The 287,627-nt window shown below is 37.2% G+C and overlaps 20 protein-coding genes, 1 long non-coding RNA gene and 2 pseudogenes across 38 annotated transcripts; 12 read left to right on the top strand and 11 right to left on the bottom strand.

Annotated features, from left to right (window-relative positions):
- Positions 1-10,067: 10,067 nt before the first annotated feature.
- On the top strand, positions 10,068-36,801 carry LOC137955570 (CSC1-like protein At4g02900). 3 transcript variants are annotated; one of them, XR_011113166.1, is made up of 14 exons: positions 10,068-10,292; positions 10,375-10,662; positions 10,791-10,877; positions 28,093-28,418; positions 28,639-28,788; positions 29,043-29,178; positions 29,274-29,375; positions 30,250-30,369; positions 34,476-34,556; positions 34,875-35,215; positions 35,308-35,553; positions 35,677-36,001; positions 36,229-36,338; positions 36,456-36,541. XR_011113166.1 is itself a non-coding variant. In XM_068802570.1 (14 exons), the coding sequence occupies exons 4-14, from the start codon at positions 28,105-28,107 to the stop codon at positions 36,705-36,707; spliced, it is 2,301 nt and encodes a 766-aa protein (XP_068658671.1). In that variant the 5' UTR covers positions 10,068-10,292; positions 10,375-10,662; positions 10,791-10,877; positions 28,093-28,104; the 3' UTR covers positions 36,708-36,801. The 3 variants fall into 3 exon arrangements, 2 of the variants coding, with proteins under 2 accessions (XP_068658671.1, XP_068658672.1); XM_068802570.1 differs by having other exon boundaries at positions 36,105-36,338; positions 36,456-36,801; XM_068802571.1 differs by having other exon boundaries at positions 10,068-10,662; positions 36,105-36,338; positions 36,456-36,801.
- A 5,507-nt stretch (positions 36,802-42,308) lies between these two features.
- On the bottom strand, positions 42,309-50,079 carry LOC137955571 (protein SENSITIVITY TO RED LIGHT REDUCED 1-like). 5 transcript variants are annotated; one of them, XM_068802576.1, is made up of 5 exons: positions 49,980-50,079; positions 46,616-46,768; positions 43,386-43,499; positions 42,874-43,184; positions 42,309-42,792 (listed from the first exon to the last, which is right to left on the bottom strand). In XM_068802576.1, the coding sequence occupies exons 4-5, from the start codon at positions 43,174-43,176 to the stop codon at positions 42,331-42,333; spliced, it is 765 nt and encodes a 254-aa protein (XP_068658677.1). In that variant the 5' UTR covers positions 43,177-43,184; positions 43,386-43,499; positions 46,616-46,768; positions 49,980-50,079; the 3' UTR covers positions 42,309-42,330. The 5 variants fall into 5 exon arrangements, with proteins under 5 accessions (XP_068658677.1, XP_068658673.1, XP_068658674.1 ...); XM_068802572.1 differs by having other exon boundaries at positions 42,309-43,184; XM_068802573.1 differs by lacking the exon at positions 43,386-43,499 and having other exon boundaries at positions 42,309-43,184.
- A 332-nt stretch (positions 50,080-50,411) lies between these two features.
- On the top strand, positions 50,412-57,798 carry LOC137956168 (uncharacterized). The gene is made up of 6 exons (XM_068803540.1): positions 50,412-50,681; positions 54,753-54,992; positions 55,537-55,648; positions 55,735-55,909; positions 56,164-56,404; positions 57,222-57,798. Exons 1-6 carry the CDS (start codon positions 50,498-50,500, stop codon positions 57,515-57,517), a joined length of 1,248 nt encoding a protein of 415 aa, XP_068659641.1. The 5' UTR covers positions 50,412-50,497; the 3' UTR covers positions 57,518-57,798.
- Positions 51,678-54,501, top strand: LOC137955422 (isoamylase 2, chloroplastic-like; annotated as a pseudogene).
- A 6,476-nt stretch (positions 57,799-64,274) lies between the features above and the next one.
- Positions 64,275-72,633, top strand: LOC137956419 (uncharacterized protein At5g19025-like). Its single transcript, XM_068803907.1, has 2 exons — positions 64,275-65,154; positions 72,126-72,633. The coding sequence occupies exons 1-2, from the start codon at positions 64,526-64,528 to the stop codon at positions 72,166-72,168; spliced, it is 672 nt and encodes a 223-aa protein (XP_068660008.1). The 5' UTR covers positions 64,275-64,525; the 3' UTR covers positions 72,169-72,633.
- Positions 72,634-99,839: 27,206 nt separating this feature from the next.
- LOC137956556 (probable serine/threonine-protein kinase PBL7) lies at positions 99,840-104,690 on the top strand. The gene is made up of 6 exons (XM_068804098.1): positions 99,840-100,942; positions 101,023-101,264; positions 102,753-103,141; positions 103,331-103,463; positions 103,894-103,983; positions 104,092-104,690. Exons 1-6 carry the CDS (start codon positions 100,648-100,650, stop codon positions 104,251-104,253), a joined length of 1,311 nt encoding a protein of 436 aa, XP_068660199.1. The 5' UTR covers positions 99,840-100,647; the 3' UTR covers positions 104,254-104,690.
- LOC137956555 (pentatricopeptide repeat-containing protein At5g66520-like) lies at positions 103,129-107,430 on the bottom strand. The gene is made up of 2 exons (XM_068804097.1): positions 104,783-107,430; positions 103,129-103,208 (listed from the first exon to the last, which is right to left on the bottom strand). The coding sequence occupies exon 1, from the start codon at positions 107,293-107,295 to the stop codon at positions 105,337-105,339; it is 1,959 nt and encodes a 652-aa protein (XP_068660198.1). The 5' UTR covers positions 107,296-107,430; the 3' UTR covers positions 103,129-103,208; positions 104,783-105,336.
- Positions 107,431-108,847: 1,417 nt separating this feature from the next.
- On the top strand, positions 108,848-111,027 carry LOC137956103 (pentatricopeptide repeat-containing protein At5g19020, mitochondrial). The gene has a single exon (XM_068803435.1). The coding sequence runs from the start codon at positions 108,880-108,882 to the stop codon at positions 110,959-110,961; it is 2,082 nt and encodes a 693-aa protein (XP_068659536.1). The 5' UTR covers positions 108,848-108,879; the 3' UTR covers positions 110,962-111,027.
- A 94-nt stretch (positions 111,028-111,121) lies between these two features.
- LOC137956102 (mediator of RNA polymerase II transcription subunit 33A-like) lies at positions 111,122-123,375 on the bottom strand. Its single transcript, XM_068803434.1, has 13 exons — positions 122,111-123,375; positions 121,495-122,028; positions 119,436-119,546; positions 118,644-118,991; positions 118,039-118,358; positions 117,023-117,114; positions 115,896-116,256; positions 115,287-115,497; positions 114,902-115,016; positions 114,372-114,533; positions 113,594-114,272; positions 112,477-112,683; positions 111,122-112,347 (listed from the first exon to the last, which is right to left on the bottom strand). The coding sequence occupies exons 2-13, from the start codon at positions 121,773-121,775 to the stop codon at positions 111,239-111,241; spliced, it is 3,996 nt and encodes a 1,331-aa protein (XP_068659535.1). The 5' UTR covers positions 121,776-122,028; positions 122,111-123,375; the 3' UTR covers positions 111,122-111,238.
- Positions 123,376-124,305: 930 nt separating this feature from the next.
- LOC137957186 (pentatricopeptide repeat-containing protein At1g08070, chloroplastic-like) lies at positions 124,306-126,571 on the bottom strand. The gene is made up of 2 exons (XM_068804922.1): positions 126,503-126,571; positions 124,306-126,409 (listed from the first exon to the last, which is right to left on the bottom strand). The coding sequence occupies exon 2, from the start codon at positions 125,767-125,769 to the stop codon at positions 124,306-124,308; it is 1,464 nt and encodes a 487-aa protein (XP_068661023.1). The 5' UTR covers positions 125,770-126,409; positions 126,503-126,571.
- An 8,333-nt stretch (positions 126,572-134,904) lies between these two features.
- LOC137955671 (ribonucleoside-diphosphate reductase small chain A) lies at positions 134,905-139,317 on the bottom strand. Of its 2 annotated transcripts, none has more exons than XM_068802723.1 (9): positions 139,059-139,317; positions 137,539-137,699; positions 137,040-137,088; positions 136,834-136,960; positions 136,440-136,511; positions 136,238-136,354; positions 135,997-136,159; positions 135,823-135,893; positions 134,905-135,318 (listed from the first exon to the last, which is right to left on the bottom strand). In XM_068802723.1, the coding sequence occupies exons 1-9, from the start codon at positions 139,204-139,206 to the stop codon at positions 135,204-135,206; spliced, it is 1,023 nt and encodes a 340-aa protein (XP_068658824.1). In that variant the 5' UTR covers positions 139,207-139,317; the 3' UTR covers positions 134,905-135,203. The 2 variants fall into 2 exon arrangements, with proteins under 2 accessions (XP_068658824.1, XP_068658825.1); XM_068802724.1 differs by having other exon boundaries at positions 136,440-136,505.
- Positions 139,318-142,977: 3,660 nt separating this feature from the next.
- LOC137956105 (endo-1,3;1,4-beta-D-glucanase-like) lies at positions 142,978-147,841 on the top strand. 6 transcript variants are annotated; one of them, XM_068803437.1, is made up of 10 exons: positions 142,980-143,057; positions 144,011-144,077; positions 144,408-144,474; positions 144,863-145,240; positions 145,347-145,368; positions 145,513-145,636; positions 145,732-145,822; positions 145,911-146,000; positions 147,210-147,310; positions 147,549-147,841. In XM_068803437.1, the coding sequence occupies exons 4-10, from the start codon at positions 145,099-145,101 to the stop codon at positions 147,687-147,689; spliced, it is 711 nt and encodes a 236-aa protein (XP_068659538.1). In that variant the 5' UTR covers positions 142,980-143,057; positions 144,011-144,077; positions 144,408-144,474; positions 144,863-145,098; the 3' UTR covers positions 147,690-147,841. The 6 variants fall into 6 exon arrangements, with proteins under 6 accessions (XP_068659542.1, XP_068659537.1, XP_068659540.1 ...); XM_068803438.1 differs by lacking the exon at positions 142,980-143,057 and adding an exon at positions 143,119-143,294; XM_068803441.1 differs by lacking the exon at positions 144,011-144,077 and having other exon boundaries at positions 142,978-143,057; positions 144,870-145,240.
- Positions 147,842-159,939: 12,098 nt separating this feature from the next.
- On the top strand, positions 159,940-161,177 carry LOC137957289 (endo-1,3;1,4-beta-D-glucanase-like). Its single transcript, XM_068805047.1, has 7 exons — positions 159,940-160,087; positions 160,193-160,214; positions 160,291-160,414; positions 160,481-160,571; positions 160,641-160,730; positions 160,829-160,929; positions 161,037-161,177. The coding sequence occupies exons 1-7, from the start codon at positions 159,940-159,942 to the stop codon at positions 161,175-161,177; spliced, it is 717 nt and encodes a 238-aa protein (XP_068661148.1).
- A 747-nt stretch (positions 161,178-161,924) lies between these two features.
- LOC137956544 (endo-1,3;1,4-beta-D-glucanase-like) lies at positions 161,925-163,455 on the top strand. Its single transcript, XM_068804084.1, has 7 exons — positions 161,925-162,122; positions 162,223-162,244; positions 162,320-162,443; positions 162,633-162,723; positions 162,835-162,924; positions 163,006-163,106; positions 163,223-163,455. The coding sequence occupies exons 1-7, from the start codon at positions 161,975-161,977 to the stop codon at positions 163,361-163,363; spliced, it is 717 nt and encodes a 238-aa protein (XP_068660185.1). The 5' UTR covers positions 161,925-161,974; the 3' UTR covers positions 163,364-163,455.
- A 7,666-nt stretch (positions 163,456-171,121) lies between these two features.
- Positions 171,122-185,809, bottom strand: LOC137955361 (sm-like protein LSM2). The gene is made up of 3 exons (XM_068802270.1): positions 185,640-185,809; positions 185,400-185,558; positions 171,122-171,562 (listed from the first exon to the last, which is right to left on the bottom strand). Exons 1-3 carry the CDS (start codon positions 185,640-185,642, stop codon positions 171,443-171,445), a joined length of 282 nt encoding a protein of 93 aa, XP_068658371.1. The 5' UTR covers positions 185,643-185,809; the 3' UTR covers positions 171,122-171,442.
- A 1,702-nt stretch (positions 185,810-187,511) lies between these two features.
- Positions 187,512-217,303, top strand: LOC137957116 (mitogen-activated protein kinase 15). Of its 5 annotated transcripts, XM_068804834.1 has the most exons (12): positions 187,512-187,529; positions 187,699-187,856; positions 188,500-188,702; positions 189,395-189,803; positions 191,046-191,173; positions 191,252-191,311; positions 201,133-201,282; positions 201,417-201,572; positions 201,686-201,897; positions 215,487-215,588; positions 215,659-215,816; positions 216,563-217,303. In XM_068804834.1, the coding sequence occupies exons 3-12, from the start codon at positions 188,679-188,681 to the stop codon at positions 216,841-216,843; spliced, it is 1,680 nt and encodes a 559-aa protein (XP_068660935.1). In that variant the 5' UTR covers positions 187,512-187,529; positions 187,699-187,856; positions 188,500-188,678; the 3' UTR covers positions 216,844-217,303. The 5 variants fall into 5 exon arrangements, with proteins under 5 accessions (XP_068660935.1, XP_068660937.1, XP_068660936.1 ...); XM_068804836.1 differs by lacking the exon at positions 187,512-187,529 and having other exon boundaries at positions 187,610-187,856; positions 216,538-216,717; XM_068804835.1 differs by lacking the exon at positions 187,512-187,529 and having other exon boundaries at positions 187,611-187,856; positions 216,572-217,303.
- A 2,314-nt stretch (positions 217,304-219,617) lies between these two features.
- On the bottom strand, positions 219,618-226,338 carry LOC137955360 (BTB/POZ and MATH domain-containing protein 2-like). Of its 2 annotated transcripts, XM_068802269.1 has the most exons (5): positions 225,304-226,338; positions 222,320-222,668; positions 220,639-220,915; positions 219,976-220,073; positions 219,618-219,701 (listed from the first exon to the last, which is right to left on the bottom strand). In XM_068802269.1, the coding sequence occupies exons 1-5, from the start codon at positions 225,708-225,710 to the stop codon at positions 219,672-219,674; spliced, it is 1,161 nt and encodes a 386-aa protein (XP_068658370.1). In that variant the 5' UTR covers positions 225,711-226,338; the 3' UTR covers positions 219,618-219,671. The 2 variants fall into 2 exon arrangements, with proteins under 2 accessions (XP_068658370.1, XP_068658369.1); XM_068802268.1 differs by having other exon boundaries at positions 219,618-220,073.
- Positions 226,339-226,887: 549 nt separating this feature from the next.
- Positions 226,888-233,317, bottom strand: LOC137957182 (BTB/POZ and MATH domain-containing protein 2-like; annotated as a pseudogene).
- A 13,273-nt stretch (positions 233,318-246,590) lies between these two features.
- Positions 246,591-259,333, top strand: LOC137956894 (uncharacterized). Its single transcript, XM_068804558.1, has 5 exons — positions 246,591-246,993; positions 247,516-247,696; positions 249,092-249,548; positions 258,413-258,490; positions 258,638-259,333. Exons 1-5 carry the CDS (start codon positions 246,628-246,630, stop codon positions 259,173-259,175), a joined length of 1,620 nt encoding a protein of 539 aa, XP_068660659.1. The 5' UTR covers positions 246,591-246,627; the 3' UTR covers positions 259,176-259,333.
- Positions 259,334-259,709: 376 nt separating this feature from the next.
- Positions 259,710-263,062, bottom strand: LOC137955840 (uncharacterized). Its single transcript, XR_011113184.1, has 3 exons — positions 262,982-263,062; positions 262,324-262,883; positions 259,710-260,048 (listed from the first exon to the last, which is right to left on the bottom strand). It is a non-coding gene; the product is annotated as an uncharacterized lncRNA (long non-coding RNA).
- Positions 260,759-263,918, top strand: LOC137955839 (uncharacterized). The gene is made up of 3 exons (XM_068803008.1): positions 260,759-261,067; positions 261,167-263,243; positions 263,337-263,918. The coding sequence occupies exons 2-3, from the start codon at positions 261,195-261,197 to the stop codon at positions 263,760-263,762; spliced, it is 2,475 nt and encodes an 824-aa protein (XP_068659109.1). The 5' UTR covers positions 260,759-261,067; positions 261,167-261,194; the 3' UTR covers positions 263,763-263,918.
- Positions 263,919-264,547: 629 nt separating this feature from the next.
- LOC137955400 (elongation factor Tu, mitochondrial-like) lies at positions 264,548-276,404 on the bottom strand. The gene is made up of 12 exons (XM_068802324.1): positions 276,112-276,404; positions 275,082-275,157; positions 274,884-274,976; positions 274,648-274,722; positions 273,635-273,739; positions 273,312-273,402; positions 273,013-273,218; positions 272,378-272,461; positions 272,146-272,211; positions 271,988-272,050; positions 265,452-265,692; positions 264,548-264,814 (listed from the first exon to the last, which is right to left on the bottom strand). Exons 1-12 carry the CDS (start codon positions 276,291-276,293, stop codon positions 264,744-264,746), a joined length of 1,353 nt encoding a protein of 450 aa, XP_068658425.1. The 5' UTR covers positions 276,294-276,404; the 3' UTR covers positions 264,548-264,743.
- A 410-nt stretch (positions 276,405-276,814) lies between these two features.
- Positions 276,815-287,347, bottom strand: LOC137955399 (uncharacterized). The gene is made up of 14 exons (XM_068802323.1): positions 287,090-287,347; positions 284,911-284,992; positions 283,145-283,248; positions 281,603-281,729; positions 280,615-280,709; positions 280,371-280,494; positions 279,324-279,404; positions 279,128-279,226; positions 278,893-279,051; positions 278,731-278,791; positions 278,577-278,647; positions 278,321-278,365; positions 277,606-277,770; positions 276,815-277,473 (listed from the first exon to the last, which is right to left on the bottom strand). The coding sequence occupies exons 1-14, from the start codon at positions 287,125-287,127 to the stop codon at positions 277,045-277,047; spliced, it is 1,680 nt and encodes a 559-aa protein (XP_068658424.1). The 5' UTR covers positions 287,128-287,347; the 3' UTR covers positions 276,815-277,044.
- Between the last annotated feature and the right edge of the window lie 280 nt (positions 287,348-287,627).

Below are 287,627 nucleotides of genomic sequence, written 5' to 3'. Positions count from 1 at the left end.
TTATACAAAATTAATTTAATAGATTTAATTTAATAATATAAGTTTATTTAACTAAGCCAAAATATATTTTAAGGTTTTTAAATTAATAAATAATTAAAATAATTAATATTATTTATTTAATTAAATATATAAAAATAAAATGATTAAACGAATCCTTACTTTTATGATATCCAAATGTTAATCAAATTATTATTTTTACAATATCCAAATGTTAATCAAATTATTACTTTTACAATAACTACATTTTCACTCTTAAAATAGTAGTTAAATATAACATTAAAAATAATAAATAAATAAATGATTTTATTATATAAGATTACTTAAATAGATTTAAACTTTATTTTAGATAGTTTTATTTCACTAAAATAAAATTAATTTTAACTTGTTTTAAAATAATAAATAATTTTATTTTTTTAATAATTTATTTGATTAAATGTATAAAAATAAAATGATTAAATAAATACTAACTTATATAATATCCAAATACATAATGAAATTGTTACTTTTGTAATATCTAAATTCTCACTCTTAAATTAGTAATTAATATATAATATTAAAATCATGTTTTTATATAAATAAAAAAAGGGTATTTTATTATATAAAATTACTTTGATTAGTTTAATTTTATAAAATAATTTTATTTAACTATTATGTTAACAAAATAAGATAAATTTTAATTTATTTAAATTAATAAATAATAAATAAATCAAATTAAGATTTTTAAATTAATAAAACATCTAAAATAAATTACTTAAATAAATATTTAATTTTATAATTTTCAAATACAAGGGTGATAGGGCAGAATGACCAGAACAAGAGTGAAAGAGCGAGTGAGTACGTAAGTGAAAGTGAATTAACTAATCTTTAGGGAGTAATTTCACTTTCATTTTTTTCTTAAGAATGAGTTACTCACTTACAATGCACAATAATAAGTTTTGGGTTATTTTCACTAATAAAAGTACTTTCACTTTCACTTTCACTTACAAGGGGGGGTTAGTCCACAATGAACTTGAAATGAAGTGAAGAATTCAATTAATCTTAAATGAATTTAGGGGGGGGGGGGGGGGGGGGGTTAGTCCACAATGAAGTGAAAATGAAGTGAAAAATTGAATTGAAGTGAGATGAATTGTTTCCACTTCAAGTCATGTTTGAGTGTTAGTCCAGGCCACTTGAAGTGGCTGGAAAATAGATTCCAGTGTTAGTGCTTGGAAAACAGATTTCAGTGTCATTTTCTAAATAAATGATTATAGTTTATTATAAATTAAAACAATAATTATGTGTGACTACAATAAATTATATAAAATTAATAAAAAAGTTAAAAATAACATAAGAAAATATAATAAATAAACATAATGGTTTAATTAATAATAACAATTGGATAGTTAAACCAATTAATGATTATAGATTATTATAAATTAAAACAATAATTACGTGTGACATGAATAAATTATATAAAATTTAAAAAAAATAAAAAATAACATAAGGGAATATAATAAATAAACCTAATGGTTTAATTAATTATAGCAATTGGATAATTAACCAATTAACGATTATAATTCATTATAAATTAATATACTAATTACGTGACTAGAATATATTATATAAAATTATTAAAAATTACAAAATAGCATAAGGGAATATAATAAATAAAAATAATGGTTTAATTAATTTTAGCAATTGGATAATTAACCAATTAATGATTACAATTCAATATAAATTAACATACTAATTACGTGTGACTAGAATAAATTATTTAAAATTAAAAAAAATAAAAAATAACATAAGGGAATATAATAAATAAACCTAAGTGTATAATTAATTATAGCAATTGCATAATTAAACCAATTAATGATTACAATTTATTATAAATTATTATACTAATTACGTGGGATTAGAATAAATTATTTAAAATTAATAAAAATTTAAAAATAACATAAGGGAATATAATAAATAAACCTAAGTGTTTAATTAATTATAGCAATTGCATAATTAAACCAATTAATGATTAAAATTTATTATAAATTATTATACTAATTACGTGGGATTAGAATAAATTATTTAAAATTAATAAAAATTTAAAAATAACATAAGGGAATATAATAAATAAACCTAATTATTTAATTAATTATAGCAATTGCATAATTAAACCAATTAATGATTACATTTTATTATTAATTATTATACTAATTACGTGGGATTAGAATAAATTATTTAAAATTAATAAAAATTTAAAAATAACATAAGGGAATATAATAAATAAACCTAATTGTTTAATTAATTATAGAAATTGCATAATTAAACCAATTAATGATTAAATTTTATTATAAATTATTATACTAATTACGTGGGATTAGAATAAATTATTTAAAATTAATAAAAATTTAAAAATAACATAAGGGAATATAATAAATAAACCTAATTGTTTAATTAATTATAGAAATTGCATAATTAAACCAATTAATGATTACATTTTATTATAAATTATTATACTAATTACATGTGATTAGAATAAATTATTTAAAATTAATAAAAATTTAAAAATAACATAAGGGAATATAATAAATAAACCTAATTGTTTAATTAATTATAGCAATTGCATAATTAAACCAATTAATGATTAAATTTTATTATAAATTATTAAACTAATTACGTGTGAGTAGAATAAATTATTTAAATTACATCAAAAAATTAAAAATAACATAAATGAATATAATTAATAAATAAATTATTTTTTAATAACATACTATATAGTATAAAAATACTTAATAAATAAAATTAAAACAAAAAGGTATAAAATGACAACTACCAATATAATTACAGTTTGTGCGTTTAACATCATCAACTTACTAGTTTAGTAGATACGAACGATAACATACATGTTCAAATGCAATAAAGTACAACCACTAATAATCACTCCACATGCTAGTTGCTATGGCATCTCGAAATTGTGCAGCTCTAGTGGATTCTAATGCACGACGCCTCCGCATTGTTGTTGATAGGTTGCCTTCATCCCCAAGATCATCGCTATCATCGCTATCTCCATCCAAATTTTCACCAGCTAATCGGACCTCATCACCTCCTCCACCTACCTCATCATCGGAATCATCATCTTCCAATTCAAACATATCATTGTAATCCTTTTTACGTATATAATTGTGTAATCTGCAACAAGCTATTACAATTTTCATCTGGATCTTATAAGAAAAGGGAGGAGCGACTTTCAACATTTGGAATCGAGCTTTTAAAGCACCAAAAGTTCATTCAATAGTATTTCTCAAAGATGAGTGCCTTCGGTTGAATAACTCTTTATCATTTCTAGGAAGGTTGTCTCCAAATTCTTGTAGATGATAACGAGTTCCTCGATATGGAGTCAAAAATCCTGACATATTTGCATAACCAATATCGACTAGATAATATTTACCTACAATACAAAATATTTTTCACATAAGATAATTGAAGATAAAATAAAAAAATACTACATAACAATATATTATTTACCTTCAGGTACACAAATTCTATTTCGGCGAGTCAATGCGTCCTTCAATACACGGGAATCAGCTGCTGATCCCTCCCATCCAACAAGTACATAAGTGAATTGCATATCAAATGTACATGCTGCCATCACATTTTGTGAGAGATAGCCTTTTCTGTTCCAAAACCTTTGTTGTTCTTCAAGTTGGATGTTTGCTTTGATATGAGTTCCATCAATAGCCACAATACAATCCTAATTATATCATTTCAATTAATACAAGTAACTCTAAATATTAATCTAAAATTGTTCATTATATGTCAAGTGATGTTACCTTAAAATACGGATTAAACATTGGATTGTTTAAAATCTTCGAGTGAGTCCGTTCTGAAGGCCTTTTGATGTAATCAGGCCGAAGTTTGATAATAGCATTCAACACCTTATTGAAATACCTACTTATAGTCCAGTTTGATCTATCAAACATCTCTGCTGTGACACTATACGCTTGTCCTTGACCAATAATTAAGAGAAAATATGCAAGTTGTTCTTCCACTGAGATGGTCTTTGTAGGTGATAAAAATCTTTTGCTATAAAGTATTTCTGCCATTTTTTTAAACACAATTTGATTCATCCTGTAAACTTTTCAAAATTTAACAGGTGATTTCGCTAATGCCTTTTGTAAATAAATCGGACCACCAATCCCACGAGGACGTAATGTACATCTAGACCTATGGTTCATATAGTATATTCCCATCATGTACATAAGACATGTCAATAAAATCATCATTGTATTCCTATTTTCGTCTTCCATGGAAACTTGCAAATACAATCACCACAACCATAATAACGACTACAACAATAATTCCTGTTTCTTCATAATATCATCAACACAAAAGCATACCATGTTCTTCAATCATAACCTATTTTTAATCACACCTATATAAAATCATCTCCAATCACACACCCACAACATTCATCCACACAATAAGAACACGACAATCATGAAAACCCAAATCTTAACCATAATAAAATTCATAATCCATCAATGATACGTCTTATAAAGTCATAATTAAAAAAACATAATTAAACTTCAAAACAATCGTCCCAAAATACATAGTGTACTTCAAACTATTGATTACATTTCACCAGCACAATATTTAAGCCAATTAATTCGCTCTTCCACTGGCAGCTTCGTAAACATGTCCTTCTTCATTGGTGTATCTAACAATATAGGAGCGCGAAACTTCATCTCTACCGATAGGTCCGGGATTTCTGTAAGTGCTTCATACCAATTTTCTCCGATGGCTTTATCATTTTTAGCTTGTAGAGATTGCAGTAGGGTGGCAATTCTTGTCATTGTATCAGCGAACATAATACTATCATCAGTGCCCATTTGTGGTCTCTTTCTACGACGACTTGAACTTGACGGGTTAGTACTTGGAGACTGATCAGGTGCCGACTCATTTTCTGTAAAGAATGGCGAAGGAGATTCTCTACCTAAATCGACATCCTCGAGCATATCCACGTGCTCATTTTCTTCCTGATGTTGGACATCATTACACATGTCTTCGTCAGTTTGACTTGTTCTCCCCATGGCTATTAAGTTTCCCACTACTAAAGCCAATTTGTCATAAAGAGGGCAGCCTTGTTGTCTGTACTTTTCAGCTTCTTTATGCTCCTACAAGGATAAAACATCATTTAGACTACTTGGCATAGAGTTCTAGTAATGCGGAAAACATACAAAATGTTTTACAGTCAATCATAATTTACTGACCTTGATATAGTCTTGCCATACAGAATGACATGCAGTAACTCGATTTGTGGTTGCATCCCAACCGAACCCACTAGTGTTGAGACAACTTGTTACTATTTGTTAAGTTTTCTTCCTTGATCTTGTTCGATTCTTGAGCTGCTCAACAGTTTTTTATTAGCTGTGTCTTCATTGAACCTATTGACACAGTCCAAATATACTTCATGCTTCCAAACCCCATTAGGCATCCTATTCCCCATATTGACTTGCTCAACCAACAGATCGAGCATTTTGTTGTCATCATCGAAGGTCCAAATGTCATATGATCGAGGAGTTTGTTGTCTTCTTCCAGCCATTTATAATCTAAATCCGAGATGGTCGTCATAGAAATTTTTTTTATCAGACAACCATTACTCGTCATAGTAACTAGGGACACACAGAAACACAACCAACAAATAACAAAATACCATGTGGTGGATATTTATAACTCCAAAATCTCCTCACCACATGACATAAACATTCCATAGCACTTCGAACATATTCAATCACATTCTAAAACATTTCAAAATTAATCTAACTAATGTCATTGCAGATGACTAATTTCATTGCAGATGACTAGAACAATGCAAAAACAAACTCATGAAGTCCAAATTCACCGAATACCCCTGATAGAGCCCCATATGACTTTGCAGTCACTATGAACCGTACATCGTCATTGATGGGGGTCGGGTTTCGTTGGCTAATGGACGCTCATGTAGGCGACTCAGCCTTGTTTGAATTGGACCATGTGGTGGATATTTATAACTCCAAAATCTCCTCACCACATGACATAAACATTTCATAGCACTTCAAACATATTCAACAACATTCTAACACATTTCAAAATTAATCTAACTAATTTCATTGTAGATGACTAGAACAATGCAAAAACAAACTCATGAAGTCCAAATTCACCGAACACCCCTGGTAGATCCCCATATGACTTCGCAGTCACTACGAACCGTACATCGTCATTGATGGGGGTCGGGTTTCGTTGGCTAATGGACGCCCGTGTAGGCGACTCAGCCTTGTTTGAATTGGACTATGTGGTGGATATTTATAACTCCAAAATCTCCTCACCACATGACATAAATATTTCATAGCACTTCAAACATATTCAACAACATTCTAACACATTTCAAAATTAATCTAACTAATTTCATTGCAGATGACTAGAACAAATTTGTTAAAGGCAGTGACTTTACAACTGATATGTTTGTTAATACGGCTCTTATTGACATGTATGCAAAGTGTGGAAGCTTGGAGCATGCTCATTCTGTGTTTAAGATCTTGTGGAAGAAGGATGGAAATATTTTCATTTCATGAAGAGAGACCATGGCATAGAACCTCGTCAACAACATTATGATTGTGTGGTAGTTCTTCTAGGCCGAGCTGGGTACTTGACAGATGTTTATCAGTTTGTTGAAAGTATGCTAATAAAACCAGAAGTAACAATGTGGTGGGCACTATTAAGTGCCTGCAAATTCCTTAAGAATATAAAGTTAGGACAATATGCAGCAAAACAGATTTCTGCTCTTGATCCATCAAGTGCTGGCCACTATTATGTGCAACTCTCAAATCTTAGAAAAGAAGAAAATAATTTTTTTTGAGTATTATCTTCATAGTACATCTCTCTACAGGGCATTTTACTTTCCAGATCTTTAATTCCCCCTTTTCAATACTCTCAGATTTTAAAGGTTCATACCAATGGTAGTAGCTGAACTTGCTACATATATATCATCATCAGATTTACTCTCCTGAGTATGTACCTATTGACATACTCTTTCTTACATCCCCATGTTATCTCCAAGATATATGCCCATTCGTATATAAATCTCAGATTTTAGAGTTCGGCCAATTTTCTTTTTACCAACTCTGGTTTTAAGATAGGGGTTGCAGCAACCATTTTTTAGTATTTTATAAATTTTTTAAAAGCAAACGGGGAAACGTTACAGTTCTCTTAGTCAATACTCTTCCAAATTATTTATTGGGGCACAATCAAATCTGTAACAAACCAACTAATAAAAGGGGAGTTATGTTTAGAGTCGGAACAAGTCACTTCTGTGACGGGTGTAGAGATTTTGCTGATAAACAGTATAAGAAATAAAATTCATCACAAGTTTATGAAAGATAAAAACAGCTTCAATGAATGTGATATTATTGGAATTAATTTGGCCACAATCAAGATAAATTACGCACAAAAATTAAAATTAACTCAAACACAAAACTAAATTAGTTGAAAAAAAATTAGGGTTTCGGATTACCTTCTGAAATTTGGGGGAAATCACCGCCGAATGGAGAAATGTAAGCCCAATGGAAGAAATCGACGCCTAACCGTCGAAAATCAAAGAAGATTGAAGGAAATCGAAGGATATCGAAACCGGAATAGGTTAAATCAAAGGAAATCGGGGGAGGAGGAAAGAGAAGAGAGAGAACGAGAAGGAAGAGGGAGGCCGAGAGTGAAAAGAGATGGAGGCCTAGAGGGAAAAGAGAGAGGGAGACGAGAGAGGGAAAGGGAAGAGAAAGGCCGAGAGAGAAAGAGACGAGAGAGGGAGATGGGGCGAAAACGAGAGATAATAAGAGAGAGGGAGCAGAGAACGAAGACGAGCGCCGAGCGAGAGGAGCAGAGGCGAAGTCGGGCGAAAATTTTCATCCAGAGACGAAGGCTGAGCGAGAGGAGAGGAGAAAGGAAATGAGCGTGATTTTTTAGTTTCAGGGGGGGGGGGGGGGGGGGGGGGGGAGGAAGAAGCGATGCCGTCGCTCGTGGTAATTGGATGACTTGAAAAAAAGGGCGGAAACAGAATTCCGTCGTTTTTGCCTGAGGAGATGAAATGGTGTTATCTCACTTCAAGTCAAGTCATTCTGGACTAACACCATAAATGGGATGAACTAGGTAATGCGGGGAGAATTCATTCCACTTCATTGTGGACTAACCCCCCCTTATTCAACTTCAACTCATCTTTGGGTATTAGTGTAGACGAGTTCAAGTGCACTGGAAAATAGATTCCAGTGTTAGTGCCCCAAAATAAAAAGTATGATATAAACAAGAAAATGAGTAACCTTTTATAATATACTTAAATAGAACATATATCTAAACAGATAATTAACCAAAATAAACATGGTTACTACACTTATAAGTGATTTAACGTGTAGTATTAAAAATATATTAATATCCTAATTAATAAAAAACTATATTATATTACTCAATGATTATAGTTTATTATAAATTAATACAATAATTACTTGTGACTAGAATAAATTATTAAAAATAATTAAATAAAATAAAAAAACTTAAACGAATATCATAAATAAATAAATAAATTATTTTTTAATAACATAAGATATGTTTTAACATTTAAAACCACTAATTTAATATAATAATAAAAATATAATAAATATATATATATATATATATATATATATATATTTATCAATAACATAATATATATTTTTATGTATTATTAATTAATAATATATTGTCACAAAATTTAAAACCATTGGTTTAATTATTTATAGCAATGGCATAATTAAACCAAAATAATTTATCAACTATTTATTTTAACAATATGTTAATCATGACTATTAAATCACTAATATAATATAGTAGTTATAGAATAAATATATTAAATATATAAAAATTATTATTTTATTAAAAAATATAAATTATTATTTTTATGATGATGGTTTAATTTTTCCTAAGTTAGGAAAAATTAAATCGTCGTCTTCCCCACGGCACGCGTCATCTTCCTCAGCGGCGGGAGACTACAACGACGGAGGCGGCGGGCTAGTGGGCAATGATGACAGAGATGGCGTTCCGACAGTACGCTGAGAGTGAGAAGAGGGGGAGGCCGGGAGGGAAGAGAAGTCAGGAGGCCGAGAGGCTCGACCTCTCGTGCTCTGCGACGAAGGTTGAGAGGGAGGAAGGCCGATGGGGGGGGGGGGGGGGGGGAGGAGCAACACGCGTTTCACGCTTCAAGTGATTGATTCAGAAAACAGGTCCGAATCTAAATTATGCGTTATGAATTGACATGATTCACTTGAAGTGAAATTCATTTTACGCTAACCCCTTAATCTAATGAGCTAAATAATACAAGAGTAATTAATCTCACTTCATTTTGGACTAATGCCCAGATATCAATCGAGAGATTTGAGAGATGAAACGGGATGAAGAATCATTCACCATTTTTGACAAACATATAAACGTACTTGTAATCATCAAATCAATAAAAAAGAGCTTCTTCAATCTGGCAAGCACAGCTTCAAGTCCTTTCTTCAGCCTTCCTTGCTTCCCCCGTTCCTCTGCGGAATTTCTTTTCGAAAACGGCCAGTGCGATCACTTCTGTTCCTTCAAAATATTCTTTCTGAGCTGTCCTCTCGTTCAACCCTAGGACATATAGCGTCAAAGTTGAGAAAATTTCAAGGCAACTTAGTACATCTTCAGCATATTTAGCATTTTCAAGCATTTTATATATTCTCGTCCAGAATCCAGATAAGACCTCCTCTTTGGTCTTCCCGTTTCTTTTGTTCCGATGCTTGCGGCAGGGACTCAACCAATTCCTATTATGCTCTCCAGAATAATTTAAGAAATAATCAGACAGAATAAGTGAGATAAAAATCAAAATGCGACAAGCGGAGAAAGCGAATAAGCGATTTCCATATTTGGAAAGAAAGAAGGGCAATTCGGTCTATAAAAAGTTCAAAGTTTTCACTACCGTTGGACTCGCAAAACGGACAAAACGAGATACGTTAAATTCTCGAAGGAAGATCCTCGGGCCGAATCGAAACTGCTCCGCTCTTGTTGCCGCCTCTCCCACCAGGAGGAGCTCGCAAATGGGCGTGCAGCAGATGATTGATTTATATGCATGCAAAAAAACCATTGAAACCATTACTCGATCCTCATTTTTGGTTCTTTTTTTTTGCCTCCTCTGTTTCAATCAGTTGCTAACGTAAATCCTACCGAGGAGGCTCGTTTTTTCATTGCTTAATCGGCATTGTCTTCACTCTCCTAGATCTAGAATAAGGGACGAATTCCAGGTATTCTGGTCGATTCTTTTCGTTTTGGGGTTTTTTATCTTTTCGCTTTTGTCATAATCTATATATCTTGCATTATTCTCAGTTCGTCAGGGTAATAGACGAATAAGAAAATCCTCGCGTTTCTCATTTTCAAACCCTTCAATATCGAATTCCTCTACCAACAAGGTCCATGTCTCTCCAACGTCTACCGTGGAAGAAACGAGGTTAGAGTCCTAACCGAGGACGCTCTCCATTCTCTTCTCTCTTGATCGACCGCAACCCCCGTAATTTTCCTGTTTACGTTATCTATCTTCTATCCTTCCTGTTATTTTTTCCCATAATTTTGAGACGAAGACGAATGAAGGCAGCCAGCCGGCTAGAGTAATCTGAGGTAAGGATTTTGGATTTTTTTTTTCTCGCTTCCTCTCTTGATTATTAAGTTTTGCTTTTCCTCTCTCGGTTAATAGTGGTGTTTTTGAAAATCTGTTTTCTCTGTTGAATCTGTTGGATAATTTGAAGAAAAGAGAATACGCAAAGGTTTGAGAACGGTTCTCCGACAGTACAGTCGGCTGCCCCCTGCCATCCCCATTTACTCTCTGGGTCCAGGTGTGTCTCTCATTTAACCTTGCTATCTTAGATCTTCTTTGTTTAGATTGATTTTAGACTTTTTTTGTTTATTTCAGATCGGTTTCCAGTGTAACATCAAATAACGCATGTTCAATCAGTAATCAAAATTGTTGTGAATTCTCTTTCTTTATCTTTTTTATGGCCAGTAAGATCTGAATTTGAAAGATATGTTACTACTGAAATTGAATGATCAACATTTCTGTTTCCTGCTTATGAGGTGCAAGTTTTGTTCTTTGAAAGAAAGTAAACGCCGCTTCTAAACTCTTCTGTTGTTTTCTTTCTTATCCCTTTTTCCCTTTCTCTTCAACTAATGATTTAGTTAAAGTTGGCGCTTTAATTAGGAAATGCAAAACTTTGGGATGTCAAGCACCTAGCCAAAGACCGATCTGTTAGGTAGCGGAAAACCAAATACTTAACCCAGACCATAAACTCTAACACCCACCATTCCCGGGTTCGGGACCGCTGCACTTTGGGATTTGAATGCGGAACGTGGTGCCCAACTCTGATACCATGTCAAGCACCTAACTAATACTACCCAAAAGACCGATCTGTTAGGTAGCGAAAAACCAAATACTTAACCCAGACCATAAACTCTAACAAGGGATTGGACAGGAAGTTGGCCTTTTATGTCATGTCATTCTGCTGGTCTTGAAGTGAGCGCAGTCTTGCAATCTTTTTTATATTTGAGATTTTTAAAATTTTTACTTTTTAATTTTTAAGCAACATTATGAGCTGATCTATTTAACATCGTGTCTAAATTTGAATTGATCATTTATTGGCAAAATGACCTGAATTTTTATACAGAAGCCATGGGAATTTAGGTTTGTTTCCACCTTCTGGGCAAACATTTGGCTACGGTTAGAATAGCCGTAATCTTTAAATCTGAATCAATTTACATTATGCCAAAAGATTAGGATTCGGGATACGGGATAAATGTCAAGAGGCTGGCCAATTCAACCTAAAAGACTAGTCGTTTAAGTGTGGAAAGCCAACCTACTCAAGGGAGGTGGATCAGAACCACTTTTGACAATAAATACCTGGATCCATTCCGAACGATCGTCTTTGTGTTACGAAATTACTATGATGAACGAATAAATGGTTTTGTGATCTTCCTCAACTAAATCACCTTTATTCTTCTTCGGGACCGTTGTCTCTCTTCCGGATGGGGAGAAGAGAAACCGTGTTTGGATTTAGTCTCTAGGGAATTCAACCATAATGGTCTATTTATATTTTTTAAATAGGGTTCCCATAATTCTCTAATTAAGACAATATGGTATCTACTCAATTGGTCCATATTCCAATTTTAGCAGTCTATGGGATTACCAAAATTAGACCACTTAATTTTAGCCCATAGTAAATATAATTGAATAAAATATGTTGCCTAACTTAGAATAGGAAATGTGAGTTTCCTAATAATCTCCCACTTGGGTTACATAGCATTCTTGAAACAATTATATCACAAATTCTTTAGGCGCGCATCTGTATACTATAGAACCACCTTATATATTAATAATGGAACCACCGCGACTATCATCACAATAAAGTCGTGACTAAACCACGATGATCACCATACTAATACACTCAATGACATAGCTCAAATATGGATGAGTAGCATGGAAATTACATGCAATCTGATATCGGACATGCCTATTTCCAACTGGTCATTTTTTAGTCTTTAGTGAGATCTTTTCAAAGTCCTTAATGCAATGCGAACATTGCTCATAAAAAGAAACACATGCAAGTTCAGAAATAGAATAATAAGCAATCAATTTTTATTACGTAAAAAATCGAATAACTCAATGTCTAAAGCAAACATATAGTACAGAAATGACTCCCACTAAACTAAGGTATCCTCAGAAATAGCACCCATATGAGCAGTGTGCTCTTGAAAGACCTTAGTCATTAAGCCCTTGGTTAATGGGTCTGCTAGCATATAGTCTGTCCCAATATGTTCTATAGAAATCTGCCTATCTTGAATTCTCTCCTTAACAACTAGAAACTTGATGTCGATAAACTTCGACTTTGTCGAGCTCCTATTGTTGTTGGAATAAAGTACCACCAATTTATTGTCACAGTAAATCTTTAATGGCATGTCAATGCCATCTACCACTCGCCGCCCCATGACAAAGTTTCGCAACCATATTCCGTAGTTGGATGCCTCAAAACAAGCAATGAACTCCTCAACCATGGTTAAAGAAGCTATGAGAGTCTGTTTAGCAGACTTTTATGAGATAGCTCATTCACCCAACATAAAAATGGAGCCTGATGTGGAGTGTCTGCTATCTTGGCATCCCGTAAAGGTAGAGTCAGAGAACCCAATGATCTCTAAACTGTTTGATCTCCGGTAAGTGAGCATGTAGTCTTTTGTTCTTCTCAAATAACGCATCACGCTCTTGATTGCCTTCCAATGTTGCATACCCTGATTGCTCAAATATCTACCCAGAACTCCTATAAATGCTATGTCGGGACGAGTACAAACTTGAGTGTACATTAGATTTCCTACTACTAATGCATAGGGAATTTTCTGCATCTCTTTTCTTTTGAGATCATTATTAGGGCATTGTTTGAGACTAAATTTGTCTCATTTAGCGACGGGTGTGTCTCCTGGTGTGTTTCCTCGTTTACTATCTTTCATGCTGCATCTGCTCAAAACCTTATCGATATATTTTTTTGTGACAACCTATGGTACCTTGAGAATAATCTCTAAGTATCTGAATACCTAATACAAAAGAGGCATCACCAAGTTCTTTCATCTTGAATTTCTTCGTCAGAAATTTATTAGTTTCATGCAGTAAGCCTATATCGCTACTAGCGAGTAAAATGTCATCGACATATAATATTAGGAAGATGTATTTACTCCCACTGAACTTATGATATACATTCATAAACAACATTCGCCCCAAATCTGTACGAGGTGATGACTTGATGAAACTTGTGATACCATTGACGGGAAGCCTATTTACGACCATAGATGAATTTCTTCAATTTATAGACCATAGACTTTGGATCTCCAGATACAAAGTTTTTTGGATGTACCGTATAAATTGTTTCGTCAATGTCTCCATTGAAAAACACATTTTTGACATCCATCTGATGCAGCTCTAGATCTAAATGAGCTACTAATGCCATTATTGTTCTAAAAGAGTCTTTCCAAGATATCAGAGAGAAAATCTCTTTATAGTCTATGCCTTCCTTTTGAGTAAAGCCTTTAGCGACTAGACGGGCCTTATATCTCTCGATATTGCCTTTTGAATCCCTCTTGGTTTTAAATATCCATTTACAACCAATGGGCTTCACACTTTTAGGCAACTCGATGAGATCCTAAACGTCATTGTCTTTCATAGACTTCATCTCATCCATCATGATATCAGTCCACTGTTGAGAGTTATAACTGCGCAAGGCTTGACAGAAGTTGATTGGGTCATCTTCTGTCTATCTGACATCGTCCTCATGTTGATATAATCATCTAGAATCGCATTTCGCCTCTCCCTAGTGGATCTCCTTAATGACACTTCTTGAGGTTGTTGAGTTTGTTCTAAAGGTGGTACTTGAGGAAAAATCTCATTGTTGTCTTGATCTGGAACAATGTCAAAAATAGGAGCCTGAACATTGTTCTTTAGTGCTTGAACTGTGTCTTGTACAACAATAGGTATGGAGACCTGATCACTATCAATAACAGATTCTACTTCAAAGGCAACATTCCTTATATTTTCTTCTCCTCCAAACTCAATATCCTCAAGGAATTTTGCATTTCCCGTTTCAAAAAATGATCTTGATGTGGGATTGTAAAACTTATAGCCCCGAGAAGATTCAACGTAACCAACGAAATAACAACTAACCATCCTTGAGTCCAGTTTTCTTTCATGTGGCCTATAAGGTCATGCCTCAGCTGGACAACCCCAAATGTGCAAGTGCCTAATGCTAGGCATAGGGGGTTTTGGCAACTGCTTTGCTCGGTACCATGTTAAGGATGTACACTGCGGTCGCTTCTCCCCAAAGTGACTCTGGCAAGGAGGAATGGCTGATCATACTCCTTACCATATCCTTAAGAGTTCGGTTTCGTCGCTCTGCAACACCGTTCATGCTAGGTTTGCTCGGTATGGTGTATTGCGGAACAATTCCACACTCTTTGAGGAAAATCGTGAAAGGTCCTGGACGTTGTTCTCCTGATCTATCATACCTTCCGTAGTATTCACCACCACAGTCGGATTTGACAACCTTTATTTTCTTTCCAACTTGAAGTTCAACTTCAACTTTGAAAGACTTGAAGAAGTCCAAGGATTGTGACTGCTCATGTATTAAATATAGGTAACCGAATCTAGAGTAATCGTCTATGAACACAATGAAGTATTGTTGTCCATTCCATGAAGCTGATTGTTGACCACAAATATCTGTATGTATAAGTTCTAAGACATTTGTAGCTCTTTCGACACCTAATTTTCTAACGTTTGTTTGTTTCCCCTTGATGCACTTGACACAAACTTGGAAGTTTGTAGTATCTAGGGGTTCAAGAATTCTATCTGACTCAAACATCTAAATTCACAATTTAGATATGTGTCCTAAACGTTTGTGCCATAATGTGGCGGAATTCTCACTTAATTTTCGCTTTGTACCACGTGAATTTTTTTGCAGTATTTTTCTTTAGGAATTAACAACATAAAGCATATACAGATTATCAATTAAGGGACTGGAACCAACAAATTTTGAATTTTGGTAGAGACTAACTTTATTATTTCCAAAAGAACAAGAAAAGCCTGATTTGTCCAAAATAGAAATAGAAATTAAATTCTGCAGCATCCTTACCTCTCTTCTTTTTCTTGTTCTGAAGGTCGAGGCCAAGTGAGCACTTTCAGTCTTATCCTGCTGTTGCCTTTCTTCCTCTTGCACACAGTGAGATACAACCTCATTTAGGGTCCATTTGTCATTTTGAGTGCTATAACTCACTTTGAATTGCCTAAAGTGTGCAGGAAGATATATCAAAACCAAGTGCACGAGCAAGTTCTCAGACAACTCCATCTTATATGATTTGATTTTTGACGCGAGATGAGACATCTCCATGATGTACTCTCTTATGTTCCCTTTGCCCTTATACTTTATGGAAACGAGTTTAGCCAAAAGGCTACTCGCCTCCGAATTTTTGTTTTTGGCAAAATATTGCTCAATCTCCTCGAGGAACTTCTTGCTCTAAATAATAGAGCCCTGAAACACTTCCAGAATGGAGCATTTCATGATCATCAAGCACATTCGGTTAGAGCGATCCCACTCCTCAATTTTAACCTCATTGAGGTTTTCCGGAGTAGAAGTGGGTTGTTCAGCCCGAAGTGCAAGATCCAAATCCATACAAATGAGGACAATTTCCACGGTCTCTTTCCATGCCTTAGAATTCATCCTGCTCAATATTGGGATGTTGCTTATTTGAGCAGTAACATTCGTAGCAGTAGCAACAAAAACTATATATAGTATAAAATAAACAAGTATGCTCACATTAACTAGCATGTCATATAAAAAAAAAACAAGACATGTACAAACAATCCAAATTGGGGACCCATCTCAAGATACCTAGTACATCATTAATTCTTAGTCTTTGGACAGAGAAATTAACTGTAAGTGGTACTCTCAGTGCAATGATCAAATACTGACAATCAGTTTTGTCAAACAATAGCTTTTCTTTGGACCGATTATTGTTCACTTGAAAAGTCTTTATAATTGTCACACATTTACAATCACAGACACGTTGTTGACTTGGCCAAAATGTGTCTTCCTTTGGGCCGAGCACAGTTTGCATAAATAACTCCGCACAAACATCTATGTATTTTTAATCAAATCAATCTACACTACAGAGGTTACTTTGGCAACATGTAGCTTCAATCAATTTGATTAAAATACTAGACCAATTGCAAAAAAAAAACAATAAAAATTTTCGCAATTGAAAAATCAACTTAAATATGCACTTTATATAACTATATATGCATGCTTGAAATATTCATATGAATGGAAATTGCAAAAAAAAAAAAACAGATTCTACAATTTAATATATATGAAATTTTTATCCAATGAGAACACACGAATGGCAAGAGGCACAATGGTCATCTGCGCTTAAATGAAAATCTTGCTCGCGGGTTCGAATCCTCGCTGGAGTAAAAAAACTTATTTTGAGAACCGAGTCGGCTTGGTCCTCTCTCGGGCGAGTCGACACAACGAATTGGAACGGGTAAGCCAGTTCAACACGTCTGAGTTGACCCGAACCGTCCGATTCGACCCTGAGTTTCCGAATCGTGTCAACCCGTCCCGACTAGTTTCAATTAGCCCGATTCTTCGCAACCGGTCCGAGTTGACTCGTTATTTAAATCAAACTGAACCTAAGTTATGTTTTCTTTTCTACGCGCACTGGAGGTCGTCTTCAAGTCCAGCCATGCGCAAAGGGAAGGGGGGGGGGGGGGGGGGGGTTTCGGCTTCCTCCATTTGACCTTTGCCGGCTCACAATGCCGAGGTGAGTTCCATGGAGAGCAATGCACAAAGCGTTGGCATTGTGCAGAACCATCGTCTTTCTCCACGGAATTACTCCATTCCAATCCCAATAATCTAACAGTAATGACTGCTCTGATACCATTTGTTAGAATAACCGTAATCTTTAAATCCAAATCTAGAATTTATATTATGCCAGAAGATTAGGATTCGGGATATGGGATAAATACCTAGATCCATTCTGAATGATTGTCTTTCTGTTGCGGAATTACTACGAAGAATGGATGAATGGTTTTGTGATCTTCCTCAACTAAATCATCTTTATTCCACTTCGGGATCGTCGTCTCTCTTTTCTGGATGGGGAGAAGAGAAACCGTGTTTGGATTTAGTCCATGGGGACCACAACCATAATGTTCTATTTATATTTTTTAATTAGGGTTCCCATAATTCCCTAATTAAGACAATATGGGTATCTACTCAATTGGCCCATATTCCAATTTCAGCAGTCTATGGGTTACCAAAATCAGACCACTTAATTTTAGCCCATAGTAAATATAATTGAATAAAATATGTTGCCCAACTTAGAATAGGAAACGTGAGTTTCCTAATAGCTACAAGTAGTAGTTTCTTTTTTATGACCTCCGGATTATCAGTCTCAGTCGCAAATTTGCATTATTTTTAGATTGGCTCCTCCAAGTCATTCAACATGCTGACATATGCATTGTTTCGAGATTGTCTCCTCCAAGTCATTCAGCAAGCTGTCATTTGCATTATTTTCAGATTAGCTCCTCCAACCTGTCCAACATTCTTAACATATTTTATTCTTTGAAAACATGTTTGGGAATGTAGCTTGTTAAAATCCAGATTTGGGTGAAGGAAGAGGAGAAAATTGAGAGAAAAAGGAGAAAGGAGAAGAAGAAATTTTTGAAGAGCCTGAAAGGCTTCGTTGGGAATTGTGCACAAATTCCCAGACTTCTTAAATAGGTGTCTTTGACTTAAAATTACAAAAATGCCCGTATGCACTTAATAAACCTTAATCTCCTTATATCTTCCTAACTATACATCCTATGTACATGAAAATTTAGCCACTCATATAATTTAACATGCAAAACAATATTACATAATGACAAAAATATCCTTGTAGGGTAAAATAACCAAAATACCCTTGGAGGGTAAAATGACAAAAATACCCTTGAATGTACTTTCTAACACTCCCCCTCAAGTGGAGCATTTATATCCAAAATTTCCAACTTTATGCAAAATGATATAAATTCTCGCTTGCCAAGAGCCTTGATGAAGACATCTCCCAACTGATCTCCAAACCGAACAAACGGAGTCACTACCTCCTTTTTCATCACCGCATCTCGAATGAAGTGGCGTTCTACTTTTATATGTTTAGTCATCTCATAGAAAACTGTGTTACTTGCAATAAAAACCCCAACCTGATTATCACAAAACATGTTCATCGGCTCATCCTAGTTGAAAGCCAACTCTCATAAGACTGACCTAATCCACATCAACTCGCTCACAGTGTGAGCCATCGTCCTATGTTCAACTTCTGCACTAGACCGGGCTACAACATTTTACTTTTTACTTCGCCAATACACCAAATTTCCTCCTAGGAAGACACAATATCCAAAGGTTGATTTTCTGTCCAGTTTGGACTCTGCATAGGCTGCATCAGAGAAAACCTCTATCTTCATATGATTGTTAGGTTTAAAGAAAAAACATTTTCTTGGTGCTCTATAAAATTTAGGATCCCATGTAGAGGACTTAGATCAACCAAGAAGAAGAAGAGGAAGGAGAAGAGAGGAAGAAGGGATCAACTACAAAAGGGAGAAAGCTTGGGCTAGGAGGAAGGAGAGGTGCGCCGACCAAGGGAAGGAGGGAGGCTGGAAGAATTTGGTAGAAAGGAGGAGAGAGCTTCAATACTCTACCTTTTAACCAATGCCTTTATTTATAGATTTTACAATGCCCTTAGGGCTACGACTTTATAAAAGAAGAGACATAAAAAGGACAAATATTTACACCTTCATGCCATCTTTATGAGAAGCATCCTATATTACCCATATGCCATCACTTAGACGTGTGGGCTTCCTTGCCTTGGACTTGTGGGTTTGAGCCCATCTTCTAACACTCCCCCTCAAATTGGAGGAGAAAAAATATCATAGATACCCAATTTGCAACATATAAAGGATAGGATTTTAGATGTAATTGGTTTAGTGAGGATATCTGCTATTGCTCTTGTGATGAAACATGTTTGAAGGAGATTATACCCGTTTGATATTTTTCCTGTATAAAGTGGCAATCCACTTCAATGTGTTTGGTCCTTTTATGGAAGACTGGGTTTGAAGTAATATGAATGGTTGTTTGGTTATCACAGTGTAGATTCATGGGACATCCTTTATAAAATCCTAATTTAGTAAGAAGGGTCCTGATCCATAGGAGTTCACTAACTGTGTGGGCCATAGTTTTGTATTCTACTTCGGTGCTAGATCTTGGAACCACATTTTGCTTCTTACTTCTCCATGTAACCAGGTTCCCTCCAACAAGAGTGCAATATCTTGACGTAGACTTCCTATCATCGGGTGATCCAACCCAATCTACGGTTGAGAAACCTTCTATGTTGAAGTGACCATGTTTTTTACAAAGTAATCCTTTTCCTGGAGCACCTTTTAAGTATTGTAATATTCTCTCCAAGGCCTGCTAGAGGATAAGTTGTGGTTTATGCATGTACTGACTCACCACGCTTACAACGTATGATATGTCTAGTCTAGTTACCGTGAGGTAGATCAGTTTGCCCTCAAGTCTTTGATATTTACCAATATCAATATCTTTTGCAGTCGTTGCTGCTCATAATTCTACATTCGTATCCATAGGTGTGTCAACTAGTCGACACCCTTCATTCCTGTTTCTTCGAGGAGGTCCAAAACATACTTTCATTGAGACAATATTATCCTATGTTTGGATTGAAGAACTTCTATGCCCAAAAAATAATTAAGTAGTCCCAGAACTTTACTTTTGAATTCCTGCATATCATATTTTTTCCCTTTTGTATGCTATGTGCATCATCGCCGATTAAGATAATGTCATCAACATATACAGCCAATAATATTTTTCCTTTTGAGATATCTTTAAAGTATACTGAATGATCTACCGTGCACCAACAAAAGCCAAACCGTTGTAGTGCTTGGCTAAAATTTTCAAACCAGGTCCGAGGGGTCCGCTTAAGCCCATATAAGGACTTTTGTAACCGGCATACAGACTCCCTCTCAACCACATAACTAGGTGGTTGAACCATATAATTAGGAAGACATGCTTTACATCGAGTTGATATACGGGCCATGATGAGTTAGCAGTAAGAGATAATAGGATACGTATCGAATTTAACTTGGCAACAGGAGAAAAGGTATCCTCATATTCCACTCCATAGCACTGAGTGTATCCTTTAGCAACGATTCGAGCTTTAAGATGAGCAACAGACCCATCCGGGTTATGTTTAACCGAAAACACCCATTTAGAACTGACTGGTTTTTTTCCTTTTGGGAGCGGTGCTAAGTGCCATGTTTGATTCTCATATAAGGCATGCATTTCCTCATTCATTGCCGCTTTCCATCCTAGATGTTGCATGGCCTCATGATAGGACTGCGGAATTGAAGTAGAAGAAAGAGAGGCAAGGAACTGAGAGAAAGCAGAAGACAAACGATGGTGAGACATAAAGTTGGATATAGGGTGAGAAGTAGTACATGAACGACGTTCCTTTCTTAAAGCAATAGGCCGAGTATCAAATTTTAGATTAAACATAGGAGATGATGGAGTTACCTCGGGTGGATCCAAAAATTCCACAGGTGAGGTGTCGGTTGATGCTTTAGGGGTTGATAGGAGGAAATGACAAACCTGGAGGAGCATCATTCGAGGAGTAGAATGAGGTGTCCTCAAAGAAGGTCACATTTCGAGATAAAAGCATTCTGCGAAGGGTAGGATTGTAACAAACATACTCTTTTTGGGTGCAAGAGTACCCCAAGAAAATACACTTCATAGAACGAGGAGTAAGTTTACTCTTTTGTGGAGATGTGACATGGACAAAGCATGTACTGCCAAAAACCTTGACGGGAAGAGAAAAAAGGTCTTCACCAAGAAATAATACAAAGTAAGGAGTTTTATGACTAAGAATAGATGAAGGTAACCTATTGATAAGAAAGCAGGCCGTAAATATAACATGAGGCCAATAAAAGTAAGGTACCTTCATGGAGTAAAGGTGGCCCCGACCAACTTCAAGAAGATGACGATTCTTTCTTTCAGCAACACCATTCTGTTGAGGGGTATAGGCACACGATTGGAACTCACTAGACAAGTATTCCTTAGTGTTATCAGACCTAAGGATTTGAATTTTTTTGCCAAATTGAGTTAACACCATAGCATGAAAGGTTTTAAGATAGTAAGTATTTCGGATCGTTCTTTAAAGAGATATAACCACGTGACTTGGGTAAAATCATCAACAAACGTAACAAAGTATTTAACATGAAAAATATTAGAGACACACAAAAGTCCCCATACATCAGAGTGTACTAAAGAAAAAGGAACATTACTTGTAGTTGTAAGACGAGGATAATATGTACTCTTATGATGTTTACTTAATTGACAAACCTCACAGTTGAAAGTAGAGAGAGATTTTAACGAAGGAAGTAAATGACGAAGGGAAGGTGTAGAAGGATGGCTAAGCTGGTTGTGCCAAAGTTGTGCCTCGGATGTAGTAGATGATGATAAGGCAGTGAATGGAGGAAGGTTGAAGTAGTGCAAGCCCCCTTTGTCATGGTCGCCACCAATTACTTGTTTCGTAGTTAGATCCTGAAATGTACAAGAAGAGGGTGAGAAGGTGACAAAGCAATTCAGATTTTTTGTGATTTGGCTAACCGAAAGCAAATTTAAAGGAAATTGAGGGACAAATAAGACATCTTGAAGAGGGATAGAAGATGTGATAGATGAGGAACCCTTGCCAAGTACTTTGGTTTGGGTGCCATTAGCAATAGTAACAAATTTATTGGAAAAACATGTAGATAAGGAATGAAGCATGTGTTTGTTACCTGATAGGTGTTCGGAGGCCCCGGAGTCTATCATCCAAGAGGAGGAAGAAGAAGAAAGCATACCTGAAGCAATGGTGGTAGCAGCCTTAGGTACCGGTGGAAGGGAAGACTCCATAAGGGACTTCATTTTTTGAAACGTGGCATAGTCTTCAGCAGTAAGAGTCATTTTTCTAGATTGGGAGTTAGCCTTTTCTTCCCGTTTATCAACATTAACAGAGGCTGGGTTAGCCGTGGCCCAATCAGGCTTGCCATGAAGCTTCCAACAGTTTTTCACAAGTTGGTTTTGACCACCATAGTAGGTGCATATGCGAGGCTCAGTGCGTGAATAGATAGGACCCATTCTACCACCTCTTGTGTGGCCCCCTCTAAAATTTCTGCCGCGTCCGTGGTTGGAGGATGATGTACCCCTATTACCAGAGTACATAGCCGATGGAGCATTAATAGGAGAGATAGTAGTAGAAGATGGGTCAGGGATCCGTAGCAACGTAGCACTGATTTCATCAAAGAATGGAAGTGCGGATGAGCTAAGGAGTTGGGTCTTAGCAACCTCAAGATATGGCTTGATATTTGTCAAGCAAATGGCTGTTGCCAAGGCCTCCCGTTGCCTTTCCGAAACCACAATATCTGTTGAGTACGGTTGAGCGATCTTCCATTCTTGAAGAAGTCCCCGAAACTGAGAAGTCCCCTTGCTTAGTATTCAACATATTTTGTTAGACATCAAATAATTTTTCCAAGGAGGTTGTTCTAGAGTATATCTTAGCATATGTGTCCCAAATATCCTTGGCTGTTTCCAAGTGGACTGCATTGTTGGCTACATGTTCTCCCATGTTATTTATGAGCCAACTAATAACCAGATTATCATTTTTAACCCACTTGAGGTAGGCTACATCTTCTTCATCAATCAGAAGAGCGGGTTTGTTTAAGTGACTAAGAAGATCACGAGTAATGAGAACCCGTCGTACCGATTGTGACCAGCTAAGATAGTAATTCTGAGTATGTCACTCTTACTACTTGTATGTCCAATCTCCATGATGAAGCAAATCAAATGGTTAAATCACACCACGATCAATTGTAAAGGGCGTCTCAAAAAAATCCACTAATGCAACTTGGAAGATCCGTGGATCAAATCAGGCACTTACAAAGAGAGATATAGAATTTTTTCCACAAGATTAGGCACTAGATCATCAAAGAATTTGTGCTTATGTCAAGTGGAAACATCATCCAGAAATCAATCAATTCCTCTTATATTCTTTAAAAAAGAGGATAGATTTAAACCCTTATGTCTTAATCCAAACTCAAAAAACTATGGCCAAACACTTAAGAATCACAATCTTCTTTTGAGATCCTTAGTAGCAAGTCAAGTCTCTTATAACTCTTTAACTCATGGGAACAGTCCAACTTCAAAGAAACAAGTGTTGGAATTCAAGGAAGTAAAAGGGGCAGTAGAATAATAGAGGCAAGTAGATGCTGGAATTTGAACCATATCACGATCATCCAGCAAAATAACAAGATCCCATGGACAGCGTCAAGTGTGAGAGAACTTGCAGCAACATGTGCTGGAATTTCAACTCATAGAAAATTGATCCAAGTTACATGTAGGTAACCGAATCGCAAATCATTTTCATTAACACATCAATCTTGATGAAACACTAACAACAACCAATCTTGATCAAACTTGCAATTTAGCTACAAGAAGATCAAGATTATAATATCACAAGAGATTAATCTTCACAACTTCTCATATGAAGATCATCTTGTCTTGATGTAAATCAGAAATCAAAACCTCAACTTATAGAAGGAGAATATGTAAATAATGACTAGAATTGATTTATCTCTTCATGGCTGGACTCCTTTCATAAATAAATTCTTGGACAGACCTTCATAAATATTTACTTGTATACTTCATCAAGGGGGATCCTAAACTCCTTGCTCCGATACCTTGTAAAATTTGGGATCCCATGTAGAGGGCTTAGATCAACCAAGAAGAAGAAGAGGAAGGAGAAAAGAGGAAGAAGGGATCAACTACAAAAGGGAGAGAGTTTGGACTAAGGAGGAAGGAGAGGTGCACCGACCAAGGGAAGGAGGGAGGCTGGATGAACTTGGGACAAATGAGAAGAGAACTTCAATGCTCTACATCTTAGCCAATACCTTTATTTATAGCTTTTACATTGCCCTTAGGTCTACAACTTTATAAAAGAAGAGACATAAAAAGGACAAGTATTTACACCTTCATGCCATCTTTATGAGAAGCATCCTATATTACCCATATGCCATCACTTAGACGTGTGGGCTTCCTTGCCTTGGACTTGTGGGCTTGAGCCCATCTTCTAACAACAACATACCTGCCATGTGTTTGGTGGCCCCTGAGTAAAGAACCCAAGATGGTGACGAGTGAACATGGTAGAACTAGGAATTGGGATGGAAGCATGAGCTACAAATGCTGAGGTCGAAGCAACTGAGATCTGGGCCATGCGCCGAGCAATCTGCTACTGCTGCTATATCAATTATTGCGTTTCATTTGGACCACCCGGTGTAACTGAAATAGAAGAATCTAAACTCCCACTTCCACTATCAGGAGTTGTAGAATTAGCCAATGCAGGCTTCCCAAACCTAACCCAACATCTGTCAGAATAATGATTATTTCTACCACAAAGAACACACTTCCTTTTCTGACTTACCATCACCATGTCCTCTACCTCTACCTGGGCTCTCTCTACCTCAGCCTTTACCTCTACCTCTAGAGGAATCTGTAGCGGTTGATGTAGTGTTGGATGCATTAAGATCAATGGCTTTCATTATCTTACCTCTTTTACCTGTTCTAGGTACAATAGTATTCTTAGCCCTCATAATCCGATTAAAAGTGGTAGAGGGAGTAGGTTTTCATTTGAAGCTAACACGTGGGCTTTAATAACATCAAATTCAGCACCTAAAGCATCCAAATTTTTTGCAAGAAGCAACTGATTTTGCTGTTTTCTCAACTCATTTTCATCCATAGTAAACGAATGATATACATAGATCTCCAACCATATGCCAATGAATTCATTATAATATTCTATAACAGTTCGATTTCCTCATAAACTCGAGAGAAATTTTAGAGACAACCTCGAAGCCTTTGTTATCTCACAGTTCAACACCTGATTTCTAAGAGAAGAATCAATAATATTGATAATCCAGGTCATAACCTGGCTGTCCTCTGCCTCCCAATCATCATCTAGAGGCACTGGAGGAGCATCTCGGATAAACTTTAACTTCTTTCTACCCGTAAGATACATTTCGACATACTTAGCTTTTGGAAGTAATTATGATGGTATTCTTTCCATCAAACCCAGAATTTACTCTAGCCGGAGTATAAACCTCTCCTATCTCTGCCATAATACTGAAATTTGATCACAAAAAAGTATCCAATTTAAGCTTCTAGACAATTTCTAGATTTATCACCAAGGTGGGCCCACTCACAAAATTATGGTTAGGGCACAAAAATTGAATATGCGCACTTCAACAATCTAATAACCAGCAATTCACAGCTATTTCAACCAATATCATACAAAAGTGGTAGAAATTAGGGCTGACATCATCAATTGGATGATGATGCAGGCATCCAACATTGGGTTGGGTGATGAAGATCTCAAAAAACCCAATTAGGGCAATCAAAGTGTAGAGAATCCTTCAATGATTCAAAAAGATCAGTAACCTGAAGGTTATGGTAGAGAAAAGAAGAAAAAAGTTTTGCTTTGATGAAACAACATCAAAACCCTGTAATTTTTCTCCTTCTAACAGGTTGTCCTCTTCAAAAGTGGCAAAAATCTGTAGTAGAATGCTCCTAGCAATCATCTATTGTTTTGATACCATGTAAAAATCCAGATTTGGGTGAAGGAAGAGGAGAAAATTGAGAGAAAAAGGAGAAAGGAGAAGAAAATTTTTCTAAGAGCCTGTAAGGCTTCATTGGGAACTGTGCATGAATTCCCAGACTTCTTAAATAAGTGTTTTGAGTTACGAATTACAAAAATACCCCTATACACTTAATAAACCTTAATCTCCTTCTATCTCCCTATCTACGAATCCTATGTACATGAAAATTAACTACTGATATAATTTAACATGAAGAACAAGATTACATAAAGAAAATTAACAACTGAAGTGGTAAAATGACCAAAATACCCTTGGAGGTAAAATGACTAAAATACTCCTGGGTGAATTTTCTGATATAACTGATCTCGTTAACAGTTTTGGTATTCAATTTGACAAAAACTTTTGTTACAAAATAATGTAAAGGGTATGGTATTTCACACTCTACACCTCCTAGATAGGGGTATGTAGGGATTATAAGTGTTTAAGTGAGTGAGGGTATTGTTGTCTTTGTACCTATTCTTTCACTTAAACTATCTATGTATGGGTTAGGGGTCGATTTGAACCCTAACCACGACAGCCTGTCTTGCTCTCTTGCAGCCGTCTCACTCCTCTTCATCTCTCTTCCCTTTCTCTTCTTTTCTCTCTCAACCTTCTTTATTACATTATTTCACATCCTTTTTACTGTATTTATTGGGATTTGGAAATTAGAGAGACACTGATGACTGTGAACATGGTTGTGAGGTCTTCCAATGATTCCTTGCTCCCTCTGCTTGCTCCTTTTGTCTGAAAAGGCAAGAGCATCAATCAAATTCCAACTTCTCTTTCCCTTTTTTTAAAATAAACCCAGTTCACATTGTCAGCTTTAGGTCAAATGTGCCTCATTACGAAAAAGGAATTTAGATACAGTATGGACACATTAATGTCACTAAGCATAGGAAAGTGGGAAAGGGGACAAAATGAGAAACTCGAGAAAGAGAAAATGTGGACCCAAGGAACTTTATATTGGGACTCTCCCAATCTCTTGAGTATATGTCGAAGGCTGGAACCAAAATTTGACTAAAAAAGTGTTTCATCAATTGGAGGGGCTGTTTTGCTTGTTCTTCTACAACACCAAACTTTAAAGAGGTTACACTATTCAATCTCCATAGAAAGTTGCAACTTTCACATGCTGAGAAAATTCCATAGTTGTTATAATTGTGTAGACCTCTCTCCTCAAATTGCAATGTTGCTGTCCTTTTTAGCGGCTTTTGTGGCTTCAGCTAGTTTGAACAACCAAATGCCATATTTCTTGGTGAAGTTGCTGATGAGCTGTGTTGTTGTGCACACTGGTCCAGTTAGCCTAATTAGTCCAAGTTGTTTTCAGAGAAGTAACCATTTCAGTGTTGTGGGGAAAGAAAAAAATCACCTGTTAAGATATAAGACAAGTTAATTTCTTTCTAATTTAGCCATTCTTCCCATTGTAACATAGTACTTCAAGTGTGCTCCATTTATAATGATAAAATATTATACTTTTTCTTAACCAAATTATAATCTGCTTCTGTAAATGGAAGGATTAGGTGAGAACGTTCTGAAATCAAAATCGCTAAGTGAATGATGAATATTAACAAAAGTATTTTCTTAATTTTTCAATTTCGTGACACATTATGTCATTATTGTTTTTTGGTACTGAGTTTTGTTACTGATTGCTATGGATTACTAGGCTATCACTTTGCTTTCTATTATATGCTACCATTATTTGACTGAAGATATCTGACTTCATTAATATTATTTTTATTGTTTTCATCTCGAATTTCCAGGCACATCAGAAAATGGCTTCGCTTGCAGACATAGGCCTTTCAGCAGCTATTAATATTTTGTCTGTCATTGCCTTCCTTGTGGCATTTGCCATATTGCGGCTCCAACCATTTAATGACAGGGTATACTTCCCTAAGTGGTATTTTAAAGGGATAAGAAGTAGCCCAACACACTCAGGAGCATATGCCAGCAAGTTTTTTAATTTGGACTTCAGGACATACCTAAGGTTTTTGAACTGGATGCCTGCAGCATTGAGAATACCAGAACTTGAGCTTATTGATCATGCTGGACTTGATTCTGTTGTTTACATCAGAATTTACCTTCTTGGGTTAGATTCATGGCACATTTTCTCATTTTTTATTTTTTTTATTTTCTATTTTGATTGGATTGGATCTATCTCCCTCTATCAATTTGTTCTCCTTGTGAAGTATGCCTCGTTGAGTATAAGACTCAACAATATTCAAACAGTTTTTAAGTGACAAAGTACCTGATTTCAATGCGACGAATTTTGGGAAACTGCTTAGCTAACAACGTTCCTGTTTGTGCAGCTTAAAAATTTTTGTGCCACTGACTTTTCTGGCTTTTTCTGTCCTGGTGCCTGTTAATTGGACTGGTGGAACACTAGAGCATAAACGTAACTTGACATTCAGTGACATTGACAAGCTATCGATATCTAACATTGCATCTGACTCAAATAGGTTAGAGTACATTTTTCTCCATCTTATATTTTCCCTTGTGCTTTTTGTCAAGTGCATTATGTTATACCTTTAGAATAGTTAAAATTAGATTAAATACCTGCAGTACTTCTACATCTGTATGTCACCACACATTGAGCCCATTTGGAGAAAACTTGCCAGCATTTCACTGAAGACAGAAGAATTCTTTAACTCTGATCTGGATAGAAACATTGGTTTCTCTACTGAGAGACGATTTTTTTGTTGATCTAGTACAGATTTTGGGCACACCTTGTTATATCTTATGCTTTTACATTTTGGACTTGTTATGTTCTACATAATGAGTACAAGGTGGTAGCTTCTATGCGATTGCATTTTCTTGCATCGGAAAACCGCCGTGCAGATCAATTTACTGTAAGCATCTACAATGATTTTCATTTAGCTGTTTTTGTTTTTCGATACATTCATTTCAGTGCTTTGTTTGTAATTGCTTTTATGTATGTCCATAGGTTCTTGTGAGAAATGTTCCTCCTGACCCGGATGAATCCATTAGTGAACACGTTGAGCATTTCTTTTGTGTAAATCATCCTGATCATTACCTAACCCACCAGGTTTGCCTCTTTTATGAGATTTTTCTTTTTCCATAAATATAATTTGGTTATTAGATGTGCTCCTGGACTACTGTTCGGATCCTATATTTGACAGAAAGGACAGATACCATGATTCCTTAGTGTAATAATTGGGTGATCAATCCTCTGTGTAGAATAAGAGAAAGAAAGGTTTGAGAAGAGAAAGAAGAGAAGAGACAAAGAAGAGAAGAGAGGGGAGGAAAGACTGCATTGAGGATCAGTCACGTTTGAGAGTCTATTTGACCTCTAACTTTCTTTATTAACAGCTTACGTGAATATTAAGTCTAAAATGGCCCTACTACACCTTTATCCCTTATAGCTATAAAAACAGCAATGAAAAAGGATAAAAATTACATAATTGGAGATATCTAATTAACCTTTTTCTAACTATGACTTCAATATATAATGTACCTTAGTAAATTACCAAAATATCCTTGAATTTTAACACTAGATCATCCTTGTTCTATCGGCATGATACTTAACTATGTAGTGACGCTTAGCCCTGAATTTTTAAGTAAACAGGCTAAATGAAGATTTTGATGGAATTTTCTTTAATGGTTCAATTTGAATATAGAAGAAGACTTTCGTTGCTCATATGTTGTTCTACTGTTTCATGTCGGAGTAAAAAAAGCTTGATTTCCTATGGTTTTAGAAGCCTTATATATCAGCGCACTTTTATATGGTCTTTCTTAACACAAGCTTGAGACTATAACAGCTGTCTTGTTGATGGGCAAGAATTTATATTACAAATGATGACTTTCACCTTTCTACTTAACTACAGATCAAGATTGTCTTATTTATCAGTATCCTAGGTTCAATTTTTTCGTGCATGTTCATAATTTCTCTCTTTTCCCAGGTTGTGTACAATGCTAATACACTTGCATCTTTAGTTGAGAAAAAGAAGAGCTTGCAGAACTGGTTTGTTTACTACCAAAATAAATTTGAGAGAAATCCTAAAAACAGGCCTTCCACAAAGGTATTCCCTCTTTCTACTGATACATGGTTATGTTATTTAGTTATTTTATGTTTGCATTAGTATGTGTTAAGGGGGAACTTAATTTACAATTGTTGCTCACGTATGGACCTACTCATAATTACTTTATTTTAAAAGTTGATTGAAATTGGTAGATTGTCAACAACACAGGATAGACAAGCTTTGCCCCAGTTTCTTTGTGTGCAGAGTTAGGAGAGAGTGCTCCTCTCAAAAGTGTGCAATCACTTTTTCATTCTCTTTATTCACCTTATTTTTCTCGGTTACTCACTCATTTTGGATTCTAGATGTATCATTTGGTATCAGAGCTGACAATTCTTGGCCTCTGGACAAATTGCAGTTGTGTGAGCAAGGCCTACAATGATAAATTGTTTTGAGAGCCATTTTTTTCTCTGTTGCGGATCCCTAGAGTTCACATACTTTTGGTAGACGAAGCAGGAGCAGAAGCCGCAAGACACAGTAGCTCTAGTGGTAACCAAAGCATCAAGTTTTTTTCTGGCTTGCATCAAGAGGTAGGTACCACAAAATTTTGCGAAATTTTTGTAGCGATTGTGTGGTCGTGGGATTGTAGCAATGGAGGTCGGCCCAGTAGTCTAGGTGTTTGACATTGTGTGGTGGATATATGAGTAGGAGCACCACGGGTAATTGTTTTATTGCTCGACAAGAGTTGTGACTACAGCAGGGACCATGACAGATTCAAATCATCTAGTATCTGTTACAAGGCAGTGGACGATAGACAGTTTGTCAGTGCGTTGCAATGAAATTGATGAGGTCAGAAATTTCAATTCCAGAATAGGAACTCTAGAAATATAAATTTGGGTTACTAATGTTAAGATGGATAAAGGTTTTCAACAGATGTATGAGACACTAAAAAATCAATTTCTCACTAGGAGTAGGACCTGCCAAAAGATCATCCTGTCAATGTGCATGGATTGGCAGTGAGTTCATGGGTCATTTGAATTGTCCCAAATACATAGACTACTATTAGCCCATGGCTTGGTAAGTAAAAAATGTGTTTTTTTTGGCCTATTATGGCATTTTACAATTTCCCAGCAGATTATGGAGATTCAGATTGGGAACAATTTACTGAGGAATTCTGTGCTCGCTTTGGCCCAATTGAGACAAACAGGCAAGGTAAGAGACTACCTAGAGGAGTTTGAGAGATTGTCTAACAGGTGAGTGACTCGCTTCAACGTGCTGAAATTTGATGTTTTATAAGTGGGCTAAGGGAGGACATAGCAGCAGAAGTAAGTTCTTTTGAACCAAAAACAATGAGACAGACAACAAACTTGGTAAAGGTTCAAAAAGACTGAATACTTTGAAAAAATGAGAATATTTATGCAGAAATTTTCTCCATCACCCACAACCCCTCGCATAGAGGTGACGCCCAATAATGGCTCTCAACCATCTCGACCAATATATTGTAGAAATCTTAAGAAATTAATCCAGGTATTAATGGGCCATTTTTTTATCTTGGGGTTTTTGTTAAGTTATGACAAGAAATTTTCCCCAAGTCACCTATGTAAGAAGTATTAGGTGTATCTTAAGGAGTTAGACAAAAACACTAAAGTGGAAGAGGTGGTTGTCTCAGAGGAGTTACGAATTGTTTTCTACAATTTCCATACATCCTATGGTGGGTAGTCATAACCTGTAGACTATGAAGTTGAAAGGGACAATAAACAATAAGATAGTGGTAATACTATTAGATAGTAGAAGCACCCACAATATCTTTTGTGGTGAAGTAGTCAAACATTTGGGTCTAGTCGAGTCCAAAGTGTCTACCTTCAAAGTCATAGTTGAGAAATTTTTTTTTGTTCATCTACTTGTAAAGAGATAGCGATTATAGTGCAAAACACGAGTTTGCCCCTCGATATTGTGTCTCTAGTGACTTCAAACTCTTGGTACAATTTTTTGGACTTTTTTTAATTCTTTCTTTGGGTTTGACTTCAAGGGGTTTCAATAAAATGACAACTTGTGGAACCAATCAGTAGCAGGACCAGGTTGGCTTTGGAGGCAGTGGGCACTGAATGCGTCACTAACATTGTTTATCTATGACTGAAGGTTGTCAAACAGCTAGTGGTGAGTCTTCTATTCCAGAGGAATTGGAGCCAGAGCATTTTGATCAACTCTTTCAACAGCCAAGAGGGCTGCCACTGGCTTGAGAGCAAGACCACAGATCCCCATCTTACTTGGGGCTAGATTACTACAACCTTTACCTATCCTAGATCAAGTGGGGGGGGGGGGGGGGGACTTGTTGATGGACTTTATTAAGGGATTGTTGTTGCATTCTATGATCTTGTTAGTGGTGGATCGCCTCTATGTATGGCCATTTCCTTCTTTTGTGTCGCCCTTCCACTGCCAAAGAGTTGCTGACGTTGTGACAAAGGAAGTGGTTCAGTTGCATGGGATTCCTATAACTATTTATTGAATGAGACCAACAAATAGAAGCTCATTGTACTAAAATTTCATCAAGTTAGTAAAGATATTTCTCTTTTCCAAAAATTCAACAGGTTGGATTCATCTGATTTCGTCCAGTCTAGACCGGGTTAGTTCCAATGGTCATGAAAATCTTATTTTTAATAAAAAATATTATTTTGGTTTTGATGGAAGATATCATGAGGCGGTTTGGCCTAGGGTCTCCTCTCTTGTGTTGGCTTGGTTGTTTAGCTCACCACTCCCACAAATTTTCTTTGTTTGTTAGTTTTATGGTTCTACTTTTGTGGTTCCCCTTGAAATTTTCCCAAAAAAGGTCATTCGAAAAATTCTTTCGTAGGTTGTTAACATCTAGTATTTCTTTAATTTATCATATTTTATCTTTCATCACTTCATAACAATGCTTATAGACCCATTACTGGCATAGAACAGGAGTGCTCTAAACTTCTAGCATGAGTCAAGTCTTTTTATTCACCCAAGTTGTAATTTCTTCTAAATTACTCTTAAAAATTGAGTAGTCTCTTTCTAATTGGCTAAAATTGAGCATTTTTTCCACGTTTGAAATATAACAGTTTTTAGATTGAGACCATTTTGACTGGTTTATAGAGTTTTATTGTTTAGCTAGGAATACTTTTTTCTTCTTCCATATTTCTTTTGTCCAAGCCGGGTCTTTGAGTGCTTTTGATCCCCAACTTGAGGAGGATAAATAGAAAAACAAGAAAGAAATATTTGTACCTACAATGAAGAATTCCACGTGTTGTGGTAAAAAATTTATGTAACTATAATATTGAAGGGAGAGTATTGAAGATGAAGACTTTGTATCTTTAAGGAATTTTTGCAACCCAAAGTATTGAAGATAAAGACCAAGAATTTTTTCTTTGCAAGTTGAAGTTAGCAACTTGAACTTGAGGGGGGTATTGAAGAACAAATATGGAAGAGTCTTACATGATTTTCATTGTAAAGATTCCCCCATAGGAAGAATCGACTTGGAAGAGTCTCACAGGAATCTCACAAGAATGAGTTTTACCAAGGAGATCTTTTGGTGTCATTAATCTTCTTTTTATGTTACAGTTGTTTACTCGTTTTAAGATTTAAATTTAGGATATATACTTTGGGTGTAACTGGGACATGGATATTATAAATAAAGGGTCAATCCACTAAAAAATTAATCAATGAATTATTTTCTTGTCCTGAAATTCAATAGGGTAGAGTAATACATGATTGTGTTATTTAGTTATCTTTTGTTTGCATTAGCATATATTAAAGGGGGATCCGCTATAGGACGGACTATTTTAAGATTGTTGCTTAAATATAAACCTATTTGTAATTACTTTATTGCAAAGTTGATTGAAATTGGTAGAGTTGTTCAGCTACACGGGCTAGACAAGCTTTTGCCCCAAAATCTTTACTTGTAGAGTTAGGATACAATCGTAGTTTCATTTTCTCTTGATTTACCTTATTTTCTCGGTTTCTCATTGCGGATTCCAGATGTATCATCTACATCACACACTTGATCTACTGCATTTTCTTTAGATCCCTTTTTTAGCATATCTAGTAATTGCTTTAAATCCTTCCTTTCTTTCCTCCTATCTCCTTGCTTTAATAAATAACCTGTGAAACCTCAAATATGATTTCATGCTAACTGTTCTTTGTTATAGACAGGGCTTTGGGGCATTTTGGGAAAGAAAGTAGATGCGATTGATTATTACAATTCTCAGATTGAAAAGTTATCTAAAGAAGTAAGTGTGATCTAGGATAAGGCGGTTTATATCACTGATATTATATTGTTTATATTTCTGAAATATGTGATTTTCTTTATGAAATGCATGTTGCGATTCTTTCTAGCATCATGGGCTATTGCATTCTCACAAGATTTTCATATTATTTATATTTCCGATATATGTGACTTTCTCTGTTAAATGCATAACATGATTCTTTCCAGCACCATGGGCTATTGCATTCTTTCATGATTTTATCTGTTCTGTTTCAGTAGAATGCTCCTAACATATTATCCAATAACCCATGTTTTGTGATGGTGAAATCATCTTTTGATTCAGGAAGCTACTGAAAGAGAAAGAATAGTAAGTAATCCCAAGTCCATCATGCCTGCAGCATTTGTATCATTCAGAAGCCGATGGGGTGCAGCTGTTTGTGCTCAAACTCAACAGTCCAGTAACCCAACTCTGTGGCTAACAGAGTGGGCACCTGAGCCCCGTGATGTTTATTGGCGTAATCTTGCAATCCCCTTTGTTGAAATCACAATACGGAAACTGATAATGGCTGTAGCCTTATTTTTCCTTACCTTCTTCTTCATGATCCCCATTGCCTTCGTTCAATCACTCGCAAATATTGAAGCAATTGAGAAAGTTTTTCCTTTCTTAAAGGAATTAATCGAAATGTAAGTATATTTTTCTGAAGTTTTGAATATTCTTTCATAGTCATGTCTTTTTGTGTCCAAATTCATAATTTCAAAAAGTTGTTCTCCTGCAGGCAAGCTGTCAAGTCTCTTATTCAAGGTTTTCTACCAGGGATTGCATTAAAAATTTTTCTCATTATTCTCCCATCTTTACTCATGCTTATGTCCAAAATAGAAGGTTATGCATCTCTATCTTCTCTAGAAAGGAGGTCTGCAGGGAAGTTTTACTTATTCTTATTAGTCAATGTGTTTCTTGGGAGCATAATCACTGGAACAGCATTTCAACAGCTTAACACTTTTATCCATCAATCAGCAAACGAGTATGTTTTTTTATTACTTTCAAGAATATCCTGAACTTCAATATTTGAAACATTTCTTTATTTTTTCCATTACTATCAGTGAACAAAAAAATAAAAACAAAAACATTCAAATGATATTTGCAGCATCCCCAAAACAGTTGGTGCCTCCATGCCTATGAAAGCAACATTTTTCATTACATACATAATGGTTGATGGTTGGGCTGGCATTGCTGCAGAGATTCTTAGACTGAAACCATTAATTGTGTTTCACTTGAAGAACACTCTCTTAGTTAAGACAGAGAGTGACAGGGAGCAGGCGATGGACCCTGGGAGCTTGGATTTTGCTTCATCTGAGCCTCGGATACAGCTTTATTTCTTGCTTGGGTTTGTTTACTCCGTCGTCACACCCATCCTTCTCCCCTTCATATGCGTCTTCTTTGGCTTCTCTTATCTTGTCTTCCGTCATCAGGTACATTATTGCAGCTTGATCAACATCCAGACAGTGTTTTTATACTTGTTTATTAACTCTATAAAGATTTGTTTTTAAAGTTTTATATTCTGTTTGATACAAGATTATAAATGTCTACAAACAAGCCTATGAGAGCGGAGCAACATTCTGGCCAGATGTACACAGGAGGATACTCACTGGGTTGATAATATCTCACATTCTTCTTATGGGTTTACTGAGTACTATAGGTTTTGCTGAGGGAACGCCATTGCTCATTGCACTTCCTATAATAACAATCTGGTTCCACATCTTCTGCAAAAACCGCTTCGAACCTGCATTTGTTAAATTTCCCCTGCAGGTTTGGCTACACTCCATTCCTCAAGCTCAAAATATATTTTTCAATGCCTGCTCTAAGACTGACAAATCTTACAAGTGTTCAACATATACAAAGTTCTAATTATGATAACTCTTTCAGGATGCCATGGTGAAGGATACATTGGAGAAAGCTACTGAGCCGACCTTGGACCTCAGGAGCTACCTGCAGGATGCTTACATTCACCCGGTGTTTAAGGGTGGGGACTTGAATCATCCATCAACATTTGATGAAGAAGAAAATAACCCCCTTGTGGCAACCAAACGGAATTCCCGGATAAATACACCCTTGCAGAGTAAATTTGGTTCTGAAATCGGCTCTGAGACTTCTGAAGTCAAATATCAGCAGTTTTAGTTACCACGCGTATATTTTAGACCATTTGTTGTCAAATCCTTTGTTCAAGAATAGAAACTAAGCAAAAAGTTATAGGATACAAAACATTGGATAGAAGAGGTTTTCTCCAGATTCAAATGGCCATCAACCCTATCGTATTTAAGGAAAGTATTTAATTTTTTTTAAAAAATCGTGGGCCCAATGAGAAGGTGGGGGCCCTCCCATTTTGGTAAACAAGAAAGGGGGTGGGCACTCACCAGCATGCACACAAAGATTGGAGGTTGAGGGCTAGGGGATGCTGCCCTGTCCCTTCTTGCCAATAGGAGAGGGTGGTTCAAGCCTTGAACAAAAGGCCATGTAATTGAGGAGGGAAGAGAGACCAACCTCATCAATTGGGTCCGTTTGACGAGTGTGACCAGCTAGATTGGTCGAATTATCCTCAAGATTTTCATTTTCATGATTTCAATACTAACAAACAACTTCAGCCTTGAAGAACTTTCGTACATTGGAAATCATTTTTTTTTACTTAGGGGGTTAGTCCATAATGAAGTGGAATGAATTCCCCCCGCATTACCTAGGTCATCACAAATAAGGCGTTAGTGTAAAAAGACTTGAATTGAAGTGAGATTATACCATTTCATTTGCCCAGGCAAAAACGGAGGAAAGTTGATTCCTACTTTTTTTTCGAATCATTCACTTACCATGAGCGACGGCGTCGCTTCTTCCCCCCCCCTCGAAACGAAAAATCCCTCTTATTTCCTCTTCTCCTCTCCTCTCACTCGGCCTTCGTCTCCCGACTATTTTTTTTGCCCCATTTCTTCCCCTCGTCTTCGCTCTCTCTGCTCTCTCTCGTTTTCGCTCTCTGCTTTCTCCGTTCACCCCAATTTCATTCATCCCGTCTCTCTCGTTGTGCAATATCTAGGGTTTTTGCCATCGACATCAGCGATTCATGGGATTTTAGGGTTCTTACGGAGTCTATGATGCTTCGGAGAACGGATTGGGACAGGAACCTTGTCAGCGCAGAGCAACGGAGAGACATTTGTTGCCGTGAGGTCGATCTTCACGCCGTAACAGAATTTGCAGCAGTTTTGAAGGTCTCGGAGCCGCCTGGGAAATACAAAATCGAAGGTCTCGGAGCCACAGGGCTCTTCGACGACGACGACTTATTATTTTTATTATTTTTCACTTTTTTTCACTTTATTCTAATTACACGTAATTAGTATATTAATTTATAATAAACATTAATCATGAATTATTTCAATTATAATAAACTTTAAACCACTGGATTTACATTTTGTGTTAATATATTATTAATTAATAATACATAAATAAATATATTATGTTATTGATAAATTAATATATTTATTTATTTATTATGTATTATTTATTTTGTATTAAAATAGTGAGTTTTAATGTAAAAAAATATCTTATGTCATTACAAAATAATTTATTTATTTATTATATTCGTTTATGTTATTTTTTAAATTTTATTTATTTTAAATAATTTATTCTAGTCACAAGTAATTAGTATATTAATTTATAATAAACTGTAATCATTAATTGGTTTAATTATCCAATTGATATAATTAATCAAACCATTAGATTTATTTATTATATTCTCTTAAGTTATTTTTTAATTTTTTTATTAATTTTATATAATTTATTCTAGTCACAATTATTGTTTTAATTTATAATAAATTATAATCATTAAGTAATATAATATAATTTTCATTAATTAAGATATTAATATATTGTGGACTACACGTTAAATCACTTGTAAGTGTAGTAATCACGTTTATTTTGGTTAATTATATGTTTAGGTATATGTATATTTAGTATATTATAAAAGGTTACTAATTCTCTTCTTTATATCATACTTTTCATTTGGGGGCACTAACACTGGAATTTGTTTTCCAGCCACTTGAACTCGTCTATACTAACACTCAAACATGAGTTAAGTGGAAACAATTCATCTCACTTCAATTCAATTTTCTATTTCATTTCCACTTCATCGTGGACTAAACCCCCCTTAGTTTTCTAGGCTGAACTTGTGCTTCCTTACTTTGAAACTGACTGGATTGGTTTAGCTTTTAGATTTGTCTTGAAAAATTCATAATTGAATCTTGTTTGAAGTTAGTATATTACAGTTTACCCACTCAATCTTTTATTGACTCACATGAACAATAACCTAACACAAACATCTACGAGGCTGATATGCAAGATTTTCAATTGCTTAGTAGAACAAGCTAATAAATTTAGTATAACCATATTGAGATCCACACAACCATAAACTCCATTTCGGGTATGCATTATTTCTACCAAGCAAGGTCTCATATAAAATAAAACACCAAGATTTCGTCAACACCCTTGTATAGAAATACCAGCAAAACTCAATTAGAATGTAAGTTGGCTTCTTAGGCTTCCCCATGTTAGTATAAGGTAAATTAGTAGAATACTGTAACTACATCCCTTTAATATTTGTAAAATAATCATATACAGTCAATTCATAGGTTACCCCATCGCCATCCCCATCCCCATTTCTCTCTTTTAAGGTAAATTTGTAGTTATCTACATGAATAGCCGAATACTTAGATTTGCAGATTGTGCACAAGTAACAATTTCCCACAATAGAACAACCAACTCTCTGACATGCTTATATATGAATGAGGAAGGTAGCCGTCAGAAAAGGAAGGGCATAATGTTAAAATGAGTAAACAAGAAACTCAAAATTACTTGTTGTAGAGACCTTCACTCAATCCGACAATCTTGCATTTAATATTTATAAGAAAAATCTTCACCCTAAGATTTTTCAACATTCATTTGACCTTTGTTCACTCCATAAGATTAAGATGGTTCTATCTCGGATTTTTGGTTGTTATTGTTGAGGTGTAGCAGAGAGGTAGCTTTTATGGAAACCTTCCAAGAAGTAGAAGAAAGCCATAAGGGGCTTCTTAGGCTTATCGAGTTCCTCTCTGGTTAACTTCTTCTTTGTCTATGATTTGACTTCGGCTTCGGTCTTGAAGGTTGGAGTCGGTTTTCAGTCTTAGTAGCTCTCATCTGTTTCAACTTCTTCTTCATTTTGATGCTGCTCGTGATCTTGGGCTCTGTGTTTGTAGATATGTTAGTTGTAGTTTCTGTCGTGATCTTGATCCTCTTGTTCGCTATACGGCGTGTTGGTACTAATAAAGTTTGCTACTTTTTCTCTATAGTTCCCTCAAGAATTTCCACTTTCAAGTGCTGTGGAGGGTGTTTCTTATTTTTTTATGTGAATTTATTTCACAACATTTAGATCACCGTCAAGGTTTTTTGTTTTGCAATTTTGTGGGTTTCTGTCCAGAGAGGACTCATCTGGATTTTATCATGTCACCTGATAAGTTAGACTTGTTTCCTATTCGTTTCATGAGTGAAAATTACACTGCCCGGGAATTTCAGTTTTGTTTATTTGTTATGGGAAAAGAGTTATGGGGTCATTTAGATGGGAGTGATCCCACACCTTGAGAGACTGAGGCTTTGTCCAAGTGGAAAGTCAAAGATGCTAGGGTCATGACCTGGATCCTTGGATCCGTTGAGCCTCACTTTGTTTTCAATCCAAGGCCTTATAAAAATGCGGTTGACATGTGGAATTACCTCAACTAAGCTTACCATCAAGACAATAGGCTCGCCGTTTTCGAGCCTTTTTCAATTGGAGTATGAGATGGCTAATTTCACATAAGGAAGTCTCTCCATTGAGGAATATTTTTTTGGTTTTCAAAAGCTTTGGGCTGACTATGCAGACATTGTTTATTCTAATGTTCCCATTGCAGCTCTCTCTACTGTTCAAGCAGTGCATGAAACAAGCAAGAGAGATCAATTCTTGATGAAGCTTCGTTCCGATTTTGAAATTGCACATTCTAATCTGATGAATCATCATCCTGTACCATCTCTAGATGCTTGTTTCAGTGAGCTTCTTCGTGAGGAGCAGCGTATAATAACTCAGGGTAGCATGAAACATCGGGCTAATGTTAGTGCCCTTGTTACTGTGGCTTATGCAGCACAGGGGAGGAATAAGGGAAGAGACATGCATGTTGTTCAGTGTTTTGGTTGTAAAGCCTTTGGCCATATTGCTCAGGATTGCCCTAAGAAGTTCTATAACTACTGTAAGAAACAGGGTCATATCATCTCTTCCTGCCCCATTAGACCTGAAAGGAAGTAGGGTACTGCTTATCATGCCTCCGCTGGTGCCTCTAGTTCTACTGCATTGCCTGTTGCCTCGCCAATTGTTCCTATTCTTGCCCCTACAACCTCAACAAACCTGAACATACTCATTCCTGATATGGTACAACATATAATTATTTTTGCTTTCTCTACTTTTAGGCTCTTAGGTAATCATAAAGTTTCTTCTAAGTCATGGTATTTTGACTATTCGGATTTATAGCTCGTTTCCTATAGTATAAGTGCTTACAACTTGTTCAATATAGGAATATCCAATATTGCTTAATTGAGCCTCACAAAAAAAAAAAAAACCATATGCCTTATGCAAGCATATAGAAGAATTATGATTTTATATTTAATATAGGTATCTTGGTTTTTTCATATTAAACTTAAGAGTTAATTAAAAATACTGAAGGCAGTGTTATGTAGGTATTTTTATGACATAATAAGGATATATAAAGTATTAATTTGAAACTAAGAGGTGTATAAGTAACATTTTAACCCTAAAATACTATTTTTTGTTTATAGGAAATCACTCATTTGAGTTTAAAATTCTAAATATAATTTTTCCAAGAGTGTAATCAAAGATAACTATGTCAAAGAATAATTATAATCTTAATTGGTTAACACAACAAGGTTAATATTTCTTTAGAGAATTCGAATTATTTTTTTATGCTAACTTATACCGATCCCACTTAGGGTTGTTAATTTTACCGATTTACCTGGCTTTTTATTTACTATCTTACCCATTAGGTATTTGAATAATTTTATAATTTGATTATCAATGTACCATTTATTTTTAATGGAATAGATTAGGGTTATTCCACATCCAATTTAACAATTAACCCATTATACATATATAAATAATTCAAGTGTTTTTTTCCTTAAATTTTGTATAATATTCTATTAAAAAACTTGTTTTACATTAGAATGACAATGTGCTTAGTCTTTTAAGGTTTTATAAATTATAAATTATTTTTAGAATTATATTTATTTACGTAGATAAATAAATAAATAAATAAATAAAATATAGAAGTGGGTTTCGAGTACTGGTTAGTTGCTGGGACATTGACGATAGATGTTCCTTGGAATGAAGACGAAACTGGCATTTGCTGCATAGACATAACCTTACTTCTTTGAAATGGTCTTCCTGATTTTGCAGTCCAGTAACGTTTAGGAATTGAACTGCATAATCCAATAAAAATGACATAACCTTAAGATGATTTTAGAAAGACTCACCTCTGGCCATTCCAACCATCCCTGTTTGGGATGACCTTCCTAGACTTGCAATAACTTGCTTCTTCTAGGCCTGATAATTGAGTCCTTCATAATCTAGGCCCTTGGCTAGAGAAAATTGATTCTCAGCTCGCGTATGGTGTAGGAATTTCAGATCAAATCAGCATGGCTTCTTGTCTGGTAAACATCATCAAATTATGTAAAGGAAAAAAATAAATCATACCTCTGTAAGCTCCATTGAAGGGTCTACATGAAAGAAATGCCAACTTGTTTCATTAAAAGCTCTAAAATATTCCTCTGAAACTGTCTCTATCTGAACCTCTTCTACAAATCTTCGGGTCTCCAACAAATGTCGCGCATACTCGGCAAACTGGTTTCTCTTGGATATTGACACACAACGGTCATACTCCTCAAAACTGTTCCCAAATATCACCATCCTGTTTAAAAGTTCAGCCTTCCTATTTACCTCAATCAAATTATCATACAAGGATGCTTCACAGTGTGGCATAAAAAACAATGTGGGCTTAGATGCTTCTCTCTTTCCTTGCTCATTTATTGTCAAAACTCTACACCCAAGTGCCTCCAAAACCTTAGATTCATTGACTGAAATCACCGGATCAAAGGCTTCAATTTCTCCAATCCACTCAAACTTTCTCTTGAGCAAGACAGCTAGGGAAAGCTGTAAACGAGGAGAATCATAAAATTCAATGCTACCAATGCCATAGATTACCATCAGAAATTGCCTTTCAGATGACAAAACCTGAGAAAATTTATTGAGAATCTCAGGGTTCTCAAGCTGGTTGATGAAGGTCTGGAAAAATTTTGAGTTTTCAAGTGTCTTTATGTAAGATTCCAGTTTTTGCAGAAGCTTTGCTACTCTGACTGGATCAAATTCTGAATCAGAAGGGACCCAAGGTTCTTCTGGGGTAACAGCTTTGAGATTATATGTTCTTGTTCTATGTTTACCATGGCGTGAAACAACAACAGTCCAGTCTCCATCACGATTTTCAGCTGTACAACTTCCAACTGTACTAGCAATACCGTTGGAGATTGTCCTGGACATGGTGTTTGCTTTGGACAAGAAAAAAACAAAGAAATAATTAGCAAAAATAATTAGGAGTTAAAAATAGGAAATAAATTTGAATTGTTACTCATCGCATAAAAATTTCATTAGAGCAGAAATAATACTAAAGTGTAAAGCTCATAGATTAGTTTCATGATTAAAAACACATTCCAGAAAAATATGCAGCAATAAATAGATTAGTTACTGACCCTGTAATAATTATCAAGTTGATTTGAAGTGGCTAATCAAGTCATGCAAGTATAAAGCACCACTTCTATGGCACAAACTTCTAGTACCATGAAGGGTTTTCCATAAGTAAGACCCTGAAGAGGAATGAGGTAGACAGAGCAGATAAGCTTCCAAACTGAATAAGTACTAATCCCCATAACATCTAATGAAACAGATCTATTACAATTACTTGGCCAGAATATTTAAATGGGATCATTGAACCATATTCAATTAATTGACCAGAATACTAAAATGCTATCATTGAACCATCATTAAAATGCCTATGCCTGAGAACTAGATCCAGTAGCAACAATCAAAGCATTATGGATTCAAATGATATGGATCTACAGACTACACATGCCCCTTCTTGCACAAAAATATCCAGTGACAATCATTTGGCATCTCAACATTCACAAAAGAGTGTGCACAAAAAGAATATGTTATCAAATTTCTTTTTTTTTTAGAATGACAAAATTTTATTAAACCCCAGGGCAAAAAATTGAAAATTACATTATCAAATTTCTAAAATTTACCAAAACCAAAATGCTTAAGGCTGTGTTTGGAACACAGAAAGTGGAGAGAAGAGAAAAGGAAGAGAAGAGAAAGAGAAGGAGAAAAAGAAAAAGAGAGAGGTTTATTTTCTCTTGTTTGGATGCCTACAGAAAATGAGAGAGAAATATAGTTTCTCTTGTTTGGATACAAGTGAAAAAAAAAAAAACTTAATAACATTTAAAATTTTTCTCTCAAGTTTCTATTTATTTTCTCCCCAAATTCCATCATTTTGTGAGAGAAAATTTATTAAATATAATTTTCTCTCAATGATTCTCTCTCTCTCTCTCTCTCTCTACCCCCCCCCCCCCCCAAGCATGCCCTAAGTTCTACAACAGAAAATTCAACTTGCCCATTATTATTCAAACCTGTTAGCAGTAAAGGAAACCCAAAGACCAAGATGTGAATTACACAACTCAATGGGTTGCTAGCTTTCCATAAAATCCGACTGTTAAAAAATCCCATATAAAGCAAACCACTGGAGAACACACGACCAAGCTAAGCCAAATATAAGGAGATGGAGAAAAGTGTGATCATTTAAATTGACAACTAACCATCTATTACATTAGAATGCACCCAACTTCAAAAAAGGATATGGATAAAAATATTCACAAGACAAAAGGTATGATGGAAAAATCAAGTTTCTCATCTCTTCCAACCCACTGCACGCTACCAAGTACCAAGAGTTCAATTATCTACGACAGTGTACACTGAATTCTAGGAAATAAATTTTGAAAATGCCAAGAAAAGATAGCACTGCCAGTGCAAAGCGACACTCAAGTCTCCTTCAACCTTACGCGTCCAATACTTCTCTGCAAACAGAAAACCACGCTAATGTGGCATAAACTCAAGACTCCAACAATTCTTCCCTCTTCAACGTGCAACCAATTCCTTTAATACCTTCCTAAGCAACACTTGAAAAATGAAGGTATGCGCCAATTTCAACAATCACAAACGGAAGCCTCACGCAATTCTTCATTAGCTCGCAGGAGCACTATATAATCATGAACCAACGGACTAAACTTCACATTAGAATTTATATACGATATCCGTTCTAAACTTCACAAAAGCCTAAGACATTCGTGCCATCGAGTCCTATCAAAGGGCAGTAAAAGAGACATCAAATGACGGGGACTACAAAGAGAAGAAGCTTACCCTGATTGTGGTCAAGATAAAGCACACGCTTGGGGGCAATAGCAACGCTGTCTATTTATGAGTGAGGAACTGACGGAAACTGATGATGACCCATTTAGAGCAGAAATAATACTAAAGTGTAAGGGTGGTATCGAGCTGAGCCGAGCCAGAACCTGCCTATGTTTGAGCCGAGCTTGATTTAAATATTTCGAACTCGATCTCGAGCCGAGCCCAATCTCGAGCCTAAAATTGTTATCGAGCTCAAGCCCAATAATTTTAACCAAGTTCGAGCTGAGCTCGAGTTTCAACATACATTTAAAACTTTTCAAAAAATATATATCAAATAAATTGTATATAAAATTATGCATACATTTTACATAAAATTGGGCAAAACCTATGTATATAATACCTGTATAAGATTGAGCATGAGGGCCAGTATGAATTCCCATTTGATTTCCACTTTTGCAAAAGATATATGGGTCACTTTGTCCCGTGCCCTTTGGGAAATCTATTCTAGGTAGAAAAAAACTATTTCTTAGAAAAAAGTTTTATCTCTCTAGAAACGTACCCTCGAAAAATAGGGGCTTTTTTTAGAAGCCTTCACTTTTAATTTCTTAGAAAGTTACTATTCTGGAAAATCATTTATGTTGGCAGGTTCTTTTCACCAACTGAACAGAAAAAGGAGGGCATCAGACGTTCATCTCTGATATTGCTTTAAGTCCACATTGTTATGTCGTGTCTGTGACTTTCAAGTAAGACTTTAATAAGATTTTAAAGTGAAAATTCGTTGAAAACCTATAATCCAAAAAAATAAAAAAAAATAAAAAAAATAATCTTCAAGTAGGGGAAGGAGTTTGAACTTTGGTGACCACTGGCCACATCCACCAGTTAAAAGTAACTATGAAAAGTCTTTATTAATATAAGCCTATAGTTCAAAAGTCCAAATCCAATCACCAACCAACTATAGGTTCATATTAATATGAATCAAGATTACTGTGTACATAAGCAAGCAAATATCCTTGAATGAGGTAAGAGTCACATATTAATAACAAGAGGCAGGTAAGCTGAAGCTGCATTTTTTATGACTGCAAGGAACAAATTAATTTATATAATCTAGTCAAGGCTTGAGCTAGGCATGATTTACGAAATGGAAAATAGTGGTCGGGAATGCATCATAAAACCATAAAGACCATTAGATGAATGTTTCTATAGTAAACCAGCAACTGGACACTACAACTTGTGAATAAGATAAGCATGAGAGATATCCTGTTGGTCAAGGTTGTAAAAACTAATATAACAATCCGAAGTAATTCCTGATTCAATAAATCTCACTGGACAGGTGCTGGATTTGTTTGGCTAGCCCTCTAACATTGGTGCATCACCATCAATCTAACTCCTATCTGCAATGCTCTAAAGTTTCTCCCATCAAATGGCATATAAGTTGACTAACCCACCAAGATTTGACATGGTCGCCTCTTAAGCTTTGCATAGGATCATAAAGAACCCAATCTATCAAAACATTTTTTACCTAAATTTCTGAAATATGTAGTCCAGGTCCAACTTCATAGACTTCACAAGACGTATATTTTTGGCTATTTCACCAGAAACAGCTGCATAACACTGTTCTGAGTAGTCGTTAAAAAGTGAGAGCACTGCATTGCTATCTTGAAGCCTCTCCAAGCTGCACAACAGGAATCAGGTAAATAGAACAAACAAAAGATCAAGATCTTTTAGAATAAAAGGTTCAAAAGATAAAAAAAGATCAAATAGAAACCACTGTGATATGTAGCTTTCAATAACAATATCACAAAGTCCCTACTCTAACACAGACATCAATGAACTCAAAAGAGGATTGTATTTAGAAAGTACTCACGAAAACCAGGACAATGCAAGGTGTACAAGTGTTAAAGGTCTTAAGAGGTTCAAAAACCAAAAATTGACAAGATATGCTAAATTAAAGGTCTTAGAGTTAATATTGTTCCAATTTTTAATATCTGCCAAAATTTGAGAGAAAACATATGCACCATAGCAAGCAACAGTTATAGAAAACGACAGACATCTCAGAAGCTTCTTTATGATCTAACTTTCAGAGAGAGGGTTTAACTACAAAATTCTATGCTCTCAACACTGCACAGGCAACATCACCGGAATCAACATACATCTAAACCAAAATTCAAGGTTTTACTAACCCCTTGAATTCCCTCTTCACCAAAAGTTAATAAGAGAGACAGAAAATATTGAGAGTTTTTTCTTCAATATTTCTAGGTTTTACAATAAAAAACTTTTCGACATAGTTTACTAACAATTGATCGGAATTTTGGAATTGTGTATTTTTTTGTTCAACCTAACAACAGTCGCCAGGTTTCCCAACAATATGCTAGAATAGACTAATAAATACCTACAAACAGCTAAGACGTTCGGCTTATTATAACTTACGTTAAATTGGACAAAAAACCCACTTAGCCAAAACGAAATCAATTGATTTGATTTGAAAGAATCCAAACCATGATATCTTTCATTTATTCCAACGATGCAGTTCAAGCCTAAGAGTCCAAGCAGAGACAAGCAATTTCAAAAAGAAAAAAAAATTGAAAGATAAGGCGATGGAAAATAATCGGGAGAGAGAGAGAGAGAGAGAGAGAGAGGCGAACATGAGGTTTTGAAATTGTTTGATGGGCTCAATGTCGTCTACATCGATCAGAGATTTGAATTGCCAAGAGACCTCCACTGAAGCTGCTTTCAGAAATTATTCATGCGACTCCATTCTTGAGTTTCAGGCTTTCAGCTTCGTGCAGTATAGGCCGGATCCTACCATAAGCCCTAAAGAATATGATGAACACGGAAAAGGGTCACCGGAATAAATCAGTAATCAATCTTTCTGATTTTGTGGAAGGAAGACAAGGGAATGGATTAAAACTTGGAGAGAAAGAAGGTATTTTTTAATTACTTACATCGTAAGCTTCGTTGATCAGATGGAACTGAACGTCTCAGTTGTTCCCTTGCATACATCTGGATGATACTGAAAAAAATTGCGGGAGTTACAACATTTGTACGGTTAGGTCGGCGACGAAAAAAAAAAAAGATTAAATAAAAATCTTACCTCCTTCCGTCGGATCGTGGCTTTCGTTTTGTCAACAAGGAAGAAATCGTAGACGAAGAAATCGAAGAGTGAGACAGAGAGTGAGGAATCGAAGAAGGCAAGGGAGAACAATGGCAGACGGAAGAGAGTCCCGCGACGCGACTCTCTTCTGGTCCCGAGACACCCGAAATCCCAAACCCCCAATTCCCAAATCTCGTCGCTCGTTTAAATTAACGAGCTGGCTCGCGAGCCGTCGAGTCGAACCAGGATTTGGTAGAGCTCGGCTTGTTAATTTAAACGAGCTGATCCCGGATCTCAAGCTCGGCTCGAGCTCGAGGGATACCGAATCGATCCGAGCCGGTACCGAGCCGAGCTCGAGCTGCTCGTGAGCCGGTTCGGTTCGAAGCCACCCCTAGTGCCATGTCTACTGCTTGTTCTGAGATTGTATGGCTCCGCGGTCTTCTTGAGGAGCTTGAGTTCCCTCAGACTACTTCTACCCCTCTTCATGCTGATAACACTAGTGCTATTCAGATTGTCACCAACCCTGTTTTCCATGAATGCACCAAGCACATTGAGGTTGATTGTCATTGTATCCGAGATACCTTGGATAGTCGGGTGATATCTCTTCCTTACATTTCTTCGGATCTCCAAGTGGCTGATGTCTTCACCAAAGCAATGACTCGACAGCGGCATCAATTTTTTGTTGGAAAATTGTTGTTGGTTGACTTACCAGCATCAATTTGAGGGGGGATGTTATCGTATTCAATTTTGATATGTATTTATGAATTATAATAGTTTAAGTGTGGAGGGGCATTATTGTAATTTTCTGTAGTTTTTATCACTTAAGAGTCTATATATGTGTAACAGGAAGAAATCGGGGGATTGCGCGACGAAAAATCGATCTCTGGTTATTACCTACATTTGGAGGAATTCATTGACATACCCAATAAATCCATAACCTGGAATTTCAAAAAGCCTAACCATGCATAAAAGATTTCAGGCCCTTTATTTCAAAAGACCCTATTCAACACCCAATTAATTATGCCTGAACTGGAGTATATGAAATTTCAGAAACTTAAACCACTCCAAACTAAATCACAATCTTCAATTTCAGTATCCCAAATTTACCCTCAACTAGTTATACATAAAATGCAAGGAACCATACAAATTCAGAACTTGAAACACTTCTAATTTAATGCAAATCTCAATTCTTATTTTCATATCAAACGGCTGTAGAATTTTCATAAAGAGGGAAACATACCCATTGGTTCATAATAAATTAAAAGATGAACTCATCAAAAATCCCAAATAAAACTACGCATTAACAGGAAACTACCACAATGTCAAATTCACCATAGATTAACAATGTCTGAAAAGTTAAAGAACTAATTGAGAACTCAATTAGTTTTGATCCAAATCAGAACCATCAAATCAACATTTTGAAACTCGATACACCACTCAACACACTCAAACCGAGCAAAACACAACTTTTCAAAACCCTAACGGTTTAAAATTCGAACCAAGGACACTTCGGCTCAAGCTAAAACTCAAGGCGATTATATAGCGAATTATGAGAAGGGAAAATAGAATAGAAATTAGGAAAATCAACGAGAGGAGTGAAGAAATGGGGAGGGGTAACTCGGATTCGAACTTACCAGATACAAAAATTCAAAACTCTAAATCCAATTAAAGAACAAACGTCATTTAACCTAAGGAAAACTAAGACTTTTCATTCCACAAATCAAATAAGAAACACGAAATTATAAGGGGTTGAAGAGGAGGGAAAGGGGGGATAACACAATTTTGAACTTACCTCTTTCCACCTATGCTATCTTCTTCCTTCTCTCTCCTTTCTCTCAATCTTTCTTCTTTTCTCCCTTCCTCTCTAAATCGAATGAACCTTCTCCCCCTCTTTCTCTTTTACTTCCCTTCTCTTTCCCCCTTTCCGTTGTTTTTTTAAAAATCCTTCCTATGGATTTCCCACAATACCCCTTTCTGTCTCTCTTATTCCACCATATACCAAAAGCTCTAGAGTTAATAATTCAAGAAGTTCCAAATTTTCTAGTCGCATTTCTAGAGTTGTATCTGTGGGCCCAGTTTGGTGCTTCATATGTTGCCCATAGATCTCGAAGTCCATCAAGTGGCCCACAAGGTGAAACCTGATAGAGAGATCGGCATGGATTGAAGCTTTCCTCGCGGTCCCCACCGACGAGAAGGTTCTCGAGTTTCGATACCAACCTTTCGGCTTTTACACAGGGAGGTCACCAGCGGCGCTCTCTGTTCGTTGTTTTGTCATTTGTGGCTGTTCGGGAGAGAAACTTCGACGGAGAGATGTGGGCAGCTTCTTGTTTGGCTTCTTGTTGCGCATCTTGTACCTGTGGTATTTGCTCTTCTGTGGCATCTGGAATTTCGAATCGCTCTGCTCGGATCGCATACTGTGGTCTTTTTGGTCTTTCTCTTATCGTCTCATGGATTCTCAGAGAAGTTGCTGCTCCTCTCATGGAGAAACTTCCATGTAATTTCCACTCGCCGAATGACCAATTTTTACCAATAGGGATTGTTTTCATTTATTAAATTAGATGTGAATTTATGACTATGATTGAGTGAAATATCTCTGTTTTTCTCTGTTGTATTTGTTTTGATTTTTTTCTTAGTTTTCTTTCTTTATGAATCCGAAAAAACTCGTCTGTCTATATCGTAGACGCCACATGGATTAAGTCTTATTCACTGCTAATTTTGCCTTAGAAGCTACTTTTCATTATTTCATGCTCTCATCCTCTTACTTTCATGACGTAGTTTTGTTCAACGTTGTCATTTTTCCTTTTACTGCTCTGTTATGAATGGTCGCACTTGGAATTTTCTTCTTCTTCTTCTTCTTCTTTTTCCTCCTATTTTCACTTTTTTCGTGATTCTCTACACTATTAACGGCTTATTTTATGAGCTAAAATTTCTGGTTTCTTTTTTTTTTTTTCTTTTCCGACGGGTTTATTGTTATTGTCCGAGCTTTTAACTTGATATTGTTGTTGCTCTTCGTATGTCTTTCATTCTTCCTCGGCTTATGTATCAGTTCATTGCTTCTTAATAAATTTTCTATAATTTTTTTCTAAGTTCCGATTTGTTTGGCTTGTGGTACGTTTCCTGTCGTGGTAGTGGGTTATTTTATTTCATCATCCGTTTACACTGCGATTATGTGAGGATCGCCTTTTTCTTTTATGCTTGGGGGTGAATTTGTTTTCTTTAAGTGATTGGGAGTCTTCGTGGTTGTTTGCTTGCACTAACTGTCCATTTAATTGCATCTCTTCCGAATTTGCTAATTGGACGGGTGAGGGTTTGTTTCTCATTCATGTACTTTGCTTGATGCAATTTTATCTGGTTTCTACATCACACAGATGATGACGAGATGAACGAAATAATGTTTGCAAAGCTCCCAGGGGCAGATAATGGAAATTTTCTTTTGTAAAACTTAGACCTTTTTTAAGAATTTCCACGAGAATTTATTTTGATATTAGAGATGGAAACTGATCCAGCAGCTAATGGCCTTCAATTCTGTAATCTTGTTTCCTGTGCTCAAAGGTACCTGTTCAGTTAACTGTTTCTCCTTTAACCCCACCAGACAAAACGAACCCTGTAGGAGAACCACTTCACGACTTGCCTGCTTATATTCATGCCAACTTCTACCCCCTTGCATTTGATCAAAGCTTGCTGTCCAATCATTGAAGATTTCAGGTTACCAGCATTAACACGAGTAGTTCATGGTTACAAGAGAGGGAAAGTAACTGCCCAGAGAAATATTTTTAGGGGAAGCAAACAACATTTATTCTGAGCTCTAAAAGGCTTTAGTACATTACAAATTGGGTCATTTTTTTATTAGAGCAGTGAAGCAGAAGCAAAAGAACAGGTTGATACAGCTGAAGATAAAGAAAAGACATCTCCTTCTACTTATCTGTTTAGGACAGAGACTACTGGGCAGGTAAAGGCATCAATGTGGAGAAAAAATGAAAAGTATGTGGTATTTGTTGAAGTGTTATCCCTTTCGGATGGGACCAATGACCTGAAGCTGGTACTCAAGTGGAGCAACTGTTTCGGTGGTTCAAGACTTTAACTGTTAATGTCCTAGTGCTATATACTCCATTTTTGCCAAGAAATCATCTGGCACATATGAAGTAGAGCTGGAATTTGATTCAAGAAGCACCTTTTTACCTATCATTTGTTCTGTTGACCTCTTCAAAGAGTAATGCTGATTCAGAAGTGCGAACCCATAGAAAAGCAAATTTTTTTGTTGGTTTTGGCTCCAGATACCCTGCTCCCCTGGGTGTTTCCTTTTGTAAGGATGGGTCTGTAAATTTTTCACTTTCTCAAGGAATGCTGAAAGTGTCATTTTGTGCTTGTACACAGATGATATGGGAAGTGACCCAGCTTTAGAAATTGAGTTGGCCCCACATATTAATCAAACAGGTGATATGTGGCATGTTTTGTTGAAAGACATTGACTCATATGTGAAATATGGCTTTAAGTGTAAGGGTAAAGGAGTTGGGTTTCACTTTCAATATGTTCTTTTGGATCCTTATGCTAAAATTCTTGGATCTTTTTGGCCTAATGGAGGAGAATCAATATCACTAACCAAGTGCCTTGGATGGTTGTGCAAGGAACCTTCTTTTGATTGGACAGGTGAAGTTTGGCCAAACCTACCAATGGAGAAACTGATGGTTTACAGATTAAATGTGGGTCGGTTTACAGAGGACAAATCTACTGACTTGCCTAGTGATGTTGGAGGTACCTTTCTTGGTGTTATTCAGAAGCTTCATCATTTCAAAAGTCTAGGCATAAATGCGATCTTGTTGGAGCCAGTATTGCCCTTTGATGGAAAAAAGTGGCCGTATATTCCGTACCATTTCTTTTCAACTTTTAACTACTATGTTCCTACCTGTGATGGTTTATTGGCTGTAAATTCCATGTCAAAATACTGCATGCAAATGGCATAGAGGTCCTAATGGAGGTTGTTTTCTCACGAACTGCTGAAGGGATTGATGTGTACTCTGAAATAATATCATACCGAGGAATTGATAATTCATCTTATTATATTGTCGGTGCAGATGTGGGCACAGACACTGGTAATGTGTTGAAATGCAAATTACCCCATTGTCTAGCGTATAATTTTGGACAGTCTCGTTACTGGGTCTTGGAATTTCTTATCGATGAATTTTGATTCATGGACACTTAATCTCTTTGTCGTGGCCACCTCTGGTTGAGGCAATTGTATTTGATCCAATACTTACTTAGACTAAGATCATTGTTGACTGCAGGGCCGTACTTGGTATTTCTCATAAGGGAATCAAGTTCCCTCACTGGAAAAGGTGGGCTGAAATGAATTCAAAATTTTGTTAGGATGTTAGAAACTTTGAGGGGTAAAGGTCTTCTCAGTAACGTTGCTACCCAACTATGTGTAAGTGGTGACATCTTTTCAGATGGAAGAGGACCATCATTTTCTTTTAACTTTATTGCAAAAAAATTTGGACTTTCCCTTGTTAACTTAGTCAGCTTCAGTAGTGATGGGCATTCTCCAGAATTAAGTTGGAATTGTGGTGAAGAGGGCCCCACCAAAAAAAGTATTGTTCTTGAGACACGGCTTGAACAGATAAGAAATTTTCTCTTTATCTTATGCATCTCACTTGGTGTCCCTGTTCTTAATATGGGTGATGAATGTTGTTGTTCTACAAGTGGATCCCCATCTTATACCTCAAGAAAGCATTTTGATTGGGGAGCTCTTGGTACTGGATTTGGGGTTCAAATAACAGAGTTTACTGCATTCCTGAGTAAACTTAGAATGAGGAGAGGTGATCTTCTTCAAAGTAAAAACTTCTTGAAGGAAGAAAATATAGACTGGCAAGCAAATGAGCAAGCTCAACCCCAATGAGAAGACCCAGAATGATAAGAGTGGCCTCTTTATTGCACTCAGTGCCAGTGACACTTTCCAAAATGTAATTCTTCCTGAAATACCAGAGGGAAATACACGGGTTTGCTTCATTGACACTGCTTTGTCACTCCCAGGAATTTTCTCAGAGGATGGTGTTCTTGTTGTCGAAGAGAATGCAGACTTATCAACATATGGAATAAAGACTCGCAGTTGTGCTCTGTTTGAAGAGCTCAGTGCCAGTGCTTGAGGACTGTCAAAAATTATGGATTGCAGTGTCATTTCTGTTAGTTTTCAGCTTAAATGTCTCTTGTATAATTTTTTTTAAATATGTAGGAATCCTCTGTTGTCATTGCATTGCATGAGGTTATTTTATTTTGTAGAATGATCCATGTATTGTGTTTTATTTGTTGAAAATGAAAAGTGATGCTAAACCATGTAATTTTGAGAACTCTGTCAGGATTTCTTTAATTTTATTTATTTATTTATTTATTTTTTGGGGGGGGGGGGGGGGGGGGGGCTGGCTTTATCTTTTCTTGTTTTCTCTTGTAACAGTACGGGTTCAAACATTACTTTTTGCACGGTGTCACATTTTGATGTTGAAGAAGCTTGTACACTTTTCTGTATTACTTTCAAGTGAGAAATAACTAGAATTTGCTTGTTTCCTTTTTTCAGGGATAAACTCTTTTTCTCATACCCCCTCAAAAGAATGGTTTCAGACGAGTGCTGTTCTTCGTGTTAGTCTGGGAAATTTCTTGTTTTTCACAATATTTGCCCTCATGATGATTGGTGTCAAGAACCAGAATGATAAACGAAATTCATGGCACCATGGTGGATGGATGGCAAAAATAGTAATTTGGGCTTTACTAATTGTGCTGATGTTCTTCATTCCTAATGTTGTCATCACAGTGTACGGTATGCTTCACGAGATAGCTGCTTGGGAATCTTCTTTTGCCTTCAATAGTTTATAATCAATTGTTTTTTTATCTGTTTTTTGCCTTTTGAATGACATGGTTCACCAGTTCAGTATAGAGTACCTCAAAGACGGATAAATTTGAGTCAATACGTAGTGCACTGTATTGATCTCTATTCACTGATTTAAGTTTGAGTCAATGTGAAGTGTACTGTGTTGATCTCTATTGACCAATATACCTCATAGTGGCTTTCTTAAATTCGATAACTCAAATCATGTCATTGTCATTGCTGATTTCTATACTCACACATGGTCTTACTGGTGAAATAACAAACCTATCCCATATGCAGGTTCTCATGATTTTTTGCTTAAGAAATCTCACTTTTTATGTCTGGTTTGTTGTTACTTTTATGGTTATGACAACTGGCCATTATTCTCTGGATGCTTTGAGTAAAATATTAATGCTTGATGATAGATACTCAAAATGAAAGGTTTTTTCTTTCAACCATGAGAAGAAATGTTTCATTACTTGTTATCCTATTGCAGAAATACTATCAAAATTTGGCTCAGGATTATTTCTACTTGTTCAAGTGATTCTTTTGCTGGATTTTACTCATACATGGAATGATGCATGGGTCCAGAGAGATGAGCAAAAATGGTGGGTCCACTTTACTTGTTCACTCATTTGGCATGGCTTCTAAAGCACGATTCTGTTCACTTTCTGATATTCATCAATCTGTTCAGGTACATCGCATTGCTTGTGGTATCAGTGGTTTGCTATCTTGCAACATATTCTTTCTCAGCTGTCCTCTTCATCTGGTTTAACCCCTCAGGCAATGACTGTGGGCTCAATGTTTTCTTCATTACCTTGACTATGGTCCTCGGATTTATATTTGCAGTTATTGCATTGCATCCAAAGGTAAATTAACCACTAGAACTCTATAAAGTGCAGCCAACCCAGCCCACCTTTTAAAGAGCCTTCCCACCAACTGGCGAAGTCCTAGAATCTATACAGATGCTTCCTAATGGGTGCTTCATGTATTGTCTGTAACAAAAATGAAAATCCTAGAATCAGGTTATTAGGATTATCCAGTTGGTGGGATACTGGTTTCTTGATTTCATGCCATGTCTTGTGCATAATAAGGCAAACTCATGCACCGTGCTTATATACAGGTGAATGGCAGTCTCTTACCAGCTTCTGTAATATCCGTATACTGTGGATACCTATGCTACACTGGTCTCTCAAGTGAGCCCAGAGATTATGCCTGCAATGGTCTTCACAAGCACTCCAAGGGAGTCTCTACGGGAACCCTTATTCTTGGAATGCTCACTACAGTTCTCTCAGTTCTCTATTCGGCTGTTCGTGCAGGCTCATCCACAACCCTCCTCTCACCGCCTTCTTCTCCCAAATCAGGTAGTAAACCCTTTAGACAGTTAAACTCTCTGTTTTTTCTAATGTTCTCTTAATGTCATTTTCCTCAGTGTTGTCTTTGAGTCGTTTTGCTCCTTAACCTTTCCTGCCCATAAGCAATGAGAAAATCTTTGAGAGTTTGGTAATGGAATGATATGATCATAAGCTTTATTTTGCACTCTAGGTTGTTTGAACAATTGCAATAATTCATGAGGCCTTTGTAGATGCTTAACTTTCCATGTCTAACTCGTGACGTTGATACAAGATGGCAGTATTGTATGTATCCGAGGTTGGATGTTTGGTAGCCTACCATGCACACTACCCAGACAAAATCCACTTAGTGGATCACTGTTAGAGATTTTACCAAATTCCTCTCAACTTTACAGTCTTTCTCCACCCTTAATATTGCATATTTCTTCGCTTCAAATTTGAAACAGTACATCTTAATTTGAGCTGTCAATGTGTATGCTCTTAGGATTCTTTGATGGCTTGCAAGATCTCCTTATTGTGAGTCCTCCTACTGTGAATACTGTTAGGGGTTTACATGCTGAGCTGACAAAGCCCCCAGAATGTGGTAATGGTAACATATGGCCATGGCGTTTTACAGATAAACCAGTGGTCTGCACGTGCATGTTTAATGAATCCCTTAGAAGCTATACCAGTGGTTTTAGTACATTCTTTGTGGATTCATAGTACGCTATGTAGACGTGTTACTTGGCTTGAAGATGTTAAATGGCGCAGAGCTTTACTGAACTGAGAAAGAGGCAATTGACCCACCTGTGCTATGTAATTCACACCATTTTTCTGGTCCATATTGCAGGTGCAAAAAGTCCTCTGTTGCAAACAGATGTAGAGTCGAGCAAAAATGAGAAAGAAAGTGAAGGGAAGCCTGTTAGCTATAACTACACTTTTTTCCATCTAATTTTCGCTCTTGCTAGCATGTACTCCGCCATGCTACTTACAGGGTGGAGCAGCTCAACTTCTGGAAGTTCACAGCTGATTGATGTTGGTTGGACATCAGTTTGGGTTCGCATATGCACAGAGTGGGTCACTGCTGCTCTTTATATTTGGTCACTTTTGGCTCCTGTAATCATTCCCGACAGGGTCTTCTCTTAAGTTAAGATGCCCTACTACTATTAAATATAGCAGCATTGTGTTGGCTAGGTGATTTACAGTTTGCCTGCATTTGTATAAGTTATTGTAAAGGTTAAGTTATTGTAGTGCATCACTGTACGTTTTCTTGCTTTTGTTATATGAATGATTGTGACAACAGAAACAGAAAGTAGGAACAGGGAATTATTATAATTGCCTTATTGTATAGACTGTCATTATTGACTGCTGTTTTTTAATTGGATATTTATATACTTTTTATGGAAGAATGTCCATCTAGATCTTGATGCCTTGATCTTACATGGTGACTTCTTGTATCAAAGATCTTTCACACATTAACTTCACTGGTTTTTACATTGCGATATCTGCTGTCAATGTATCTAAATGCAAAACCCTTAATGGTGACTCTCTTTTTAATTTGGAGCTATTGGCAAATGAAGAACTCAAATGATGGCAACCTGTGTTCAACTATGTAACTCTGTTTATTCTTCGGAACTAGCAAACTCTGAATTGTGGACGGAGAGCACAAAAATTGCTGGCAAATTGAAGTCAAAGAACGCCAAACCAGCAGGTGGCAAATCCAACAACATACTTACCATGAAACATTGTAGCACTTGTTGCGAGATGTTGCTGTGAAAGAGCCATAAGATGGCAAGTATGATACTCATAATTCTGGGCATTTTGATGGAGCTAGAACACCTCACCTTTAAACCCTCACTAGCCTTAGATTACGTATTTTCATAGTCAACAGAACTGTAACAGAAAACAATTCGACTTGAGGGACTTGTTAGTCTGGAAATCAGCAACTCTAGTGACCAGCTGTTGCATATCGGTCTACAGCCGACGTAACGCAATACTTAGAAGGTAACCTTTGATACATTAACCATCCTTTTAGAACATCTAAGAATTACAGCTTTTACATTCAACCATCACAGAACATACATTTCTGAATGCTCTAACCAAGGGTGTCAAATAAAAGAACTTGTAGTTGGTTTAGTTGGAACACCGAGTATGCAACAAACTTGTGTCATAATGTTAGGGCGGTTCCAAGAATAGATGTGATGTCCATAATATGAAGGCCTGACAATGGTTATTTTATGTTCAATTTCCTTGCATACTTTTAATTGGTTTAATTCAAATACAGAGTTTGCTTCTAGTGTGATTCATGTTAGGAGTGTTTGTTGGAGTCAGGTCCGGAGAAGAGAGGTTGCAATGAATGGTAGGGAGAGAGAGACAATAATAAGGACTCCCTAATAGAACAACAATAAAGAATTCATATTCAGACAAGAGAGAGAGAGAGAGAGAGAGAGAGAGAGAGAGAGAGAGAGAGAGAATTATGCAACAATTCCTTGGTTGAATACTTAGAAGAAGTTGGCCCAGTAGTGGACAGGATCAGGAGAAATTTCTCGGTTGAACAATAGATTGATTTTGGTTTAGTGTACTAGAGGAGAGAATTACCTTGGCATATGAGTAGGAAAAAGTTGGTTTAGTGGAGAAGAAGAAGAGGGATGAGACATAGAACAAGTGAATTATGTTATATTTTTCGTAATTTTCAGAACATTGCAATGATTGCCTAGTGTTGCATAGTGAAATTGATTAAGAAGTAGCTTAGGCAGCTAGAACTTCTCAACTTATGGTGTAGTATATAGTGGTTCAATACCAGAGATAAATGCGAGTACTTGATGATTATTACATAAATGGCAGCTTTACTTAGGGAGATGGAGAGAGAGAGAGAGAGAGAGAGTTTTGTCAATGTGTTCGCAGTCGATGGAAAGAGGGGTATAAAATTTTTATGTATAATAAAATTTCATGCTTAACCTTGTAGATAATTAATATCTATTTGAAAATTTGCTTTGATGCAATAAATGCTGCTTCAACAAACTTGTGTTCTAATTGTATATTTTTTCCCTTGTGCTCAAGGACTACATACTGCTTTCATTTGGAATTAAGAATTTGGAGGTCCTACATCATGCTAAAAAAATGAAAAACAAAATCCATGGCGCATGATTTATCCACTATGAGCTCCAAAAGGCTAAAACAAAAAAGAAAGAAAAGCTCACTCAATTCGTATAAATCAATCTTTCTTTCTCATAATATGAAATGAGTATTCACATTTAAATCTCTTCACATATTACATCCCATTTTATGATAAACTATTTATCTATTTACATAAGATATCCCATCTATCAATTACACATTTTCGCATACACAATCCCTGCTTCCAACATGATCTTCACTAAATTACTGGATTGCTCGGAACCACCAGATGTTGAAAGAACCGCAAACCTGTAAATGTCAAACCTAATGAGAATGTAACTTTGACTAATCAAGTCAGACTTAAGTTGTGATGCCCACAAAATTCCTTGGTTTGTGGAAAGGAAGAGGAGAAAACGGAGAACATGTGAATTATGTCTCATTTTTCTTAGCTTTTAGGACTCAATAATTGTTAAATGGAATGTTGTGAATTTGATAAAAAAGAGACTTAACAAGGGAAAATAAATTATCAACTTTTGATACGAATAGTGGTTCAATAACAAAGTTATACGTTTTGCATCATTGCTTACTTGTTGCTTCTTTATATAGTAAGAAGCTAAGGCCGTGCGTCAGATCACTAATAAATTGAAACTTCATCTTGCTTTGCTTAGATATGACAATTGTTACTGGAACAAACATGTGTGATGTCCATCAACACATTAAAAAGAAGAAAAATAGAAGCTATAGTGCACATACTCGTCCACCATTGGCTCAAAAAGCGAATAAACAAGTTATTTTTTTCTATACACCGTTCCAACATTCAAATTTCAATCTTGTCATATAATTTGATATACATAAATTATGATACATTGCATTAACCTTCTTTTAATGCCATCTATGAATTACACATTTTAACCTGTTTCAAATATGATTTTTATTTGGGTGATTGTTGGAGTATGATGGAACATGTAGAAGTTTAAACCTATACATACCAAAAGTGATAGAAAAATTGATTAAATGTCGAGTTGCGATGTCCACGAAAATGAGAGTTGGCATTAATCACATTCTGAATAAAGAGAAGAAAACTCCTACAATTGGCAAAACACGTTTCTTTAACTTAGAAACTTACAATTGGTTTATCAAAAAGACCGAGCTTGCTTCAAACGTGGTTATAGTAATAAAATGGAGAATGACATGTTGCAATGAAAGAGAGCGAGAGAGGAAGAGAGAGAAAAACAGAAGCACACAAGGGGCCTTAAAACATTGCCCAGGGGAGGGTAGGGGAGGGCAAGAGTAGACACGAAAATGAGAGTTGGCATTAATCACATTCTGAATAAAGAGAAGAAAACTCCTACAATTGGCAAAACACGTTTCTTTAACTTAGAAACTTACAATTGGTTTATCAAAAAGACCGAGCTTGCTTCAAACGTGGCTATAGTAATAAAATGGAGAATGACATGTTGCAATGAAAGAGAGCGAGAGAGGAAGAGAGAGAAAAACAGAAGCACACAAGGGGCCTTAAAACATTGCCCAGGGGAGGGGAGGGGAGGGCAAGAGTAGACACGAAAATGAGAGTTGGCATTAATCACATTCTGAATAAAGAGAAGAAAACTCCTACAATTGGCAAAACACGTTTCTTTAACTTAGAAACTTACAATTGGTTTATCAAAAAGATTGAACTTGCTTCAAATGTGGCTATAGTAATAAAATGGAGAATGACAGGTTGCAATGAAAGAGAGCGAGAGAGCGAGAGAGCAAGAGAGGGAAAAACAGAAGCACACAAGGGACCTTAAAAAACTGCCCAGGGGAGAGAAAGGCAAGAGTAGACACAAAAATAAAAGAATATCCTTGTCCACTCCCATCTACTACACCCCCCATCTCTCGCTGCGAATGTCCTTTCAACGTCCTTCTCTCCATCTCGGACTCACTCTCCCTCTAAACCTCCCGCTCATTTCTCCCTTTCTCTTATCCCTCTCGGTTTTCCTCTCTGTTCTCTCTCTTTTCTCTCTCTCTTCTCCCTTTAGGCCTCTCACTCCCTTCTCCCTCTCTCTATTCCATTTTCCCCCAAAATACCTTCTGATTTCGTTCGATTTCTCCTATTTCGGTTTCGATTTTCTTCGATTTTGACATTTGGGCTTCGATTTCTTAATTTCTACTTCGATTCAGCATCGATTTCCCCATTCGGCTTCGATTTCACCCTTCGGCTTCGGTTTTCCCCAAATTTCAGAAGGTATGACTAAACCCTAATTATTTTAGATTAAATTAGTGTTGTATTTGATTTAATTTTAGTTTCAGTGCCTAATTTGGGGTTATTTGTGCATAATTGTGGGATGTAGGGTTATGGTTTAGGGTTTAAATTCTTGATTAGGGTTAGGGTTTAGTGTTTTTAGGGTTAAGGATTTATCGTTATGATTGACCCAAGTAAGCAACTGTATCCATATTCCACAATCTTGCTTGATAACCTATTTTTAGGACATAACTAAGAATTGACTGCATATTTTGCAGGTTATGGCAACTACATCTATCCTTATGTCTAACATTGTTGATGTATTGATGCCCTTTGCAGAGAAGTGGTTCTTGCATGGTTTTGCCTCTGGAATCAGGTTGTTCCCATCAATTAGAGAAGGAATCTGTTTTAGATTGATTCATATATACGATATTCTGACTTCCCAATAAATGAAATTAGGTCTATTGTGCCTCTTTTCTTTCTTTGTAACTTGAAATATTTGCAATGATTCCAAATGCTCTCTCCTGGTCAGAAAGAGCTACATGCTGGTAGTATGAAATTCACTATCATGTTCCACCTTGTCCAACAACAAGACCAACATACATTTGGTGGCTCCCAACACAAAGCATATAATTGGACAACAATAATTTATGTTGATGTTCAAAAATCTCTTCAAATAACTATAAAACAGGTATAGGTCCAAACTTGAATTGCTCCAACCTGAATGCAAAAACAAAGAGGACTTCAGTGAGGGGTTTTTATACCCATAAAGGCCCACAGAGATACAGATTGCTACAATAGCCACCAGTTAGAGAATTGCTAGTTGCAGTGGAGAACTCTTTGCCCTCTTCCATAAAGTGATGTGTATGAACAGGCCAAACAATTCTTTTAATTCTGCTTGGAGTGTGTAAGTTACAACCAGTAAGCTTCTGCTTTTATTCCTCAATAGTAACTCAATATCATAACCTCAGGTGATGGAATGGCAACAACAAGGATCAAATAGGATTACTTGCTCCGTTAGATTTCATACTCTGAACAAGCTGAATAGAATAATTGTTGCCTCTTTGACATGGAATAACCTGTAGGAGGGAAAACCCAATTCATCCTTGGCTCTCTCCGATTAATTTAATGATGTATTTGATTTAATTTTAATTTATGTGCATAATTTGGGGATTTAGGTGAATTTCACTTGTAACACATCCGATTTGGTTGTTTGCCACTTAACCTTTCATTAATATCTCATTATCTTAGTTTACTTATTGCAGAATCGACGAGCTGATTTTATTTCTGTCTTTATTGAGAAGCTTGTTTCTTGGGAAGCAGTTTTCTCAAGGCTAGAAAGGGCAAAATCCACTGCAGCCAAAAGAGCAAGAGAAGAGCAGAGAAGACATCAAGAAAAAGATGAGGACATTGAAAACAAGGAAGCAGTAGAGATGTACTTGGATAATGAAAGTGAATAAACTGTGGTGATCTGCTACAACCCAATTCAATTTTGGATGCATATCTTGACTAGTTTTTTTAGGTCTTGTGGGTGAATTGTCTTACTCATCGGACCATGGAGAGTATGTAAAAGATATATTTTACATGTAAGCATCAAGGGAGCTTCCATTTCAATGAAAATGTCACATGGATGCCATTTCTGAGTCAACCTTCTTTCCCTATTGCAATATAAACATCTAAGAACAAATATGATGAGTTGTGGACAAGCTGAATTATTTGTAATTACTTCAAGAAGAATATGTAATTACAATACCCCTTGATAGAAAGAAAGAACTCCAATAATCTACTGTTTCCTGTTCATTTTATACAACTAGAGGGCAATTAGGTAGATCTCATAAAGACCCAGGAGACTGAATTCTACAAATGAATCAGAAGAGACTTTTTTACTGTTGATCCAGACATGTGCAACTGAACTCTGGATTCTCTTGTATAAGGAGCAATGCATCTCACTACAACTTTGAATGTTGTCTCCATGACAACCACTTTCAAATGCATGTTCCAACACATCTTTCGTTCTCTTTGCAAGGAGTATCTATTTCAAGTAAATTGCAGCTGTGAGAAAGTTTGGATGGAACAGATTTAAATAAAGAATCCGCTGAGTTGCTAGTATCTGAAAATTCAAATAAAGAATGCTAAACTCTAACCTTATAATATTTGGTAACCATGGTGATATCTAATTCAATTAATAAATATATTAATATATTTTAATTATACATTAAATAACTTATTCGTGCAGTAATAATGGTTGTTTTACCTAATTTAGGGTTTAAGGATTATATTGTAATTAAATGTATTGTAAAGGTTTAAGGATTCTCTTGTTTTTTATGTATTTCTCATGTTGAGACACTAATATTGAAAATTGTTTTCTAGTACATATGAAGTCGTTTATACTAACACTAAGTGCGAAGATACACTCAGATGAGCTAGCTTCACTTGGCTGTCATAGTCGGTTGGTCAGTTGGAAGAATGCCAGAACATTAAACGTACCATTTTCGGTGGTCGGTTTCGTGCTCTTGTGGAGCTATTCTATCGTTTCGTAAGCCTTTTAACTCCCCACGTTACGGCCACAGGAGACATGCGCCCGCTACCCTCGCCGCGTTCGGACCCTCTCGAGTCACGTCACCGACTGACGGCACACCGCTGCCTGCCTCCCCTCTGTCTCCGTCTCTTTTCCTTTTTCTTTTTCTTCCTCCGGGAATTTCATTTATCATCTGCTGCTGCTGCTGCTGCTGCTGCTGCTGCCAAAGCCAGGGACCGTAGAGGAAGATGCGAAAGAGCAATTGAAATGCAAGACCAGAACTAGCTTGCAATATATGATGCTATTCTGGCTCCTCCTCTCCTTCCTCGTCATGCCCTCCTCTTCTTCTTCTTCATCTCCTTCGTTCAAACCCAAGAGACCCTCTTCCTATTCTAATCCTAACCCTAATTCTCTTCTCCTCTGTAAACACTCCCCCTCTGCTACAATCGACCTCCTCATCTTCGTTTTAGTCCTCTTTTCTTCTCTCTTCCTTATTGCCTCCTCTGTCTCCTACCTCTTTCACTCCCTCTGTCTCCTCCTCCCGCCCTCTCTCTCAATATCCCCGCTTCCACTTTCTATCTCATTTCTTACTTTCTTTGCTGCGTCATTCTTCATCCTCCACCGCGGCGGCTTCCGGTCGAGGAAATGTGGTAACCCTAAGTGCAAGGGCCTCAAGAAGGCCATGGAATTCGACATTCAGCTGCAGACGGAGGAGTGTTTGAGATCTTCTGCCGCCACGGAGATCGACGTTTTGCCCTGGAAGGGCGGGGCTGAGGGGAACCCCGATTACGAGTGTTTGAGATCCGAGCTCAGGAGGATGGCTCCGCCCAATGGGAGGGCGGTCTTATTGTTCAGGTCCAGATGTGGCTGCCCTGTCGCCAAGTTGGAGGCCTGGGGGCCCAAAAGAGGGAGGCGGCATAAGAAGTGAGTAAATCCTTTCGCTTCTTAGCTTAGAACTGAGTTTTTTGCATTTCATTAACATGGATATATGCATGCAAATGGAAGTTCTAACTTATTGCTCTTTTTTATTAGAGAGTAGTTTTTTCCAACTTGCTTTGTTGTATTTGTTGTTTTACTTTCCCCGATTAGCTATTGAATCGGTTTTGTGGAGCTATAGACATAATTGGGCTCTTTTATACTATTGATTTAGAATTTTATTTAATCCACGAGACCTTCAGTAGTAAGGTTATTTTGTTTTGGGTTTTTATTTTATAGAAAGACTTCTGCATCTGCTTTTTAATTGTTGAAGGTCGTGGCCATGGCAAAGGATCTCTGACTTTGTTCTTTCCATTATAGTTGATCTGCTAACTTGATCTCAGGATTTTATGAATGCAATCTGCAATACTTCAGGGAATGTGAATATTACAAGAGGAACATAGAATTATGGACGTTAGGACGAGGAGGTTGAATTTTCGTGCAGTTCAATTTTCGTTTTTCTTTTTAAACCCACTAGATTTGTGCTGTTAGTGGTAATTGAAAAGAGTCATGGTTGTGATTTATGATTGTCATTGCCATCATGTGCTCATGACTATCATGAGAATGTGACTACAGTTTGACTTTTTGAGGTGGAAGCAGTTTGTGGTATTTGTTCTTGTTTATCTCTCCTTTCCTGTTCTTTCTTCATGTACAAAATGTGCAATGGATCCTCAAGTTTTGTGAATTCATTCTTTATTATCGCTGTGAGGAAAGAGGTTATGGGGAAGATGAGGATATTCAGATGTCCAGTTGTTTGCCATTTTGAAGGTGTTAAATGTATGGCAATTGTCTAAAGAAAAAGGAGAGGGCCAACTTTAGTGTGAAGAATTATGATGAAGTTATGAAGAGGGAACTGAAGTGCATTATTTTTTCATGTGCAACCTTGTCAATTAGTCATATTGGGAACAACGTTTAAAAATAAAATAAAATCTGGAAATAGTTATGCTGTGGAGACAGTGATATTTTATACCTTTTGTGCATGTGAATGAGAAGAACTCTATGCAATGATGGTGTTTTAAGTAGTCATCTTGGCATGTTGGTGCCTAAGTCTCAGTTCCAATCTGAGTGCCCAAATGATTTGGTCTTTGTAAGTTCATGATGTAGAGTTCTGTGGGGAAATTTGTAAACATGTATTTTGGTCTCAGTTCTCATTGGAGGAGTGCAAGTATTTTGGTCTTTGTCAGTTCATGATGTAGACTTTAGTCTTTTTCTGAGGGTTGAGACGGAATATGTAAATATAAATAGGATGACAAAAGGTCTTTCAGTATGATGATCTAAGATGAAGAAATTGTTGTCATTTAATTGATGGAGCAAAGGTAACGTTTACTATATTGGATACCTACAAAATCTTATATGAGGCAGCAGATGTTTAGTTCAAAACTGAGTATCAGCCTATATCGGCTAATATATTCTCTACTGAATGCATCAAAATCTGATGTAATTCATCTGTTTGACATATATTGGCAATACAGAAAACAAACACATCAAAATCTGATGCAAATCAGCTGTCTGATATTGTTAGAAAATCTACTGAAGGGCAATGTCATTGTTTTGCACCTACTATAAAGTCTAGCAGCTACACTATCTCTGTGCTTTTTAGTTTTATCTCTAGTTCAATTTTCATGTAATTTGAATAAGTATGTAGGGAGATATTAAGTGTAAGTGTTTTTAAGTGAGAAGGGACATTGGAATGGAATTATATTCCTAGATCTGCTAATCATTTAGCGGATGCCCAGGCTAAACTAGGCGTCTCTCTCCAACACCTTGTTGTGGAAGGAGGCCCTGTTTAGCAAGGTATTGTAATCTCTCTTTTCTTTTAATACTGTTTACACATCTTATTTCAAAAAAAAAAGTGAGAAGGGACATTTCCGTAATTTTAATTTCAGAACTCTATAAAAGACTTGGGGTCCGAGCTTGACCCCCCTACCAGCCATTCCAGCGCTCTGAATTTTTTTTTTCTCTCTCCCCCTCTAAAACCCGAAAGTTTGCTCTTTTACATGGTATTAAAGTGGTAGATCTTGGTTGAAGCCCTTCATGCTTCTCTAGTTCCTTCCATTAAAGCTTGTGACTTCAAAGAAAGGGGATTTCCAGAAATCTGCCTGGACTGGTTCGTAAAAATCTGAACTTTTGCCTTTTTCTCCTGCCATAACCTTAGGGTTGATTGCTCTTACTACCTATTGAGCAGTTGTGTAACTATTTACTATCTTATGGAGGATTACTGAGTGAAAAATCATTTTTTTTTGGATTGTGGGACCCCCTAACTGGGTCCTCTACCTACATCATCTTGGGCTCAGCCTACGTGAGCTCTAGTTTCTTGGATTTTTTTCATGGCTTGTGCAAAATTAAGTGCATAGAACTGGAATTATGCCCTAATGAAGTTCTTTGTTGAAAATTCTCCCCTTTTCTTGCTGCACAGCCCATTACTGAGTTTGAACTGCCTGCATCATCACTGGGTTGGAAGACGTCAGCCCTAGAAAGTTGAGAAATCTTTGAATTTTTCAGAGTATTACCTAGAGCAGCAAGTGAATTAAATATTAGGGCAGATTGGTTCTCCCAACAAGTAAAAACTCCATTTTTCTGAGAAGTGGGGCCCACAGATCCTGTGCATAATGTGTTGTTTGCTGTTTTTAGGGCTGTTTAGAGTCCATATTTGCAATATACATGGCAGACTCTAGTGAGGTTACTACCCCTTTGAGGGACTTTGGGAACTCAGAAGAGAAGGACACTATTATGATCAAGACTGAATGGCCAAACTTATTTGAGTTGGTCACGATCAGTCAAATTATACTTAAAAGGCTAAGAAGAAGTCAAAATTCATTAGGGATGACCTGTCCCATTGAATGACAACTGGGAAACCGAGGATAGTTAGGTTGACTTGGCTACTTAACCACATGAATTCCAATTTAAGGAATCAAATTATGAATTGTGACACTGGTAAGGACATGTGGAACTCCTTAGAGTTTGTTTATGCTCAAGAGAGCAACTTGTCATGAGTTTTTGAACTATATGCCATGAAGTTTAGCCTCAAGAGAGGTCAGAGGACTGTCATTGTATGAAAGGGATAAAAGATAACAGAATGGACAGGTATGTCCATATTGCAAAATTTTTGGAGGGTTCGGGACTAGAATTTGACTCTATTAGATCACAATTATTGGCTTCCGAAGATGTTCCATCATTATCCACAACTTATAGCAGAGTATTGTGTGTAGAAAATGGTATTGTAGCCTATGGAAATAAGGATGTGACCAGCATTTCTATATCAGCACTGGACTCTCAGATTTCCTCAGAGCCATCTAGGGGCAGAGTTGGAAGCACTAGAGCTAGAGGAAAGAGGTAATCAAAGAATAGGAAATGGCAGAGGTGATACTAGAACAAACAGAAAATGTGCTCATTGTGGCTGTATGAACATTTTTCAGTCTTCTATTTATATTCAGTTGTTTAATTATTCTAAGATTTATCTTTAAGTATTAAATTTTGGGTGTAATTGAGGGTAGTTTAATTGTAATCGGATTCTACTTGTTTCCTCTATTATAAATAAAGGCTCATTGTACTCAAATTAAAACAAGTTAATGAAATATTTCTCTTTTCTAGAAATTCAACATGATATTATAGTAAGTTTTGTGAGTTGATTCGGTCAAACTACAAAGATAATGTGATCATGTTCTGATTTATCATCTCTTGTAGTTTATGTGTGTATTGAAGAGAGGTCAGAGCTCTGTCATTGCATATTGTAGTGAGTTAGTTGGTATATTGCAGGAGATATAAGTGTTATCCATTGCGTTACTATGGATAAAAGGGAAACAAGAAAACAGAATGGATAGGTACATATTGCAAAATTTTGGAGGGTTTAGGACCAAAATTTGACTCTATTAGAGCCCAATTATTGGCCTTTGAAGATGCTCAATCATTATCCACAGCTTATAGCACAGCATTAGAGCAGTAAATCTTGGTTGGAGTCCTTCATTCTTCTCCAGTTCCTTCTGTTAAAGCCTGCTACTTCCAAGAAAGGGGATTTCCAGAAATCTGCCTTGATTGGTTGTAAAAATCTGAACTTTTGCCTTCTTCTCCTGTCATAACCCTAGGGTTGATGGCTCCTACTACCTATTAAGCAGTTCTGAAACTATTTACTATCCTATGGAGGATTACCAAGTGAAAAATCACTCTTTTTTGGATTGTGGGACCCCAGAACTGGTTCCTCTACCTACATCATCCTGGGCTCTGCCTACGTCAGCTCTAGTTTCTTGGATTTTTTTCATAACTTGTGTAAAATTAAGTGCATAGACCTAAAGGAGAATTCTTTGTTGAATGTTCCCTCCTTTTCTTGCTACGCAGCCCATTACTAGGCTCAGACTGCCTGCATCATAACATTGGATGATGTCAGTGCTGAAAAGTTGAGAAATCTTGGAATTTTTCAGAGTATTACCACAGCAGGCAGATTGGTTCTCCCAATCGGAGCCATTCCAACGCTCTGAATTCTTCTCTTTCTCTTTCTCTTTCTCTATCCCTCTAAAAACTATAGTTCACCGTGTTAGCAATACAGAAATCCAATCACCTCAAAATCTGATGTAATTCGGCTGTACTATATATTGGCAATAGAGAAAACCATGACCCAAACTTCTGTACCACTGTTTGAACTTCAGCTCCTGACTTGATGTGCAGGGAGGGAGGGAGGCTGGGTGGGAGGGATTCAGCTGTCTGGTAATTATTTGCAATAAAGAAAAACTGAATGCCTCAAAATGTAATCAGCTGTATGATATAGATATTTACAATACAGAAAACTATGGTAGGAATATCTGTACCACTGTTTGAGCATTTAACATTTAGAAATGGTGGGAAGGATGAATATAGCTGTCTGATCTATATAGGCAATTTGGAAGACAGAACACCTTAAAATTTGATTGGATTCAGTTGGCTGAAATATATAGGCAATGCTGAAACGGGGGTTCTCCTAGAGTGCATTCAAAATTGAACCTAGGGTCAGTTTCCAAATTGAATTAAAAATTTCTTTTCCCTGTTAAAATAAGAGAGAGAGAGAGAGAGAGAGAGAGAGTTGGTTTTGGTTGTTGACACTGGTCTGCATTTTAATTTTGTCACTCACAGATTTACTGTCTCATGTCATAATTGTTGGACTTGTGTGATGTATAAACTTCTCGTGGTATGTTTTCTGAGCTGGTTGGTGCTGTGTGGCCAGCTACTGCAGAAATCAAGTTATCTTTTGCATTTTTTGAGGGATCCCGTGGATCTACCAGTTTCAGGCTTTATAGGTCTAAGTTTTTTATGTGATTCATTCCCTTGTGAATCAAACTTACAAAAAAGTAGTTTGAAAAGAAAAAAAATAACAAAAATTACCAGTTTGTTTGATATTATAGATTGATCGATTGTGAGTTCACTATTCAGCTATTACAAGGAAAGATGTTTGTTAACGTAGCCTAAACTTACTCATGAAGATGCCTATGATTCTTCTCCTCAAGTTGCTGGTTTTGGAGTGCAAGAGCTTTTTAGGAATTCAGATCTTGGCTAAATAGCGGTAGCACCATTTCAAGTCTTTTCCCTCTTAACTTTTTATTTCTGATCCTCAACTTGGTGTTCTTCACCCCGTTTTATAGAGTTCTTCTGTGCTTATTATAATGGGAGAACATGAGATGACAGTTAGGAGTTACAAATCCAAAAGTTCAGAGAGATGACAACTCAAGAGTCATGGGATATCAACAGGTTTGTTGTTCTTGTTGCCACTGGTTCAAGTTCAAGTAAATTCAGGTCAGGTTGGTTCAAGTCGAATCTGGTTTGGTTTGAGTCAGCTTTGCCCCAATCAGGTTGATGACGTGCTTCTTGCATTTATGGCAGACTTCTGTTGGGATTCCTTGGCCTTGGGCTTTTCTGAACTCTAGTAGATTTGTGAACTTTTGATTTTGGACCATCTCCTTTCTTTTTTTACAAAAAAATTATCAAAATACCCTTATACATAAAAATGCAAAAGCAGCCCTCATATGTTCAATTTCTTCACTTATGTACATATTTCTGGGCAAAAGATACTTTCTGATTTTATTCTAATATTTTTGAAAATTTGGTTAAAATTAACCAAAGGACCCTAGACATTGAAATTACAGGCAATGTCCTTCATGTGTTTAATTCTAGAAATATGCATTATTCTGAGCTAAAGATGCAATGTTACAGCCGGCCATATTATTTCTTCCAATTATCGGTTGAAATTTCAAAATACTGTCATATGATAAAATATCAAAATGTCCTTGAGTGTAGAAATTTCTTTGTCAATTTCCATAAATTGGACTGGAACTTATTACTTTATGGCATCATATGCTACAATCAATTCCATTTACTTTTGCATCTGTGGACATTTTTTGCTGTTTAAGCTATTCACCTGGCATGATCTAATCGCAAGTACTATCAACCAATTAATCAGTAGATCAGTATTTGCAATTTCAGCTAGAGACATACATATTTGTTATTTCCAACTGCACAACTGCATGAAGTGATTCTGGAGTTGACTATTTCACTATGAATGACTGACCAAGATTACACTTCTGCAAGATCTATTGGGTTTGATCTTGCTGAGCCATATAAATAGATTTGTTTGTGCGTTGCTGACTAGACTTTTAAGGATTGATGGCCATCTATGCAACTGCATGTTTGATACATCCTAGAATGATTCTTGATGAGTTAATGACCAGATCCATGGAAACTTAAAAGACTCTTTCGTTGATTCTTTTTGCATGGAAATAGTTTAGTTGGTTTAGGGTATGGAGGATTTCCTTTTTGGATCTTGAGTTTGTTTTGTTGTCTCTATGTTCTTATGGTATAAAATTCTCTTACTTGAGGGCTTTGACCTATTTCTACTGCATGATATTTTCTTCGAGATTAGAGGAAAAAAATGGGAAGTTATTATTGGTTGTTGATTGCAGGGCGATGGGTAGTTTAGCAATTGATGGAGGAGACCACCGCTGATGGCCGTTTGGCGAGGTCCAGTATTTACATGGTCAGTCCCATCTGCTTGTCTCACTGCACAATGATTTTCACTGGGAGATCATCACCTTTCTGGACCATGATTTATGTAGCTTTCGATTTGAAGTAAAAAAAAAATTCAAAAATAGAAAAAAGGAACGATGATATGTTCTCCAGCTAGAGGCAACCGTAGGAGATGATTCCTCCTCTCGGTTGTGAGCACTGGAAAAAAGACAGGCAGTCTATAGTCTATACAAATAAATACATGAAAAGGGGGCAACACGATGTTGGCTTGCTATATTTAACTGTTTGCCATTCTTTGTATTTTCGTGATAATGTAGTCTTGCTGATCCTAAAGTCCATAGCTATATTTTACTATTCTTGTTCACTGCTGAGAATGTGGTGCATCATATACAACTGAGAGAATGTGGTGCATCATATACAACTGAGAGAATGCGGTGCGTCATATACATGTTTGGAAATACTTAGCTCTTTGTGGGATATCCTTTTCTGAAAGCCAAAATGATCTCTAAAATTGATTTAAAGTGAGATAGTTGTCCTAGAGGCCTTGGAATTTGATCTGTGATCGAGTTGGGATTATTCGGTTGATATGGGCTTCTGCTCATTCTTTTCTTTAGGACATTTGATTTGGATGAGGAGGATGACTCTAGAGAGAGACCGTCGACTTCCTTCAATGCCTCTTCTTCTCTAGATTTTATGTGCCTGCCTTATTTGTCTAGTTGTTCTGGTGTACAACTTCTAACAAAAAACTTTTCTCTTGCCAATCATTAGATTGAGTTGCAATCATTTGGTTGGTGTTCATCATCTTTATTTTTGACTTTTTTACATGCATTTTGGTCGATTTGTCTCGGGTGGATGGCTCTCTCTGCACCCTTCTTTTCTTCTTTTTCTCTCCTTTTCTCCTTCGGGGCTTTGCTTTCTTTTCATCAAGTCGAACGAGGCTAATCCAGCCATATGATCATCTTGGCTTGGCCGTGTTTTTCTTCTTTTCTTCTCTTTTATTTCTCTCTTTATCGGGGATTGCTTGTTACTTGTGTTGAGCTCTTTTTTGCTGGTGTTTTTAGGTCATTTGGACGATGTATTTTCTAGCATGAGTTGCTAGCTTCTTTTACTTACTGTATGGCGTCATTCAGTCGGTTTTGTGCCTGTCAAATGAGTAGGCTACTAAACATTTTCTTGGTGCTTTTTATGAGCTGCATGCCCAGGTGATTGATGCTTCCAAATAATGTACTCCTACCAATGGCACTTGTGCCCTCTAGGGCTGCACCGAGGCACTCATTCTCAATCCACTTCATTAGTGACTAGGTGTTTTTTTTATCACCAAAATTAACTCAATTGGGGATCTTGAGCCTAACATAATCCAGCCTCTATCCCCTCGACTTTTGGAAAGTTCCTACTTTCAAACTTCAAAGAGAAGAACTTGAAATTTCTAATGTTGTCTGAATTAATAAATATTTTTCAAAAATAAATTAACTCCATTTATTCAATTAAATGTATAAAAAAATACCTAAAATAAAATTTACTTTTTTAATAACCAAATGCTTAATCAAATTGTTACTTTTTAATCTTAAAATGTTTATTAAATACAATATTAAAAACCATAAATTTATGTAGATAAAAAAGAGGGTATTTATTATAAAAAATTACTTTATAGATTTAATTTTATAAGATAATTCTATTTATCAAAGCAAAAATATATTTTAAAGAAATTAATAAATAATAATAAATTAATGCTATTTATTTAATTAAAAACATAATAATTAAAAAAAATCCTTGCTTTTATAATACCCAAATGTTAATCAAATTATTGCTTTTACAATATCTAAATTCTCACTCTTAAAATAGTCATTAAATATAATATTAAAAATAAGGAATTAATATAAAAGGATATTTATTATATAAAATTACTTTAATAGATTTAAATTTTATTTCAGAAAGTTTTTTATTTTAAATGAAAAGAGGGTATTTAAAATAATATTACAATCATGAAATTATATAAATAAAAAGAGGGTATTTTATTATATAAAATTAATCTGTTTGATTTCATTTTTGTTAGGCTACCATGGAAGAGGAAATGCATGTCTTATATGAAAATTAGACTTAGGCCTTTGTTCATCTTCCTACCGGCAAGAAACTTGTGTCTAACAAATGAGTTTTTACTATCAAACATAATTTAGATGGTTCTATTGCTCCCCTCAAAGCCCGACTCATTGCCAAGGGATACACCCAGTGTTATGGAGTGGATTATGAGAAAATTGTTTCCACAATGGCTAAATTAAATTCGGTAGTCATCTTATTATCTCTAGCTGCTAATTCCTTTTGGTCTGTATTTCAATTGGATGTCAAACATATTTTTTTTGAATGAGGACATAAAATAGGAGATATATATATGCATAAACCACTAATTTTGTGGTTGAGGGGGAGTTTATATGTAAATTGAGAAAGTCTCTATATGGGCTTAAATAGTCTCCTCAGGCATGGTTTGACAAATTTTGCCAAGCAATGTTACGGGTTGGATTTAGCCGGTGCTCAGTAGATCATTTCGTCTTCATCAAGTACTTAAAGGAAAAAATATTACTAGCAATTTATGTGGATGATATCATCTTAACTAGTAGTGATGCGAATAACATAAAATAAGTCAAAGAAAAGATATGCAATGAATTCTACTTCAGGGTATTGTACCTAAGTTGGCAGTAACCTGGGTACATGAAGAAGCAAAATGTAGAATGTGGTTGTGAGGTCCAATACAAAGGCAAAATACAGAGCTATGACCCACACAGTCAATGAGCTCTTATGGATCAAATCCATTTTTACTGAATTGATATTCTATATAGGAGTTTCTATGAAATTATATTGTAACAACAAAGCAGACATTTATATCACTTCAAATCCTATCTTCCATGAGAGGACAAAATACATTGAGGTAAACTACTATTTTATATGGGAGTAATTTCAAGATAGTATCTTATCTCTCAGTCATGTTTCATTACAAGGGCAGGTGGTAGACATTCTTAAAAAACCAGTCACATTCAAGATCTTAAACACTAAATGCAGTAAGTTGAGTATCTACGATGTTTTCTCCCTACTAGCTTAAGGGAAGTGTTGGAAGACACCTCAAGTGACATTAAGTTAATAATATTGCCCACATCAAGGAGGTGGCACAAATGGTAATTAATTGCTCTTCTCTTGATGTCCTATCATTGATTCCTCCTAAAGATTTCATTTCAATTGGAATTTGGTTATTCACGATGTACGATGACGATGATCTCTGTTACACATCCATGGCTGAATGGTTAAAGCGCCCAACTCATAATTGGCAAATTCGTAGGTTCAATTCCTGCTGGATGCACGCCAAAGGGAACGTCCAATAAGTCTATTGGAATTGGCTCTGTATCAATGGAATTTCATCATCCATACATAACGAATTGGTATGGTATATTCATACCATAACATATGGAGAGTAAGAACTCGAATTCTTATCGATACTGGAACTCATAGGGAAGAAAATGGATTTATGGATGGAATCAAATATGCAGTCTTTACAGAAAAAAGTATTCGGTTATTGGGGAACAATCAATATACTTGTAATGTCGAATCAGGATCAAACTCAAGAATTTTAATGGTATCTTCAAAGAAGATGGATTCATATTCCAGATAGCTTGAACTTGGGCATGGGAACATCAACAACTGGAACGAACAATTTGTAAGTTAGTGACCTCCGTTTTCACCAATATGTTATGCAAAATAATTAAAAAATCTTCCTCCTGATTCGCATAAGATGGCCCAACAGACAAGACCTCAAGAATTTTAATGCGGAACAGAGAATAAGATCCAATACATTGGCTAATACATTTATGGAGTGGAAATCTCCTTCTCAGTTGGCTAATACATTAGATGGCCCAACAGACAAGATCTCTATCTCTTCTCGAGAGCCCTGGACTCCTTAGCAGTAAGATCCAGACGTTGGCCAATACATTTATGGAGTGGAGCTCTCCTTTCTCAGCTGGCATGTTCTCTTTGCGTTTTGGTAACAAATCAACAGTTCCCACGCACCAAATAAGTATCAAAATGAATTACTGGAGCACACACCCACAGCTTTTGTCACGCTCATCCTCAAATGCCTCCTCAGATGCGCAACAAGAGCTGTCAGATCAAAATTCATGTCAGCTTCATATTGTTGCATTCAACTGAATACAGTATAATTTTGCATTCAGAAGGAATAGTCATGATCCTAAAACAGCTGCTACAAGCACATACAAATGCTCAAATGAATATGAAAGGTAGCAGCTCCAATCAGAAGTTCCAAACATAAATAGCATTTATGAATCACCAGTGGTTCATGTTCGGATTAGGGACCAGGAACCACGACTAAATTGACAACAATGTAAAAGAAACTCAACAAGTGGAAAGACTATTCAGAGAGTGGATTTCCTACATAACTCTCCTTGTCCTTGATTCAGAGCCCGGTAACACCAACTGATTTGCTCAATGAGAGGAACTGATGCCTCTATGACAAGCACTCAGTCGCTGCTCCCTCGGACTTAAAAAACTTTCTTGAGTAGCCTGAATCTTGTAAACTGTTATATAGAATTCCACTAGATAGGATTATGTTATATAGGATGCTTGTGAACTCTCCATGTCCTTATAGTAACAAACAGAAAAATAAGAGACGGCTCCAAAAGAAAGAACCAAAGTAGTGTCAAGTTTTCGTTGAAAATCAAAACTTAGTGTCTCTATTGTTCTATATCCTGCTCAAGTATGTTTACCAGATGGTGCTACTGACAATGAAAGCAGGTCGGTCCACCTTCAAGAAAGTTTCACCACCAATCTGAGTGGTAAAGATTCTATGACCTGATAATGGATCCCTTTCTTGCATCCCTCTTCCTACAAAAGTGATGAAAATATATCATGGAAACTTTCTGCAACAAGAATGATCTTTATAGTCAAGTACGATCATGTAACTGGCAGAATAACTATCCAAGAAAAGGAAATATATTATTATAACTGTTAATAATAATGGAAACTAAAATGGGAAAGGAAAAGAGAATGGAAATTCATACATGGGTTGCTACAAATCTCTGAAACCCTCCTAATAATAGTTCAATAGTTCATGGTATGCCATACAGTAGTAAAGAGTGGAGATGAATAAAACTATATTATGAAGGCAAGATTGGGTAGTAGCATTGAGTAAGTGGATTGACAAATTGGGAAAACAAGATTGTTCTCGGCTCCAACTCGTCTCTGATACTTGCTCGATTCCCCAATTGCAATAGAATCAGGACATTTACAAATTCAGTACAAGAGATGTTGCCTCATATAATTTGAGTCCTTGTTCTTGTTATTCTCATATCTTGCACTGAAGACCGAAAAGATAATTTGCACCAACCCCCCACCAAAAAAAAGAAAAGAAAAAGAAAACAGAAAAGAAAAGAAACAGAAGAAGAAACAGAGGAAGAACGAAATCCAAGAAGCAGAAAATTAAGCACAAGAACACAGTTGTATCCAAATGTTGCCCTGGGTGGGCCTACTGTCGTTTGGCGTGAGACTGTTGGAGAAATCCAACGAAAACTACGACAATAATATCGTCTGCTCTGTACATGAGAGAGCGGGATTGACAAGAATGTCTATATTCACCTACAAGCATGTCTATATTCACCAACAAGAATGTCTATATTCACCTACAAGAATGTACAGGCATACGGTAGTCTTGTCAATCGATCTTTAATAATTTACACATATGCATGTCATTACTTACTTTCCATGTATGCCTGTGGAGATAGGAGAGTCTTGTAGCCGATGGTGACTGGTGGGTATTCTCAGGGGCGGTTCTCGCCTGAAACCGCAAACATATTCTCTTGGAGAAACACGCTTGAAGAATAATTAGCCCAATAACAAGAAAAAAGACAAGAAACAAAGAATGAAGGAGATTGAAAATGCAGCCAAACGTGCACAACGATAGAATAGTAAAGACATGTTACCTCCATGGACGAGCGAGCACATTACCAGGAAAACGAAAAAAAAACGAAGATTATAAAGAAACACGGAAGAAATTCTTGGACGAAAAGGAGAGAAAATGAAGAAGAGGAGAGAAGAGAGAGACGTAAGGAAAGAAAGAACAGAGAATTAAAGGGAAGAACAGATAAAGAGAAGATGGGAAGAGGGGGAACTCCTTGGAGGTAAGACGCATTCGGAGAGCTCAAGACCTCGCACAACCTCCCCAACCTCCCAGAACCCTTTTTAGCAGAGCAGTAGTGGGCTTCTGGGAGGAGGAAGAGACTGCTCAAGGTATTGAGACCGTGTTCTTGCGCTCTTGGAAAAGCGGGGTGGTCTTCCCTTCCCGGAGTAACTTCTCGACGGAGGGAAGAGGTCGTGCCTTTTATAATAAATCAAGATTCAAGCCTCGAACTAAACTCATGTTCATCTACCGCCCACACGAGATCGCAGCCGTTGGACCATTTTAACCCTCCTTACTTAATCTTAGCCGTTAATTTAATCTTAAGCTCAAAATATTAGTTAATTTCGCTTTTGGTCAAAGTTTGCCGTATTTCCACTTATGTCTATCTGTACTTAAATCTACATTTCTTTCGTTTTTTTAATCCTATGGGTGAAAATTGAAATAAAATTAAACTTTACAAACTCGAGGGAGAGTGTTGGAAGATATGGTGGACTGACATTTTATACGGGAATATTCTATACACCATTTGTAGCAAGATGGGCGTTCATTGATGTTCTCTCACCCCTTGCTTGTGGAGTGTTGGAAGATGAGTCCAAACCCACTTGACCAAGGAAAACCCACAAGTTGAAGTGTTGTAGAAGATGGGCTCAAACCCACAAGAGTAAGGAAGACCCACACATCCAAGAGAGGTGGAAGATGGGTTTAAGCCCACATACCAAGGAGAAGACCCATAGGCCCACATAGTGGTAGCATGATGGTAAATAAATAGTCATCTCATAAAGATGACATTGATGTAATTAGTTTAAGTTCAATGGACTTAATTATAATATTATAATTTTATTAATCTATAAATAAAACTTTAGGCGGAGGGTTAGGACACAAGTCTATAACCATTTTCTTCCTCTTGTTTTATCCTAATAATTGGTTGTATGAGATTGAGGAAAAATTCTCTCAGAGAACTAATTAAGGTTTGTCTGAATCTTATAATGAAATTATGTTGCTAAGTAGTAGAGATGCTAAGTTTCCTTATCATGAGGATTCTCCAATAATTCATCTCATCTTTGAATCCCCATTTGTAAACCTCTGCACCTTGATCAAATCTTTTTTTGCAAAAAACAAAAAAAAAAGGCATAAGATAGAAGAAAGATTCAAGAAGTTAACACAAAAGTACAAGATACTTCAAACCGCCCATTTTTATACTATAGTTGGGTCTTAGGGTTTGTTTATTAGACTATGACTTGTGCATGAAATTTTCCACTCATCCAAAACATCACTCCAGAAAGAGAGTTGAATTGTATGCAAAGGGTATTTTAGTCACTTTATCTTTATCATATTGTCTCTCTAGAATAATAATATATTCCTCTTTATAAGGAAGTTTTATGGTTCAATTTTTTAGTTTATCTTAGTTTTACCTAGGGAGTTATCGATGAGAAAATTTAAGCCACCATAAATGAATAAATAAGTGAGTATAGGCATGAGAGAGCTTCAAGACTATAAAGACCAAAACCCAAGAGAGAGAGCCAAGGCAAGAGACGAATTTTTATGTGTATTAAATGAATGGTAGAAATCACAATGACTTCCTCTTACAAGTTGTAATCTAGGTGTCATTACATAATTACATAAATCAATTCAAAATAGAGTTCAATCATTCATTTCTTCTTCCTTTGATTTTGGATCTTAATTTCCTTATTTGATTTTGCCTTGATCTTCTTCCTTTGATTCACTAATTTGAAATACTTTCTCTTTGATTGATTTTATCATGATATGTAGAAGATCCTTGAGTTGGATGTAGTGGGACTTACATGTGAGAGATTGAAGGGTTTGAATTCTCTAGAACCATGTGTGGGGAGTTCCTCTTTTGAGTGGGTGAGGTGGAAATCACCATTGCTTGGTTTTGTAAGGGTGATTTGTTCTTCTTTGCCTCTTGTGTCACCTTTAAATAAACATGCTCTTCCTTTGTAGCAAAGGGTTTTGGTATAGTTTGGAATAATGCATCTTTTTGTACTTGTCTTTGAATGTTCATATTTCTTTGTTGTTTTTCATTCCCCTTCAAGCTGAATTGACAGGTTGACTGAACATTCAGCTTGGTGGTAAATTGTTGAAGTCAGTTGGAAGAGAGCGGTTTGGTGAAAATGTTTGCAAGTTGGTTGACAGAGGGAATATGACAAACTTGAAGACATCCCATTGTAATTTTCTTGTGAATAGAATGATAGTTTATGCCAATATATTTGTTGCAAGAATGAAAAATAGGGTTGTGAGCCAAGCAAGTAGCACTTAAATTGTCACATAAAAGAAATAGAGGTCGAGTTTAGTATATGTGAAAATCTTTTAGAAGATATTGAAGTAAGTGATTTCAAGACATGTAGAAGTCATGACTTTGTATTCGACTTTAGTACTGGAGCGAGGTATTGTGGGTTGTTTCTTTGCAAACCAAGTGACAAAGTTGGGTCCAAAGAAGAGTGCACAACTAGTCGTAGATCACCTTGTGAGTGGGCAACCACCCCAATCTGTATCGAAAAAAGGCAAGGATATCTAGTGATGAGGGTTTTGAAAAGATTAAGTCATAATCTATAGTACCTTTAAGATATTGCAAAATTCTTTTAACTAGTGTAAAGTGAAAAGTAGTGGGGGAGTGCGTATATTGGGCTATAAGTAAGATATATCAGGTCGTGTTAATGTTAAATATTGAAGGGCTCCTATAATACTTCTATAGTAAGTAGGGTTAGAATAAGGGAACTTTTAAAATCAAGTTTTGTGTTGGTGGCAAGAGGAGTTGTCACAGGTGTACAAGATTTCTTCCTTGCTCGAGTTAATATATCTTATTGAGTTTGATAACGAAAAAGATTAGTTGGACTTCTACGTACTTGAATGCCCAAGAAAATATTTAGAAGGTTTTGACTTTTTACAAAGAAAGTATCACTTAGTGTTGTTTCAAAAGTTTGAAGAAGCGAGGGTTATTCCCAGTGAGAATAATGGCATCCACATAAAGAAGCAGGTATATATGTTTAGATGAAGAATGATAACAAAATAGAGGGATCTTATTTACTGATTTGAAAGTCAAAGTGAAGTAGGAAGTTGCTAAATTTAGCATACCAGGCACGGGGGGCTTATTTGAGGTTGTAAATGTTAAACACTTAGCCAATACTACCCAAAAAACCGGCCTGTTAGGAGCGGAAAACATAGGTACTTAACCCTCCTTCACGGGCCGACGTCCACGGCAGCCCACTTGCGGCCCACTCTAGAGACGGCTTACTCCGCCAAGGTCGCCCCCTCCGCACGTGCGGTGGCCTACTCCGTCAAGGTCGCCCCCTCCGCATAGGTTGCCCCCTTCACAGTCACCTCCTCCGGGATTCGAACGCGCGACGAGGGAGCCCGCTCTGATACCAAATGTTAAGAACCTAGCCAATACTACCCAAAAGACCGGCCTGTTAGGAGCGGAAGACATAGGTACTTAACTTAGGACCATAACATAGATAGTTTTTTTTTGAGCCTACATACATGGTTTGGAAAGATGGAACTTTCAAAACCTGGTGGTTGTCTCAAAAACACTTCCTCATTAAGAGAGTCATAAAGAAAGACATTATTAGCATCAAATTTAAGCAATGTCCAGTTTGTTAAATTTATGGAAAAGAGAAATACTTCATTGACTTCATTAACTTATTATAATCAGAGTACATGAACCTCTATTTATAATAGAGAAAAGTAGTAGAGTTCAATTACAATAAAACTACCTTTGTCCCAATTACACCCAAACTTTAACACTTAAAGATAAGTCCTAGCATAATTAAAAACTCAATATAGATAAAAGATAAACATGACTTAAACTAGAACTTTTCTAGGACGTGACCATAAGATAAAGATGCCTTTGTGAGTCCTTCTTGATCTTCCAACTTATGTGATAAGGATGCCAACTTGTAGTAATCATGGTAGGTCCTTCTTCTTATGTGGTTGGGCCCATCTTGTGGGCCTTCCTTGGTCGTGTGACCCATCTTATAATACTCTTAGATATGTTGGCCTTCTTTGGTCATGTGGGTTTGGGCCTATCTTCCAACACTCCCCCTCAAGCTGGGGGTGAGAGAACAACATGAACTCCCAGCTTGCTGCAAATGATGTATAAAATGGCACAACTTCCGATATACCTTGATCTTCAAACGCTCCCCCTCACACTGTTGTGTCCTTCCATGAGGCCCTACTGGCATAATATAAGTGAAAGTAAAAATCACTCCTAGTCGGTAAGACATTGCTCCATAGTCTAGTCCTAATGCTGGATGTAGGGTACACTCCGTCTTTTGTAGGTAGTGTGTCTATCGGCATTGCTCTGAAGTGTCCACCATCGTGTCCCTCCACAGGACAACAGCTCTCAAGTGGTAGGAGTAATAAAAGCCATTACAGGGGGGTAGTAGGTTTATTCATAATGGTGTCCCAATCCGGACACCAACTCTCATGGTATCCCAACGGTGATATTTTTTAGAGTTAAATTTATCATGGTGTCCCAATCCGGGCACCGACTCTCATATGGTGTCCCAACCGTGATATTTTTGAGAGTCAAATAAATTATAGTATGAGAAAAGGTATCGAGGCCACCTCTTCTTCAATAATAATGTCTCATCCAAAGAGACATAATAGCAACAACTTTAATGTAACACAACCATCTTCCAACACATATAACACGAACCAAAATAGTAAACTTTGTAGGATCCATGAAATAATCATAATTTGATATAAATATTTTTTCTTAGATGCATAAGTTTCATCTTTTGTGCTCCCCCTTTCTTGAATATTTTGGTCACATAAACATATCCACAACATACGGAATAAAATACCTCTTCCTTGCACTTCGAGGTAATGTCTGTGATCCCAGCTTGAACCAAATATCATAGATGCAACAATAAGCCCAAATAACATAGATGTAGTAATAAGCCCTTAGACCAGGGAGTAGTGAGATATTTTTCTGATATAGCAACTCATACAGTGAAGCAAAACAAAGGGCATAAATTGGGATTTTTCAATACAATAGAATAACAACACTACCTTTGATTCTTCCAATTCGAATATATCTTTAAATATATATCAGATTGACATGAAATTTTCTCCTTATGAAACTAGACTTAAATACATTTCATCCAAGTATAACTTTATTTTATAAAATATAATTATCAGAAGATAAATAATCTGATAGATTTCGGTCTCTGTCATCTGGCCCAACTTAGCATTGTTTCTCCTTTTTTTCCAGCATGACCATTGACTCTTCCAAGATCAATATCTCATTATAAAAAACTCAGATCGATAATTGGTTGAATAGGTAAGAAAATAGACTTATATATATTTCTTTTGATATATAATTCTCTATATAAAGTCTCTCTCTTGATAGCATAAAATACCTCGGAAGATGAAAATTTCTGCGCTACTCGAACCTTTTTTTTCAAACTGATCTGCGTTGTTTCAAATATCGATTTCTCTTTGTAGATAAATCCAATTGAAAATTGGTTGATTATGTAAGAGAATAAACTTACAGATATTTATTTTGAGATACATATATATCCATATAAAGTCTCATTCTTGATACCATAAAATACTATGTAAGTTGAACCTTTCTACTGCTACTCGAACCTCTTTAGTAATCTGACCTTTGCTCATTCAAATATCGATTTCTCTTTATAGATAAATCTGATTGGAAAAAAAAATAGTTTTTCCATGGAAAGTAGACTCAAATATCTTTCCTTCAATATATAATTTCCAATATTAAAATCTCAGTCTAGAACGCAAAGCAAACTACAGGTGTAAGGACTGGAAAAAAAAACTACGTACCTTGACTTAGGGATTAGGGTTTAGAGAAAGTGATCTCATTATCTCTGTGGGTTGACTAAGTCAACTTACAGAACCTGCTCTGATACCATGTTAAATTTATGGAAAAGAGAAATACTTCATTGACTTCATTAACTTATTATAATCAGAGTACATGAACCTCTATTTATAATAGAGGAAGGTAGTAGAGTCCAATTACAATAAAACTAACTTTGTCCCAATTACACCCAAACTCTAACACTTAAAGATAAGTCCTAGCATAATTAAATAACTCAATATAGATAAAAGACATACATAACTCAAACTAGAACTCTTCTAGGATGTGACCATAAGATAAAGATGCCTTTGTGAATCCTTCTTGATCTTCCAACTTATGTGATAAAGGATGTCAGTTTGTGGTAATCATGGTGGGTCCTACTTCTTATATGTTGGGCCCATCTTGTGGGCCTTCCTTGGTCGTGTGGTCCATCTTATAATACTCCTAGATATGTGAGCCTTCATTGGTTGTGTGGGTTTGGGCCTATCTTCCAACACAGTTATAGTGAAGGGCTAGGGAGGATTACTCGAATTGTTTGAGATCAGACAATAGGACTGAATGTTTGATAATATCGATCCCATGAAGTTGATGATGTCCTTGAGCAACAAGATGAACTTTTTATTTTTTGGACAAATCCCTAAACCCTAAACCCATTGAGACCTTACGTAATGCATATCAGAATTCATAGGGATAAGTTCCCACTTATTATTTTGTTGAAGAGCTTTGTACCCATCTTCCATAGTATCATACCATTGAGGAAGTGTAAATGCAAGTTTATAGAACCTAGGCTCAGATAAATGTGTGATCATATGAGCTTAAAGTGTTGAGGCCGCTTCCTTGCTCTTTGCTCTAGTCATCATGGGATGGGTATTAATACAAGAAGAGGCACCTTAGAGAAGAATGACGAATTGAAGACATCGAGTCTAAGTAAAATAGAAAAATCTCAAGAATTTTACTTTTTTAAAAAGGATAGCCATCAAAAGTTTGATTCTTAGACATGAGTATGTTTTGGGGCATAGGACATGCAAATGTTTTCCATAACCATGTTTTTTAAGTTCAATCAAATGTTTTGGAACCATTATTCATTCAGATTTGACCTATAACCACTTAGTTGTATCATTGATTATCCATAATGTGGTAAACCTTTAACATAAAACATGATCGCCAACCACTGTGGTATGATTGATCATGCAGAAGCCTGACAAGCAGGCGTGGAATGCAAGATCGATCAACCCCCTCAGGCATGATGATCATACAAAATATTGCAAAGCAGAACTTATAAAGCATGATCAATCAAACTCCGTGGGCATAATCGATTCAACCAAAATTTTGCTGGGCTAGTGCATAAAGTATGATTGATCAACAATATATTAGCATGATTGATACTATGATCAATCATAAGGCCATAAAAATTCAAAAATACCGTTGAAGGGTGATTGATTGATTGATTAAAGAAAATGTATGATTGATCAACTTCCTTTGCAATTATTTAAATAATGCTGAAAATGGCTTGTTTCAGTTGAAAATTATAAATAAGTATTCATTTAATATTTATTGGCAAACCACCGAAGAAATATTTTGACATGCAAATATTTGATTCACTTTTACAAGAGAAAAGCTTATTTCTTCTAAAACTCTTCAATTCTCCTTACATTTCTTGGCATTCCTAGTTCCTCGTTAGCTTCACATACTTCATTATCTGTGCCTAAGTGGTTGGAAGCTTGGAATCATTCTAAAGTAGTTGTCTCTTCAAAAGAAAATGTAAGTTTTCATTTCTCTTTTATATTTCTCACTTTCTTTAAGAGGCTTTCTCAAGCCTTAATTGTAGAAGAGAATTGCCCCTATAGTTGGAACCTTGTTGTATGAGAATCTATTTAACAGAGTTTGGGATGATATAATTGAGTATTACACTTCACTTAAAGAGAACCAAAATCTCTTTTGTACTTTTGGCTAACAGAGCATATTAATGAATTTTTTAGTTGGTGATAAATCTTAGCCTCCTTGTAGTTGTGTATATTTTTACTTAATTTTTCAATTTTATTTTAAAATTAAATACTTAATTTTTAATTTTTATTCTCAATTTTCTCTTCTTGAAACACCACCTAGGCTAACAACATTGACAGGGTTGGGGGTGGGTTTGTAAATGACATATGAGTTGTTTTCGTGTATTGAGCAGTCGTTTTTTGCTTGGTGGGTGACACAAAAATGAATGGAAAAAACATACAAAAAAGAAAATATATTGTCTATTGTGCCCTTTCAAGGAAGAAATTGTTTTTCTTTTAAGATTGGAGTTGAGATCTTTTATTCCCTCTTTTGATGATAGTGGTTAGATTTGTGAAGGGAGATTGGTCCAACAAATTAAGGTCTTGACCCAGTCAATCACCTGGTTAGGTGAATGGAACCATGTACGATCATAAGTAGGGCCATTCATACTTGATCACATGACTCACTAGGTCTAGAGATATTTTGGACCATTTGTTGCAACTTGAGGGGATCAGAGGAGAAGCTTTTTTGTTAACATTTTTGCTAATGCTATTTTATTTTCGAAATCCTATGAAACTCAAGGTGAGAATTTATACTATAAACCCCTTACACCATTGAGTTGCAATCCAAATCTGAACATGAGCATAAAAAATTACTATAGCTATTGTTAAAATTTGAAACCATCAATTATCACATTAAAGTTATTTCACATGGTTTCTTTTGTTTTCATAAGAAAATAACCTCCCTTTGTGTAACGGGTGATTAAATTTTATAATATTCAATTGAAATAAGTTTATTCTACTATATAATGTTTTATAAGTTTTCATATTACAATAATATTTATAAATATTTTATAATGATTTTATCTACTGTCTTTTAAACATTTATTTTTTACCCATTTATTTTTCTTGATAATCTACAAGTAATTGAGTCGATAAATAGGTGGTGGAACACCCTTATCAATTGTAATTCTTACCCATTTTGACACTGTTGAATTTATGGAAAAGAGAAATACTTTATTAACCTATTATAATCAGAGTACATGAACCTCTATTTATAATAGAGGAATGTAGTAGAGTCCAATTACAATAAAAAAATTTTGATCCCAATTACGCCCAAACTCTAACATAATTAAATAACTCAATATAAATAGAAGGCAATATAACTCAAACTAGAACTCTTCTATGAGGATGTGACCATAAGATAAAGATGCTAGCTCGTGGCTATCTTTGTGGCTCCCACTTGATCTTCTAACCAGCTCGTGGGTATCTTTGTGAGTCATTCTTGATCTTCCAACTAGCTTGTGGTTATCTTTGTGAGTCCCACTTGATCTTCCAACTTATGTGATAAGGATGTCAGCTCGTGGTAATCATGGTGGGTCCTACTTCTTACGGGTTTGGGCCCATCTTACAATACTCTTAGATATGTGGACCTTACTTGGTCGTGTGACCCATCTTATAATACTCTTAGATATGTGGGCCTTTTTGGTCGTGTGGCCCGTCTTACAATACTCTTAGATATGTGGGCCTTTTTTATCGTGTGGGCTTGGGCCCATCTTCCAACACTCTCGCTCAAGTTGGGGGTGAGAGAACATCATGAACTCCCATCTTGCTAGATGATATAAATGATTTTTTTGTATAAAATGGCAGTCCTCCATATCTTCCAACAATCACCCTCACGCAGGTGGCTCTTCCATGAGGCCCAACTGGCATAAGATAAGTGAGAGTAAAATCACTCCAAGTCGTATGACATTGCTCCATACTCCAGTAGGTTGTAGCACACTCCAATCTTCTGTAGGTAGTGGGTCTATATGCAATGCTCAAAAGTGTGAAAAACTCATCCATCACCGTGTCCCTCCATAGGACAACGACTCTCGAGTGGTAGGAGTAATAAATGCCAGTTAAGGGGGGGTATAACATAGATGTAGTAATAAGCTCTTCCATCACGATGATGTAACATAGATGTAGTAATAAGCTCGTTCATCAGGGTGTTCCAACCCGGGCACTGAATCTCACAGGTAAAAATTAATGGGTGACATAGATATATTAATAAGTTCTTCCGTCATGGTGTCCCATCAGTAACAACACTCATAAGGTTACAAGGGTTGGCCCAAAGATATTTGTGAGAGTCAAATAAAAGAGGGTATGAGAAAGGATACCTAGGCCACCACTTCTTCAATAATAATGTCTCATCCAAATAGACACAATAACTGTAGCTGAAATGGGCTTGGGTCCATAGAACCCGAACCAAAATAATAAACCTTGTAAAAAGACCCATGAAATAATCCGATGCAAAAATTTCTTCTTAGATGCAAAAACTTTACCTTTTGTGCTCCCCCTTCTTGAATATTTTGGTTACATAAAACTTATCTACAACATATGAAATAAAATACCTCTTTCTTGAACTTCTTCTACTTCTCCCCCTCAAGTTAGGAGTTAATAGCAGTGATTTCAGCTTGAACCAAATATCCTAGATGTAGTAATAAGCCCAAATAACATAGATGTAGTAATAAACCCTCAAACCAGGGAGAAGTGGGATATTTTCCTGACATAGCAACTCAAAAAGTGACGCAAAACAATTGGCTTAAATTTGGATTTTTCAATGCAACAGGATACCAGCACGACCTTTGATTCTTCTAATACGAATATATCTTTAAATATAGATCATATTGATATATGAAATTTTCTCCTTCTGAAACTAAACTTAAATACCTTTAATCTAAGTATACCTTCTCTTCATAAATTATACTTATTTTGAGATAAATAATCTGATTGATTTTGGTCACTGTAATCTGGCCAAACTATGTACTTTTTTCTCTTTTACCAGCATGACCATTGACTCTTCCAAGATCAATATCTCATTATAAAAAACTCGAATAGGTAATTGGTTGAATAGTTAAGAAAATAGACTTACAATTCTTTCTTTTGATATATAATTCTCCATATAAAGTCTCGTTCTAAATAGAATACAATACCTCAAAAGTTGAACCTTTCTGCTACTGCTTGAACCTTTTTTCAATCTGACCTTTACTGCTTCAAATATCGATTTCTCTTTATAGATAACTCCAATTAGAAAATGTAAAATAGAGGTTTCAAATAATACTTTTTTTATCTATATTATTCTCTCAAACGGAGGTATTTAACATACAATTACATCCTAAAGATAGATCCAAATCAGATCATAAAATCAGGGAACAAATTCGAACAAATCATTTATATTCTACAATTACTATAACTCTACAGATTTTACAACTCATTTCAACACTCTCCCTCAAGTAGGTGTATAGATGTCGATCATGCCCAACTCGTCAATTATACCATAAAATACCTTCCCTGATACTCCCTTCATGAGCATATCAGCCAGCTGACTCTCGGATGGAATAAAAGGAAATTGTATAATCTTTGCATCGAGGTTTTCTTTGATGAAATGACGATCAACTTCAACAGGTTTAGTGCGATCATGTTGAACATGAATTTTTGAAATTTCGATGGCTGACTTATTATCATAGTGGAGATTCATAGATTTAGTATATTCAATCCCTAAGTCCCTCAATATATTTCTTACCATAACAATTCGCATACACCATGAGTCATGCCTTCAAATTCAACTTCAGCACTTGATCTTGATACTACCTTCTGTTTTTTGTTTTTCCATGTGACAAGATTACTGTTGGAAGACAGGGCCCAAACCCGCACGACCAAGGAAGGCTCACATATCAAAGTGTATTAGAAGATGGGGCCAAGCCCATAAGACCAAGGAAGACCCATGCATCCAAGAGAGATTGAAGATGGGGTTAAGGCCCACAAATCAAGCATAAGGCCCATAGGTCCACATACATTGATGGCAGGATGGTAAATAAAGGGTCATCTCATAGAGATGGCAGTGATGTAATTATGTTAAGTTCCAGGGTTAAACCCCTAAACCCTAAACCCTAAATTCAGGGGTATTATTGTAATATTGTAGTTTCATAAATCTATAAATAGAACTTCAAGGGGAGGGTAAGGAGAATCAATTCCATAACCTTCTTCCTCCAGTTTTCTCCCCATGGGTTTCTTTCCCTTTTTCTCCATGAGCTAAATTCATGGAGTCCTAAAAATCAACATGGTATCAGAGCTTTGATTTTCAGGACTCCGACTATGGTTTCTCAGGTTCATTCTCCGTTGTGTTCCTTTTTTTAGTTGATATTTATTTTTTATGATTGATTTTTTTTCTTTTTCTGCTGCTATTCTCTCTGTGAACAAGTGCTAGTTCCTTAACATTTTTTTTCCTTCTTGCTCGTTATTATTGTTGTTTTCCGTCCTTGAAAACTTGTTTGAATTGTTCTACGGCCATGGCTTCCGCATTGGTGTAGATGCCTGCGGCTTTCTAGTATGCCACACAATTCTCTGTGACTTTTTCAAAGTACTATTGACCAGTGAGTGGCAGGATCATTGTCACTCTCATAAATTTCTCAAATGGCCCAGTAACGATGTCTCGGAAGAAGTCATCGCTGGAGTTGAGGTCGTCTGCCGTCTTCTTTGTCTCTCATTCGGCCATTTTCATCTGCGTGTTCTCTCTACTTCTGCTTTCGGCCAGAGACTTCGGCGTCGACGTACTATTAGAAGAAACATTGGGGGATATATGAGACGCACTTCTGCACCGTGTCCTTGGCGTCCTTGGATATCTTCGCGTTCGCCGGCAGCGCCTTCTTCATGATCCGACTCACGTTAGCGATCGGAAGGAACCTGTCCTGCTCCCTCGGTGAGAACTCGCTGTTAGCGTTGCTGTTATTCTATCCCCCCGATTCGTTGTCTGAGTCTGCCATATGAAAACATTACGGTGGAAGAGTCTCTGTTGGATTTTCTAAGCCGTCTTTGCTGTCGTTGTGATCCCGTGCTGTTTGGGAGCGTACTGCGGGGAAGATGATATTTCTGGAAGGTCTATTCTGGAGTGAAGTTTTTTTTCGAAAAGTCCTCTCTGTCCAGAATTGATGTCGAAAAGTTTCCTCCGGAGCCAAGCTCTGTTGCCGCCGAGCTTCCTAAGTGCCAGCTATGCGTTGCTATTTTGGAAGTTGTTGTTATCGATGTTCGACTTAAATCTCGGTGATGTCTCTTATTTTGGAAAGGTTCCGTTTCGATTTCGTCATCGAGATTTCTTTGCGGGATCCTCCATCCGAACGCTGCTGCTATTCAGAAAGGAAAGTTTCCTTGTTTCGAGCCGTTCGAGGGAGGAAGAAGATGATTAAATATTTTCTAAGTTAAGAAATATTATTTCAGCGCCTAAGTTCGGAAAGGTTAATTGAGCGCAATCCTGACTCGCCCGAGTCAAGTCAGCGCAGCCCGTGCCCGAGTTCCCAGCCAACCACTCTTCTGTTCCAGACCGAGTCAAGTCGGATCAACCCGGACCGGGTCAATTTGGGTCCGGGTCAACCTGACGCTGGCCTCTTAATTTCTGCCTCGGGATGCATGCCCAAGATTTCGGGGCGATTTGGTAAAAATTATTTTCTCTGGCTGGATGATTATTTTTGAAGAATTGACAGATTATTTCTTGGTGTGCATATTATTTGGTCCAAATATGTGCATTGGATTATTTCATGGGTCATTTTACAAGGATTATTTTGGGTCGTGTTAAGTGAGCCTAAGCCATGCCCATTTTAGCTACTGCTATTGTGTCTCTTTTGATGAGACATTATTATAGAAGAGGTAGTCTCATACCATTATTTATTGTCAACCTCGTCGAAAATATCAAATTGTTTTTGGTTGGGAGTCCATGATGGCGGAACTTCATCCCCGTAAACAATATCAAATTTATTTGTGGTTGGGAGTCCATGACGGAGGAACTTGTTTGTATATTTATTGTCAACCTAGTAAAAAATATCAAATTTATTTGTGGTTGGTTGTGGTTGGGAGTCCATGACGGAGGAACTTCATCCCCGTCAAAAATATCAAAAACTTTTTGGTTGGAAGTCCTTGACGGAGGAACTTATTGTTATATTTATGTTACCACCCCTCAGTAATATCATATATTACTCTACCACTTCAGAATCGTTGTCTGTGGAGGGACACAGTGATGGAGGAGGACACTTCAGATAAATGTCTTAGCGGCTAGAAGTGATTTACTCTCATTGATATTATACTAGTTGGGCCTCATGAACGAGAGCACCAGCGTGAGGGGGAGTGTTGGAAGATGAAGGGATATTATACAAAAAAAGATTTATACATCATTTGCAGCAAGCTGGGAGTTCATGCTATTCTCTCACCCCCAGCTTGAGGGGGAGTGTTGGAAGATATGGCCCAAACCCGCACGACCAAGGAAGGCTCACATATCAAAGTGTATTAGAAGATGGGCTCATAAGACCAAGGAAGACCCATGCATCCAAGAGAGATTGAAGATGGGATCAAGGCCCACAGATCAAGGATAAGGCCCATAGGCCCACATACATTGATGACATTATGGTAAATAAAGGGTCATCTCATAGAGATGGCAGTGATGTAATTATGTTAAAGTCCAGGGTTAAACCCCTAAACCCTAAACCCTAAGTTTAGGGGTATTATTGTAATATTGTAGCTTCATAAATCTATAAATAGAGCTTCAGGGGGAGGGTAAGGAGAATTAATTCTATAACCCTTCTTCCTCCAGTTTTCTCCCAATGGGTTTCTTTCCTTTTTTCTCCATGAGCTAAATTCATAGAGTCCTGAAAATCAACAATTAGCTTCCACAAAAGTAAAGTAACCAGATGTGGATCTTCTAGTTGTCTGATCACCTGCCCAATCAAAATCTATGTATCATTCAATATTAGAGATACTTTTTTTTGCGAATAACAAACTTTTTCTTAGAGCACTCTTTAAGTATCTCAAGATTTGATAGACCACTTCCATATGTTCTTCACTTGGTGCATGCATGAACTGACTCACAACGCTCACCGCATATGCTACATCTGGCCTTGTGTGTGATAGGTAGATTAATCTTCCAACCAACCGCTTATAACGCCCCTTGTCTGTTGGGGTTTGATATGGGAGAATTCTGAGCTTATGATTCATTTTTATGGGCGTCTCTACCGGTTTACAATCAATCATTCCAGTTTCGGCTAGAAGGTCTAACACATATTTTCGTTGTGAAAGGAAGACTTCATGTTTCGATCTTGCTACCTCAATTCCCAAAAAATATTTAACTTCTTTGAGATCCTTCATTTCGAATTTAGTGGCTAAATACTCCTTTAAAGCTTGTATTTCACCTGGGTCATCTCCTGTCAAGATCATATCATCAACATACACAATTAAAGTTGTGACTTTACCTTCTTTGTGTTTTATAAACAAAGTACGATCTGAGTGAGTTTGCTTATAGCCAAACTCCTTCATTGTAGCCGAGAATCTCCCAAACCACATTCTTGGTGAATGTTTTAGCCCGTACAATGACTTCTTCAATTTACAAACTTTACCTTGACACAAAGAACTACTTTTAACTCTGTGTGGTAGCTCCATGTAGAATTCTTCTTCTAAGTCTCCATTGAGAAAGATATTTTTAACATCAAATTGTTGTAGAGGCCAGTCTCGATTTGCTGCTATAGATATAAGAATGCGAATTGTATTGATCTTAGCTATTGTTGCAAAAGTATCCTGGTAGTCTACCCCATACCTTTCCGTATATCCTTTCGCAACTAGTCGAACTTTATATCTGTCAATACTTCCATCCGGTTTGAGTTTCACCATGAACACCCATCGACATCCAACTATCTTCACTCCTTTAGGTTGTGGAACAAGTTCCCAAGTGACATTTTTTTGTAGAGCCTTCATCTCTTCGTTCATCGCCTTTCTCCATTTTGGATTAGCTAAAACATCTTACACGTTACTAAGAATAGAAACCCTGGAAAATTGATCAACAGTAAATGCATACAATTTAGTCAACTTATGGGAGGACGCATAGTTGTTGATAGAGTATTTGTCTTGGCTTCAAGATCAGGTTCATACTATTTTTTTGGAACTCTCCTATTCAATCTTTGTGGATATCTAGGAATTATATTTTTTGTAGGAACACACATTTCATGTGACTCATCAAGCACAAGGTTCGTATTTACTTGAGGAAGAACATTTTGGGTTGAATCTTCAGTTGATGGTGCAGACGGAGGCAACTCTAAGGGTTCTTCAGAAGAAATTAATGATTCACTTTCGGCTTCATGGTTTTGATCACAATCTTGTTGCACAACTGGTTGTTTAAAAATTCATTTACCACTTTTAACTCAAGAAACTCAGCACCTCTACTACTATTCTCTAATTGAACATTCTCTTCACTTGAGCTCTCCCCTTGAAGAGAATTCCAAGAGACTCCCCCTGAGTAATAAGGCTTTAAATCATGGAAAGAGGCATCTAGAGTCACATGGAGCTTTCAGGTGTGTGGATCATAACACCGATATCCTTTTTTAAATTCAGAATAACCAATAAAAACACATCGCTTGGCACATGGATCAAGTTTATTTCACAAGATTTCTGGGATATGAACATATAAGGTACACCCAAAAATGCGGGGTTTAAGATTTGGAAGATGGGGAGTGGAAATTAGGGATTGCAGTTTGTGTTGAGTTTGAAAGTCTATTACTCGAGAAGGTGTTCAATTAATGAGGTAGGCAACAGACTTAACAACTTCTCCCCAATAAAATCGAGGCATGTTCATGCCTAAGAGGGACGCACGCACTACTTCCAAAAGTTGTCTATTCTTCCTCTCTTCCAATCCATTTTATTAGGGAGTATAGGTGTAGGAGGTCTGATGGCGAATGTCATGATTGTTCAGAAAATTTCTGAGAGAAGCATCAACAAACTCCGTACCATTTTTAGATTGCAAAACACAAATTTGCTTTTAGTACTGAGTGTGTATCATTTAATGAAAATTCTGAAATGCTTGACATACATCACTCTTTTTTTTATAAGTAAGGATACCCAAGTCATTCTAGCCTATTCATCAATAAATGTCACAAAGTAACGAGCTCTAGAAATAGAGGGAACCTTTGCAGGACCCCAAACATCAAAATGAATAACCTCAAAGGGTTCAGAAATTTTATTCAAACTTGGTAAATAAGAGATACGGTGGCTCTTAGTCAGTTCACAAGTGTCACAATGAAAATCCAAATAATTCAAACTTGAAAAAAGTTTTGGTTGCAATTTCTTGAGATAACCAAAAGAAAGATGGCCTAATCTTTGGTGCCATAACCATATAGTTGCTTGAGCACTGCTAGCTTGATTGGCTTGACTGATCTTCGATCCCCCATTCTCTATCAATTCCAAATAGTAGAGTTTGCCACTATAACACCATAAACAAGAATATTCCAGGTTAGAATATCTTGAAAGACAAAAAATGAGGGCAAATGAGGGCCAGAAAGTTACAGTACAAGCAAGAGTTGAAGTAATTTGGCTAATAGACAAAAAATTGTATTGAAGAGATGGAACAACAAGGACAATATCTAATGTAAGATTATTAGACAAGATCATAGATCCTTCCCCAGTAATAGGAGAGGTACTACCATTGGCGGTGGAAATAATGGATTGAGGATAAGGTATGACAAGTTTTAACTGACTGGAATCCCTCGTCATGTGATTGGATACACCTGTATCAATAATCCAAGTTGTATTCTTAGAATTTTCATAGAATACTGATGCTTTACGAATAATACCTAGATGAGCAACATTTGCCATAGGTAGCAGTTGTTCTTCGGTAGATGTCACCATAGCTTTCCCAACAATCTTTTTTCGACATTTTTTTGAGAAGTCTCACCACTCCAGATAGCCAATAATCTCATAACATCGTTGTTGCGAATGTTCTTTTTCCCCGCAGTGACTGCATACCCAGTTGTTAGCTTTTCCAAAGGATTGAGTGTTTCGACTGCTTGATGATCCTTGTCGATTTTGGTTGACCAACATAACCGAGTTTTCTGAAATTGGACGATAACTCTCCATTGTTTGTCTCTATTGAAATTCTCTCATGACATATGCATATGTGATCTCCAAATCAAGTTTTGGGTCTTTTCGCAAGATTTCTCCACGAACCTAATCAAACTCAGAGTCAAGCCCACTGAGAAAAATATGAACTCGAAGCCTAGCCATTGCAGAGTGCAACTGGATTATCCCTTTGACTGGTCCTTCCTAAAATGTAGTTCTATGATCAATCTACTGGAAAATAGCAACCAGTTCATTGTAGTACGTTGATAATGGTCTACCATTTTGTTTGGTAGAAAAAAATCTCTGGTTCAACTCAAATATATAGGTTTCGTCTGATCCATCATAGAACGTTTTTTATACGGCTTCCCATATCTCCTTAGCAGTGGAGAGGAGAATAAATCGCTGCATTAGCAACGAACTCATTGAGTCAATAAGCCAAATTTTCACTCTTTGATTTTGAGTAATCCATGTGCCAAGATTGAGATCTTCAGATACTGGTTTTCTAATTTCGTCTGTGAGATATCCAACTTTTTTGTGAGCACCAATATTCATCTCCATGAACTGAGACCATAACTAGTAATTGGTCTCATTGAGGATGACTTCAGTTGGAAAGGCAGGATTGTCTTGGTGAACGATAATTTGCGGTGATGGTGCTGGGATAAGTTCAGTTGATGCAGCTATAGTGGTAGCCATCAATTTTTGTCACTGGATTACCCAGATTAGTCCCAACCCCAACTTGTCCGGTCTGGTTCGATTTGGTCAGTTCGGTTCGGCCTGGTCCGGTCTGGTTCAGATCCACTGGGTTGACCCACCAGTCTCGGTCTGGTCCGGATCCACTGGTTTGACCCACCGGTCTCGGTCGGTTCGGTCGACAGAAAAATAAAGGAACAATAGTTCCTAAGTTAAGAAAACAAAATCACCTCTTCTCCTTTGGCGACGAAGACGGTGCATCGGCGGTGGTCGGCGGTTCGTTGGCTTCCGGGAGTCTGAGTCCCGTCGGAGTTTTGGCAGTTGGTCGATGTTACGACGACAAATGAAAGCTCTTCAACGATGGCAGAACGTCTTCAGTTTTGTGGTACGATCGTCGACGACAACAAGGCTGGTGGTCGGTCGTCAACGGTCATCGGCGATATTCTTCGGCTATGGGACAGAGTTGTACGGAAACCATCGAGCCACAACAGAAAAACAGAGTTCTGCTCTAGTTTTTATTTTCAGCGACTTCCTTCGACGATGGGGACGACTACAGAAGCAGATCTTCGGTGACTGAAAGGAGAAGAGAATTCTCCCGCTTTGATACCATGTAAAACGAAGGTTTCAAATAATACTTCTCTGATCTATATTCTTCTCTCAAACGGAGGTATTTAACATACAATTACACCCTAAAGATAGATCCAAATCATATCGTAAAATTAGGGAACAAATTGTTTAGATCCTACGATTACTGTAACTCTATAGATTTTACATCTCATTTCAATAGAAAAAATCATTTTTTCTTGGAAAGTAGACTCGAATATCTTTTTGTCAATATATAATTTGCAATATGAAAAACTCAGTATAGTGGTGAAAAACATAAAACAACTAATAGGTGTAGGGATTGAAAAAAAACATAAATACGAAACTTAAACTACTAGAGATAATAAATCAGAAAATGTCACATTACCTCTGTAGGTTGACCAAGTCAACTCACACAACCTGCTGTGATACCATGTTGAATTTATGGAAAAGAAAAATACTTCATTGACCTATTATAATCAAAGTACATGAACCTCTATTTATAATAAAGGAAGGTAGTAGAATCCAATTACAATAAAACTATTTTTGTCTCAATTACACCCAAACTCTAACACTTAAATAAAAGTCCTAACATAATTAAATAACTCAATATAAATAGAAGACAACATAACTCAAACTAGAACTCTTCTATGAGGACATGACCATAAGATAAAGATGTCAGCTCGTGGCTATGTTTGTGGGTCCCACTTGATCTTCTAACCAGCTTGTGGTTATCTTTGTGAGTCCTTCTTGATCTTCCAACCAGTTTGTGGTTATCTTTGTGAGTCCCACTTGATCTTCCAACTTATGTGATAATGACGCCAACTCATGGTAATCATGGTGGGTCTTATTTCTTATGGGTTTGGACCCATTTTATAATACTCTTAGATATATGGGTCTTCCTTGGTCATGTGATTTAGCTTACAATACTCTTAGATATGTGGGTTTTCCTTGGTCGTGTGGCCCATCTTATAATACTCTTAGATATGTGGGTTTTTCTTGATCGTGTGACCCATCTTACAACACTCTTATATATGTGGGTCTTTCTTGATCATGTGGGCCTTATCAATTGTAATTTTTACCCATTTTGACACCAAATGAAATCTCATCCATTGAAAGCTATTCTATAATGCATTCTAAAATTTAATTTATACAAAGCTTACATTTGATTAGCAAAAAGGCAAAAAAATATGGTCAAAATACCTAATATTCATTAATAATTGTAACAATAGATAAGTTACATTTGATTTTATATTGGAAAATTTACCTTCCTTCTAAATAAAAGATTTATATTCAATTTAGTAATTAAATCACACATAAATTTATGTAATAAAAAAACCTAAAAAATTATGAATATTTTTAAAAGGTAGAAAAAATAATAAAATACGTAATTATTATTTAGTGGATTGTAGAAAAAAAAAAATTGATTGCAAGGTTTTTGGATATAGAATTTGGGTATTGAGGTCTCCAAGGAAGAGTTTAAAATTTAAAAGAAATATTTCATCATTTAGGGTCTATTTTCTATTGTTTTGAGAAAAGAAAAGAAATACAAACTTGAGAGAGAAGTTTTTAATTTTTTTTCTTTTTTCACATATATCTAACAAGAAAAACTATATTTATCGGATCACGTTTTTTCATCACTTTTTCTGTTCCAAACCTCAGTCCAATTTGGCTGAACTTCAAATCGGAAAACGACTTCTCGGTTGAGAATCTCAGATACTCTCCCCCTTCCTTCAGACTCTGACGACCCAAAAATTAAGGCGAATCAGTGCTTTCTCTATCATTTGATATCATTCTAAATTAGAAGTAATTATGTGGACCAAACTGAGTACTGTTGGTGAAAAGTAATAATGGTGATGACCTGTCTGTGGAATCAGGACTCTCAAATTCATGTACACTTTACTGTGTAAGATTTTAGACTTGCACAGAGAAAATGGATGTTTACTTTTTCTGAAAATTGCCATGTCTGCTGTCTCTTCGCTTTCTTCACCCCACTGCCGAGCTTCAAGAACGCAGAACAGCTGCCATCAGGGTTCATTATTGAGGAATATAACGCCATGAAGCCTCTGCGCAAGCCGGGACCCTCCAAAATGTTTGAGACAGATGTGGTCTCGCCACTCTCTACAGCTGCGTAGCTGTGATTCCAATTCCGGTGTTTGCTTCTTTGTTTTGTTAGTGAAGGAGCTGGAGCGATGATGACGCGTTTGTACCAGTAGAAAACCCAGAATGGGCTGCGTGTTAATTTGATTGGTTGAATTTTCTTCAGCGGGCCCTTCGTTTGTTCTGAGACAAGGGCGCGAAGGGCAGTGTCCCGCTCTGGAAGAGGGTAATGGCCGCGTTGCGTCGGGAAGTCCCCACTTTGAGAGGTCTCTTTTAAGAGAGCTGTAAAGTTTGGCATTTACGACACGCTGTTTCTGCTACCGCCCATCACTCTCTAGTACGATTGTGGTATTTCACTATTTCAGTTGCTGAGAGGCTCAGAGACGAGAGAGCGAGACGGGATCCCCGTGATTTGCAAAGACAAACGTGTTTGTTAGGGAAACTAGAACTTCTTCACCTGCAATTTCTTCTTCTTCTCCGTTTCATTCTTTGGGTTATTGGGCCGATAGCTCTGAACCTCATTTCCTGCTAATAAATCCTGGTTTCTGCAGTCATTACTCATTAGTCATTCGTCAATGGCTTCGGAAACCTAACAAAACACCTTCTGCAACAGTTAATGCGATAGGCCTTACCCTTTCACACGGGAAGAGGTTATGACAGTAACTAGCCGGTACCATGAGATGCATTGCATTTATTAACAAAAAATAAGTGGATAGGGTTGATTCTGGTTCGACAGATACGGGCCGAAAGGATGAGCCGATTGCTCACGAAAGGAGAGAAGAAAAAGATAAGACAAATATCAGAGAGAAGAAGAAACAAAACAGAGCAAGAGACAGAAGGTGTCAAAAGGCTTTTGAGCTAGAGATGGAAGTGGAGACACGGAGAGGAGGAATGCACATGTCCGCTGACGGTCGCAAAGGAATCACGTGGCTCTAGCATTTTAACTCTTGACCTACGCCCTGGATATCCAAGCTCCTCTCCTCCCCTTTCCCCCTTCATCAGTAATCCGTACATCCTTCTTATTTGGTCTCCCTGTTCTCACACAGTCGTTCACAAATCTCTCTTTTGCTCCTGTAACTCCCTCCCTCTCTCTCTCTCTTTCACAAATCTCTCTTTTGCTCCTGTAACTCCCTCCCTCCCTCTCTCTCTCTCTCTCTCTCTCTCTCTCTCTCTCTCTCTCTCTCATGGGTATCAGAGCCATTGTAGCTCTAGCATACCCACCATCCGGAGAACCTCACCACCAGCTCCACCACCACCACCTTCTCCACTCTCAGCACCAGCATTTGTTCCGGCCCACCAAGTTTATTATCATAATTGGGGTATCTGTAGCATTAGTCATCCTACTACTCGTCGCCGTTATATTTTTTTTTACTTTCCGACGACACAAATCCAGCAAATCCAATCGCAGTACAGCGTCCACTGTGAACCAGAAATATGGAGGTTTTAGTCACAAGAACATTTGCAGCAATGCTAGCCCTGGTAAGTGCATCTGAAGTAGATTTACTTTTGGTACTCATGGTGGGATTGCTTGATGATTTGTTTTCCATTCCTCTGGTAAGATATGGCGAACTGTCTATATATGGGGATTGTTGGCCCCCCTTCGCTGAGCAAGTTTAGAGGAGGTCAGGTGTTCACATACAAAGAGCTAGAGGTAGCCACAGATTCATTCAACCCAGAGAATGTGATTGGCAATGGAGGCTTCGGAGTTGTTTACAGAGGGATTTTGAGTGATGGAACAGTTGCTGCTATTAAGATGTTGAACAGAGAAGGGAAACAAGGAGAGCGTGAATTCAGGGTGGAGGTACGTATTTGTCATTAACTCTCTCCTGCTACCGGTTTTTGATATCATTGAAATTTGCCTTTCTGGTTTACCAAATCCGTTTATAAAAAACCAACGCGGAGACGAAAGTATTTTTCTAATCACAGAATCTTTAAATCCCAATGCGTGTAAGAGAGGTAAATTATTTTATTTCCTTATCTCTGTCCCTCCTCAATATTTAATTTTAGAGTGCATCGGTGTCTCTGGTTTTTCTTTTTTTCTTTTTTCTATGATCTCTAAATAAAACAGAAGCTATACAGATAAAAAAAAAAACCCAGTTTCTATGAGGAAGGTTTATCTGTTTTTCTGGTAATTTTCTTATTACTCTATCATTCTGAGCATTATTCAAACAGAGACGAAGCCTGGGCGCAGATGTTGACTTCCCAACAAATGGTTGAAATCATCCCCGGCTCTTTGTTTTTCGTGGAAATCATCTGGTGGGAGCTCTTTTCAGGGCTTGCTTAGTAAACAGACTGGTCCAACAACGGCCATTATTTTGTCTTCCAATAGCCTGGATGCCGTGGCCCTTTGTATCATGAAGGGCTCGATTGCGTAGCACGAGGCTATCTCTTGTTCCTGCATTTACCCAACACTCTCCTATTTGGTTTTTGACTTTAAAAAACGGGTGCTTCTGCATTCCTCGAGTGGACACGTTTTAAGATTTAGAACTTCAAATAACCTTAGTGCACATTAGACTGAACTCCATGGATCACCATCCTCAAACTGCAACTCAGAAAGTTCTGAACGAATCTGTTCTTTTATGGGCTGCTGAAATGTTTGACAAAACACACAAATACCTATGTAGTATCTTAAAAATACCTAGAAATCTTTGATGTTGTGTTAACAAAAACATGTATAATTGCTTGACAAATGGAGGCTGTTAATAGGTGTCGTAAGTATTCTTTATGATGATTTATTGTCTTAGATCATCATTTTGTCAAATTGAGGGGAAAATATTCATTTTCTAAAAGACATAACCAGTTCCATTGACATCACCCTCTATCAAGCAAATATTCTTCTCTTTTATGGAGCTTGATGTTAGGATCATGTAGGTAAATCCTGAGAAACTCAAGGGAATGTAAGTAATTGTGCACTATGCTGGTAATTAACCTTTTTTTTTTTTTATTCAAGTGTATTTCAACTTATCTGACCTTTGGGTCGACCCTATAGAGCTTTCTTTTGCTTTTAGAACAAACTCCTCTTCTACTTTTGGCTGCAAAAAGCAGTTTTTGCTTTCTACTCTCTTCCGTTTTGCTAGTTACTATCATTAATGAATAGTAAAAATGAATACAAAGAACAAAAGTAATTTTTAATTTCTTCCAAAGAAATTTCCAAAAGTTAATCTAGATCATTCTTTCCTCAAAGAATGTAGTACTCAATGTTCGACCAACAAGACCACACCAGTTATATGTCTCATTGCAGAAACATATTCATAGATTTGCTTCTAATTAGTAGGTTTTCCAATTGCAGGTTGATCTTTTGAGCCGTTTGCACTCACCCTACTTGGTTCAGCTGCTAGGCTATTGTGCTGACCAGCACCATCGGCTACTGGTCTTTGAGTTCATGCCAAATGGGAGCCTCCAAAACCATCTTCATCCTTCCTCCAACAAGAAATATCAGCTGTTGAACTGGGGAACCCGCTTGAGGATTGCCTTGGATTGTGCCAGAGGTCTAGAATTCTTGCATGAGCATTCAAACCAACCTGTTATCCACCGTGACTTCAAATGCAGTAATATTCTATTAGACCGCAATTTTAGAGCCAAAGTGTCAGACTTTGGTCTAGCCAAAATGGGTTCCGACAAAATCAATGGTCAGGTCACTACTCGGGTGATGGGGACGACAGGATATGTGGCCCCAGAGTAAGTGCATCTTGCCTTTTGCTGTATGCAGAAATCTTGTTCTGTAGAGGGACCATCACAACACCATCTATCAGAAACAAAAGCACACTTAGTTAATAATAACTAAAGGTCATTCTTCAATTATATTTCTCTCTGCTGGATGTTGCTTGTAAGTCCGCAAGTAATGAGGATGAGTTTGTGGTTGTGTAGGTATGCATCATCAGGGAAGGTTACGACTAAATCAGATGTTTACTGTTATGGGGTGGTTCTCCTAGAGCTTATAACTGGCCGGGTACCTGTCGACTCCAGAAGGATGCCTGGAGAACAAGTTCTAGTGTCATGGGTTGGTAGCCAAACTCTGCTAATTTATTGTTAAATTAACAAATTTTGTAAAGATATCACATTTTATCTGAGAAAGATAAGAGTTCATATCTTAAGATATAAATCTAATAAATGATTTGGGTACGCTGGTACTATGAAGAATATATCTAGTCCCCTTTACCACTTAGAAGCAGTGAAGTTTGGTAGATTTCATATTTTTTAAATCGAGGCTATTAGCATAATTATGCTATAATCTGCAGCAATTCCACCTAACTTACCATGTGTATTGTTCTTCATGGAGCAATAGCATATTTTCCCTTGCAATCCATTATAACTGTTAAGATACATGTCAAAATTAGATAACTCTCTCTCTCTCTCTCTCTCTCTCTCTCTCTCTCTCTCTCTCTCTCCTTGAAACAAAAAGTTTTGACTAGGGTCTTTTCTGATATCAGGCACTTCCAAGGTTGACAAATAGAGAAAAAGTTATGGAAATGGTGGATCCTGTTCTGGAAGGCCAGTATTCAAAGAAAGATCTAATTCAGGTGAACTTTAGCATAATCATTTTTTTTAACGATATTCTTATCCCAATTTATTTACTCTGACCATCTTAATAGTGATATTTTTCCTGCCATTTCTTCTCTTTGTCACAGGTAGCTGCTATTGCTGCTGTATGTGTGCAATCTGAAGCTGACTACCGACCTTTCATGACAGATGTGGTTCAATCTCTAATCCCACTGGTCAAGAACCTTTCAACAAGTGTTCCCAGCACACCTTACAAATCTCAGCACAGAAAAGTACCTTCGATGTCTTAATCACAGGCCCAGAATCTTAACCTCAATAAAAATCTGACCAGAACATGTGGAGATAAACCAAATATGCCAAAAACCACATTGCAAAACAAAAGAAGCTTTGGGTTGACTGAAACGAGTTTAAGAGGTTGAGCCTATAGGTTGGTCGATTTCAAAATCTTGTATATGTTGTAAGAGTTGGATGCCCAAAAATTGTTCACATTTTGAGCCATTTTCCTTTTCATTTATTAATGGGTTTCTAAGAATGTAATCATGCAGTGGTATCAGCTTATAGCACCACCAACGCACAATATGAAAATTGTTTTCTTGGGGAAATATACATTGTATCTTCGTAGCATGACACCTAAATGCTGCGATTTATTAAATATGTTTTAATACTGAAGATTAGTGAAAGATGTATTTGAATTCACATTCTAATTTGAATTTTTCAAGTGAATGAACAGGTTCTATGTAACACAACATACAAATAGTCATAATCATCATCTTTAGCTTGGTTAGAAACAGATTTCTGAGATTTTTAGGACAGACTCACCTACTTATTGCCAACTGACTGATCCCCGCTTGCTGTAGGCATAATTTGACACAAAGTGATGTCTTTGGTTCTTTCCTCCACCAACTAATCTCCCCAAAAAGCTGAAAAAATCCAAGAGGGGAAGTGAGAGGGATTTCTCCATTACTTTCTGCCTTCCACTTCATCTCTGATGAGTTTCCTTGCTCTCGCCAGAAGAGTTGGCCTTCATCTGCATACTCTGCTTGGCAGGACTCATGGAGTTCAAACTTCAGATGGAATCATGCCACTTGATTGTGATTCCAGTTGCCTGAGTAGAATTAGTCATCATCATCAGAACCAATGTCGATAACATTGGGGTCATCTACGTGAATCCACTTCATTATGTATCTTTTATTAATTCCATTCTCGGATCTGTCTTCTCACACAGACAATGAACAAGTGGCATCAAACCGTAACTTTTCACCATAATTTCTTTTCTCAGTAGAAATGTGCCCTCTGTTTGATTGTTCAAAAGCTAGCACTGTTCTTAAACTTGTGCTTCAGCTACATGAGTATGGTTTATCTATGTACAACATTCACCAGTAATCCATGCAGGAACATGAACCAGCTTCAAAATGGTGAAACTGTTTCCTATCTCTAACCACAATTTTCCTATTAAAACACATTGACACAAGCTTAATGGCAGAGTGGCAGTCATTGCAAATCCGGATATTCTTCACTATTCTCAGTTCTGATCCCGCATTTGTATGAATGAACCCGTATGCCAAAGCCAATTTCTCACTGTGGAAACCAACTGCATTTTCTTTTTCTTCCTCCTCCACATCAAGAATTACACCCTGTGTCTCTACAATATACCCCGCCTTTTTAATCTCTCTCATTATGTTCTCCCACTGTACGTATATATCATCTGATTCCTCATGTGACCTATCTCCTGCAACAAATTCATGAATGACACCCTCCACCTCGATTGAACTGCTCCCAGGAACTCTTTTAATCCTCCTCCTTTTCATGGTATTCCAAACGTTTTGAGCCTCATGTCCTCTATTAGATTCTGCATAGATGTTTGAGAGAACGACATAACGTCCATCATGGTCATGGTCTGATTCTAGGAGAAGACTTCCCACTCTCTTCGCCATTTCGGGATTCTTATGAAGTCTACATGAGCCAAGAAGTGCTCCCCAAACAACAGTATCAGGTCTAATTGGCATAGATGTGATAAACCTTTCAGCTTCTACTAACAAACCTGCACGACCAAGAAGATCAACCATACAAGCATAATGATCTAACTCAGGTTCAATTTTGTGGACCTTAGTCATAGAGTAGAAGTAGTCGAAGCCCCTCTCAACCCAACCCATGTGGCTACAAGCACACAAAACAGCAATATAACAGATGGAGTCCGGCTTGATGCCTTCACATTGCATCTGCTCAAAAAGCCAAATGGATTTTTCACCTTGTCCATTAGTTGCTAGCCCTGAAATGGCAGCTGTGTAGTTGTAAACATCTTTTTCAGGAGAAGACTCAAAAACTTGCATTGCTAGATTAATGCATCCACATTTTGCATACATGTCAATAAGAGCAGCGGAAAGCATTGAGTCTATTCTCTTACGTCTTTTTTCAATGTACAAATGAACCCATTTTCCATTTGTCAAAGCTCCTAACTGAGATGCTGAAGAGAGGATACTCACCAAGATTGCAGCATTGGGTTCTGGACCACCCAGCAATTGCATCTCTTTGAATAACTCCAACGCTTTCAACTGCCAACCATTTTGAGAACATCCAGAAATCATAATAACCCAAGAGATGAGGTTTCTCGTCGGCATGTCATTGAAAAGACGAGTGGCTTCATCCAAAAGGCCAAATTTGACAAGACCTGCAATCATAGTATTCCACGAAATAGAGTTTCTTTCAGGCATTTTATCAAATAGTGCAATGGCCCCCAATAAATCTTCGTTCCTCAGACAACCATTAATTAAGGAATTCCAGGATACAACATCTACACGGCTGCTTTCATTAAACACATGTCTTGCATCATCCAACCGTCCACAGACAGAGTAAAACTGAATAATTGAATTGCGAACAAAAATATCATCTTGAACAGTAGTCTTAGCGATCATAGAATGAAGCTGGCGACCTAAATTAAGTTGAAGTGAATTGGAGCAACACTGAAAGAGGAAAGTGAAGGTGAAGTTATTAGGTGAGAGGCCGAACTCGGGAATTTGTCTAAATATGAAAACTGAATTTGTGAGAGAATCGGAATCATGCTTGCGAGCGAAGCCCCGAATCAAGGTATTAAAGGGAAAAAGAGTTTGGGGAGCTGGGGAATGGACAAGGAGGAGAAAGGCGTAATCTATGTCACCAGATGGGTCGAGGGCAGAAAATGAAACGACAGGGCGGAAGGCGGATGAAGGGTAGGCCTCGCCGGTGATGACAAGGCGGGCGTGAGCTTGTTTAAACTGCGCCATGGATTTGCATTTGTGAAGGATGGAAGTAAGGCTAAGATATTGTTGATTAAGAATCGGATGTCCCATCAACATCCTGCAACTTTCAAAGGTTTTCTCCTGGTAGTCATATTTTCACCTCTAACAACTTTTTGAAGAATAAAATAGCGCCATTGCAGTGTGCATTCATGTTCAGTGGTGCTGAATTTATATCTAACAGCAAGCCGTTTTTTCAACATTTTCCCAGCAACCACAACTAACGTAATTTCTCAGAAGAACACACCCAACCAAACGTCGACGAAACATCAAAACTATACAATAAAAATGAACGAGCTGCTAACACACACTCCCTCTTAACCATTTACATGACGATACAATCAAAATTACCTACTTGCTTTATCTTGGAGGATCAGCAGAGTCAAATAATCGAGATCAGTGACCACGCATACTGCTTCTGTTTTTGCGAGGCATCTAAAATGACGTGTGAGTCTCCTACGATAAGGAATCAGCCGATTATGGAGTGAGAGTGAAAATTACATTAGTTTTTAACGTGCTCAATGGGTAGTGGAAAGTATTTTCTTGTGTTAGTGTACAATAAAAATTTAGTAAAAAGTGGAGAATGAATTTATTAATAAAATACTCTTAACTTTATTAAGATAGTTTTATTTATTTTTTAATTAAAAAACAAAATAAATAATTTATGATTTTTAAATAAAAAATATTAAATAAATTAAATATAAAAAATAATATATCTAAACAATATATGGTTACTTTTATAATGTCTAAATACTTTTATAATATCTAAATTATCACTCTTAAATTATTAATTTAATATACTATTAAAAATTATGAATATAACAAATAAATAAATAAGGTATTTTATTAATAAAATAATATAGATATATGTGTAGTCTAAATTAATACAATAATTACAAAGTAAAATATAAATTTTAATTTAATTAATTATAAAAAATAGAATATTTAAACAAAATATTTACTCTATATACTTTATCAAATTCTTACTTTTACAATATCTTAATTATTACTCTTAAATTAGTAATTTAATATAATATTAAAAATTCTAAATATAATAAATAAATAAATAAAATATTATATTAATAAAATAATATAAATATTTCCATTAAAAATCCAACTAAATTAGTCTCAACGTCAAACATCACTCGTCTTATGGAGTAAATTCACTGATCATTCTCTCCACTTTGGAGCCACCTTCACTCGCAAAGAACAAACAGGCTTAGTTGAGTCCGCCCACGAGGTTCCATTTAGAAGTTTGTTAAAGGTTAGTCCCGCATATATTAATGAGTATAAAGATCTTGTATTTATTAGTTGGCAGAAGAGGTTTTCTAAGTGGTTAATCATTTTAGGATAAAACCTTGGACCTAATTTAATATGGTATCGGAGCAAGGTCATCATATGTAGGCATCTACCTAAATTATCCACTTCTACCCACATTATTCATGTGCCTACACGTGAGGGGAAGTAATGAGTATAAAGATATTACATTTATTAGTTCGCAGAAGATGTTTCCTGGTATGCTAGTTATTTTAGGATAAAGCCTTGGACCAATTTAACAAAGTTAAAATCGTTTTCCAGCCTCAGTAATCTGGAAAAGCCTCAAAGGGTTCACTCACCTACCTATTGGACTTGGTTTTGCTGGTGATGATCAATGCACATGTCCGATGTGCAGCTCTCTGTGCATTGCCAACCAACAGATTTCGCGGAAGATGGGTTTCTTCAATTTCGTCAAAAGTTTCTCCAGTCTTACTCGATTACCTGGGTGCCTTTTTCCGCGGTTCACTTCCAGGAAGCCCACCTCCTGAGTTTGCATTGGTTTCTGCACTCAAATCCTGTTCATCAGTATGCCATGCCGAGCAGATCCAATCCTTGGTTACAAAATCCGGTTTCGATTCCAACATTTATATTCAAAATAGCCTCATCAATGTCTACTCGAAATTCGGGTCTATTAGTACCGCTCGTCGCATGTTCAATTCCTGCCACTTATTGGACACTGCGTCTTGGAACATTATGATTGTTGGTTATGTCAAATTGGGCCTACTGGACTCTGCATGGGAGTTGTTCGTTGAAATGCCCGATAGAGATTGTGTATCTTATACAACAGTTATGATGGGTTTTGCTCAAAATCATAAACCACTTCAGGCTTTAGAGATTTTCAGAGATATGCGCATTTGCAGGGTGAAGCCAAATGAGGTGACATTGGCAACTGTGCTTTCTGTTTGTTCTCATTTGCAGGCCAAAAGGAACGGGAAAGTGGTTCATGGCATTGCAGTTAAAAGTGGGCTTGAGCTGTTCGTTCTTGTTTCCACTAATTTAGTTAACATGTACATATATTTTTCGAGTTTACATGAAGCAGAATGTGTTTTTAGTAGAATGACTGGACGGAATACTGTAACATGGAATGTGATGTTAAATGGGTACTCAAAGTCTGGAGTTATTGACTTGGCAGAGAAATTGTTTGAGAGGATCCCAATGAAAGATCTAGTCTCATGGAGTACGATGATTGATGCTTATGTGAAGTCAGATAGGTTGTCTGAAGCATTTATTTCCTTTTGTGAAATGCAACGTGCTGGGGTGGTAGCTAATGAAGTCACCATTGTGGATTTGCTTTCAGCTTGTGCACAATTCTCAGCAGGTCCAGAGGGCCGCCAGTTGCATGCAGTGATTTTGAAGAGCGCATTGGACAATCATACCTTTGTACAGACAACAATAATACATTTTTATGCTGCTTGTGGGCTGATTTCTGAAGCTAGGCTGCAGTTCTATTTTAGTGATAAGGGAAATTTGTCCCCTTGGAATGCTCTAATTGCAGGCTTTATGAAGAATAACATGGCTGATTCAGCAAGACAGTTATTTGAGGAGATGCCTGCAAGAGATCTTGTTTCATGGAGCTCCATGATTGCAGGTTATGTCCAAAACAAGCTGTTTGATTCTGCATTGATTCTTTTTCAGGAAATGCAAGATAGGGGCTTTAGGCCAAACGAGATTACGATGGTCAGTGTTGTCTCTGCAATTGCACATTCAGGTACATTGGAGCAAGGAGTAAGGATTCATCATCATATACTAAACAATTGTATCCATCTTAATGATAACTTATGTGCAGGCTTGATAGACATGTATGCTAAGTGTGGCTGTATTCAGAAGGCCTTAGAACTCTTTGATGAGGTTTATGATAAAATCACCACAATATCACCGTGGAATGCAATTATACATGGACTGGCAATGCATGGACAAGCAGGCAAGTCTTTAGATCTTTTCTGTGATCTGCTTAAGACTGGGATCAGACCTAATTCAGTTACATTCGTGGGGGTCTTATGTGCGTGTTGCCATGGCGGTTTAGTGGAGATAGGGAAGAAATACTTTGAGCTTATGAAGCGTGAATACGACATTGAGCCAAACATAAAACATTATGGATGCATGGTTGATCTGTTAGGCAAAGCTGGACAGCTAGATGAAGCTGAGATGTTGATTGAAGAAATGCCCATGAGAACAGATGTTGTGATATGGGGTAGTTTGTTGGGTGCGTGTAGGACTCATGGGAACCTGGAAAAAGCAAAGAAGGCGAAAGCATGTCTCACTAGATTGGAGCCTAGCCATGGTGCAGGTGGGGTGATATATTCTAACATCTTTGCGGCACAAGAGATGTGGGATGAGGTCGCCCTGGTGAGGAAAGAAATGCATATTAAGGGAGTGACAAAGGTACCTGGATGCAGCGAGGTCATCTGATGGACGCATTGGTATTATTTTTGGATATATTTCATCACATGCAGGGATAAATACAAGTCTGGTGTTATGTTTGGATATATTTCATATACAAACAGGGATGAAAGATTGTACATGGTCCGAGAATGCCAGTTAATTCATGAAATAAGACTATCATCGAGACTTTGGGCGGCTGCAAAAAGAAGTCTCCATATTATATTGGGGGGGACCTGTAACTGTACAAAGTTCCTGAATGGGAGTTAGATGACAATGTCAAAATTACACAAATGTTAGCAAACAATTATTCATTACTGGTAATGATCAGTTCTGCAGCTGGACCCATTGCTCCAATCCCTCCTGTTCCAAGCAAAGACAAAGCAAGTTCCTCCTCATTCAACTGTATCAATCCCCTACTTAATCTCTTCAGCACATCTACTTCTACTTCCATAACCCATGTTGGCGCACACTTCACAATAAGACCAAGGAACCCGGAGACATATGCACGCCAAGTGGCCCAATCACAACCAAGGCTGATCTTCCCATCAAGGGCGCTGGCCAAGAACTCCATATGGGCTCCAATGATCCACGGTCGCCGTTTTGGAGCAGATGTCATGTCTATCCCCCACGAAAAAGCTCCACAAAGCACTGCAAAGTAAGCAAGAGCAAACCCCCCTAATACCTCGGACATGCCTCCGTTCACTGGTTCTGACCCATGTGAAGATAAGAACCACGACGGTAAAGTTTCATAGAACAAAGTTTTCACCAGACCAGATCCTCCAGATAACCATAACAATGAGGCCCCAAGACCGGCTGCCACCTTTACCTTCGTCATTGCTGCAGTTAGTGAAACTTGTCCATATTTTGTCCCATACCTCGTCTTCTTCAGCTTGTCCGTTCTTTCTCTCATCTGTTCATTAGCTGCTATTTCTTTCACTGAAAGCATTAAAAGAGACAGAATCTCCTCCGTCACAAACAAGATATCCCGAATTGATCTGTAGATCCGCAGGTACAGGAACCCTGGCGCCACAGGTGAGAACCCACCAGAACACTGGGAGACAAAGCCATGACCAAGAAGACCCCCTACCCCACCATTAGTAGAGATAGGAGCAGCAGAAAGGCCAAGGGCGGCAGCGAAGCAGCTCTTGAGAAGTTGAACTACTGCATCACTGCTTTGTTGAAAGACAGTACGAGAAGCAGAGAATATGAGGAAGTCATTCCATCGCTTCACCTTCTGGGCCCACAAAGAGGCGACAATTGGCATGCTAGGCCACGGGCAACCTGCTGCAAGGCTCTCCAAAGCAGGGCCGGCAAGATTTAGGATACGTTCAGAGGCCCGGTCAAGTTTGTAAGTTATGGTGAGGCTTACAAATGCTGCCAAAGGCAATGGAAGTGTTGCTGGAGAGCTTCCTACTGTTACAGGATAAAACAAGTCATCAGAGATCAGTAACACTAACAGTTCCTCTGTCCATTCTAGGCTATCCACATCATCCATACAAAATAAGACATTGAAATATGAACAGCAAATAGAATCAGTGTTACCTGCAACAAGGCTAGGAACATTGACACCTGTAGTGGCTACGATTTTCTTAATGTGTGCTTCAACAGCAGAGAGATTTGCAGCCGGACTTGGCCAGTCACTTCCATTCATGAAAGCAGGTTTCCAAACCCCACGTGTTACTTCTGCAGAGAAGTAGCTCACAATGGTTGCTAATGATGCAGGAAGGAAATCAGCTAGATCTTTCAGTCCTGCCACATTGAAGCCAAATTATCACATAAACGTTAAGAATTTAGATTACTCATCAACTTTCGTGTAAGAAAGAAAATGTTGGTGAACAAAAAACCAGCAGGTTGTTGCATACAGAAAACAACAAATTTCATCAGAGGGCTGAACTGGTATTTCTGCGACTGAAGCTTTCTTTGTAACAAGTGATTCTTCCTACTACTTGCTGTATAACTCAGTGAACAAATATTCAGAGTAAAGGGATTTTAGAGGTAGCACACGAAACTAAGATTTCTAGAATATTTTGGCTTATATGTTATAAAAGAAATGCAAAACAGATTTCTTTTTAATCCAAAAAGATAAAAGATGCAGAGTTTGCTAAAACATTGCACATAAAACTAAGATTCCTGCCAAAACAAAATCTTTTTTTAATCCAAGAAGCTAAAAGACACGGAGTCTGATAAAAGGCTACTCTTGTATAATCAAATATCTCTCTTACTTTATCTAAGCAGAAATTTCCATCTGATCACGGACAAACAGGAAAGTATCTAAACATGTTGGGAAGACTTTTACTACCACGGTAAGAATTGGCCATAGCTTGTCACTTTTCCTTTTCCACTTTTATTCACTGCAAGTGGCACATATATTTCAGATCTTCTCATATTTTGAACAAGTTATCCACAACATAAACCCACTAACATGTATAGCGACCTCTTTTTTCAAACCTATCATGTATAGGGACCTCTTTTTAAAAGTCATTTTTTCAAAAGCTTTAATTGTATTGTTATTATTTGGTATAACCATCAGGAAAAAAAAAAAACAAGCAGCAGATATTCATTTTCCTTCAAAAATATCCTCAATTGAAAATTTAGGAGAAAGATTCAAAAGAAAGGGAAGTTATCAACATAATCAAATTTGACAAAATTAACAACCAACCTGTAGCCAGCTCCCGTGGAGACAGTCGTCCATGAGAACAAGCTGAAAGAGCAGCATCCACCACAAAGGGAACAACTTCAAGAATTTCCCAAGCAGGTAACTTGGGTCTCAGAGAAACATCTTCGTTACTGTGGCCTGACGAACTGCTGAAACTAGCACTCCCTGATGTACCTGGAGTCATTGATTGGTTACTTCCTCCCTTAGTGATCTTCTTGAACATCATATTCAGAAGCCCATCAACAATCTGGTGAACTGGAGTCCCATTAGGTAGCCCAGAAAGAGTTGATGCAATACAAGCTTGGTGTTGTCGGTACCAGACTTTCAGTTTTGGAAATGAATCTAGAAAAATGGGTTCTTTGGGGGTTGAACATGCAATTTTTGACAATCTCCAACTGCTATGTTGATTTTTGGCCTCACTGCTTGATATAATCTGGGAATTACGTAGCAGGAGAAGATATTCAGGTGTTAGCTGTGAACCGACTGGTGCACCATCTCCTGACACACTATGTTCAAGTGGCGGGTGATTGAACTTCCACAGCCTCAAAAGGAGAATAAATGCACTTGAGAACACAGCATGGGCAGTAATTTCTTCCCCTGTTGGTAAGCTCCACAGGACGTTCGGTACACAGGAACCAAAAACCTCACAAATTGCCATCAATACAGCGGCAAGCTCTGGAACCTGGTAACACAATGATAAGTGCACAGTATCAAGGAGGAAGATCAAATGAGGGACAAAGGGCAAGAACTGGTACAGAGGCCACGGTAAAACTGAACTTACCAAGCCCTGTAAAGAGAAAATATGAACACAATCCACAGATGATATTCCAGTAAGAAGGATATACAACACAGGAGCACAACTCATCAAATGGCTCTCAGTCCCAGAGTAATCTGCTGGAACAGGAGGTGATAGTAGTTTCATTACAAAACGAACAGTGTGTTCCTGCATGCACACATTGGAAGAACACACATGATATTAAAAAAAAAAAAATGAATAGATAGACAATCATAGAGAACCCATGACATTTTTCTTAGAGGCATACACATGTTGCTCATTGTATGTAACATGGATAATCTTTTTGAGGGCCTAACGGAGAGGTCAAATACCATCAATTAGAAAGCTTCATTCATTCAACGAGTAAATGGTCATAGGAATCCACAGTAAGAACCTTTAATGGCAAGCCCAGGTTAAAATATCAAGCTAATAAAAACAGCACTAAATAGCAACAGACAAAGAAGGCAAAGTTTATCATCCAAGTAGAGGCAATGAAATAAAAATGACAACTTGTAGCTCATAGAGAATAGTGTTACCTGAATATTCCAGCCTCGATTCAGAGATGCCCCACAGAGAATAGTAGCTGCAGATGCTTTCTCATCGCCTGATCCGTTAATTGCAACCTCAAATATTTTCTCGAGCTCTGCTAAGCTTCCATCAAATCCATTAGCTTAATTCAGTGGCTTTGCCCCTGGGCATATTTTCAAAAAGTAAATCTAATATAGCTAATCTCAGGTAAAAGTGGTTATTAACATAAGACTCGGTGTAGTTTGATATTCATGGCGAGAGTTACATAACCATTGTTCCAACAAGAAGACTTCATTCAGATTCTTAACAAAGAGAAAATAATTGAAAACCAGAGTGCTAATTTTGCAAGTAATAATCTTCAAATTCTTTCTAATAACTAGGCTGGGAGTATACCTTGAAGCAGGAGTTGTAACTAACGCATTTATCATAGCCGCAGTTAGCTGCCCCCCTTTCATCAATGTAGACCAACAAGGCACTTGCCCAGGCATGCCATGAGGGATTTGGTTGATGCGTCCATTTACATAGCCTGGCCAAAAGTAGGCTGATGTATCTAGCAGATTGCGTGCAATACAAGCCTCAACAATCAGATGCCTCATATTTCCTGCTGCAAACAAAAGGTTTAAGCTTATGAGTCCACCTACATTCTTTACAGATAGTTGTGGGGACATGTTTAAAGCAGCAAATGCAACCAATGTGGACCTGATAATTTTAAGAACCAAAAGACAACTGGAAGTAGTGAATGAAGTGAGTACTTGGTCCAGCCCATCTTCCCCTTGACCAGGATGAGTTTTATTTGACTTCCATTACTTATTCAAAGTTGACTTTGGCAGAGCACAAACTGCTCAAGAGGCTCAGCAAATGACCAAATTGACAATTTTTTAAACATTTATGGAGCAATTTGTAGGCAGAAAAATCTAAGCTCCATGAATCAGAAGAAAAGAAAAAACATGAAAAGAAACTATATAAAATAAATTGGGCAAATCTAGAGTGGAAGCTGCTTACAACAATTAATAGGAAACTCATTCATGCTAGTGCACTCTAAGTAGCTACTCCCAGCTGAAAGGCCTGAAACAAACATCATGGCTTTTGCAGCAGCTTGATTGGCCACAAAAATAACAGATTGTGGAGGAGTTAGCAATCCTTCGTAATCCCCCAGTACTTGCAAGGATGAGACTAAGTCCTTACAACGCTTTCCAACCAAAATCTTCTCTTTTCGTTGATTGTTTGAATTCCGTTCAGTTTCATTTACTAACTCGGTCTCCTCTTCCTCAATAATATCAGCAATTGAAAGTGTTGTGATGGACAGTAAAATACATAATCGTGTGTCAAGACGAGGTACAGGGCCTTCAATGGGATCCCGCTCCTGCAAAATACAAAGATACAAGGAAGTTGTTCTTGAAAAAGATAATATTACTTTTATTGTCCCAAAGCAAAAAAATGTTAAACCAACTGATAGTGAGGATAGTATACAAAATTATAAATATTTCTGTTTTAAAATTGAACCTTGCATGCAAATAAGGCATGTAACAAGCACCTGAAATTGCTAAACACTGATATGCCTCCGCAGGCTATTCTATCCCACTTTTATTTTATTCAGGCAATTACCTGCCGGAGTCAATTTTTTTGGGTGTGTGTGTCATTGGAGTAGGGGTGCTTTTGCTCAATGGCCACATGGGGAAACCTAGTGCCAGGTCTCAGGTTTGTCTAACCAGGGTATGGGGTTCAAAAAATCATGTGCTTTTTTTCTTCATTCCAAATAACAAAGGTAATTATAACTTTGGATAAAATGTCTGTAACCCGCATAAAAACCATTTAAGAGACGAGATCCATAACCAGATCAGCTCTTTTCATCCCATAAAATGAATGGAAAACTTCATACTCTAAAATATCTGAGTTCTTAAAACAACTTTTCTTTATTAACAAAATTTATTTTCTTTACGTCAGAAAGGAATAAATGGGAAGGAATATAAGCAAGAGAAAGAAAAAGAGAAAGAAAAAACACTAATTAGAATAATTAGCCACAAAGCACATGCAACCACAGAATGATAATCCTCTGAAACAAGAATACCAGTGTTTTTTGCCATTATACTTAATGATAAACAAAAAACATGGTTGTATCAAATTTTTACCCTTTGAACAAGCCGAAGGGCTGCAAGCCAAGCAGCAAGGAAAGCATCATGCCAGGTGGTCCCATTAAGTGCTTGAAGAGCTTTTATCAAACCTGGAGCAAGTAACCACTCAAATTTGATTCCATCTAAGATGACAAAATTCAAGAGTGTAATTTGCTAATTTCCAAGGAGGATAGATTATACCTCCCCTTTAGTATGCAAAGAAATGTTGCATACTGACACTGTTCCAGATTAGTCAACACAGGATTTGGGATGAAAAGTGCAAACCATCCCTCCAGCTCAAAAGAAGAAGAAAAAAAAGATGCAGCATGATGTCATCACTCATAATAACCTTTAATTTCACTTAAAGGTTGAGGCCCCACACTTTCCACAGTACAACTAATATACAAAAAAGAATATGCCTGTTCTTTTGAGGAAGAAGACCACTCTGGAAGCCATATTCTATGGCACTGTTTAGGCTGATCAATATTCCAAGTTCACTGACCTACCTTGGTGTTTATAAGCAGATGCAAGAAAGCAACATTTACCATGCTTGACATGCTTAAATCTCTCCCCACCCGCACATGCTCAGGTTAAAAAAGGCTCCACTAATATAAGAATGTATGTTATTACTCAGATGAAAGGTAGTACTTTTATAGTTTTGCAGTGTATGCATACATTTATTATTTCCAAAGTTTGATAATTCAACTTTCTAAACACACCTATATTCATTTTAGTCTGGACCACAGCCAGTGTGACCATTAGGATCCAAGCATGGACCCTGAAAATGAACAGGAGTTGGATACAGTCTCTAACTTGGAGAAAATAATAAACTTTCATGCAAAGTAAGCAAGGTTGTAATGCAAAATCGTGATTTTAAACTATCTCCTCCATATAAAGGCAACAAATGGGGCCACGAGTAGACATGGAACATTCCATCGAATGCTAAACAATGCCAAGTGTGTTCCTTTGTGAGTGACGGTGCTAGTGTATGTTTTGAGCTACAACTTGGACATATAGTATAGATTAACTATTACCAGTAAGAATATCAATGGCACAAGATGCAGCAACCTGAGTTCCATCCATACAATCTTCCAGGAACATGTCTAACGGTATCCAAAGCGCAGAACGACTAGCTCCATAGCAGTGGTAAGCAAAAGATGCAAGGCAGCCAGAAGGAATGATGCCACAAAAACCTTGTTGCCCACCAGATTTGGATTCTAAAAGGATGTTTTTGGGTGTATACGATGAGGATAACTGCATCAGAGCCTCTGGTGAGAGAGATGAATTTCTTACTGCAGAGGAGTTTGCCCCAAGCAACTGTAAGCACTGAACAAAACTTCCCCAGTGTGCCGGCCTAACTTGAGACAGGATCAAAATTATTGCACCGATTTAGTTCAAAATCTTGAGTTGAACACCAGATATTGCAGGTAAACAATCAAAAGCAAGCATGAGTCATCAATAATGTTTCCTTATTTTGAAATTTTTCTTTATCGATCTTTTTACAAATTTATCAGTAAGAAGAAGAAGAAGAAGAAGAAGAGGTCAGCTGGCAAACAGGAAAAAAAAAATATATATATATATATATATATATATATATATAATTGTGATCAAACAATAGAATGATAACCAAGTTTCTTACATGTTTTGTCGTGCCAAGTACAAAAGCCTTGAGGTAGTCCTATGTTTCAGAAATTCCCCAATAAGTTCAATAGTCATAACAGCATTCATTTTAAGTAGTTTTTCACAATGCTCGCTTCTTTTCTCATCAAAGTTATCTTCACCATCGATCTCCATATCCTGTGGCTTTATGGTCCACCTTGGCTTCGTATCTGGGATCAGCTCTAACAACCCCTCATCATCTAATGTTGCATCAACTAATTGCCACATAACAGCGAAAACAAATGCAACCACCAGAACCCCTGGTTCACTCACTTGGACACCAAATACCTGAGAAAGATAAAGAACTTCATCCACCGATATTATTGTCCTGCATAAAATGGGTCATGAGATCAGGAAACACTGAATGATGTTCAACACCTCAGCACGTACAAGAGAGAAATAAACAGGGTGTAAGCATGACCAAGTCTGCTTGAGTACTCCCCACTTCAGAAGCCTTAGACCACCCATGTCACTGCAGGTGTGCAGGATCCAGTAGTGAAGGGCCCGCTGTGTGGACCCTGAAGCCTTTGGACAATTTTAGCATCCAATTCGTTATTGGACATAACATTTCTTTTTGTTTTTTATTTTATTTTAGGAATGTGGATTATACAGATACTCCACCAAAAACCCTGCTAAACATGGATCCAAGATATCACACTAGAGACCCCCCATGTAACCATAAACCAAAGGTCCAATCCACGTTTTAGACACACATACATACTCAAGCAGAAAAGACAAAAATAAAATAAAAAAGACAGTGAAGTAAGCTCACTTTTGAGAATTCACTCCACTGATCTGAGATGCAAATGAGAAACAGTGTCTCTTAAGGAGCTCAAGGTAAAGTCTGTATGCACCAGGTCGGGAACGTCGACTTGGAACTATCCTGCAGAAATTGAACTATGATGACTTGAATTCTAATGTCTCCCTCAAAGAAAGTAGCAAAGAGGGAAAGTTTGTGCAAATAGTATTGGAGAATATAAAAAGAGCTTTTATTCATATTTGAACTCAAAGAAATGCAAACAAACTGTCAAATGAGACAAGCATCAGGTGCAAAGTGCACTACTAAATAAAGCGCATGATGTTCCACATTATACCAAGGGAAGAAAAAGAGCATGTCCAGTAAAGTTTGAGATGCAGACCCCATGGCCAGAAAACATATCAAGTAAAATACCACAATGAAATATTAGCTCTACTGAAAAATGATGCATATGAGAACAGACCAGAAAAAAAACTCATACCTAAATAAATTGTAAACAAGTACCTTTTTTCCTGTCTTTAACAGGAACATTAAAACCCATCTTTAAAAACATTTGTGGCCTTATAGGAAAATTAGCAAGAGAAAATTGCCCACAGCAACAGTAAGAAAATAAGGAAAATGACCAAGAAAGTGGTGCAGTGCTGTTATGTCAAAGAAAAGCTAAAAGAGATATATCATCATGCATATAAAACAGAAGATAAAAATTTATTGTCAAGAATCACATGCATAACTTTTGTTTTTTAACTGATTGTCAGTTTATGTAAAAAGCCTGCAGTCTAAATGCAACCTGAGAACGAGAAGGGGAATCCCAGTACTATGAGAGATGGAAGGTTAATCCCCACTTGAGCTAACATCTCAGTAATTTAATTAGAAAACAGCATTAAATGAGACCAATTTGATATAACAATATATGCTAGGTTCTAATCTTGAAAAAATAGAAAAGCAACCCAATGCCCTCCCAGGAGGATCCAAGAATTTTTGAATCAAGAAACTCCTGATTTTGAATCTCCTTCAACTTCAAGAGAAAAATCAAATATCCCCTTAATGCTGAAGTAGAGCAAAGAGCTGTGCAGGAGTAGAATCAGACATTCCCAAACTTCATAGTAATAGACAATTTGAAAAGGGGAAAAAAGGGGTGAACCATGCTTGGTAAACAATTGTCCTCATTGTCAATTAGTAAGTTACTTAAAAGGAATCTAAAAATAAAATAAAAAAGAACCTTAGAAAACAGACATCAATCTTTATTGCTCGTGTTGCATTTGTTGCAATAGAAAAACAGCCTGCTACTGCAGAAAACATGAAGACAGAATATTTTCCACTTTAAACATCAACAACAAGTGAAAAACAGATCTGCCAGATCAAGGAAGTCTCCTGACAGACACCAATATGTACACCGAAAGGATATATCTTATTTCTTGAGAAGCCAATGAATATTTCTTTGTACAATGCCCACATTTATATGCACAAAGAGAGGAAAATCAAGTTTCACACCCAAAGGGACATAAATAAAATTTCAAGCAACTCAAATTTCTGAGTCCAAGACTGCTCCGCTGCACAGCCACTGAACCAGAAGTTGCACCGATGCAAATAATAGTCCTAACTCATATTACTAGCATTACTTCAAGGAAATACATTTCTAACTAAAAAAAGTGTCTGAAATGCAAAGAAGGCCAGAAAGTCGAAATTCCAATATTACCAAACTATAATTTCTCAAATAGAAGGAGAAGCAGCAGAAGAAAGAAAAGAAGGAGAAAAAGAAGATTGGCTCAATGCAAAAATGTCTGGACAGAGATAATTGCATTGATTTCATGGAAATGAAATTTAAATAATTTATAAGATCAAAATTCAAATATGATTGCCAAAACATAAAGATTGAGAACAAGAGAGTACGGAGAATATATGTCTCTTGTCAAGAAAGAAGCCAAAACTAAATATCCTCCAAAGTTCCAAATCCACTCTATCCAATTTTTCCAGAATTTCCAATTGCGAACAAATTCTACCGGATGCACTAACGACAAAGTAAAAGCTAAAGAAAAAAGAGAAGGGTGAAAAAAAAAAAAAAAAGTTCTCCTACCTCGCCGAAAGCAACGCAATCACCAGCATGGGCGGTGCAATGTTCACAGCCACCACCTTCTCCAGGTACTTCCAAGCCATTGGGACATTGTTTCCCCAACATATGTGAGACACCAGAACATGAGCCAGTTCCACCGAAGGCAAAGCAACCCCTGAAGAAGTCAAAGCAGAAGAGAGTTGGACTGCCCATAGAAGTGGATCGCTTCCCTTATCTTGCGCGCCTTTGGTAAGCTGTACAACTTTGTCCCAGACGGGGTTGGAGAAAGCAACAGAAATTGCCATAACTCACTGCAAGCTCGTTCAGATGCATAAAGCAGAGAATGGAAAAGAAGCAAACCAGCTGCTGACTACGTTTCCATCCGACGCTCGAAAAAAACAATTCGAGAATATAATATGCGGCTTATTGGGATTTTGAAGCAGGTTCTGCAGATCAGACCCGAAGAATTTCGAAGGAAGTGGCCGCTTTGTCTGAAATGCTGACAGCTGATTTAGGGTTCAGGTTTAGACCAGAGATTGGACTTTTGACCAGTTCAGTCTGCAAAAACTCAGAGCAGGGTGAGTCAATCTTCAACGTAAACGCAATTTGGGCCCATTAACGGTTTGGTGCAGAAGCTCACCTACGATCAGCATGAGTCCGGCTCACCTACGAACAGATATGGTTTTCGGACGTCCGAAGAATAGAGAAATAGCCTTCAGTATCTTAGAATCTTTTGTGAAAATAAAATTAGGTTAATACAAATAGATTGGGTTCGAGAAGGAAGACAATTTCAAGTGATTATTCCAATCGAAGATCTCACACTTGAGGGCTTCATCCAATGTCCTTCCATTGAAGGAGGAGAGTTTCTTTGTTTGAGCAATCTACACTCTTCGTTTACGTCTTGTTAATAAAACTTTCAGAGCATTTCTGATTCACCTAACCATCTCTTCTTAATTTTTTCATCTATAGCAGTCGGATTTTTATTTTTTTTTGTTGGGTAGGAGTATTCTATCACCTTGATTGTTGCCTGGAGTTGCAATCTTAGCTATTTAATACGATTAAGATGATAAGGGAATCCACCTAAAATGTGACAGTTACCCACTCAGAGCAGTCCCGACTTTGAAATCCTGAGTTCTTTATTTTCATCTACATGAAAGTAGGTTTTTTGTGAGATCGACCGGGTTCCTTTAGTCTGAAGTAGAATCCAAGCCATGAAGCCGAAGATTAAGACTTCCCGGTTGGTAAAACTAACATCAAGATCTCAAGCTTTGCGATGTATTGGAACTTTTCACCTACCGCCATTTTCTCCCGATGTTGCTACTGGGCTCCAACCTTCATTCCATGAAGTGTTTTTGAAACGGTTCGTGCTGAGTTGTGGTTGAATGAGTAGTGTCTTCCACTGGCAGATCAATAGACTAATCATAATGGTGGTCGCAGTCGCTGTGTTGACGGGAGACTCTGGGCGCCAACTGTTCAGTGAAAATAATTAAGGGAAACTTTATTTGCAGAAGGTGGGTGGGGAAGAGAGCCAGTGGATCGGTGGGTGGCGTGGTGAACCAATTCATAACGGATTTGGTGGAGACTGAGCGCCATCTGTCTCCTATCCCTTGCACGCGAGAAAAGTTTTTCTTTCTTTCCAATTCCAGGTTCCAGGTTCCATGATCACTACCCAGGAATCAAGAATAAGATGGTTTGAATCGATTCGTGTATTGCGTCTGGCTTGATGATCACTTGCAAGAAACCACTGGAGATGATTTCTGACATAAAAGCTTCTGAAAGACTCACCACTATTTATGTCCACTGCCACTGGATCACCGACTTCACAAGGTTTATGGTTTTCTTCATCATCTGTAACTAGTGTTTTCAGATTCGAACAAGAATGGTAGGTCGAGCCAAAGTTTTTACTGTTGGAACTATTAATCAGACCCAACCACCTTTCTAACTTCTGAGGCAATTACCGATTCTGTTCTGGTAGTGTTTATCCACTTCATCAGGAATATTCCCCATTAGGAAAAGAGGAATGATTCTTAAATGTCTGTGCTGTGCATGTTAGGTCTGGAAGAAAATGATAAGGAATCTGGTTCTTCCTCAGCTACCATTGTTGTGGAAATTTGGCGCAATTGTTCCTTACAACTTTCAACTCTCCATTGATGGCTCGCAAGAAGAAGAGCCTGACTTGAGACATTTCAACAAACAAGATGAGGGATTATAAGCAGAGAGAACAGTAGAAGTGATTATCCTTGGAGAAAACGCAAACCCCTGAAGCCATTCTCCAAATCCTACCAAATTCAGATGGCGTAGTTGGTAGTGGAATCCATGAAGATAAGCTTGTTTAGCAATCTATGTCAACTTGCAGATATTCCATCACTGTCTGAATCAATAAGCCGTCGTCTAATCCTCTGACTAATAATCGGTAGAAAAACCTTAATCTTAAATTCTAATCCAGAATTTACATTATTTCGAGATAAATACCTTGATCCATTCCAAATGATTATACTGTTACGGAATTTTGCGGCAATCGATACGAACGGATGATTGGTTTTGTGATATTCCTCAACTAAATGTCCTTAATTCCTCAATGGGACCTTACCTTCGTCTATCTTCCGAATGGGGAGAAAGGAAACTGTGTGTGATTTAGTCTCTTGGAGACCATAACCATAATGTATCTCCTTATATAGGGTTCCCATAATTTCCTATGGTATCTACTCAATTGGCCCATATTCCTTAACGGGCTTATTACTTAATTTCGGTCATTCCATTAAATAGTAAATATAATTGAATAATAAATATATTACCCAAATTAAAATAGGAAACGTGAGTTTCCTAATAATAATTTTATGTGCCATCATCATCCATCAGTACGAAATCTAGATTGGAAGCAAAACCTTCAAACTCGAGTTGATTCACCAGTATTTCATGCATCTCATATATATCATCACAACGAGGGTGCGATGTATCCTCCACAAGAAATCTACTAACAACACCATCCACTTCAATCCAACTGCCCCCGGAAGGCTTCTTCATCCCTGTGTTCTTCATTAACCTTCTTACTCGAGCTACATCCTCCCATCTGCTTGAAGAAGCATAAATATTTGATAACAGTATACAGCAACCCACATTCGGGGTCTCCGACGATAATATAGTTTTGCCGACTTCATCTGCCAATTCAACATTCTGGTGAACACCACAAGCGCTGAGCAAAGAGCCCCAGATAACCGAATCTGGTTCTACATTCATGCTCTTGATCAGATTCATGGCCTCCTCGAGATAACCAGCTCGACCTAGAAGATCCACCATACAAGAGTAATGTTCAATCTTAGGCTTGAGATTGTACCTTGTCTGCATAATCTCAAAATTAGCTCTCCCCTCCTCAACCAAGCCTGAGTGGGTGCAAGCAGAAAGCACTCCAATGAATGTAACTTCATTCGGTTGGGTTCTACTTCTCTCCATTTGTGAGAAAACAGCTAAAGAATCTCTTCCGTGGCCATGGGTAGCAAGGCCTATGATGAAGGCATTCCATAGAACAGCATCTTTCTCGTTCGACTTAACAAAGACCAAGCAGGCATCCTTTATACTGCCACATTTCGAGTACATATCAACAAGAGCAGTAACGAGTATTTCATTTAATTGTAATCTACTCCTACCTAAGGAGAGATGAATTTCCCTCCCTAGTTCCAGTGCTCCAAGGCTAGCACAAGCAGATAACATATTCACCATTGTTATCTCATCAGGTCTTATCTGGTTTTCTTGCAGAAGATAAAACAGCTGGATTGCCTCTTCAAAGAGTCCTCCATGAACACATCCAGTGATCATAGCATTCCACATGGCTAATGTCTTGCTTGGAATCCCATCAAAGATTCTTCTGGCTTTACCCAAATCCCTGTATCTTAAATACATGCTTATGAGAGCAGTAGCCAATATCATGTCCAGAGGAATTCTATTAACATCTATAAAAACTGAAACCCACCTGCCCAGCTCAAAATTTGAGTGATATGAACAAGCGGACAAAAGGCAAACTAGAGTTGAGTTGAGCTTCACATTGTCAATCGTCACAAGCATCCGGCGGAATAATTTAAACATGTCCACAACCATCCCTTCCCTCCCATACCCATTAATCAGAGCTGTCCAAGAAACTTCATTTCTTCTAATCTCCATCTTTTCAAATAACTCACGAGCGTATGCGACGTCTCCATTATAAACATAGCCTGAAATGATGGAATTCCAAGATACAAGATCTTTCTCGAGCATATCATCAAACACTTCTCGGGCAGATCCGATATTAAAACATTTACTGTACATATCGATTAGTGAGTTATTGACGAAAATATCGAAATCAAATCCAAATTTAATGACATGAACGTGAATCTGTTCACCCAGTTGAAAAGCATAGAGAGCTGAACAGGCCTTTAATACAAAGGGATACCTTGCTGAAGCATGTGAATGTACAGTGAGAGAGAATATTGAAAGGGACCATGAACGGCATAGGCTCTAATCATAGAATTCCATGAGTAATCATTGGCTGTAACCATTTGATCAAACACGCTGCGAGCATAGTTGATTGAATGGAGATCAATAAGTTTGGACATGAGGTGACTGTGGAGGGGGTGTAGGCCATGAATGAGTATCTGCGCATGAACTTGATGGATTTGTCTGAAGAATGTGGATTTCTGAAGCAGCGAAAGAAAGACAGAAGACGGGGGCGAGTTCATCGCCCCTCACTAACCCCAGAACATTGGACGTTTAACTTGGTTGATCAGTTTAAGCAGAGACGAGACTAGAAAGAGTGCTTCCGTCACCAGACAGAATTGGATTTCGAATTTCCTCGTGAAAGAACAGTCACAAGTAGCAGAAAAATTCCAAGGCACTTGACTGCGCAGTCTTTTGTAAAGCCGCACACAATCTTCAAAAGGGGTCATGTACACCAGATTGAAGCTCATACCTGCAAAGCCAATTAATCCACCTTAAAACATCCGAGAAGGCTACACTGGAAGAAGTCTTAGTTTGACAGGAAAAATCCATATTCTACGCATACTTGTAAATCATTTCAACAAAGTAAACAGAAGTAAAGACCCCAAATGGGTCATCACCAGCAGGTAATTAGAGCGAATGGCTAGCCAAAATTTGCCTTCATCAAATGAGGGTAGTATGCAGTACCCCTGACCAAAATTAACAAATCAAATAGTAAGATGCCTTGCTTTCACCTTACCATAAGGCACACTAGATTGCTTGCCAATAAAATTTCCACTTATAACATTCCTTGTGAGATGCACATTACCAGTTTTGAGTTGTGGTCCTTTTTCACTTTAAAATATTGGAGAGAGAGAGAGAGAGAGAGAGAGAGAGTGCTGCAGCATGATTAAAGATCCAAAGTTGACACCTGATCTCTATTTATTCATTAAGAGAATATTACATCATAAATGACTAAAATGCATCTTTCTCTATTTGAAAAAGAATAACATACATAAAACACTAGATATTTGAGAAAGAAAAAAAATGTAAACACCACAACCTTCACTTGTTACACCTAGAGAGAGAGGGGGACTAAAATACACTTGTAATTATCAAACTATCCTTCCAAATTCTAATATTCTCTCTCAAACTGGAGCATAAATATCAAACAACACTAGAGTGTTAAAGAAAGAACTATATTCCCATTTGCCAAGTGCTTAGTAAAGAAATTTCCAACTTGCTCTATTGATGTTCTATAGGTTGTTACAATCTTGTAGTGCTAAATAGCATCAAGAATGAGATATCAATCCACCTCGGTATGTTTAATTCATTCGTGGAATACAAGATTTTCAAAGAATATTGCAATTTGATTATCATAGCCCAATTCTCATATGGTCCTTGATATCAAACCCGAATTCAACTAGCATTGGCTTCACCCACATTAATTTGCATGTTGTGTGGGTTACTGCTTTGTACTTGTTCTCAGCACTAGATCTACCATAATCTGATTCTTGCCTTTCCAACTCACTAATTTTTCCAACAAACATGCAATACCCTATGGTGGATCGTTTGTCTAATTTGCACCCAATATAATCAGGGTAAAAAAATCCTTTGATATCTAAAATGTTTGTCCCCAGTGCTCCCTTTTAGACCTCAAAATCTGATGACTACTAAGAATATCTTTTTTAGAGTTGCCATAAATAGGTTACCAACACTAACGGCATAGGAGATACCAAGCCTTATAATAGTCTCATTATATAAGTTTGCCAACCTATCTCCTATACTATATCCTATTATTCAACATGAGCTTTCCTTCAACATGAAGATTTGGATTTACTTCTATATGTGTTTCTACTGATTTATCTCCCAAGAGACCATTCCCCTACACATATTCATAATATATATTTTTTTAGAGAGAACCAGACAACTTCTACTTCTCTCAACTTCTATTCCCAAGAAAAATCTGGGATATCTTTAGTTTGGAAACTCCCTTTTGAATGAATCTTCACTTTTTCATTCTCTTTCATATCACTACTTGAGATGATAATGTCATCCACATACACGATCAGAATTATTACTCTAATATCCAATAAAAGCATAAATATAAAATGATCCAAATGATTCTAACAAAACCAAAGGAAATAACCACTTGGTTTAACTTTTTGAACCATGCCCTAGGGTTTTGTTTCAATATCATCTTGTCCAACATGCACCCAAAGCAATATCTAGGAGGTTGTTCCATATAAAAATTTTCTTTAAATTTCCACAAGAAGCCACTATTTACATCTAATTGAAACAATCACCATACTTTCTTTACAACGAAGGAAGTCAAAATTCTTATTCAACTAAATTTAGTAATAGGATAGATTCATTCAGATCATATTTTATCGTGTAAATCGATCTACTACCCACGACAATAGCATTATTTGGTGGATTACATAGAGTTTAAGTCTTTTCAATTTAGTGCATGCAACTATTTTCCACACGGGGCACTACAAGGCTTCCTGCAAGGACTTGCTAATGGAAGGAGTAGAAGAAGCAAAAAAAATATACACAAAATATAGTAAAAGGACACAATGAGATAAGTGATGACATGTACATGCACTAAAACCTTTCTAAATGACAATGAACTAGTAGATGGAGTCAATGCTAGTGACAAAGGCGAAAGATCTTCTATTTGTGCTATGTTAGTCTCTTAAGGTTCTTGTTGTGCAAAATCCTCCTTTCTTACAGTTGATGCACCTTAATGAAATTTTTTACTTCGAAGCCCGAGTATCCACAAGATCATCCTTCATTGGAATGGGCAAAGAGATCATGAGCATCAAGAGGAGTAGACTTACTATTCAAGGTGATATAGTGCATCTAGTGAAAATAATGACATTACTGAAAGGTAGCTTTTTTTTCTCTAAGATCATAGCACTTGTTCCTTTTTGTTGAAGGGAGTAACCCAAGAAGATACACTTAACTGTTCTGGAGAGAATTTGTGAATAGTAGCACAAAACACATGAACTAAACAAATCAAACCAAAATCACGAGGGCATAACTCAAATAGATGGCACTGGGGTTTTAACATACGAATGGGAGTATGATCATCCAGGATAGAAGATGGCATACGATGTGTTCAATAACATACAGTTAAAATTGCATCTCCCTAGTAGCTTTGGGACCATCATTTGAAAGAGTAAAAATCAGGCCACATCTACAAGATATCTATTCTCCTTTCTATTAGCCCATTCTATTGAGTAGTACAAACCCAAGAAGTTTGACAAATATTTTGGCCCAGTGGCTTCTCAAGAGGGGATGAATTAAGTTTTTACAAATTTATACTTAAAGTGTGTGAGAATTTAAGTAAATAAAAATGTAAGTATAAAGATAAAATCACACACCACAAATGAACACCAAATATTTTGTTATCGATATTCTCATATTATTATTTACCTCCCAAGAACTTCCACTAATAATAGCTCTATTAGCTTAGAATCACAAGAAAGAGATTTTGGTTCTCTTTCAATCTATGTATATGCCCAAATACACGATTATTAAACAATATCTACAAGAGATTAGGTAGATTTTGTTGAATTTCTGGTAAAGTCAAAAACATGATTGATTTGATGTAATTTGAGTACATGAGCCTCTATTTATAATAGAGGAAACAAGTAGAATCCAATTACAATTAAACTACCCTTGTCCAAGTCACACCCAAAGTTAAACACGAAAAGATATATCCTAGAACAATTGAACAACTGAACATAAATAGAATATTAATATAACTAAAACAGCTTTAACTGGGACTATTATATGAGACCTCTTTCAATGAGACTCTTCTTAGACTCCACCACATTAATTTTGGCTTTGTGAGATTTCTTACTATGAGAGTCATGTTAGACTCTTCCATACCTGCTCTTCAACACTCTCCCTCAAACTGAAGTTTATAACTTTAGCTTGCAATAAAAATGATTATTGGTATTCAATTTTCTTTTGTTGAAAAAAAAATCTTCATAGATGCCAAAAAATTCATCTTTTGGTCACATAAAAATTACCACAACATGTGGAATAAAATACATTTTTCTTGTACTTCTTCTACTTCTCCCCCTCAAGCCGGGGATAAAAAGGTCCTAGAAATCCAGCTTGGACAAAACACAATATGGGAGAGGAAAATCACTCCTAGTCGTACGTCAAAGCTTCATACGCCAGTCAAAACGGTCATAGTCTAAAGCACACTCTACTCAATTTTAGAGGAGGAAATGTTGGCCTAGGTGGCTTCTCAAGAGGGGTGTGAAATGTGTATTTCAAATTAAAAGCTATATAAGGTGTGGAAATAAAGTATCATGCAAATTCACAATTTCAATAGAAAACAATCATCACATACCATAACACAAGGAGATTTTTTTTTATCGATGTTTCCCTAATGGTATTCATCGCCCAAGAACCATTGATTGGGACATTCCACTATTTCAAAGCTCTAATAGCTAGAATTTACACAAAGAGATTTCAAATCTCTTTAAGCCTCTTGTAGCTCAATACATGTTTTTGTAGTAACAATCTCTCCAAGAGAATTGTGCTCGATTCTAGCTCTAGTTGACAATTTCCATCTAGATTAAATAGGTTCTAGATGAACCTTTCACGAGTAAAAAATAAAATAAAGGAAAACCTACACCCTTTACTTGGAGAGTTCTTTCTCCTTGAGAAATTCAAGATTTCACTTCTTTATCTGCACAATATAGAGTGAGGGAGCTTGTCTAGAATCCAATACAAGGAAAGGAATAGAAAGAGTAATGAAATTTTGCAAGGTTGATGCTCTCTCTTTCACTCTAAAGAACTTTTAAGAAGTTTTGCAAGATTGAGAGTAAAGGCTCAAAGGGTTTGCCAATGAATGCTCATTAACTTCTTTATGTGTGGTTTAGTGGGTATTTATAATTTTCGTAAGCCAAACTAGCCATTTTTTGCCTGTTTGCAAAAATCAGTATATTGATTGATCGATTAGTGTAAAATGATTGATCGATCAATCGATCACAACGGCTCTTTTGTGTCCAAATGTGACTTATTGATCGATTGACTAATCGATCAATATGTTGTCATTAGTCGTCGAAAGTCAAGTTGATTGATCATTCCAAGGAGATGATCGATCAATCAGAATTCTCTTTGGCTATGCAATACAAGCATGATCATTAGTGAACTTCCTATGATCAATCATGTTTTATGTCCCTGATTGGGAAGATTCTATCCAATCGATCAATCATGTAGGATGATCGATCATTCCATGTAAAATTTTTTTGCCTAAATTGTATTGATCGATCAATCCAAATGGGATGATTGATCATGCTTTATAGCATGATATGGCCATGTTCTGGATAATTAATCAATCGACTATGATTGATCAATCATGTTTTATAGTTTTTGCCTACATACTCCTGGATGATCAATCATTAGCAGAGGTTGATCAATCATTCCAATCCAGTTCAATTAAGTTGACTTTAAAAGCATGAGAATGAATTTTTTAAGTGCTGTAACATGTTATAAGGGATGTTTATGATGTTCCTAAACATGTTTTTTATATAATGCATGACCTAAAGCTCCATTTACATCAATGTATATAAATAAAGGAGTTTAAGAATTCACTCTTACATTTTTTACTTAGTTTTGACATATGACTTTTACATTTGAGTTCTAGTCTTCTCATTTTCTTCTTCCTTGTGGGTCTTTCTTCAAGAGATGTCCTTCAGTGATGCTTGAGGTCTTGAGTAAGCTTGATCGTTTTGAAGTTTTAGACCTTGAGTTACATTGACTCTCGAAGGTGAAGTATTTGAAATACTTGGTTTTGCAAGTTGTTGGATCTATTAAGGTTTTTTTTATCATCAAAGGCATAGTATAATTTAGTCCTTTTATGTGTCAATTTGCAATTTTTGTGTGCCTAAGGAATCTAAGTCCAATTTTCAAACTTTTTCTCCCCCTTTTTGTCATACTCAAAAATAAAAACTTATGCACATGTGAGTAAGCAAAATGGTTTGGCTCTAAGGCCATTTCATATATATAGTCAATTAATTACAAAAGTTGTACTAAAATATTCAAGTAATAAAAAAATACAAATTTACAAGCATTTGAAATACATAAGGGAATCAAAAAGTGGTCCTAAGGAGAAGTAGGTAAGTTGAAGGTGGTCAGCGACTAAGGATGGTCTCAAGAAGACTCTCGATCCTCTACTGGCTCTCTTGAATCATTGTCTGACCAGCCTTCAACTGTTCTTGACTAGTAAGAACAGCTACTTGGGTCGCTTAGATGTTATTCAATGTTTCTTCAATGGAAGAGATGTAATTCATGGATAACGATGTGCCTTCTTCCGTTCTTCTCCTCTTCGCAAACTCAAACAGATTTGCTGGAGGCTCCGAACTAAGCTCATCATCGAAAACTGCAAGTTGTGGGATTGCCTCTCTCTGAATCTTCTTCTTCTGAACTCACCGACCTTGCGACTTGGCAAAACTAAACTTTCAAACCTTAGTCTCTCTAATGGACATTTTCTTGGTGATGTCCACCATCTCCTCATCAGAGAGATCTGCTCCACAATGGCATAAGATGGCCAAAATTTTCTCGAGCAAACGGGAGACCATCGGCTCGTGAACCAATTTGAACGAGAATCTCATGTATCAATCAATCTTCCAAGATTCAAAATGATAAAATATCTCATCAATGAAAGGAGAAAAAAACTTATCTTTGTGTAAAATCGAGTTTTTGCTTCTCTTAACAAGAGATCCACTTGAAGGTTGATAATCCACATGCACTAGACACCATATTATCTTCAGGATCCTGAATTCATTGCTCTAATACCATGTTGGATTTAGGATCACATGATAAAGAACCTCAATCAATGTGGTGAAGGAAGAGAAGACGAAAAAGAGGAGGAGAAAAGAGAGGAAAAAAAAAGAAGAGAGAAGGAGAGAGATGGCAAGAGAGAGAGATAATAGAGCTAGGGAAAAGAGATAATAGGCTAGAGATGAATTTATGATAAGAAGAGAGACTTAATGCCCTACCTCATGCTTTGAGTCTCTTATTTATAGTTGTGAATGAAAGTTTACAATAACTACAACGCCCTTAGTGCTACAAACTTTGTAAAGAAAATGACATAAGTAGATATATATATCATCTTACTTAATTACATTTTTGTGTCATCCTTATGAAAAAAATATTTATTTACCTCTTTTGCCACCTCTTGACGTTGGAGAGGAGTTCTCCCTTAATTTATATGTGTGCCACTTAAGTTGTGTCTTCCAACAAGGGTTTTTAGGGGTTCTAAGGTTTAGGATGGGTTTCAGGTTTAGTGGTTTTTAGGGATTTCTAGGGGTTAGGGTGGATTTAAGGTTTTTTGGGAGTTCTAGGGTTTAGAATGGGTTTAGAGTTTTTAGTGGTTCTAGGGTTTAGGAGGGCTTTAAGGTTTAGGGTTTTTTAGGGGTTCTAGGGTTTATGTGGCTTTAGGCTTTAGGGGTTTTTAGGGTTTTGGGTTTTTAAGGTTTAGGTTTTTTACTATTGTAGGGTTTGGTACTGTGGGTTTCGGTTAGGGTTTATTAGGATTTTTTTATTAGTTGGGTTTAAAGTTTAGGGATTTTTTAGGGTATAATATTTTTAGGATAGGATAGGTTTATGGTTTATTGTGGTTTTTAGGGGTTTTAGGATTCTAGGGCTTAGGATGGGTTTAAGGATAGGTCGGGATGGGTTTGGGTTTAGGGTTTTTTAGGGGTTCTAGGGTTGAGGATGGGTTTAGGATTTTGGGTTTAGGCTTTTAGGGTTTAGGTTTTTTACTATTGTATGGTCTAGTACTGTTTTAGGTTTAGGGTTTTTAAGGATTTTGAGATTAGATGGGTTCAGGGTTTAGGGAGTTTTTAGGGTTTACGATTTTAGGGTTTTTTAGGTTTAAGGTTTTTAGGGTTTAGGGTCTGATGGTATAGGATTTTTTAGGGTTCTGAAAACTGGATTTGAACCTAAAACAGAAATTGGATCTGAATTTAGACCCGAATCTGGACAAGAATCTAGCCTCCATACCAAAATCCAGGTCCGAATTCAGATTTGGATAAAAAAACATATGCAACTTTAAAAGAACAAATGCAACATAAATAAAAAAAAAATAAACCATATGCTCAAATATAGCATAAAAAACACCATAGAACAAGAAACAAAAAATTAAAATAAATAAGTAAAATGAATCTTATAGGAGCTGTTATAGCTGTGGCACAACTAGAGAGGAGCCTGCACTGGAAAAAGTAACCCCAAGACTATGCCATTATCACCAACAAATTTATACCTCTTCTAGTGAGTTCACAAATTCGTTGGTAGAAGGGATTCCCTTCCAATTATTAGAAGGCACCCATGAACAAAGGGTAAAAAGAGAGAGAACTCCTCCCCCACGTCTAGATGTGGCAAAGGGGTAAATAAAATGAATTTCATAAAGATAGCATAAAAGTGTAATTATATAAGATACGTATGCCCACAACCCGCGTTTCTTTTGTACTAACGAATATATATAAGCAATGGGGATGTTTTTGAAGTACCATGGAATTTGTAATTCACTAGGAAAACCCATTCTGGCAGCAAATTTTGAATTCACTTGTACATGGTTTTATTTTTATAAGTCGAGTTTCTTGTGGTGGATGGAGTTTAAACAGAGAGCCTACTTGTTGCTGGCTCTATGCCAGTTTAAGCTGAATTTTGACAAAGTTGCACTAGAATTTCTGCCTGTTGAAGGTTTTGTGAAGATTTTTGGCAGTTTTTAGTATTTTTCTTAACCTCTAGTAGATTTGTCTAGCATGTTCTTCCCTCCAAAGTTCTTTTAAAAGGTTAAATGGGGTTCTGTGTATAGAGTCATAGGGGTGGTTCAACTAACTCACTTTTTCCTATCTTGCATCCAATCCTACTTCCTTTAATAGTTCCTCATATAAGAGAAAAGACACTTGGCTTGACCATTTCCTCCTTATCACCTTTTAAATTACAAAACCCAAATTAAGAAAATTAATAAGAATGAGTGCATGCAACAGAAACAGAGATGGTTTACAACCTACTAACATGTAAACTGGTGGCTATTCTACTTCCACACAAATAGACCCAGTTTGGCACAGCAAATAATGAGTATATGCCATTACAATTTGTTGCCCTTATCAGGATCAAATCCATGAATATGCCAACAAAATCAGATATGCTCAACACTTTCTCCCTAAATATCACTTACAACAAGGGCTCATACCGAGGTAAGTACACAAGCATCGTTCTCATATAGACTAGAGAAAGGCATGCTTTCTTGACTAAAAATCTTCATCCACTCTGAAGACATAATTTTGGTTTCCTTCTTCCAGGCTGGTCATTACTGAAGCCTTTTGGTAGTCTCCCACCCTTCTCTCAAAAAAATTGGCTTTTCCCCTGCAGAAGGAGATGTTGAAAAAAAGGTGAATTAAATTATGTCTAAACAGAATGCAACTACAGCACACCATCGAGGTGATTCGGCTGCACTTATCCTATAGATATGTCCACAAACATAATGATTTTGCTTTATATGGAGATTGAAATGGACAATATGTGGTATTTGTCAATGTCCTGTCAGTCTGTAGAAAGACCAAGATAGTTCTCATTTGCCTATATAGAACACAGACATCTGTATAAGTTGTATCAATTGATACATGTCAGGTTTCTAGTTAACAACTTCATTGTGTCAAACCATGAGAAAAGCTTATGGCATGTCTTTAATAATCATATTTGTCTTTTTGTTGTTTCCCTGTCCACCGTCATGTGTTAACATCATCAGATCCAGCATGATGTACAACGAAGCTGGCAGTTGAAAACCTCCAGAATTCTTACCAAGCATTCTGCTGCAATTTGATGTCCCATCAACACATAATGTTTCACAATAATAAAGTTGATACTTACTGCAAGGATATGAACTCCATCCAATCAAATGGATTGTCCACATTGTACATCTTTTGGCACCCTAAGGATATCTGGAAAAACCAATGTCATATTTAACCTTCAGACAGTCTATGAATATAGAATGAAAACACAAAAGACTTTATATGCCACAAAAATACAAGAAAACAGGTTTACCAGCAGATGATCTGCGACAAACTTGATATATTGGCTCATAAGATCTGAATTCATGCCGATTAATGCACATGAAAGCGCTTCACAAACAAATTCTGTTTCTATTTCCACTGCATCATGCACAATTTCGTGCACTCTTTGCCAGGGTAATGGTCTCCTCAATAAGCTGTTAAGTTGAAAGATTCCACACATAAGATCTACAAGACTTGCATCACCATTGTTAATAAGCATATAAAGAATTTACCTGTACAATGCACAAGCAAAGTCACAGTGTAGACCTTCATCTCTTGAGATAAGTTCATTTGAGAATGTTAGGCCAGGCATCAGCCCTCTCTTTTTCAGCCAGAAAATGGCACAGAAACTGGAGAAAAGAAAACACGGTTAATATGTAAAAGACCAGCACAGAGTATAAAATATAGTTCAGCTCACTCAAAGAAGTCAAGTACCTCCCAGAGAAAAAGATGCCTTCAACGCATGAAAATGCAACAAGTCTCTCTACAAAAGAATTGGAGCTGCAACTAGAGGTGTATTAAAATGGAGAACAGGTGAAAATCACATTTCCGTATTTCAAAAGCAAAAAGAGTGTGTATGACATATTTTAAAGAGGGCCATCTTTGACCTAGACCAAAATAATGAACAAGCCTGATAAATCGGATGGAAACCTCACATTCACCAAATTACATTAATATAATGCATTATTCTATATAACCGATCCCAACGGCTTCCCCCTCCCTCCCATCTTTGAGAAGCAGCAAGAAGAACAATGATTCTAAGCATTCTTCCTCTAGCTTTTGAAAGAGAAACTGAGTGACTTCTACAATAAAATGCATACTAACATACCTCTGTATCCAATCCAAGGCCCACTTTGCCTTCTTAGCAACACAAGGGATATTTTCTATAGCATTGAATAATCTATGTTTCTCCTTTGAGTCCTTAATATAGGTCTCCAATAGTAAGCTGTACATCTCTGAAAAACATCTAAATCAGATGGATGAAACATCACTAAGACAAATGAAAATTTCATAAACCCACTTATAAAGTTCAACCTGAATGGATATTCTCCATGGCAATTTGAAAAGCATAGAATGCTCGGGCCTACATTCATGCAGAAATTAACTGTTACACACCTCCAAGATTAATATAAACAAAGTCCAGACAAGCTAAGTTATCCAGAATTGTATACTTTAATATAATGGAGAGTACTTAGATTCAGAAGTTGAAATTCTATCTAGTATGCTCGCACAAGACACAGACCATCATAATCTATAGAATTCAGACAGCTGAATGCCAACAATGGATTCTGTTCCTAAATAAGTGATCAGATAACTAGGATAATACCGCAGAGTAGATAAGAGATCATACTCCAACCATGGATGGAGAAGGTTCTTTCTGTTGGTGGCCTGGTTGCTGCTGTCAATAGATTGAGACTTCCACTTAAGAAGTCATTACTATAGTAATACATACTATACTCTGCCACCAAATGATAAGACAAAAGAAGAAAAAAAACTGCAAATGAAGATTATCCAGCATTGATCAACTGAAAACCTCAGGAATTTGGACATCCTTTAGGAATCTTGCAGCCAAATTCTCCAAAACAATGCCATCAGAAGCAGCAAAAAAGGCCAACACATGGCTTATGAAGTGTTTTTCGGAGCTAGAAAGGGCTTCCCATTGATGCACATCATGTGAGAGGTCAACCTCCTCAGCTGCAATTTAGTCAAGCATGCCATCAGAAAAAAACAAAGAGCAACAAAGTTTTAAAGCACCATAAGTTCGTCAAGGAAGTTGCAAACGTCAAACTAAGGCAGGGAAAGAGAAAATTCAGAGGAATTTTTCAATAATTAATATCAGAAAACAGAGAAGCCTAGCAATATTTAGAAACAAATGAATAAAAGTCACAAAGAGAAAAATGGATATGTTATATTGACAGGACAAGCACAAATATATAGAACCATTGAAAAATGAAAAAAATAAAGAATAGCATCATAGAAGTAAAGGAGAAAAGAAGTAGGCAAATTATGTATATTTAACAATGAACACATAAATATAATCAGCAACCAAAAAAAATAGCAATTTTAGATTCCTGTAACTCCAGTAAATGGAACAACTATTCCATAGGATGAGAACTGCTTTACTACTAGAGGCAGCCTTGCAGTGCCCTATTCAAGATGCTAATGTGGAAATGTTTTATTTAGAGATGGTTAGGGAGCTGTACATTCCACGCTTATAATCCAACTCAATTCTTATTTAGTTATCAGTATGCCAACTGGTTCTGGTCCAAGATCTTTGAGTCTGCTTTTCCAGTAAAGTCAGTTAAATTTCGGAATGTTAGTTGTAGATAGTCCAAAATTGTTCTTCTTACACCATATATAATGTTACAGGATTTAAAAATCTTGTCACGATGGAAGCTTCCACTGCTTTAATACAAGTTGACTAAGGAAACAGCAGTCGTTAACAGTTGAAATATCCATGACAGAACTAAGGAACAGAAGACCTCATAACATCCACAAACCCTTTAACATGAATAGATGTATACAGAAGTAATGAATTGATGTAAAAAGATGTATTTTAACCAAAAGGAGAAATTCATAGAAAGTAAAAACTGAAATTGAACCAAAAATAAAATATACAAACTGGAAGTCTGTAAATTAATAAATTTAATTCCCAAAACGCGTGGAAAAATGCAAGTTCAGAGAACGGGGAAAGTTTCATTTCCCACAGAGAGACAGACTGAAGGACAATAGAAAGTCGAGAAGTTCCCTTTCAGAAATGGGTGAAAAACCACAATATTGACCAAGCAAAGAAAAACTTAAATTCCATCTAACGTGATAGAAACGTTCCATTTTGGGAAACAAATGCAGTAGCTTGAAAGGCAGACTCAGAAACTCCAATTGATATAACAAGAAAAAAGGCAATTCAATTGTAAAGAAACAATTTGAACGAACTCAAGTCATATAAACTAAGACGATGTAGCAAAATTTTCTAAGGAGAAAACAAACAGAGAAGTTGGAACAAACATAAAAGCCATTCCGAACAATTAATTAGAAAAAAGATAATTTGCACACCGGTCCAAAAGCTTGCTTCTGCTTTCTTGTACATCTCCCACAAGTGCTTATATCTGATCGGGAACATGCAAAACCTATGGGTCTGTTCCATCAGAATCGGCTCCTCTTCTCCCTCTGCTTCTTCGGCTTTATTTATCAAAGAACCCATCTCAGTCCTCAGCCCAACGAGAACAAAAACCTCTCCCTCTTCTTCCTCTCCCTCAAAACCCTATCAGAACCCTCCCCAAAATCTTTCAAAAAGTGGACGTGAGGAAGGGTTCGTTGGTTCTTTTGCTGGGTTATATACCAGCCAAACGTGTGCTGGGAATCTACTATACAGATTGCCATAAAATAACCGACCTGTCCTTTCCCAGTTCCCATCGTCATTTGTCAACGAGGCAGATCGCGCAAATTAGCCGTTTTATTTACAGTTTTACACCTGACGTGAACCCTCACCGACCGGCGATCCTAAACTGGACCGAACTCCGATTAACCTGGCGCCTGCTGACCAGTATTAGCGGCCGTATCTTCGTCAGGAATGTCTCGGGGCTCTATCCATTAGATGCTCAGTATTAGCACCAATGCTTAGTGTGGCTTTAGGAGCCCATTTTGAGTTCAAATTAGTATTAATTATTATAATTAACATAGTTAAATTCTTAATTACTCTCATTTCATTTTAATTCACAAACATAAAGTCTCCTAAAACATTTTTGAAGAATTAGGTTTTTATTCATTTAGCCCCTGAACTAAACTTGTGCTTGGTTTAAGTGTATTGAGTAAACTAAACTCTAAAGACAGGTCAAAAAAACCACCTAACATAATAAGAAATATAAATTACAAGGATTCTAAGGAAATTGATGCAATTAGCAACTAAATGGCGGAGCTCCGAGGATGGAGGAGAGAGGGAGGCAAGAACAGGCTTTCAAAGAAGTTGCGGTGCAAATCTTATCTGAGTAAGTTAGAAAGAGAGAGAGAGAGAGAGAGAGAGAGTAATGCAATGTTTCAAACATTGTCATTGCACTTTTTCATTTCAACTATTGTCTTCTATTATCCTGGTTACCTAGAGAAGTCCTCTTTTTGTTATTCTATCACAACATTAACAAAAACTATAAAATTGTGAATCATGTAGAGGAGCAACCTTGGGATTGAACATCTTTTTCTCTATGGGCATTATGTTATGTAGATTTGACCTTCCATTGATGCCCGCATGTCAAATGAATAGTAAAAAAATTGAAACTAATTTGATTTTGCTAGATCTAATAGTTCAACATACAATATTAACATGATTTACTTTATATTTTCTTCAAAATAGTAATTGGAAATTACAAAAATCAAGTTTAACCATTTTTATACTAGAAAAAAATTAACTTACTTGAGTTTTACCCTACAAAAAATTAACTTACTTGAGATTCGGGTGTTATAAATATCTGTCGCATGGTATTTTTTTCTATGTTTTATTGTATTTCTATGTGTCCCTAGTTACTAGGACGGGTAGAAAGTCTGATTAAGAGTAGGTTGGGTAATGGAGAGTAGGTTGGATAATGGAAAGTGGGTTGAGTCCAATTCAAACTACATTGAGTACATTTGATATGCAATTCACTTATGAACTTGCTGATGGGAGAGATCAACATCTAATTCACGTGTACTGAAGTCAGCATTGACTCGCTGAGATAAACTCTTGGTACTTGAAGGTAAATAATATATTTTTACGCAATATATCTATTATTATCTTCAATTAATTTATGTGAAATATATCTTCTATTGTAGGTAAATATTATTTAGTCGATGATGGTTATGCAAATCTTCTAGGATTTTTGCCTCCATATAGAAGAACTTGTTATCATTTGCAAGAATTTGGAGACAATCTTTCTAGAAATGATAAAGAATTATTCAACCGAAGGCACTCATCTTTGAGAAATACTATTGAGCGACCTTTTGGTGCTTTAAAAGCTCGATTTCAAATATTCAAATGTGCTCCTCCATTTACTTTTGAGATCTATACAAAAGTTGTAATTACTTGTTGCATATTATATAATTATATATGTACAAAGGATTACATGGATATATTTGAAATAGATGAGGATGATTCAGGTAATGACCTTGGTGGAGGAGATGATGAGGTCTTATTAGGTGTAAATAATGATGAAGATAGCGATGATAGTCATGGTCTTGTAGATGAAGACAACCAATTAACAAATATTCGAAGGGAGCGTGCATTTCAATCCACATGAGCCACACAATACTGAGATGCTTTAGCAACTCACATGTGGAATGATTTGATTGTTGTATCTTACTACTTTTGTGCATGTACGTTGTCTTTCACATGTACTACCTTGATATTTTTAATATTAACAAACTCATTGTTATCTAATTGTCATTATCAAGCATTTTTATTTAATTATTATATTTTATATATGTTACTAATAATCTATCTTATTTTATTAATAAAACAATATACTTATTAATGTATTATATTCATTATTTTTATTACTATATTAAATTAGTAAATTAAGAGTGGTAATTAAATTATTTTTAAAGTAAGCATTTGATCAATTATTTTTGTTTAATTATTATATTTTTATAATTAATTAAACTAATGATTTTTTTATTTTGTGGTAATATATTATTAATTTATACTACGTAAAAATCTATCTAATGTTATTAATAAAATAATAGATTTATTTATTTATTATATTTATTTTTTATTACTACATTAAATCAGTTATTTAAGAGTGGTAATTAAAATATTATTAAAGTAAGAATTTAATCAAGTTTTTTAATTCTTTTTTATGTTTAAATATATCTTATGTTATTAATAAAAATATTTAATTATTTATTATATTCATTTGTGTTATTTTTTAAATTTTGATTCATCTATTTTTTTAATTAATTAGTGCACAGTTACAAGTAATTATTGTATTAATTTATAATAAACTACAATCATTTATTTAAAAAATATCTTATTTAATTAATCACTATACTAATATATTTTAATACTATATTAAATTACTTATTATGTTTTGGTTAATTATCTGTTTAGGTATATGTTTTATTTAGGTATATTATAAAAAGTTACTCATTCTCTTGTTTACACTATATTTTTCATTTTGGGTACTAACACTAAAATTGTTTTCTAGTACACTTTACATCTACCACACTAACATCAACAAGTGATTCACTTTCACTTTCACTTTCACTTTCGCTTTTACTTGAGGGAGTTGATTCGTAATTATATTTTTGGCCATGATGCACTAGAACATATTGAGAAAAAAAATCCAAATCTTCAAAATTTCTTGGCCGAATAGATTGATAAGTTAAATTATTTAAATATTTTTAAAATTTAAGTTGAAAGTATATTTCACTTTATTTACACACTCACTTAAATTAATATAATCTAATGATTATAATTTAAATTTTAAAATTTTAAATTATAACATTATGAAATTATTTGTCATAAATTATTAAAGTATTATATTAATAAATAAACTTAAGTATTAATACATTTAGTAATTGCTAGTAATAATAATTTTTCATTACTATAAAAGATTCAATAATATTGTATAAAATTAACGTAATGATTATTATTTTTAATAGTAATTTTTTCGTTAATATACTAATAATAATTAAATATGTTATATATTTGTATTTTATTTAAATTATAAAAAATAATTTATATAATTAACTATATCACAATTGGCTAATTATATTTTCAATCTTAAAATAATTTTATGTAATAATAAAATATTTAAAATTTAAATAATAATAACTTCTTATTATACATATTTAGTCATATGGTAAAATATTATTAAAATAATTATATTTAATTATTATTATTTACTTATATTTAATGGTGCTTTCAATTTTACCTACTTCGAATAGGGCTCTCAATTTTTGCTGTATATTTATTTGATTGTCGTCAAATATACTGGATAACATCTAGCACTCACGTCCTTTCCTCTACACGATACTACCGACACTGTCTTCCACCTCTCAACGCCCTGTTCCTTCATCGATCTACTGGTAACCTCTCCTCCCTTACCTCCTCCTCCCTCTCGTCAACTCTCTCTTCTTTCTCCTCTCCTCTTCTTTTTTATCCTCTCCTCTCCTCTTCTCTCCTGTCTCTCGAGATCAATTGGGTTGGAGTCTCCGAGGTGTTTTTAGCACATGCACAGTAGACAAGTACAAAATTTCTTGGAGCAGGATTCTCGGAGGAGAGGATAGTTACTGTAGTGAAATCCAGAGAAAAGAGGGCGACAAGTTAAATCATGAACTCCTGCCTTAGTTATTATGAGTTATAAATGAGTAATTTCTTCCAATGGTATTTGCAACCATTTTCTCAGTTCCATCCTGTCGTGAGTGTCTTTGGAGTCTTGTGCGTTTGCGGAAATGGTAAACAGAGAGACGGTCCTTTGGGTGGTTGTTAAGGTTTTACGGGGCCGGCAACTGATAAAACTCTCTAATTTAAGATACCCATAAAGCTTGAGGCCCTCTGCTTCTGCCATTCGTCGTGGCACCGGAAAAAAAAATCTTTCTTAACTTGAAAATAGCACATTTTTTTCTGGTTTGACTGGAAAAGTGCGTTCAATTATCGGATTTGCTTGCAGTAATGTCTGAACTGTTTCGACGTGGGAGCTTTTTTGGTTTTGTTGCGTCGAGTAGGGCTCTTTTTTCTTGTTTTCTGTATCTGTTTTGACTTTTTTTTCTTCTGAAATAGTTTTCTTTGACTTTAGTTTGTACCAGTGGTTCAGTTTTGATTGGAATTATGTGACTTTAAGTTGTCTCTGTGTTGTGCTTCATTTATGTTATAAATCAACTATCTTAACTGACAGAGATTGGAGGTAGGGAATCGTCTTTGTCTGGTCTCTGTATGAAGGTTACCGAATTATATATGATAATATCTTTGTTTCATGGGAAGCCTTGGGTTCTGCAAGAGAATTTCAATGTCGGTATTGATCAAGCTCATTCCTTGGCAGTCTCTTCTCTCTCAATATTGGATTGGCAGTGTCTCTTCTCTCAATATTGTTCTTTTGACTGCCTGAGGTAGGTTCGACTGCTCAAGAGAATGTGATTTAGAGCCATGGTATTCAATGTCGAGGGCTCTCTTATGGTTTAATATTTGTTGCTTCTACTAGCTTTCTTTCAGAGTTGTCTAATTATATCCATTTTGTTTAAAGTCTGTCAAGATTAAGTCTGGGTACTATTTTTTGTTTCTTTTGTTTCATGCAGTCATGAGAAATGGTTTTTTTTGTTTCATAATAGCGATTTGATTGTAGAAGTGATAGATATTTGTGGAAGTGACCATGTGTTATCTTGTCTCCTCATCTTTTGTATAAAAAGGCAATTTTTCTCATGCTATTTTGTCATTCACAGCTCGGGTCAACAGGTCTGCTAAAGCTGGAAATGTTGTTAGGGTGTTGCTGGAACTACAACGTTGAAGGTGTGATTCCCTCCAATATACGCCCATTTGGTAGACCTTTGGCCTTATTGGCTACTTTACCTTTTTTTTTTCTTGTAATATCTTGTTCTATATGAACTGTGGTGAGCTGAGTTACTAAATGGTCTGAAGTCTTCAGCTGCTTCTGTTCTGCTTTATCTTTGAAAAGATGAATCTCACTATTAACTGTTGTCTGAGAAGAATTTGTATTGCCTTGTCAACATGGATCTGTGCAAGAGTCCTGGATCCATTTGTAAGTGGTTTAATGTGGTACTATGTCATCCAAGATTTTATCATCTCTTATATCTCATATATATCTTATCTTGTCAATCATTCTTTTATTTGTGTTCTTTTATTTTTATGTTTGAATGTTAAGTTCTATATATTTCAGGAATTAGTCAATGAACCTATAAACAAACGCAAAGGCTGGCTCTCTCAAAATTTTGACAACGTTGAAGGGGCACCAAAAGACTATCAGCTGCGAAGACTAGAACATTAGCCGTTCTGGCTACAGATCACTCATTGGTTTCTCTGCTGCTGTGGACTGCATTCTCTGTTGTCAATTAATTTTGTTTCCCCGCATTAATTGAGCCATTCTGCTAGATCGATCGAAGTTGAGTTGGAGAGATGATAGGCATACAATTGGTTTGTTTCTTTCTGAGTTTTTCGTTTGGAGCCGGGAGTCTGGAAGTCATCGGCGGACTAAACGCTTATGTTGCTGGATCCTGTGGTTCTAATCCCGCAGTGCTTTTGGTCTCGGACATTTATGGTACATATGTCTACCCAATTAAGTGTTCCTATACATAGAACTTCTGCTTTTCATTCTGGGCTTTGATCTTGTTTTAACCCTGGGCTTGCTTTTGATTGTTTTGCAGGATATGAAGCTCCAAACTTGAGGTAAATGTGTGCAGCCACTCTCTTGATCTTCATCGGCAGGTTTTGTGCTAATAAGTCATGATTTGTGTAAACATGTTATCTTCTGGAGTCATCAAGACTGAGCTCGGCTGATTCTATCGTCACTCTCCACTCATGTACATACAGGAAGCTTGCAGACAAAGTTGCTGCAGCAGGATTCTACGCAGTGGTTCCTGACTTCTTCCATGGGGATCCTTATGATCCCACAAAGTATCCAAGCCGTCAGGACTGGTCAAAATCCCATGGAACAGTTTGTTATGAATTAATACTCTAATTAATTCATCACTAATGCCATTCATGATGATAATTCAAGAGATTATCTCCCACTTTGCATTTAATTTGTAGGATAAAGGATATGAAGACGCCAAAGCGGTGATTGCAGAAATAAAGAGAAAGGGAGTGTCTACCATTGGCGCCCTCGGCATTTGCTGGGGAGGTGAGTTTCTTCTCTTCTTAGGGTTTAGGGACTTGAATTGCCTTCTCCATGCAAGACCTGACTCAAACAAATTTGATATTAAGAGCAGGCAAAGTAGTAGTGGAGTCTGCTAAGAACCACGAGATTCAAGCAGCTGTTATGTTCCATCCGTCAAACGTTACTGTCGATGATATCAAAGGTGATACTTTATATTTGTAACAGTCTCAAGATCAGAGTCACTGGGTTGAGATCTTCTGCAATGGAAGATTCTGTACTAGGGTGCCTGACAAATCATATTCAGTGTGTTTTGTGGTGGGGTCCGCTGAAGCAGATCAAAGTGGGGAGAGATCTGAGATCTTTTGAGAGCCCTAACACATTTTAGGCGCTTCTTGAGATAGTACATTCCACGCCTTCAGCAGATCCAATCTCAAAGTTACCTATTGACAAAATATAATGATTCTTAGCCATTGGCAAAAGATTTTTAGAAACTTGTTTCCTTGAAAATAAACACATCTACATAACCTTTTTTTTTTTTTTCAAAACTTTATAAGAATGTGAAGAGAACTTCAAAATAGTGATTCTAAAACAGATGAACAGGATTAGCTCAATCACAGCTTTGAAATTGTTTGAGTAAATATATAGTTGGTTCAAGTAAATTGTTTAATTAAATTTATGTTGCTACTATTGTTACAAAACCCGGATCAGATAGACCTGTTGAACCAGGTTCAATAAGACTTGATTGCCTGTCTCGGCCACTACAAACCCGAAAAACAGATGAAACCTGGTTGGCAGGTCATTGGGGGGAGGAAGGCTTGAGGTGCGACCTCCTTTAAATTTGTTGATGAGGGAAAGACCCTATGATGATGGTGGGGGTGGGGGGATCCTTCCCTGGAGGGGAGGCAAAGAATGGTTCTTCCTCTGAATTTTTAAATTTTTAAATGATGATATCATAATGATATTATCACAGTTCAACTGGTGGTCAAACAGAGTTGAATCAGGATGAACCCAATTTATTCATCTCTCCTCGTCACTTTTGTGGTAAATTGATTGTTTCAAAATTAAAAACCATTGCTAAAAAGAGTAATACTTTAATAGGCTCTTTCCCATATGCAGATTACTTTAGTATTAGGTGGATGTCCTGCTAATCAATCTTTACGATTATTTAACCAAGCTCAAAAATCAAATGTAAGGTGCTGAGCTTGTACAAGTATATGATTACATATCTATAATATAATACGAATGCAAGAATTGCTTTCAGGTTTTTAAAAATACTTAGGCTTTTGTATGCTATATTTCACATGTGTACATCATGGTGTTGTTGTTTGTTTTGCTTCACTAAGATATGTTCAAATACTCAAATCATCCTTTAGTTAATGGGAATCGGTCTGATTGATATGATATGTTTTAGAGGTGAAGTGCCCCATTTCGATACTAGCAGCTGAGATTGACCAGGGTACTCCACCTGAATTGGTAAAACGGTACGAGGTTGCTTTATCAGCAAAACATGAGGTAGACTTCTCCAAACTTTCTTTTCATTCTCTTGTCTTGCCTATATATAATCTTGTTAATTGTGTTCTGATGTGTTGATGTTGCCAAAGCCTTGTCTTACATAATCGGTTAAGTAGTTGTTCTGTTAAAACCGTTCTATGCGAGTTTGACTGTACTGGTGAGATTAAATACCGTTGAGGAAGTTTTGGTTCTCGCTTTAATGACTGAATCTTATTGATTTTCTTCGCATATTGTGTAGATTGATAGCTTTGTGAAAATCTTCACCGGGGTTGCGCATGGTTGGACAGTTAGATACGATGTTAACGATGAAGCAGCAGTGAGGAGAGCAGAAGAAGCCCATATCTACATGTTAGACTGGTTCGTTAAATATCTCAAATGAGGAATTATAAAACTTTCTTAAAAGTCCGAAACCTGACATTTACATGTTTAAAAGCTCGTTTTGTTATCACGGTTCAACGACTCTTATCATGAACTGGATATGCCATAGTTTTCCTGCATTACAGCTTTTTCCGATGAATATACTATTTTGCCAACAGATATATTCTCTACGGACACATTTCATTTTTACAGGCAGGAAAGTAACAGGACGGCTTTTAACTACAAAAACTGATTCTGAACTAGACCCAGTCCACTGTCCGGGTTAGGAGTTTAGACGTAGAAGGGGAAGAACCCAATGGACCCGACTGAGTTTGTAGGTTTAATTGGCGAAGCGGTGTTCTGGCCGAGCAGCCAAATCAACTATCACGAATGAGAACAATAGAGGCGAGGAACGAGAGGATTCTTCCTTGTTGGTGGCTGCCACTAGAAAGAGGGGAGGGGTGACCCCCCTTTTGTTTGCAATGGGGAAGGGATCCCTCATCCTCGCCGTTTTTTGCACAATGGCAGGGGATCCCTCCCTTGTCGCTCAAAATGTAGAGGGATAGGGGGGATGCAGCCCTGCCCCCTCCTCCCCTTTTCTACAAGACAGGGAAAGGGCCTGCCCTCCCCTTGGCCTTTTGTACCACAGAAAGAAAGTTAAATTTCTTTTAAGTTAATATTGAGGAACAATCGTGGATGTCATATGAGTTATTGCAACCTCTACAAGATGCCATTTATTTCTTTCAGATATACTATTTTACTAAGGTGTATATGTACAAGATGATTGATGAACAATTCCCTTCTTTTAATACAAAGATTGAAATTAAGAAGAGAAATATTCCTTAGCATTAACAAATAAAAAAATCTTTTTGTGAAATGAGTTTCAAGCATATCATAGGAATCAAAGAGAGAGAGAAAACTTTTGATTTATCTTTCACTAAATAAAGCCAAATTACTTAGGAATGATCGTCCACAAATATAACAAAGTACTTAGATTGAGTAGTGTTTGGTACATCAATTGGTCCCCAAATATTTAAATGAACTAAGATACTTTTTCTATCGGGGTAAGAAAACAGACCTATGATGTTTTCCAAACTGACAAAACTCACAAGACAACTTAATAAGATATTTAAAAAACGGAACCAATGTTTTTAAACTAGGCAATGAAGAATGACTAAGCCTATTATGCCACTGTATTACACTTGGATTTGTTGTTGCTATAACTGTCAAAACTAAAAGGTCCAAGAAATAGAGTCATCTCTCATGGCTGCTACAAATCACTTGTTTTGTCTTGATGTCCTAAAAAACACAATGAGAAGGAAAAAAAATTATAAAGTAGTTTAATTTCTTGGTCAATTTGCTAAAACACATGAGACTCAATGAAAATTGTGGAATAAATAGAACCTTAGAAAAAGATAAAGAGGAGGATATAGTAGAAGTACTAGTACTCGGTACTTTAGTTTGAGATCTATCTGTAATAGATACAAATTAGTCCATTGCACAAGGAGACAAAGAAGATATGTTTCCAATTTTATCAGTAAGATGCTTAGAGGCTCTGGAATCAATGACCAAAGGTGAAGAACATGAACATGAGATTAAAGAGAGTGTACGAGTAGTAGCAACAATGGTTGTAGGAGCACTTTGTGAGGCTGCCATTAGGGTTTTAATTTTTTTTTCCAAGGGGGAAATATTATGCAGGCAATAAAATTATTTTTTTTATAGTTTTTCTTTAATTTACTTTATTTTATTTCAGTTTTAAGCCACATGGGTATTTTTGGAATATTTCATTTATACGGGTATTTTTGTAATATTTTATCTTAAACCTTGTAAGGGTCAACCCTATTTAAGGGGTAAGAGTAATGAGAAAGACAAGCAATGATTTTAGGTTAAACAGGCTTGGAGTTCTCCTTGACGAGCTTGAGGGTTTTCAAACTTTCCTTTGGCTTGATTTTTATCGTCTCTCTCTTCTTCCCTACGAATCTTGTGTCAGATCCGGGACCATAACAACTGGTATCAGAGTGGGAACACAACGAATGATTCTTCGTTCCAAGAATTATGGCACAACGAATTGGAAACCCTACTTGCATTGTATAGAGCATCTGACTAAAGATGGAGTGCATTTTCCATTGAACGTTCTGCAAGGGAGAAACTCGTTGCAGGAAGGGAGAAACTCGTCGCAAGAAGGGAGAAACTCGATGCCGCAGGAAAGAACACAATGAATGATTCTTCGTTCCAAGAATTATGTATTGCTATGCACAACGAATTGGAAGCCCTACTTGCATGGTATAGAGCATCTGACGAAAGATGGCGTGCATCTTCCATTGAACGTTTTGCATGGGAGAAACTCGCTGCCCCAGACAAGAAGGTCATACGACCGAAATTCTCCGAGCACGAAAAATTCACCGAACGAGAGGCAACAGGCGCTCTCTCGAACGGAAATCCTCAACTCATTGTTGTGATAGATAAAATCGTCGCTAGAGACGCTCTTTCGGACAGGTAGGAGACGCAAGAAATCATAGAGCACTCTGTCTATCCATCGGCAGCAAAATCTGAAATTGGGGACTCAGCAATTCCTTCATCGAAAAATCCGAAATGGGGTTCAGCATCAAATCCTTTCTCACTGGACACCATACGCCTCCCCAAACAGAAGACGTATGAAATCCGAGAGCTCTCTATCTCGAAAAAGTTCCCCAAACTTCCGAAATCCTACGGCGGGGACACCGATGTTTGGAAATCGGAGGGGTATTCCACAACCCCTTTCTCACGGGAGGCCACACGTCTTCCACAGGAGACGCAAAAAATGGAACTAGACGATTTGGCAACCTCAAATCCGAAGACCAACTCTGCGGTAGCAGAACCAAAAGACCTGTTCGTCGTTGAGCAGAAAGGTTCTAAATTTTTACCACGATTTGCTGCTATTCGCCAATGGAAAAAGAGGAGGCGTTAGCGACAACAAATCTGCAGGTCTTTGGCTTTCGGATTCTCTCTCTCACTCACAATCTCGCTCTCGGCAACCCAGTGGGGAACCATCTTCAACAAAATATCTCTACATATCCAAGCATGATCAAGGCATGAGACAAATGGTAGCTGCACTTGTAGCTATTGCTGCCCATGCTGGGGCTGTGACAGTTCGCACTTCACAAAATTGGTCTGAGGTGCAGCTGCTTGTGATTCTTGTGACGTTCCATTCATTGTTGCTGCTTGAAATTCATCACGCTATTCACAATTCAGAACTGCAGGTGCAACAGCAGCCAACAACAAATGTCCTAGGTGGCCTCACATTGGGCTACAAGCTTGTCATAATTCCAATTTTTGCCAGTGCAGTAGCCATCTACGTAGGTTTCAGTCTTGCTGCCATATCTGGACTTTCTGTGGCAGTTTTGGTAATGCTTAGCACAATTATGATCGGGCTTGCGCTTAACACCTATGGACTCAAGGGGGAGGGACATCATGTAGCTAGTGTGGTTGACCTGCTTGGCAATGATGGGTAGCTTGCAACAACAACCAAAGTAATGGAGGATTACACTGGTCGGACTGGTTGCTGGCCCAGCATATCATCCATGGTTTTTACTGCTGCCTACAAACCAGTGATGCACATACAAGCAATTCTGGATCAATTTACTGTAATGGGTTTACTCACAGCTAGTGCCAATCTGGGTGTACTACATCAAGGGAAACTCTTGCAGGCTTACATCAACAGAGATTTTAACTGGCCCCATTCACACTCCTTTACAGAAATCGGGATTCTCACTGAAATTTGTGCACCGCTATTGATGGCTTACTTGCATGAATATGCTTGTGAGGCTTATGTTGTTGCTCTCTATTATGGGATAAACAATACAAGAAGTGGAAAACATATGCAAATGATTTCAGGTCAACTATTTTCAGTACCCGTTGCACCTGATCTGGGTCCAAGCCTTGGAGTTGCTCATGTCCCAAGAATTGGACTTATTTACACAGAATTAGTCAGAGGCTTAACTAGTACTGTTGCGGTTGTGTGTAGATTTCACAAGGATATGCAGTGTGATCCTGTTGTCCGTGATGGTTACAGGCCTCTGAGTGTTTCAAGGTGCAACAAATGGAGGGGGTCAGTGTTTCTGAGTCTTCTCAATCCCAGGGGGCTGGTCATGATGTTGTTGCGGCCATGCCGACAAAGTGTAGGGTCGGCAGTGCAACCTTGCCAATGGGGGGCCGCCGTGAGGGGCTGTTTCACACCAGTCCAAGACTAAGGGAGGGCTGAGATTAGGGGTGGCATCGAGCCGAGCCGAGCCCGAACCTGCCTATGTTCGAGCCGAGCTTCGAGCCGAGCCTCATCTCGAGCCTAAAATTGTTATGGAGCTCGAGCCCAAAAATCTTAACCGAGCTCGAGCCGAGCTTCGAGCCGAACTCGAGCCTCTACATACATTTAAAATTTTTCAAAAAATATATATATAATTAATTATATATAAAATTATACATATATTTTACATAAAATTGAACATAACCTCTACAAAAAATTAAGCATAACCTATATATATAATACATGTATAAGATTGAGGCATAACCTCTTCTTAAAATTGAATATAATCTATGTATATAATACCTGTATAAAATTCGGCATAACCTTTTCTTAAAATTGAATATAATCTATGTATATAATACCTTTATAAAATTCGGCATGACCTCTATTTAAAATTGGACATAATCAATGTACATAATACCTGCATAAACACTCCATAAACACTCCATAAACACTCCATAAATACTCCATAAACACTCCATAAACACTCCATAAATACTCCATAAACACTCCATAAACACTCCATAAATACTCCATAAACACTCCATAAAATTATCTATACATTTTATAAACACTTCATAAAATAGTCTAAACACTTCATACACTGCATAATATTATAAATAAACTTCATACAATAATCAAACACAACAAAATTAAATAAAATATCACTATCAATTTACAATCACCCAAATAAAAACTATAAATCCATTATAAAATTACAAACTATAATTGTTTCTCTTAATGCTAGAAAATAATATACATCCCTGCATGAGCAAAATCTCCACCTACGACAAAAACAAAAAAATAAAATTAGTTATTGTCAGATAAAAAAATACTCTTCCATTACTAGTTACTTAATGTCGTTAAAAATATTAAAATTACCATGATGAGAGAAACATGACAAATCATGTAGCTGATAGCATTATCTCTACACTCTTCTTCTCAGGCTGTAATCATAAAACAAAATTTTAATAAATAAAACTAAAAAATATACTAAAAAATATCATAATAAAGAATTGATCAAAGAAATTCACCTTTTGATTTTTTTTTACACCGTGAAGAACCCGAATCCAATCACTGCCACAAATCAAAGCTTGAACTGTACTTGGTGCCAAGGAAGAACGATATGAGTCTATTACTCTACCACCAGCACTAAATGTAGACTCTGAAGCTACTGTGGATATGGGAATTACAAGGATGTCTGCTGCCATCTTAGATAATACTCGAAATTTCATCTGATTCACTTTCCACCATTCTAAAACATCAAAATCATATTGTGAAGTTTCCTCACAACTATATACACCTTCTTCAAGATAAATTTCCAATTCTGACCTTGGTAAATTAACTGCATCCTTTTGTTTCATATAACTCATCAACTTTGACCAACCTGAACTTGATGAAGGCCTACGACTAGTGGAAACACCCATAGAGCTACTAGTACTTGAAACAATCTCTTCATTTCTAATATCCACATTATATATGGATACATATTCATCGTAGATCTCATATAAGGTGCGTCGAACTAAATTTATATTCATTGTAGCTTCCTCCATAGAATATATCACTGGAAAACACATTTCGATCAACTTTAATTTGACCCTTGGATCCAAAACTGAAGCAACAGCCATCAATAAATTGCATTCACCCCAATACTTCTCAAATTTCTCTTTCATTCTACTAACCATTGTCTTAATGAAAACATTTTCATTTGTAGAATAAAAATCCAGAACTTCTTTTACCCTATATACCTCACTAAGGTACAAATTAGAAGTAGGGTAGTCACTCCCAGAAATTATATTTGTAACTGCATTAAAAACTTCTAAAATCTCACACACCATGTCAACTTTTTCCCATTCATCAAAACTTGGCAAACAATCATATGTTGGTTCTCTAACTTTAAATCTAGAGAATGCATCTTTGAATTTTAATGCAGAAGACAACATATCATAAGTAGAGTTCCAACGAGTTGGACAATCAATAACCAACCTCTTTTCACCAAGTTCTAATTGTTGTACAATTTCAGAAAAAGTGCGAAGTCTAGCCTCAGACAGATTTATGAATTTGACACTTTCACGCACATTATCAATGATATCTTTAATCTGAACAAGACCATCTTGGACTAATAAGTTCAAAATATGAGCACAACAACGCACATGAAACAACTTTCCACCACACACCAAATTTTTTTTCCTTGAAAAATCTTGTTTCAAAACTCTGATACAAACATCATTATATGCAGCATTATCAACTGAAATACTAAAAACTTTATTTTCAATCTCCCACTCTTTCAAACACTTGTAAATAGCATCTGCTATATCAACGCCACGACGAGGAGGAGGAACATGCACAAAACTCAAGACTCGTTTTTGCAGCTTCCAATTACTGTCAATAAAATGCCCAGTAATAACCATGTATTCAATTTTTTGATTTTGAGACTTCCAAAGATCCGTGGTAAGACTAATCTTGTTAATCTCTTTTAACAAAATTTCCAATTTCTTTTTCTCTGCCTCATACACCTCCATACACTCCTTCTTAATAGTCTTCCGGGATATTTTCTCATAATTCATATTTGCCATCTTCATTACAAAATTAAATCCCTCCTCTTCTACTATCATGAATGGATGCTCATGCATAAGAATCCAATGAGCAATGACTACTCTCATTTTAGCTTGATCATAATTTCCTCCAAAATCCATAAAAGGAAGTCCAGATGGACTCTGATCAACATTAGACCCCGCTCCCACTGGTTGAAAGTTTAAGGTTTTTTGTTTTCTCATTGCCACTTTTCTACTAGTGCAACGTTTCAAATGTCGACTCATATGTGTGGTCACTCCACTACTAATAACACTCAAATTGATTTTACAATGAACACACTGAGCCTTTTTTGTACCATTAAGTGATACTTCTTTGAATTCCAACCACACATGAGACTTTTTTTGTCTTTTGGAGGTATGAGTAGAATCACCTTCATCCTCGTTTATAGTAATTTCATCTGGGCCCACTTCTATGACAGAGGGTAGTGACTCTGGTGGAGTTGAGTCACTATTTATAGTTACACTAGAACTAGTGTTAATTATTGATGTCAATTGAGGAGGTGTTGACATTCTTACTTCTACAAAAAAACAAAATTACAAATTAAAAACATAAAGAAAAGAAAGTTATCCGAACAACAAAGATCCTACACATAATTTAAGATACTTGTTTATTCTTAGAGGAAGGTACGTGACATTGTGACAATCGGGAACGACCCTTGTCTTTCAATGCAGCGGGGTCTCTTTGAGCCAGTAGCCCTGCACCCAATAGTTTCCAGTCCAATATACCGATCCTTTTTTTATATATAAATTTAAAAACTTCTAAGATAAGGAAATAAGCACACCAACATTCTCTTCTAATATTCTGATGAAATTCAACCTCAATACCAAGAAATTAATGATAAAAATGAAAAAAAATGAAATTCAACCTCAATACCCCACTATACCAAGAACAGCAGTGGATATAAGTTCAATGAGAATTAAGAAAGAAGGACAAAAACTAACTTTTTTTATTCTTTTTTATAATAAAGAGAAGTTGGATGCAATTAAGAAAGCTCCTGATTCCATTAACTATAATAGAGTATTATTGAACAGAATATGTTATTAACACTCAAAATCATGAAATAAAATTTCATTGCTAAAATATATCAAGTAACAATTTGAATACCATTGCTGTTTATTGCTGAAATATATGATAAACATACAAAATTTTATAAGAGGCCAGACACCTAAAAATAAGAAGGCAAAAAAGAAACAAGATCCCACAACATAAAAATATTTGAAAGTCTAGAATAATAACTTCATTTATGAAGAACAATGGAATTTGAGCAAAAAAATCATTGACAACCAACCAACTATTTTCCAAACATTATAGCAATTGAGCTTAGTAAGTCATTCTGAGATATACAAAAACATAACAAATGACAAAGTGGGGGATTTTTCTCCCCCACCCTTCCTTTCTTTCTTGAATGTTAGCTCAGTATGAAGTTTCCTGGCTCTCAGCCAGCTAGAATGCAATTGATGGCACACTCAAGCAAAAAAATAAATTAAGAGAATAAAATAGGTCAACCTTATACAATCTGTATAAAATGATCTTTCTTACATTCTACCCTTAAATCAAGAACTCACCATTTCAAAAAATCAAACAGTATCAACACTCAAAATCATGAAATAAAATTCATACCAGTTTTCTTACAATGATTTCTTCCCGAGTGTATTTGAACTGTCAGCTGGAGATATCGGAAAAAAAAAAAAAACAGAGCTCGAGTTTGCTTACAGAGTGTGCAGTTCGGATATCCAAAAAACTTTCCAATAATGAAGCACTGCTGAGAAACGAAGCTCAGAAACGAAGCCGAGAAAAGAAGCTGAGAAACGAAGAGAGAGTTAGAGATTTTTTAGATTAGCTCGGCGACGAAAAAAAAAACAGAAAGATTAAATAAAAATCTTACCTCCTTCCGTCGGACCGTCGATTTCGTCTCGTCGGCGAAGAAAAGCTTGAGGAAGAAATCGCAGAGGAAGACGAGAAAGAAATCTTTGAGGACGGAAGACAGAAATCGTAGAGGAATAAATCGAGGAATCGAAGAGGGAGAGGGAGAACGAGGGATTTGAAGACCAAATCCCCCATTTCCCCTGAATACCTGCCGACGGACAGCGATTTCCGCAAGAAATCACGCTGAAACGGCATGGGAATGGCAGACGGAGGTATGGGTTTCGCAGAGAAATTTCCCGAATGGAAGAGGTATCCCGATCCCCGATCCCCGATCCCGAATCGCTCGTTATATTAACGAGTCGGCTCGCGAGCCGACGAGCCGAACCGGGCTCTGTTCGAGCTCGACTCGTTAATGTAAACGAGCCCATCCCTGAGTTCGAGCTCGGCTCGAGCTCGAAATATAACGTTTCGAACCGAGCCGAAACTGAGCTGAACTCGAGCGGCTCGCGAGCCGGCTCGGTTCGAAGCCACCCTTAGCTGAGATGCTGCTTGGGGAGATGTAGCGACGTTCGACACACATCCCTACATTCGACTGTGAAAAAAAATATTACTAGGGGGAATGCTCTTGTTTTGGGCTTCTAGAGGGCGGACATTGCTACCGCGGATGCTACTTGGGAACAGGTGGAAACGTCGGCATACATACCCTACTTTCAAGTTTGAGGACAAAATCTTTCTTCCAGGGGGGGTGTAATGTTATGCACGGAATAAAATTATTATTTTAATAATTTTTCTTTAATTTACTTTATTTTATTTCTGTTTTAAGCCACAGGGGTATTTTTGGAATATTTCATTTATAGGGATATTTTTGGAATATTTTATCTTAAACCTTGTAAGGGTCAACCCTATTTAAGGGGTAAGAGTAATGAGAAAGAAAAACATTGATTTTAGGTTAAACAGGCTTGGAGTTCTCCTTGACGAGCTCTAGGGTTTTCAAGCTTCCCTTTGGTTTGATTTTTATCGTCTCTCTCTTCTTCCCTACGAATCCCTGTGTCAGATCTGGGACCATAACAACATACTATTTATCAACCAACTTGTAACCAAAACATTTTCCTTTAACTATATTTGATAGGAGGGGTCATCTTCGTTAATAGATGGCAAAGTCAAGTGACAAGCAAGGTCTCTTGTGATTAAAAAATATTTTACATATAATGACTATGAAAAATAATTAAACAAACCCTTTAGTGGAATGGAGGTGATTTTTAATAAATCATGCCTACTGAATTCAGTATATAAACTAGAACATTCGCATGAACTATTTACCATGTTAGGCCAACAAATAAGAAGCCAATTGAGGACTCCAAAAAACTCTTTGAAAGGGTTAAAATACTACAATTACCCAAGGAGAACTTATGGAACACTTGGGATTCAACAAGCATTAACAAAACAAAACTTCAAACTAGATGCACAACATGAAGTGGACGTGCATGGCAAGCATGGCTATGTGGATTTCAAAGAATAGCTAGAGAAGAAAAAGTTGCTACAAATTTTCAATTATTCCCACAAAAATTAGGGGTTAGAATTGAAAGAATAAACATACCTTACACGAACAGCTCTTTGGAAATAATTAACACCAATCCATACTTTTCAGTTTCAAGCTATAGAAGATACCACTTGTTTCAAAACAACTCAAGCTAGCTATTCAAAAGGTGTTTTGAAACCTTAGAAGAGCATTTTTTACATATGAAAACCAACTTTTGAATTAGCATAGTTGGGTTATCACAAATAGCAAATTCAGTCTTAAAAATTGAATTTTATGCATGATATGAAGATTTTTAACTCTATGAAATTGGAGATCGAACAAATCAAACACCAACTGAGTTTTCTGTTAGTAAAAGAACATTAGGAAGTTGAAAAACGTTCAAACTTATCTCATTTAGAGAGATAGTTGAAATTTTTAGAATTTTTTTCTTCAACTTTCTTCAAAATTGATTATGTTAAATAAGGAAATGCAAGATGAAATATTCCACCAAAAAAAAAAAATTTAATTAAAATCAATTTCCAACAAAAAATTGAAGGAAACTTACCTTACTCGATTGAACTGGCTTGATAGTTGCTAAAGGTTGGCCTCTTCATATTTAATTAATGGGTCTTGTGACAAGCAGAAGAGAAAGAGGAAAGAAACTAATCTGATCTCAACAAAGAAAGATGTTTATCATTTACTTATGACAATTAACTATTCAAATTTGAGTTGCTAGTTGCTTGGATGATCCTATATTGACTAATTCTATAATTTAAAAACAAACATGTGATCACTATTTTAAGGTGGATGTAGTAGATGAGGTCAAGCATGTGAGACAGAAGAAAGAAACTAATCTGATCTCAACAAAGAAAGATGCTTATCATCTATTTAAGACAAATTCCAATCAGATTACTTTTCAAATTTGAGTTGCTAGTTGCTTGGATGATCCTATATTGACTTATTCCATAATTTTAAAAACAAACACAAAATCACTATTTTAAGGTGGATATAGTCGTATGCACCTAGATTAAACTAGTGGGTTCATAAGTTATTGTGATATCGGTGAAATAAACTTGCGATAAGTGATCAATAACCATTTTAATGTTTCTCGATTTATTTTTCCCATAGTTGTCTATTGAAGCATTTTCTTATCCATTTTAATATTTCTTAAAGGGAGAAAAAGATTCAAGATGACTCAAGCAAAAAAAAATCCCAAAATGACACAAACACACCCTTAGGGTTTGTTTGGAACCCCATGGAAAAGAAAAGAAAATTTTAATCATTATTATTCTAAAAAATAGTTAGTGAAATGGAGAATTTGATTATTATATCATTTTCAATAACTATTTTTTAGAATAATATTGGTCAAATTCTCATTTTCTTTTCTAAGGGTTCCAAACAGACCCTTAGCTTTGGCTTTTTTCTTCCCCTGACATATTTTTCCTATACTTTCGGGTTGACACAAACACACCCCCAAGGTTGGAATATTTTAGATATTGTGTGTGAAGAAAGAAGTCCTTGAATTTAGTTTCTATGTATTAAAACTCTTTGAAAGTTCAAAGGATCGTTTATCAATTCCATGAAAACGTCTTTGCATTAAAATACTAAGACTGATCACAATGTCTAGACAAGACGAAGCTTCAAGAGTTAAATATTCTCACCCACGTTCATCTTTGTTTCTTGTAAACTACTCATTATAGTTGGAAGATTCAATTGACGTTTCCAATTGGATGCTCCTTCCTTAGGTCAACTGTTATGAATTTGTAATTTTGATTTTTAACTACAACTACTGAACTGTTCTTGATGTTGTTGTTGAGGAGATCCCATCTCCGCAGAAAAGACATAAAAGACGGAGTGATTTACTGTAGATACGTAGGGAGGAGACTTTGAAGCATCCTTCCTCTAACCCCAGTGGATTCATCCTTCGTCTTCTCAATATATAAATTCTCTCTCCCCCCATTAATTGAGCCATCTCGCATTCTCTGAATCGATCGAAGATTATCAGGTGGAGAGATGGTAGGCGCGCAATGCTGCGAAAATCCTCCTGTGCTGAGTTCTACATGTGGCTCCGGGTGGCTGGAAGTCATCGGCGGACTCAACGCTTACATCTCCGGATCTAGTGATTCTAAAGCCGCTGTGCTTTTCGTTTCAGACATATACGGTTCATATTTCTGCTCCATTAATCCATCTGTACTTTCATTCTACTACTTCTGCTTGGAGTTGGTTTCTACAACTTACCCTTGGCTTGCTTTTCATTGCTCTCCAGGATTTGAATCTCCAAACATGAGGTAAATCTGTGCAGACACTCGTCTAATGTTCTGAACAAGACATAACTCAGCTGATCCCCTCGCTGTCTACGTACAGGAAGCTTGCGGACAAAGTAGCTGCAGCGGGATTCTACGCAGTGGTTCCTGACTTCTTCTATGGAGATCCTTACGATTCCACTAAGCATGCAAGCCTTCTGGAGTGGCTCAAGTTCCATTCAACGGTTTGCACTCATCATTAACGCCATTGATGATAACTCGAGAGCTTATTTTCGTCTCCCATATTGTAGGATAAAGGGTATGAAGACGCCAAAGCAGTGATAGAAGAAATACAGAGAAAGGGAATATCTGCCATTGGCGCTGTGGGTATTTGCTGGGGAGGTGAGTTTCGATGGACTTCGCCTTCTGCATGTAATATCTGACTGAAACAATCTTTGATGTTTTGGGCAGCCAAAGTGATAGTGGAGTCAGCTAAGATCAACGAGATTCAAGCAGCTGTTATGTTCCATCCATCGGTCGTCACTGTTGAAGATATCAAAGGCACTCCAATTTTTATTTACCTTTTTATAAAATGGAATAAGGATAATTTTCATAATAATTTTTTGTTAATGGGAATGGGTCTCTTTTATATGTTTCAGAAGTGAAATGTCCCATTTCCATACTAGCAGCAGAGATTGACCATGTAACTCCAACTGAAGTGATAAAACAGTATAAGGTTGCATTATCAGCAAAACCTGAGGTAGATCTCTCTCTAAACTTGTTTTTATTCTCTTCTCTTAATTATAATCTCCTTTTGATTCTAGTTTTAATGGCTGAATCTGATTGATTTGTTCACTTATCGTGTAGATCGATAGCTTTGTGAAAATCTTCCCCGGGCTTGTGCACGGTTGGACGATCAGATACGACGTTAACGATGAAGCAGCAGTGAAGAACGCAGAAGAAGCACATACATATATGTTTGATTGGTTCACTAAATATCTGAAATGAGGAATGCAACTGAGCAGTGAATGGGATTGTGTGTTTGAAAGAAGTGATTTTAATTTCGTTAATCAGTTTTCATCCCTTGAGAAATGTCCAAATATTCTCACCCAGAAAAAGAATGGGGGTTGTGTTTTAGTTGAATTGAGTGATTAAGGTTCCAAAGTTTTTAAACTTTTGATGCACAAATGGTTTCCTGGTTCGATATGGAGAAGAATAAGTAAATTATTCTTAAACGCTTACACTAAATAAACAATCTTTAATCTCCACAAGATTTTGAGCAAGCACTTGAAAGATTGAATTAGAGGATTGTTTCATTTTACCAATTTCAGACAAGAGAAATGCACTGAGATGTAAGTGTTAGACACGTTCGATGAAGTTGATCTATTCCGAGGTAGTTTTCCCTTAAATATAGTAAAAGTGGGATAGTTGTAATTGCCCATCAGTTTCAACTTCTCCTCAATAACACGATATGAAGAGAGTGAGAGAGTGAAAGGGGACTTTAGATAGACTAGACAAGTTTTTTTTCTGGAAGTTCTTAGAATATGTCGGTCATAACCGGAGGTATTTATCTAGGCTTCAGTTTTTCAGTTTTTATGAATTTCATACATGAACCAGAGGTTATAATAATCTTAGTCTTTGGCTTTTTTTATGTTGGGCCTTTCAGTAATTTCAATTCTCTGACGGTTTGACTCCGATCCTTCCAATAAACAAATTCTCCCCACTTTCCCGACTGTTCGATCGGCATTATCTGATCCTCTCTATCCCCTTTCACTCTCGTCAGATCGAAGTCCTGAGTTGGAGAGATGGCGGGCGCTCAATGCTGTGAAAATCCTCCTTCCCTCAGTTCTGCGTGCGGATCAGGCAGCGTGGAAGATATCGGAGGACTGCGTGCTTATGTCACCGGTTCCACCGATTCCAAGGCGGCGGTGCTTTTCGTTTCTGATGTATTCGGTATATGCTTAAGCTCTAGGCATCTCCAGTGTTGTTGCAAATTACAGTAATTAGCATCGTTCTTAATTTGTTTTTTGAACTTGATTTCATTCATTTGCAGGATATGAAGCTCCAACCGTGAGGTATCTTTCTCCCTCTTAGTCGGTCCTTGAGCATCAATAAATGAATCCTATTTAATTTGCTTTTTACTGTTAAAGGAAGCTAGCAGATAGAGTCGCTGCTGCTGGATTTTATACAGTCGTTCCTGATTTTTTCCATGGGGATCCTTTTGGACCGGAAAAGCATCCGATCGTTCAGGAATGGCGAAAGTTACATGCTCCGGTTTGTTACTTATTCATCAATCCAAAGATTTTATCTTTCAATTATTCTAGTAAATTCCCTGGTTGGATACAAAGATTGTTTTTTGAATCTCCTGGACAACAACGAAACGCTAGCATATGTTGCTGTTTTTCCAGGTTACTGCTATACCTAAACTCTTCTGTAATAGGGAGAGTATATCCTATTTTGTAGGATAAATCAGTTGTGGAAGCAAAAACAGTTGTTGCAGCAATTCAAAGTAAAGGAATATCTTCCATTGGAGCCGTGGGAGTCTGCTGGGGTGGTGAGATGAATGCCCTTTTTTTTTTTTTTTACATTTGCAGGGCTTACATGTCTCTTTTCTTGGAGCTGGATTTGTTGGATTTACACTGAAAGTATAGATAGTTTCTTTCAGCCAAGGTGATAGTGGAATTAGCCAAGACCAGTGGGATCCAAGCTGCAGTCATGCTCCATCCATCATCTGTAACTCTTGATGACATCAAAGGTTAGGAATCTGTTTCTAAAACCAAAATCAAAAAGAAAAAAATTATGACAGATAGCTTGAATTGGTATTCATGTGTTTCAGAGGTGAAATGTCACATTTCCATACTTGGAGCTGAGATTGACAGGGTAACTCCACCTGAACTGGCAAAACAGTTTGAGGAAGCCTTATCTGCGAATTCTCAGGTATAATCTTTAAACTCTTTCTCTGATGTCCAATGCATCAGATATGATGCTTCCAGCCATACACCTTGTTCTTTCTTTTGTGTCGTGGATGAAAAGCCATATACACCGTTATGCAGATTGACAGCTTTGTGAAAATCTTTCCGGGAGTCGCCCACGGTTGGACTATGAGATACGATGCTGATGATGAGCTAGCTGTTAAGAGAGCCGAAGAAGCTCACAGTGACATGTTAGCTTGGTTAACCAAGTATCTTCAATGAGAAGTTCACTCTTCGCTCCTGTGCTGTATTATCTAATGAGGCTGTAATCTTGCTTGGTGGGAGTTGAATGCATTGGTGGATTGATACTTGTACCCAAAGGACTATAATCTTGCTTGTTAGGTGTTCATGTGTAGCAAGAGAATTACATGCAGAGATAACTTACAATCCATTTTTACTATGTTTTTACTCTTGGCAATTTTACCCATTTATCATAATGGTTATTTTGTACTTGATTACCAGAAAATATTAAGGCTGTGTTTGGAAAGGTGGAGAGAAAAGAAAAAAAAAAGTTTTTTTTTCTCCTGTTTGGATGCCTGTGGAAAATGAGAGAGAAAATGGAAGAGAAATGTAGTTTCTCTTGTTTAGATACACATGGAAAATGAAAAATAAAAGAAAATTATTAATATTTTAAATTTTTTATGATTAAAAATTTCTCTTAAGTTTCTATTTCTTTTCTTTTCTCTCAAATTTTATCATTTTGTTAGAGATAATTTATTAACTAAGAGAGAAAGTGATTTTTTTTTATTTCTCTTAATTATTCTCTATTGCCAAACAATTGAAAATACATTTCTCCTCCCTCCCTTAGCTGATCAAAGAGAAGAAAAAAGGGTATGATCTTCTTCCTCCATTCGGTCATCTTTTAGTGGCTAAGGAAGGCCTCATCATCGTCTTCATCATCATTATCTTTTATAAAGCTTGGGGAAAACCCACTATTTGATATAAAAAAATCAAGCTAATGATACTAATTCCAAAAATTCTATCACCCATTTTTATCTCTATATGTTCTAGTAGCAATGATACTAACTCCAAAAAATCTATTATAAGCTTCAATAATAAAAATAAAATAAAATAGACTAAGACATAATTATGGCAAACAAGATAATTTTTTTTCTCATTGCTTCTATATAATTACTAAATAATGTCTCCTGTATAGTGGAATTCCATATATGGCCATTTGGATTCAATATTTTTGCATATCCTAATTCGAAATATAGCCATCGAAATCCATGAACTTGGTGAGGGTAAATTAGTGATTATTAATTTTAAATTTTTATTAAATAAAAATAAAATAATTAAGGCTCGAGCTTCGAGCCATTTTCCAAATATATTTGACTTTTCTTCTCTTTTCTCTCTCATCTGTCTAGGTGTTCTACTAAAAGGAGTGCCCCTTCTTAAGCATCAAGAGAAAGGAAAGGAGGCCAATATTCTCCCTTGACTTCTCTAGGGCAACAAATTTTCTTGTCTCGACAAAACAATGAGGCACCTCAGTTTAAATTCACTAGTAAACATTTTGAAAAAAAAACTCTAGTGTTTTACATTTTCATTCAAATTGGTTTCAAAATAAAAGGTATATGCATTATTACATTTTGTTTATATATTCACATGATTTTATTATCACATAACTCTAACAAATATAAGTGATTATTTTCTGCTTATAATCGTGAAAGAAATTTTTGTAGTAATTTATTTTTGCACATTTAGAAACATCTTATTGTGGTAAAAATAGCAAAAACCAGGCTCTTTGGGTGGCCTTGTGTGTTGGTTCACATAAATCATTTTGTTTGAGCTATCTCATATTATTAAATAAATTAATATAAATTATGTCTAGTTTTAGTATATAATTTTCAAATTCCCCAATGGGTAATGCTAATTATATAATTAAGTTAGGAATATATGTGTATGTTGTATCTAATTTAGTTATATAATTTGAAAAATCCCCAGGGGTATTATTATTTATATAATTGAATTAGGTATTTATGTGTTAAAAAATAATTTTATTATATGATTTATAAAATCCTCAATGGATAATACATTTTGTATAATTTGATTGGTTTTTTTTGTGTTTAAGGAGTTAATTTCTCGAGTCCCCAATGGGTAACTGTAAATTAACTCTTGATTGCTTGATGAGTGAGTAATTTATTTTTATTAGTTTTTGAATGTACCTAGTAATTCTCATGAATCCCAAACGGGTAAGTGAAGTTACTAAATGGATAGATGAATTGATATTTTCTCCCAAAATAAAATTGAGAATATTATGGGCTATAGGGGCATCTTTGCCTATTCCCAGTGGTGGCTCTAACTGTGGTGATATTCTTAAATTTGATGTGTTTGATGGAACATGTGGACCGGTCACAAAGGGTAGACTTGATGTTGAAATTTTATAGACATTATGAAATCATTCGAATAGATGAATCTCCAAAAGAACATTATCTAGTGACTAACTCAAGATGTAAGAAACCGTATAAGAGGGATTTGAAGGAATATAAAAACTAGGAAGTAGCACATGATGTTTCTAGGGTATATTCTTGTTGGACTAAATAAATCTTTTCGCATGACATATTTCATGCAAAACTCCAACTACAAAAGAAACTTTGGACAAGATAGGACTCACATATCAACAACCTAAGGAAGAGATTGACAATGACCAAATGTAAGGAAGTGACTGAAGTTAGAAAAAATGTTCATGAGATGCTTGTAATGGCGGATGAGTTGGTATTGCAATGGTAGAGTATTGCATGAGAAAACTAAAGTTGGCACCATAATTAACTCATTGCTTAGATCCTATAAGTATGTAGAAGATTATTAGTCATTTTCTACGACACTATGGATAGTGGAAGCGCTTGTGAACATGGTAGACCATCAATGGGACAGGATAGCTCAAGTGAGTGGTGAAATGAAACTACCAATTGCTAGCAATGTTAAGTTAAAATTGAAGAAGAAAAGGAGAAAGCCTCACTTTCATGATAGAAAATTGAATTAAAAAAAAAAGTTTTGTTTCACACACAACAAAATGTGTGTTTCTTTTTTCACAATCCAGGTTAGACTAAGAAGTATCATAGAGTTTTCAAGAACTAGAAAAATTATCAATAGGAGAAATCAAATGAGTTATTATCCCTTGAAACCTATGGTATTAATAGTAAACCTTTTAACTGGTCGGGTGATTCATATTCAACCATTCATTTTGTCAAATGAACTTCCAGGGTTTTAAGGAAATAAAAAATATTGATGACAGGAAAATCTTTATATGTGTGAGCAATGATGACAAAGCTTTTGTGGGGGGGGGGGGGGGGGGGGGGGGGAGTAGGAACTTATCAATTAAAGTTAGAAGATGATAAATACTTTGATTTAGAAATTTGTTTGTATACTTCCTCAATTAGGCAAAGTTTATACTTAGATACTTCTTTGGAAAACTTGACTTTGTATTCTACTTTGAAATTGGAAATTTATTACGCTTAGAGGGGATAATGTAATTCTAAGAGGATTCAAAAATTGTGACATGTATCAAGTGCGATTGTGTGGTAATATGATATGTGAAATTACTAATTCTTCCCCTATCGTGTCAAATCAACTATATTTCTGGCATCTTCAATAACAAGGAAAATATTCAAAAATTAGTTCAATAAGGTTTATTAAATAGGTTTCCTGAAAATGTGTATTGTACATGTAAAAGTCTTATTTTTGCGAAACTGGCAAAATTACTTTTTCCATCAAAAGCTTGTACATGTGAACATACTCTTGATATTGCTCACTTTACACCCATGAGTGTGAAAACTTGAAATGGTCATCAATATTGTATCACATTCATAGATGACTATTTGAGGTGTCGAAGGGTATATTTGTTACATCTGGCAATAAATTGATGTCTTTCATCCTTTTACTATGGATGAAAGGGAAATCCAAAAATAATACAGTCAACTCCTTGTGGCAAAATTTCTATCTTGATTGGGTGATGAATTTGACTACATAAAAACACATATTTTGGCCTCAGATGAAATACCTAACCTCTCTACTACCTTTAATAGGGTACAGATAGCTGAAAAGACTGTTGTGCTTAGAGCTGGAAAAGATATTAAAGTGGGTGAAGCTATTGCTCTTAATACATCATCAACTATAGCATCTGATTCTATTTATACGCCCAAGGGACATAGAGGTCGAGGCCGAGGAGATGGTAAATCTGAGCACAATTGTGTTCACATTGGACTCACCAATCATTACTCAGATAGATGTTGGGTAAATTTTGGGAAGCCTGCATGGACAAATACTATTACACATGAAGGTACAACACCAAGGTTTGAAACTACAATCCCACCTAGTGCTCTAGATGAATTACAAAAATTGATCCAATAGCAATAACAGATCTCACAATAGGAGCAATAGATTTTCCAACATATGGCACAACTATTAATTCTCTTTGCATCCTTGGCACATACGACTCTCCTTCTACAGGTATGAATGCACCCTCAATGTCCCATTCCCCATCTTGGGTTCTTGATTTCGGTGCACAAAATACATGACAAGTATGTTCTCACTATTTTCTGATTTACAAGAGTTTGTTCTCGTTAAGCACGTTAATCTTGTTGATGGGTCAGTTTCACCATTACATGTAGTAGGAAATGTTACTTATGCACTTTTTTTCTCCTCAATTTGCATAGTTAGTTCCCAAATTTCCTTTAAATATCTTGTCCATGAATTATTCTCTAACTTTTTACCCTACTCATTATATCTTTCAGGATTTCGAGACAAGAAAGATGATTGGTTCCAATCATGAGAGAGGGGGGCTATACTATCTAGATAGCCACAACCCAAGTAGTACTTTACATGCACTATACACAGTTGATTCACCTCTTTAGTGGCATCTCAGTCTTGGTCATCCATCTGTAGTAAAACTGATTTAAGTAGTTTCATATCTTCCTTCTAGTATTACTTTTCAATATTAGTCCTATCAATTTGGCAAGCATCACCGGAGCTCATTTCCTATTTCATCTCATAAGACATGTAAACTTTTTGAGCTTGTCCACTCAGATGTTTGGGGTCCTTGTCTTCTCACTAGTCTGTTTGGTAATAGGTATTTTATTTCCTTTATTGATGATTTCAGTAGATGTACTTGGATTTATCTCATGTGAGAAAAATTTGAAGCTTTTAATGTATTTTAGCTATTTTATAATGAAATAAAGAACTTTTATCCATATCTTGCGTATAGACAATGGTTTTGAGTTGATGAATCATAAATTTGGCTCTTTCTGTCAGTCACATGGAATCATTCATCAGACTTTCTATGTGTTCACTTTACAAAAAAAATGGACTTGTTGAATGCAAGAATTGTTATTTGATTGAGGTAGATCACACTATGTTGATTCACATGAATCTATTAAAGACTTATTGGACTGATGTTGTTCTTACTGAATGTTTTCTGATAAATAGAATGTCATTTTCTACTCTTGATAGCAAGATTCCTATCCAGGTACTTTTACCTACTACACCTTTGTTTCCAATGTTACCTTGAGTCTTTAAGTATGTATGTTTTGCACATGTATTTGATCAATCAAATGATAAATTGTCTCCACGGGCTATTAAATGTGTCTTTCTTGGGTATTCTCACAGAAATGGTACAAATATTACTATTCATCTATGAGAAAAATATTTATTTTTGTTGATGTTACGTTCTTAGAGGATGCTTCATATTTTGAATCTTCTAAATGTAAGTTAGTTCCACCTGAACCTTCTGTACCTAGTTCGGTTATTCCTCTTCTAGTTGATCAATGTGCTCCAGGCTCATGAGATGTTCCTACTGAAAAAACCATTGCAGGTATACCAACGCCAACAGCAACTATCTCATTCTGATCCTGATACCCTCCTCATATCCGACCATGGTTCTTCATCATCTTTTGATCCTGAGGTAAGTGATTTGCACCTTCTTATTGCCCTTCAAAAAAGTGTTCATAAAGGTTTTCGTCATCCTTTATCTCATTTTGTATCCTTTAATTCCTTGTCTAATAATTATCGTAAGTTTGCTTTGGCCATCTCCACTTGCATTATTCCTTCTTCAGTGCAACAAGCCTTGTTGCAACCTTATTGGAAGAATGCCATTGTAATCAGTCATTATTTATTAAAAAGTGACTATCTGGAATTATTATCTTGCTGGTATATGTCGATGATATCATTCTATCTGGGAGTGAAATATCAGGTATTGAAATAGTTAAATCTCATTTGGTGAATCACTTTCAAAATAAGGATCTGGGTCAATATAAATATTTTCTAGGTATTGAGGTAGTGAGAAGCAAGGAAAGAACAAGACGGACTCAGAGGAAATATTTTACTGATATGCTTCAAGAATATGGTCTTCTTGGGCCTAAACCTATAGATACAACTATGGAGGTTGAACTTGATCTTTATGATGATCAAAGTCCAAAACCGAAACATAAAACAATCTATCGAAGGCTAGTAGCAAACTCATCTATGCTACAGTTACTAAACCAAATATTTCATTTGCAATGAGTATAGTGAGCCAATTCATGGAGTATCCACGTAAGATTTACCTAGAGGTTACACAAAGAAAAGGTATTCTTTTCAAACCTAATAATCACTTGAGAATTGAAGTTTTATCTGATGCTGACTATGCAGACTCCAAGCTTGACAGAAAATCAACCACTAGATACTATGTATTTCTAGGAGGAAGTTAGGTGTATTTTTTGGAGGAAATCTAGTTAACTGGAAAAATAAAAAGTAGAATGTTGTTGATCTATCCAGTGCAAAAGCTAAATATAGAGCCATGGCCTACACTTTCAATGAGCTAATGTGAATAAAATCAGTTGTCCAGGAATTTGGCCTCAATCATAAGGATCAAATGATTGTGTTGTGATAACCACGCAACAATCTTCGTTGCAAACAATCCACAATCTTATGAAAGAACAAAACATTTAGAGGTAGATGCAGTAATGAGGAAAGAAGTAAGTACTCTATACGTTTAGTCAGATGATCAATTCGGTGATATCCTAACTAAAGCATTGGGAAAGAGTGAATTTCTAAACTTCTACAACAAAGTGGGATTGTTCGACATATACTCTATGGCTTAAGGGGGGAGTGTGAAAAAACAAGAACATGGGGGTATTTTGGTTATTTTGCCTTATCGTTATTTATATTTTTTTATGTTATCTTAATCTACATGTCAAACTATGTCTATAAACTAAATATCATGTAAAGGGGATACGTAGGATAGAAGATAGAAAGAATTAGGGTTTTCATTTAAAGTAGGGGTAATGTTATAAATTGTACTTAACCCTAAGCTATAAATAGAAGCTGAGGAACATCCAGGTCCTCCATCTTAGTTTCTTTTTCAATTTTCTCTTCTCCACTTTCTCTCCCTCTTATTCTCTCTCTTTAACCTTCTTTTTTTTTTTTCTTTTTTTTTTTTCAGAAAGCTTGTTCACTTGCATTTGGCATAAGTTGAACTTACTGAACATGGCTTCGTCTGGGAGACACTCAACACGTCCCCTAACTATGCCTGATTATGAACTAATGACCAATGGGAAACTACAAGCTGATCTTTTACTATTAGTCAGTGCCGGACAATTGTTAGATGGGCAGGACAGACACCTATATGTTGTGCAAGGCATTATTGGGATTTGCCCGCAAGAATGCCTAGTAACCAATTTTCTAAGTGGATGCATATCGTTCAGATTAATCAATATCGCTTTTTATCTCCACATCTCACTATTAAAAATATTGTAACAAAAGCTCCACATCTAACAGTCGAGACAGATTTGAGAGCTTCATTATCCAACAGTTCTTTCGATCGTCTCTCATGAGTTTTCATTCCTGAATTAAGGAAGCTCTTTATTAACCAAGTAAATGAGGCGACTCTTTGGGGATTGATGGAGTCGGGGCAGTTGTTCGCGCCTGCTGTGCTCCACTGGGCGATGTTATTTTCCATATACATGATTGATATCAAAAAGACTTTAAAATTGCACTCGCTTGAAAGCAGGTCTTAACAATTCGATTGCTCGATCTCAAGATAACATATCTGAACGATAGATTTGGCATTCAGACCACAAGTCAAACGAGTGAAGCCCTAACCAAACAAACTGAGTTCCAGTCAATCACACCAGTAACAGTAGATGTTGTAGTAATTTTGTGCATCAGCAATGTTAATTAGGGCAAATATAGAACGCCACTAAACCGCAGGCAGAAATGATGGTAGCTTTATCATTTATAGGTCTGAGCTCAGAATGGTTGATAATCCAGAAGCCGCATCTCCCGCTATTTTTCTCCTTACATGAACCAGAACAGCCAAAACATGAATCAACCACCACGGGCCTCTCGCCTTGTGGCGTCGTGAAGAATATCAATGTCAACTCCATCCGGGGGAAGCTGAACATACCTCACCACTGATCCTCTTATGAAACAATTTCTTACTGATAACTGCAAAAAAAATTAAAGAGCAACATCAAGTGAAACGAACCAAATCATAAAGTGAACAAACAACATTGATCCATCAAAGCATACAGTGAACAAACAGCAGTGGTCCATCGATACTGTAGACAGAAATCTTATGTCACTCTGATTACTTTTCTTGTTCAGATCCAAGCTTAAGACTGGAATGCAGAGAGAACAATCAATCCACTTGTACCATGTTCAAGTAGCAAAGATACAGATTCTAGAAAAACAATTATAGGTTCTAAAAAATAAAGAAATTGAAATTAAGACGGAATTATGACAAACATAACAGCTTTTTTTCTCATTGTTTTTATTATCACATGCGTGCAACTACAGTAACAATAACCACGATAGAAAAACAACAAATGGTCAAGTTGTTACTTGCAACAAAATATAACAATCACTCCTGAGAAGAATGGAAAAACAGAAAGCTGAACAACAAATTATCAAGTTGTTACTTGCAGAAAAATATAACAATCACTGCTAAAGAATTAAAAACAGAATGTTCAGCAAAAAAAAATTATCCATGAAGTACTTCATACATGACCAGTCCCAACTTTCATTAACGAGAAAAACTCCTGTAATGCAGAAGTCACAGGATGACTCCTAAATCCCCCCCTCCATATCATACTAAATCCTCTCTTTTCATTTTTCTTATTGTCTGTTGAGACTGAACCTGGTTATATCCAAAATGACTAGCCATTAAAGCTCAACCTTACAAATTAAGGATTCTTCTTCAGATTTATTTATGTGAGACTACTACTAACAGTACCTTCATGTCCAAGCTTACACGTAGATAATGGGCCTGAAACATGGACAACATAGACATGGTACAAACTCAAGAAGACACAAATTGGACCCAGGTCTAGGTAGACGTCCAGCTTTAATACCATGTTAAGATCAAGTCCAGTTCCATCCTAAAATAACTAGCCACTTAGGAAGTCCAACCTTATAAATAAAGGATTCCTCTTAAACTCACTACAACTTGCACAAAATCTTTCTAATAGAGAATCTACACCATTGTAATACCAAACCCGCATTGAGGTGGGACAAAACTACTTATCAAGATAATATATAGAGAGCGAAAGGAGGCTGGACCAACTTCAGCTATACCCTACTTTTCCTCCCTTAAAAGTCATATTAATTTCAAGAATATATTTACAACAATGCCATCATCTTCATTTCATCATTGAAAAATTAAAAAACACAAATGAACATCAATCATGAATGCTTGAGATAATAATAAATGTTGAATAAGAAGAAATCATGTTTAAAATTATTTAATTCAGATTTGATTAGGTCCATACTCCTTTTCTCCCTATGCATAACATACTTTGACCATAGGTATTCCACGTGTTACAATAATAACAAGCCTAAGTCTAGGATTGCCAATGCATGTCCAGTGTCAATTGTCTTTTGAATCTTCCATCAACATGCTTGGTAGTGCAGGATGTTAAGTGTGAAAAAACCCCACAATGAGAAGTGTTAAGAAAAATGATTGGGTTAAAAGGTTAAGCAATAAGCCTCCTAAGTGGCTCGTCATTTTGGGACGAAACTGGGCTCAACCTCACAGTAATATCAGAGCAGGTTGTGTATGGGTCGAGGCCCAATGTACACTCCCAAGGTTATGTGTTGTACAGGCTCCATGAGGTGAGAGTCGTTGTTTGTTTATGTACCTCGCCTATTACGTGTACGCCCGGAGGGAGAGTGTTAAATGAGAAAAAGTCCTACATTAAAAAGTATTAAGAAAATGATCGGGTCATAGGGTTGAGCAACAGGCCTCCTAAGTGGCAAGTCATTTAGGGATGGAACTGGGCCCATACCAACAAAGGAGTTTTAGGGATACGGGTCATAATGGCAGTGAATTTATAAGAATCATTTGGAAAGTAATTGTTCCACCTTCAGTTCCACTAGGCATCAAAGATTTCAAAAGTCAGAGAATTTAAGTCTTGTTGGATTCTATTGAAAGTCGAAAAGACAGTATCTACATGCCACAACTCCAAAAATACAGCAATGCCCCCAAAAGGTAATCAACACTTAGGTTCGCTGATTGCACCACTAGTTACCTAGACTCTATTTAAGGATATGATGAAAGCCAATCTGCAAAATTAGGCAACCTCTTAGCAGTTGTAAACAGGACTTCTCGACCCAAATTGAGACCCAACCCAGGTTCTTAAAAACCCGAGTCGGGTTGAATCGAGTCAATCTGAGCCCTGCGACAAACATAGGGTGGGTCGGAGGGGACTCGCCAAAACAGAAGGGGCAAGTCTAACCCCCTAACCTGACCTAACTCGGTCAAAATCCGAGTTCACCCGGCCAAGTCGCGGATCAACCTTCCCTTGCGGGAAACCCTAGTTGTAAGATCATGTTTCATTCTTTCCATGAATTGAGGTAATTGTTATCCACTTTGTGAAACAGCTTATATTTATTTCATTATGTGAAAATTACTTGCCATGGACTAAAACATTGAAGTTACAACTGTTATTATCCGATCCTTGCAAATCTCAAGAAAAAGAAGAGCAGCAATTCTTTACTTTTGGCTGAAGAGGGGAGAAAGGAGAGGAAATGCAAAGAGATAAAACAACAAGGTGATTAACCCCTTTACCCTCCTACACCCAATTGATTATTCTACCCACTACAAACTCTTGTTCAATTCAATCCATAAAAGAGATGATGACAACCTTTTCACACAACTTGTTGGATTTCTAATAGATAAGTTCTATTCTGCACATCTAACCAACAAGGTAACTACTAATTTGAGGGAGATAGAAACTCTCCTTTAAACATGTGCCAACTCTAACTTATCCTAAGACCAAAATGCCCCTAAAGCTCAAACTGATTAATCCCTCTACCCTCCTACACCCAATCAATTATTTTACCCACTACATACTCAGACTTCCAAAAAACCCTTTTTGGAAGCTCAGATCATTTCGCTCCCTCAGCACAACTATCCAATGACATAATATTACCTCAAGAAACAACTTTCTTAACTATTCCATGATTTTTATTTTTATTTTTATTTTTTGAAATTATGCTGATTTTTATTAAGACAAAATCTCAAAAGAGAAATTTACAAAGGAGGGAAGCCTTCCCAAATAATGAGAGGTTGTTGGGAAGTTCCGAATTTTGCCAATTTATCAGCCGAAGAGTTGGTTGATCTAGGAATGAGATTCCAATTACAATCAGTAGAAGATACAATGTCAACAATACAATCAGTGATGGGCCAGTGGCGCCAAGGGGGGGAGTTGTCTCTGGAACACCAACTAATAACATTCTTCGAGTCATCTTCAATGATTAACTTGTCATGGAGACGATCCCTGAAGATTTGGAGGCCGAACAACAGAGCACTAACTTCAGCAATATTAGAATCGGCAATGCCCACCGAACCAGCATCAGAAAGAATAGGGCCTCCATTGTGACCTCTGAACACACCGCCTGCTTCAGCCGACCAAGGACATCCAATAGCACTACCATCAAAATTCAGCTTAACGCAGTCACAAGGGGGAGGATCCCAGATGGCCATACTCAAGAGTTCTGCAAGGGCCAGACATATGGGCGATCAAATTCCAATTTTCCCAAAGGGAAACCCCCGATAGAGTGGCAAAATCCTTCCTTGTATGAAGTTAGCTCCAGATGAGGCCAACGGCATGAGAAGCCATGTTGTCCAGGGTGCTAGTTTTGGAGTTGAATCTCCGGTTGTTCCGCTCAAGTCAAATGCATCATGGAACATGCGCAAGACAGGCCGAAAGTATTAACTTGCCCAGCCGATGAAGGTGAATCGCTCGAACCATCTCAAAGGTGCCAAAGAGGTCCTGATGTAGCCCCACTTGGAGCCCAATTTTCTAAAAAATCTTCATCCAAACTTGCCACGAAAATCCAGAATATAAGAGGATATGCTAGACTATCTCTTCGCACTCACCACACAGAGGACAAGAAAGATCAGGGGCGGTGAAGCCTCTTCTATGAAGGTTGTCTGAAGTAAGAACTATTTCATGATTAAAAACATTTTTTTTTTATGAAGATCAAAAATATCTTTACTTTGAATCCCTAGAAATATTTTCTTATACGATAATCTGATGGGGACATCTCTCGTGTGCCACCAGTTACACAAGTTTATAATCGGAGACACCAAATTACGACAAGACCCACTACGTTGTGGTTGGGGAGTGAAGAGTTTAGGATAGATTAATTGTTAAGACATCAAAAGCTTCAGATTGTTCTCGCATGAGAAAAATCCAAGTACATCTACTGAAATCATCAATAAGAGAAATAAAATACTTATGACCAAACTGGACCTAGACATTTGAATGGACAAGTTCAAAATGTTAACTAGTTTTATGAGATGAAACAGGAAAAGAGCTCCAGTGATGTTCGTCCAGTTGACATGACTCACATTGGAAAATAATACTAGAAGGAAGATCTGGAACTACTTGAATCAGTTTTGCTGAAAATGGATGACTAAGTTTGAGAAGCCACTCAAGAGGTGAATCAATTGTGTGTAGGGCATGTTAAGTGTTGTCTGGATTGTGGTTGTCCAGATAGTATAACCCCCCTCTCTCACGAGCAGAACCAATCATCTTCCTTGTCACGAGGTCCTAAAACACACAATAAGAAGGGTAAAACATGAGAGAACAATTCATAGATTTAGCCACCTGACTAACTGACAACAGATTTAAAGGAAATTTTGGAACTAAGAGTGCAAATTGAGGTGAAAGAAAGGGGCAAGGGTAACATTTGCCACTGCTTGTACTGATGAAACTGACCCATCAGCAAGATTAACATGCTTAACGAGAATAGACTCTTTTAAATCAGAAAAATAGTGAAGACATACCTGACATGTGTTTTGTAGCATGGGAGTCAAGAACCCAGGATGGGGAATAAGATATTGAGAGTGCAAACATACCTACAATAGGAGTCATATGTGCCAAGGATGCAGAGGGAATAAATAATTGTGTCATACGCTGGGAAATCTGTTGCTACTACTGTGAGATTTGTCGTTGTTGTTGGATCAATTTTTGTAATTCATCAGGAGCACCAGGTGGGATTGTAGTTTCAAACCCTGGTGTTGTACCTTCATGTTTACTAGCATTTGTCAACGCATGCTTCCCAAATTTTTCCCAACATCTATTTGAGTAATGATTGGTGCGTCCACAGTAACACACTTGTGCTCAGATTTACCATCTCCTCAGCCTTGTCCTCTACCTGAATTATCTCGACCTCTACCTCTACCAACCCCCTCGACGTGTCAATAGAATTAGATGTTGTAGTCAATGTATTAAGGGCAATAATTTCACCTGCTTTAGTAACTTTTCCCGCTCTAGGCACAACAGTCTTTTCAACTCTCTGTAAAGGTAACAGAGAGGTTAGGTATTTCATCTGAGGCCAAAATTTGTGCCTTTATGCTATCAAATTCAGTGCCCAATCCATCTAGAAATTTTGCCACAAGGAGTGGACTCTGCTGTTTTCGAAGTTCCATTTCATCCGTAGTAAAAGGATGAAAGACATTAATTTCCTAGCAGATACTCAAAAAAGAACTATAGTAGTCTGTCACATTTTTGTTACCCCTTTTTAAGACAAAAAAATTGTATATAATTCATAAACCTTAGAAAGATTGCTCTCTTATCCATAAAGAGCTTCCAAGGATAGTCATAGCCTTAGCAATTTGAAAGTTCATAACTTGGCTCTTGATATTAGATTCCATGTTGTTGACAAAACAAGTCATCAATTGACTGTCTTCACCCTCCCAATCACCATCCTGGGGTACAGGAGGGTCATCTCTAATAAATTTCAACTTTTTTCAGCCCTTCAAGTACATTCTAATAGATCTTGACCAAGTAAGGTAGTTATCACCATTCAACCTATCAGAGGTGATAGCGATAATATCTTTACCATCATGATTATATGACCTCTTTGCTATGTTGGAAGATGGACCCAAACCCATAAGATCAAGGAAGGCCCACATATCTCAGAGTGTTGGAAAATGGGCCCAAGCCCATAAGATATGGGACCCACTATGATCACGTGAGGTGGCATAAGAAGTCTTACACAATAAGAAGTCTAACAGAGCCACAATTATTATGGAAGCAGGTCTCATAGAGGAGTTTCAGTTTAAAGGTGTTTTAGTCATGTTAGACTTCTCTTTATATTGGGTTATTTAATTATGCTAGAACTTATCTTTAAGTGTTAGAGTTTGGGTGTAATTGGGACAAAGGTAGTTTAATTGTAGTTGAACTCTACTATTTTCCTCTATTATAAATAGAGGTTTGTGTACTCTGATTATAATAAGTCAATGAAGTATTTCTCTTTTACATAAATTGAACATGGTATCAGAGCAGGTTCTGTGAGTTGACTAGATCAACCCACAGAGGTAATGTGATCCTTTTCTGATTTATTATCTCTAGCAGTATAGGTTCGTATTTCTCTTTTTTCAATCCCTATATCCGTTATTTGATTTACGTTTTCACCTCTATACTGAGCTTTTCATATTGCATAATATATTTTGACGAAAAGATATTCGAGTCTACTTTCCAAGAAAAAACGATTTTTTGCAATCGAAGTTATCTACAAAGAGAAATCGATATTTGAAGCAGCAAAGGTCAAATTGCAAAAGAGGTCCGTGCAACAGTAGAAAGCTTCAACTTCCGAGCTATTTTATGCTATCAAGAACGAGACTAAAAGAAAAATTTGTAAGTTTATTTTCTTACTTATTCAACCAATTCTCGATCTGAGTTTTATATGAAGATATTGATCTTGGAAGAGTCAATGGTCATGCTGGAAAAAAAGGAAAGAGTACTTAGTTCGACAGAGATTGAAATCTATCAGATTATATATCTCAATAGAAGTGTATTTTATGCAGAAAATTTATACTTGGATGAAAGGTATTTAAGTCTAGTTTCAGAAGGAGAAAATTTCATGTCAATCTGATCTATATTTAAGGATATATTCGTATTGGAAGAATCAAAGGTCATACTGGTATCTTGTTGCATTGAAAAATCCGAATTTAAGCCGATTGTTTTACGTCACGTTTTGAGTTGTTGTTATTGATCAACTATATTAGGAAAATATCTCACTTACCCCTTTTTCGGTTACTACATCTATGTTATTTGGTTCAAACTATGAACACTGCTAAAGAGGTATTTTATTCCATATGTTGTAGTGACCAAAATATTCAAGAAAGGGGGAGGACAAAAGATGAAGCTTTTGCATCTAAGAAGAATTTTTTTGCAACAAAGAAAATTGAAGATCAAGAATCCTGACTCGCAATAATAATTGTGGAAATTGTTGGTGATACCTGACTTGACTCGACTCGATTCTATTTCTCCGGCTAGATTATTATTTTGAGGTATTCGCAACATATTCCTTGGTCAACATATTACCGGATTATTTCATGGGTCTTTTTTAAAAGGATTTTTATTATTTTGGTTCAGGTTATATGGGCTCAGGCCCATTTTAGCTACAGCTATTGTGCCTCTTTGGATGAGACGTTATTATTGAAGAAGAGGTGACCTCAGCATCCTATCTTCCTCTTTACCCATTACCCATTGGTTATTTGGCAACCTTTCTGCTACCATCCTTTATTTGACTCTCACATATCTTTGGGTCAACCTTTTGAATGTTGCTTCGGTTGGGAGTTTAAATCCATCACATATACGGGTGTTTTAAGTCCATTGAGTGGGTCCTTTTATCGTCGTCTTGTGAATGACAGGCAGTACCCACTTATCACATCTTTTATCGTCGTCTTGTGAATGACAGACATTTATCACCCATTTCTACCTGTGAGAGTCGGCACCGGAGTGGGGACACCGTGATGGAGGAGCTTATTACTACATATATGTTACCCCCCTTAATTAGCATTTATTACTCCTACCACTTGAGAGTCGTTGTCCTATGGAGGGACACGGTGATGGAAGAGTTTTACTACACTTTTGAGCACTGCGCATAGACCCACTACCTGCGAAAGATAGGAGTGCCACTACCTGAGAATGATAGGAGTGCGCCCTACCTGGGTTATGACTAAAGTATGGAGCGATGTCATACGGCTTGGAGTGATTTTACTCTCACTTATCTTATGCCAGTTGAGTCTCATGGAAGAGAGCACCAACGTGAGGGAGAGTGTTGGAAGATATGGAGGACTGCCATTTTATACGAGAAGATCTTATACATCATTTGCAGCAAGTTGGGAGTTCATAATGTTCTCTCACCCCCAGCTTGAGGGGGAGTGTTAGAAGATGGGTCCAAGCCCACACGACCAAGGAAGGCCCACATATCCAAGTGTGCTGGATGATGGGCCCAAGCCCATAAGATATGGGACCCACCATGATCACGTGAGGTGGCATAAGAAGTCTAACAGAACCACAATTATTATGGAAGAAGGTCTCATAGAGGAGTTTTAGTCAAGTTAGTCTTCTATTTATATTGGGTTATTTAATTATACTAGGACTTATCTTTAAGTGTTAGAGTTTGGGTGTAATTGGGACAAAGGAAGTTTAATTGTAGTTGGACTCTACTATTTTCCTCTATTATATATAGAAGTTCATGTACTCTGATTATAATAAGTCAATGAAGTATTTCTCTTTTCCATAAATTCAACATGTTGGAATGTAAACCTCATCATAGTCAGTTATATCAGATATAGAAGATCAAATAAACCCTTCAAAAATTTTAAATCAACCAGTTCAAGTGGGCCCCACCGTGCTGATCAAACAGTCCAAAAAATCCAACAATGGGATTAAATTCAGAAGAAAAAAGTGCACTAGAACCTGCACCAAGGCTGACATCAGCAAATGCACAGATGACGTCAATAATTACAATTCTGGATTTTTTTGCGCACACCTCTAAATCAGCATAAAAGAGCCTCATTTGTCAGTTTAGAACATCAGAATATGTTCTAAGAACAGTAGGACCAGTAACTCTAGGGTTATGGCCGATAAAAAGGGAGAAAAAATTGGATTTTTACTAACCAATAACAAAAAACCTGGAAAAAGATCTTCCTTTATGTAGATTTCTGCTTCAAAGAGGTTAAAAAACTCACAGATCCTTCCCATATGCGATCTACTGCTCTGATACTATGGAAAAAAGTAAGAAAAAGAATGGTTGAAGAGAGAGAGTGAGAAGGAGAGAGCTTGGGGAAGAGAAATTGAGAAAAGAAAACTGAAAATTTGTGGCTGGACGTCCTCCAGCTTCTATTTATAGATTTAGGGTTGGGGTCAAATTACAACATTGCCCCTAAGTGAAAACCCTAATTCTATATATCTCCTATTCTACATGTCCCCTTTACATGAAATTTGGTTTGTATACATAGTTGGACATGTAGAATAAGATTACATTAAGAAATATAAATAACGATAAGGTAAAATGACCAAAATGCACATGTTCTTGTTTTTCAACATGACTAAACTGAAGCTGAAACCAGGATCCTCTCTCAGTTTTAAGACTGTTGCTCAAAGATACCAAGTCCAGAAGTGATTGAAGGAGATTCTACTAACATCATCACTGGGATGGGGAAAAAAAATCTGATCCACTTTGGAGGCCAGGCTATCTTGTTCAAGAAATTTCAGCAACCTGCTCATCATGAGTAATGAAATCAAAACATATACTAAGGTCTGCTAGCAGTTTATCGGATTAACTTGCTAGCAATGAGGTTTCCCAAAAGACACTAGCTGTGGGGAATACCATTTCATTGTAAACTTGGGTTTGGGACACCACCTTCCCTCCTGTGACTTTTTTCTTTCAAGTAATAAAAGCTTATCACCATTCTCACAAAAAAATAAAAGTCTTATTGTCAAAGGCATTCTCGTAATTATTTCCCTAATATAATAAGTACAATATAAATGATCATTTTGCAGGGCAAATATTATTATTCTATAAACATAGCAGTACTACAATAGAGACGAAATGGGTACTGTGATTCTATATCAAATGCCATTATCTGATACACCAGATAAGAATTTATATTGATTCAATGTCACAAAACCAAGACTCAACCAAAGAAAGACACCAAGACATCAGGATTATGAAATGAATTATTAAACCAAGATTTTGATTCATATTCCTTTAATTTTGCCTAGCGTCCCTATTGGCCAGTTTTGGAACTTTGACTCAACTCAAAAAAACTGTGTGACATGTGCCCTTTATTTTTCAATTCTATTCAGCTGTTGGAAATGCAGCTGTTGAATGCATTTCCACACCTTCAATTTAAAAAGTCCATACAAATAACTATTTGCTTAATGTTAAGATTCGATGACAGAAAAAGTAAAATCTCTGGTTCTCTGAGTTGATGAAAAGGGGCAACCGAAGAACAAGGAAAACCTATTTTTGATTGGGTCTTTGGCTCAATGACCGTGTTTCAAGTGTGAGGTCTTGGGGTTCTAGTCTCACTAGGGAAAGCAGTGAAGTCTGCGTGTCTAATCAACATTCAGAAAAAGGAAAAAATTATACCTCGTGTCAGTTGAATTGATTGCTTCTCCTTCCATATGTGCAAATGTGCAAAGGACTAGAAAATTCAATGACATTCCTCCACATCTTTTGTATTTTTCACATTATCTTCATCGAAAGTGTACACTTGCATGCAGTTCAGTAAGTTGATTAGATTCAAACCAGACATCTACTTATTAAAACTCCCTTCAACCCTTAACTTGTAACCCCTCAGAGAACTAAATTTCCCAACTAAACTCAGTCATGGACTTGTTAGAGTAACTTACTAACATGACACTTTCTCAGGACTGAACTATTTCATAATTCAACTTGGACTTTCTAAACTACTACCAGAAATTTTTCCAGCAGCTAGTTAAGAAATTACTTACTGACTGTAGGCTTACTAACTTTACATTTTCTTAAACCAAAAAACTGCTAAAATAGAAAAATATAATTCACTAACTAGAGGTTTCTCCCAGTATGATTCTCCAAAAAGAAGACAATTGCAGACTTGAACTCACTTTCCAACCACTGTTATAAGACCCTAACCGGCAATTGACCCAACCAGGTGGCCATGTCTAGATCAACTGATGGTAGAGCTTTGATGATGTTGGGTGGGGGGAGCCCCCACTCCTGGCCCCTTTCTTTTTGAAGGTAAGGGAGGGATGCTCACCTAAAGCACACGGTTATGAAAATAAAGTTGAAGAGCGAGGCTGGAATATGAGTAACCCAGTCTCCAGCTTCTCAATTCAAAGGAATTCCTGGTCTTCAAGTTCAAAAAGAAGAACTTGAATATACATGTGATGTTTTTATAGCAACTAGTAGCTAGCACAAGAGAAGAAATTTCACTACGAAATTATTCTCAGCCAAAAAAACAGAAAAGAAAAACTTGTGTTCCGACCACCAAAAAGAAAAATAATGTTAATTCTTTAAACTAATTCAAAGTTACAGTAAATCCACCAATTAGACTCTAAACAACCATGGACTTGCCAAAATAAGTAAATCACCGTAATAAAACTTTCCTATGACTAAACACTCTAATCACATTTTTTCACTAAATCGAAAACCACTTGCTAAGATAGAATTCAAGTAATATCTTAGATGGAAACTACTAATATTGGAGTACTAACTTTCAGGCCTTCTTAAATTGACTGCTCATTAAGAAGACATACTAATGAAAGACTTTCCTAAAGAAAATTCACCTAACTGATAGGAAACAATTACAAGTGGAAACTTGCTGATTTGCCCTAGGTAGAAAATATTAAAAGTGAACACTATTCCAAAACAATCTTTTAAAGCAAGCTATTATCTTTCAGTCCTCCTCTTTCTTTTCTTCTCCCTTCCTTAGTATATCTTCAATTGTTTTGAAAGACTTTCTCTTCATATTCTTTTGCATTCTCTTGCCCAATTAAGTCATGTACTACATCACCTCCCCACCGCTATGCAGAGCTTGTAAGGCAGTACCTCCCTACAGTGTAATTAAAACTGGTCTGGCTACCAACCCAGAAAGGTGAATGGATCCAATTGAACCCATGTAGAGCAGAGGCCCCCAACCCTTTCATTCTAAAGGCAACTGGAGGGACCGCTAACCTCCTCGCCACCAAGTGAAGCAAAGGCCCATCCCACACCTGCAAAAAAAAAAAAAAAAAAAAAAACAGGGGGAGGCAACGGTGCACTCTCCCTGGCCCCCGTCAACATACAAAAGGGAGAGGAGAGGTGCTACACCCTCTCCCCTAATAGCCCCCTCACTCACCAGCAAGGGCCCATCCTCCCCACTGCCATGCAAACTTTTGTTCTGCAAAAAGGAAAGTAAAGGCCCTTCCCTGCAGGCAATGGAAGAGAGGAGGGAGGAAATGTCCCCCCTCCATTTTCAAGACACATGGGAGAGCTCTCACCCTGCGAGACCCAGTCTGTCGATAACCATCAAAACCCAATTTAACTCCCCATGGGACCCAGTCATTAAGCTAACCTGGTCAATAATCATCAAATCCTCAATTTAAAAAAAAAAAAAAAAATCAAAACCCAGTTAATCAACGGGGATTTGACCGGTTCCAACTTTTTAAGTTTATCAAACCTAGTGGAAGAACAGGGTCTGGTTCAACCGACCAGTCCAGTTCAGGTCTTAATACTACACCCCAATTTGCCATTGAAAGGTCCCTCCCTCATCAATTCTGTGAAGGGGAATAGGAACTAGTCTGACCAACTACTCTGGTTCAAATGATTCGGTAATTGAACTAACTGAGTTGGATAGGTTTTCCCCTTTCCCTAGGTTTTTAGAACTAATAGCTCTAAAGAAGGAACCAGGTCCAATGAAACCAGGATCAACCAGCGACTCTTGTCCAAGTCTAATAACACTATTTTGAACAAAAGACTATCCCCTTTCTGACCTTACAGAAACAGAAAAGAACTAAGAATAGAATTTCTAAGCTGGTTTTTTCCCTTTCCTTGAAATGTTTTCTCATAAAATGTATATTCTATATGCAATAAAACAATTCTCATATTCAGTCTACTAATTTTCAAAAGTTTTGCCAGTATTACTTGAAAGAAAAGATTGTTGCATCATTATTCCTGTTAACAAAATTTCTGCTCCCTGCACATTACGATGCCTCATCTTCAAACAACATTTGCTGTAACATAAAAGAAGAACATAATCACCGAAACAACAGAAAAGTTATCAGATAAGAAGCATTTGCATGCAAGCAGCATGAATCACCCAAAAATAAAAAGTTGAACTGCTAAAGTATTTGTTTTTATCATTATTTTATTTGAAAGGTATAACAAAATCATTAGCCAGTATTTCAATATTTAAATATATAATTAATTAATAACATAATTATTTTTATTAAACAACAAAATCATGATCTTGGACTATAATAAATATAGAGAACTAAACCTTGTTATTTTGATTCATAATTTATTGGAAAATTAAAGTCTCATATTTCGTTCAATTTGTTACCATGATAGGGAATTAATTAAATAAAAGACTACCACAGAACAGTAATAGAGTACAACTTTCCTATTCACTAAACCTAGCATCTCTTTTTTGTTTTCTTACATGTTCTTGAAGACACAATTTAATTTTTAATGATGCATATAACAAGAAATAATTTTCAGCTCAAAAACACCAACAGCATCATCAGACGTAACCCTAAACCTTACACTTCAGGGTTCACTTCAATGATTCATTCCTTTACTCATCGTCAGGGCCCCAAATCTGGTAAAGCATACCGCAAGACCACGAGAAACTCTAAATCCAGAACTCTAAACCCAACATCTAAATTGCATTGCTTCTCATTGAGAGATATATGTCACATCAAACCAATGAAAGTCGCTAATCCAAGCCCATGGACATGCGTAAGTAGACAAATAAATAGAATTAAACCCTAAAATGTCGAGAAAACGAAAATACCATGTGAGGATATTTGTCTTGATCGACCACCCTCGTGTTTTCCAGCTTTATATTGAGATATTGATCTACGGAGTGCAGAATCCCTCGAATGGCCAGATCATTCTTCAACTCCACCGTCACTTCTTTGCCTACTAACTCCTTGAAATATGAGAAGAAAAGCTGCAAGTTGAAAGAAGCACAAACAAAAAAAATCAAAAGTCCGATCAAGCAAAATGGACTCGAACTATCAAAGAAAACTACCATGTTTCTTGCTGAGGAAAAGAGTAAGTAAAGAGGAAACTGTGCTGTTCTTTCGCCTTCCAACGGTTCCTACGAAGGTAGAAGACTGAAGTCCGGTAGCCGACGCTTTAAGTTTAGAGGGAAACGTAATTCTCGGATTTACAAAGCAAAAAGCGCTGCGAGCACGAGTGAGGGGTTGGTTTCCATATGTATCGGAAAAGATATAATTGTAACCCTGTTTAATGTTTTTAAAAAGGTGAACCGTTCGAGCCCGGCTAAAAAAACACTCGGTTTATTTCAGTTTTTACTGTAGTTCCGTTCAAACTCCAACTTACTTGTTAGCACATGAGCCGATTTGTTAGCATATATTTTTTTATGAAAATACCCTTATTCTAATTGTTCTAGTTAATCCCTTCATTAGTTAGTTGATAGTTGCTCTTATTTACCTCAAATCTCAAAGACAATTTATAGTTCAGCCCTTTTAGATCACTCAACATATAATATTATTATTTGCCAATGGAATAAATATTATTAATTGAAGTATTTGGTATTTCTTTTATGTCTATTAAGCCAGTTATTATACAATAGTATGTTCCATTGCAAAGTCTTGGATTCCTCTATGATGGTTTGCAGTTCAATAGTCTTAAGTTCATCACAATATTTTTTTTATTTTTTTATATTTTTTTATAGTTTTATATGTAGGTTGGAGTTCGAACCCGGCTCGAGCAAACTCAGTTAAAAATTTTGGGTTCAAACTCTATTCCAATCTTAGGCTCAAATTCAAACTCAAGTTTGAAGTATTCAAATCAAGTCAAGTTCAAACATATGCAAGTTCGAGTTTAGCTCGATTTGATATTATCGCTAGACAAAACCACCCATAACACTGTCTCAAAGCCTAACATGGCAATTGAACGAAAGTCTAAACCAAACTGCCATAGGCAAACAAAAAGCGATTACCTAGTCCTGAATATGACCCCCATTGAGTCAACTGAGTTTAGAATTGGGCAATGAAACCCACCGGGTGAGTACAATTTGAGTGACTGAGTTTAGTTCTATTAATCAGGTTATACCAACTACCAAAACCAGGTCTGATAACACTAGCATGGGAGCCTCTTAACCCTGAACAACTTCTCTAAGCAATGCTTCAATTCATGCTATCATCTAATCAAACTAAAAACCAGTAATTCTTCTAGGGTTGCTAGTCCACTCCAAAATTGTTTGCTATTTGGAATTGAAAGCTAAGGTATCTCTCTTTCTCAAGAACACTCCTTAAATTCCAAATAAGGTCTCTTCCTTTTCTGGTCACTTCTTCCTCATTGATTGTTTTCCTCAGTCTCTCGACTCCTCTCTACTCCCGTGTCTCTCGGCCTCCTGCCCCATGTTGCATACCCATATAGGGCCGTTTGTGCCACCTACCCAAAGATTGAAACGGACCAGCCTATCCCTAGCCTCTAACCCGCCTCTCACGTGACTCACGCCAGGCAAGCCACGGCCACACAAGCCCCCGCCATCGCATCCGACTTACCATCGCTACTCTTAAAGCTTCTTTACATAACCTCGTGAAACACGTGACCACGGCCTCACTTGTGGGCCTCGAACCAACGGCAATCAGAGCATGGGTCCCAGAAAAAAAAGATAAATAATAGAAGCATCATCAGAATTCCTCGCGAACATATTCTCACAAGTGGGGCAGCATCCAACAGTAAAAGTCAATTTGTAATCTAGACCAGAATCCTAGTTTTTGTTTTTTTTTTTAATATCCTGGAATTCTATTTGTTCTCTTGCTTTTTTAAAAATAAAATAAAGCTAAATGGTTATTAGTTTAGAAACAATGATGGATACAGGTAGGTGTCAAGCGATAATTGTTTGAAACTCCGTCCAGGCGTCTTCACGCAGGCCACTACTTTACAGGTTTTTTTTGGCGAATATTAAAATTACGTTTTTTTTATTTTTACTCTGTCCATCTCTAGCCTCTCGCCGTCTTTGATTCCATTTCTTGCATACCCGGTCTCTTTTGATTCTTCGACGAGCCTTTGATATGTATTCTATTTATGCATAGTTTCTGTCTGTGAAATTTCAGCAGGAGTGCTACACATCTGGGAAGTGATCTACGGATCGCAGCTCATTCTGTTCTTACTTGAATTTTTAACGACTCGTTTAGTTAAGAAAGAGGGAAGACAGCTGTTTCTGCGCTTTGCTACGCGCCGGATTTTGTGTTTTCCGCCTGCTTCGATCTCGGTAATTTTAGTGTAGTCCGCCTTCCGCATTTCCTGCATCAACTTTTTGGTGTTATCTAATCTATAGTTTTGCGGTCGTTTTGTGCCGTAATAGTGGAAATTCTCTTCATTATTGGATGTGATCTCGATATATATTTCCGAGCGACTTGCGAATCTTAGTCTCTTGCTTTTTTGCTTGGTCGGTTTTGTTGCGATCTCGCTACTTTGACGAATTTGGAGTTGCTTCTTGTTGTGGACGTAAAATTTCATATTTATTTTGTTACTGTGAATCTTATTTCCGGTGATAATGTTGTCAGACATTGCATTTATATGACCGTTTGGAGTAGTTCTGCATATAAATTCTGATAATTTTTGCAGTGGTAGTCTGGATCTTTTCTTTTATTTTTTAATAGTTACGCTTGGACTCTCTTATCCGTTAAATTCAATGCTCCCGTGGTGGCATAAGTTAGCCTTCACCGTGAATTTTGATATACTCTGCTTCTGGTTTTCCACTTTCTTGTTTACTTTGATATCGAGATCTTCTGTTTGTTTCAGACATCTGATCCTCATATTTCAATCTGGCATAGAGTTAGTTATTGTTTCATTTTTCCTACGGGGTTGTAGCTTGTTTGATTTACTTGCTCTTAGATCTTCGTTTTTGTCAGATCGTTTTCACTGTGGAATCTGTAACAACGGAACTGTGCTTCCCGCTCTCTCTCAGCCTGGCAATCGTGCTTCCTGCTGCTTCCAGATTTTGGATTTTCAAGCTACCTCTGCTTCAACTTCTACCCGAGGAATGTTCTCTTCAGTCGTATTTGGAGGGTTCTGAGGCTTCGTAGTTAACATGCAGCAGGAGCATCGTCGAAAGGTAATTGTTTAGAATAACATTATCCTTTTCTTTACTTGCTTTAGTCAATTCCATGCTAAGATCGTTTCAGGTGCTAGAATTTTTCTCAGTTTGGGGTTCTTGCTCCATGATTGTTTTAATTAAAAATGGGTTTGCATCTGTATTTGTTTACAGATTTTGTTTCCAAATATGCCCTTAAATTTTCTATCCTGTTCCACATTCTTAATTACGTTTATTTAGAGTTGCTACCCAATAGAGACTTGGTCTAGATTTAGTGCTCTCTCTTCTAGGTGTTGTCTCACTCTCATCATTATTTACATGGAGTATTCACTGAGCCCATACTCATGACTTTCACGTAGCTTTGTCAGTTTTCTACTTTATTGGTTCAACTGAAAATTAGATTGCTTCTTCTGTATTTGCATCAAGATCTATTTTCTGTGTACCTACGTTGTTGTAAATCTTATTCAGAATTCTTGAAGTGTTAAACTTTCATTCCATTCTTCTTCCTGATGTTTGGCTTGAGTAAATTTTATGATTGCACTAAGAGTCTGTACTATCGACCCCATCATAGTTGAACTGAGACTGTAATGATGATGACGAAGTAGCATATGTTGAACTCTAGCATTTGTCCTAAATTCTGTCTGTTTCAACTCTTTCTGAGAAGCTATGCTACAGTATATTTATTTGTGCATCCTCTAATTTTTGTAATTTAGGCACCTGCTGAGGTGGACTTCTTCACCGAGTATGGTGAAGGTAACCGGTATAGAATAGAAGAGGTAATAGGCAAAGGAAGCTATGGTGTTGTTTGCTCTGCATTTGACACACACACTGGGGAGAAGGTTGCTATCAAGAAGATTAATGATATTTTTGAACATGTCTCTGATGCCACTCGCATACTTCGTGAGATTAAACTTCTGAGACTCCTTCGTCATCCTGACATTGTGGAGATAAAACACATCCTTTTACCTCCTTCAAGAAGGGAATTCAAAGACATATATGTTGTTTTTGAGCTTATGGAGTCTGATCTGCATCAGGTCATTAAAGCAAATGATGATTTGACACCAGAACACTATCAATTCTTCCTTTATCAGCTTCTTCGAGGCATGAAGTTTATTCATACAGGTAATAACTGCTGCTAATTCATGGTTCAGCATGGCAGGCTTTATTAACCCAAGTGGATTCATTTTCTTGAGTTTATAAACTTATTTGCAGCTCCTTTATTTCTTTTTATACTCCCTTAAAGCTTAAAGCTTCTTCCATTTAAGCTCTCCGGTTAAGTTTATGGGCATGGTTTGACAGACGGAGTGCTACAAATTACGATAGAATTGCTGATTGAACCTTAGTCTGTTACTTGATTTGAATTTTTTTTTTTTTGTTCTGTTAGGGGAGGGGAGGTGGCCTTCATTTTAAACTCATTTATGCTATGACCAAACTATTCATACATCTGCACAATACATATATGTTATGTTGTCTAAATTAGGGATAAAAGTTATGCCCATGGATCTGGGGCTGGTTTAGTAATCCTCAGTAAGTCTGTAATTTACTAATTCTATGACCAACAGCCAACCTAGCACTGGAACTAGCAAGAAATAGAACGAGATGGTCAAGTAATATACAATTGACTTGTTAGTATTCTGAGAAGATTCTGTGGATGATGAAGCTGGGATAGGTAGGATGCTCAGGAGAGTAGGTTGTGTTACATGTAGCAGCTAGTTGGTCTTTCTATATCCATTGGATTTGGGATGAAGAATAATTGCAATGGTACGAGGATTTAATATTCACCTATAACAGGACCATTTTGAAACCTGTGGGAAGCCATCTCCCTTCTTTTCCTTGCTTGTCATGTCATTCTCATTCTAAGAGATTCCAATGTTTTCTACTTCTGCTTGCATACCATGTTTAAACTTTGTGTTTTGGTGGTCTATGTTGTAAAAGTAGCTTCCAAAAAGGTGCCCATTATACCACTTCTTTGGTGGTGTCTGCTTTTAACAAAGTGCATTTATAGTTGTTTCTTTTCCTTTATAAACAATCTAAATTTAGAAGACTTGAGAAAATTTTGAAAGAGTGAACACAACATATGTGGATTCATAGAATCTAGCCTGAGCTTGGGTCACTGTTGCTGCACTGGCTATTTAATGGAGACTCGGCAATATTTTTCCTATGATGAAACCAAAGAAAAGATTTATTTTATTCCATTATTAGTTTGGTTTAAGCATGATATAAGTTTCTCAACTATGTCTCATTTAAAAAAGAATGATGCTTTTTAAATGATATACAAATAAAAAAAATTCATCAGTTGTAGTTGAAAATGCTGATTTTCGCCACGGCCTGATCGTTTTTTTTGTGAAATCTTTCAAATTGCAGCAAATGTTTTTCATCGTGATCTGAAACCAAAAAATATTTTAGCAAATGCTGATTGCAAGCTCAAGATTTGTGACTTCGGTCTTGCTAGGGTGGCCTTCAATGATACTCCCACTGCTATATTCTGGACGGTATGTCTTTTTGCAGAATATAAAATTATGAGCCAAAGTTTTGTTACTCTGCTATATTTATGTATGATATCCTTTCAGGACTATGTTGCTACAAGGTGGTACAGAGCTCCCGAATTATGTGGTTCCTTTTTTTCAAAGGTACTTGTTTCTGCCTTAGATTTTACATTTTTTTACTTCAAACAAAATGCTGGTTTGATTTTTGTAAATCTGTGGAGGAAAAAATGAAATCTTCAATTGCTTAACTAATTATTTTTTCTCAGAACCAGGGAAACCCAAAATTTATGTTATAAACCAAGTTGTAAAGAAACATTATATGTGTATATATATTTGTTTTGATAATGGTCAGAATTGGATTAAAGAGGAGAAAGAATATACAAATTTACATAAAAAGCCATCAGAAGTTGTTAAAAAATGACATCCAAAGACCAGCACAAAACCAGCAAAGAGGAAAAACAAAAATATCAAGTGGGGTCATGAATAGGAAACTTTTCTTCTGTAGTCAAAATTTGTAAAGAAACACCCTGATAGGCTAATTGATCTGCAATGGAATTTGTGTAGTTCTAGGAGTATACATCTAGGAAATAAGAATAGACCTGGAAATGTAGCAAATCTCATCGTAAAAAAGAAGCAAATGTCATGGAGGAATCTTTCTGAAAACCATAGAAGAATCACCCTCCACCAATGGATGAGAAAAAAACTGAAAGAAAATTGTCAATACACAAAGGAGATCACTGAGCTTTACCTCAGTAGAATTATACTGCTCAAATGGAGAGTGGAGTAATCAAATGATGGAGTCCATGTGGTCCTTGATGAACCTTCCCTTTCCTATGGGGCTTGGGTTTCTTCTAGAGCAACCATCAAAATTCATTCTCAGCTACCTTTCATGGGGTGGGATCTTCTGAGTGATGGGAATGTACCTAGATAGGAAGATGCAACCATGTCCATTCAAGGCCCTCTTGAAACTGTACTTTCAAAATGCTGAAAGAAGAAAACTTACACAAAATTGCCTGAATGAATACATGCCGAATTACCTCACTAATAGAACAAGATTTACGATCATATGTTCTAGGATTCCTTTCTTCCCATCTGACCCAAGTAGTTGTTGTACTAATAATCCTCCACAAAACTTTACCAGGATGTTGTTTTGCTATCTGGCCTTGGCCTTGAATAAAATTCCCCCTCTTCAAAGAAAAAAAAAAAGAACCAGGATGTTGCCGACAGCTTTTAAATAAGTGAACAATAAACCTGGGAAAAATGCAGAGAAACTACTATTATAGCCAAACTTATGCAACACTCCACCCCAAACGGCAAAAGTAAAAGCCTTATGCAAGAAAATATTTAATTCAGATTCACTAGAGACTATACAAGTTAAAATTTATATTTTCAATAATTTGGCCACTAAAAATGAACTGGTTGGTGGTTAGAATTTTGTCTTTGGATTTACACAACAAGAAATGCTGATTTTTTTTTGTGGTTGAGACTTGATGATGCTCAATATTGCTGTTCAAAACGTGCAAATGGAAGAAGAAACAATATGGAGAACCTAGGAACCATATTTTCCAAATTAATTGGTGATAAATTTCCACAATGGTATTCATCATTTAATTGAATTTCAGTATCCAATGTTGTTTACCAGACTATTAAAAAGAAAAAAGAAAACCTTGTAAAAGACAATAAACTTGATTAATTGAGACATGAAGAAAAAATTAACCCTCTTGAGTTGTAGAAGATTCTACCACAACTCAAAACCAGATACTGAAAGAATAAGAAGATTGTGAGGGTTGACCATCTGGCTTTTGACTGTGTAAATGTTCAAAGCTTGAATATTTGATGAAGAAAGCTAGCTTTTGAATAATGTATTGCTGTTATGTGAGAAGCTTGTGAATAGTGCAGCAGCAAGTAAGTGTTGTGAACAAAGCTTAGTATTTTCTATTTTTTTCGCCATAATAAAATTTTAACTTTTCAAGAAAAAGTAAGTCGTTGATCTACTTGTCCCCCTCTCTAAAGTAGATTGAGCAATATATGATTGAAATATTTTCTTGTCTAGATGGATGCTTGTCACTTACTGTTTTAATCCCTCATCTTTTTATTATTAAAAATAATGAAGCTCAAATCATTTTGACCTTCTTTTTTTTATGTTAGATCTCACTCCCATTGTAGTTGTCCTAAAGTTTGGTTTTTGATTTGTCAGTATAAATATTATCCTAGTTTTGGAATAAATCATCATGATTCCCAAATATTCATTTCCACCCTTTAAAAAATGCTTATCATATGACAATGTGACTAGGCTTCGATTTTTATTCATCTTCTGAGGTTACTTCTTTAAGAGTTCTTTGACATTTCATGAAGTTTGAGGTATTTGAGAAGCTTGTGTCGATTCAATGTTTTAGACCTTGAATTTGGTGTCTCTTGAAGGAAATGTATCTGAAATACTAGATTTGTAATTGTTAGCTCAATTAAGTTTTATTATCATCAAAATTAAGAAGGGAGTCAACGCTCGCTCAACACCTAAATTGGGTTCAAATTATGGGCGCATTTGTAGAGGTTTGGCAGCAATAGCTTAAAACTTTTGAAGTTGAAACACAAAAAACCACAAAAAGAAGGATGTAAAAGAGTGAACTTTTGCGTTTTGGAGAAGGAGAGAGAGAGGGGAAGAGAAAAAAGAAAGAAATTAGAGTTCTGGAATGACTCTGAGTGGGGGTCGAGCTCGATCCCCCAGTGCTTCTATAGAGTTCTGAAAAAGAATTACACAAATGCTCCTACTCACCTAAAAACACTTAAACTTATATCTACTTACATATTCAAATTACATGAAAATTGAACTAGAGATAAAACTAAACACAGAGAATAGGATAGTGTAGCACCTGAACTTTGTAGGAAGTGTAAAATGATGAAATTGCCCTTCAGTGGATTTTCTTACACTCCCTTAAGCTCGAGCATCCATAAGGCCCAACTTGGTATCGAACATATTGAGTTCATGTCTGCCCAGTGCTTTAGTAAACATGTCTCCAATCTGATCACTAGACTACACTAAGGGGGTTATGTCTTTATTTTTCATCACAACGTCTTGAATGAAATAACAATCAATTTCAATGTGTTTCGCTCGTTCATGAAACATTGGGTTTCATGCAATAAATACGACAACTCGATTGCCACAGTACATCGTCATTGGCCCCTCCTGTTGTAGTTTCAATTCTTTAACCACATATCTCACCCGCATAAATTCATTGACTGTATGAGCTATGGCTCTGTACTCAACTTCAGCATTAAAACGAACTACAATATTTTGCTTCTTACTCCTCTAGCTATTCAGATTACCTCAGAAAGTCACAGTAGCCAGTAGTAGATCTCCAGTCAAGTTTAGACCTAGCACAGTCAACATCTGAGAAGACCTCTATCATCATGTGATTATGAGGCTTAAAGAATAGTCCCTTTCCAGGTGCTCCTTTCAGATATCTCAATATCTGCTGGCAATTTCAAGTGAACCTTGCAAGGACACTCCATGAACTGACTAGCAACGCTCACAACAAGTGATATGTCAAGACGTGTGATTGTAACATATATGATTTTTCCAACTAGTCGATGATACATTTTGTTTTATCATGGAGTTCATCACTTTGTTCATCATGCCCAACCTCTAGAGGAGTCTCCACAGGCTTGGCACCTGATAGTCCATATTCATGTAGCATGTCTATGACATATTTCTTTTGAGTCAGTATCAGACCTCCCTGACTTCTAACTTCAATACCTAGAAAATATTTTAGGGACCCCTGGTCTTTAGTCTGAAATTGTTGTGCTAGATGAGCTTTTACCTTCTCAATGCCTTATGTATCACAACCAGATAGAATGATGTCATCTACATATACAAGTATTACCACAATATTAGATGACCTCCTCATAATAAAAGTGAATGGTCACAATGGTTCCTGACAAATCCAATCGATGTAAGCGTGTGACTAAGCTTCTCAAACCATGCTTGGGAACTTTGTTTGAGACTGTATATGGCTTTCTTTAGTCGGCATACTTTGTCATTCTCCACTTGAACAACATACCCAATCCATATAGACTTCTTCAGCTAAGTCGCCATATAAAAAGGTATTTTTAATATCAAGTTGATCTAACGACCATCCCTGATTAACTCCGACAGACATCAAGACCTGAACAGAAGACATGCATGCAACAGGAGAAAATGTCTCAAAGACATCAATCCCATGTTTGAGTATAGCCCTTGGCTACCAAGCGGCTCTTGTATTGTTCAACAGAGCTGTCTAGCTTAAACCCTAAACCCTAAATAATATTAGGTAGCAACAGAAGTCATGTTGGGCATATTAGAAACTATTAAGTAGGCATAATTTGGTCATTTATTCTTCTGATGTCATTTTGCTGACGTATTGAGAATATTTTGTTGGTGCAGTCTTCATCATTTTGACAGGCTATCATCTGACGGCTTCCTTTGTTTGCACAGTTGACACGTGTGTTTTTTTTGGAAGGTTTTCTGTGCCATAGCGCAGAAGTCTTCTTTTGTCGGTTTGCTTGAGGGAAAATTACCATTCCATAATTTCTTCAGCGTTTCTTCGAGGCTCTTTTGCACTGTCGTTGGAGTCTCTTTATAGTTGTTAAATTGGGTCCAAGGCCCTATCCCAAAATGACTAGCCAACTTAGGAAACCTCTTTACTAACTAATAAACTCAAGATCTTTGTACTCACTAATCTATGTGGGACTATTCCTTAACACTCCCCCTCACGTGTAGACCCTCTTTTGTGGCTCTATAAGTGGATAATTTAGGAGTAGGCAGTATAGGTGTAGGCCCTCTTTTGTGGCTTTACAAGTGGATAATTTTAGGTGTAGACCCTTTTTTGTGGCTATACAAGTAGATAGTTTAGGTGTAGGCCCACATATGAGTACCTGCTCTGATAACATGTTAAATTGGGTCCAAGCTCCTATTCCAAAATGACTAGCCAACTTAAGAAACCTCTTTACCAACTAATAAACTCAAGATCTTTGTACTCACTAATCTATGTGGGACTATTCCTTAACAATAGCTTTTGGCCACAATAGTTAGTGGGACTGATGTTTTGTAGACGTAGCATTTCTTCCTCTGAATCAATAGTTCTAAGTATTGAACCAGTTTTTTTATTCCATAGATGCGTCTGGTTGGCCAAATTGGCTCGGGACGTGGCTTTGCCTTGGGAACATGCTTGGGGTCATATCCCTTAGCGTCTTGATGGCTTCAAGCGTGATTACCGAACGACTTGGAAAAAAGCTCGTTGTCATCAACAACTTCCGCAATATAGGAAACGATTTTGAGCCGAATCCCATTGCATTTTGTTATGGAAATGAAGCTTTTGCAGGCCTCCATAACATCTTTAGGCATTTTCTCAAGAACCGATAGATCGGTAGCATGTAACAGAATTTGCCCAATAAATCCATATGTGGAGAGCATATACACATATTTTGAGTCCATTTCGAAACTTAATACCAATTGATTCCAACGATTGCTAGTATCAGTGGTCATATGCTCGGCCGATTTTTTAGAACAATCGCTGTCCACCTTTTGAGGGCGTAGCGAAAGTTCATCAGACATTATATCCGACAGTTTTTGCGGTTGAATTTTCTTCAAAAACTCAAACTCACTAAAACTCATTTTTTCTGGTTTATTTAGGCTTTTCAACTTTGTAAACTTTGACGGGTAACTAGTTTTGTCTTGAACGATTTCTCGTCTTTAGACAATACCGTTTCTATGCAAGATGGATCCGTTATGACTTCCTTTCCAGTTCGAGACTGGCAGGTAGAAGTCCCTGATTCCCCTATCTTCATAGAAGGCTGGGTTGTGGTTTCCTTTTCATACCTAGCATGAGCAGTAGAAACCCCGGATTGACCTATGTTCAACAGAACACTAGAGTCATCCGTCTACTTTTCAGCTGATGTTATTACTTCTTTGTCTCGCGATGGAGATCCGGTAGAAGTCCCGAAAGAACTTGGCGTGTTACGCCGTATGTGAAGTTCCCTTAGCTCATCAGTTAATTCTTTAACTTAAGTTGGAGGTCAATCTCACTTAACCCGTAGCGGGAACAATTCTCATTGATCTCTCCCCTTTTCGAAAGGACTAGAAGATTATCAAATAAAGATTGGAGTTGCGAGAGTAATACCGTAATGGTAGCTATCGCAGCTGCAAGATCCGTCAGGGTACTGCTGAGAGGATCTATCTTTTACCTCTCTAGAACACCAGAAAATTTACGAGTCAAAGTATCAGGCAAATAATTTTTATCTGCTCTAATGTGCTCTACAATAAAAGTGAATAGATAAAATCATTGTTGCCAGCGGAGTAATCGTCCACGGAAAGAGTCTTCGAGGTTTCTTTTCATGAAACCCACAAAGTTTTTGTAGTCGGTACGAACTAAAAATTCTTTTGGTGCAAGATATATAAAGAATTTTTTATACCATTTTTTACAGTTAAGATTTCCTTCTCATAAGAGTGGTAATTTAATTCGACTGCTTTAAAGGTTCCTGAAGTATATTTACATACTTTTTCAGAATCACCTAGTTGACATTTTAGTACTGCTGCCCATATATGATTTGAGGGGGAGTCTCAAGATTTTTCCAGAGGGTTGTTGGAAGTAAAGTATGTCTGGCAAGACAATATGTATAGCCAGTGTCTAGAAGAGCGGGTATATAGAATTTGATATTTCCCGGTAGTTTAAGAAGGACCGTGATATACGAATTTCCAGAGGCTGCATGCTCTGCATTCATACGGATACTCATTCATACCATGTTCCTGATAAGTCCGACATGTTTTCTGAGTTTTCTGATGTGGAAGACTTTGTTTCGAGATGAAGCTCGTAAACTTCATCATCTGACTGGATGTCCTCGTGTAGACATATTTCCAGTCCATTGTCTTCAGCTAATACCATATAGGTTTTATACTGTCTACATTTTTTATCATTTGGACAATCGCGAGCGAAGTGTCCTTCTTTCTGGCAAATCCAGCATTTGCATTTGCTCGGGGGTTTTCCCTTTGGGCAGTATGCATTAGACCCTTTACTGGATGTTGAGGGACCAGTATTTGTTCTTTTCCTAAAGCACCTCTTTCTAGGAGTATACTTAGTTTGTGAACTTTTTTGTATCCTAATATTTTTCTTTTGAAATTTCTTAGGATATTTTTTATGCTTCTGGTTATGTTTTTTGCAACCATAAGCTCCTACATTTTTGTTTTGGTTAGAACAACATAATGTTTGTTTATACGCTTTGCTACTTTTCTTTTGTAGTCTTTGCGTTTCACAGAGGTTTGCCAACATTTCTTGAGCAAACCTGTGTCTTCGTCCTAGTGTATCTGTTCCTAGGAAAGAATCCATAGTGCAGCCAGCAAACTTTGGGTTGTTTTGCCAGTATTTTGCGATGTAGTCTTTTTCAAAGACTGTTGCAAAAGGCTCTGGTAGTTTTGAATAAAAAATTGGCAGATAAGATTTCTGGTCATCTTTTTGTAGTTTATAGAAATATCCTGCAAATTCATAGTAATATTTCTCGTAAAAACAAATGTTACAAATTTTTTAACTTGTTTAAATTTTGTAGAGTTTCTAAGCATTTTCTAGCTTTAGAAGACTCAAGCTGTGTTTCCAGGGTTGGATGTATTCCTAGAAATTCCTTTGATATCCTTGCAATAATTCCTTTTAAAATCGAAGCAATAGATTGTCCTTCTGTTGGTGCCTTATAACTTTCGGGAAGGTTGTCCCACCAGTTAGCAACATTACCCTGTAAAGCATGGGTAAAGAAGTTATATGCTGAATCTCTATCCCAAGATTCATGCATATTTGCAACATTGCTCATACTTCTTTCCCAGTCTTTTAGGACTCTTTCTCCATCCTTGGGGAAATCTAATCCAAAAGGGTTAATGCTATCAATAGACCTATGTCCTTTGGTAGCATTTGCTGGATCGACATTGGTGTATTTTGTCGAGTACCTTTGACATCCGAGTGAGACCTTAGAGTGAGAGTATCTTTCTCTGTCTCGAAAGTTGTCTTCTTTGACAGTTTCTCTTACTCTTGATGATTTCCACCTCAAAGCATTCTAAATCTTTTACCAAGATCATTTGCCATTTTGTCTTTAGCAGAGTAGTCATTTTTCTTGGTTTCTGTAGCAACCTCATCAGAGTACCAAGCTTTTGGTTCACTGTCTTGTTGCTTTTCTTTTTGTTTACTAGTGGATGGTTTTTCCTCTTGAACATAATAAATCGGCTGTCTACCGTAAGTATTATATTATGTGTAAACTACTTCATCATCAGTAGATGATGATACTTTGGAAGAGATCCTAAAGGCTGATGGTTCGGGCTCTTTTCTTCTTGGTGCTATGCATGGTGCAATGTACACGAACCCCAAACCCCAAACCCGAGATAAGTTGATATGAGTTCGACTTTTACAGGTTGTTGGTTTTAAGTTGGGATATGAAAATGGTTCTAGACAGATTAGATAAATTAGTGTGAAAAATGGGAAGGTGGTATGTTTGAGTTCACTCCTAGATTTGCAAGCCACCTGATCATAGAGGTATAATTAGGGGTGGCATTGAATCGAGCCGAGCCCAAACCTGCCTATGTTCGAGCTGGGTTTGATTTAAATATTTTGAACTCGAGCTTGAGCCGAGCCTAGCCTCGAGCCTAAAATTGTAATCGAGCTCGAGCCCAATAATTTTAACCAAGTTTGAGCTCCAACCTACGTTTAAAACTTTGCATAAAATTGTATATAAATATACATACATTTTACATAAAATTGGGCATGACCTCTACTTAAAATTGGGCATAACCTTTGTATATTAACCCTGCATAAAATTATTCATAAAAGTTGCATAATTATGCATAAACTTTATTCAATAATCAAACACAAAAACATTCTTTTGAAAAGCAATGCTAGTTTTATCCATTTGTACTCAATCAAATCATTCTGATTCAAGGACTAGAAAACCAGATCATCGAGACAGAAAAAAGTTTAAGAAAAATGGTTTTGGATGACTTAATTGCATCGCATGCCCATTTTTGTTTTTTCTTCGGAGCATGTTAGGGGGGGGGGGGGGGGGGGGGGAGTTCTTTGCGGCGCCGGCGATGGTGGTTGAGCAGAGCGGACAACAGCGGTAGCGGGGCGACGGTGACGAGGACGTTGGGCGACAGTGATGGCAGAAGTATCAGGGAGGGGGGAATGAGAGACGGAGACAGAGACGAGGGAGAGAAAGTTGCGGGAGGGGCTTGGCAGTGATAAATCGGCGACGGCAAACTGGGGGAGAAAGAAATTAATTTCTCGGGAATTAAGGGGGGGAAGAAATCGGTGAGACCTCTTCGGCGGAGGCGGGAGAACAAAAGATGGGGGGAGGAACAAACTCAAAGAGACCTCCCGGTTCCTGCCTCCGTGCTCGGGCCCTTGTTAAGTTAACGAGACGGCTCGTGAGCTTTCGAACTGAACCATGGTTCGGTTGAGCTCAGCTCGTTAACTTAAACGAGCCTGATCTAGATCTCGAATCTGTTCGAGATCCAGATAAACCGAATCGAATTGAGCTGAGCGCGAACCGGCTCAGTTCAATGCCACCCCCAGGTGTAACTCAAAGTCTCGTTTCATCTCTGGAATAATAGAACCAATTAGCATTTATATTAGTTGTTTTATTGCTCGTAACTTGATCTAGATTGTATTGCATGTGACACTTTCCATTTTTTTATGGCAGCATCTAGCACTTATTAAATTAATCCATTTATACAAGCATTCTTTGAAAGTGTTATTACTGCAAGGTTTCTTTAAATTGATAAGACTCTTATGCTTCTTTTAATCAAATAAATTGTAATTATATCTGTCTTTCTGTACTTGGTGTTTTTCTTCATTTTTATGACATCTACTTCTTCCAAAATGTGATGTAAGACATTCTCTTTTCTCTGTTGCAATATTTATCCATTCTGTTGATAGTTGTCATCTCTGATTTTATTGCAGTACACTCCAGCAATAGATATATGGAGCATTGGGTGCATTTTTGCAGAGGTTTTGACAGGAAAGCCTCTTTTCCCTGGAAAAAATGTTGTCCACCAATTGGATTTAATGACCGATCTGCTAGGGACACCTTCTCCTGAAGCCATAGCAAGGGTCTATTTCCTGTCATTGAACTTTTTCCTTGATGGTTGTGCATATTCTTAGTTGATCATTAGTGATTAATTGATCGAATACTGCACATCCTTCTTTTAGAGCAGTGGATTCATCTATCTTCATTTGTTGCACAGGTAAGAAATGAGAAAGCTAGGAGATATCTAAGCAGTATGAGGAAAAAGAAACCTATACCCTTCTTGCAGAAATTTCCCAATGCTGATCCCCTTGCTCTTCGTTTGTTAGAGAGGATGTTGGGATTTGAACCCAAGGACCGACCAACTGCTGAGGAGGTACAGTTGGCCTGTTTATTCTTTGTGGTGTTGCAATCTTTGTTTTATTACTTTCTTGTTTGTTTTGGTGTATGGTCTGCCTAATAGAGAAAAGTTGTGCCACAAGGTGTCAGGCTTTAGCCGATCCCTATTTCAGGGGCTTGGCAAAGGTTGAGAGGGAGCCTTCCTCTCAACATGTTACCAAAATGGAATTTGAATTTGAGAGACGGAGGATCACAAAGGAGGATGTAAGGGAGCTCATTTACCGTGAAATTCTTGAGTACCATCCAAAGATGCTGAAGGAGTATCTGGAAGGTGCAGAACCAACAGGCTTCATGTATCCGAGGTAGTTAATCTTTTACCTGTCTACATTTTCTGGCAACCTGACATCTAGAAAGGCATCTAATGAGTTTTAAAATAAAAGCCGGTTAATCAGTATTTTTGTATGAGCCACCAATGTCATTAAGAAAGATGAGGCCACAAAACCAGCTCCTTTTTCACTTTGATTTATCCACTTAAGAGAGGGTTGTTTTAGGGTGGCCCCAGAAGATGAACATTATGGATTTGTTTTAAAAGCTGGCTGCTTCACTCTTGAAGTCCTCACTCCAAGAAATTTCAGCAACGAGAAAGATAACTAACTTATTCTAACCAAGAGCATCCAACTGCCCCTCTAGATAACTTACTTATTCTAACCAGGAGCATCCAACTGCTGTCGTTGCCCTTGAACTTCTCTCCTTCCAAAATATGTGTTATTATATGAAAAAAACCAACTTATGGATTTTAAGAACAACCAACATCTGGATTTCACACTTTTCAAGCATCAGCATCAGAACCTTGCCCTGTTATGTAGCATGAGCATTAGCATCAAAACCTTGCCCATTTAGTAGCATCAGCATCATGTCTCTGTTTTTCAGTTATGCTGAATCATTGGCTGCTCTAATTATAAGACCTAAATTCACCTTTTCTGAACCTTCTCCCCTTGTCTTCCCTGCCAATTTTAGGCTAAATGAGCTCAATCATTCAAGAGAAAAAATCGGAGGATGATTTAACACTTAAATGAAGGTCTGTTGACCAAATAGGGGTTGGTACCTAAATCTGTTCTGTGGTGCCTCTGGAAACAATGAGGCAAAATTTGAAAAGACACCCTTTGGACCTTGCTGTGGTTTGTGGACTTGGGGTGTTGGGCTGTGAAGAAGCACCATCTATAAGAGGATAGGAGTAGCAGGGTGAGGGTGGAAGGTGTATGTGCGCCAACAATGGAAAAGATAAAATTTGAAATAAACAAGTCAGAGAACAGTTTGAGTGGCATTACCAGACGAGAAGGTAAGAAAATTATTTGAGATTGTTTGTGCATATTGGATAGAGACGAGTAATGTTAAGAGGATATTGTCAATATATATTGAAGGACTGGCCTGAAGGCCGAAATTTATATTTTTTGGTAGAAGCCTTAAAGTCTAATTTTCCGTGTCACGTATTTGGTAGATTTCATTGCATGTTACAGAATTCAGTGATATGTTATAGATTCAGTTGAATTTGTTAGATTTTGAGATTGGAGAGGTTAAAAGGTAAAGAAGAAAGGAGATTGAAGAAATAGAGAGGATGTTGAGCGAAAAACTGCTGCAGAGACTGGCACTCTTTAGGGGAGAAACTCGACCCCTAACCTTTTTTTAGTCATTCACTTGAGTATAATTACAGAAAAGACTGTATTGTCCCTCATTGTATTGATGCTAAATAAACATCAATTCTAATGAGAAAGCCTTCTAATTTCTGACTGTAAGTAGCTAAGACTGTACCAAAACTACCTTGGACACATGAAGGACATCATTACATAATATGAAATGTCAAGATTACATTTACTATCACATTTCCCAACAAAATTAGTTAAGTTTACTAGATCAATGCACAATGTGATCATCAGCTTGAATCAATCCACATATTTCTCATTTTAGATGATACTGTTTTGCAGATAAACAAGAAAGATGTTACTTTATGAAATTCTCTTTTCATATTAATGTTTTGCTATTGTCATGTAAAACTAACCTAAGATCTAATTCAAGTTGTTCATGAATTAGGTCTCCTTAGTGTTAAGAGTGATGATACTTTAGTAAAGTTAATGGTCAATAAATTTGAGGACAGATTCTTATTTGGATTTGTTAGTGATACTGCAGAATTGCAGTGTAGGAGAACCATATTCAACTAGAAGTCTTAGTGTGTTTTTTTTTTTTTTTTTATAAAGATGTATTGTATTAACAAGCGAAAATTTACAAAGGAAGGAGCAAATCCCTAACAACAAGATGTTGAAGGGAAGCTCCCTGCTTGGCAAGCACATCTGCTGCCGAAATTGTAGATCTCGGAATGTGAGACCAAAAACAAGAAAATAATGAGGTAATCTCTAAAATCTTCTGAAAGATTTCCCAATGCCTCCATGGCGGAAGGGAAGCACACCGACACCAACCAATGACTACCTTGGAGTCCCCTTCAATGTGGATTGGACCACTGCATTTATCTCTGGACACCCAGAGCCCATTGAGAAGGCCATATAGCTCTGCAGACGTTGAATCAGAGATGCCTAATGGACCCGCATAAGAAATACACTGATTGCCAGATGGATCCGAAATCACACCTCCAAAACTTGCAATCCCCGGATTGCCAAAAGAAGAGCCATCAAAATTCAATTTTAGGTACCCAAACTCCGGGGGAGCCCACTCTTTCATAACTTGAACCTTGGTCCCAAAATGCATCCTTGCAAGGTTGCTCCAGCTATCACGAATGGAGGTGCCCTTGAAAGAGCAGAAAGGCTTCTTTGTTAGAAGCCAGGTGGAAATTTGACCCGTCACTTTTTCCACTACTCTTGTCTCAGTTTCAAATTTAGCATCGAACTGCCTTCTATTACGCTCGTTCCAAAGCCCCCACGGCACAAAACTGGCGCAGGCTAAGAGCATCATTTTACCGAGCCCAGGAAGGGGATAGCCAATGATCGACTTGCTAAAACATATCAGATCCGAAGATATACAGAATTGCAACCCCAGCTTGCATAAGACAGAGGTCCACACATTCCGTGAGAACTGGCACAATAGCAGAGTATGGCTGGTGGATTCGGCTTCAATGTTGCAAAAAGGACATAGCGGGTCTATAGAAGAGTGACCCCTTCTTCGAAGCACATCCGGCGGATCTTATTTTGGCAAGTGCTCCACATGAAGAATTTAATCTTTGGAGGGGCACAGAGACGCCAAACAAAGTAGATACCATGCTCACTTTGCGTTGAGTCCCCACCATTAATGTGTCTGTATGCAGATGAAACTCACCAAATGAGCTTGTCTGCATTAGAAGGCTTCATTCTGACATGATTCAAAGAATCCAATAAACAACTTGCTTCCATAGCCTCCGTATCAGAAAGACCCATTCGGAGGTGAAGGCTCAAACCACCCCCCTCATAAGCATTGGCTACTGATATCTCCCTTTGTGTGGAAAGAAGGAAGAGATTTCTGAAGGAGTTTCTCAAAGGTTTCTGCCTTGTCCACCAATCGTCTCAGAATTTAAGAGACCTTCCGCTGCCAACAAAAAATTTACAACCTGAGGAGAAATCCTAAAGAAGCAAATAAAGAGATCTCTATATTGAGGATAACCTCTCCGATTTCCCCCGGATATCCACCATGAAGAGTTCCAACCCAGCTTGGTACGAACCATATCCTTCCAAAGGTTTGAAGAATTTGTGTTGAACTTCCATATCCACTTAAGGAGCAAAGCGTTGTTCATTTCTTTTTATTTCCGAATCCCTAGTCCACCCAATCTCTTAGGCAGACATACTTCTTCCCATCTCACCAGGTGGTATTTAAAGGAGTCACTTGATTCTCTCCAGAGGAATCTTCTTTTCATTTTATCCATGGCTTTGCCTACCGAAGAGGGGCAAGGCATAAAGGATAAAGCATAGTTTGGGATGCCAGCAATACATGACTTAAGGAGGATCAGTCTGCCAGCCTTGCTGAGGAGTCACCCCGTCCAAGTTGCTAACCGAGACTCAATTTTTTCAACCACTGGGTTCCATAAACTTTGTGAAATACGCCCATGGAAGAGAGGGAGGCCAAGATATTTTGCTGGAAGAGTAATTGTAGAGCAACCAAATAAATTTGCCATCTCTACAAGATTCTCATGGTCCACATTAAATCCTATGAGAGAGGTTTTCTCCCAATTAACTTTCTGCCCAGATGCTATTTCAAAAAGCCCCAATACTGTTTTTATCCTCCTTGCACTGTCCATATCACCGATTCCAAAAATAATAGTATCATCCGCGTACTGCAGAATCGGAATATTAAAAGCCTGGTGGGGGCTTGTTGGGGATAGCCATCCCAGATCGACCGCTGAATAGAACATAGCAGACAGGAATTCTGCTACTATGTTAAATAGGAGTGGGGAAAGAGGGTCCCCTTGTCTAATACCCCTGGTTCCTTTAAAGTATCCACAGACCGAACCGTTGAGGATGAGGGAGTAGGATGCTGTATAAGTTGTATTTTTAGTTTATTAGCTATAGAAGTCAATTTGTCATTATGTTTCTTATGTTAGTTTCTGAAGTCTTAAATTTTTAGATTGTGCCTTTTGGCTCAATAAGTTGCATAGGAATGGGGGAGGGGAGGGGTTGAATGGGCTGTGGGGATAGAATTTTAGTCTGAGGTCTTGGGTTCAAGTCTCACGAGGGTGTAAGTTGTCATATCTGTGTAATCAACATTAAAAACAAAGACACTTTAGGAGTCTTGTCTATTTTCTGATTCTGGGCGTTATTGCGCTCTTCGTTGTACTGAAGCTTCTTGCAATGAATAGTGCATATGTGGAGTTTTACTAGTCATCTTAAAACCAGTTAGACAGCCCCCTTGTCTTTTCTCCAATTTTCTCCTCTCCTTATTTTTTTTTATCTTTACCATTGTTTAAGTTTGTGAGAAAGTAAGATAGAAGAAAAATTGAAGAGAAAAGAGAGAAAAAGAAGTAGAAGAGGGGAGAAACAGCTGTAGTACAGTCTGCTGGATGGGGATGAAGTCGACTCCCCTACATCTGGTTTTATTAATCTGTGTCTTCACAAAAAGCTAAAAAACTGGGCTGTCATACAGACTGCTGGATGTGGAGAAAGTCAACTCCCCATCTGGTTTTATTAATATGTCTTTAAAAAAAGGATGAGACACCCCTAACTTAAAGGACTTATACATGAGAATGTAAAACACCCTTCGAAACCTACAAAATTTACATTATAACCACACTATAGAAACTCTAATTTGGACGCTTTTGTCAAACAAATTACAGATCTACCCACATAAGAAAGTACTAATACCCTTGAATTTCTAACACTCCCCCTCAAGCTGGAACATATATGTTAAGTAATTTCAGTTTGGTACAAAACTTATTGAAATCTCGCTTTCCAAGAGGTTTCGTAAATACATCACCAATTTGCTCAGTAGTCCTGATGTATGGTGTAAGTACCTTACCACTTATCATGGCATCCCTTATAAAGTATAAATCAACTTCAATAAGTTTTATTCTCTCATGAAATATTGGGTTACTTGCAATAAAGATGGCTGGTTAATTGTCATGCATAAGTACTATAGGATCCTCTGAGGTAAGTTTTAACACTTTTAATACTGACTGTATCCTCACGAGCTCACTAATGTTATGAGTTATTGACCAGTATTTTACCTCAGCGCTAGAACTTTCCATGATATTTTGTTTTCTATTCTTTCGACTAACAAGATTCCCTCCTACAAATACATAGTATTTTATGGTGGACTTTCTGTCTAGTTTAGAACCAGCATAATCTGCATTTGAGTATCCCTAAACTCTGAGATGATGATGTGGAGTATACAATAGGCCTCTTCCTGGAGCTCCCTTCAAATAACGTAAGATTCTTTGTAACTGCAAAATGAATTTTGCACGGAGATTCTATAACCTGACTTACCACACTAACAAAGAAAGCAATTTCAGGTCTTGCGATAGTTGCATATATCAACTGCCCAACTATACAGTCTTGTCTTTCAACAAAAGGCTGCTCTCATCCCATAAATTTTGACCAACTTCTATAGAAGTATCCACTGGTCTAGCTCCTAATATGCCATACTCCCATAACATGTTAGTAATATATTTCCTCTATGAAAGGATTAATCGCTTACTTCTAGCAATTTCAATTCCTCAAAAAATATTTTAGAAACCTAACATCCTTGGTTTAGAAGTATCTGCTCAGATAATCCTTCACGTCATCCCCTTAGTATCACTTCCAGACAATATAATGTCATCAATATATACCACAAGAACTACACTTCCAAATGTTCGATGCAAAACGGACAATAAATGATCATAGTGATCCGAACAAACCCAAAATGCTGTGACAATTTTACTGAATTTGTCAAACTAGGCCCTTGGACTCTGCTTTAGACCATATATAGTTTTATGTAGTTTGCAAACCTTCTTATTCTTCCTTTGAGCAACATATCCAGGAGGTTGCTCCATATAAACTTCTTCCTACAAATCACCTTGGATAAACGCATTTTTGGTATCAAGTTGAAAAAAGGCCATTTCTTAGAAAAAAAAAAAAAAAACAACAAAGACTAAAATTTTGACAGTACTCATGTGAGCCACTAGGGAAAAAGTATCAAATACAATTACGATTCCAGAAACCCTTTTTTTTTCTTTCTCATATTGATGGTTTATTTTTCTTAGTTATTGGAACTTTTTTTTTATATTATTGCTCGTTTTCTTTTGCTGCTTGGCAACGTAGATGACGGTAACCGGTAGGTCCTCCCCGTCTTGCTGTCTCAGTCCAGTCTGAGTTGACCCACAGAAACAACCTATTTCGTTCTACACCGGGCCGTCTGAAAGGACAGGCGCCATGGAGAGCGGCGCTGAAAATCTGTTAGGGGTTGTATTGTTAGCCCCGACCTCTCAGTCCTGAATTTGGTTATTGTGAAGAAGGGTGAGAGAGATCTTCTTGGTCTAACAGACATTGAGAAGCCAAGAACGAGGGACCCAAGAGGGCCTCCAAGATCCGCAAGCTCTTCGACCTCTCTAAGGAGGATTTACCGAAACATGTCAGCACATACAGGCATACATTCACTACCAAATCTGGGAAGACATGCAGTAAGGCTCCTAAGATACCGAAATATAATTACTTACTGTAATTACTTGTTCATACATACTGAGAAATTTAATTACTATTGTACTCCCTTGGTTACTGACCGGTCATCGGTCGGTTCCCTGTTTTTACTTACCCATTATGGCTGAAAAGGCACTTACTGTGCTTTGTCACCCGAAATCGCTTCTCCAGAAAACTCTTCACCGGAAATCGCCTTCGAACTCTTCTTCGATTTTTCGATTGTTTTTTCGATGATCCTTAACTGAATAGGGCATCTTAATTTATAGGTTTTGGCCTTATACTTCGTTATCCTTAAAAGGAATGGTGATGAGAAAAAGATGGAGGGCAGTTTTGACCTTTTCATCTTTTTTTAGAAATTACCCTTGCATTATTGGGCTTTGGCGCCGAAAGTGAGGGTACTTGTGTCTTTTTCTTGCTTTGACATCATCTTTACTGACGTAGGAGCATCTTCTTTGCTTTTGTCATGCTGATATCGTTTGCTGAAATAGTTTCTTATCCCAACAGGAAGTCTTCTGCAAAAAGCTTCTTTTCGCAGAATTTGCATGAGTGTTTTGGTCGGAATACTTCTTGAGCAATGTCACAATATTTTTCTTTTGTACTATTGCAACTGGGAAAATTTCCAAGTCTCATTTTCTTTTCAACCTCTTCTAATGCTTTCTGTATAGGAGTTGGTGTCTTCTTGAAGCTTTTTTGACATGATTGTCTAGGGGACTGATGTCTTGTAGACGGATGTTTTCTTTTTCAGGATTAGTTGTTGAAGAGATTGTACCATGATCCTTATGCCAATTGCACGGCGGTAACACCACATGGATGTGGGGCATTCCTTCGTTTTTGGGTTGAACTATGGAAGATCACCATTTTTTTTCTAAGGCTTTGAGAGTAATTACCGAAAGACTTGGCAAGAACTTATCGGGCCCAGTGATTTCTGCAATTGTCAATATGAACTTTAACCGAATCGACTTGCATTTAACCATTGTAATGAACGCCTTGCAGCCATCAGTAATTTCCTTTGGTAATAACTCCAAAGGTGTCCAATCATTTACTCGTAAGAGAATTTGCCTTATGAGGCCGTATTCGTATAGAATCTAAGTATACTTAGATTCAGTCTCCAAATATATGGCTGTCATGTGCTCACTGGAGTCAGGAGTCATAAAGGGAGTATGAATTCCTTCACCAATCATATGATCTCATACTTGGAACTAGGCTTGATGGTCAATAGTTTCTTTAGGACTAGCACTGGCAGGCCTTAGTGAAATTTCTTCAGAAATTATATCAGCGAGTTTAAGTGGTTTTATTTTCCGAAGAAAGTCAAACACACTTGGCTCACTACTTACTGGTTTACTCAAGCTTTTTCAACTGAGTGAACTCAACAGGGGTAACCAAACCCGTTTTGAAAGATTTCTCTTTCACAAGCGTATTTGTTTCCTCTAATAGAGAATCCGTTTTTACCCCTTCTTTTCCAGCTCGAGACTGGTAGGTAAAAGCTCCTAACTCCTCTGTCTTGCAAGAAGACGAAGTTGTTATTTCCTTTTCATGCTTAGCATGTCCTGTAGAAATCCTGGGTCAACCTTTACTCAGTTGAGTAATACAGTCATCCGTCTACCTGGTTAAAGCAGTCGTTATGGCTTCCTTGTCTCGCAAAGGAGATCTGGTAGAATTCCCTGCTGATCTTGGCGAATGATGTCGTATATTCAGTTCTTTTAGCTCGTAAGTTAATTGCTTTACCTTGAGAGCAATATCTTCCGCATTAAGCCCATAATGGGCACAATGCTCGTCAATATCTCCTCTTTTGTGAAGAATTAGGAGGTGTTATCAAACAATGATTGTAAGGTAGAAAGCAAAATTGTAAGAGTGGAGATTGCTGTTACCAAATCATGAAGGTGATCGCTGAGTGGATCGGTTGCCATCTTTCCTGTCTAGAACACAAGAAAATTCTCGAGTCAAAGTATTAGGTAAATAATTTTTTTCTCCTTTAATGTGTTCAACTTTAAAAGAGAATTGAAAAAACCATTGTTGCCATCGGAGTAATCTTCCTTAGCAAAGTGAATCTTCGAGGTTTCTTTTCATGAAACCTACAAAGTTTTTGTAATCGGTACGTACTAAAAATTCCTTAGGAGAAAGATATATGAGGAATTTTTTAATACCGTTTTTAACAGCTAAAATCTCTTTCTCATAAGAATGATAATTTAATTCAGATGCTTTAAATGTTCTAGAAGTATATTTGCATATTTTTTCTAAATCGTTGTCTTTACATTTTAATACGTCTGCCCAAGTGTGATCTGAAGCATCTGTTACTAAAATGAGAAAAACATTTGGATCCAATATTGTTAATGTTGGAAGTTTTGTTAACATTTGTTTGATCCGAATTTTTCTTTTACTGGCTTCAAGAATACATTCCCATTTAGCAGTCTTTTTTAACTTATGTTGAAAAGGTTTTCGAATTTCTGCGAGATTTTCGATAAATTGCTCAACATATGTGAGACAACCTAAAAACCTTTGAAGTTGTTTTATATCTTCAATGTCGTTTGGAAATGAAGATTTTTTTTCAAGAATATGATTTTGGAGCTATTTTTCCTGACGAAATGTTTAATCCTAAGAAATCTATCTTAGTATAAAACATTTCAGTTTTCTTTTTACTGAGGGCAATTCCTGTAGTTTTTAAAGCTTCTAGGACTTGTATTAACTTTTTTGTATGTTGTTCTTTTGTTTTAGAAAAAACTAATATGTCGTTAACATACACTATACAGAATCTAATGTAGGGTTTTAAAATTTCTTCCATTCTTCTTTGGAAAATATTAGGAGCTTGTTGTAAGCCAAAGGGCATAGCAAGCCATTCATAATGCCCGAAAGGACAATTGCATGTTGTAAGATGAATGCCATTGGGACGTCTTTTGGGAGATTCTAGAAATTACCTCAATGTTATCTTGTATTTGGTCTCACATTCCGAGATCCAAAAATTCGGCAGCAGATATGCTTGCCAAGCAGGGAGCTATCCTACAATCGCTTATTGTCATGGATCTGCTCCCACCTCTTTTGTAATTTCTCTTGTTAATATAAATACATCTTTATCAAAAAAAAAAAAAAAAAAAAAGAGGAATGGCGCACTTGGTAAGATAAATTTTCCAAAATCCTGATTTGCAATCAAATTTAGAAAACCATTGTTTTCCTCGAATAGATGCAATTAATTTTTCCTTGTTAGGGAGATAATAGCCATCCATTTTTGTGGCTTCATTAACTTTTTTATAGTTAATGACAAGCTGACTCTCCAAACACTGTCAAGGCCTGAATGATGAGGAAACTGATGCTCTCTAGTCCCTCTTATCCACACTCGGTAACAAAGTTTTGTGTGATCATTCTCAAGACAAGCTGATCTAGAGACCTAATGCAAATGGTTTCTTCTCGGTGGTTATTGCATATAAGAGGATGGGACTCCAACTTCCTCGAGCACAATGCCGTAATTGCTTGGAAGCTCTTTGCTTCAAACAAAATAAAGTTCTTCATATGGACAGCCATCCGAGAGCAAATTCTTACAGCCGACAACCTTTACAGGCACGGTCTGCCCTCCCTACGACTCCTGTGTGGAGACGGTCCAACATGTTCTCCTACATTGCAGTTTCTCTTGGAGAGTATGGATGACCATGTTCCAGAGAATTGGCATCCAGCTTGGCCTCCAAAGTGATCTCATCAGTACCATCTTCATGGTCTTGGGGACCACTCTCCCAAAAATTGGCAAATTGGTCCTCTCAACTTGCCTTTTTTTGATGAAGATGTAATTTTATTAAAAAGAAGGAAGAGAGAATACAAAACTACAAAACTACAAAAGCCTCTCAGCTTGCCTTGCGCATGTGTCATGGTGCATTTGGCTTGAACGCAACAACCGGAGCTTCAACTTAAAACTCAGCAGCATCATCCGCACCATCAACTCCACCGTAGGCTTCATCTCTAGTTGGCTCCATTCCAAAAAAGAATTTTCCCCCAAGCGGGAACGTCCCTTCGCTTGAATCGGCGCCTACTCGCCCACATGTCGGGTCCCCAAAATTCTCCAGCCATGGTCTAGTGGACCCCTCCCCCCTTTGGCAGCATCAAAATAAATTTTGACGGTAGAGCCATTGGGAGCCCGGGACCTGCGGGCTTCATCGGCGTTTTTAGAAATTACCTAAGCGAGACTCTCTCTCCTATGCTGGTCCAATTGGTGTTACTAATTCTACCACTGTCGAGGTGTCTTCCCTCCTTCATGGTCTGAAGGCTTTCAAGGATTGTCTCACTAGTCATCTTCTTATTGAAGGTGACTCAAGCGTTGACATCAGCTGGTGTTCGGGTTCTGCCTCTACCCCATGGCATCATTGGCCTATTATATCATCCATTTCTGACATTGTATCTAGTATTTCCTTTTCTTGGAACTATGTTCCTAGATCGGCCAACTCTTCGGCTGATAGATTTGCTAAACTCGGGACCTCCCTCCAATCTCTCATTGTTTGGGATGGCCCCCCGAATCTCTAATGTAACTCTGTTGTTTCTCTCTTACTTTTAATAAAATTCAGCATTCTTTCAGAAAAAAAAAAAAAAAAAGAGGGTTGAGATGATATATGTAGTAAAGACATACCTGGTGTAGCCAAAGTCGCATTAGTTGTGGATTATGTGGTAGCCATTATAGGAGCAGACATAGGAGCTGCTGTGAGTTGGCTCAATAGTTGGAGAAGTTGTTGGATTTCATCTTAAGAATTATTGGTAGATTCCTGTGAATTGCATGCGCCTTCAGATACAAATGTGTTGACCCAAGCTAGTTTTCCAAACTTATCTCAGTATTTATCAGAATTATGGTTGGATCGTCCATAGTGAGCACATTTTCTATCACCTTATCCACAACTTCTTCCTCCACCATCACGTCCTCGTCCTTTGCCTCCCCTTCTTCCCCTAGCTATCTCATGTTGAGTGGGAGTAGAAGGCAAGTTAAGAATTGCAACATTTGAGACTTTAATGTTCTTATTAGTTTTAGACACAACTGCACCTCCAGCTATAGTAACTTTGTTATAAGCTTTTTCCTAAGTAGGAACATCATCATCTGCTAACATCTGTGCTCATATTCAAATCCTAACCCATCCAAACACTTGGCTTACTTGTATTTGACCTTCTAGTGTAATCTCACAGGATCTGTAGCAAAAGGATGAAGTCCTGCTATTTCCTTCAATACCCCACACATCTCGGTAAAATATTCTTTAATCGTTTCGTCACCACTGTATATGCTGAAAAACTTTACATACAGTTTATAAAAACGAGCCAAGTTGCTTTCTTGATAAAAAAAATAAGACTCAAGAGTCTTCCACATATCCTTTGCAGTATCACAACTGATAATTTGGTTACTAACATGAGGTTGCATAGAATCCAATATCTAGGTTTGAACTTGATAATCCTCTACTTCCCTATCTTCAGTTTTGTGATCAGGAGGATCCTCCTTTACATACAGCTTTCCTTTTGCAATTAGAAATTTCTTGACTGCTCGAGACCAATTCAGGAAGTTAGTCCCATTAATTTTAACAGACGTAATAATTTGAAGCCAGAAACACCTCACAAACACCTTGTGATAAACATCTTTCACATTAAAAAATAAGTATGTGTTGCTACTTGTGGGCCACACACTTTGAAAAAACTGAATTAGGGTTTACAAGGAACCTTTTTTGATACTCAATAACTTCTTGTGATAACAATTTCTGAGATTGAGAGTGAAATCACATCAACTAAGGAGCCCTGTGAAGTCTGTGCAGGCAAATCTGTGTCCTAGATTAGGTAGCAGCACAAGTCATTAACCCTTAGGTTAAAGCACAAAGAAAAATAAAAAAATTGAGCTTTGAGTTCAATCAGCAGTAAGTCTCCTGGCACTTCAGAACTTCATACGATCCTTATGGGATCACAACAGCACACCATAACTACTTCAAATAGCAGCACAAGTCATTAACCCTTAGGTTAAAGCACAAAGAAAAATAAAAACTGAGCTTTGAGTTCAATCAACAGAAGATAATTGAGAAATCTTCTCTTGGTTGAACTCACAGACTTTAGGAGGAGAGACTTTGACTTTAAGCTTGAATTTATGGATCGAATTGCTCTGATACCATGTAAGAAAGTAAGATAAAAGAGAAATTGAAAAAAAAAGTAGAAGAGTGGAAAAAGGGCTGTCGTACAACCTGACGGGGAGAAAGTCGACCCCCCTCCCCATCTTTTTGTATTGATCACTAAAAGTATCTTTACAAAAAGACTAAAGAGTCTCTAGCGTAAGAACTTGTACATGAGAATATAAAACACCTTTCTAAACCCACAGAATTTACATAATAACCGGACAGCTTTAGAAACTCTAATTTGGACCTTTTGTCTGACAAATTGTGGATTCATGTATGAAAAAAATTACTAAAATACCCCTGAATTCTAACAAAGTTCTTGTTGTATTTTGGTTCACTTAGGAGAGAGGAGTATATCCCTTGAGTCAATTGGTTTCTAGGAATTCTGTGCAGAATTCTTTTCAAAACTGCTATATTCTCTTCTCTTATATTCACTTATTTTACTTTATTTTTTATTTATTTTTTAAGTCATATAATTAAATTTTGAAATTTGATATAAATTTTGTGTTTCTGCATACTTGAACCCATATATTTGTTCTTTTCGTTTTTAGAACTGCATGTCTAAAGAGTAAATATCATATTATCTATTAAAGCCCCCTTGGAATAAGTAAATATAACCCATGTTTCCTTGTGCAGTGCTGTTGATCAATTCAAGAAACAATTTGCATTAAATATAACCCATGTTTCCTTGTGCAGTGCTGTTGATCAATTCAAGAAACAATTTGCATACCTTGAGGAGCACTACGGAAATGGAGGCTCAGTGCCCCCTCCTGAAAGGCAGCATGCATCTTTACCAAGGTACTGTATTTCATCAGAGGTGATACTCAAGTCCTAACCCCAATATTGATTTTTTCCCTTTCCTCTGCAGGCCATGTGTGTTTTATGCAGATAAAAACACACAGAATCAAGCAGATGTGAGTGAAGATCTCTCAAAGTGTGTTATCAAGGAAACCGAGAAGCAACCAGATCGAAATTGTGCCATTCCCATGACAAGGGTACCTCTACAAGTTCCTCAGAGGGTTCAAGGTATGGTTCATCCCTTTTTATTTTTAAGCACTATTGCCAAGTAATGAAAAGCCAGCTCACCTGGAGATTCTGTCAAAACTCTCTAGTATTGTCAACCTGCATCAACTCTTGAAAATATAGAGCCTGTTTGGAACCCATAGAAAAGAAAAGAAAAATAAAAAAAAGGGGAGAAAAATGTATTTTCTGTTGTTTGGCAGCAGAGAATCATTGAGAGAAAATTATCTCTTAGTTGATAAGTTTTCTCTCACAAGATGATGGAATTTGGGAGAAAAGAAAATAAATAGAAGCTTGAGAGAAAATTTTAAAATATTACTAATTTTCTTTCTTTTTTATTTTTCACTTCTATCCAAACAAGAGAAACTACATGTCTCTGTCATTTTCTCTCTCAATTTCCATGGGCATCCAAACAGGAGGAAAAAAATCTTTTTTTCTTTTCTTTTCTTCCCTCTTTCTCTTTCTCTTTCTCTTTTCTTTTCTTCTACTCTCTCCGCTTTCTGTGTTCCAAACATTGCCATAGAGTATAGGAATCTGACCAAAAATATAAACAGAATATCTTCTAACTTGCTCTCAAGGGGAAAGAGTATCTTCTACCCTTCCCACCTACATAGGTTCGTGCATGCAAGTATACGCTTTTCTTTTATGGCTGTATCAAGAAAGAGCTTTTTCCTCCAGAAAGAGCAAGTAAACTTAGTTTGGAGAATAATCTATTAATTACTTACAGCATGCGCAATGAATTGTCATGGTAGGTGGTGCAGCAAGGCCAGGAAAAGTTGTTGGTTCAGTACTACGTTACAACAACTGTACTGCAACAGCTGCTGAGTCTTATGACCAGCAGCAAAGGATGGTTAGGAACCCCTCCCTTCCTGCTCAATACCCTGCTTCCAGCTGTGCATATCCTGGTAGAAATACCAACTGCAAGAGTGAACAAAAAGACGAGGGTATAGAAGGATCGACCACAATTCAATCAAAACCTTATATTGCCAGGAAAGTGGCTGCAGCTCAAGGTGGCCCTAGCCAGTGGTACTAGATCAGCATACATTCCTATACACGCACAAGTATAGGACGTGGTCAATGGTATCAAGTATAGCACGACAGTATCTGCAGTGCCTATCATGAACTCAACTGCTTTCTTCAAGAGTGCTGCTCACAAAATCAAGTTCTGTTCTCAAGTGAACAGCTGGGATCAGAGCTCTGTTGTAAGATTTGTCTTCGCTACCTTTCAGGGTAAGGGGATAATGGTTTCTATATGTGTTAACCTTATTGATGTGGGACTGAAAAGTAGGGAAATGCGTCTGTTAACCGTAACTTAGAACTGGGAAATAATTTAGGAAGGAAAAAAGCAAAAGCAGTAAGGACGACCTTTTGCTGGTTATTCCCTACTTCTGTTACGGCCTATTTAGATACCAATTACATTTGTCTTATCAAGTTGTATTTTGAATAAGAGTCTTTTATCCTAGTGGAAGAAAATGCTGCTAGCGTTTTGAAAAGTTATTGTTGATATGGAATGATAAATAAGTACAGGTACAGGTACAGATAAAGGGTACATGTCGGTTGGAGAAGTAGATAAATATTTAAAGAGATAACTAAAAATCTCTCTATCTCTGAAAACAAGACTGTTGTGACAATCGAGCTCCTTGTTTGCAAAAAGACGAAGAGGTTGAAAAGTGGCTGAAATGTCTAGATTCGGCTTTATCGCATCCTTTTCTCTCGGTTGGATCTGAGGACACCGTTCGCCTGAATGTTCAAGTTTCTCTTAGCATCGTCATTGGCATCGGTCCTGTTGTTTCTATCGACTGACGTCTATCCTCTTTCAGAGAAGGAGATACTTCTCGAGTTCAAAGCACAAATTACAGACGACCCTTTCAACAGCTTGGACTTGGGGGAACCGTCGCCGAATCGAGATCCCTGCAGAGATTTCACTGGAGTTGTTTGCGGTTTAAAAGTGGTGGAGACTGAAGGAGATGATTGAAGTTCCTTGTCGGTTCATCGCTGATCATGCTCGGGATTGATCTTCGGATTTCCATGATTATCAGTCTGATTTATTGTTCTGTTTGGAAAGATCTCCTGCTCCGTTGCTGACTCTGGAGACTGGGCGATCTCTGTTTTTGTTTTTTTTTCCGTTTCGGTTACCGTTTTCTCCGCAGCAAAAACAGGAGGGAAGCGGAGAAGAGAGAGACGGTTGTTTCTGCTCGGTGATTCTGCTCTGCTTGATTCCGAGAGCTCAATCTGCTGTCTCTCCCCTGGTTCCACCGAGAGCTATCGATTTCTAGCCAGCACGTTCTCCGGATTGATCACTCTGTTATTGCGTAATCTTTTGTATCTCGTAATTTTCGTTGCTGTGTTGATGTTTTTCGGAATCTCCTTTGGTCGTGGCTTCACTAGCGTTTCCCTTACCCGCTGCTTCTCCGAGATCTCTTGCCGTAATTGTCGTCCGAAGTCTCTTTCCCCGCTGTATAGCGTTCTTCGGGGAAGAAGACGACACTATTTCTGAATTAAAATCCCTCTAAGATAGATCGATCCAGCGCCCGAGATTCGGATCGGACTCAGCCGAGTCAACCCAGTGAATCCAGTTCGAATTTTTACCCTCTAACTGTTGTCGAGCCGCACCGTCTTGACCGAGTTAACTCGGTCTGGGTCAACCTAACTCAGCCCTCTTGCTCTTTGACTCTGTATATGGTCTGGGTTCCGAGTTCTTTGCTGATTCCTCTTGCAACTCGGCTATATTGGTCTGATACCCAACTCCGCTCAACTCAGCCTCTTGTCTCCGGTTGGATTATTATCTTGGACTTTTTTGTAACTTGTTACTTGTATCCTTATTCAAGGTTGGACTCTCTAAGGATTATTACATGGTACGTTTATTGGGCCTAGGCCTATATCTGTTGCTGCTATTGTGTCTTTTGACTGAGATATTATTATTGAAGAATGACTTCTTAGTTGTTTACTGATGTTAGCATTGGTTATTCTGATGAAGAAAAAAATACATGGTGGCCCATGCAAGTTATCTTTGGGTAATTCCCCATTACCCTCTTGTTATCACTTCTAAGCAATACCTATAGACCCACCATCCCAACATCCAGCGTGAAAGTCTATTATTCACCCAATATGTGGTTTTTTTAGTTACTTGAGAAAGTAGGTAAACTCTATGTCCTACAATTGGACTACTTTTTCGCCTTTGGAATTGAGCGGAGAGTATTTCTAATTATGACCATTTGATTGGAGTATGGAGCTTTGTCATACGACTAAAAGTAATTTTTTCTCTCACCATTATTTTGCTAGTTGGGTCTCTTGACAAGAATAAAGATACCACCAGTTTGAGGCGGAGTATTGGAAGATATAGTGGACTGTTATTTTATATAAGAAGATCTTATACAGTATAATTAATTTATGTTTTTTATCTCTTATTCACTCTTACTAGAACAAAAAGTATAATTATAATATTATACTTTTAACATCTATATATATAATTTAAGAGAAAGGTTTGGACTAAGTCCATAATCCACTATTCGTCCTCTTTTTTCTCCCCTACAGATGTTTATCTTCTTTACTATTCCTTTAAGAGTATATTGTAACCATTATTTTATTGCTCTGTTATTTGTGTCCTTGAGTAAGGTCGGTTAAGAAGAAGGGTACGTGTTGACATTATGAGAGATTATGAGAGATGTCACTGTATCTAGTAAATCCTAGACAACTCAAATGAAACCAAGACATAACTAGTGACCATCCTCACTTTCTCCAATCACCCACTTCACTCTGTTATCTTCCTATAAATAATCCTTCGTCAATACAAACGAGAAGACAGTCAAACCGAAATTTTGAATATTTGTCATAAGCATCTGAGAGGCACTTAGACACTGTTCACCAAGAGTTAGGCCTCCAAGCAAATTCCTGTCAAACGAAAAGAAACCGTGCAACAAGATTGTGAGAGCTTTTGATTTTATAGCACATTGCAGTAGTAAAACTAATTTACATCTCAGAATGAGGACAGGAGTACAAATTGAGAAATTCTCCAGTGCCTACACAAATCTCTAGACAAAATCATCCTCGATGGAACAGGGCAACAGGAGATGGTTATCAGTCATATTTGTATCCTCTGCATCACACGTCTCCCATTGATATCACTTCCATCAAGCACCTCATTTGGGTAACGAGAGATACTCACTGAATGCTCCCCAACCTTAGCAACATGTTCCAAGAGCTCCGTCAACACTGAAGGACAACTGACATTCAAATATTCGAATCCATCGGTCTGCATCACCGCTGAAATAGCAATAAAATTGGTAAATTCACAAAAGACATCGAAGACCTTTTACGAAAGGAAAAACCAAAAATTAAGACAATTGTCTATTTCTCCATTCATGATTCCTGACAAGGTAAAACTCATGCTCTTAAGGTAGACATTGTCTATTTTCCATTCATGGTTCCTTACAGGGTAAAACTCGTATTCTTCGAGTGAAGGCTAGATATTAAGATTGAGTCTTGTTGATGCTTTTGAAATAGAGGAAACAGCTAACACCTCTCCTATGTTCTCAACTTACATTTTTTTTTTTTTTATTGCATCCAGAAATGATCATGAGACCATTCATCACCCATTATATTCCAAGGCCTTCAGTATGCAAGAGATTTCAAAGCTTCACCATTAGAACATTGAACGAATGGCAATAGTTATCAGGTGATTTCTGGATCTGAACTAATCAATTTGAGGAATAAACCTCACTATATTGATCCTCCATCACAATATCCTCTATAGGCCATGCAAACAATGCAGCTTCAAATGCAAGGCAACTTTCACATACACTATGGAACAGTAGTGATGTAGAATTACCCCTTAGATTTTCTGGTAAGGCAATGAATTTGAGACACACTGCTTTTAACTGAAGACAGTGGTGTTGTTCAGCCAAAGCCAGAGTGGTTGCAACTGTATTTATGGCAATTTCTTCACAGAGCTGCACTTCACACAGCAACCTAAGTCTCTCTAATCCATATCTATCTGCAGCAGCCAGCAAATGTTGTGCCATCAATGTCAAAGCCCACTTGGAATTTAAACCAGTTAGCTCTTGCATGTCAGGTAGGACATCCCAGTATATGAAATGAAGCAAGGCCTGCAAAGGTAAATAATCACATTTAGCAATTTAGTTTAATACTAGATCAAAACCAATTATTAGAGTAGCTTAATCTGCAATTAATAATTAGTATGCAACTTAACACCTGCCATCTCTGTATCAGTGACAGTAACGGATATGTCAATAACCCCATCCATTCCCTAGAAAAAGCACATTTTTTGTGCAAGGTACCAAAACAAGAAGTGATCGTAGCTAAGTATACCATAATAAAGTAACACATTCTCTTTCTCAACCTGGGTACACCCAGAGCAGCCTTCTTTACAAGTGTGACCAGTGTTGTTTACATACCAAATTGGCAGAAAGATCAATGTGAAGGGAAAATCTTAGGTTATGCAAATGTCACTGGAAGTCCTGTTTTTGGAAGTCATGAATCAAAATACGGCATTGTGAAAGTTAAGAATTTTATTGTTTTAAGTATAGAGAAAATGGGCCTGAACTTGTGCTGAAGTATCACAGTTCATAACTGATTGGGATGACAAATGGCAATCCCTGCAAATAAACAGAAACTCTCAAGTGAATAAATAAGTTATAAACTGTAAGACCAGGGCCTGGTTGTAGGGTTAAGCCCATATTCCTCTTATGGAGAAAACGGGGTGTTACTATTTTATAGAACCCACTAGCTGTCTTTTTTGAAATACAGAAAAATTATAGCATAAAAAAATTATAGTTTACTAAGTCGTTTTATACTCAAGTTGCTTAGTGGATAGTTGTTAGCATGAACAGAATACTAAGTTTTAAAAGAAAGTCTTCTATATAGGATTTGTCAAAAAAAAAAAAAAAAAAAGTCATGAATCTTTTTGAAAATGGAAAGTCGTATATTTAAAAGTCAAAGTTTATTTGCTTTAAGAATACTAAATATTTTCTGTTTCTGGGTGTCACACCTTCCATTGGAACTTCTGCAAATCGAAGAATATATTTGAGGTATGTTGGTCACCCAAAAACCAATTAAACAATGGACCTTTGCTTTTCTCTCCCTTCCACCTCTCTCATTCTCTTTTGGTTTTACTACTTCATACTCTTCAACTTTCAGGCTCTCAAAGCAGCCCCTTCAAAGCCTTCTGGTGATTTTTCTAATGCCTAGGTTTATATCAAATTTTTTCCTTTTTTAAAAGTACTAGTCCTAACCATACACACTATATTATTTAACTATGGCTACATTGATGACATTAAAGGGTGAAATCTGCCTGCTGCGACTGCAGTTATTTTCAGCTTTTAGAGGACACTCGTCAACATTTGCATTTGTAGAGCATTCTTCATATATAAATCACTAAATCTTAAAAACAATTTGACTGCCCCATGATGTTAACAAATGGATGAAAGATCTATTTGTAAACTACCATGAAAATAGATTAAATTATCAACAGATTAAAAGAGAGGATAAACCTTAAAAACTGGAGCTTCTATATCTTCAATCTTAATACACTCTGAGTGCCGATCCTTCATTGGGCCAAAAAGTTGAGCCCTGAACACAGGTGATCGTGCCGCAAGTATCAATTTGTGGGCTGCAAATATCTCCCCATCAACTTCAAAGCTAATGTCAGTTCCCTTACCACTCTCCAAAAGTTGCCCAAAGTGTTCACCCATGTTAGATGGTGGCACTGCTATAGAATAGGTCTGGGGCCCTTCAGTGTGAGAGTGAACAACCCCAACAATACAATGGATGGAAAGGCAATCATCTTTGAGGTAGTCTGATGTCTCAAGAGATGTCCTTTTAAAAAAACGCTTATAACCCCTGAACAAACAAATAGAAGATGAATATATGACAAACACAATATAAAAAAAACCATATATGAAAGATCAATATATGGCAAACCCACAATATTCAAGATAATGACAGGCCCACAAACCACACAATTCTCCCATGTTTGCCATATATGGCAGACGATGCTAATTTCATAACAGAAAATATAATTGCTGAGTTATCATAGAGTGGAAGACAAAATCAACAAGAGCACTTAGTTTTACATAAACATGCCTGCAAATATTATCATCATAAAAAGTATTTGATCTTCTATAAAGTCACAAACTAAATGTAGTTTCCATTAAAAATGACACTCAAACATAATGGGCGTATCAACTGCTAAACCTACCGCAATGTTAAATAATTAGCCTATACACGAGAAAATGTTAACCACCAGTATCCTACTGGCTATGAAACTTTATAGTTAATAACAAAGATTGACTAGGGCTGGAACTGGGTCATGTTCAGGGCTGGTTTTTGAAAACCCAACACCACCTTGTGATGGGTTTAAACCCATTCCCACTGTATTTTATTGATGCATAATGAAAGAATAAATGAGTCATATTCTGCAGAAATATACAGAAAGATGTCCCAGAACCAAAACAAATATATACATGAAATTCACCGAGACCTCGAGTAAAATGAAATGCTCATTTTTCACCAAGTTGTCTCACATATTATAGAGGATCAGTTAGAGCACATGAACAGGAAGCAGCAAAAGCCAAGTCAGTATCACCATTCAGAGAGAGAGAGAGAGAGAGAGAGAGAGAAAGTCAAACTAACATCAGATGGGAGAATCCTCAAAATACATTTTGAATTTAGATTAAAGAGAATGTAAACACATCATAAGAAAGCTAGGACTTCTGGGTTAGAAAGTAAAATCTAGAATTAATTCCTTCCAGTATACGGTCTTTTCACCATTAAATTTCATCACCAACACCCCCATGCACAATATCCTATTGGGACCAGCAAGGATTTTTTTCCTTCAAAATCATTGCACCAGTGGTTTAAGTAACATACTTCTTCATCAAATCTAAATGCCACAATTTATTCCTGGTGTTTACCCTCTGGATATAATTTTCATAAGTGGTCACCTTGCTTAAGAAGTAGACCCAGATTAGATAGATAGATAGATAGATAGATAGATGAGAGAGAGAGAGAGAGAGAGAGATAAGATGCAATAAACGGCAAAGCAACTCTACGTAAAATAAAAAGCTTAGACAGTGTTCACTTCCCTGGATTTGGAATAACAAACAAGAGAATACATATTGCCCAAAGCAACTTGCACTAAAGAAGACAATAATTTAATTAGGATTCTTCCATCAATTCCCCAACCAATCCGGTAACTCTTTTGCCCTCACATAAGTCAAATAGTCCGACCATTCAATTCCAAAGTTTATCTCGCTTGTGTGAAGGAATAAGCCAGATCTTATAATAAACCCAGAGAGACTTCACCATGTTCAGGCACAAAAGCACACTCTAAGCATATCATAACACTTTTGATGCATTAGAACCTTTAAATTACTCACCCTTGGACTAGCACCTTAAACTATTGAGCCTTGGGCGTCCAGAATTTAGAATATTGCCCCCCAAAGATCAATCAACAAAACTCAACAGAGCCCCATTCTGGTAACATTTTCCTTAGTGTTGAGCAGGGAACAAACAGAATGTATGGTTTCGTCATCTTTTGCTGATAATTCTACAATAATCTATGGTTGGGATAGTAGTTGGGTGGGCAGGTTTTGAAAAACCAACAATGACATCAACAGCAACATGAAATGAATAGAATGTTTAAACCACCCCAATCAGACACCTTCAGCAGCCTTATGACAAAACCAAACCATCACAACAGCCATGGTTAATTTTACAGCAGTTGGAAATTTTGGCTAGTTGTATTACTTGCATGGTTGTCAATGGTTCAGTTGGACAAATTCTAACGGGACATGAGAATTAGTTTTTTGAGAAGTCACTACTAATTTGTTGGCAGAATGCATGGCCTCACATGCTTAGGTAAATCAGGTTGATATGACTTATGCTTAGGCAGATCAAGTTGACATGACTTATTTATAAAAATAAAATTTGATATTTTTACCTAGTAAAAATGTATTGCCAACATTCTGATTGGATTCAGAACCTTAAAGATCTGCAGTCTTATGGAAGTACTCCAAAAAGATGTAAAGTTATCCATCCTGCAGACTAAAATAGTCAGCTCTCCTTGCAGTTCAATAGATTTTTATGGCACAGACTACCCGCAGCCTCCAGAACAAAAAAATCCTATACCATCCCCAGGCAATGCTCATTTCTTTCCTTTTTTATTTACTGGATCTCTAGCCAGCTTTGAAGTCATAGTGAAGCTAATGAAATTAATTCAAATTTAACAGAGCCAAGAAAATAATCTGCCACGTGGTGCATTATTTTGCATTAACAATACCTTCGTTTTACATAAATCAGAAAAGAATGAATGGCAAAGAGTCTCAGAGGCATCGGTGCTCATTCACTGGATTCTGAATGCATTATCTTCTGATACAACAAATAGTTTCTACAAAATCCTACAGCTGGTAACTAGGAAAACCACAGAGATAGAAGCAAACTTCCAGGAGCAAACCTCAAAACCAAAAGAACTCACCACATGCTTCCTCGGTACTTAAGTGTGTATGGCCCGCTTTCCAGCATCCTCCCGAAATGGCTATGAACTTTGTGCCTTTCTTTCCCGCTCTGATCGAGAAGCTTCAACTCAAACAGAGCTCTGACATCGGTTCCTTCGCTCGCCAAAGCAATAAAAAGTGACACATAAGCCGCATTATCTTCAATACTCTTACCGTCTGGGTAGAAGTAGATTGCCCACTGGTACGCACCAACCTCAAAAGTCTCTGATGCAATATATTTTCCGATGCCAAGACCTTTGGATAATGAGTATCCGGTAATCTTAAACTCGTGGCACCCGTTGACAGTATTCGTTAGGGACGTCGATGTGGTGATGGAGGGAGAAGATGCAGGTTGCGAGGCAGCCCTGCACATCTTACTCCCACCCATTCACGATAAAACACAAGGACTCTCGCGTTAGGGTTTCAGGGTTTTAAATTTTGAGGGCTATTGAACCGAAGTTAGTCCGTTGAGATATCTAGCAGAAACGACAATGGGTTTCAGACATTTGGTTGCTCTATAGCTTTGGGAGAACACAATCCAAAACAAATCAAACGGGATCTGGAGCTTTTCACTGTTTAGCTCCAACCACTAAATCAAACAAAAACGCTTCAGATTTGGAAAGTTTGTAACGGTTATTTACAGATGTTTTAAATTCGAGAAGAGCCGGTCGAGGAAAATTCTTTGAGGTGATGTGCGGATTGGGGAACTGACTTGCATTGAACTTGAACAGGTCATTTCCAGGCTTCCGTCCGCGAAATTAGAATCCTGGACTGCCATGAAGAACGCTAGGGTTTTGGAATTCGAGAGAGAAGGGAAAAGGAAAGGTGGTGAAAAGAGTTTCTTACTTTTTCTCTCCTCGGCGCAGATACATTGGAGAAGAAGGGTTAAGTGAGAAGAGAGGCTTGGCATCTCTGTGGCAACACGTTATAAACGATTGTCATGGCCTAGTGGCATCAGTGACTGAATTGTAGAATATAGACATAAAACGAAGGTTTGGTCGGATCCCGAATATCGGAATTACAGTCCTGTGACCTGGACCTGGCCGCGGATTTAGTAAAATGGGATTTATGGCTTATAAAAGGACTTCTGAAAGAAAATTGGAGGACTGATCCAATAAGAAAAATCATAAAGGCGGTTATCTCAGTCATCCAATCGTTTTATATGTAATTTTTTAATATTGTTTCAATAATTGAACTCAACACAATCATTTTTAACAATTTCTCACTTCAGAGTGAAACTCAGCTCGCAGGATTTCAATCCGATATTGGTTTATTTCAGTTTTGAACCTCTTTTTAGAACCATTTTGAAAATCTAGCAATCCCCTTCATGGCTGAGTCTAACTTCATTCCTGGGGTCATCAAAAAGTAATCTTTTAGGAGTAGGCTGAATCCTCTGTATATCAAAGTCGATAATTTCAGAATTTATCCCATCTGCATTATAATGTTGCTAGATAGGCCTTTTTAGTGTTCATCCAATCTGAATATAACGCTGCTAAATAGGCATTTTTAAGGTCTTCGTAATAGAAAATGGAAAATTTTATTATAACAGAAGGCATCTACAGAAAATGTCCAAGGAAGAATTTCGGTGAGCCAACAAGAACATTACAAACCAATAAAAAGAAAATACAACATAATCGTGAAAACCCATTCCAATTTCTAACAGCAGAACCAATTTACAGCTGATACAATAGCCAAAGCAGTGTAATACAAATTTATCTATCTATCTACCTAAAAGACAATCATAGCGATTACGGGGGCAGGCAAAGAGGAAAACCTTTTTAAGCAAATCTAAATCCTTTGCTTCACGCGTCTCCCATTAACATCAGTTAGAGCGCCTCATTTGGGTGCCGAGAGAGACTAGTTAACTGCTCCGCAACCTTGGCAACGTGTTCCAAGAGCTCCGTCAACACTGATGGACAACGGACGTTCAAGTACTCAAACCCATCGGTTTGCATCACCGCTGAAACAGCAAACGAATAGTTTACATTAGTAAAAGACACTCTGAAACTTTTGCTTTTGTTTCCATTTGTAGTCTATTGAAAGGTTAAAGAAAAACTATTTGTTTTATTGGGTGAATGTTAGATTCCATGGTCAATTAAGTCTTATTGGCGTTTTTTATGGTAACCGCATCTCTCCTAAGGTCTCTGACCTTTAGATATGACGGCCATAACTGGTGATAGTCATTCATCACCCATTGTACTCCAGGTCCCTCACTATGTATGACATTTCAGAAGGTTTCCATTTGAACATTGAACCAATGTCATTCGGATTATCTAGTCATTTCTGGACCTGAGCAGCTCAGTGTGGAGGTAAACCCACAAGATCAATGGTCCATCACGACATCTCCTGTGAGCCATGCAAACCAAGTGGCTTCAAATAAGAGGTAACAGTCACTTACAAAAAAAAAAAAAAGGAAGGGCAGATATGAAGAAATCACCTCTCAGGTTTTCGGGCAGTGCAATGAATTTGAGACATACGACTTTCAACTGGAGACAGTGGTGCTGTTCAGCCAAAGCCAAGGTGGTTGCCACAGTGTTTATGGCAATTTCCTCACAGAGCTGCACTTCACATAGTAACTTGAGTCTCTCCAATCAGTATCGATCTGCAGCAACTAGCAAATGTTGGGCCATCATTGTTGAAGCCCACTTGGAATTCAAACCAGTTAGTTCTTGCATGTCAGGCAGTGCATCCCAGTATATGAAATGAAGCAAGGCCTGCAAATTTAAACAATCACGTTCATGACAAATTCAGTTAAAAATATTACAAACAATAAAACATGACAGTCCATTCTCAGAAACAAAAAATCAAAAAACAAGATAGTCAAGATTGCAAATTAAGATGCAAATGAAGACACCAGATTTTTTTCCCACTCTCAAGACACTATTGTGCAAAGCAATCAAGAGAAGATGGTGAAGAAGAAAAAGAGGAGGAAATGAAAGCAGAAGCGAAATTCAGAGTATGTACTGAAAATCATAACATTATACTTTTTCAAGCTCAGTAGATCTGAAAATAGACAAAGAGTAACTGAGCAACCTTGTTTACATGAGTAGACTGGCTCTGTTTTTTTTTTTTTTTTTTTTTTTTTTTTGAAGTAACATCACAGCATAGTTCTCCAAGTTCTTAATCATTTTCAGGAACCATTGTAAATGTGACTGATGAGACAAACTGCCATTGTTAAGAAAGATGATCAAATGACTGAAGTACGAGCGGCAGCCAAATATGTGCAACACAATAAATAAAGAGCGGAGAATAATCAATTTTCCATTATGAACTTTTCTCTGTAGTTATGATTTATTTTGTTGAAAATTAGAAAGATAGACAGATAAGTGGTCAAGTAATTATCCTTCAAGTTAAAGACTAGAATTTCTGAGGATAAGGACACTCTATGTGTATCCAAATTACAACAGTTAATATTTTCTCTTGTTTGGGGCCTCAGCCTTCTTTGTTTCTTGTTTTTGTTGTTGTTTTGCTCTTTTCCTGGATAAAATATCTCATCATTCAAAAAACAAGAAACAAATATCACAGTTAATTTGAATGGAAAAAAGTCATCAAGGGTACAATCTCTCAATATATTTACGGTGACCAAGAAAACTTGAAGCACATACATGATGATCGAAATAAGCCTCAATGTGAAGAATGGGAATCAGAAAATCGTTAACAGATGACATGGTTAAACCAATAGTATGGAGCTCCATATGAGTGCTCAAATGCAGCTCCATGAAAATGTGGAAGAACTAACAGAAATGGGTTCTCATGATTATTTTTAGAGTACGTGAAAAGTCTGCAGTGTACTCTATAGGTAGGGGAAGTGAAAATTTGGGTGGGTGTCTTAAAGGTATAAAGCATGAGTTAAATGTGTATCATCCATCGGACCTATAAGAAGAGTTGATGGTGGCCAAGTTTCTACAAGGTCTGGGTTCTAAGTACATGTCAGAAAAAGCTAGTGAAATTTTGGATGGGTGTCTTAAAGGTACAGAGCATGAGTTAAATGTGTATCACCATCGAATTTCTACAGTAACAGTCAGAAATTGGTGGCCTAGTTTCTACAAGGTCTGGGTTCTAAGTAAATGTCTGAAAGGGCTCAGATGCTGGCAAGAAAGGATATACCCTCAATTAGTAATTTGTTTAGGGATGGAATGACCTGAAAATTCTGCAAAGTCAGCCCACGCTTTTAGTAGTGTGACACAAGTCTTCACATTAGACAACCTCTACGCATAGTAGAAACTGCACAGGGGGCTCAGAAAGAAGAAAGCCAACAACAAGGAGGTCAAGGCAGAGGTAGAGGTGTGAGACAATGTGTACATTATTGATGTAAATCATATAGCAATCTTTTTTTTTTTTTTTTTGAAAAAAGCCAGCAGGGGCAACTCAGGTAGTCTCCAAGACTAGAAACTCTCTTGCTAGTTGAGTCATAACCTATTGTTACTTGAGAGAAAACTTCAGGAGATTCTGCTCAAGCATCCACTCAACAACCATAAATGCAACCTGATATGCCTCGCAGTCTAACTGGCTCATAAATTCTAATGCATAAACCAACATGAAAGGTATCCCTTGTTTTTTCTTTTGTTTCCTTTTTATATGGAATCTTGATGAGTTCTGTCCTCATGCAAATCAGTCTCTCATCCTTTTGCAGTCAAGGTAGTTCCAGTTCTATAGTTTCTAGAGAATGGTGTAGTGCCAGCTATTCCTGGTTTCTCCACAACCCATATTTGCAGCTAGCTATCCAATAAGCTTTTTATCAGCAAGTCAATTCGCAACATCTCTCAAATTTCTATCTAACTTTTCTACATTTGTGTGTGATTTCCAGAACCCAGGCTGGGGTGGTTACTTGAGCTCTAAAAGTGCGTTAATTTTCAGTTGAGACCGGTGAAAAAGGTAAATATCATAGGTCGGTCATTGAACCTAGGTTTCATAATAGCAGTATTCCTTCTTGTTATGTCGAGAGTCAATATGGTTAAAATTAATTCATATCTTAGGTCAATGATTCTAGAAGACTAACCTGGATATATATTTTCAAAGACAAGCCAACAATCTTCAATGTATTCAAAACATTTTATTAAAATGCAGTAGTTCAATTAGGTTTCATTATTTGCATTTTTAGATCCAACAATGCCTTTGAATATTAAAAATATATTTAAAAAATTCAGTGTTTCTCATTGTATGCATCAGACTTTTTATGAGCACAGGCTATAGCACCTGGCAAAGTTGAATGAAAGAATCGCCCTTTGCTAGATCTAATTTGTACAATCATGTTCGACATGAAAGTGCCAAAAAAATTCCATGTGATGCAGTTCCCACTACTATTACCTTATTAATCACATGCAGCCATCTATATTATAGAATAAGATTTGCAGCAACTTGTGAGCCCTAAGTCTACAGGTGGAAGGATAAGAATATGCAGAGAAGTTACATTACCTTCTCAATGTGACATTCTTTGAGAATACTCGGTAGTTTTCACAGGCTCATAAATCTTATTTAGCTTAGTGCTCCTCATCCTTGACATCTCTTCTAGCTCTAGTTGAGGGTGAAGTAAGCAGAGCCAGATCAAGCTCTAAACCACCATGGTTATAAACTCGGAAGAAGAGAAAGGTGGGAGCACATAGCAGTGATCCCTCCACATCATCATTAACTTCTATTGAAGATCCTTATCTTTCAGCCCTTCATCTGATCTTAACTTACCTATTCCACTTGTCAAACGGAAAGATCTTACTCTTTTAAATGTGGAATAAGATCTTTCTTTAGCCTTCCTATTTCCAAAAGTTGTCCCTTCACAATTTATATGATTTTCACGAATTTATCTAATTGTTACTGCTCCTTCGCTTTGTCACTATCAATTTCAATACATAAATCTTATTCAAACGCCTTTCCAAACCCAGTATGGAAAATGGATATGGAAAAAGAATGCAGGCTTTGCATTCTAATACATGAAAAATTGTACATTTGTCCAATAGATGATAAAGCAGTCAAATATAGATGGGTATAATATCACCTAGATGACTCTTTTGAGAGTATATTACAGGCTTGTTAGGCAAGATAAGCTTATTTGAGTCTTTGTATATTTGTCAAGTAGGTATAGACATGGTTGGATAAAATACCATCCATCCAGACATCTCAATTGAAAGTATATTACTCGCTTTTGAGGCAGACAAGGTTACTTTGGGTCTAAACCAGTTGATACATCCAAGGTGATAAACTTTTTCTATGTAAGGATGGAAACTCATACACATAACAAAGACATGACCTGGTATTTCATTTGCAATTAGGTTTGTGGCCACCTAGATGGATTCACTTAGACGCAAACCTCAGAATTTTCAAAACTTTAAAAGGGCCCCAAAGCAGAGGATTGCCATGCAGCAAGTATGCACATCTTGATACTAGGCCTTCCAATGCAGACTATGCATTTTCTAACCTTGTGGCTTGGAAATTTTGAAAAGCGACTGAGAATAAAGAGATGGCTCGCACTGCCTGTGAACTAATGTTGGTGAAATAATTGATAACAAAATTTGGGTTTCTAGAAAGAAGCCAGTTGAGAATAGTCTAGAATTGGACGTAAAGTAAACCACAACCTAGTATAAGAACTTAGATCGGGCCTTACCAGTCTCAGCTTAACCCCTTGAGCTGCATATCTTTCTTCATGGTATCAAAGCAAGTTTCATGGGCCACCACTCAAAGTTATATAAATAAAGGGAATCATAAAGAGGGCCCACATGTGATGGAGTACAAAGAATGGTGCCACATCAAATGTAAAGTAATCAACAACCTTGTATAAGAAATTGGGCTAGGCCTCTCTATTCTAAGCTTAAGTTTTTGAGTTGCATACCTGTCTTCATAATATAGTCATGGTATGCAATCATCATCTTGTAATCTGCATTGCAAGTAATTCCATCTTCCATTAGAGAATTAAATACATTGACGACAGCTGCCACTTCATCCAAGATGCACTAACAAGTTCATAACAGAGGGAAAATTGCCCAATGACATCCAGGTAACTGATTTGCAGTGATAAATCAAGGGTATTCTAATCTTTTTAACTGATCACTTAAAGTTATTTAGGAGTACAAGAAGTGGGGGTCAATCAGCATCCCTAATTTTTTTCTGTTTGTTACTTTTCTTGCATTCCCTTTTCTTCTTTTCAATATTTTCCTCTAGACTGCATATTGAGAAACTAAAATTAAAATGAAAAAATCTTACTCAAATTACAAGTATTCAAATTAGAGCAAGTTATAAATGATACCTAAAGATAGCAAATTAAAAAGTTAAAGCTGTAACTAGCTACTCATCTAACCAGAGTGGAAGTCCTAGCCATAAGGTTAACAGAGATGGTTTACATAAAACTAAAAGCAAAACCTGCCACTTAATAGGGTAGACAAGGTCTAACTAAAAGTCATATAATCTTTTTCTGCAATCCTGAGTTCACAACTTGTGCTACTCAACATTATGGAGTTCATGGTTTAAGTATATAAACATACGACATAGAAGTATTATTATCAGATCAAAGCAATCAGTCCCCTTCAAGGTCTTCTGTTTATTTTATTCCAGCCACATCAGTACTGCTAGATTGCCATGACAATAACCAAATTAGAGAAAAAGACAAACCTTAAAAACTGGAGCTTCTATGTCTTCAACTTTTATACACTCTGTGTCCCATTCCTTCATTGGCCCAAAAAATTGAGCCCTGAATACAGGTGACCTAGCCGCAAGCACCAATTTGTGAGCTGCGAAGATCTCCCCATCAACTTCAAACCCAACAACGGAGCCTTTACCACTCTCTAGAAGGGTGCCAAATTGTTCACCCATGTCAGATGACGGCACTGCGATAGAATAGGTCTTGGGCCCTTCCGTGTGAGACTGAACAACACCAGCAATACATTGGATGACAAGGCAATCATCTTTGAGGAAGTCTGATGTCTCAAGAGACGTTCTTTTAAAAAACCGTTCGTAACCCCTGGAACAATCAAACAAACAGACCGACGGTGAGATATGCTCACAAACCATTCAATCATCTGATAGGTAACCTTTTTTAGAGCAACATAGGAAACTTTCCATTAGCTTCTTTTCCTTTTATGACACAGAGTGCTAATTTTTTAGTAACTGTGACAGGCCTACTGTCACTAAAAGGATTGTCATTTTAGAGAAAAATGCTAACAGTTGTTATTCCACTGAGTTGTAAAACTTCTTGACGAAGAATCAAGAATAACACAACTATATTTTATTCTTTTTAAGTGTGATGCACAATATTTTATTGATGAAAAACAAAAGAAAAAACTGTTCACTCAGCAATACAGCCACACAGACATCAAAAATCAAAAACAAAAATATGAAATACAATTGGATTCCAGGCACAGGCACTGGGATGGCAATACTTATTTTAGACCATGACTGAGACGGAGGATGAAGCCATGGTGTGGCCAAACACTAAGGTAGAAGACTGTGCAAGTCCAATGCACAGCAATAGAAGCAACGGCCAAGGCCAAATGCAATGGCACGGCCCAGAGGGGCACACACATATGGCTGGCCCGACATCAACTTCAGCAAAAGAAGCCACACTTGAGCTTGCCAAAAGGATGGCCAAGCAAAAAGGTGCATAACAACCCCAGCAACTAGCTCAGACACAAGGCAGCACACCAGCAGACACTTCTGGCGGGGCGAAATGGGGTTGCTGGCGCACGACCAGGACTCCAGGCGGGGCGAAATGGGGTTTCCTCAGGACTCCAGGCGCCTGGCGCCCGGGCGCGAAATGGGGTTTCCTGGTGACCAGGTCGCCAGGCGCCCGCCAGAAACCGAAATTTTGGGATCTGACGGTTTTCTGAGCGTTTTTTGATATTTCAAAAGGCAAGAGGAGAGACTATAAATAGAGGGGCCTCTCCCATTGTAAAAGGGTCAAAAAATCCTTAGCCTTCTTTACTCTTTTAGTGTATAGAGAGAGTTTTTAGCCTTGGCCTTCAAGAGTGTTTGACCACCCTTTGTAATCTTGTATTGTCAATACAAAGTAGGTTTTTCTCTTCTATATCTTGATCTTTTCATTGTCCCATTTGGCTTGTAACTTCTTGTGTGAAGTATTGGTTGGAAGATCCGAAGCTCAAGGAGGTTGACTAGTTCTTGGGAAGAGCTAGGCCGCACGGGGTAGATATTCCGCTTGGCTAGACGGACCTAGCCCAAATCTAACCGCGTGACAACTGGTATCAGAGCAGCATTCTATCAATGGCTTCCACAAGTGGAGAAGATGCTTCAAGAGGCAAAGATCAAGTAAGTGATGTTAACTTTTGTTTTTCTACTCTTGAACATCATTTGGACAGTGTTGAGAACCTTTGTACGAATTGGGAAGAATTCGTTCAAAAGACGATTGAGGAGCATCAGCCAACTCCGAATTGGCTGAGAGGATTTGAGGAGGACGTCCATTCGGCCATGGTTGTCATGAGGATGGAGATGGAACGATTGGGGAAGGATGTCAAAGATCTCTCTGGAGAGCTTGGGGCAAGACTCACTTTGTGCGAGCGAGCCTTAGCAAATGGAGGGGTTGTTCACACACAAGCAAAGATAAAGGTGCCCGAGCCGAAGTCTTTCAATGGAAGGAGAGACGCAAAGGTCATAGATAATTTTCTATGGCAAGTGGAGCAATACTTCCATGCAAGCAAGCTCACCGACGAGCAAGCTAAGGTTAGTACGGCTACCATGTTTCTATCCGATGATGCTATTCTTTGGTGGAGAAGACGCATGGGAGATGAGCAAGAGGGAGAGGACCCCGTCCACACTTGGGAGGATTTCAAGAGAGAGCTGCGGAGGCAGTTCTTTCCGGAGGATGTCGAGTACCAAGCAAGGAAGGAACTACGTGCATTGACGCAGAAAGGTACCATTAAAGAGTATGTACAATCCTTTACTTCTCTTATGCTTTGTATCTCCAACATGACGGATGAGGACCGTCTCTTCTCCTTTCTTGCTGGCCTTCGTCCATGGGCTGAGCAAGAATTGAGAAGAAGAGAGGTAAAGACACTAGTTTCAGCGTTATCTACGGCTGAAAAGTTAACCGAATATGAGAGGAGGAATGATTCGGTTAACAAGGTGTCCAAGGAAAATAATGGTAAAACAAATTTTAAGAAGAAGGAGAAAGGGGAGAAGAAGCCATGGGTAAAGGATACCAAGGTTAGGCCGGAAGAGAAGAAGAGAGGGGACAAACAGAGGAAGAAGGTACATTGTTTCATTTGTGAGGGACAGCACTATGCGAGGGATTGTCCTAAAAAGAGACTCCTCAACACTGCTCAAACAGAAATGGACAATGGAGGAATTGAGCCTAGGATGGGTTCTCTAACCCTTCTCAATGCTGCTGTCCGTTCCAAGGAGGAGAAGGTTGCTCCATTTCCGGTAAGACCCTCAAGAGAACTTCTTTTTATTTCTCTCACACTTGCTGGACACGCTGTTAAGGCAATGGTGGACACGGGCGCTACCCACAACTTCCTTTCGAAGGAGGAGGCTAGGCGCCTAAGGATACAAGGAGAGAAAGATGGAAGCAAGATGAAGGTGGTAAATTCTGCTGCTCATGAAGTCCAAGGCATTGCCAAGAATGTCCCGGTGGTGATAGGCAAGTGGGTAGGATTTCTGAATTTTACCATTGTTGACATGGACGATTTCAAGGTAATTTTGGGAATGGAGTTCTTCAAGGTTTGTAAGGCGTTTATAATGCCACATGTGGGGGTAGTGGGAATTATGGACGAGCAAAGTCCTTGTACAATTTCTGAAGTTGAGAACAAAGATGTAACAAACAAGGATTTAATGCTATCAGCCCTCCAGCTTAAGAAAGGTCTTAAACAGGGCTGTTCTACTTACATTGCTTCTCTTTTTGCTATGGAGCAGAATGAGGCATTGCCTACCCCCAAGGAGATACAAACCGTTTTGCATGAGTATGGAGACATCATGCCGGAGCAACTTCCAGCGAGGTTACCACCTAGGAGAGGGGTGGACTATCGCATAGAGCTTGAGCCCGGAGCAACAAAGCCAGCACAAGCACCATATCGGATGGCGCCCAAAGAGTTGGATGAATTACGGAGACAACTCAGCGAGCTGCTGGATTCTGGGTTCATAAAGCCAAGCAAAGCACCTTATGGGGCCCCTATACTATTTCAGACAAAGAAAGATGGAAGTATGAGACTATGCATCGACTATAGGGCGCTCAACAAGGTAACCATAAAAAACAAGTACCCTATTCCTCTTATTGCTGATCTCTTTGATCAATTGAAGGAGGCTAGAGTTTTCTCCAAGCTGGATTTGAGAAGTGGCTACTACCAAGTTCGAATTGCGGAAGGAGACGAGGGGAAGACTACTTGTGTAACGAGATATGGGGCTTACGAGTTCATGGTTATGCCCTTTGGCCTAACCAACGCACCAGCAACTTTCTGCACTGTCATGAACGAGGTATTTTTCGAGTACTTAGACAAATTTGTCGTTGTGTATTTGAATGATATTGTGGTGTATAGCAAAAGTATGGAAGAGCACAAAGAACATCTTCGAAAAGTGTTCAAGAAATTGAGACACAATCAGCTATATGTCAAGAAGGAGAAGTGCTCATTTGGGTTGCAAGAGGTGTCCTTTCTTGGACATTGGATAGGGGAAGGATGGATATGGATGGACAGCAAGAAGGTGGAGGTTGTGCGTGATTGGTCTATCCCTACCAAGGTGCGTGAGCTTAGAAGTTTTCTTGGCTTGGCAAACTATTATAGGAGGTTTATCAAGGGTTTCTCAACTATAGCAGCCCCCTTGACCGATCTCCTAAAGAAGGACCAAAAATGGCGATGGACGGACTCATGCCAAGGAGCATTCCAGCGGCTGAAGAATACCATGATGGTTGAACCAGTGCTTCACCTTGTTGATTTCAGCAAGCCATTTGAGGTACATACCGATGCCTCAAATTATGCCATTGGGGGTGTGCTAGAACAAGAAGGACACCCAGTCGCTTATGAGAGTAGGAAGCTCAATGAAACTGAGCAACGGTACACTGTACAAGAAAGAGAAATGACGGCGGTAGTACATTGTTTACGTCTTTGGAGGCACTATCTTTTAGGCTCCAAATTTATTGTAAGAACTAACAATGTTGCTTCTAGTTACTTTCTTACACAGAAAAAGCTCAGTCCAAAACAGGCCCGGTGGCAAGATTTCTTGGCCGAGTTTGATTTTGAGATGATGTACAAAGCGGGGAAGACAAATGGTGCTGCCGACGCACTGAGCAGGAAGGTGGACACACCTATCTCTTATGAGGAAAAGACCAGCCAGAGCTTGGCGCACATGGCGCAAGAAGGACCAGCACCTTGCACGCATGCGGCAGAGGAGAAGACGCATGCGGCTGAATCCCCGCATACCGCAGCAGACGGCACTTGCTTCACGCACACCACGCGCGGTGCGGTAGCAGCAGTACACGAAGAGGCGCGCGGCGCAAGCGTAGACGCAGGAGATAGGCGCTTTGCGCAAGGCAAGCGCCCTCATGGAAGACCATCTTGGCGCAGAAACAGAAATTGGAACTTTGCGATTACAAGCCTTAGCAGCGATTACACAAGTTGGTACGGAGTTGCTAGACAAGATTCGCATTGGAATTCGCCAAGATGCCCAGGCTTACAGCATTGTACAAGCTGCTGCCTTGGGAGAGACGAGAAGATTCTGGCTTGACGACGGATTGCTCAAGACCAAAGGTAATCGACTTTATGCGCCTAAGTTCGATAACCTAAGGCGTGACCTCTTGAGGGAATGCCATGATACCTTGTGGGCTGGACATCCAGGTCAAAGAAGGACGTTGGCCTTGTTGTCTGGCCAGTATTATTGGCCAGACATGGAGAATGATGTGGAGGAATTTGTGCGCACGTGTCTTATCTGTCAACAAGATAAGATTGAACAACGCAAACCTAGGGGTTTGCTACAGCCCTTACCTATTCCAAAGCGGCCGTGGGAGTCTATTTCGATGGACTTCATCTCTGGATTACGTAAGAAAGATGGGCTGGCGTCTATCATGGTGGTGGTAGACAGATTTACGAAGTATGGAACATTCGTAGCAGTGCCGAGTGATTGTACAGCAGACGGAGCAGCTAGAGCATTCATGGCACATGTGGTGAAGCATTGGGGATTGCCCACAACGATCATCAGTGATCGTGACCCCAGATTCACAGGAAAATTCTGAACCGAGTTATTCAAACTAATGGGAACATCTCTAAGTTTTTCCACTAGTTTTCATCATCAAAGTGACGGCCAAACCGAGCGGGTAAATGCTTTGTTAAAATAGTATTTACGCCACTTTGTTGCAGCAAATCAGAAAAACTGGCCAGACTTGTTAGACGTGGCCCAGTTTTCATACAATTTGCAGAAATCGGAATCAACCAGGCATAGTCCTTTCTAGTTGGCGACAGGACGATAGCCTTTGGCTCCCACGGGTCTCTTTCCAGACACTTCACGGAAAAGTCCAGCAGCTCATCAACTGGCGAAGAGGTGGAAAGAGAAAACGGAGTTGGCACGGGTCTTATTGCATAAAGCAGCTAAAAAGATGAAGAAACATGCTGATTTGAAGAGGAGGGAGTCTTCTTTCAATATCGGTGACCAGGTCCTTCTCAAACTCAGACCTGAGCAATTTCGTCACCTTAGAAGCAAGAACAAAGGTCTTTTGAAGAAATATGAAGGACCCTTTCCTATCATTGAACGTGTGGGCAACCTCGCCTACAAATTGCAGCTGCCAAAAAGGTTTAAGTTCCACAATGTTTTTTATGTATCGAACCTTAAACCCTATTTTGAAGACCCGAACCCGGACAGAGTAGTTGACCCAAGAGCTCCCATGGATATATCTACTACCTTTGACAATAGGGTAGAGTATATTATTGCAGACCGAGAGAAGCGCCAAAGGGGCAAGCCCCCGAGGACGCAATACTTGGTCAAGTGGCAAGGTCAACCGGAAAGCGAGGCAATATGGCAAGACGCTGCTGAGTTATGGCAGTTTGAAAAGGAGGTAGCCGACTATCGCCAGGGGTTGCAGACGAGGGCGTCTGCCTTATGGCGGTGGGAGTATGAGACGGAGGATGAAGTCATGGTGTGGCCAAATACCAAGGTAGAAGACTGTGCAAGTCCAGTGCACAGCAATAGAAGCAACGGCCAAGGCCAAGTGCAATGGCACGGCCCAGAGGGGCGCACACATATGGCTGGCTCGACATCAACTTCAGCAAAAGAAGCCACACTTGAGCTTGCCAAAAGGACGGCCAAGCAAAAAGGTGCACAACAACCCCAGCAGCCAACTCAGACACAAGGCAGCACGCCAGCAGACACTTCTGGCGGGGCGAAATGGGGTTGGGCGCAACCAGGAATCCTGGCGGGGCGAAATGGGGTTGTTGGCGCACGACCAGGACTCTAGGCGGGGCGAAATGGGGTTTCCTCAGGACGCCAGGCGCAGGCGCGCGCGTGGCAGGACTCTAGGCGCAGGCACTAGGCGCCTGGCGCCCGGGCGTGAAATGGGGTTTCCTGGCGACCAGGTCGCCAGGCGCCCCTTGACGCCAGAAACCGAAATTTTGGGATCTGACGATTTTCTGAGCGTTTTTTGAGGTTTCAAAAGGCAAGAGGAGAGACTATAAATAGAGGGGCCTCTCCCATTGTAAAAGGGTCGAAAAATCCTTAGCCTTCTTTACTCTTTTAGTGTATAGAGAGAGTTTTTAGCCTTGGCCTTCAAGAGTGTTTGGCCACCCTTTGTAATCTTGTATTGTCAATACAAAGTAGGTTTTTCTCTTCTATATCTTGATCTTTTCATTGTCCCATTTGGCTTGTAACTTCTTGTGTGAAGTATTGGTTGGAAGATCCGAAGCTCAAGGAGGCTGACTAGTTCTTGGGAAGAGCTAGGCCGCACGGGGTAGATATTCCGCTTGGCTAGACGGACCTAGCCCAAATCTAACCGCGTGACAATGACACTCTCATGACACATAGGCTCAGTAAGACCCAACAAAGGGGAGGCAATCAAGCTGATATCAGATGTTCAAATCCTCATAAAAGATTTTATATAACGATAAAAAGATTATAGAGAAGAGTGCAGATTTCTTTTAATACTCATCCAACTAGATATGTCTTGCATCAGCAGCACATCATAAGACAGTTAGATCCTTGGGGTGGCCAAGGCAAACCAAAAGCTGCCTTCTTTAAGCCACATCAATTTCATTCCAAATATCCTCAAAGAGATAGCCAATTTGGTTACACATCAGATGGTATGATCTTCAGAATATTATCGTTAAGAAATATTCCTTTGATTAATTATAGTTTAAGAAAAATAATTGACCCAATTTAAAAACCACATTTTTTCCTAAAGTTCAAGGTCCAACAATTTTCTTAAGTGACTACCTCGCTTTACATAGTGAACTTCAGCAGTTGGCACATACATATGGACAAAACTGAAGTTGAAAAGAACTGTAATCAAATGCATATAACCAGAAAATGAACCATTGCTCAAATACCAAACAGATAAACCCCATTTCGAAGGGAAAGATAATAAAAATAAAAGACAAGACATAAAATTTTCAAATAAAGCAACACAGAAACATATTAAAACATAAAGGAATCAGAGTCTTCAGAAGTCTGCATACAGAGAGAAACTCCATTCTGCTCCAACCATCATAAATTAAAGGCAGGGTGTTGTACTGAGCATTCCACCATCAAACATCGAAACCAAACAAGCTAATCATTTATTCTCTCATGGAATTCATATAGTTGAACCATTCCATTGCAGACTTTTCATACTTGTCCAATGAATAAAAGAATAACCCGAGAAGAACTTTTCTATGTTTATACTACAAAATTCTGCAATGCATTTCTTGCATTAACACCTTTGAAAATTGATCCTTCAATTCATAACTTTGAACTTTTTTCCCCTAGTTATTAATCATAATAGTTTAATACTACTCCTATTCAAGTGACATTTTCCTCTAAACTTATGCAGGAAAAAATCAAAATTGGTCATTAATGACTTGAACTACAAGAATGATGAAGTGTCTCGAGTAAGCCCACAATCAGCTCCGGTTGATGATACTACAGTATCTACAATTAGGGATAAGGATCCAGAAAGGTGCTGTCCTTCTCCCATTCTCCAATCCCCTCAGTCAGGGAGATTCAACAGAAGCAAAAGCTCAGGCACTTCTCCATGATATTAGACGTTTGCTCAAATTTTTTCAGGCCCCGTGGTTATTAAAGGAGATTCAGTAAATGCAGTCAGTTGGTTAGCTAAGGAGCCCACCCCCACACTCCCTTATCTTGGTGTCTAGCTACATGTCTAATGAGATTTTTTTCTGTTCTCTGCTAGGAGAGTAGAATGAAAGCATGTGCCTCATTCTGCCAATAGTCTTGAAGATCTATTGGCTAAGGAAGGAAGCCTTTTGCATCAAGATTATCCCCTCTTATATAATGTTCATAGATGATTCTATAGGTATTAGCAATGAAAGCATATCTACATTTTCAGGGGACTGGTTCCAGGACCTGACTCTTAAGGGTATTTCGAGGTTCTTCTATGCGGGAATTGGGTCCAAGGCGGTTCTCAACAAATGTTAGGATTTTGGAATTGCGGCGAGAAGGGGAAAGGACAAAAGCAGAGAGGCAACGTAGAGCGATGTCTTTCTCTGAGATTAATTTATCGAAGAAGAAACATCGAGAAGGTTTGGTGGAGTTGCTGTCGACATGTCTATGGCCTGACATCATTTTAGAATTGATCAAAATAGGTGGTCGCCAGTTGCCAGTCGCCAGTCGCCGGTGCCAGTCGCCTTATTTGAATCCTAGGAGAAGGAGGCACTTGAGTGACTTCAACTAGAAATGTGAACAAAAGGGACAAATGGTTAATTCATTACTTATTCCAATCATCCTATAATTGTTCCATCATTATTTATTTGTAATTGGTAAGTGAAATGTGTTCTTGTTAGATCATCATATGGAAAGCACAACATCTCTTAATTTTTTTTTAATTTAAAATTATGATCAATAAATGACATAGTCACTTTATTTCACCCAAGTTTCTATATAGAAAAGTGAAAATATAAATTTATTATAAAATAGTTAATTATATTTGTTTTGATATAGTTAATCTATAAAAAAAATCTCCTGAATAAATTTTTAATACAATATTTTTTTTTCATAAGAAAAAGAAGTATTTCAGTGCCACTTGAGACCCCCAAAATGTGTTGCAACCAGCTCTAATACCACAAACTGCTTGAGAGTTATACTAGGTCTTCAAGCTTGGCAATTTCATAGTGTTGAGGAGAAAAATTATAAATTGGGAATGGGAGTGTAGGGACCATTGTAAGTAAAAAACATACACAAAAAGCAAAAAAAAAAAAAACTTAAGGTGTTTTTTGGGTCTATGTCATCTTTGTGAAACCACAAGTAATAAGTGTTAAGTTGTGGAGCCTAATCAATGTCTTATGCTGAGTTGGTACTCAGATCATTAAGTTGTGGAGCCTCATTAAATCTATGGTTGCTCAAATTTTCTCTTTATAATTGGGGGGTGTTGCTGTTAGGGATTCATCATTCATCATCCGAGGAACATCACAAGTTACGACCATAAGACATTAGAGAAAAACATCTGTGAGTGTGTGTGATTTCTTTTGTAAAATATTTCATCTTCATAGTGAATTATTGCAGCGGCAAAAGACAGAACGTAGTCTCACCTTAAGGCAAACCTGTATAAATCTTGTGTTTTTTCGTGTTTGCTTTTCTTTTTTTTTTGCGATTATTATTATTAATCTTGTTAATTTAGAATTAGGACGTCTAATTCCTAACAATAAGTGCTAAGAAAATATGTATACATTTTGAATATGCAAAAATATAAACAAGGGAATCACAAAGGAGATTTTAAAGACCACGAACTGTAAGTCTTATTGGGGTTATTTGCCATAAATTACTTGGGAGTTGTAACTTAGATCTTTGGACTTGGTAGTTTCAATGTGCCAAGGCGAAAATTTATAAATTGCAAATGGTAGAGATGGGCTACTGTGGGTAGAAATACTTCTGATATTTTTTTGGGGTCTATGTCATCTTCATCAAACCATGAGTAGTGAGTCTTGTAGATATAAACAAACATTTCAAATAAATAACAATATAAACAAGGGAACCAAAGAGTAGATTTTAAAGAAAGAGGGTTTTGGGGGTCTATGTCATCTTCATCAAACCATGAGTAGTGAGTCTTGTAGATATAAACAAACATTTCAAATAAATAAAAATATAAACAAGGGAACCAAAAAGTAAATTTTAAAGAAAGAGGGAGAAGGTGATTGTGTACCACATAAGGCCCTTAGACTATGTTACTACCCACTGTGATGCCAATTTAAGTATTGAGGTGGGAAGCATTAAAATTTGAAAGTGACGTTCCGTTTGTTACCTAAAATAGTAGTAAACAAAGCAAAGATTGAACAATCAGAGTGATGCTCAAGAACAAAAGTTTGCTTAAGAAAGTCATGATCTTTAACTTCTGCATAGCCAACTTTATTCACTACAATTTATAACTTTATAAAAGATAAACCAAATCGCCCAAGATTGGTTAATAATTACAACAGGACAAATATCTTTTAAAATGTAAAGTTTAGTAAAAATTCCTAGCAACCAATTATTACAACTAGACAAACAACTTTCTAAAACCAAATATTCTTCATAGTAATTATTAAAACATGATAGATAACTTCGTAAAGTACAGATTCTTCAATCACTCTTTGAGCATTGATACGTATCGAAGATGATAATTCTCACAAAGTTTTTGTCGCTCATGTTGGCATTTTCGACATTATTTGACAACTTGTTGGATCATTTTGTGTAATAGTGGCAGAGATTCTTTAGGTTGTGATTGTGGTTCATCTAGTTTGACAAAAAAACTCGCCTTGATAAAATTTGATAGCATTTGTATATGTGAAATTTATTTTTTCAAAGCTTTTATAGATATTTTTTCCCATAGATAAATGCCTAGTAGATCATTGAAAAGTCTTGGGGAGCAAGATTAGCATATAAGGGCCTTCTGAAAAGAATAATATCATCCATCTCATAATGAGAAAATTATCTAATACAATAGATTTGGTTCATTTTAAACCACCATAGATAATTGACAATATAGTTGATTCGATCAACACTAGTGTAATATAGATCAATGTTTAGATAATCTCTAGGAGCAAGACTAGAGTTTTGAGGGTACATGCTTCGAGCTACTTGGAAAAATGTTACCTTTTGCAAATGTGATTGTAAAGGTTATTTTCATGGTTTAACTAAACCTTTAACTCAAATCATCTTCATTTCTCGGGTGAAAGCATGAAGGAGGCAATGAGCTACTCCAAGTAATTGTTCCATTATAAATCATATCGGAAAAGAAAATACTATCTCCATAAAAACCTCTGGGTGTTGGAATTAGGGTAATTTTTCTTTTTTATAAAGTCTTCAAATTCAAGTGATCAATTTGGAAGATGGAATGTTTACCAATAGGAAAGTTATTGAACTTTTAGAGCCCTTTAATTGTAACTAAGATTTTTTTTTCTATAGGCAAGTATTTTAGTTCATTATTTTTTAACTCTCCACTGCCATAGTGTCACATTGCTAGATTGAGCAAAAAAAAAAAAAATCTTACCAATTGGCTTGCACTTTTTTTAGTTATTGTTGTACGGATCATATATGTTTTTAAGCCAAGGTAAAGTAATTTATCAAATAGTTTAGTTGATGTACCTTATGAGTTTGTTGACTAGAAGATTTAACATCATAATAAAGTAAATAGCTCACTTCAGCTCAAAGCTTGCCATTTGCAAGATCTAGAAGCCATGGGCAACTTTGCGTGGCCAACTAATATCTTCCTTTTTGTATTTTTTGGATTTTATAATAAAAGAATAGGTTGTAGATCTTATAGAGGATTCTCCTACTTTAACGCTATTGGCGATAAAGATAAATCTCTATCGGGAGAGGTAGAAATCGGTCTTGGTAATAGATTTTTATGTCAAGAAGAGGAGGGACTAGATGTTACGATGATGAACTTTGAGCTACTTTTTCAGGATAGTTTGAAAAATTGGGTTGACTTGTTTCGTGTTTTTTCTCTTGAAATTGGAACTCAGACACATTGAGGAGGTCTAGATAGCTATATTATTAAAGGATAAAGACTCAACAACTTGTTAAATGCTATGACTGCAGAAGAAGAAGAATGTTCAATGTTATGATTGTTGGAAAAGAAGAAGAAAAATGTTTTCTTATTAAGTTTGTTGTTGGGTTACCTTCTTTTCTAGAGTGTGTTGGGGTTTTTCGTTCCATTTCGTGTATGAAAAATGACCTATTTCAAATATTAAGTTGTTGGAAATTAGATGTCAAATTGTTGTGATTTGAGCATGTATGGTTTTGAAAAGTTTTTTTTGCATGAATCTTAGTAGACAATAGCAAGTTTTGTTGGAGTGTTTCATGCTTTCTTCTACTTGATCATCTCTACGTCTTCTTCTTCCTAGTGTTCTAGGTCTCTTTCTTGGATTCCCTATTTCTTCTAGATTTCGTCAAGTTCCAAACAACTATAGACATATCATGTCCTTGTGAGAGATCGAGTGTGTATAAATTAGGAATTTTTGTTTACTTGTCCAAATTCCAAATGATGGTTTAGTCTAATTACAACTCTTGGTGGAGAAGTTTGGACCTTCCCTTTCCTTAATTATGGTTTATGATTCATTTGCAACAACATCAACTAAACTGACTTTAGTTTAAGTCTTTTTTTAAAAAATATTTTTAAGGTAGCCCAATTTTCTAATCAAGAGTCCTATTTGCTATTTCCTCTTACCTCATAAATCTTCACATATATTTGTTGGTGGAATTAAGTATTTAAAAGTGTTTGTCTTCCAAAAATTCTACTAATATCTCTCCTATTGTTTGTTACTCCGGTTTGGAGCAATCCCGAAAACCCATTACCCACATTATTACTCTATAAAATGTAATTTGTTGTTGTAGGAGTACGTCTATCTAGAGTGGAAGCCTATTCAAGTTTACCAAAGAGTTGTGGAGAAGAGTGATAAAGGTTGCTACCAAGGTCAAAACTTTTTAAAGACATCATTAAAAGGGAGAATGAAAATACAAATTTTGTAAATTGACCCATTGTAGATGAAGTGGAAGCTGATGATTTCAGAGCTAATATATTCATTGGAGACCCAAACATGAAAAGGCTTTCGATTTCTTTGCAAATTCTTTGCAAAGTTAATTTATGTAATCCAATTAAAAAAAAAATTGTGCCTAGACTATTTATGCTGCTATGAATCCGTCCAATTTCAACTCTTTCAAAGTTTTTTTGGCCTCGAGTTCTAACTTTTAGTTGCCACTTGTTAATGTATCGTATTTATCTCTCTCTCTATATATATATATTGCCATTCAGTCCATGGAGAACCAATCATGACAGGAACCTGGATTTGTCTTGTTTCGATCCTATACCGAATTCCCGATGCAGCAATGACCACAACTTCGACACCCGAATTTTCTGGATCAAACGCTGGATACCCACTTCATTTTTGTCCTCCCGCACGCTGAACGCTGAGAATCACTGTCACGGTTATCTGCTTTGGGTGGTTTCAGCTCAAGAAATTGTTTTCGGTGTTAGGGTTGTCCGAGCGATGGTGGTGGAAGCATGCCTAAAGGCACCCACCACATGCCTCTATGCGAATCTCCAAGAGCTTGGTCTGTACCGTTCCGCCAGGGTGAGTTTCCCGAACTCTGGAATTAAAAATACCAGATTTCATGGATGATTGGATTCTATTTTGCTTTAGAAAAATTATTCAGTGATAGTTTTAGCCTCTTTTCGTGCTGGTGGTGGAAAAAGCACACGAGGGTCATTAGTCCATATGGTTTTACTCGTTGCTTGGCCAAAAATTTCTAATGGTTTCTGTATTCTATTGACTTTGGACTAGCTTTGTTTTTGGTTTTTTTTTTTTTTTTTTTTTTTTTTTGCTGTTACAACATCATCTCCTGAGGGATTTCTTATTTAAATTCATATGGGCCTTTGTTTATTTTGTTCTTTCTAAATTTTTTTGGTTCTTGTATTTCTTCGGCACGTTTGTTTTTTCTTCTCATATTATATATCTTTTTCTTCCTTATTTGTGGTCAAACATAATCTCTTCTAGTTAAAATTCTCTTGCACTTGTTTTGCATGTGTGCTTTCATCTGTGAAACCCTCTGCTTTAGTTAGTTAGCTAACAGTTTGTTTTGATTGGTTTATGCAGGAGTTTCAACCTTTGCTCCTTGGCCAGGGTGCAAGACCTGAGCTTTTGAGGTCAGGCTGCCTTCAGCTCAAGCCAACTCAGTTTGAGGATCATAGGATATTCAGAAATCTTTGTTCTGACATTGATCAGTCTGTCCACCTATCCTCAGCTGTTCACAGACCTGTAATTGTGGATGTGCAAGGTTTGTAACATTCTTTAGCTTAACTGTATGAGGCTGCAATTTGTATGCACGTCACTGTTTCTGCTTATTATGTTGGCAATCACTTACTACTGATGTATTGACAATTAATTCTTACTGATAGATAGCAAACATGAAAGGCAAATGTTGAACAGCAGTCTAGTTGTATGGATGATATCATTTATTAAAACAGATGCTAAGTTTATAAACCTAGTTTACTGGTTGTAAGAACTTTCAGCTATAACTTATAGTTTTGACTTTGGCCTTGATAATATCCCCCTTCACCATTTGAAAAGAGAAGGAAAACGTGCACATTATGATTCATCAGTATAAACATATGTTTGGAAATGTTAACTGAACTTTAGAAGTATTTTTTTTTGAGAGGGGTGTGGCTCGATTTGAAGTCGCGACCTGACGCACCTAATGTAAACATAATACCACTAGGCCAAACGGCCTTAGGTAAACTTTAGAAGTATTGCAAAGATATTTTCACTCATAGGTGTTCATGTGAGGTGTGGATTTTCATCCTTTATAGTATTCACAACATTTGCTTTCTAGTGTCATGCACGATGTTGTTTGTTGGTTGCAGTTAATATCCTATCCTGTGTAGCTTGTAGATGTATTATGTTAAACCAGACACTGTACAGGTCAATATTCTACAGTGGTAAGGAGGAAAATTGACTATTATGTTTTTAAGAAAAAAAGGTATACAATAGCATGGTTGAATGTAAGATGAAGATAAAAGAGAATTTATAAGTGCTTAAGTTGTTGACAGCATTGAGAGTGTGCAATTAATAGTAACCTTAAATGTGGGAATATCTAAAACAAGAAACAGTTCTGTTCAAACTGCAATGGAGATTCTAATGATAAGCAAATAGAATTCATGCACTGTATGGGATCTGTGTTTACTTGGTTCACTATTGTCGGTAAGAGGCATTTCAAATCCATGAAGCTAAAACCAAATTTACAGAAAGCAGACAACAAACATAGAAGTAATGCATTTTCTTTTTTGAAGCTGAGCCGCATATCCAAGTGAGACTTGTATCCAAGACCTCACACAACTCCCTCCCCCCATCCCAATCCCATGTTGCTATTGAGCCAGAAACCCAATTCGCAACAAGAAACCCCATTTTCTTTGTTATTTGTTGCTTAGGGGAAGACACTATTGTTCATTTAAAAAAAAAAAAAAAATCTCTTTCTTCCCTTATTAAGAAAAAAAGAAATAATGGTAAAGTGTTGAGTTGCAATGAAGCCCTAAGATACGGCTTGCTTTTTATGAAGGTAAGTGATTTTTCTATTATTTCATAAGCATCCAATATTGGCTTCAGAATTTAATGCCAAAAACTTGTATATATAGATCAATTATCTGAAACTTAATCAATTTATCTTTGGAAACAGATGCTCGTCCCGACTCTGTGCTTTTTAGCTTTGGGATTGCTGAAAAGTGTGCAAGGCATGAAAAGATTCTGCAGTTTCTCTTGTCAGGATCAAATAGCAAAGAGAAACAAGGACTAGATGTGTCATTGGTGTCTGATTTAATGGGGTTTCACTCATTGGCCATTGATATGCGCCATCTGTCAGCAGCTTCACTTGATGATGATTTTGATCTATATGAGATTGGCTCTTGCTCATCTCTTTCTCAACTGAGGAGCGAGTTCTACATCCCAAAGCCAGTTCTGAATTTTGTTGAGGATTTAAGCAAAAATTCAATATTTACAGTGCATCCAGATGGGAAGCTCTTATTCACAGGAACTGCAGCTGAGGTGAAAAATCTGCTGGCTGTGCTTTCTGAGTTTTACTCAAAGAATTCAACCAATTGGAGTCAGCAACACACGCAGGTACCACACTTCAATAGGTATGCCTCTTTGAGCTGTTGTCTTTAAAATTTTGGTCTTATGACTTTCCTGATGCCCAAATTTTTTTTTGCTTTTTTTGGATGAAAATGAGAATGGAAATGTGTATCTTTAGGGAATCAATAAGTGTCCTGTTCTTACTTGTTTGGTTTAGACTGCTGTTTCTTGATATCAATTTTCTTTTATTTTAGAACAAATTTTGATATTCTTATTTACGGAAATTTCTCTATGGTCTGTATTGTTATTTATTTCTGGTGTGCTAGACTGCAGTTTGATATTCTCCGACCTGAATGTGTTACTAGCTTCTCAATTTAGCAGGCTTTGTGCTCTCTGGCTCTCCCAGAGAGGCAATACAAGAGGCAGTGTTGGCTCTCTGCAGGATTCATTGTTGCATGAAGCCACTGTGGAGCATGGTTTGCTTACCAATTTCTTAATTAAAAGGATATAAATAGAGCAATTTGGTGTCTCACACTACCATATAAAAATCATCCAATATCGATGTTCTGTTGTTGAAATTTTCCTGCTAACTAATTGTGACATAGAGACTAGAACATTTTCTATGTTTTATATAAAGTTTATTTTATCTGTTGGGTTTTTTATGTTTAGTCATGTATTTTTGTGAGCTTATTGATTTAGCGCCTTATATATGTGTGTGTGTGTGTGTAATATCTCAAAGTAGATTACTCATGGATATTTTCTTATCAATGTTATAACAATCGACATGGTTGCTGACATGATGAGGTGATTGGGTCCGGTTCAACTGAATTTGACCGCTGGTTGAACTGGTATGACATCATCATGTTGTTGGGCAGAGCCAGCTCTTTTTTTTTTCAATTTAGCAGCTGCTGCTCTCCCTGTCACCACGGCTGGCAACTCTTCCTCACCGTTGCCGAAACAGAGGGAGTGACCCGGCTGCTCTGCCAGGTCAGCTGGTTCACTGGTTAACTGGTTAACTGGCAATACCAGGTTTTTTCCCTTCCTTGGGTTTCCTCTTCAGCAACCCAAACATAGGATTGGGCTGATTGAACCTGGTTCAACCGGCCGGTCGGGTCTGGGTTTTATACCACTATATACTTATAGTTTTTGTTAAATGTAGTGTAAGGGGCAGTTTAGTCATTTTATATGTTTTGTACATCTCAGTGTGAGTGTCATTGGTTTAGTATGTTCAGATGAGTCTATGGTCCAATTTTTATATTATTTGGAGGTGTAGTTATGGAGTTATATGCAGTTATATGTAAAAGGGGCAAAGAGGTCATTGTCTCTCATAATCATTTTTTTTTTAGAGAGGCGTGGCGCGATTCGAACTCACGGCCTGATGCACCTGGTGTAAAGAGAATACCACTAGACCAAATGGCCTTAAGTGAATAAGAGGAAAGGGGTTCGATTTCTGAAGTTCATTGACTGCAGATTACACTCTCTTCCAGTACTTCCCCTTCTTCTCTTCTCTCATACCTATTTCTCATAATTTCACATGGTAACAAAGCGATCAGGTCCTAGTTTAAATCCCATGAAGCGCTCCTTTAAATCTAGTACCTTCTCAGAGAAAGGAATCTCAGGTTTTTACATTGATTGAGAGTCAAGTTTGATTTTTTTGTGTTCTTTTCTGCTATAACCCTAGGGTTGATGGTTCTTACTATCTGTTGAGCAGTCCTATGTTTGATTAGTGCCCCAAGAGGGTTCTTTTACTTGGGATTTTCTCATCTACAGTGTGTGCAGACTTCAAATTTGTGCTGGTGCCTGCGTTACCTCCAAGAAGGCTGATGTCAGCCTCGATTTTACCAATTTTGGTATTTTTGGCTGAAATTACTTCCATTCCAGGTTTGATGTGTATTTTTGGTTTACGTGACATTTTGATAAACCCTAATTCTATAAAGTGGGACCCACATAGTATGTGCAGGTTTACAGTTGTAGTAAGGCTATTGGTTGATTGTACTTTGTGCCTATAGCTGATTTTGGTGAAATAATTACTCGCTCAAAACAATTTGGGGGCTCTGAAGGGAAAGATACAATACTAATTACTACAGAAATGTTGAATAGATAAAATTACTTGAGTTGCTCCAATTTTGTTCCTATCTAACTTTAAAGTCAGAAGGAAATCTAAGTTTATTAGAGATGATCTTCCAACTCCTCTTACTGATGAATAGTCAAGTCAGGACCTGGTTACTTTTTCAGCCTTAAGCAAGGTATAAGAACAATCACTGATTGCTATAGTGAATTATAAGGTATTTTGCAAGAACCAACATGTTTCATCCTTTCACCACTGATGAAAAGGAACTTCGAAAGCAACGGGGGCAGTACATATTTCTAAATTTTTTAGATTGATTGGGACGAGACTTTGATGCAATCAGGGCTCAGTTGCTAGCCTTAGATGAAGTTCCATCACTCTCTACTGCTTTTAGTTGAGTTATGTGTGCAGAGACAACAATTATGTTCAAAGGAAGTAAAGATACTAGGGGTGTTAATGCAGCTGCACTTACTAGCTTTGGTCAGTTAGAATCTCTTAGAGGCTGTGGTGGAAGTATTAGAGGCAAAGGCAGAGATGGTTCAAGTAGGGATGAGGCAGAAGTGATGTTAACTATGGACGCACAAATCATTCCTCTAGTTAGTGTTGGAGTAAGCAAACTCCTTGGTTCATGACAGCAATGAGTCCTTGGCTGGATCCATGGTTGGTATTTTACCAGGTGCCCCTATTGAGTTGCAGCAGCTTGCTTAACGCATTGCTCAGTTGACCTTAGCTCTCTCCTCTTCAGCACATGTAGTTCAACCTACGCTTCCTATAGCTACCCTTGCCAGTCCTATGTCTTCTTGGGTAATTGACTCAGGAGCTTCTACTCATATGTCAGTTATGCAATATTTATTTATTGATTTGAGGGAGCTTTCATTATTATGCATGTTACACTTGTTGATGGGTCTGTCTTTTGTTCACAGAGTGGGTAATATTACACCTATCCTGTCCATGTCACTTAAATTTGTGTTGTTCATTTCTATGTTTTCTCGTAATTTCTTGTTTGATAGTCAAATCGCTAAGTCTATGAATTGTTCAATGACTTTCTATCTCTCTCATTGTGTGTTTCAAGATCTCACGACTAGGAGGAGGATTGGTTTTGCACGTGAGAAATGAGGACTATACCACTTGAAAAGCTCTCTATAGATGTCTTCAGCTGCCCTTCATGCTGTAGTTTCTCTCTTCCAGTGACATTTACGACTAGGCCATCCTTCTCTAGCGAAGTTGGTCTAACTATTTCTTACCTTTCCTTTAAGTTTGACATTTCAATGTGAATCGTCTCAATTGGGCTAACACCATCAGACTAGTTTTTCCTTGAGTCAAACAAAGAGTAGCCAATTGTTTGAGACTGGTCATTCTGATGTATGAGGACCGTGTCTAGTTTCTAGTATTTTTATATATAAGTATTTCGTTTCTTTCTTCGATGACTTTAGTCGCACTACTTGGGGCGTATCTTCTAGAGAGAAATTTGAAGTATTTGGTGTATTTAAGAATTTTTATAATGAAATCTGTTAAAAACAAGTACAGGGGCATTTTGGTTGTTTTATTTTGTCGTTATTTATATTTTTGTTATGTAATCTTGTTTTACATGTCCAACTATGTCTATGGACCAAATTTCATGTAAAGAGGACACATAGATTAGGAGATATAGAGAATTAGGGTTTTCACTTAAGTAAGGGAATTTTTGTAAATTGTACCCAACCCTTATTATAAATAGAGGTTGGGGGACGTGCAAGTCCCCCAACGTAGTTTAGTTTCTCAATCTCTCGTCTCCACTTTCTCTCCTCATTCTCTCTCTTCAACCTTCTTTTTTCTTAACTTTTTCATGGCATTGGAGCAGTAGATCATGTTTGGGAAGACCTTTTGTCAAAATTTTCTTTCTTTTGAAGCAAACGTTTACATAAAGGAAGAATTTTTCTCCAATTTTTTGGCAACTGGTTAGTAAAAATCCAATTTTTTCTCCTTTTCTTTCTACCACCCTTGGGTTACTGGTTCTAGTGTTCTAAAAACATATTCTGAAGTTCTAAACTGCCAAAAGAGGTTTTTTTATGTTGATCTCGAGATGTGTGCCAATTTCTAGATCTATCACAACTAGCGTCATTTGCTAATGTCAGCCCTAGTGCAACTCTCATTGCATTGTATCTTCTGAATTTGATCCCTGTGTTGGATTTTTTTGACCTTCACACATCATCTATCTGCCCTAACTATGATTTTACTTGGTGGAGCCCCCTTAAGTTGTTGATTTAGAATTTTTTGGAAGTTTTATTTGATCTGTTTGATATTCTTATATATATATATATATATGTATGTATGTATGTATCTGATATGGCTGATTTTGGTGAGGTTTACACTCCATCAAAGGAATCAAATAATCCGGATTGTAAAAATATTATTACAATCACCTCTAAAAAGTTGAATGGTGATAAATACCTTACTTTGTCCTAATCTGTTAAAATGTACTTAAATGGTAGAAAAAAGCTGAAATTTATTAGGGATAACTCTCTTATCCCGTAGGACGATGATTGGGAGGCTGAAGACAGTCAAGTGCTGATTTGGATTGTCAACATTATGGAATCTAATATCAGGAGCCAAGTTATGAATTTTATTGCCAAAGAAGCTCTTTTTGGACAAGAGAGCAATTTTTCCAGGGTTTATGAACTATATTTAGATTTCTTTGGCTTAAAAAGGGGTAGTAGAACAGTGTCAAACTATTATAGATCTTTTTAGAGTATTTGGTAGGAAATTAAAGTCTTTCATCCATTTACTATGGATGGAAGGGAATTCCGAAAACAACAAAATTAACTTCTTGTAGCAAAATTTCTAGATGATTTGGGTGCTGAATTTGACAGTGTGAAGTTGGGTCTAAGGCCCATCCCAAAATGACTAGTCAACTTAGGAAGTCTTTTTCCCAACTAATAAACTCAAGATCTTTGTACTTAGTAATCCATGTGAGACTATTTTTTAACACTTCCCCTCATGTGTAGGCCCTTTTTGTGGCTCTACAAGTGGATAATTTGGGTGGAGGCTCACATATGAGTACCTGCTCTGATACTATGTGATGTTGGGTCCAAGGCCCATCCCAAAATGACTAACCAACTTAGGAGCCTCTTTCCCAACTAATAAACTCAAGATCTTTATACTCAGTAATCCATGTGGGACTATTCCTTAACAGACAGCATAAAGACACAAATTCAGGCCGCGAATGAGATACCTAACCTCTGTACTACCTTTAATAGGGTACAAAGAGCTAAAAAAACAGTTGTGCCTCGAGATGGAAAAAATACCAAAGTAGGTGAAACTATTGCCCTTAATACATCAACTACAACATCTGATTCCTCTTATATATCCAGGGGACGCACAGGGACTGGCAGAGGCAGACATAATTTAAGTAGAGGACGAGGCCGAGGAGATGGAAAATTTGAACGCAATTGTGTTCAATGTGGATACACTAATCAGATAGATGTTGGAAAAAGTTTGGTAAGCCCGCATACCCAAACACTATTATACACAAAGGTACAACCCCAGGGTTTGAAACTATAATCCCACCTGGTGCTCCAAATGAATTAAAAAAACTAATCCAATAACAACAACAACAACAACAACACATCTCACAACGTATGGCACAACTATTTATCCCTTCTGCATCCTTGACACATACAACTTGATTGGTTACAGGAGTATTTTATAGAGGAATTGTGTTAACATAGAGGAAGTATTTTATAGATATGTTACAGGAGTATGGTTTGTTGGGTGCAAAGCATGTTGAAACATTTTTGGAAGTTGATAATGACCTTCTAATGAATGCAGTTGTGAGTTCAAGGATAAAGCAATATTTCAAAGATTGGTTGAAAAACTGATCTATGCCATTGTCACTCATCCTGATATTTTTTTTTTCAGTTAGTGTGGTAAGCCAATTCATGGAACATCTACGCAAGGTACATTTAGAGGTTGTTCGAAGAATATTGAGGTATTTAAAAGGGCCACATGGAAAGGGGTTGTTCTTTAAACCTCACAAATCATTTGAAAATAGAAGTTTTTTTAGATACTGACTATGCTAGCTCCAAACTTGATTGAAAGTTTGCTACTGGTTATTGTGTATTTGTAAGGGGAAATTTAGTGAGTTGGAAAAACTAAAAGCAGAATGTGGTGGTCTACTCTAGTGATGAAGTTGAGTATAGAGCTATGACTCATATACCGTCAGTGAGTTCAAGTGAGTGAGATCGGTACTTCCAAATTTGAATTTGCAGGTTGTTGAACCTATAACCATGTATTGTGATAGTTAGACTACTATTTTTTATTACAGGCAATCCAATGTTTCACGAAAGGACGAAACATAGAGGAGTTGACTGTCACTTTATTCGAGATCCAGTAATGCGGAAGAAAGTTGATACTCCCTATATTAATCTTGTGATCAATTTGGTGATGTGTTCATAAAAGCCTTGGGTGGATGTGAATTTGTGACATTTTATAACAAGCTACGACTTCTAGATACATATGCTCTAGTTGAAGAGTCTTAAATGTAGTGTAAGGGGCATTTTACATGTTCTGTACATCTCAATGTAAGTGTCATCAGGTTTAGATGTTCAGATGAGTCTATAGTCCAATTTTTATATTGTTTGGAGGTGTAGTTATGGAGTTATAAGGAGTTATATGTAAGAAGGGCAAAGAGGTCATTGTCTCTCAAAATCACTTAAATGAATAAGAGGAAATGGGCTCGGTTTCTGAAGCTCATCAAGAGCAGATTACACGCTCTCTTCCAGCATTGCCCCTTCTCTCATCTTCTACCTCTCTTCTCTCGTACACCTATTTCTCATAATTTCCCAATTTTATATTTTTGATTTACTCTTTTTACTATTTTTTTTTGGTATGTGTATATTTTGAATGATATCAAGAGTTTTTTTTTGTTTTGTGTGTGTGTGTGTGTATTCTATTAGTTTCAAAAGTTGTTCAATGTAAAAGTAATTTCATCAGTAATACTATTGTGGGGTTGATTTGTATCTTGATTTGATTTGGAGGACTTTAGTTACCGCTAAAGCAAATAAATTATTTGGATGGTGGACTGAGGGTGGGAGATGTAATAGGCTATCCCTCGTATGGAAAAAAAATGTAATTTTGTTACGTGATTTCAAAAAGGCAGTCAAATGCTACACTGGTAAGGGAAATCTAACAAAATTTTGGTCAAACTGGTTGACGGGCCTGTGCAGTATCAATATCAGTGGACCGATTCTGGAGGATGGAACTTAAATCTCTAGAGAGCGTTTCGGACTCAGAGGCTCTAGTGGCATCCAACCTCATCACTTGTCTATCCTCTCGAAATGTGCCCGATACACTCATATGGACACCTTGCACCCAAAGTACTTTTTCCACTTCCTTTGCTTATAATTTCCTAAGTTGCCCCAACCCTCCACAAACCAATCATCCTGCAGCCATCACATGGACCTTGCTTACCCCTCGTGCAATTTTTTTTATCTGGAGCACATGTCGGAACAAAATCTTCACATTCAATTCTTTAATCCAACGAGGAACCCCTTATGCCCTTTCTGCCAAACTTCTCTCGAAACGGCCACCCATGTCCTCTTACTTTGCAATTTTGCCCACACTGTCTGGACTAGCCTCCTTAACAAATCAGTTTCTAGTACTGCCCCTCTCAAAATCTTACATCCACAATCCTCTTTGTTACTAATGTTAGTCTCCCAAAGCTCGGGAAATTACTTATCTCTTGCTGTGTTGGTCATGTCATTTGAGCGTTATGGACGGAAAAAAACAACCGAAAATTCAATTTAAAATTTATCCCTAGTGATATACTAATAGAAAATATTGTTGGACAAATTTCCATGTGGATCCTTATGCGTAAGGAATTCCGAAATTTAAACGGCTCCAACCTTCGTGGGAACTGGCGGCTGATAGCTGGTATGTCTTAGCCTTCTCGTCCCCCGATTATGAAAATTTGGTCTCCCCCTCTGATAGGTTACTACAAATTGAATTTTGACGGTAGCGCTTTTAGATACCATGGCCCTGTGGGTTTTGGTGGAGTTATCCATGATGGTAACGACAGTTTTCTTTTCACCTTCGCTAGGCCAATTGGAATCTTAGACTCAACCACTGCTGAGCTCTCTGGTTTGCTTTATGGGCTGCAAATTTTCAAACACCATCTGGTGGGGCCCCTTTGCATTGAAGACGATTCTAAAATTGTTATCAACTAGTGTGCGAAGTCAGCTCCTCCTCCATGGCGACACTGGGATATGTTTTTTGATATATGTAATTTAATCTCTCTTCTAAACTGTAATTGGAAACACATCCCTAGGTCATCTAATCATTTAGCTAGGTTTTTCAATCCAACACCTTTTTTTGGAGGAAGACCCTTTTTAGTTAAGTATTGTACTCTTTACTCATTTAATAGCTTATACATCTTCATTCAAAAAAAAATAAAAAATACTATTGTGGGGTTCGTTTACCTCAAAGCTTATGGTTCTGGTCGCCTTCTCTCTCGTTTCCTGATCCCATTTCTGCTCTTTCATTTGATGTTGTTGACAGTTTTTTGTTTATATATTCTTACCCTGTTTAATTATAAGGGCAATTAGTTTAATCAGCCACATTTTCAATTAAGTTGTAGATGACAAATGGTTGATTGTATCATTCTCACGAGGCACAAGTCTCTGTCCTTATAGATGGAGCTGGCCCAAAAAATCTAAGCGTGAACCAGATCTGTGAATTACATTCATAAATTCATTTTGAATAATTCCATTCTCCCTTTGCTAATTAAATGTGCGAATTTCGTTGTCACCAATTTAATTTTTTCATTTGTTATATCTGCCTTTCCTACTCTTGATAACTAGGTTTACATGTGCACTATTTGTGCAGAATGGGCTGCACAGAAGCTGGAGCTTACATGCCGAGTTCTTTGAAGCTACAAGCAGTGACTGTTGCTCCTGAAAAGAGGTAGCCATTTGTAACAAGAAGATTTGTTCACTCGTTCTTATTCACTATACTCTTTGTGATGCTGTTACTGGATCACGTGCATACTGTTAAGACAAATTCAGTCGATAATAAAATCGATTTTCATGCATTAGTAATTGTTTCTTGCAGTATTGAGAAACTCAAACTGAAGACATCACCACGGAAAAAGGTGACTAGGAAAGCAGGAAAAGAAAAGGATCTCTACATGACTAGAAGAGCAGGAAAGGAGAGGGATCTTTACACGAAAAATTACTTCCATGCATGCGAAAGCCTTCTCTCTTTATTAATTGACAACAAACGTTGTCGAAGAACAACAATGCTGTCACTAAAGAAGTCAGGTGCTGAGCTGTCCAACATTTTGACCCAACTCTCTACTGGGATTGCTGGGACAGGTCTTGCAGTCATCTTCTCTGTTGCATGCAAGGTTGCAGGTACTGGAGTTCCTTTCTCTGCAACCAAAGTGTTGAACACAGGATTTGGCTTTGGACTAGTCTGGCTCTCCTGGGCTGTGAATGAACTCAGAGATGCTATTCTTCGTATAACAAAGAGATCCGGCAGAGTCGGACCAACCGAAGATGAGAAGATGAGAGGAATAGATAGAATTTTGAATGAAATTATGTTCAGAGCCTCAACTTTAATGGTTATGGCAGTTTTGAGATTTGTGTGAGCTGAAGAACTTTACCTTTCCAAACTTGAAGCTGGAGGAACAGACTGAGGTATGTGTCAGGCCTATTAGTATTTGTAACTTGTATGAAGACTTGATGGCCTAATTTCTCATGAGCATGTAATTATACAATAAGACCACGAAGGAAAATTTTCTTGTCATCTTCTATGAAGACTTCATAGTCTATAAGTTTTGTCAAAGATGTGTGATGAAGAAAATAATACTTTCAGATAATCAGCAATAGTATCAAAATAGTTGACAGCAAAAGTGTCAACAACAGAAGAGGCGACCTTCTGGGTGATCAAAAGGACAGAACAAAAGTCCTCAAAGATTAAAAAAAAAAGACAAGAACTAGGAAGGGTTGTTGAAGTGCTGGTTTTGTCTGAAAATCTTTTTATTTACAAATGCAAATAAAGGATTTTTGATTAAATTGCTTTACAAAGTGTTTAAAATTCTTCATTGGCTTTCCCCGAGGGTGTTTTGTGTGATGTTTTTGGGTTTGACACCTCAACTCCCACTAGCTTTGTTTCTGTTGCATCAATAAAAGAACAAGAGATGATTGTCTCTCACCAGGTTTTCACCCGAAGGACGAAGCGTCATGACACAGAAAAACTGGACGTAAAGTGACGCTAATTCCAAAGATTACAAGGAAAGAAATAACTAACTTCAAGCCTCTTATTTCCTCTGTTTTCTGCAGGCTTCATTAGAGATGATCAAAACTTGCACGCAAGCGAAATCCCCTTCTTCTCCCAATTACAATCCATGAACCAGAGTTTCAAAAGCATCCCACTACTGTTCCTGTTTCTCTACCTGAAAAGACTGTTTCCGCCTAGGGACAAGATAAAAGGATTGCAAAGAGACCCAGAAACCCAAAGCCTGCACGTTACATTTAGTCACTGTTAACCGTACGCTTCTTCTTAAATAACATCACTACATTCTCAACTCCATATCAAATAACAACTTCATCATTATCAACCGTTAAAGATTGTCAGGACAGAATAAGAAATGTTCAAATCAAGAAACAAACACCGACAAAGACATCTCTTAAACTGGAATAGATTTCTGATTGATTGGATCCTTTTGCACAAACTAAAACAGAATTGTAACCAATTGTGCTTATCAAATTAATTAATCGAATGAAAGTCATCTCCACCAGCAAATCAGAATTGCAGTCATATTAGTCAAGAGATTCCAGAGTTTATACCAACCTGATAGTACACAGGAAAATTATTTTTGTTAAAAATTTTAAGTAGAAAATTTGATTGTTTAACAGTTTTTTTCTCTTACAATCGGTACATTTTTTTTAAAGTCATTTTAACAGTTTTATACGATTGTTTACATTTTTTAATTATTCCCTTCTGTTACCAATGATCAACCTATCTGAAGGAATTACGGTGATTCTCTAGAATAACTAAAGTGGAGAAATCGCAGAAAAGGAGCAGCGAAAAGAAGCTTTTGATCATGGATCGACAAAATCCAGTGCAAGAGTATCGCCCACGAAACGGCAACAAAGTCCCGCAAGAAATGACAGCAGAAAGACAAAACCGCCCAAGTCGCTTCAGAACAGAAAGGAACTGAAAGGAAGACGACTCGAAAAAGACCAAGCAGAAAGAGAGAGAGATTGAGATCAAGCAGAAAGGCCACAACAGTTGCTGGGAGTTTTCTTCTCACGCTACAAACGTGCTCCCCAAGTTCATCTTCCTCACCCTGATATACTTAAAAAACAATCCTCCCCATTTCTGCGTCCTACTTCATGCCTTCTTCGGCTGAGATACTTCCGTTGCCGTCTTGGTTATCTAGCAACAGTTCAACTGAAAACCTGTCATTCCTTCTTTTGTGTAGTTTGTACCGTTCAACCATCAACAGACAATTGATCCAGCTATATTCGGATTCAGGTAAGAGAAGCAGCAGCAAACAACAGTTCCCATAAAACTCTATTCTATTTGTTTCAAGTTCGTTTCATTCTCATAAAACTCTATTTCATTTGTTTCAAGTTTTGAGCAGGTAGAAATATTATCGGGTATGGAGTGTGGGAGCTCGAGCTCAAAGGAAGGGGAGCAGAATGTCTGCGTACAGATAATTGATCAAGTAAGCGTGCAGAGAAAGCTTAGTAGCGAGTGGGGATCGACAGTTTTCGATCCCCAGAGAGAAACTCCGGAATCAATGGAAGGAGGAGATAGCAGTTCTAGAGATACCAGTAGTGCGCCTGAAAAGAAGCTGACCCTTTTCGCACTCCGGCTTGCTATACTGGAAAAATCAGCTAGCGGGCTTGGAACACTTGGGTTCATCTGGGCTACAGTAGTTCTTCTCGGTGGATTTGCGATCACTCTGGATAAGAAAGATTTCTGGTTTATCACCACCATTCTTCTGATTGAAGGGGCCAGAATTTTCAGCCGGAGCCATGAACTCGAGTGGCAACACCAGGCCACTTGGTCTCTCGCAGATGCAGGGAGGTTCAGTTTCAGGGCTCTGAAATCCAGCTCGAATTTCCTAATTAGAACTCTGAGACAGATATTTAGACTCCATTCAACCGCACAGGAATCCCACCACGCCAGAAGAGCGGTATCCAGAAATCTAGTTAGTCATAACTCGGACCAACGAAAATGGCTGACAACAGAGGTTCCCCTGCTTCCCTTCGTGGGATGGATTTTTCTGTCCAAGAATATCAGTAGACTCCTTTACTGGCTTCAATTAGTCTCCGCCTCGGCCTGCGTTTGCCTCTCGTTAATGAGGTTGATTCAGCAGGATTATGGCGAGATTAGTAAAGGAGATTCTGATAAAAGGAACAGGAAATCTGCCCTGAATATTTTCTATAGTCTGGCCTTGGCGGAAGCTCTCTTGTTTTTAATGGAGAGAGCTTACTGGGAATGGAAAATCAGTTACTGTAAATTGCTGGAAAAGGTTACCAAGGATTGTTGTTTTGGAAGTTCCGGCTTAGTTACCGTCAAACGTTTCTTCTACGACGCCTATTCGAGATGTGTTAATGGTAGTATCTTTGATGGATTAAAGATGGATCTTGTTTCTTTCGCGGCGGAGCTTCTGGGATCAGGTTCTTTCGATGAGCAGCTCACAGGGGTTCGACTCCTTCGGAAATTTGTGAACAATGATAGATTTGCAGATGACACGCTGAGAAAGATTGGAACTTCCATACCTGTGATCGAGAGGTTGCTGGAGATACTCAACTGGCAGAAACCACAAGAAGAAGAAATCAGGAAATCGGCAGCTGAAATTCTGTCGAAACTAGCTGGAAAGAACCAGAACGCCCTTCGAGTGGCGGGAATTCCAGGCGCAATGGAATCCATATCTTCGCTGCTATATACAGGCAGGAGCTCCAATCCTGCAGTCGATGAAGTCTGCCAGAAGAACGTCGTCGTGGACCACGTACATTACGAGTTTTCAGCTTTTAATCTCTTGGGCCTTCTGATATTGAAAAAACTTGCTCGAGATCTCGATAACTGCGAAAAGATTGGCAGCACCAGAGGTCTGCTACCGAAAATCATCGATTTTACTCGTGCCGGCGAGAGGCTGCTTAGGGATAACCACGCGACGGTATCCCAAATCAAAACAGTGAAACGATCACTGCAACTGGTTAAGATGCTCGTGAGCACATCAGGCACCACGGGAAATATTCTTCGGCGGAATATTTCAGAAATCGTTTTCACTATCAGCAACATCAGGGAGATTCTACAGTACGGCGAGAATTACATCACGCTGCAGATATTAGGGATCGAAATTTTAACCTGCTTAGCTCTGGAAGAAGGTGCGAAAGAGATGATTGGAAGAACCGGCGGCGTTCTGAGGGAACTTACGCGCATTTTCTTCAAGCAAGGATTGCCCGAAACTCAAAATCCGGTAAAAATGGCTGCCGGAGAAGCACTAGCTATGTTGACTTTGGAAAGTCAGAAGAACTGCGATCAGATTTTGCGATTAGGGATGTTAGACAAGCTGATTGAAGCACTGGACGATCCATCACTCGGAACAAACTCCGCAAGAATTGTGCGAAATTTGTGCGCTTACAGTGGATCCCATTGCTTCCACAAACTAAAAGGAGTATCAGCTGCAGCACCCACTGTAAGTTTTTCCCGCCATTTCAACAACTTCACCTGTAATAATAAAAAAAAATTGCTGAAAAACTGCAATCTGATTCTCTCTAAATCATTCCAGGTTCTGAAAGCCATAATGTCAGAAGAGAACAAACTCCAGGAGATAGCTATCGGGCTCACGGCACAGATTCTGATATTCACGAGCTCGTATGAACCAGAATCTCAGTTTCAAATAAGCGGGATTTCGGAAACCGAGTTAGCAGCAAAACTAGTGCAGATACTGAAGAAATACCAGTACCCATCAACGAAACTTCCACGAATAAGGAGATTCTCCATCGAGCTGGCGATTTGGATGATGAAAACAAACAAGAAAATGATACCTTTATTCAGAGAACTGGGCATAGAGAGGGAGCTGGAGAGCGTGGCAGAGACTACATCGGAGCTTGAATGCTTCAACGCGTTCTCTGGTAATGTAGGGCTGAGTCGCAACACGACGACAGTCCACTCGCTTGTGGACAGTGCCTTGGAGCTTCTCGCCAATGCTTAGCCTCTGAAGCAACAATGGATCACCATTTTCATCCCATCATTTTTTTCTTTCGAAACTATTCTTGGTGATTCATGTATTTATTTGCATTGATTTGGATTTTCATTGGATTGATTTAAGTTTCTTGTACTTGGTCATTGTTGAATCAAATGGAGACGATTGTAGAAGAAAGGAGATCCCCGAAGAGCAGGCATCCATTAGTAGAGCAAACTACACAGAACTGTAACCAATACCAATGTTCGTTTAATTAATCCGAGCATTGATGGGATAATCCAGATTGATAACGAAATAAAAATAAAACAAAACACATTGAGAAGACCAATGGACTATAAAATAGATGCTCTTAATTGACAAAAGTTAAGGTATTCAAAACTAAAACCAAGGGAAGAAAGTGTCACACTGTCACCTGTGAAACGGCAACAAAGTCCCAAGCTAATGCAGAAAGAACAAACTATTAGAGACGCTGCACAAGAACAAATACAGGGATGACTTAAACTAGACCAGAACAAACAGCAGCGAAGTTTTTATGGAAGGAAAAGAAAGCTAAGCAGAAGACCCACAGAAGTCCATTTACCTCTCAGTTATACTTCCCAGTAAAAAACATGTAGTTCCAACTTAATATATATCATCAACCATCTACAGACCATAATGTAAAAGGAAATATAATCTGGTGAAGTCTGAAGCATATGAACAAATACTGTTTGTTGAGATTGAACAATGGGCAGTATGTAAATTTTATTATTTTATGTTATAAGTTAAAAGAAAAGTTTTAATATGAGACAAGCATATTCAACAAAGAAACCTTAGTACTGCATAAATAAACTTTGTAAACACTGAATCAAAATTTTTCATCCAAAACAGCATTAGATTGGCAAGAGCACGTATGTTTCCTATTCCTGTGCAGGTGGTTTGTAAAACTTTGCATCCACTCTTCCTTCGCCAATCTTCCTCGTAGGCAAAGAATAAAGGAAAAAACCAGGGAATTCAACTAATCACTTTGGACACAACTCCTGCTCCAACAGTTCTACCGCCTTCTCTCAAAGCAAATCTTTGTCCTGTCACAAGACACCAAATATTGAAGGGAAATTATGAAAAATAAAATAATTCCTGACAAGGAAATGTACTACAACATGTTTCTTTATTTATTATTTTAAACATAGAGAAAGCAAGTATCTAAGGATCTTTCCTACATTTGTTACAAAGGTTTTACATAAAAAAAAAAGGGTCAAACTAGCTATAAATACATAAAAAAAATTCACTTGTCTGAAATCCTAGACAACACAAGAAAATTTTGGAAGTTACAGACCCACAAGCAAAATCTCACGATCAAATGAGACAGATCTCATCCATTCATTCGTTGGGTGCTTTTGGGTCATCCCACTTTACCAATAAAACCCACGTTGGCAAATTCATTCAAACAGTTTCTAGTTTTCAAGAAACTCGATGTACTTCTGACCACAACAATCTCTATGACTATCTACTTTAATGCTTATCAGTCATGTGACATGACAAACAAAAGTAACTAAAATACCAGCTGGTTTAGAAGCAAGAGTGCAAACACATATTGCAGGGGAATAAGAAAGAATAAAAACTAAAGGGAACAATAAGAAAGAATAAAAACTTAGGGGAATAATAAGAAAGAATAAAAACTAAAACTGTTCCGTGAATTCAACGCAATATTGATGTATATACCTGGTTCAAGTGGTACTGGTGAGATGAGCTCGAAAACTGCAGTCACGTTGTCACCAGGCATCACCATCTTTACATTTTCTGGCAAGTCCACTTTCCCAGTGATATCAGCAGTCCTCATATAGAACTGAGGTCTGTAGTTGGAAAAGAAGGCTGTGTGGCGACCACCTTCTTCCTTTGTCAGAACATATATTTCTGCCTCAAATTTACTGTATGTTTTGAGACTACCAGGCTTGGCAACAACCTGCACTCATTAAAAATAACATAGAAAAGAACTAAAACAATCAATAATTCAAACCTTCAAGGAAAGAAACATTTTTAAATTTGTAAAATGAGGCTGACGTAGACCAAACTTATGAAAAGGTTTCTCATTTCACATTGACTGAACTCATTTCTCATTTTGCTTCCTTCTTAGCTGACCCACTACTACAATAAAAATTATTTCTTACGTCCCTTTAGTAAATATAACACATTTGGTCTCTCCATAATGAGGTCCTGCTTTCAGAATCTATCTTTGATATATAACATGAAAGAATTGAAGAAGAAATGATTAAGGAGAGAAAATAGAAGAAAAGAAGAAGATAGAGAGAAGGAGAAGACTGCATTGAAGAGGAGTCAGGTTAGGGTCTCAGATCGACCCTCAACTCTCTTTATTAGCCCACTTAAGTACAATATAAAAGGTCTAATATGCCCCTATAACACCTTACTCAATTACAGCTACAAAACAGTAACAAAAAGTGATAAAAATTACATCAATGGACTTGTCTAATTAATCCCCTTCTAATTATGATATCACTATTTTCTCTCAAAAAAAAAAAAACTATGATATCAGTATACAACACACCACAGTATATTACCAAAATACCCTTGAATTTCAACAACTTTAACACTTCCTCAAGCTGGGGGTATATATCCACCAAAGCCAGCTTGGAACAAAATTTAACCAATAGACACTTTCTAAGGACCTTGGTAAAAAAGTCTCCAACCTGGTCAGTTATCCTTAGATTGATTACTTTACCACTTATAACACAACATCACGAATAAAATGGCAATCTAGTTTTATGTGTTTAGTCCGCTCATGGAATACTAGATTGCTAGTAATAAATATTGTTTCTTGATTATCACACTTCAGTACCATGGGACCACTTCCTCCTAGACCAAATTCCTGTAACACGGATTGTACCCACATGAGTTCACTTACAATGGGTGTCATTGTGCAATATTCAGCTTCACTTGAACAAGCAACTACATTTTGATTACCCTCAATAAACACACAATATCCTGTAGTTGATTTTCTATCTAACTTTAATCCAACATAGTCAGCATAAAAAAAAACCAACAATGTCTAAATACCTATGAGATTCACACTGCAATCTTTTCCAAGGGAGCTCCTTTTAAGCACCGAAAAATTCCATGCTGCCTTAAGATGTACTTTTCTAGGAGATTCCATAAACTAACTCACAACTTCAACTGCAAATGATATATCTGGTCTAGTAACAGTAGAATAACTTAATTGCCCAACTAGTCTCACATTGTTTTATCACTGAGTATCATGCAAGGTAGAGTTCACTCAACATATCCATCAGATATTTTCTCTAAGACAAAATCATACCCTATTCTCAAAAGATATTTCAGCTTACCAAGATCCTTGGTCTGAAAGTGCTATTTAAGATGGTTCTTGACATCCTAAATACCTTCAACATCATTCCTAGTGAGCACAATGTCATCAACATACACCACTAATGCAATAATACCAGTCTGCCAACGTAGGATAAATAGGGAATGATCACAATAGCTTCTGACAAACCTAAATGACATCACCAGCTCACTGAATTTTTCAAAACATACTCGTGGGTTTTGTTTCAGACCATATATAGCTTTTTGGAGTTTGCACACATTACATGTCACCCCCTGAGTAACATACCTAGAAGGTTACTCCATATACACTTCTTCGTGCACGTCTCCATACAAAAAAAAAAAACATTTTTAACATCGAACTGGTACAAGGATCGTCCCTAGTTGATTGCAACTAACATTAAAATCCGAACAGTACTAAGCCGAGCAATAGGGGAAAAAGTATAAAAAACATCAACCCCAAATGTCTGCCTTAGCAACAAGTCTAGCTTTACAACGTTCCATCGTGCTATCAACATTATATTTTACTATATAAACCCATCTATGTCCAACAACTTTTGCTTCAAGAGGTAGATCAACTAAGACCAAGTCTTTTAAGTAACCAAAGTACTCATCTCCTCATTCATAGCTAGTTTCCACTTCGGCAAAACTAAACAAAGACAAGGCAAATGATACATAACAAGAAATTGAATGTTGAATAAAGACCAATTACCTTTTTAGAGAGAAATAAGAAGATTAAAATCAATTTTTTAAAATGGAGAAGATTAAAATCATTGACAACAGGATTTGCAGGTACGGAGATTGATGACTGGAGCAATGGAGTGGAAGCTATTGATCTCTATGGACATCCTTTAGCTGGTGACGACCGTAGTTGCTCATGTTTCCTTTGATATAACCGTAATGGTTTTTGTGAAAGTGAACCAGTGCTAGTAGGGCTGGGGACATCCAAAGATGATTCAAGAAATATCTAGTTGGGAAGGGAATTTTTCAAACAATGAAAAATAATGTGTACTCTTAAAGAAGGTTACATCAACAGTGATATACACTCTCCTAAAAGTAGGATCATACCATCGATAACCTTTTTGTGTCTTCGAATACCCAAGAAAAATATAACGAGTAGTCTCAAGAGACAATTTATCAAGATGAGGCTCTCCACAGTGAACAAAACATTTAGGCTTGAAGACCCTAGGAGATCGGTCAAAAAGCTTACACCCTAGTTTTAACAAACGCATGGGAATACAACCACCTAATACTGAAGAGAGCAATCAGTTAATCAAATAGTAGGCCATGAGAACTACATCACCCTAGAATGGAACATTCATTTGAAATAGCATAGTTTGAACAACTTCGAGTAGATGTTGATTATTTCGTTCTACCACTCAAAGCACAAAATGGAAAACTTACTATTAGCAACTGAAAGACCATTATATGAACGAAAGAATTGAATAGAAGCACCAACTATGTTTTTATTTCTGTATAAAATTTGATAAATACATCAAAGACATTCGTTTTCTCCCAAGGAGATACCCCAAGTCACATGATTATAATCAACTATAAATGCCGAGAAATACTGAGAACCAAATGGAACAGGAAACCATCATGGGCCTCATACATTAGAATGAACCAAATAAAAAGGATGTTAACTTAGAGGAAATAAATTATGGTGGTGTTTCCCAAGCTGACATGACTAACAATCAAATGAAGTATCTACTGGTAGAGAGGGAAGAAACGAGCATAGCTTTACTATGAAAGGATGTCAAAAGCATAAATTCCATAAATAAGGAGATGTTGTAGTTTGAAATGCTATAGACTTCTTCTCTGGAACAATGCCAAGGTAGTACATCCCATCACTCTCATGCCTCGAACCAATCTTCCTCCTCGTCTACAAGTCCTAAAACGCTCAATGAAAGGGAAAGAATGTAATGAAACAAATTGACTGACTTAGTAAGTTTGTTGACTGATAATAAGTTAACTAGAAACTTTGGAACATATAAAACAAATGTTAATGAAATTCCAGATGAAGGGTGAGCGTCCCTTTCACCACAAACAGAGGAAGTAGAACCATTAGCTAACATGACCAATTTATGAATGAGGATAAAAGACATGTTTGAGAAAATAGAAGACATACCTAATATTAATATATGATTTGAGGCTCCAAAATCTATCACCCAAGACGAAGGAGAGGAAACATGAAATGCAGACATACCTGAGATTGTCGGAGGGGGTTGAGCACATTGGAGAAGCTGAAGTGGTGGTCAATGTCAATCAATCCAACCGTTGGAGTATCTTTTGCAATGTTTATTGAGTACTACTAGATGACCCGACCTCGCCGTGAATCATTTCTCCATTGTCTAGCAAAATACCAGAATTAGCCCAAGCAGGTTTCTTGAATTTTTCCCAAAATTTATTTGAGTGATTAGATCTGCCACAATCCACACATTTTCTATCACCACGGCCTTTACCTCTTCCACCACTATCGTTTCCTCGACCACAAACACCAAAGCCTCCCCTTCGATCTCTAGTTGACTCAGAGCGAGATTTTTTTATTTTTTTTAATGAAGATGTATAAGCTATTAAAAGAGTAAAGATTACAATACCTACCTAAACAGGGCCTTCCACCACAACAAGGTGTTAGAGAAAAACACCTAATTTAACCTGAGTGTCAGCTAAATGATTAGCTGACCTAGGAATGTGCTTCCAATTACAGTTTAAAAGAGAAATTAAATTACATATATATCAAAAAAATGTCCTAGTGTAACCATGGAGGAAGATCTGACATCGCACATTGATTGATAACAATTTTTTGATTCAGAGTGAGAATTAGAAGAGGAAATATTAGCAGCTGCATCAAAACCAACAATAGGTTTACCAGATTTAATTGCTCCTTCAGCACAAAGGGTTCTATTATAAACCCTCTCCAATGTATGATGATCACCATCACCAACCAGAATTTAGCTCAAACAACATCATACTCCAAACCATCCAAGAATTGAGTAACCTGAATTTGATTTTTCTCCCTCCAGAGTTCTATAGCATTGGTGGTAAAGGGGTGAAAGGAGCTAATTTCCTATAGAATACTCATCTCAGTAAAATATTAGGTCATTGTTGTATAACCTTGAGACATTCCAAAGGACTCAGCTTATAGCTCGTAAATCCTGGATAGATTGGTTTCTATGAGAAAATAGATTTCAAAGTATCCTAAATCTCCTTTGATGTGTTACAACTCGTCACATGATCACTTAAACTTTCTTCCATAATATTGATGAGTAAAGTCATCACCTGACTTTCTTCAATTTCCCAATCATCATTAGCAAGGTGTTAAGAGACACCCACATGTGTAGGGATGGCATGGCTAATAAATAAGGAAAACTTTCATAGAGATGACATAAAATTGTAATTATGCAAGCTGGTGTATGTCATCTTATGTCCTTTTTCCTTTTGAAACATGTAGCCCTAAGGGCATTGTAATCATTGTAAACACCTTCACACAACTATAAATATAACCTCAAGGCATGGGGTAGAGCATTCAAGCCTCTTCTTCTTGGTTCAAATTCATCCATACACCTCTCTCTCTTTTCCTCTTTCTTCTCTCCCTTGGTTTCTTCTCTCCTCTCTCCCAAGAGCTAGAGTTCCTTTCTGCTCTCCTTCCCTTGAGTTCTCTTGTGTTCATATGTTGGCCTTAGAAATCAACACAGGGAAAGGAGGGATCTCAATCAAGAATTTCAGCTTCCTCTTTGCCATAAGAAACATCTATTGACCTGGATCAGTTAATGTAGTTTCATCCGTTCAACTTAGTAGAAGTTATTTTAATAGTGTGGGATTCCTTGAATTTGAATGGTTGCAGCCTTTGGAAGGTGCAACCACTTCACCAGAATCAGCCATAGAGCAATTGTCAACAATAAATGTCTTAAATACATGCTGAAGTATAATATTAAAGACACTAGCTCCAAAAATTCACTAAGGAGATAATTGTATTACTCAGCACAGCTTAAGTGGGGCCCACACAGCACAAAAATTAGATCATCCAGACTCCAATAGAGATAATAACAGTAACTCAATTCAGTATTCCAGAAAAGAACAATGTCGAGAAAGAAAATAGGGCTGATGTCACCTAACCTGATGATGATGCAGGCAGAATTGGCCCTAGGGTCATGGCAGAAAAAAATAGAAAAAGTTCTGACCTTTAACCTCAACCAGCTGTAATTCTGAACAATCCCTATTCCTGGAGAGTTGTAGGCTTCAGAAAAAAGGAGAAAAGGAGAAGCTTGCTAAAAACCCACAGCAATTAGATCGATTGCTCTGGTACCTTGAAAAAACTGAAGAGAGAAAATGGAAGAAAAGAAGTAGGGAGAGGAAGAAGACTGTTGAAGAGCAATCAGGTTAGAGTGTCAGATTGACCCCTAACTCTCTTTACTAACCCACGTAAGTGATTACAATATAAAAGGTCTAAAATGCCCCTATTACACCTGACTTGATTATAGCTATAAAGCAGTAACAAAAACTGATAAAAGTTACATCGATGGACTTGTCTTATCAATCCCTTTCTAACTATAATTTCATTATACAGCACACCAAAGAAAATTACCAAAAATACCCTTGAACTTTAACATAACATAAATTTGACGGATAGCTAAGCACAGGAAATGTTAAGTCAACAGACTCAAAAAATTTAATGGAACTAAAGTTTGTAAAAACTGAACCAATTGCAGTGTTTTGACTCAAGGAAACTACATGAATAAAATTTAAATACTGTAATCCTCATTACTTATAAGAAGTCCAAAATATTTTTCCTCAACATGGATCTCAAAGTTATTTTTCCCATTTTGCTTCACCCTTAAGATCATAATGTTACTGTTTAAGAAATAAACAGAATTAAGTCATCGCTTTTTGGTAACATTTGGTACCTGCCCTCGCTGCACATCTTCTCGTTTAAGACCACGAAGTAGAAGCCCCACATTGTCACCAGCCTATATTTAAGTTCAAAAGAAAATTTCTAATAACTCAGCAAGAAAAAAAAAGGATAAATAATAAAAGGATACTATAAAACAACTATACCACATACTTGTCCATAGTCCAAGATCTTCTTAAACATCTCCACGCCAGTTACAGTGGACTGCAATGGGCCAGACTGACACCAAAACAAAAAATTAATGTGAAAAAACCAAGTTCTTACATCTTAGTATACCAAACAACAATATTTTTGCCAGTCCACAGAAGCCAGCAACACTAATCAAGGCAAAAATATTTTGGATACAATATGATTTAAACATCCAATTTCAATCAATGTTTCCTACCTTTGTTAATCCTAAAATCTGCACATCCTGTCCAACTTTGATGGTTCCTTGTTCAACACGGCCAGTGACAACAGTTCCTCGGCCCTATTTACAAAAGAGTGAATACAAAGAATTACTCAATGGAACTTCCTCGTGGAATCATATTTTAGCTATTACAAAACTCAGACATCCACTCCAAGGAACAGTTAGAAGCACGCAAAAAAAAGCCATGTCAGCAATAATATTAGACTTTCCTTTTTCACTCAACAGAGAGCTCAAAGCATAATTACAAAAATCACTAAGATCGACGAGAAATGTAGAAGTTTGAAATAAGTGATAGTGAGTAAATAATAAAATAAAAACAAAGTAAAGGCTAGAAAATGGATGATTGGGTCATATGCAGAGGGAAACTGATCAAATGGTCGAATCCTTCCCAAGGAAAGGAGCCCTTTCACAACAACAACATGCTATCAAAAATATATAGATCTGGTTAAGTTTCTTGGCCATTTTAATTTAATGTAAAAATTTTAAATTTTGTATTTACTCTTTTACACATATGAAATCTATAATTTTCTAACCCCAGAGTAACTCTCTTCTTAAAACTGATCCAATTTCTGGATAATTTCAGAAAAAAAGAAAAAAAAGATTGAAACTACCTGAATTGAAAATACATCTTCAATAGGCATAAGAAAAGGTTTGTCAAGTTGGCGGACAGGATCAGGAATATAGCTATCGACAGCCTCCATTAATTTTAGAATAGCTTTTTTTCCAATTTCCTCATTAGTTCCTTCTAATGCAGATAATGCTGAACCACGAATGATTGGAATTTCATCACCAGGAAACTTGTAGAAGCTCAGCAATTCTGTAAGAAAGACTCAAAAAATGCAGCAATTTTGACAAGCCATTTCTGGACAAGAAAGGGTAACTGAAATCAAGCCAACAAGTAGAATCATACCTCGAAGTTCCATCTCTACAAGTTCAAGAAGCTCTGGATCCTCAACAACGTCAACCTTATTTAGAAAGCAGACCAATGAAGGAACACCAACCTAAATCACAAACAATTAACTTTAAAAACTATGTATGAAACATTTGACATAAAAATATCATTAAATCAAATTCAATTGGATGAGAAATAGTATCTCATATAACTAATGACAGCATAAGAAGAATTAGTTTGTATAACAAGACAAAACAAACATTATTTATAGTGATAACAAAACAAGCATTAGGAACACCTCTTCATGTAAACATGAGAACTAAGGACACCTATTCCCACACCTGACGAGCTAGCAAAATATGCTCTTTTGTTTGTGGCATAGGTCCGTCTGGCCCAGATACAACAAGAATACCACCATCCATCTGTGCAGCTCCGGTAATCATGTTCTGCAACCAACATGACCGGAAAATCAATGTTAAAGTGCTTTCCTTCATCTAACAGAAGTACCGACACAAGATTTTAATTTCGACTGCTATCAATTCAAGTAACAGGCAAAGAACAGTAGGTGATCAAGGGAATATATTTTGAAATCCAAGATGACAAATATAGTAGTTAGGAAACATGTTTACTGTTTTAAATTCAACATGTAATCCAAAAAATTCCATTGTCTTAACTACAAGTATCTCCTCCTTACTAATATTGCAAAAAATGTATTGTAATCGTGTTGTAAAAATCCAGATTTGGCTGAAGAAAGAGGAGAAAATTGAGAGAAAAAGGAGAAAGGAGAAGAAGAAATTTCAGAAGAGCCTGAAAGGCTTCATTGGGAACTGTGCACAAATTCCTAGACTTCTTAAATAGGTGTTTTGAGTTAACAATTACAAAATTGCCTCTATAAACTTAATAAACCTTAATCTCCTTATATCTCCCTAACTACACATTCTATGTACATAGAAATTTAACTACTGATATAATTTAAAGAAAATTAACCACTAAAGTGGTAAAATCTCAAAATTGGACGGGCCAGAGTTTGAGACTATAGGTTGCAAATCCTTCTCATAGTAACCAATAATTTGTATAGGAAGCTCAAGAAAAAACATTTTCAAAATAAAATCAAAACACTCTAACCAATATGCATGCATCAATTTTTGTGAATAGGTAATGATAGCTGATCTCCTCTCAAAATAATAAATTTCAATAACCATTACAGTACCAAATATTCATTGTAAAATGAAACCGAACAAGACAAATAACTATAATTTTCTACAGTTTTCTTTTTTTCTCTATCATACATTTTTTAGTTGGAAAAAAAATTCAAACAGAAAACCAAATAAGCAAAAGCATACTTGTAATCAACCTTAACATAGTCTGCATGCCCTGGGCAATCCACGTGTGCATAGTGACGCTTCTCAGTTTCATATTCAACATGAGCCTGAAAAATCATGCAGGCCATTAAAGTAAGTTCAACTCTGAGAAATTGAACATCTTTACCAACAATGACCATAGAAATCAGACAGTGAAAACAACATTTGCTTCCTTTTTTACTTGAACATCTTCGAATGAAATAAGGCAGCAAGTGAAAGAGCACCATACCGTTGCAATTGTAATTCCTCTTTTTTTCTCTTCGGGAGCCTTGTCAATCTCATCAAAAGCAATAGCTTTTGCTTTACCTTCCTCAGCCAATACCTGGAAAAATCCCCACACCAAATATTTATATATCTTTCCTACTTTTACTTGATTAATAAAGAAAAATGTCATATCAAATGGATATCTAAAGAAGAGAAGCATCACCTTTGTGATTGCTGCTGTCAGTGTAGTTTTCCCATGATCAACATGCCCAATTGTACCAACATTCACATGAGGTTTTCTGTTGGCAAGTAACATACCACAAAAGAAACAAGGAGTAAGTCAAAAGAAGTAACTAGAGATTACTACAGCTGCTTCATATTTGTCAATAATAATGTCAACAGGCCACAGCCGGGATAACATTATCTCTGAGCAAGAAAAGAAGATTAAATACACAGGCTGAAGTTGATAAAGATTAACACAAAAGCTTAAAAGTGAAAAAACTAAAAGAAGAAGGCTGTCGCAACATCCACAAGTTCATGTTAAGAGATATGAGAGAATATACTAGGCAGTGCCAATACTGAGAGATTCTGGGATCTTTTCAGGAACTATGCTAATTCCATAGCTTTCTAATAAGTGATACTCCGTTGGTTTTCCAGGTGTATGCCAAAAGCCTTTGCATCTTTATCTTATTTTTGATAGCCAGTTGTCTTTAAATTGTTGAAACAAGAGACATGACTTCTGGTAGAGAAAGTAGCGTCTAAGTAGTCATATTGCAGCTTAAAGAGCAAAAAGTCACAGTCTTAGTATCATACGTGCCCGGATGGTCAGACAATAGGATCAACGCTTTTTCATACTTCCGTAATCATAGAAGAGGAGAAGGGTAAAGTGCATCGGGAAGGAAGGGGAAAACAAAAGAGGTAACCCATTATCGCTACTTGAAGTTTTCAGTAGAGAAAATAAAACCTTTAGACCCGCCAAGAATTTCCCAATAAAAAAAGCACAACGAACAACCATCATGCAATTTGGAGTGTCGGCTCAAAGAAATAGATATAAACCTATGGTGAAAGAGATATAACAGTGAGTATATCAAACAAGAAATCCAGGAAAAAAAAAAAACAAAAATTCCTCAGCAAACAAGCCTTTATAGTAATATGGATGCTGCAGAAACTCATGATCCGAGAGTAAAAACAAAAGAACTCGATGATTTCTTTAAAAAATTTAAAAAATGGCGTTCCCATTTCCCTGTACTTACGTGCGAGTAAATGTGGCCATGGTCCTCCACCAGCAAGCGCCATTGAAATCCCTAGCAGGAGAGTAAGAAGACTCGGAAACGGGTAACGGAGTAGCAATGGGTGAGCGGCAACATGAGTAGATAGGAGAGGAGAACGTTACGAGGCGCTTGAAATTAGGGTTCCTGATAGCAGCAGACGCCATGAAGGAAGGAAGGAAGCGAAGGAGCAGCGCTAGTGGCCAGAGAAACGAGAGAAAACAGTGGATCTTACGTCCACTAGCGCGAAGTACAGAGTGTAGACAGTCGTGAGGGGCTTTGCTGCAAACGAGGGTTTTAGGCATGCGCTGCACAAGGGTTTTAGTATCCGGAGGTAAATCCCATTGTATGTTTTCTATGTGAATTTTGTAAATTAAAAAAAAAATTGAAATGAAGTGATTAAGAGTATTTAGGGTTATAAATATATTAGAAAAAAAAGTGTTTTCAATCCGAAGTAAACTGGATGGAATAACTTGGGAGGTTTAATTAAAAAAAGTGCAGTATTGTATTCTTGAACTAAAAAACAAAAAGCATGAAAAACTTTCTAGGATCATGTTGTTTTGGTTACATAATCCAAGTAAAGTTGGGAGAAAATGTGATCAGTATATAAAAAGTGGCATAGAAAGTTTTAGTAAAATTCATATTGTTAAGAAAGAGAAACTACCTTGTTAATGAATAAAAAGAAAAGATTAAGATTCTACCTTATAATTTGAAAAATATTTTCTTTGCAAAATGTTTAGTTCCTGGAACTTTTTCCATTCCTCTGTTTGCTATTTGGCTATTTTATACAAGATTCTTGCAACTATTTCCACCCAACATTCAAGTTTCAACTCTACAACAATCAAATCTTCACACCAATTTCATATCTTTTCCTCTTTTCCTTCTCTTATCCTTTGTTCTTTTCTTTTTTTATTGTCTTCAACCGCTATTTTTGAAGAAGTTGAGGCCCCAACGATGAACTAAACCTTCAAGAACATGGCTGGCTGGGTTCTTTTCCACTGTAAGGGTGGCACGAGTTCCACTGGTTCCATCATCAATTGATGAGCTCGAGCTGTCTTCAACTGTTGATGCAACTTTTGTGTTGCGACTTCTAGCATCTGATGATTGAGGAGCCACAGATGCACATAGGGATGCCTCTTCACAAGCAACCGCGTCACCATTGCTTGCTGATGTAGAAGACGTGCTGTCTGTCTCCTTGCTCCCATTAGAGTCTGCTGCAGAAGTTGCTGCATCACCTTTTTCTGATTGATGTGGATCGATGGTGTTCTCAGGGGATGGCTGATTGTTTTCGTGAGGATGTCTGGTCCCTAAGTCCTTCAAGGATTCTATTACTGCCTCCATGAACATCTAATTATTTTCATAAAGAAAAAACAAATGAAATTTCTCAGAAGGATTAATGGATGAGTGCGCTGTTCAGGAACAACTTTTCAGAATGATTACTGATTTGCAGAACTACTGAGGACTAATTAGCGGACTCACCCTCTCTTCATCTTGTAAGTTGCATGGAAACTCGCCTAAGTCATCAAATGTATATTCCAAATATGCGTCATCTGTTGTGTTGCTGTAGGAGTGAGGATCACCAGTGAGATCAAATGTAATTAGTCTGGATGAAGGGGAACCAAGGTCATCTTCTACTCCTTTTCCCTGTATTCATCAGACGAAGATGAATTAGAACTCACCCATTGTTCTCAAAAGTTCTCCATAGTCCAAAAAGCAAAGAATTAATTACACTCACTCATCTTCCAGATTTCAGAATTTCTTTATGCCCACTTCCTTTCTCTCTCTTTCTTCAAAATAAGTTTTTAATAACAGAGACCCACCAAGGTGGAAGCAGCGAGCCTATTCCCTATTTTCTCTTCTCAGCCCCATCTCCTTTCTGCCCAATGGGGTGTTGCACCCATCTTCCCCTCTCAGCAGAAAAGGAGGAAATGGAGAAAGGGCTCACCACTTCCCTCCCAAGTGGGCCATAACCTTTTCTGTAAAAAAAGAGAGAGGGGATGGGTGTAATGAAACTTCAAAATCAAGAAGACGAGAGGAATTACTGCTTTTCCAGGGACGTTAATGCAATTTTTCTATTTTCAGGAGGCTGAGTGCAATTAAAAAATAAAATGACCTGCCTGAAAGTTTGCAGTCCAAAAGGTAAAAATGGAAAAACTTCAAGTATTACAGAATGATGGGAGAGAAGATTGACTACCTCTGGTTCAGAGTGACTTTCTTGTGAAGAAACATCATTAGGGACCTGAGTCGTAAAGATACAGATGGACAGAGAGGTGAGTGACTTCTTTTACGGTTCAACCAACAGAATAAACAAGACAGGGTCTAGCATGGCCACCCATTTGACAGAGAACAGAAGTAGAGACATGGCCTGAGGTTAGGGCCATTAACTACTAAGAATAGGATGAAAACTTTGAATACTGTTGGAGATAAAAGGAATTATTAGTTTATTTAACCTCTGTCCGACTCATAGGTCTAATTAGACGTAAATGACTAAGAGCTTCTTCCGTGCTGCCTGGAGTGGATTCTGTAACCAAGAAAAGGAGAGAGGAAAATCAGAAAATATCTTGAGACTTGCTTCTGAAAAGTGACAGGGTTTGCAAGGCATACCATTACTAGATGGTCCAATGGAACCAACGAATTGTACTCTGTGCGTTCTGTTGCTGTCCTTCTGTGTGCATACCGGCATCATACAGTTAGAACACAAGCATGCTCCAACATATTATGCTGAACAGAGCAGACATTTAAACTAGAATACAGCAAGATACATACCTTCTCCAGATAATGATCTGCATTGTGTAAATAAGTTCCTTGAAAGACGTCCTTTGGAGGATTAAGGACATTGATGAAAAATATGTTTATAGAGTCAAAGTAGAACTGAGGACGTGGAGAATTGTGATCTCCATCAAATTTGATTATATTTTTGTCACCCTGTAACATGTGTTCATTTAGTTCCACCACTGAAAAATGGGGCATTGGAAAATCTGAGAAATGGCCTAGAACTTACAATATAAGAATCAAATATGCGATTGGAATGGTGGGGTTGAATGAAATCATCATCTGTAGCATGCCCAAGTAAAACAGGAACAAAACAAGATTTTGCAACCTTCAAGAGTGTAAGAAAGGATAAATATCTATCACACTCCACATTCCTGGCAAGTGAAAAGACCAATTCTGGAGTTATCCCGAGAGGCAGAAAATACCTGAACAGCATTTAGATCCATAATGTCAAACTTAGCTTTCTTCTGGATAACCTTTCTCATGTATTGAATTGCAAATTTCACCTTCAAGAAGAAAGTCAGATAAAAGATATAAAAGATATGCACGAGGAAAGTGGAGCAATAGAAATTACTTGATTGCCACAGGCACGGAAGTATCGTAATCCAGGAATATAATTCCAGATGAAGAAATCAGGTCTTAAATGACTTCCTTGTGGCTATGCAGTTAGAATTACAGACCTAAAGACTTCTTCCCCCTTCTAAGCTATCCTTCCAACCATAAAGGCTGAGACAGTTTTATGATGAATTGCAGATCTAAGCTCCTCACTTCAGATCAAATGGCAACACAATCCACGTGCTCCCAATTCCATCTCTGATTCCTTCAAAAAGGAGGGGGCATCCCGTCATGGCATTATAGTAGGATCTTCCTTCCCCCTCAACACTTGAGGCATGCTTCATCCTCTGTCTTTATTTTTTATTTTTTAAAATGACCCTTTGATTTAATAATTAATATTTATTTATTAATGGAACTGAAATCATCACTAGTTCAGCAAAAAATTACATACCCAAAGTCCCATTTAAAAACAACTAAAGTGATACATTTTCCAATTGCTACAGCATGCAGGATGTTGGGTAAAGCAATCATCTAGGGTACATACAGCATCCATAATCTCAATCCCCTTTCATAAAAAAAATAAAAAAAACAGAAAAAACCTCTTTTCGGTTTCAGTTAGAAAACAAAAGAGTTATAGTGCCACTGCACTTTTGTACATTTCTACCACTAGCACAAAGAGTGAGGCAAGGATATCATCCTAGAGTTCATGTTCTGCTCCACTTTCTAGGGTCGGCCCACACATTACCCATTGAGGAAAGTTTTAGAGAGAGTACTCAGTCAAGGTTTATGCATTTCTTATAAGGATCAAGAAATGGAAAAGTCCCAGATTCAAAACCATATTTGGTATTAAAACACCAGAGTGAGGTCCAAGGTTTTTATTTCTAATTTTTTTATAAAGAGGGCCAAGGAATTCTTACAGTGAATTTTGGCAAACGAACTTTGTAGGTGTCAACAAGTTCCATCATCAAGTCAACCAAATTAGAGAAGGGACTGTCAAGGACCATTCCGGCAATTGATGGATCCTCAGCTCCATACATCAAACTGATAACAATCACGATCTTCAGTCAATAAAATACAAAAAAAACCACAAGATTATTATAACACATGCAAGAGTCTCTTCACACACACAAATGAAAACATAAAGATACTGTATGAGGTTACCTAGTAACAGCGCCCATTGAACGGCCCCACAAGCCAATGCATGAAACACTCTTATCTGCCCGCAGATGATTGACCACGGCCTTGAGATCATCTTTCTGCAGATGCAAACATAACAATAAAAATAAAATCTGTATAAGATGTGCTGAAGTTACATAACAAACATTCTGTAAGGAGAAATTACTCAATGCTCTAATATCAAGCAGATCGATTCTCCATGCTACAGATTAGTCGTTTCGAATGTCCAAAAATCAGCTGGGAGGCATCTTACCAACCTCATTGTCTAATCATTCATATCACCTGATTATGGCTAAAATGTCTCTAAATATGACTCTCATAATCCTATAACACTGTAGACTTTAATGGCGTAATTTTTCCTACAGGATTGATGCTCTAAACCTGGCCAAGAACTTCCCCGATAAGCTTATTTCTAGATTTTTTTACATTTTCGTTTTTCAAAAAACATTTTTTTGTCTTCATCCTTAAGTAACCACTGAAGGCTCCGATAATCTGGCAACAATAATCCTCAGAAAATGATGTTTACACCATGAGAAAAGAAAAGCAGGAGCCACCAATTCACCAGTCCAGACCATCATAAAATTAATGGACAAGATTACTTGTATGAGCATGACATTCAAAGTTCTAGATAAGAATGTTGATAAACATAGTTTATTCATCAGGAGGACTTTGGTCAATTTTGTGTCCGATGGTATAATTTTAGTCGTCCTTCTCGGTTCTAGTGTATTAAAGTTTAAAGGTAACATGGTCAGCATTATGTGTATTTAAACACTGGTTTGAAAGACTTAAGGAGAGAGGCAACTTAGTCACTGTGTGTTAAATTATTTATTTAATGAGATATGAGTAGCTATCCTCTTCTTCCTCTGCACCAACCCTCCTTTCCCTTTCTTCTTCTTATTTCTTCAATTCCTCCTCTCTAAACTCCAGAATAAACAATTCCTATGAAGAAAAATCAAGATAGTCAGGCACTTACTTCATTCCATCCCAGTGTTACATGTTCTCCTTCTGAGAGTCCAGAACCAGAAAAGTCAAGAGTGAAGACAGTAATGCATGAGGGGAGTAAAATAATAGCAGCTTCACTAGCATCAGCTCTACAACCACTGGAAGGTCAACGAGGAGGAAGAATATATCAGTAACATGAATATGTATATGTAGGGTTTAAACAGGCCAAATCCATCCAGCACCTTTGATCTCATAAATAAAAAGACCATAGGGCACACCCCTTGTTAACATTGGGAACCAGGTAGGATGGGGATAGCTGAGGAAAAAAAAAAAAAACCAACGCAGATATGGTAAACCAGAAAAAATTCTGTCCCCATCCCCATCCAAAACCCGACCTGATAGTTCACTTACACAATGTATTTTAAAATGACATATAAGTTTAAAAAGACAAAAAGAGACAAAATTTTTGTTGTTGGAAGTCAATTTAATTGATATATCTTGATCGTTACAACAAATTATTGTTGGTTGAGTAATTTCAAAATTAATTATTTTTCATCCTCACAGCATGAACCTAACCTGAAACCCATCTCAGAAAAAACCTGTCACGAAGTGGGAATGGGTTTGGATTTTCAAACCCGTGATGGGTTTTATGTCAAGTTCATGGGGTGGGGATGAGTTTTCAAAAACACAACCCACACCCACCCCTCGTACCAGGCGTGGGCATTTTGGATTTTCCAAGACATCTTGCTTATGTCAAAATCCGAGATGTCTCAAAAACAGTTGTAATGATACATAACATTAGTTTTATATAAGGGGAAGACATCTCAACCTTAAAAATCCAAGACATCTAACAAGATACCCGTCCCTATTTGATATGTTTATTCTTGCATCTATGAGGGACTATTCTAACATTTCTCACACGTTTGGGCCCTCTTTTTTACTCCAATACACACATAACTTAAGTTAAAGGCCCACTAATAGGTACCCGCTCTAACAACATCCTAAAGTTGGGTACCTAACATTCCAAAATGATTAGTTGAAGGCATCTTCCCAATAAAAAGCACAGGACATTTCTAATCCTAGATCCATGTAGGACTATTTTCTAATATCCTCAAAAAGTAGAATTTTTGATAGTGCATAATCTTTGTTACCATACTTTAAACCTAGATAGGATTTGGTCATTGAACTGGATAAAAAAACAAATTTCATAGTCAACTTCAACAACTGATCCAACTTAGATTATGAAACAAACCTACAAATATATGCATCTAACAACCTTGTGCAGTTCAACATCCAAATCACTTTGATAAAATTGATCACAACTCAGTGTAAGATGCTATTTGATGAGACCATAAAAGGACAGGAGGCTCAAAGCATGAGCTCACAAGGGCCTCTTGAAGAAGGACATTAAGGTCCTGCTGCTATTCTCTAACAAGTTCCTTCAAAGTTTCCAACATACTGGTGAACAAATTGAAATCTCATACCCATTCAAGATACTCCCAATACAACAGTCCTTTTAATTCTTTGCAACTAGTATCTGATATATGTTTTCTTTTGATATTTCTTGACTCACCTGTTTCCATGGCAGTATATTACACAAGGAAGAGCTATTCCTTCTGGAATGTTAAGAGGTATGTAGTGACTACACTGAAGTACATTTCCTCGACTGTTAATGCCCTGAAACATATTAAGGATACTACATTGTGAGACAAGCCCATTCCTGAAAATAACAATTCAAGAGTCATAAAATTTTAAACTCTAAGAGAGCATGAAAATAATTAATCATTTGTATAATGTGTTTACAAGTATTATCAGAGAATCCGTGTTTTTAAGTTGCCCTTAAGAATCTCAAGAGCATAAAGCTTCCGATGAAAGACAAAATAAAAGGCAGCCCGTGTAACATTTAAAAAAAAAAAAAAAGACAAAATAAAAATATATCCAATATTCAATTCAAGACCAATGAAATAGATTACATGAGCTTTAAGCTCATCTAAAATGATCAGAAGAAAAGACACATTAGCATTAATGGCTTCATCTTTAGATCCTAATCACATATGTAACCACTTAGTTTGGCATTGTAACCAAATTCCAAGATATAATTTGGATGAACGGATATAGAAAAATAAAAGATGTATAAAAAAATATTCAAAACAGTTGAATGTTTCTAAATTAGTAGTTTATACTGATTATGAATTCTCAATTTTTTGTGAATGTAAATAATTAATATTTGTTACTTACACAACCCAACAAGTTTCAATTAATTCCCAAGAAGGATGTATGGTCTAAAGAGGAAAAATCCTCACAGAACTTATGAGTTGGCTAACCTTGCAGCAAGAAGAGGGGGAAAATTGTGAATTAAATTACTTTAAAGTATACTTTTAACGATAATAGCTCTCTATTTACTTATAACTGGAAACTGTGTAATTTCTTCTTTCAATATTCCTTCAACAGTTTTTTGTCACTCTGCTAGGCAAACCCTGGCGCAGCAACCCCCCCCCCCCCCACCCCCGAAAAAAAAAAAGGCCATACTTGTGCCCTTGTTTGGAATTCATCAAAAGTTTAACCCTCATTTGGGAAAGAGAATTAAATAAACAGAAAAAAATTAAGAATTTGAAAGGGAAGACATTTAATTAAGAAAAGAAAAAAAACACTGTTCGAGAAGAATACTTCCTTAGGAGTCAGTTTATAGATTTTTCATATGCAAGCAAAAAAGGAGAATTCAAAAAAAAAGAAAAGGGGAGAACAAGAGAACCCAAAAGGGAGATAAAATGAAAAGAGAAAGAAAAGAAACAAATACCTAGCTTTCTCAACCTCCCAAAAAAAAAAAAAAAAAAAAAACTAGAACATTACAGAAACACTGAAAAAACAATTCGGTTGATAGATTATGAACTGAAAAAACATAATTTTTGGAGTTCAATCATTTTCGGTGCACTCAACACTCACACAACAAGATAAAAAATAAAAAGGAAGAAAGAACACAAGGCATCAATTTTCAAAACCAACTAAACATCTTACATGCACTTGCTAGGCATGAAATAACCACTAAGAATAGGAAATAACCTCTTTAGTGAAAAAATCAATTAAAAAAATAAAAATAAAACAAAAATAAGAAAATCAATTACCAACTCATGAATAGCAGAATGACAATGTCTGAAAATAAATAACTCTAAACCCTACACCACTAATGAAATAGAAGAATCACAAGAGCTACACATAACATAAAAATACAACTCACACTTTATTCTCCACCCTCCCGCTCCCCCTCTGGCCCACACCCCCCCAACCCCAATTAACAAAAGGAAAAAGCCAAAGAATTTCAAACAAAGCAAGCAGATGTACCTCCAAATCTTTTCTCTGATACCACTGTCCTTTAAGCATAAATTCTTGGTCTAACAAGTCATTTTTGGGGCTATAATCAGCTCTGTAGATCAAAACATGCAACTATAAGCCCCTTAAATATGAGGAATACAGAAATAGAAAACTGAAAAAAGGGCTTTTTTTTTCTTTTTTTTGGAAATGCCAACAGGAGCAAATAATAACAATTTTGAGAGTCATAATAACAATCATCAAGGTAAGAAATAATATGCACCTATATTATCTCAGACCCATTTCATCTCAATAAGATAAGTATATAAAGCTCCCACAGAAAAAGGAACACCCGACTACCAAGGATGCGGAACAGTTTGTGTCTTACTGAACCTGAATAAGGAATATCCTCATATAATAATCTGAATATTAATATTATCATTCAATGACATGTGCAATGCTTTATGAATCATCCTCATCTTTAAGAAGAATGATCAACAATTTGCTCCCATTTTCTCTATTTTCTACTCTCTGCGTGGTTATCAAAGTCAATGGAAGTTTCTGATCTGAGCAGAAATTCCAGGTGGAAAGTACTGCATTAAACACCCATTGGGTCACAAGTATTTCCATTCTACCTCAAAAATCGTGCCCCAATTTTTTTAAAAAATCCAGTAGAGCAGAGAGAAAGATTTCTCTGATGGTTATCAAGGCCATTGCCTATCCCTCGTTACCATCTTCTGCTCATTAAAGCATTATCCTCATGTTTGACAAGAATGATTAGCATTTTGCTCCCCTTTCTCTATTTTTGACTCTCTTCATGGCGTCAAAACCCAAAGAGAGATTCCAATTTAAGCAGGATTTCCATGCAAAAAGTGCAGTATTAAACACTCGTTGGGTCACAAACTATCTCCATTCTACCTAAATATCTCACTTATTACAAGATAGTGCCCCACTTTCTATTACAAAGCTGGCAGAAAGGGAGAGATTACTCTGATGGTGATCCAGGCAATTGCCCGCTACCATACATCTCCGTCACCACATCAAGCTCATGTGAATCAGCACACTCGTGACTGATTGAGCCCTTCAAGGCCTCCAAAACATGTTCCAAGCAACAATGCTGGTATTGCAAGGAAGATGCACATAAGCAAATCATAGAAGAATGTATAGTTCACACTCCAAGCAGGAAAACCCTCCTATTAAAGGTGTAATAGGAATCATCTGTCACTGAAACTTGACAAAGACTTCCTATACATAATATTTGTAAATATTCCAATCTTTCTCGCATAAAGGATAAAGTATGCTGTGTTTTCAGTTTCTTATGTGGTATAGGTGAGAGAATGGAATCCTCTTTTTTGTTCTCTCTCTTTTTTCTTTCTAGTAGAACGTTTTGATACTTCTATTGCACTATATGATGAGACAAAACTCCTGAATGCAAAATGACATAAGTTGAGATATATCTTCAATTCATAGTCTTCATAGTCTAAGCCAACGAAAAACCCAAGAAATGCCCTTAATTACACCATATCTTCCCAAGGACGAATTCAAATTATCTTTCCGAACTTGTCACAAGTACACTTTCACTTTTAGAATCTTCCTAAACAAAATCCAACTGACAAATCCAGTATTCCATTTATATATATACCACTTCATAACTTGTCAAATTTGACACCTTGATCTCTAAATGCTTTTCCATCTTAAACGCAGGAGCATTAAATAAAGCCTCAGTCATGAGAAGCTTATCGTTGCTTAAAATGAACTCATCAAAGGAATGACATGCATCAAGGGCCCTTTCTTCCCAGCTTGTCGAATGCTCTCAAGTGTAAGATCCAGTGCCAGCGAATTGAAGAAAAGCTTCTGTAGATTATGTAAGAGATCCTCGTTTGTTTAAATTTAAAATTCAAAGGTAAAACATTTCTTATTCCAAAGAGTAACTTAGCCATCCAGGCAACAATCCAATGTGTATCACAAACTAGTAAAGAGAAAAAGTAAGTTCATCTTAATTAATAATCGGATAAGCGACAAGAAAAAGGGTAAATGAAATTCAATATCAAATTAAAAGAGACGATTCCTCACAATAACAACTAAGAAACAAAAAAAACAAAAACAAATAAATTGTTCTCACCTTTCAGATAAGAATTTAAAGGCAATTCAAGACCCAAAACCAAAAGTAACAATTTCCGGTAAGAAAAAAACAAATCAGAAAACGATGTACCGTGGCGGACGAATGATAAAATTTACGAGCTGTTCCATCGACCCAGACTAAAAGACAGCGAATTTTTGAGGAATTTATAATTTCCTCGATCTTCCACTTGCTCTTCCCATACTAGAATCATACGAAAAATCAGAAGAAGTTTCTTTTCCCTGCATTTTGATGCTCCTTTTCTCCGCCGAAGGCTGATGCCACGAGAGACGACGAATAGGGCGATGTGGCACGTGCCAAAGCGAAGAACCGGAGACCGGAGAATTTGTCACCAATCATCATTGCGCTTTCGTCATAGACACGTTTTACCGGACCCTCTTACCCCGATCTTTTCTACAAAATGACTTCGTATTTCATCTGGCGTCCGAGTCGAAACTCGAAACTGGGATTTGCAGCAACAACGGAGGTCTTCCGATCTCCCAACTCTGAGGAGCTCAGGTGCAGTTTAATTCCTAGGCCATTACAGTTTTAAACAATCGGGAGATAGAAGAAAATAGAAAAACAAAAAAGAAAGGTGAGGATAAAATAGCATTTAATTAAAAAGCTAATA

Source organism: Aristolochia californica, unplaced genomic scaffold (assembly GCF_029961685.1).
Source record: "Aristolochia californica isolate CCGP_79_NKW_82.1479 unplaced genomic scaffold, dmAriCali1.0.hap1 SCAF_2, whole genome shotgun sequence".
NCBI lineage: Eukaryota > Viridiplantae > Streptophyta > Magnoliopsida > Piperales > Aristolochiaceae > Aristolochia > Aristolochia californica.
Note: the sequence above shows the minus strand (reverse complement) of the source record. Positions and strands in the feature narration are given on the sequence as shown.

Coding starts and splice junctions, on each gene's coding strand:
- LOC137956168 (XM_068803540.1), top strand. CDS start 50,498: ATGTGGGCAGCTTCTTGTTTGGCTTCTTGTTGCGCATCTTGTACCTGT. Junction 50,682..54,752: donor TCTCATGGAGAAACTTCCAT/GTAATTTCCACT, acceptor TCCTTTTTTCAG/GGATAAACTCTTTTTCTCAT. Junction 55,649..55,734: donor CAGAGAGATGAGCAAAAATG/GTGGGTCCACTT, acceptor CAATCTGTTCAG/GTACATCGCATTGCTTGTGG.
- LOC137956105 (XM_068803441.1), top strand. CDS start 145,099: ATGATAGGCATACAATTGGTTTGTTTCTTTCTGAGTTTTTCGTTTGGA. Junction 145,241..145,346: donor TTTGGTCTCGGACATTTATG/GTACATATGTCT, acceptor ATTGTTTTGCAG/GATATGAAGCTCCAAACTTG. Junction 145,823..145,910: donor CCTCGGCATTTGCTGGGGAG/GTGAGTTTCTTC, acceptor TATTAAGAGCAG/GCAAAGTAGTAGTGGAGTCT.
- LOC137956555 (XM_068804097.1), bottom strand. CDS start 107,295: ATGTTGATGGGACATCCGATTCTTAATCAACAATATCTTAGCCTTACT.
- LOC137956419 (XM_068803907.1), top strand. CDS start 64,526: ATGATGCTATTCTGGCTCCTCCTCTCCTTCCTCGTCATGCCCTCCTCT. Junction 65,155..72,125: donor AGAGGGAGGCGGCATAAGAA/GTGAGTAAATCC, acceptor TGTTGATTGCAG/GGCGATGGGTAGTTTAGCAA.
- LOC137955839 (XM_068803008.1), top strand. CDS start 261,195: ATGGAGTGTGGGAGCTCGAGCTCAAAGGAAGGGGAGCAGAATGTCTGC. Junction 263,244..263,336: donor TATCAGCTGCAGCACCCACT/GTAAGTTTTTCC, acceptor AAATCATTCCAG/GTTCTGAAAGCCATAATGTC.
- LOC137957186 (XM_068804922.1), bottom strand. CDS start 125,769: ATGTACAGTAAATGTTTTAATATCGGATCTGCCCGAGAAGTGTTTGAT.
- LOC137955361 (XM_068802270.1), bottom strand. Junction 171,563..185,399: donor AAGACAAATATCCTCACATG/GTATTTTCGTTT, acceptor TTTTTTTTGCAG/TTATCAGTAAGAAATTGTTT.
- LOC137955360 (XM_068802268.1), bottom strand. CDS start 225,710: ATGGGTGGGAGTAAGATGTGCAGGGCTGCCTCGCAACCTGCATCTTCT. Junction 222,669..225,303: donor AAGTACCGAGGAAGCATGTG/GTGAGTTCTTTT, acceptor TTGTTTGTTCAG/GGGTTATAAGCGTTTTTTTA. Junction 220,074..220,638: donor CTTACCAGAAAATCTAAGGG/GTAATTCTACAT, acceptor TTGCTATTTCAG/CGGTGATGCAGACCGATGGA.
- LOC137955671 (XM_068802723.1), bottom strand. CDS start 139,206: ATGGGTTCTTTGATAAATAAAGCCGAAGAAGCAGAGGGAGAAGAGGAG. Junction 136,355..136,439: donor GGCATCTTTTTCTCTGGGAG/GTACTTGACTTC, acceptor TCTTTTCTCCAG/TTTCTGTGCCATTTTCTGGC. Junction 135,319..135,822: donor ATGGAGTTCATATCCTTGCA/GTAAGTATCAAC, acceptor CTCCTTCTGCAG/GGGAAAAGCCAATTTTTTTG.
- LOC137955570 (XM_068802570.1), top strand. CDS start 28,105: ATGGCTTCGCTTGCAGACATAGGCCTTTCAGCAGCTATTAATATTTTG. Junction 30,370..34,475: donor AAAACAGGCCTTCCACAAAG/GTATTCCCTCTT, acceptor TCTTTGTTATAG/ACAGGGCTTTGGGGCATTTT. Junction 35,554..35,676: donor ATCCATCAATCAGCAAACGA/GTATGTTTTTTT, acceptor TGATATTTGCAG/CATCCCCAAAACAGTTGGTG.
- LOC137955399 (XM_068802323.1), bottom strand. CDS start 287,127: ATGGAACAGCTCGTAAATTTTATCATTCGTCCGCCACG. Junction 284,993..287,089: donor TTTATCATTCGTCCGCCACG/GTACATCGTTTT, acceptor TTTGATCTACAG/AGCTGATTATAGCCCCAAAA. Junction 280,495..280,614: donor TCAATGGGCGCTGTTACTAG/GTAACCTCATAC, acceptor GATTGTTATCAG/TTTGATGTATGGAGCTGAGG.
- LOC137957116 (XM_068804834.1), top strand. CDS start 188,679: ATGCAGCAGGAGCATCGTCGAAAG. Junction 188,703..189,394: donor AGCAGGAGCATCGTCGAAAG/GTAATTGTTTAG, acceptor TTTGTAATTTAG/GCACCTGCTGAGGTGGACTT. Junction 215,589..215,658: donor CAGCATGCATCTTTACCAAG/GTACTGTATTTC, acceptor TTTCCTCTGCAG/GCCATGTGTGTTTTATGCAG.
- LOC137955571 (XM_068802572.1), bottom strand. CDS start 43,176: ATGTCCAGGACAATCTCCAACGGTATTGCTAGTACAGTTGGAAGTTGT.
- LOC137955400 (XM_068802324.1), bottom strand. CDS start 276,293: ATGGCGTCTGCTGCTATCAGGAACCCTAATTTCAAGCGCCTCGTAACG. Junction 274,977..275,081: donor TGACAGCAGCAATCACAAAG/GTGATGCTTCTC, acceptor GGATTTTTCCAG/GTATTGGCTGAGGAAGGTAA. Junction 273,219..273,311: donor TGTAGAGATGGAACTTCGAG/GTATGATTCTAC, acceptor TCTTTCTTACAG/AATTGCTGAGCTTCTACAAG.
- LOC137956103 (XM_068803435.1), top strand. CDS start 108,880: ATGATCAATGCACATGTCCGATGTGCAGCTCTCTGTGCATTGCCAACC.
- LOC137956894 (XM_068804558.1), top strand. CDS start 246,628: ATGTATCGTATTTATCTCTCTCTCTATATATATATATTGCCATTCAGT. Junction 246,994..247,515: donor GTCTGTACCGTTCCGCCAGG/GTGAGTTTCCCG, acceptor TGGTTTATGCAG/GAGTTTCAACCTTTGCTCCT. Junction 249,549..258,412: donor CAGGTACCACACTTCAATAG/GTATGCCTCTTT, acceptor CTATTTGTGCAG/AATGGGCTGCACAGAAGCTG.
- LOC137957289 (XM_068805047.1), top strand. CDS start 159,940: ATGGTAGGCGCGCAATGCTGCGAAAATCCTCCTGTGCTGAGTTCTACA. Junction 160,088..160,192: donor TTTCGTTTCAGACATATACG/GTTCATATTTCT, acceptor ATTGCTCTCCAG/GATTTGAATCTCCAAACATG. Junction 160,215..160,290: donor TTTGAATCTCCAAACATGAG/GTAAATCTGTGC, acceptor GTCTACGTACAG/GAAGCTTGCGGACAAAGTAG.
- LOC137956556 (XM_068804098.1), top strand. CDS start 100,648: ATGGGTATCAGAGCCATTGTAGCTCTAGCATACCCACCATCCGGAGAA. Junction 101,265..102,752: donor AGCGTGAATTCAGGGTGGAG/GTACGTATTTGT, acceptor TTCCAATTGCAG/GTTGATCTTTTGAGCCGTTT. Junction 103,464..103,893: donor AACAAGTTCTAGTGTCATGG/GTTGGTAGCCAA, acceptor TTCTGATATCAG/GCACTTCCAAGGTTGACAAA.
- LOC137956544 (XM_068804084.1), top strand. CDS start 161,975: ATGGCGGGCGCTCAATGCTGTGAAAATCCTCCTTCCCTCAGTTCTGCG. Junction 162,123..162,222: donor TTTCGTTTCTGATGTATTCG/GTATATGCTTAA, acceptor ATTCATTTGCAG/GATATGAAGCTCCAACCGTG. Junction 162,245..162,319: donor TATGAAGCTCCAACCGTGAG/GTATCTTTCTCC, acceptor TTACTGTTAAAG/GAAGCTAGCAGATAGAGTCG.
- LOC137956102 (XM_068803434.1), bottom strand. CDS start 121,775: ATGGCAATTTCTGTTGCTTTCTCCAACCCCGTCTGGGACAAAGTTGTA. Junction 118,992..119,435: donor AGTGGAGTGAATTCTCAAAA/GTGAGCTTACTT, acceptor CATTTTATGCAG/GACAATAATATCGGTGGATG. Junction 115,498..115,895: donor TGAGTTTCCTATTAATTGTT/GTAAGCAGCTTC, acceptor TTTTGTTTGCAG/CAGGAAATATGAGGCATCTG.